The following is a 243,793-nucleotide window of genomic DNA, read 5'->3' as shown; positions in this document are numbered from 1 at the left end:
TTTAGGAAATAAGGTGAAAGTGAGAAAAACTTCTGCATGAGGCCTGTATTAATTTTCTATTGCTTCTTTAAATTACTACAAACTTAGTGGCTTAAAACGTCACAATTTTACTACCTTACAGCTCTACTAGTCTGAAGTCTAGTGGGCTTACCTTCAAAGTGAAGGTGTCAGCTGGGCTGTATTCCTTCTGGAGGCTCTAGGGGAGAATCAGTTTTCTTGCCTTTTCCAGCTTCTAGAGGCCACCTGCATTCCTTGGCTGGTGGTCCCTTCATCTTCAAACTAGTGACAGCTTGTTGAGTGTTTCTTGCAAGTCTCTTGACTCTTCTGTCCCCTCTTCTACTTCTAATCCTGGATTATCTGGGTAGGCCCAGTCTAATCATATTAAGGTCAGCCGATTAGCAAACTTAATTCCATCTGCTACCTTAAACTCCCTTTTGTTTTGTATCACAACATATTAACAGGTTCCAATATTAGGACTTGGATGGGGCGGGGGAGGCATGGGGGCATTATTCCAACCACAAACCTGAACAGTTCTAAGTTTGCAGAGCTGAACACACAATTTTTAAGGGGAGAACTGTGTCTATCTGGCAAATACTTTTGATGGGCCAGTCTAGTTACGGAAAGGTGGCCTCAGGGAGGGGCCTAGTGGGCTAAGGCAAAAGAGCAGGAATCACCCCAAGGAATAAAAAAGTGGTTAAGAATCACGAGGTCTGGGGAGCGGCTGGATAAAGGCAGTTATAAGGAGGGAAGGACCTTGCCATAGGAGGAGGGTCAGTCAGTGAGCAACCCCCAAGGGAGAAACAGCCGACAAGTTCAAGAACAGGGTTGTTACATATTCAGCTAAGACCTTGGCTGTGCTTACATACCAGACCTCCCACCCACCTCTCCCAGATTCTGAGTAAAAATCCAAAAACCGCCTTGTTCCAGTGGAGACAGGCTGTGTGCTACACGGAGTCAACAAAGGAGGAACAACATGGGAAACCACACCACAGAAACTTGCAGACAGCTTGAGGAGGGCCCAGGACATGGGGAAAAAGGGGGATAGGTGACTCAAGACAATGTTGTTTAATTTACGCAAGGACGGAGGCCCAGCCAACTGCAGGGCAGGAGCTGTCACTAGAGCAACAGTGGTCTGCACCTATGAGAGCAGCCGAGACAAGGCTAAGTTCAGTCTGAGGACACTTGGCATCTTGCCGTCTGGGCTGCCCAGCCTTCTCTGCTTAGACCCTGCTTCAGGAACAGACTTTAATAACCTTCCCAAGCCAAGTGGAACTCATTCGGCCACACTGAGCTAGAAAGTCAAATCCTATCACACACAGACTGAAAACACTGAACAGCAAGAGAGGAAAGGCCTGACCACCACACCCTAATGAGAGCTGCCACTGTGGGGACAGGTCAGGGACAATCGCTCAGCCACTCTCCGGAAGCACCCGGCAGATGGCTGAGCACAGTCCTTCCTGACAGCCGAGCAGGCCCAAACTGTAGTGTGATCTCTCAGCAAAATAAAAACGATTAGAGAAGCAGTGGTTGGTTCCCTTTACACTGGGCAAGTTCCTGTAGTGTGGATCAAGACTGGGAAAGATTTATTCCCCGGTCGGAATGGGATGTGCCCTGAAGAGCTAACTCAAATGCAGAATCTTACCGTGTAGGCCTCTTCCGTTACGCATCTCAAGGTGGAATCCATGAAAGGCCAAGTTCACCTTCTGAGGGAAGTGGCCCACCTGAATCACTGCTAACACAGACTTTGTAGGACTCTAGACCTTGCCGATGCTTGCTGGTCAGGGCCCAGGCAGGCCTGCCTCACCTCTGCCCCATGGGGCAGTAGTGGACCCATGTTCATCTCACCAGCACCCGAACCTCAGTCTTCCTTCCTGACTGGCCTGAAAGTCTCCCTCCACATGCCAGGGGCTGGCTCAAGAATGGGTATGTGACCCACTGCTGGGCAATGAGTTATGACAAAAGGGCTTCTGGAAGTTTCCTTGAACCACAAGAAGGTTTTTCTTCTTCCTCTGTAATGGTCTAGTGTCTTGATACGCTGCCTGGAACTGCTACAGCCATCTTTCCACCAGCCTGATGAAGCCAACACTGAGGATGATGGAGCAGAGAGGAAACATTCGTTTCCTTCATGGGAAGCTGAATCAACCCCCTACGACAGGACAGGACTCCCTGCCACGTCAGAGGCTGAACTTCCTGGCTGTCCAGGCCTGCCTGAGACAGGATGTCTGTAGCAGGAGTTCAAGCCAAGTGGTGTGAAAAAGGCCCAATTAGAACTGACATTTTGGGAAGCAAAATGCTAGGTGAATGCGGAGAAGGTGGTCACATGTCCCTCGGGTGGCTATACCTGGAGCTTTGTGAGGCTGGCTGTAGCGTCAAGGCTTGGAAACACTGATCCCAGGCTGATGAGGCAACGCCCTGTCATCCCCACGTCTGTGCCTCCCGGCATTCGACCTCCTTCAGGGAAGTCGCCTGGGATTCTCCTCCTCGTGATGGAAAAGAATCCAATAAACACGTCCCTGGGAATTAATGTGCCTTCGGCTCACGTGGAGGACTAACCACCTGCTCTCTAAAGCGCCTGTTCAGAATGCAGTTAAAGCAGAAAGATGAAATGCAAGCTTGGCACTGGGGATGGAAGGAGACGCAAAAGGCAAGATGGGTTTAGAAGCACACTTCCCAGCAGCAGAGGAAGCTCAGCCGCGTCTGCCTGGTGGCATCCAGACGCCTCTTTGCCTGTGGCTACTCTGAGAAGGGGGAGGGAAAATGAGCTTGCTTCTCCCTGTTTACATTAATCCTGCTTCCTGTTTGAGATTTAGGCATGTAAAAAGCTTCTGTTTCCTCAATGGAGACATTTTAATCCTCAATGAGTATTCTGGGTGAAATTTCCTAGAGGGGACATTCAGTGTGGTGAACAGTGACATCGGTCTTGGGGCACAAAAGTACACTTGGCACTTACTGGTTGGGTGACCCCAGGCAATGTTATTACTTCATTCCTGAACTTGTTTCCTCATCTATAAGATGGGGATAATAATAGCACCTGTTTCCGAATCATGACGATTAAATACATTAATGCAAGGGAGACACATATGTGCCTGGCACACAGTAAGCACTAGACAAGTGTGAGCTACTGCTGTTGATACTCACTGTCTTCAACAGGGACGGAAGCTTCACACAGAAAACAGGTTTCAGCCACTCCCATGTTCTCCTGGTTCCTGAAACGAGCTGCCCTCACCCCAGTTTGTCCAAGCACATCAACATAGTTGTCCTTTATCTCTGCAGGAGTTCGATTGGAGACAACTGTCCTATGGCTTCCATCTGCGTAAAAGAACCGTTTTGGGGACAAGACAGGAGAGTTTAATCTTCAAACTTGACTGACTTGGATGCATTCCTGTCAATATAAAAGATTCTGTCCGGAGCCGTGGAGAAGCCGAGGCCGGCCCTCCGGCTGTACTTCCAGCTCATGGCCCGGTCGTAGTCCTGCTGCAGATTCTGCTGCAGGGTGTCGGCCACCTTCTTGCTGAGGGCCATGTTGGGCCTGCCGACCATGTTAGGGGGGCGACTGAATGAAGGGGACAGATTTTTAAAGCCACCCATGAGTTTGAGAAATTTCAGTTTCTGTTCCTCATTTTCAAAGCCAGCAGTATCCCACTGGCCAAACTGAGTTCCCTGTGGTAAGAGAAAACAGGTGGTTACTTTCCTGGCTTCCGAAGCATCTTCCTTTCCCCAGCCCCCAGCCTTGCCCGGGAGGACCCAGATGATCAAAGGCTTACTGCGCATCAGGCACAGTGCTCGCAGGCACAGCGCTGGGTTATCTTAACTCCAACCAGAGCCCTGTGAGGAATACTGTTGGTTCCCACTCTCCTGATGAAGAAATGGAGGTTTGCAGCTGGACCGGGGGCATAAGCCTACTTGGTAACCCTGCTGGAACTCCATCTCGGGTCTGGCCCACACCAGAGCCCACCCTTCACACTGAGTTGCCCGTCTGCCTTACTCCTTCTCCCCCAATTCACGGCAGACAGTACGACACACCTCACCAGCTGGCTACTCATCCATCAGCCTAAGGTTTCTGTCCTTTGGAGGGTGGAGAGGGCAAGCGGGAGTCTGAAATGCATTTCTCTTCGCAGAAGCGCTGCACTTCATAGCAGGAAAGGAGTGGAGGCCCCGGGAGGTGAAGGGTCACATGAGTCGGATGCTGAGCTAGCCCAGGAACTCAGGGGTCCCGATTCCTGCCCAGAGCACTCTACAACCCACGCACGAGTCGGCCATGTTTGAGAAAATACAAGAGAGCCCCTCAGAGCAGTGGCCCAAGAGAAGACTCCCTTCCCTCCCGTGTCTGTGGCCGAGGCCAGAAACCCAGCTCCCCATGAAGACTGTGACTTCGAAGACTTAGGATTGAGCCCCGCCTGCGTCACCCAGGTAAAGTAACTTAACCCCTGAGCCTCAATGTCCTCATCTATATAATGGGGGCGTAAGAGCCCCCAATGGGGCTTCACTGAGGCTCGAATCACGTTTTACACCAACAACTCAGAGCCCGATGCCTGGTTCGCTTTAAGTCCTCGAAAACTGCTCATCTACCCACCGCACCCCACCAGGATTGCTGACCTCTGTGCCGCCTGGGGACTCTCCGCCTGTGAGCCAAATGCCAGCCTAGCACTTATTTCTAGGTCGGCTTTGGGCGAACAGTAAGAACCAGTCATTGCTACAGCTAGCTGCCCTGAGTGAACTGGTGACAAGCTCTCCAAGCTTCAGTGCCCCCAATACAGGCATTAACAACTGCTTCCCCAGCCTTCACTTTCTAGAAGGAGAGGGCACCTCTGACAGCCCTGCACTGGGTCTGAGGAGAGAGCTGCCAGAGGCTGCCCAGTCCTGTGAGCCTGCTCTCACTGGGCTGCCGACCCACTGAGAGGGGACCCGGTCTCAAATCCCCACCATGTGCCTCAGCAGTCAAGTGGCCCCAGGTCCCAGGAGGCAGGGCCACCTAAAGCATCCCCAGAAGATCCCAGCCCCTATGCCCCCGGACCACCCTCCTGCTGTCAGGTCCCTCCAGGTACAGCCTCTGGGCCACCGCTCTGGATGACGCTGCCTTGTTTCTGGCCTTCCTCACTCAATCATGGAATCTTATCAGCTCTGCCCAGTTTAAGAGGAGGGAGAGAAAGGAGACACTAGAGGAATGACATAACAAAGTCCCATTCCATACCCTTCTGGGCCAGAGCATGAGTCCCATTTTACAGGTGTGGAAACTGAAGTTCAAGAAGGGAAGTTACTTGCTAAAGTCTCTTAACTATAGAAGGTGGCAGAGCCAGGAACTGATCTCAGGTCTTTTGATCCAAAGCAACTGTTCTTTTCTGTGCTACACTAGGAAAGCTTAAGACAGTGTTACAAGGAAGCAAGTCCTTCCGTCATCTGGATCCTCTGTCCCCCTCTCCCAAATCCACGTCTATTAACAAGTTCTCTTCTCTCCCCTCTGCCCTCTCCTCTACCCCAGTCCCTGCTGCCCCACATAAATGCGCTCCAGCAGTTCCCACCGCCCTGCCCACCGCACCCTCCCGTCCCTCTCCAGCCTGACCTAGCGGTCCCCATGCCATACACTCTCCCGTGCCACCTCCTGGGGCCTGGTTTGGAAATTTCCCATTCCAACTGGACCAGAGGCCTGCCACCTCTGCCCCCGCCCCTGTCCCAGCAGCTTTCTCAGGGTACCACCCACTGCTGGAAAGAGCTCGCCATCACGTGTCCCCAGCGACTGATGACTGGGACACCCTGCCCGTCCAGAGCCAGAGACAAGGTCCACGCTGCTTAGCTCAAGCGGCCAGCTCTCCAGGAGGGAGGCAAGCACCCGCTTCCCAAGAAAGGAGAGTAGCTCAGGACGAGCTCTGTGGAGCAGGGAGCCGGCTGGCGGGCGGGAGCTGCTTTGGGGCCAGATGGACTTGGTCTCCCGCCCCTGCAAGGTGAGGAGGAGACCCCTCACGGAGCCCAGCGTTAAAATTACCGTCTGCTTCCTGGTGTCAGAAGCTTCTGTCCTGCCCGACTCACGATCGATCTCTTCTTGCAAGGCCTTTCGCCTCACCTGAGCAAGGGAAAGGAAAGGAAAGAGGGCAATTAGACAGCCGGTTTTGAGCTTCAAACCCAGGACAGAGAGGAGGTGGGGAGGGGGGACTGGAGGGGGATGGGCAGCTTTGTTCTGCTGCAGGCCGGGGGAGGCATCTGTCAAAAACACCCTCTAATCATGTAAGGGGCAATCCCTTGGCCTAAAACATACAGGCCTCATTCACCCTTCTTTTCCATTCCTTAAGAATGAAACTTCCAGCGGACTGCCCTGGCGGTCCAGTGGTTAGGACTCGGCACTCTCACTGCCAGGGCCCGAGTGGTTCAATCCCTGGTCAGGGAACCCCGTGCGCTGAGTGGTGCGGCCAAATAAATAAATAAATGAATGACTCTTCCTAGACACTGAGGCTTTTCCACCTTTAGCATTAGAACCTCTTCTGTTTGTAAGAGCCACCTGGGGTGGAAATTTTCTCAAAACACATGCCCAAAGCCCTGCCTGTACAGAAGATATTGTAGTTAACTTTCTTGCTGACAGCATCGTCTTCTAGAAAGAACACAGGCTCTGGAGTCAGGCACAGGCTAGTTTGAACCCTACCACTGCCATTACCTAGTTGTGTGGAAGTCAATTAATCTTTCTGTACCGTGGTCTATTTATCTGCAAAGAGATGGAAATATCAGCTACCTTGGAGGATAAATGGGAGACAGAACTGCGATACTGTGGTTTATAGTAAGAAATATATGACAAGAAATATATATATATAAACTCATCCCCATTCCTGGCACAGAGTTCCAAAATCCCTAGGAATTTCCTAAGTGATGGGAACAATCAAAGTGTCCTTTGTTATGTTAATTGGGTGACTTTCGTAAGCACCTGAAGATGGGGGCTGGTTGCCAAGAGAACCAACCACCGATGAGAGGGTTGGAACTTTCAGTCCTGACCTCTGGGGAGGGGAGTGGAGGAGGAGATTGAGCTCAGCCACCAAATGGCCAATGATTTAATCAACTGTGCCTCTGTAATGAGGTCTCCACAAAAACCCAAAAGGTCAGGGTTCCGAGAGCTTCTGGGTTGGTGAACACTGGAGATTTGGGGAGTGGAGCTCTCGGAGAGGGCATGGAAGCTCCACGCTCCATCCCACACACCCTGCCCTGTGCGTCTCTTCCACCTGGCTGTCCCTGAGTTATATCCTTTCATAATAAACCAGTAATCTGGCGAGTAAAATGTTTCTCTGAGTTCTGTGAGCCACTCTAGCAAACTAATTGAAGCTGATGAGGAGGTCTTTGGAACCTCTGATCTGTAGCTGGTTGGTCAGAAGCACAGGTGACAACCTGGCTTAAGACTGGCGTTTGAACGGGGGACAGGGGTGGGGAGCAGTCTGGAGGGACTGAGTCCTTCACCTGAGCGGTCTGACGGTATCTCCAGACAGACAGCATCAGACTGAGTTGAACTGCAGGACACTGCGTGGTGTCAGGGAATTGCTGGTTGGTGTAAGAAAGCCCCCAGCCCCACGATGAATTGCGGTGCAGAACGTAAGACAAAGAGTCCCCAGCACACAGCAGGGACACCTCACACACTGTTACCAGAGAGGCTCAAGGCCACAGTCAGCGCACCAGTGACCCTGTGGCTTGATACAGAAGCTTCTAGGGCCCAAGGGTTCAGGTGTGACTTTAGCTGCTCCCAGTTTGGGGCCCCTCCTCTTCTCTTCTGATCTACCACAGGCTGAAATGAGGTGACCATTCACATAGTTCAAAACTACATAAAACAGGACTTCCCTGGTGGCGCAGTGGTTAAGAATCTGCCTGCCAATGCAGGGGACATGGGTTCGAGCCCTGGTCCGGGAAGATCCCACATGCTGCGGAGCAACTAAGCCCGTGTGCCACAACTACTGGGCCCGCGTGCCTAGAGCCTGCGAGCCACAACTACTGAGCCTGCGCTCTAGAGCCTGCGAGCCACAACTACTGAGCCTGCGCTCTAGAGCTTGCGAGCCACAGCTACTGAAGCCCACGTGCCACAACTCCTGAAGCCCGCGCGCCTAGAGCCCATGCTCCACAACAAGAGAAGCCACTGCAATGAGAAGCCCGCGTACCGCAATGCTGCAACTGGAGAAAGTCCGCGCACAGCAACAAAGACCCAACACAGCCATTAAAAAAAAGAAACTGCATAAAACAAATCCAAAGGGCAGCTGTAGGGATGAGAGAAAATGGTGGTATATTCCTATGTCAGAGTCATGCTGCTGACGGGGAACAATGTGGATGTGCACTCACTGAAGCGGAAAGCAGCTCACCAGCTGAATGAAAAAGTGAAAAGAACAGCATACAGAGCATGACTGTACGCTGCTTTAAAATCACACATACACAGTTACAGAGGAAAGATCTAGAAGGATATAACAACCACGGGTTAACAGTGATTATCATTAGGTGGTAGCAGGGGTCCCCAACATCTGGTCTGCGGGAGGTGAGCGGCGGCCAGTGAAGCTTCATCTGCTGCTCCCCGTCGCGAAACTGGTCCCTGGTGCCAAAAAAGTTGGAGACCGCTGGGTGGCAGGATTTCAGGTTGCTTTCCCCCAACTTTTTTTTTTTTTTTTTAACACAATGAACTTTTTACCAGAAAAAGAAAGGGAGAGTTGGGGCAGAAAGCTTCACTTACATTGAGATCATCTGTCACCCAAAACAGAAGTTTTCTTTAAAACCGTGAGGTATTTAATAGGCACAAATTCATAAGAAGCAAAGAGGTGGCTGGTGGGCCTTGCCCCCGTGAGCGGCGGGACACCTGGGAGAGGCGCCCAGGGCAGGGGCTGGGCCTGGACGGGTCAGGGCCCCACCTTCATCCTCCCCACCAGCCACTGCAGCCCGGGCCCCCATCCCCAAACAACGATGACCTGCAGAAGGCTGGGGAGCCCCTGGTTCTGGGGGGCCTGCGCTCTGTGCCAGGCCCTGGACTGGGCCCTGTCAGCATCATCCTACTGAGCCTCTCCGCCCCAACTACCTCAGCCCCTCCCCTCCAGGGAGAGAGGCCCCCAACACCCCAAAGGCATTAGGAACTTCCTCGCAGCATCTTGTAGGCCCCCCTCCTTGTAGTTGGCTGCCTTGCAAGCACTCCTCCGTTTCTCTCCTGGAGCGGCAGGCGGCAGGGCCACGACACGGGCCGTCCCCACATCACACCCTGTTGCTTCTGTCCAGCAATTACTGGCTGACACAGCGTGAGGATGCAGGCAGGTGAACGGCTGCCACTTACAAAGCACAGGTCTCGGGCAGGTCCCTGCTGAGCGCCTCCCAAATGGCCTCGTTTGGTCTTCACGGCCACCTACATGGGGGTCCCGGGGTCAGTGACTGCCAAAGTAACCTCATTAGTAATGGCCCAAGGCTGTACCTATGCGGTTACTATGCTGTCCTGATAGGCCTTGGGGTCCAGGATCATAAAAATATCCCAATTCTAGAATGTCCAGCTCCCACACAGGATCTGGGCACGACAGAAGCAGAAGCTGGTCCACAAGAGAACAACTTCTCCTAATGCTCCTGTACAACAACTGCATTTCTATATACTATCAATATATACAACAATAAAAACTGAACTGAAATACTATTTACAATAGCATCAAAAATATAAAATACTTAAGAAAAATTTGACAAAAGACGTGCATGACCTGTACACTGAAAACTATAAAACAATACTGAGAGAAACTAAAGACTTAAATAAATGGACAGAGATGCCATGTTTATGGATCAGAAGCCTTCATACTGTTAAGATGTCAATCCTCCCCAAATTTGTCTGTAGATTCAAGGCAATCCTAATCAAAATCCCAGCAGCATTTTTTGGTAGCAACCAACAAGGTAATTTTAAAATTCATACAGAAGTGCAAAGGACCTGAACTAGCCAAAGCAACTTAAAAAAGAACAAACGCTAGAGACTTATACTACCTAATTTAAGACATTATATAGTTACAATAATCTAGACAATGAAGTATTAGTGTAAAGATAGACATACAGATCAATGAAACTCAACAAGAGTCTAAAAATAGACCCACACCACACACACACACACACACACACGGTCAAATGATTTTTTACAAAGGTGCCTAGGCAATTCAATTGAGAATTTAAAACTTTTTTTTTTTTTTTTTTTTTTTGCGGTACGCAGGCCTCTCACTGCTGTGGCCTCTCCCACTGCGGAGCACAGGCTCCGGACGCGCAGGCTCAGCGGCCATGGCTCACGGGCCCAGCCGCTCCGCGGCATGTGGGATCTTCCCGGACCGGGGCACGAACCCGTGTCCCCTGCATCGGCAGGCGGACTCTCAACCACTGCGCCACCAGGGAAGCCCCTAAAACGTTTTTAACATCAAAATAATGCTAGAAACACTGGACAGCCAATAACAAGGAACAAATTATTGATACATGCAACCTTACAGATAAATCTCAGAATGATCATGCTAGGCGAAAGAAGCCGGTTTAAAAAAGAGCACATACTGTATAATCCCAATTATATACAAATCCCAGAAAACGCAAGCTACGACAGAGAGTAGTGGTGGCTACCTGGGGATGGGAAAGGAAGGGATGGAATACAAAGGGGCACAAGGAAACTTTTGGAAATGATGGGTACGTTCATCATCTTAATTGTTTAGCTGGTTTCCTGGATGCATACATGTCAAAACTCATCAAATTGTACACCTTAAATATGTGCAGATTCTTGTATGTCAATTATATTTAAATAAAGTTGCAAAAGACAAAAAAAAAATGCTCCTGAATGGAGGCCAGGAGGTGGTGACGCGTGGGCCGGGCAGAGCACGTGCCCACTGCCTGGCTGCAGGTCACAGGGACATATCCCCTTTTCCCCCTGCAGTGGTTATGAGGAGGGGAGGCCACAGGCTCCCCGCCACTGGAGGGGCGGCAGAGGCTGGCCTCGTTGCCTTTGGAGTCCCTGATGCCTCTGGGACCAGGATGTCGTGGCCTGCCGGGAGGCGGGTGTGCGTCTGGGGAAGGGAAGACGCCTGGGAGGACGAGGACCGGTCGTACCTGGTCTATGTGCGCCTCGTCCATGTTGCCCTTCTTTTCCAACACCACCTCCAAGTCCGTGTCTGGCTCCTGCAAAGAGGGCAGAAGGAGTAAGGCTCAAGCGGACGATGGCCTCTGCCCTGGCAGCCCAGCCGGATGAGATCGCAACAGAGTCCAGAACAGACTCAAGACTGGAGCGCTACCCCCACTCCTATCGCCCACAGAACACCTGCCATCCTTTCTCTTCCACGATTCTCCCCAATTCTGTCCTGAAGACTGTGGCCCTGACCTATCTGACAGATGGACGCACTAAGGCTCAGAGAGATGAAGTGACTATCGTGAGGTTACCCCACAGCTCAGGGACAGGGCTGACACTAACCCAGGTCTCCCGACTCAGGCCTAGAGCACAACCTTTCCCGCCAGGCGTCACCTCACTTCCCAGGGTGACACCAAACCAGCAAGAGGAGAAAGGCCAAGGCCCCCATTGACAGTGGGGGAGGAGGGGCTGGCAAGGGCCAGGGAATGCAGAGGTGGGGCTGAGGGCCTGCAGCAAACCCAAATCCCCCCAGGTCTCTCCCCCATACCCCGCCCCAGCCCCCCAGCTCCGGAGTTCTGGTCGGTACCTTCTCTCCTGCCTGGACAACCAGGACAGGCTCTAACTCTGCTTCCCCGCCCCCAGCACTGGTGCATTCCACACAGCAGCTCGGGTACACCCTCAATTTACATCATGTTATATGTCAACGCCGTCTCAATTAAAAATAAAACCACCTCAACTGGGCCACACCACCCGTTCCCCAGAACCCTCCAGGGGCCCCATCTCATTTACATGGAAATCCAGACCCCTGTGGCATCCACAGGCTGCCGGGACCCCAGCTGGCCCAGCGCCCGCCACGCCAGCCTCTTTGCTCCTTCCAGGGCCTCTGCACCTGCCGCTCCCTCGGCACAGGCGGCCCCAGCCCCTCACACGTCTCAGCTCCCACACAGAAGCCTTGCTGGGCCTGCATGGGCCACACTCTCCCGGGCCACCCTCTCTCAGTGGCCTCAGCCCCTGAGGGACCATCTGACAGTAAGATTCAGGTTGGCCACTTTCCCCTAGTCCCTCAGCAGTGACAACTGCCACGTCCTTGCTTCGGGTGTGCTCTGCCTGGTACCCCGCGTCACCTGTGATGAGCCCTGGGTGGCTCTGATCGCTCACATCGCCTGCCAGGTCCCAGTGCTCAGCCCGCCTCCTCCCTTCCTTCCCCAGGCAAGGAAGCCCGTCAGGGTGGAGAGCACATCTCTGCCGTCTTCACCAGGCTGCCATCCCCTCCCTTCCTCCTGGTAACAGGGCCCCGGTATTCCTCTCAGAAACCAGCTCCCCCAGTTTCAGACAGTGGAGTTACAGTGGGACTGACACCCTCAGCCCCTGTCCACTGGCTTCAGATCTGGGCTTCTGGTTTGTGACCCAACTGAGATCTGGGAGAGCAGTGCTGGGACTTGCCCTGTAATCGTTTTGGAGGGGCCACCCCTCTCCTTTTGGGGGTGGCTTAACTACTATGAAGAAAGCCTGGAGTTGCTGGGACCATCTCACCATGTGGTTGGGGTGGGAAAGAACCTGATATTAAAACCAGCATGGAAAAAATACAAAGTCCAGAGCTAGGGAAAGCCACACAGGCATCGCCTGCAATCTAAATCTATTTGATCCCTAAATTGTGTATCCTGAGTGCAGACAGCTATGGACATCATATTATCTCAAACTATTTGGTTCCTGAGCTTAGATAGCAAGTGGCAAGAGTTCAGAAAGAGAGGGATTTATCTGAAAAGCTTATTCTAATTAATCCAGATCCTGAGTGCAGATAGTGAGAACTTGGGTAAAGTTTCGATAGCAAGGGATACCTGTATTATTGAGACTATTACACTAGCACCTGGATCCAGCTACACCTGAAGGTAGTAGCTCTCAAACCTTCTAGTTACATGTGTTGATAAATCCCCTTTTCTGACTAAAGGCAGTTTAATCAGGGCTCTGGCAGCTAAAACGCTGAGTGCCTGTGTGTGTGCATGCGCGTACACACACACACACACACACACACACACACACTCCCAACTTGCACCCCTATTCTCCAAAACAGTGTGCTTCTGAAGGAAGCCTACCTCCTCCCAAGGTTCTCCTGCTCCTCTGCTCTCCTGCCTCTTCTTCTTCCTCTTCAGAGCGGGCTCCTCAGTGTCTGCCTGCTCTGCCTTTTTCCTGGACTTCATTTTCTTCTTCACAGGGGCCTTGGGGTCATCTATTGGGATGTAATCCGGAGCTTCAACTTTGACTGACTTCTTTTTACTTCCTTTCCTACGGCTGCTCTCCACAGACCTGGAGAGCTCAGGGTGCCCCAGGGGGGTAGCTCCCTCCTGGTGGGTTTTCTTTTTCTTCTTCATCTTCATGTTGTGCTCCCTGGGGCTCCGCTGCTTCCGCTTCCGTCCCGAGGCTGCCTGCTCAGGGACGCCACCTTTCCCAGCTGAGCAAGTGTGCAAAGCGTCCCTGGCCTCGCAGAACCAAGGGTCCCTGGCTGAGACGGCTGGAGCTCCCTGCGCCTTCTTCTCCTTCTTGTGTTTTCTGAGCTTCTTGCCAGCTCTGGTCACCTCCTCGCCCGGCCTGGGGTCTGGGGAGGTCTTCACCCTTGAGCCAGGGGACACGGACTTTCTCTTCTTCTTCTTTTCCCTACCAAGGGACTCAGATGGACCAAGTGCCTGCTTCCTGGGGCTGGGCGATGGCTCAGTCCGTCTGGCACGTAACATGGCCTCAGGTTCTAGGGGCTCCTCGCAGACGGTGCCGTGACCCTTCTTCTTCTTCTTTTTCTTCATTAGAGGCATTTCGGGTGCCTGCTCTTGGACCACGTTCTTCGAGGGTGATGTGGCTCTTGTGGGACAAACCTCCGCAAAATAACTGTCACTGTTTAAAACCGAGTATTGAGTCTCTGGTTCTTTAACTACCTTCTTCTTCTTCTTCTTCTTTTTCTCTGGGAGCCCAAGGCCCAGGTCTCCTTTGTGAGTCTTAGTGATCATTCCTGAAAAAAGAAATGCTACAAGTTATCCCCATACCAAGCCACCCTGAGTACAATTCCACTAGGTATTACCAAAAGTCACGTTTCCTGGAGTGGATGGTCTGAAAGGTTAGGGGCTGGGAAAATGGGCATGATTCCTGTGGAGCAAAGGGAAATATGATCGAAGAAGCAGAATGGAGTTTAAATCCTGACAGCCCCGGGTTGAAACCCAAGCTGCTCCCTCACCTTAAGTCAATCACCTACCCTCACTGGGCCTTAACTTCCCCAGCTGAAAATGGGTGGAGATAACACTTCCTTCCTCGAAGAGCTGTTGGAAAGAATAAACGATAATCCATGGAAAGTGTTTGGTACATCATTGACTCCCTTTCCTAACTCCCTTCCTCAAACCTCTTAAGCCTACTCTTCTCTCCAGAAACGTACCCTGTGCCAGCCACCGAGGGCACAACTGCACTCAAGCCACAGGTCAGGCACGGCCCCCAGGGCTTACCTTTTACTGGATGAAGGGGACAGAAATCCTGAGGTCAGCTCCTCTTGCTGACTGTCACCAGAGGCAGTAACTGTGACACAATTAATCCATTCCCTTGCTTCATCTAAAGAGCGCTTCAGCTTTGCGTCTGGAAATTAACTGCCCCCGCCTGCACCGAGGGTGACTTACTCTTCTAATTACCTTCCCATGTGGCTAGTAATGAGAGCAGCAGCAAGGTATGGTGAGGAGCCCCAGCTGGGGCTGAGGACGCCTGCATTCAAATGGTGACTCACATACTCTTGCCACACAGCACTGGCTTCTCCGGGCCTGAGTTTTCCTATCCATAAAAGAGGCACTGAACCAGATCAGATCAGAGGCTAGTGGGGGAGGGGGGAGGGGAGGGAGGAGGGGGAGGGGAGGAGGGAGGAGGGGGAGGGGAGGAGGGAGGAGGGGGAGGGGAGGAGGGAGGAGGGGGAGGGGAGGAGGGAGGAGGAGGAGGGGAGGGGAGGAGGGGGAGGGGGAGGGGAGGAGGAGGGGGAGGGGAGGGGAGGAGGGGGAGGGGAGGGGGAGGGGAGGGGAGGGGGAGGGGGAGGGGAGGGGAGGGGGAGGGGGAGGGGAGGGGAGGGGGAGGGGGAGGGGAGGGGGAGGGGGAGGGGAGGGGGAGGGGAGGGGAGGAGGGGGAGGGGAGGAGGGGAGGGGAGGAGGGGGAGGGGAGGAGGGGGAGGGGAGGAGGGGGAGGGGAGGGGGAGGGGAGGGGAGGAGGGGGAGGGGAGGGGAGGAGGGGGAGGGGAGGGGAGGAGGGGGAGGGGAGGGGAGGAGGGGGAGGGGAGGGGGAGTGGGGCCACATCCAGCATACAAGCCTGTTCCACTGTTTTTAATTTTTCAAATAAACTGCCAACATTTAATGATTGGAGAAAACAGAGCAACCTTGAACACTCAGCTTTTTTTTTTTTTTTCTCCTTTGGCAGGGCTGGGTGGGGGTCAAGTACATTTCAGCTTCCATGAGAAGGGGTTGGGTCCCCAAGTACATTTCAGCTTCCAATTGTACTACGTCTCTCACACCAGTCACCAGCCCAGTTCCTGCTCCCTGGACTAGATGATAGATGACATGGTGCCACTCAAGGAATCCAGAAACAAACGGCCTCTCACAGGAGCTTTGGACAGTGGGCAGGAAAGGCCAGGGAGCTTCTCCATCCTGCAGCTTTCTTCAGAGCCCAGAGCGTCCATACTGGACCTGCCTCTTAGCTGCTTCAAAATGCCAGGCTAGGCCAGAGCTGTAGCTCAAGTTCACTCACAACTGAAAGGAACACTCGCTCGCTTACTCCTGTCTGTCTGGTTTTCTGCTGTATTCCCAGGGCCCAGCTCTATACCTGGCACAGAGTGGGTGCTCAATAAATACTCACTGAACGAAGGAAGGAATGCTAGAGACACAAAGGTGAAAAAGAGATGACTCTGCCATCAAGAAGCAGGTAGGTGTGGGTGGGAAAGACGTGTGTTAACAATGATACAGGTGATAAAAGCAAGCACAGTGGTAAGGTCAGGGTAAGAGAGGTCATCTAATCTGGCCTAGCAGTTGTCAGGAAAGTTTCTGAAGGACAGAGGTTTCCAGTTTGGCAAGTGCAGGATGCCGGTGCTAGTCCCTAAGACAAAGAAACTGAGGTGGGGTAGCGGGGGAGGCGAGGGCGGCGAGGGCTGAAGGAGACAGGCTGGTTGGAACAGATGCCTTGAGATAGCCATGTGGAGATGTTGGTGGACAGGTGGATGAGGCTGAGGTGACTGGGCTGACATGGGTGACGTAAATTTAGGAATATATGGATGGTAAGTAAGCCTTGAACAGAACGAGCCTGAGACAGAACCTTAAGGAATACTAACGTTTAAATGGGTGGGCTGAGGAAGAGGGGCCTGCAAAAAGAGGGAGAAGGTGAAGACGTGGAGAGGGTGGAGTCAAGGGCGCCAAGGGTGCCTCAAATGGAGGAGTGGTCTAGAGATCGAATAAGAACAAAGAAGCCAAGGGAAGGCTGTCCCCGACTTCATCCCCTTCTCTCCCCATCTCCGCCGTTCAAATCACTGTAGCATCCTCCTCTTTAGCACTGAAGATCCTTCTCTTCAAATCTGAGACCCTAACTGTATTCATTCCTTCAAGGAAAAGGGAAGAGGAAATGAACCTTACAGCTTCTCCTGCGAACGCAAATGCTTTCTCCAAAAGCGCTTTTTAAAGTCTCGCGGTAGCCTCGTGAGGCTCGGTGTGTGTAACCCATCTCAGAGACGTGAAAACTGAGACTTGGAGGCTTTTAATTTACTTGCCCTGTGTCCCAAAGCCAGCAAGGGGTAAAACAGGGATTCGAAACCAGCCCGGATAACTTCAGAGCCTGTGCTCTCCGCATAATGGCACCAACACCCCACTCCCACCGCAGGCTCACTAGCAGGAAGCAAGAGAGCCGGGAGGCGAAACTGCCTCCTCAAAGGCTCTACCGCGCCAAGGCTTCCGCACCAACACAGAAAGAGGGATTACGCCGGGTCCCGGGCTCAGCTCCAAGGCGGGAGAACTTGCTGGAGACTGCGGCCTCAGGCCGGGGCGAGCGCACACCGGCGACGGGGGGGGACTTGAATCTGAGGGTGCGGGTCGCCCTCCAGTCCCTCGGTTCTCCGCGCAAGTCCCCAGGCCCAGTCTCCAGCCCCAGCTCCGTCCTGCCTGGTAGGCGCCCTCCTCACTCACCCGAAGGCCAAACTTCCCCGCCTCCACGTGAGAGCCCACTCCGCCGTGACCCGGAAGTCAATCTCGACTCGCTGGCCCGCCCCCGCAAGATGCGTTTACTTCCGGGTCGAGGCCTAGCGGGGAGCGCGGTTGCCGTGGAAACTGCAGCCATGGCGGCCCCGGGACGGGTAATCAGTGTCTCTCAGCGCTTGGAACGGGCGCTTTCAACTGAGTCGTTCATCACCGCCAGGACGCCAGGGCCCGTCGTGTCTCCCGTGTCCCTGGATCTGCGCGTCTCGCCGGGACAGGTTGCGGAGCTGCCCGGCAAGAACCTGTGGGAGCAGATCTGCGAAGGTAGGCAGCCCGGGCCGGCCGAGAGGGGCGGGACTCGGGCGGCCAGGTGGGGCCGGCGCTTCCTGGGCGCCTAAGGTGCGTCCGGCGGCTGACGCGCGAGCCCTCCTGGCGGCCTCGCAGCGGGCCCGCCGGGCTCCCCATGTTACGTAGGGGAAACAGAGGCTCTGAGAGGCTTGCCCGAGGTTAGGCAGCGCAGCCTCCAGCCTGCATCCATAGTCAGGTCGAAGGCAGGGGAAGGCGGAATAAAGGGGACCAGCTGTGTGGGCCAGTGGTGCTCAAATCTCATTTAGTGAACAGGAAAGAATCGCTGGGACGGAGATGGGGAGCTTGTTTAAAACATAGGTTTCCAGGCCCCGCCCACAGGGCTCCTAATGGGGTGTAGGGGCTCTGCACTTTGAAGGAGCACCCCAGGTAATTTTGATGTAGATAATCTGTGGCCCACGCGTTGAGCAAGCCTGGTCTAGACAGATTTGGCTTTAATCCTCTTCCTCTTAGCCTTCCTTAAAATTCGTAAGTGGAGTTTGTTTAGTTCACCTTCTTTTGTGGGCCTACAGTTACCCTTGATCATGAGGTCCCGCAGTACTCTTCACATACGTTGGACAGGTTAGGCATACCTCCGAGATGTTGCAGGTTGTGTTTCAGACCACAGCAATAAAGCGACTCATAGGAATTTTTTGGTTTCCTAGTGCATATAAAAGTTATGTTTACACAATACTGCAGTCTATTAAGTGCACAATAGCATTATGTCTAAAAAACACTGTATATGCCTTAGCTTAAAGATACTTTATTGTTGGGGAATTCCTTGGCTGTCCAATGGTTAGGACTCCGTGCTTTCACTGCCCAGGGCCCTGAGGGCCCGGGTTTAATCCTGATTCCACAAGCCCTGCAGTGTGGTCAAAAATAAATAAATAAATAAATAAAACTACTTTATTGCTAAAAAATGCTAACCATCATCTGAGCATTCAGTGGGTTGTAGTCTTTTTGCAATACTAATGTCAAACAGCACAGTTCACCGTGACAAGTGTAATAATAATGGAAAAGTTTGAAATATTTTGAGAATGTCCAAAATGTGACACAGACACAAAATGAGCAAATGCTGTTGGGAAAATGGCACTAATAGACTTGCTTGATGCGGGGTTGCCACAAACCCTTCAATCTGTAAAAAACTCAATACCTTCTAAGTGCAATACAGTGACGCACAATAAAACAATGTATACCCGTATGTTACTTATCCTCGGTAAAGTGAGCATAATAATGGCACCTATTTCAAGGTGTTAGGAGGATGCAGCTAAAGGGGCACTTCAGAAAGGGCTTAGCAAATGCCCGATTTACACCAAGAGCTCAGTGTATATTGCTCTTAATAATGCTGGGTGTTTTTTTTCCTCCCTAAGATTGTAAACTCCTTGAGGTCAGGAACTCGGATTTTTCATTCTTGTGGCTACCATCCTTACTTCAACTGTCTGAAACAGCGCTGTCCAATAGAACTTTCAAATATGGTAGCCACTAGCCACATATGGGTATTGAGCACTTGAAATGTGATTAATGCAATTTTATAACTGAATTTTTTGTTTTACTTCTAATAAGTTCTAATAAACTTACACAGCTACATGTGGCTAGTGACCACTGTATTGGACAGTGCAGGTCAGTAAATGTTTGTTGAATGGAGGAGAGACTGAATGTACCAGTATATGGAACTAGGTAGAGGGAGAGAGAACCGTGAGTTGAGAGAAGTGGAAAATACAAAGGAAGAAGAGAATAATGGACTCAGAGTTGATAGATGCCCTGGAAGGCCATCTATTTCAACTCCTACCCAGTGCTTGAATTCCTTCTCCTGTATTGCATTATACCTAGAAAAACCTTTTTCATCTTGAATGTTCTCCTTGTAACTTCTACCCTTTGCTCCTTACCCTCCTGGTGCTATGATCCAAGTTGCTAGTCACTCTACCATTATGAAAACACCCAAATAGAAGGTTGTTATTGTGGCTGTCTTTTCCCCAGAGCTTTCACTTCTCCAGGCCAAACAGCTCTTCATAATACAATTGACTAGTAGTGTTTTGTCGAGGAAGCTGCTCAACCTCATCTCTAAGAGGGGATAATCCTTGTACCTACCTCACAGGGCTGTTGTGAGGCTGGAATAAGATAATGTATGCAAAGGTGCTTGCACAGAGCCTGGCATTTAGAAAGTGCTCAATAAATGTTCGTTATTGTTGACAAAGAAACATGCTTTGCCTTTGTTTTAGAATCATGGAGTTTATTTTTCTCAAACAGGCCTGTAGGGAGAAAGCAAAGACAAAGGGTTTTGTTGCTCTGAAAAGCAAGTGAATTGATGCCACTTACAAAGTGATAGAGTTACAAAATGAAGTTAATGATGTCAGAGATGGTGAATTTATACACACAGGCGCTGTAATGATTATTATAACCTGGATGATAGACCCAGTTTCTTAAAACAAACATTCTAACAAATGCAGTTTTCTATAACAAACGTAGTAAATTCAGTTTCTCACAGAAACATGAAAAACAGGCTTTGTAATAATCCTGTGTTTGAGGTTAAGTATTATATTCTTTTAGGATATTTCCATTTAAAAAGCAAATTATCACAGCAAACAGACCTATCAGAAACTCAATTTCAGGAAAATGAGATACAGAATAGATATTATTAAGACCTTTATTCTGCCTGGCTAGTGCTGTGTGTGTGTGTGTGTGTGTGTGTGTGTGTGTGTGTGTGTGCGCGCGCGCGCGAGTATGATGACTTACTTGTGAATGTTCTTCAGTTTTCTCATCTTTCCAGTGATAACTAACCTAGGGCTTTTTATTCTCAAAAGCACCTGTATTAGTATCAATAAACGTCTTTCCTGCCAAGGCTCTAATTAAGTCTTGTAGTTGCTTATGACAATGATTTTTAACTATGGTTTTAACCAGGACTGATTCAAAGTATTTGGAGCTTACAGTCTTTTATCCTGATATTGCTGCTATTACTGCCATCGGCATCCTTATTATTGCCGTTGGTTCATCACTCCAAACACTAGTCTCTGGCATCAGCGCTCAGTGCTGTTGTGAAGTCAGGTCCCTTCTTCCCACCTGCCAGATAACAACATGGTCCAGTTCTGAGTCAATGCTTGTTCCCCCAGCACAGCAGCTGAGCACAGCTGGAGAAAAGTGACACCAGGTGGCTCTCAGCAGTGCTTATCGGTCAACATCCATAAGTGCCTTCTCCCTTTGCCTGCTTCTACTAGTCCCAAGTTTTTACTCCACTCCTCTGACTTGGCGTGATACCACTTGGCAGATGGAGGAGGCATTCACTGAGAATAGTCAGGCGATCAAGAGTGGGGAGGGAATCCTCCAGCTTCCTGATACCAGCAAACATATTTGCATCTGCTCATATGGAAGAAGTATTTATCCCGCTACCCGCACAGCTCAGCCCTGCATCTGTGCTTTGGTGCCGTCCTCTCGCTATACCAGGATCCTGCTCTATAACTCACCTCTCCAACATCTTTAACTTCTCTACTGGCTTTTCCCTCTAAGCATCCTCTAGTCAGTCATCTTGGGGAAAACCTCTCCCTTGACCCCTGTCATCTAGCTCTTGTCTATCCCTCGTACCCTCTCTAGCCAAGCTTCTGGAAAGAACTCGTGTTCGCACCACTGTCATTCCCATTCCCTTATCAACCCATGACCTCCTACTTCATGGCTCCAGTGAAATCATTCTCATGCATGAATCATCATATCTACCAGTGCTGGGAGTTATTTTAACTGCTAGACCAGGCATGACCCCAGGCACTGTTCTAAACACCAACAATTACTCTCCCTACATTCATTCTACAATTCCTATAGATCCTACCGGCTCAACGTCTCCTGTAACCCCCAACTCCTCAGCCCCTAGTTCTCATGGCCCTAACCACTCCCTGTTTGGATTGCTGCTGTAGCTTTTTAGTTGGGGAAGGCTTCCTTCCAGACTGTCTTCTACAGGAACCTCTCTCAAATTCAAATCTGATCACATCATGCCATGACCTACAATGATTTTTACAGCTTTCATGGTAAACATAAACTTCTTAGCTTAACACCTAAGCCCTTTAATGATTTGGTCTCTGTCTCCTTTTTTTAGATTCATCGCCTACCATTTGTCCAAATCATCCTAATGGCTAACATTTATTGAGCTGCCCTTTATGTGCCAGGCACTGTGCTAGGTGCTTGCTTTTCTTCTTGTTTAAACCTCTCAGTAACTTGGTGGTTTAAACAGATAAGGAAATTGAGGCATAGAGAGCTTTGGAAACTTGTCCAAAGTAAGTGGTAGAACCGGACTGCAACTCGTGTGTGACACTCAAGTTCAAGCCCTTAAGCGACATAGCAGTGTGCCTAAAGTGTAGACCTGGAGCTCCCACATCACAATATCCCAGATACTTGCTAAAGTGCAGATTCCTGTGGTGTGATGATTCACCCCACTCCTTGGGGGTGAGTCCCTAAGCTCTGCATTTTAAGTACACTCTCTAGGCAAGGGACAAGGCATAGTATCACTGTCCTGTGCTGTGTACCTTTAACCATAAGAACCTATTCCTCCAGCACACCACACTGTTCCATTCCTCCGCACCTTTGCACAAGCTTTGCCTCTTACTGGAACATCTCTGCCTTCTCATCTTCATCTTTCAAGACTCAGCCCAAGTGGCCCCTCTTCTGGAAAGCCTTCTGTTATTCTTCACGCTGATTTTGAAGCCCCTCCTTGGTGCTTCCTGAGTGCAGCCCTCTATGGCATCACTTTCACATCTTATAACCACTGGCTCTTCCTGTCCATCCCCTCACCAGGACACAAGCTCTTCTGCCTTCTTCATCTGTCCCCCCAGCACCTTGTACATCCCCTTGCCGTAGTATATGCTGGCTAAGTGTTCGTTAGATTCACTTCCAGCCTCCATCTTCCTGGTTCATCCCTTTCCAATAGGCCACTGTTGGTGAACACTGCATTTTAATTGCTGTTTCATTTAGGAACATGTTCAGCTGCAAATCACAGAAAACCCAACTAACAGTGGCCTGAGCAATAAAGACATTTCATCACCTCACGTGCCTGGAGCATGGCGGCGGGGAGGTTCCAATTTGAGCACAAGGGCTCTGTTCCCCCAACAGGGTTATAGGTTCTTTCTGCTCTGCCTCTTACATAATGTTGCCTTTGTTGTATAAAATGAACAACTATGTTTACTTGTTCTTAGATTAATGTTCGTTTAAAATGCATATAACATTAAATTCCCCTAACCAATTACAGGTTCTCCCTGCTACCCAAAAGTAGAGAGTTCCTGTGAAAACTTTCATAAGCCAAAATGGCATAAAGCAAAGAAACGATTACCTTAGGACACATCTTGCTAAAGGATGCACAGAATAAATCGAGAAAAAGTACAGATGTTCACAGACAGTTCAAAACTGTGGTGGCGTGATGCTGAGGTGCTGAGTGTAGTTCCAGGGGAAGGAGCTTGGCAGTGCCACTCCACTGCTCGGAATACACACTTCCTCTGTAACAGTTTGCTGCAAAAAAAACGCTGATCGCTCTTTTCACTTTTCACCTTTTCTGTTAAAGCAAAAATGCCCTTTGGATTTCTCTTGGTTAGCGAAAACAGGTACTATTATAGGTCTTTTGTAAAAGTGAAGTGCGAAAAGCAAACTTTCGAAAAGTGGGGGACACCTGGAATCCAGTTTACAAGCTTAGGTAACGAAAAGATTGTAAACCTTTGGAAATTTAATATACCTGATTTTCTTAAGAATTTCTAGTGCCAAACCAGCAAATTTTTCTTCAGTACTCTTTACAAACTTAATAAATTCATGCAAAATTATATGGCTTTCAATGTAAAAAGCATCAGTCTGTCATCAATTATATGTTTTAAATTGAAATCGCAAGGTGACAGTGACAAATTCTCAAATATGCCAGATTCTCTTAAATCTTCCAGAGGCTTGAAATAAAAAGCACATCAGATTGTGCTGAGGCAAATGTGTTTCCCATGCTTCCACATAATCGTGTAACTGTACATCTTTTGTGGTTGCAGGATGAAAAAGTGTATATTTTCCATCAAATTTCCCATTGGGAAAAATATAAATGGCAAATAAATCATAATTAAAGAAATCTAAATAAAAGTAAAGTATCATTTTAAATATGTATGAGATCAGTTATACCATAGAGAAACAGGCAGACTTACTATTAGGAGTGTGAATTATTATAAACCTTTTGGAGGAAAATTTGGCTATTTGGCCCAAATTTTAAATTTTTTTTTTCTTTGAAAGAACAATTCCACATCTAAGAGTTAATCCTACAAAAGTACCTCCTTTCTGATCAATGATGTATGTATAAAGATGCTTACAACAGCGTTGTTTGTAATCATGAAAAATTGGAAGCAACCTAAAAGCCCACTAAGAGTACACTGGTTAAATAAATGAAGCACATCATATAGTAGCAGCATTGAACGAGCTCCATGATTCAGCACCTAGAATGGATTCTGGCATATAGTGGACTCTCAATAAATATGGATGAATGAGTTGATAAAGAGTCAAAAGTAACTTGCTGTAGTGTTTGTTTTGTTCATTCATTCATTACTTCATTCATTCAGCTTCTGACTTCCCTAGCGGTCCAAGCGTGATTGAGACTCCACACTTCCAATGCAGGGGACGTGGGTTTGATCCCTGGTCGGGCAACTAAGATCCCACATGCTGTGCAGCCAAAAAATTTAAATTAAAAAAAAAAAAAGTACATTCATTCAGCTCCATATTCTTTGGGAATGTGATGGTGAGCACAAACAGACCCAGGTACATCCACATCCCACCCCCCCAAAAAAACACAGTCTTTTAGAAGAGATACTCATTAATTTTTACAAATTTCAAATAAGGGTAAGACTTAATATGAGTTATGCAGAATAAGGACACAGTGTTATCAAGTTCTATGCTTGGGTGATTTGAGCTGGTCTTGGAGAACTAAAGTGAAGGAATGTATTTGTGAATTATATACAAATGTTAGTAAATGCACTGAAAAAGTTTTGGTTGAATCTATGCCAGTTCCAGCAATGGTTATGGGTTGTAATGGGATTAGGTATGACTTAGATTCTACATAAGCCATCTCCGTATTATTTGGAATTTTTCTCATAATAAGCATGTATTGCTTTTGTAATCAAAGCTATAAATGTATATGTATCTTAAATCCAAACGAATAGTTTTCACACTGTGTTGGTGATTCTCAGTGTGTTGGGGGAAGAAGGTGAATTTACATTTTTGCTTGAGAGGAAAGAATAAAGTGGTAGAGCTAGAGTTGCTGTGGTGGGCAGAATTCTCAGATGGCCCCCAAGATTCCTGCCGCTAGTGCACATAGCTCCCAGTTATCCAATCAGAAACTAATTTAGGCACTGCTGTCAAAGGATTTTTCAGATGTAATTAAAGTGTGTAATCAGATGACTTTATTATTTTTTTTCTAATTGAATCTGTAGGTTTTTTGTTTATTTGTTTTGTTTTTTGGCCACACTGCACAGCTTGTGCGATCTTAATTCCCCGACCAGGGACCAAACCCAGGACCCCAGCATTGGAAGCTCACAGTCCTAACCACTGGACTACCAGGGAATTCCCTCAATTGACTTTAAATTAAGAAGATTATTGTAGGTGGGGCTGACCTAATCAGGTGAGCCCTTAAACGAAGTCAGACAGGTTCAAGCAGAAGAGACTATTGTTGCTTTGAAGTAGCAAATATCCAAGAGTGAGCTGCCTGGACCTGAGGGCGGCCAGCCTCTTGGTGCTGAGAGCAGTCCCCATAACAACCCAAAAGAAAATGTGGACTTCAGAGCTACCTCCACAAGAAACTGAATCGCACCAACAATCAGTGAACTTGGAAGAGGACCTCAGCCGTCAGATGAGATCACAGCCATGGCCAACACGATTTCAGCCTGATGAGACCCTGACCCATACCCAGACTCCTGACCCTTGGGAATTGTGAGATAATAAATTTGTGTTAAGTTGCTAAGTTTGTGATAATTTGTTACGTAGCACTAGAAACCTATTCTAGCTAGTATTGGGAATCAAAATTGCTTAAAACCTGCATCCTGACATACTAGTCCCCAACCTGATACCTAGGAATTGAAAAAAAAGTTGAGAATTGCTCTACCACCTGATAAGGAATGAGGTAATGGAATAAAACTTGCCTCCAGTACAAATGCATCAACCCCATCTCACCCAGAAACTTTGTTTTCCCTCATCACTGCAAAGCAACTATACAATTGCCTTTGAAACATTGACCTTTCCGGAAATATTTTTACCAGTCTTTCTCTTAGGGGTGTAACCAATATAGTCATGGGCATTTTCTTTCTGTCTCTCAGCAATAGTTGTTGTTACGCTGTAGAACTTATGTGGAATATTCTTTGCATTAAGCTCCCCAGCAGGTTGACAGTGATCAGTCTTGAAACCTGGCAATTGTTCTACAACTCACTGCATGTTAGAATCAGCTGGAGGACTTAAAATATTGATTCCCAGCCTCTTGCCCCAGACCTATTGAATCAAAATTTCTGGGGTCGGGCCAAGACATTAGCATTTTCAAAAATCTCCCGGGTAATTATAATGTACAGCCAAGATGGAAACTTACTGGAGCTTACAGTAGAACCTCTCCAATTTTAATTGCATGCAGGTTACCTGGGGGTCTCGTTAAAATGCAGATTCAGATTCAGCAGATCTGGGGTGGGGCTTGAGATGTTGCATTTCTAACTCCCCAGGGATGCCGATGCTGCTGGTCCGTGGGCAATGCTTCGACTAGCAAGGGTTTATGGGATTGCTTTTCCAGCCGTATACCCCAATGTGGCAGCCTTAACTTCACGCCCATCCCCACGTCTGCCTGAGATGGCTCATCTTGCCTCTGTCTCTTTTATTCTGCCCCCCTATACATAACATTCTCCTCTTCTTTTTCTCCCCTCTCCTTCCTGTATGCTATTGGTGTCTTCCCTTAGCCACCCTCCTCATTTTCTTCCTCTTTTTATCCCTTGTAGTTATAATTTGGTGGGCAAGATCTAAATCTACCTTCTTGGGAAGAGTCTCAAACTCTTACATAAAGCCTGGAGTCTTTCATGCAAGAGAAGAATCATCTCTTACCCATTTTAAATAAACACCCTGTAATGGCCAATTGTTTTTTCATTTTTGAAAACCACCAACCAAAATAAAATTTAAGGAGATTTTATTCAGAGGAAAGGGAATTATCCACAAGCTGTAATGAAGTATGGAATTGAGGGTTTTTTTTCTCCCCCACTCCCTTCAGAGTATGAAGCTGAGCTGCCTCCCTTTCCAGAAGGATATAAAGCCAAACAAGAAGCTGTTGTTACTGTGAGTATCACCCGGGCCCCAACCTAACTGAAAGGTTCTGACACGAAAACAGCACTGATGACTGGTGAGCATCAGACACTGTCATGAATCAGGGAGGGGGAAAGGAAAGGCACTGGAACCAGAACCAGAACCAGGGCCAGTCATACCTCTGCTGCTAATGATGTGACTTAAAGGACATCACACAACCACTTTGAGCCTCAGTTTCTGCATCTGTTAAATGGAGCAGATAATCCTTGACTAACTCACAGGGCCTTTGTAGGGCTCAAATGAGATCCTAGATGAGGAAGGCCTTTGCAGTGGATTCAACATCATGTCCACGTTGGGGACAGTTTTGCAGATGGAGCAGATTTCTTTTTGCATAGCTGGGTGGGCTAAGACTGTACTAAGGAAGGAGAGAGGGCCAAGGACAAGGCAGCCAGGAAGGGAGGCCCTAAGGCAGTATGCTTGGAGTAAAATAGGGACTTAATGGAGTTTAAAATAAAAAGGTAAGGCTCTGAGAAATGAAGGGACTTGAGCAGGGTCACAGGGATGAGACAAAAACCTAAGTCACTAGACTTCAATATGTCACTGCAGCTGCCTCCATTAGAGATTCTGTGTCTAAGAACTTCCTTGGCTTGTGATTGTTCCTTTTTCATAGCATCCTGTTCTTGCTTTATGAATGCAATGCTTTCTCAAATTTCTCTGCAGATACTAATTACAGTTCTCTCCCCTGAATTATTTTTGCTTCTTCAGGGTCAGTTGTTCTTTATAGATCTTGATCTTTGTCTTTTATACTGTTTATGTTCTTCATCTATGTAGAAAGTTTTGATTATTTATTCAAAATTTAAAATGCAAGCCTGAGTGGATATTTCTACATAGTTGGTATAGTTTTCTTCTACTGTCATACATGTTGGTTTGTTTTCTGGATGGGTCTCTTCCATGAATAGAAACACTGACTGGGAGCTCATGGGGAGTGATTGTCCACTGGAGGACTTTTCTTCAGGGTCAGCAGACAGGGACTCCCTATTTTGGGACTGGGCTGGGAGCCTCCACATCAATGTTGAGGTTTTTTTTTTCTCTTGACTGCCAAAATGGCACCCTGCGTAGTTCTACTCCTTCCCAGGCTGTTTGTTTAATTTGTTTACAGAAGATTCATTGGAAAGGAGGGAGAGCAGGTTATAAAAGGCTGCTGTGAATGCCAAAGGGGGCAGAAGCAGGAGGAGGGAGGATGGGGCAGCAGGCCACGGGGTCTCCAGCCAGATTTTCACTTAACCTCTCCCGTGTATTGTTTCCTTTCTCATTCCCACACTGTGAGGAACTGAACCTCTGAAGCCCTTTGGAATTCTGGTGGGAACGTGGACTCTCGTCTTCTGGGGGCAGTTTCCTCCTGTGGATTCTGACCTGCCACTCCTCCTCTCATCTGACAACAGGCTTTATTCTGTTTCTTTTGTAAATTTATTTATTTATTTATTTTTGGCTGCATTGGGTCTTCGTTGCTGTGCCCAGGCTTTCTCTAGTTGCGGCAAGCGGTGTCTACTCTTTGCTGTGGTGCGCGGGCTTCTCATTGCGGTGGCTTCTCTTGTTGCGGAGGACGGGCTCTAGGCATGCGGGCTTCAGTAGTTGTGGCACACGGGCTCAGTAGTTGTGGCACGTGGGCTCAGTAGTTGTGGCTGGCAGGCTCTAGAGCACAGGCTCAGTAGTTGTGGCGCATGGACTTAGTTGATCCGTGGCATGTGGGATCTTCCTGGACCAGGGCTCGAGCCCATGTCCCCTGCATTGGCAGGTGGATTCTTAACCGCTGCGCCACCAGGGAAGCCCTATTCTGTTTCTTTTGGAAATGTCTGGAGATCTCTCATCCATTGACAGCCCTCCCAGTCTTTGTTATGGGTTTATTTCTTGGTTGTCCTTTATAGGTGTCTTGGGAGAGAAGAGAAAGATTTGTGCTCAGTATGCCCCCTTGAACCTAAAGTCTGACACAGACTTTTATTTTTGTTATATTATAAAAGAAAATACAATGATTTAAACTACATGAATTGATTTCCCTCCCCACCGCCACCCCAGGCGTCACCATCAGATGAAAGGGTTCTCTACGGCTTCAACACGGAACACCTTTACCCAGCTGCTCCTTTAGCCGTGGTCCCACAAGTATCCTGTCCTCAAGTTAAACGGGAAACAATCGACCCAGAAACATGTACGTAAGGAAGTGCAATCTCAGCTCTATAGTTCAGGACTTGTGACATTGCAGAACCATGGGGTGGGGACAGGGTGGACAGATAGACCTCAGGGAGACCACGTAATAAGAAAGAATGTGTTCTTGTTTAATTTTTATTTTTAAGAGAAGTAGCCTTTATTCCACTGATGTATCTTTTTCTTGAATTTTATTTTATTTATTTTTTTATACAGCAGGTTCCTATTAGTTATCTATTTTATACATACTAGTGTATATATGTCAATCCCAATCTCCCACTTCATCCCACCCGCCCTCCCGCTTTCCCCCCTCGGGGTCCACTGATGTATCTTTAAGGTTGAAAAGGAAGAAAGACACTTAAGTTCTTAAGTTCTTAAGTTCTACATTACATACAAAGGGGGAAAATGTAAAGAGTAAAAGAAAATGTCATGCTGTCTTGCTTTGTGTGTGGAAGCCAGAGATGCAGGCGTCCTCATCTTCCTCCCTGAGTCCCTGTTCCTCGCCCTCCCTGGTGCCAGGCCCTCTCCCGCTGGTTTGTTCTGCTCCCTCCACTAGTGGGCTTTGGGCTTTGGTAACCACTGTTACTGTGCCCTTAGGTCCTTGTACCCCCGCCCCGTTCCCCTCTGACCTCAGTTCCTACCACACTCCCCTTGCGTATTTCCCTCCAGCTACACCGGCCTCCTGGCTGTGCCTGTGGCCCTGGCCCCGTGTGGGACCCCGTCTACAGCCCCACCAGACTACAGAGGCTCAGAGGGATATTTTAAGTTTCGTCGGTAATCAGCCCAACTCAGCAGTCTAGAGTAAAATATAACATTTATGGTCATGTTGATTAATGGAGAATACCTTTTTTTGTTCAGAAGCAAATGTTTCTCCCAAATTAACTTGAGCCATTTTGGATTTTTGGTGGGAATTTTTTGTTTGTTTTAGGTTCCCCTAAAGAATATTTGGAAACATTCATCTTTCCAGTTCTGCTTCCTGGAATGGCTAGCCTGCTTCACCAAGCAAAGAAAGAAAAATGTTTTGAGGTCAGTTGTTTTGTTTCTTTATTTCTAAATGCTCAATAATGCATTTTTATCAGGTGGTAGCTCATTATCTTAGTACCGTCAAGTGACTGTTTTCAAAATGATCCCTTTGGGAGGGAAAGCCTTGTTTCAGTCGCTTATCCAACTCCGGCCGGGACATCTAGTTGTGCACACACACGCACTGCCATCTGTCTGGCCGCCTGGCTCTGGGGAGGTTTTCTGCCTCGCTTGGCCTCCCTGCCTGCCCTTCTCCTGGGCAATTGGCATCTGCCAGGTTTCTTGGGTCTTCCTGCTCCCGTTATGACATGCACAGATTATAGCTCTCCTGCCCTCTTATCCAGCTCCGGATCGACCATCCCACCTCGGGGCTCCCCCTACTCCACTTCATGCCAAATGCCACGAATGTACTTGCTTTAGGAGAGGCCTGGCCCATGGTGAGCGCTCGGTGACTGGTCATTATCAAACTGCAGCTAGTTATCTGTATCGCATTCCAGTCCTGGCGCACCGCCACGTAAATACCCCAGAGGCTCCCTTTTTTCTGCAGTTGGCAGTATACGTCGGGTGTGTGTCTTCCCTGCACAGTACTAGAATTTTGGATGACCTATACGCAGAGAGTAAAATAGCAACAGCATTTCACGTTGACCAAGTGCTTGCTCTGCTGGGTGCTTTGCTTAGGGCTTTATCATCACTCCCAACAGTTCTGTGAGGTTCCTCTTGATTCATATTGTCTGCATTTTGCAGATGAGAAAATGGACGAAGGGATAGATTCAGAAAGGTGATCAAGGGTGAATGGCAGAGCTAGGATTCAAATCCAAATTAAATGATTCAAAATGATATTTTAAAAAGTTGGCTGTAACTACAGTGCAAACCCCAATTTGTTTGACCCACGTCTTTAAAACATTCACAGATAATGGTGTCACCTGCTTGGTTGCCCTTCAGCACAGGATCTCTCTGTGAGAATAGGATACTGTCCTGATGCTTTTATATACCGAAGAGACAACGTTTTCACGTGCTCTAGCAAACACTCAACTTTCCTTTCGCGCTGGCTTGATGTTATACTGACCCTCCTGTCTCTTAGTCACCCCACTTTATACCTCCCCCTAATTCACTGCCACTGGTCCATTCAGCATAACGTTCCTTCTGACAGGCCTCACCGTGACAGTTGTGTCTTTAGTAGAAGCAGAAACGAATTATGAGACGTTGATCTGGAACCAGGCAGCACGCTTGTGAAGGACGTGTTTAGGATACGCTGCTGGGCCCCGGTACACTGTTTGAGAACCGTGGATCCACATAAGGAGTCCAAGACCCCTCAGCCTGGCTTTCACGGCCCTCTGCAGTCTTTTCCCTCCTTCCTTAGAAGGACATCTCTCTCTGTTCTCCTTCCTGGGTGATACCCTCCAGCAGATAGAACCACTTGGAGGTCCCTGTACCTGCCCCACACTTCACGGCTTCTGTGCATATGTTCCTTCATTTTTTTTTTTTTTTTTGAGAAAAAAATCCTTGAGTTCTTCTTCTCTGCATATTTAAGTTCTATTTGTTTTTTCAAACTCAGCTCTGTGGCTTCTCTTTCAGGCCTACTGTTCCCAAACTGGAAGCAATTGAACCCAGCCCTCAGATTTCAGAGTATCTCATCTATTCCTCTTCTAGTGGAAAATTAAGACATCCTTGACCCACAAATACACTTCATTTTATACATGTCTGTCTCCCCCAGTATTTTAAGTTCCTTGAGGACAGATTCTCTGATTTATTTTTGTATCTCTATTCAGTGCCTAGTATATCCTACCCAGTACCTAGCCCCTGGTGAATACATAGTTGGCCCTCAATAAATGAGTGCACAGTTGGACGTCAGGGGAGCACCTCTACTACTATGTCCTTGACCAAAACCCAGCTTTCTTCTATCTGGGAAGGCTGTTCTCTTGGGCTCATCCCTGGAGGGACGCCATGAAGGGGGGTGAGAGAAGAGGACATCCATATATTTCGTGAGTTAGTCAATGTAAGAGAGCAGTGGGTGGCAAATTCCACTGCCTAGCCCTCCTTATATAGTAATTATGCAATTAACTAGTAAATTGGGCTTTGGTTTATGGCATATTGATTAAGAACACATCTCTGGATGTGTTCTCAGGGTTACCTGGTTTTGACATCTCCCTCCACCCCAGCTGGCTGTACAGCCTTGGGCAAGTTATCTCGTCTTTCTGAGCCACCATCTTTTCCTTATGTGTAAAATGAAGATGATCATAGCACCTGCTCATGGTGTTATTGAACCAGGGACTGAACCAGGGTCATTTGCCTGATGCACAGCAAACCAAATACTAAGACACTGAGGTTTGCAGCAGAGAAGGGGTTTATTCACCAGGCAGCCAAGTGAGGAGATGGGAGAACAAGTCTCAGGTCCACATTCCCGAAGGCAAGGGGCTTGGGATATTTATGGGTGAAGAGTATACCGTCAGAGGTCCAGGGGAAGGTGATTGGAGGCAGGAAAAGGGTGAGGTGATCACTGCTCTGCACAAGTATATCTGAATTACATGCTTCTTTCTTCATGGGATACATGTTCAGAAAATAGAGGTGCTAGCATGATCTGAGGGTGGAGTTTTTGGCTCTCTGACGTCACAAGGTCATTCATGGGACAACTGTGTAGGCCCAGTTTTAGGGTCGGTGGTCCCAACCAGTTTTAGCCTGCTTGAACTGGACAAGAGCTGACTCCAAGTTTCTGAAAAACAGCTTAAGTCACCGTTACTATAGCAACCCATACGTCAGAGGTGTTATCTATAGGAGGCGGTTACGGAGTCTTGTGATGTATTATCTAGGCTACATGAAGCTTGGAGGGTATGCAATTTGCAAAAATAATTAAGGCATCCTTGATCAGTGAAAGCAGGTTATAAGCACAGGGGCTTTTAACAAGCAGTTCCCTTATCTGCTCAAGACAAGCTCAAGAATTTCTGTTAGCCACCAGTTTCGGTTAACCCTATGGGGCACAGTTTCAATGGGTTTATCATGCTGATGAAATGAGGTGGCCCATGCAAAGTACTAAGGGCAGTCCCTGGAATGTAGGAAGAACTCAGTAAATGTTAACTTCTTCTTCTTATTATTATTTTGTTAACTTATTATTGATCATTAGTATTACTGGGCTGCAGGTTCTCCCCAGGTAGGGTGGGTTACACCCATTACCTGAGTGGGCTTGCTCTTGTTCCTTGGCTACCCAGAGGCCTTATTCAGCACTTGGTCCCAGCTCCCCGCCAAGCATCTGATTACACAAGGACTTCAGGAAGAAGGTTTATTTTGCTGATACTTTCATAGGGAGGTGGGAAGAGGGCTTTGTTGGCATCTATCAAGCAATGCTTCATTAATCCTCTCTAGAACCACGTCTGTCCTCTCCAGGCATCTCCTCCCACACAGCCTCTCCAGACCCCTTTTGGGTCCTGAACAATTCAGCTCTGGCTGTCAGCCTGCATAGCCCACTCAGCAAAGAAAAGTGCAGCATTCGGCTTACCCTTCCTTCCTCAAAATGCATTTCAACCGCTATTCATAGCTTTTGGTGGGTGGGAGTGGTGGTAGGGGGCTTCACACCTCTCACCCCAACAGAGACAGAATTGCAAGGTTTTCTTCATATTGCTCTGGCAGAAATTCTTAGTTTTGAGACACAGGCCTGGTGAATTCAAATCTGGGAAACCTTAATCCTACTATATTCTCCTGACATTCTGGTACAGACCAGTTGTCCAGATTGAACCAGAAAAAAACACAATGATCAGATCCCCATTTTCATTAACATGAGAAGCTGCTCTGCTGAAGGGGACTATAAACATAAAAAGCTGGTAAAATGAATGCCAACAATTCAGGTACTGACTGTCCATCCAGGTCATGGTGGTCCCCTCACTTGTGATTTGACTGCTGCTATCATAATAGTTAGTGATCGTATTAATGGTCAGAGAAGCTATCTCACTGGTTAGTTGTCTACTGTGTGTCATCACTGGTCAAATTGCTTTATACGCATCATCACATTTCACCCTTACAATCAACCTCTAAGCCAGATCCCCTTTTCCATCAACCGCTTTTTACAGAGGAGGTCCCTGGAACTCAGAGAAGTCGAGCATTACCTAAGATCACTCAGCTAGTGAGCAATGGAGCAGGTCTTCAGCCAAGGTCCAGATGCTCCGAGAGCCTGTGCTTTCATCCCTCTCAAAAAATGGGGCTTGGAGGCTGTCCTCTGAATAGCTCCAGGAAATACAAATTTTTTAAATTTGTGGTTCTTTCCTGGAGAACAGATTGCTACTTGCCTTAAGTTATAAAATCTAAACTGCTTCTATTCTTGTGTATTTTTCATTTGCTTGTTTGGCTTCCCCTGACGACTTAATTCTTGTCCCCCATTTGTAACTGAGCTTCCCCTCCTCTGTGTGGTGTTAAACAGGGCAAGGCGTGGCCATATGGAATGGTAGTGAGGCTGGGGGCCAGAGAGCAGAGCCCTTGGCCTGACCCTGTATGTATCAGATGGCCTTGCCTCTCTGGCTTCAGGTCCTGCTGCTAAATGAGAGAGACCAGACAATTCTGCAAGTCATATTTCAGGGGTCTTTGTTTTTAATCCTGCTGTTGGCCAAAGTATATTCAGTGTACCCTGCCTTTTATTAGCTTGATCAAAGGATGGAACGCAGTGATTAAACAATGAAATAAATGAGCACAATGGAATAACCTTTGTTTGGATATGTGTGAGAATATCTGCAAACATATTAAGCCACCCAAGTTCAGTTCCTTTCAACAAACATTTATTAAGCCCTACTATGTGCTGATCATGAGGCCAGGCCCTGGGGACCCAGAGAGGACAAGTCTGGCCCTGTCCTCAAGGAAACCACAGATGAGTAGCAAAGCCCTCGGTAGCTGAAGGATAAAGGTAGCTTTTATTTTCTTCCCCTTTGTTCTCTTTTGCTCCTCCAAAAGAAGAATGAATATGGAGAAACAGCGAGCGTGGATCTGGTGCTAGACATTCACTTCTAGACCTTAAGGCAGTTATATTCACTTGTGCAGCCTTTATTCTAATTTATTCAACTGTTATTCTTCTAATTTATACAAAAATCAGCTAAAAGGACAGTAATTAAGATTTTACATTGAGGGTTGCATGTCTAATTTTTGCCCATAAATAATTTTGTAACGAGGGGGGCTAGAAACAGTTTCCAGCCTCCAGGCAATGATAAAACGCTTTTAAAGAATCAGAGAAATTTCTATTTGTATTAGAGAGTAATGAGGCATCCTTGTGCCAACTCATACTTCATCTTTGACATCCCATGGATGAGCTGCCACTGGGACTAAATGAAAACAGATGAAACCTCAAATGCTGCAGGTGCTTGAATGGAGCATTAGACTTTCAATGCTATAATGAATGATCAAAGGATGTAAAAAAAGTGGGTTCCTAAAACTGATAACTTGCAAGAATTGATAAACTTTACAGGCAGCTAGACACCTAGTGTGACCACTTCCTTGCAGTGTGACCCTGTGTAATCTGTGAGTAATCCTCAACTACTAAGGGGATGACAGAGGTGCTCTCGTTACCAGGAGGATGACTCACTGAAGGGTGCTCACAAGCACCGTTGAATGTTACCTTCCTGCCCCGCCTTCTCTTCAGTCTTTACCTGGAAGTTCAGTATTTGAATGCTTCAAATAGGCAAGATGGGTGAATTATCATTACTTCTTTCCATGCCAATCCTGATTCAGGATTTTCAGATTTCTTAATTAAATTTGATTCCCTCCCCACCTCCCCCCTGCCCCCGACATCACGTAGTCTTTTGTGGGTTATTTTTGCTGGCTTAAAAATTACATTATTGCCATCTCAACATTTGTCAGACCCAAGTGGAGCTCCTCTTATCCAGATCTGCACAACAGATTTGCATTTTCTTGATTCAGCTCTTCCTCACATCCTGTCATTGGGAATAGATGCTTAAACTGAATGATAACCAGCCTCCAGCCGAAATTACATAACGGGAGCATTCTTATCTGTCACCCACAATTGAATGTGCATCCAAATGGCTCTTGAACAGCAGCATAATTCATTGTTAATTAGGGCCATTCAAATTATATCTTGGAACGGCATTTGTATTAGGTCACTTAAGAATAATTGCTGATTTGTATTTTGCCCTTAAAATGCTGACTTCTAGTTATTTCTTCGTGCTTTCCTCATTTTCTGTTTTGTCCTGTGATATTGTTCCAGCAATACCTGGAACATAGTAGGGACCCACTAATAGTTGTGGGATGAATAAATGAATATGATTCTGCAAAAGTCAGAGCCTACTTTTAAGATCATAATTAAGTTACAGGAGCACATAGCTGTTACATGCAAGAGGTCATTTACTAACTGTACCTGCACTGTCTGGATTTATTACTTCCAGAGGTAGGTAGACCATGGGGAGGCTGTCCAGATCTGTTGGGTCCCCTGGAGCTAGAGCTGAGGAAGGAACAAATCGTCTAAAATTGAAGGAGCCTCACAGCCAGTGGAGAGCCAGAGAGTTGAAAAAGAGGCTGGAATTCAAGAATAGTAGTTTCTAGCACATTTAGAGCCCGTACTTTGTGCCAGACACTGTTCTAAGCACTTTAGCTGCGGAAACTCATTTAACGCTCCCAACAGTCTTCTGACGTGGGTGCTATTCTTGCCGTCTTACAGATGAGGGCCGTGCGGCACCAGGGTTAATCAACAAGCCGAGTACATAACTAGTGAGTGGCAGAGCCGAGAGTCAAACGAGCAGCCTGTTTCCTGAGTCTAGGAATTTGACCACTGGACCATGCTGACGGCAGGTCTAATGGCTTTCAAAAGCAGAGGCTAGATTTGGATAGGAAAGATGATCTGGGGACTTCCCTGGTGGTCCAGTGGGAAAAACTCCGTACTCCGGACCCAGGTTTGATCCCTGGTCAGGGAACAAGATCCTGCATTATGCAACTTAAGATCCCACATGCCACAACTAAGACCTGGCGCAGCCAAATGAATAAATAAATATTAAAAAAGAAAAAAAAAGAAATGATCTGGAGGCACTAGAGAAGAGGACTAAGATGCTAGGCAGGCCTGGGGCAGACACCTCGTGGGGCAGAGCCTTTCATTAGATTGTCCTGTGAGCACCAGGACACCTCAAGGAAAACCAGAGAGAGAGGCGACGCCTAATGACTAGGCCATAAAGCATTTGGTCAATTACTCATACACCTGGTGTGTGTGTGTGTGTGTGTGTCTATGTGAATGAGGAGGTCTATGGCACATGGTCCAGTGGTTCAGAATCTGGCCTATGGAATCAGACAGACTCTGCCTGGGACAGAGTGTGCAAGCTTGATGATTTTGATTTCGATTCATAATAACCCAATTTTGTATATATGCCATTTTAGATATTATGAATTAGACTGATGAATTTCATAACCAAATAGTTTGCTTGTCATTAGATATTTAAATCTTTCAAATGCTCAGAATAAAATTCAGATTATTTAATAACCAGATATTTCTCTATTCCTTAATTTTTAGAGAATACAATTAGAGGACTAAACCATAAATGTATAATTTCCATGAGTTATGTCAGCCTTAGAAGTAAATGAAGACCCTGCTCATTTCATGATATGAATTCAGCAAGTGAAATACATTTCTTTAATCCTTTCCCAGAAGGTTGTTTTCAACTATGTGTAAAAAGGTCATAGAGAAAATTTAAGTGGCATCTGTAGGGCATTACACTGACCACCTATAAATAAAGTCGATGAGCCTCTTAGTTTTGCTGTGAAATTAGCTGGGTGCTAGCAGTGGTTTATATGTTGTTAAACAGCTATACTCTGTGAAAGGTAATGACTGGAAATGGTTAGTTTGTACAAATAGCTGGTAGAAGCATATCTGTGGGCCGATAATAGATATTGTACAGGCATTTCCTGAATGTAGATAATAGTATCCAAATTGTTAGCCAATAAATGAAAAATCACATGTAAGTTGGGGGAGAGATGACACTTTTGGAGCCTTTGCTCTCCTATATTATATTTCAGTATTTCAGTAGTATGTGAAAATTTTAAAATAATAATGACTTATTTTTGTAATCAGAAAAAACAGAAGTTATAAATAAATAACAATTTCCAACCCATCTATTTGACCTTGCTGCCCTGTCTAGGTGATTTTCTTTGTCTCCTTCATGGTCACTGGCACACTGTGTAAACCACCTCATCTCCAACTTTTTACCATTCATTCTCTTTAATGTGTGACCCTCTGGCACCAACAATGCTCTGGTTCAACTCTTTTCAAGTTTCCTTAATGACCCAGTACCGCCAAATTCAGTGGCCTCTTCCAGGGACAAAGCAGAAAGGTGGCCAACAGAGCAAGGGTGGAGTGAGCGAACGAGACGGGAGGTGAGGCCGGCAAGGTCGCTCTGCGCAGCCGTATTGTGTAGGCCAGTGAGGAGTGTGGGGTTTATTTTGAGAGCAATGGGAATTCATCAGAGCGCTGGCTCTCAACCCTGGTGCGCCCGCTCTCCCCTTATCATCATATATTATAGTGCCCTTCTTAACTATCCTGAAATGAAAGGCTTAGTCCTACCTATTTATCAGTTACCTGATTGATGTATTGTTGACAGTAAACTACCTGAAAACTTCATGGCTGAAAGAAACAATGATTTATTATTTCTTTTTGCCGGTGAGACTTGGCGGTTCTTCTGTCAGTCTCACCTCGACTCACCCATGTGGCTGCTTTCAGCTGGTGTCGAGGCTGCACCGGGAGGTCCGGGCTGCCCTCACTCACCTGTCTGGGGCCTCAGTGCTGGCTCTTGGCTCTTCAGCTCCTCTCTGCCTGGCTCTCGTCCTCCAGCTGACCAGACCAGCTCCTTCACAGCCTGCTGTTTTCAGGGCAGCTTTCCAAAAGGCTGAAGGCAGAAGTGTAGGGCCAGAGCTCTGGAACTCCAGCATCACTTCCATTGCATTGCATTGCTCAAAACAGCTCACAAGGCCAGCAACTCAACAAAGCAACTCAACAGTGAGCAAGAAATGGACTCCATGTAGAAGAAGTAGCAGAGTCACATTGCTAAGGGTCATGGACCCAGGAGGCATGATCAATTAGGGGCCACTATCATAGTAATCTATCCATATAATAATTTCAAATATATGTATATAGTGGCCATTTATATTATAGTGGGCTATAATATAAATGAGAAAGAAAATAAAAATCATTTGTAATATAGGTAACATGTATTTCCTTTTTCAAAGCTCAAATCAAACTACACTAGAAGATATTATGAGGTAGTCACTTGCTTGCACCTATGCGTAGACTCACAATGAACACAACAGCTACAAAAGGCAGAGTCACATGTGTTATGTCAGTCACTCAAATCATGTAAGTGATATTGTCCTTGGTGATATGATTTTCTGAAATGGTGAGAAACTGAGGTTCTGGATAAAACACGGTACAATTTTCTCTTAATATACATGATAGTCACTCTTCTGGAAGAATCAATGTATATTAAAACCATGCAGAAAGACTTTGTGTTTATATATTAAATGGAGCTAAGTTTTAGATTCAGGACTCATAATCGCAGGGCATAGAATATCTCTGGTTCAGAAGTCTAAATTGGGTCTGCAGGACTGTGTTCCTTCTGGAGGACCTAGGGGAGGATCTATCTATTTGCCTTTTTCCATTTCTAGAGGCTGCACATTCCTAGGCTCATAGCCCTCGTCTATCTTCAAAGCCAGCGATAGTATCACTCTGACCTCTGCTCCCATCATCACATCTTGTCTCACTCTTACCCTCCTTCCTCCCTTGTAAGAACTATTGTGATTACATTGGTCCCACCTGGATAAGCTTCCCATCTCATGATCCTTAATTTAATCACATCTGCAAAGTTCTTTTGCTGTGTAAGGTAACATTCACAGCTTTTGGGGATTAGGACCTGGACATCTTTGTGGGGTAATTATTCAACCTACTGCACCCAGGACATCAGCACTGTTTATTTTAAGGGAAAAACATTCAAAGGGCTGCAGGGCCAAGTAGATAATGAAACAGGCATGGAATAACAATAAAGAGACACCAGGGAGTGGTTGGGCCTTGTGGCCACCACAGAAGCTCACGCACTACAGGGGCAGCTGCTACGTTTCTCATTTCCTACTGATCGTCACCATGCAGAACATGGGCTCAGTGTGGCCATACCTCCTGAGTTTTCAATAGAAGCCCCCAATTCATATTTTACCATGAACTGTCCTGATTAATTTTTAAAATACTTTTGACAGTTAATTTTCTTTCTTTCTTTTTTTTAAAATTTATTTATTTTGGGCTTCCCTGATGGCGCAGTGGTTAAGAATCCGCCTGCCAATGCAGGGGACACGCGTTCGAGCCCTGATCTGGGAAGATCCCACATGCTGCAGAGCAACTAAGCCCACGTGCCACAACTACTGAGCCTGCGTTCTAGAGCCCACGAGCCACAACTACTGAGCCCATGTGCCACAACTACTGAAGCCTGTGTGCCTAGAACCCATGCTTGGCACGCAGGCTCAGTAGTTGTGGCGTGTGGGCTTAGTTGCTCTACAGCATGTGGGATCTTCCCAGATCAGGGCTCGAACGCGTGTCCCCTGCACTGGCAGGCAGATTCTTAACCACTGTGCCACCAGGGAAGACCAACAGTTAATTTTCAAAAAGATTAAACACAGCGTGCCAAACAGAGCACATTTGTAAGCTAGATCTCACCAACTGGTGATCTCTGGTTTGTACTCTTAAGTTCTCCTATGAGTTCCTGGTCTGCATTTCTTCACTATTTGCTGACTGTCCACCCTGCCCATCAGGACATACTGATCCCCCCTGCCACCAGACCACATCCTTAGGAACATAACTACTACCATTTATGAGGTGTCTCCTTTATGCCAGGTTCTGTGATGCTCAACATTTGTTTACAAGGTCTCACTGATTTTCAAGATCAGCCTTGTGCTATAGGTGGTGTTCTTATCATTCTTTAAATGTGGAAACTGCAGACTAGAAAGAATGAACAACTTTACTTGCACACACAGGTTGCTGAACTAGTTAGAGGCAGAGCCAGGATGCCAACCTGTCCTTCTGACTTTAAGGCTCAGCCCTTAACCACTCCAGGAAATCAACTCTTGACCCAAATGATGGAGGCTGCAGCCCACCCCTGCCCCTGCAGGCTGTTTGCAGTGCCCTTGCTGGCCCCTGCTGGCTCCTTCCCTCCCACCCAGACTGAACTGCGTTAGCTCAGTCTGGATCCAGACCCTGAGCCTGCCTCACCTGCCCTTTGGATCTGGAATCTGTTCTTGAGATCTCTTGCTTTTAAACCGCACTCCTTTAAAGGACTCTTGACCTTTGCCCATTTTAAAAAAGAGGTAAGAATGGAATGATTATTATACAAGTAATACTTGCTTTGTATAGAAAAATTAGAAACTACCAATAAGAAAAACAAAGTCAAACAACCAAAAACCCCACATCCGTCATAATTCTAGCCCTGTTAATGTTAAATATCTTGGTAGGCTTTTTAAAATTCACATATACTCATACTTCTATATTTAGTACATACTAATGTATTTTTTTTAACATTATACTCACTGTTTGTAACTTGCACTTTCTACTTAGCAATATATCAGGAACATCTTTCCTTAATGCCACATATAACAACTCTGTGGACTTTCATAGTGGGGCTGCACCTTGATGCATTGAACCTATTGCCTGTTGTTGGGCATATAATTTTCTGATTTCTTGGTATTCTAAATGACACTTCATTGAAAATTATTGCTTATATTTCTTTATGCACTTGGGGACTCTAGTTGTGAGTATCCTCCTCTGTCTTTGGTCTGCCTCAGATAAGAAACCTTTCCCCACCATGCTTCCTGGATTCAGCTGCTAAATCTTGTTGATATGTGTCTTCGGTAATGATTTTTGATTCATCCATTCAGCAAATATTTTTGGACTCTGATTATGTAAGGAAGTATAATGTGGTAGTTAAGAGCAAGGGTTGGGCTTCCCTGGTGGCGCAGTGGTTAAGAATCCACCTGCCAATGCAGGGGACACGGGTTCGAGCCCTGGTCTGGGAAGATCCCACATGCCATGGAGCAACTAAGTCCGTGCGCCACAACTAGTGAGCCTGCATGCCACAACTACTGAAGCCCGTGTACCTAGAGCCTATGCTCTGCAACAAGAGAAGCCACTGCAATGAGAAGCCCGCACACCGCAACAAAGAGTAGCCCCTACTCGCTGCAACAAGAGAAAGCCCGCATGCAGCAACGAAGACCCAACGCAGCCAAAAAAAAAAAAAAAAGAGCAAGGGCTATTTTAATATTATTTGATCCTTTACGCATAGGTATTATTTGATAAAATTTTTTAAAAATTTTAAGAGAAGGTATTAGAATCGATAAAGCTGGGTTGGAATCTCAGTTGGGCTACTTACTTGAATAACCTCCTATCACCGAGTCTCAGTTTTTCATGTGTGAAAGAGGGACCATAATGTCTACTTCACCAGCTTGTTCTGAGCATCATGCTAGATCATGGGGGTAATACCTGGCACATAGCAAGTGCTCAATAAATAACTTGATACTGTTATGATTATTCTTAGGCCCTGTGGGAAGCACACGGAGAATAACAACAATGAATATCGCAGTGGTCCTGATCTCAGGCTCTCCATTTTCTATCCTATTGATCTCTGCCTTTTATTGACTTGACTCTTATCTATTAATCTGTTCTGCTTACTTGCAACATAGACAACAGGTTAGTATCCAGCCTGTAAGGACTTCCTATAAATCAATAAGAAAAAAGAGAACAACACAATAGAACTATGAAATAGAAAAATAAACAAAGGATAGGATCAGGAAGTTCACAAAAGGGGAGACCCAGAGAGCCAAGAGCAAATCAGAAGATGCTCAGTCTCGCTAATGTTGAAGGAAATAAAAATAAAACCACAGTGGTATCATGTCTCACAGATTAGCAAAAATATAAATGTTTCACAATATAAGAAATGGATGAAGCTGTGGAAAAGAGAACTTTCATGTACCAGTACATAATTGGTACCACCCTTCTGGAGAAAAAGTTGGCAGAACTTTCTAGTAAAATAGAAAATAAACATACTATTTGACTAGACATGTCTCTTCTAAGGTTGTACGCTGCTGCAAAAACTCTCAATAGTTGTACACAAAGAGCTCTGAAGAAGGACATTAAATGCAGTATTGTTTGAAATGGAAATGACCATAAGGTCCTTTGACAGGAGGATGTATAAATAAAACTTTTTTTTGAACAGCTTTATTGAAGTACAATTTACATACCATAAAATCCACTATTTACAAAAGTGTCCATCATAGATGAATAGATAAACAAAATATGGTATATCCATACAATGTAGTATTATTCAGCCTTAAATGGGAAGGAAATTCTGTCATATGTTACCACATGGATGAAACTTGAGGACATTATGCTGAGTGAAATAAGCCAGTCACCAAAAAAGACAAATATTGTATGATTCTGCTTATATGAGACACCTGGAGTAGTCAAATTCATAGGGACAGAAAGTGGAATGCTGGTTTCCAGGGCCTGGAGGAGGGGGGCATGGGAAGTTGTTGTTTAATGGGTGTGGAATTTGTTTTGCAAGATGAAAAGAATTCTGGAGATTGGTTACACAACAATGTGAAGGTACTTAACACTACTGAATTGCACACTAAAAAATGGTTAGGACAGTAAATCTTATGTTGTGTATATTTTGCCACACTTTTAAAAAATGATTTTTAAAAATCCACTCTTTTTAAGTGGAGCAAATTTAGAGTTGTGCACCACAACCTAATTTTAGAACATTCCCATCATCACAAAATATCTCTAGTGATCGTTTGCTGTTACTTCTCATTCCTACTCCTGCCCCCAGGCAACCACTGATCTATTTTTTTATCTCTATAGATTTACCTTTTCTGGACATTTCATGGGAATAGAATCACACACAATATAGTCTTTTGCATCTGGTTTATTTCACTTAGTACAGTGTTTCTGACGTTCATTTATGTTGTTGCAGGTAGCAGTACTTAATTCATTTTTATTGCTGAATAATGTTTTCATTGCATGGACTTTGTTTTGGGGTTGCTTCCAGTTTTTGGCTATTATGAATAAAGCTGCTGTGAACATTTGATTACAAGTCTTTGTGAGCATATGTTTTCATTTCTCTTGGGTAGATACCTAAGAGTGGAGGAAACCAAGTTTTTAACCTGACCTTATTACATTTGATTGAATGTCATGACATTTAAATGGGTTCAGACAGCAGATCTCAATTTTTCATTTTGGAATCTAGCACCTAAATAGGAAATATGGCTCAAAGTTAAGGGCTGTTTCATAATGACCTATCGTTACCAAACAGTTACCATCTGTGTGATTAATCAATGGTGATTAATGGCAATCAAGAGTACTTCCTAAATGCCAGGCATTATTTCACATTGTGGTCTCATTTAATCATCACAGTAACACTTCGAATGGGCGATTTTACTGTCTCATTTTGTTGCTGAGGAAACCTGAGACTGAGAAGTTCACATGGCTCCTAAGAGGAAGAGCCTGGGTTTGAAGCAGGAGTCAGGCTTTGGAGCCTGGCACCCAGTTCTACTATGTCAATAAAGCTGCTAGTGCTGAAAAGCCTTCCCTTTGCAACTCTTGGAATCGCTGTCAGATCCAGTTTGTAAACCGTGCAAGAAAGTCTTATTATAGCTGTATAGTCATGCTTCTTTTCTTTCTTCTTTTTAACAAAAGCAACATTCATCACTTCATTCTCCAAACTTGGCTGGGAGTTGCTTTTGTTTCTAAAAATCAAAGTCATCCTCAAAAGACAAGGCTTTAAAAAGAAAGCCAGCAGGCTCTGACTTGAGGATAACCCCATGGTTGTCCTACAAAATAAAGGCAGTGGCTCTGTGATAGGATTTTCCTGCTCTACTCTAAAGCTTTGTTCTCTTGCCTTCAGGGGCATGGTTCTGTGCCGGGTGGCTATGGTAGCAGTCTTGACTGGCCACTTGATAGGGAGAATGTTACCATTTGGCCATAAATTGCATTTCATTTTTTATACTCTGGCATCAGTTAACTTTTTGCTACATAACAAACTACCTCAAAAGCTAGTGTCTTAAAACAACAATTTATTTAGCTCACTGTTCTGCAGGTCAGCAATTTGGACTGGGCTCAGCTGGGAGGTTCTTCTGGCCTTGGCTGGGTTTGTTCATGTGTTTGTGGTCAGCTACCAGGTAGGCTGGGTGCTGGCTGGTGTAAGATCGCGTCAGTTGGGATGGATCATCTCTGTTCCACTTGGTCTCTCATCCTCCATCAGTTTAACCCTGGATTGCTCACATGACAGATGGACAGGGTTGCAAGAATTTAAGTAGAAGTCCTCAAGGCTCTTGAACCTGAGGCTTGGAACTGGTACAGTGTCACTTTTGCTGTGTCACATTGGCCAAAGCAAGGCATGAGGCCAGCCCAGATTCAAGGAGTGAGAAATAGAGTCCATCTCTTGGTGGGAAGACGTGTATACAGGGAGGGGTGGAGAATGGCCCTTTTTTGCAATTTACCTCTTACACTGCATTAGAAATAAAATGGATTTGGCAGCAGGTGGCAGGTTTGACTTCTGTCTCTAGCCTAGTATCTTCAGGGAAGTTACTTGCCTACAACTTCCTCCTCTCCTCATTTGTAAACCACAGACAGGATGACTGAGGATTACATTAGGTAATGTGTGAAGGAGCTAGCTCTGGAGTCCAACCAGGTTCAAATTCTTTTTCATTTACTCTTTTTTTAAATTTTATTTTATTTTTAAATTTTTGGCTGTGTTGGGTCTTCTTTGTTGCACGCGGGCTTTCTCTACTTGCGGCGAGCGGGAGCTACTCTTCGTTGTGGTGCGTGGGCTTCTCATTGTGGTGGCTTCTCGTTGCGGAGCATGGGCTCTAGGCATGCAGTCTCAGTAGCAGTGGCGCACGGGCTTAGCTGCCACGCGGCATGTGGGATCTTCCCGGACCAGGGCTCAAACCCGTGTCCCCTGCATTGGCAGACGGATTCTTAACCACTGCGCCACCAGGGAAGCCCTCCATTTACTCTTAAATGACTTTGGGGGAAGGTATTTAGCCTTTCTGTGCCCCTATTTCCTAATCTGTAAAGTGGGAATAATCATAAGAACCTAATAATATGTAGTTGTTGTGAGGATAAATGAGTTAAGTAAAATTTAAAAGAGTGCCTGACACTTGGAAGGCATTCATTACATGTAACTGTTGTTGACACTATTAACATTATCTTGGAAAATAGCCAGTCTGTGAAAGGAATGTCATTCCCCCATGGCCCCTTCTGGGTGACCAACTGTTGCTTGAATGAATGGAAGGTGGTATCCTTGTTACTACTTTCTGGATATTACACATGGCCAAGGATGGACTTTCCTCATCCTTAAAATACTAGTGCCTTAAAGAAATGATATTTATTTGTAAAAATCTAAACGTAACTCTCAGAAATTATGGTGAGCTCAGAACCTGACAATGCAATGTGAAGAGACCGCCAAGTGTTAAAGAGATGCTAGAATCACAGTTAGTGAGAAGGAAGGATGGAAGGAAAGAAAGTAGGAAGGAAGGAAGGAAGGAAGGAAGGAAGGAAGGAAGGAAGGAAGGAAGGAAGGAAGGAAGACAGTCAGCAAGTATCCCAGATTTCTCTTGAGAATTTATGTCTGACGGATAGAAGCCATTTTTTAAAACGAAGGAAAATAAGATTCAATTGATTGGTTTTTTACAAGAACATATCTTAAAATAAGTCATTGAACTTCTTGGTTGTATAGAGAGCTGCATTTCTCCTGCTACTTTTTAGGAAGAGAAAACCCAAATCATAAACTAGTCTTAGACCTAAAGGATGTTTAAACTGTTAATCCCTTAGAATAAAGGGTTATCCAGAAAATAGAAAGAAGAGGTGAAACAGAGCTTTCTTAAAGTCAAACCTCTGTGTCAGAAACCAAGAACTATGGATTTTTCCATGCTTCCACTTGAAAGAGTATCTATCTGTTACTGATAATGTTTTGAAGCACAGGGCTGCAAACTCTGGCCCTTGGGGTCCGCCGTCTGTTTTTGTAAGTGAAGTTTTACTGGAACGCAGTCACACCCATTGCTTTCCATATTGTTTGTGGCCACTTTCGTACTATAGTGGCAAAGCTGAAGAGCTGGGACACAAGCCTAAAATATTTACTATCTGACCCTTTCAGAAAACGTTTGCTGACCCTGGTTCTGAAGTCCTGGAACCATCCAGATTTTTACAGTAGTAGCTGCTGTTGTCATTACATGGGAGGCTGTCTAAGGGAAGCTCAGCATGGAGTTTTGGGCCATGCTCACCTGAATTTAAGGCCCAGCTCTACCTCCTCCTAGATATGTGGCCTTGGACCTTGCTAGCATTGTGACCTTGTAACCTTAACCTTCCTAAGCCTCAGTTTCCTCCCCTGTAAAATGGAAATAATGATAACAATAATTGCTTCACATAGGGAATTTATGAGAATTAAATAAGGTAATGTATTTAAACCATTTAGCTCAGGGACTGGCACAGCTATGGTGAAAAGTAGCAATAAAATAAGAACAAAATTAAATTGGAAAAAAGTTCCTTAGACCTGGAACAGAAGACTGGAAATGAGAGCAGTGTGTAAGGAAGATGTGGGCTGAATCTGGCCACATGGGGTTTGGGTGGTGAAGATTAGGCTGAGAAAGGTGGACGCTCTGGCAGGACAGGGGCCCTGAATCCCCCTCTGGGCCCCTGGGGAGATTCCTTAAACTCTGTGAGCCTCAGTTTTCTTATCCGTTAAATGGGAGGGTGATAATCATAGTATCCACCTCCCCACAGCTGTTGGAGGATTGAATGAGATGATGTGAGTACAGCATTTAGCTCAGTAAGGGGTAGCTCTTGTTATTAAGAATTGTGTTTGAAGAAGGGACTCAGAGAGGCAGATGTCAGCAAGTGAGAAACCAGAGAGAGGAGAGATGGGTCTAGGTTGACAGTGAAAGAAAGAATAAATCAGTTTCAGGCAGGAATCGTGAGATGGATCAGGACAGACATACCATCAGAGCCTCTGCCAGAAGCTTCCTTTTACACAGGCCCTGACACGTCTTCTCCATCTTCTCTAAGCAGAGGGCATACCTTGAAGGGAATGTTCCAGACCCTTTGGTCTCTTGGAGACATGACTGTGAAGCTAGTTTTGCAAGTAATTTCAATACTGACATAGGAGTTTTCGTGGGAGCTGAATTTTCACGAAGACTTGCAGAGTTACAGACTTACAGACTTGCAGACTTACGGAGTCTCTGTTGACCTTGACCTTCCTGATCTTCCATTTATAGTGATAGCTGCCTTCCCTGGTGCCCCTGGGCTGCCAGAGTCTATGTGAGTTGGAAGGGGGAAAAGGTTTTAAGGCAGGAAATCAACTGTGCAATTGTTAAGATAGACATTCAGCAGTCTCTTTAGACAGATGGTTGATTAAAAGGTTATAATACCATTCCTGTTCTCTCATGTACTGGGTTGTATTCCACTGGAGTAAATTAAGTTTGAGACACGTAAATATCATTGTAAAGACTAGACATTACAGTTGGCTTGATGTTCTTAACCGATCCCCTGACATTCAGCCATGCCTTTAGATTAGCTTAATTGAAACACAAGAGATCAGAACTTAATTAGAACTTAATTGGACTGCTATATTAAGCATAGCTGGCTTAGTGGCTGTGATAAACTTCACTTGGAAATTCTTTCCAATGCATCTCTGAATATATTTTGGGCACTCAGAGTATAAAGTTAATGATTTTTACTGTAAGCAGTTTTTGATGTGAGGTTTATTGTTAGCAGTAAAAAGTAGTATGAACTCAAGAGTTCATTTCAGCTGGATGTGTTAAGTATGCAGAGCTAACATCCCCATGTTTGCTGGTGTTAACTCCTTGAGGCAGGTCCTGCAAGTGACAGAAAACCCCATTCTAACTGACTTAAGTAGAAGAGGATTTTTTGTTTATTTATGAAGACAAGAGGCCCATGGGGAGATCTTTCTTTACAGCTTGATCTGGGGGCCCAGTGATGTCTTCATGACTTCGTTCCCCCTCTGTCTCTCGATTCTGTTTGCTCTGGCTTGGCTCCACCCTCAAACGGTCCCTCCCCTGTGGCACCATCCCCCATTTCATAAGGCTCAAGGGTAGCAGAGGAAGAGAAAGTCTCTCCCAGAGTTCCTCTCTAATCCAACTGGCTCAGGTCAATGACCTACTCTGGAATCAATCCTTGGAACTAGGGGCATTTAGTGGGCTGTTAGGCAAATGGAAGGAGTCTTACCCAAGGCACACAGCTTTAGAGTTGGGAAGGGTGGACCCCAATAGGAACTCAGGGCACTGTTACCAGAAGAAGGCAGAAGGGATACTGGGCAGCTGTCTTGGCTACAGTTCATTATGTTTCAACTAGCAGGAAAGTGGCTGAAATAATAAAGGGGATTTACTGGCTCAGGGAGCTAGAAACTAGAAGTTTCTGAGATAAAGAAGGAAGGCTTCGGGATTGGTTTGATTCAGGTGCTCAGTGATATAATTGAAAACCTGGTTTTTTCTGTCTCTCTGCTTGGCCTCTTATAGAGTCAGCTTTATCCTTAAGCTGGCTTCCCTCAAAACGGTAACACAGGAATGGCCACCGTCCTAGGTTCTGCCTCAGCCAGAGGAGAGAGTGCTCAAGCTCTTTCAGAAAAGCAAATGAAATGGTTTCCCAGAAGCCCCAGCACGTCTCCTCCCACATCTTATCACTCTGAAGTTAAGCACGTGTCCATCCTGAGTCAGTGAATCCCTTTGGTCAGGATGAATGTGGACCAGATTGGTTTCCCTGTAGGTGGCAGGTGAGGTGGGATCATCTCGACTGCCTCATCAGGGTTCACACCCGGAGCTAGAGATGGGGTTTATCCTCTATACTCATCACAGCTACTACCCAGCTTGGGGGTGGTTGCTGGGCATTGAATTAATAACCGCAGTGGGCCATGCCCTACTCATTTCGTCATCTCTAGCATTTAGCATGGGGCCTGGCACATAGCAGGTCCTCAGTAAATGTTTACTGAACAAGGCCAAACTGGAACAGTGCACCTTGCTTAATTTGGAAAGAAATCAAGAGTTTTATACATGAATAAAATGATGGCTGAAAATAAACCTAATCTCAGCTTTACATACAGATTAAATGCAGAGTCTGCATAGGGGCGATAAGACTTCGCGCCTCTTTCCCCACCCATCCCATGCAGCGTAAAATTCTCCCTTTCGCCTTTGGTTGCTCATCAAATTCCATTACAGTGAAGAGTTTTGTAAACAACAGTTGGCATCAGGAAACTATTTCTAACTCCTGGTAAGTCCTTTGATGATCTCATGGCATTAAATTTTTCTACTGTGAATAATTCAGTAAAACAAAACCTTTTTTTTCTTTTTATATTCCTTGCCCATGTAATAGTCATTTATTCTAGTATTTAAAAAAAATAAAATACCTGAATATCTTTTTAAAAGTGCAAGGGCTCTGGTCAGTGAGGGAAGAAACTCCATTTCCTGTCCTTGACTAATAAGGGAAATGAGAAGTACCATCAGCTTTTGTTTGAAAAAAATTTCTAAGGAGTGGAAAAAATAGATTCTTGCAGGAAAGGTGTGGTAGAATTACTTTAATGTGACTTTTTTAAACCAAAAACACTTTTAGAAATGGCCACGTGGCTCATGCTGGAAGTCTTGGTCAACATTTTGTGTTACAAGTCCATATTTTTGACTTCTTTTGAGAAGTATTATTTTTCACTAATGAAATTCTAATGCAGTGGTGAAAAAAATGAACCCGTTTGAAGTTTTCTGTGACAAGCATTTTGGCATCTGGTTATCGTCCATGTGTGTGCTCATTCCTAGGATTATAGTTATTGTTCACTTTTGTCATGTTTGGGTGGGAGGTGCGTGGTCTCGGGTATCTGGAAGTTTCTTATGGGGAATATCTATGTGGGAAAGGAGGCCATGACATTCTAAGTGGGTGCCATGCCCACAGCCATAACTGCAGGCCCTTGTCCCTGCTTTGTCCATGTCCCCATCACTCTGGCCACAAGTGACTGAGCCAGGAATAAGTTTCAGGCCCTATGGGCAACCTCTCAGGGATGGCAAGTGGCTGGGAAATGGTCTGGCATTGCTCTGCCCAACAGGGATGGTCCATCCTGGGTAGTGTCTAACCAGCCCAATCAGATTCTCCTGTCTGGGGCGTGAGGATGCCAGACAACAAAGAGAAAGGGCAGATCATAGTGTGGGTAGAAGGGGAGAAACACCAGAGACAGGAGAAAGCTTGAAAAGCCGTGAGTCAGCAGACCGCAAAGCAGAGAGAACAGGAGAAAGAACCAGTTAGGAGAGAGCAGCAGAGAAAGCAGCAGCAAGTTGAGAAAGAAGCCACGGCCAAAAAGCTGAGCTCCGGGTACAGCTAGGAGCAGAGCTGTTGCCGGGCCACCAAGCTACTGCTGGGCGACTCTGGCTCACCTGTCCCCCGCCTGGACAGCTGTGGACACTGGTCCGCTTCTTCCTGAGACCTGGCTCTGCCCCTGGTGAGAGGAATTCTCACATTCCTTCTACCTTTACAGTAACCCCTGTGCTAGGTTATATTATTGTTCAAAAATATTTGTGGCCTCTCCCTAAGGGCAGCTTGACCACATCACTGCTTTGGTCAGTGGAATGAATGGGCGTGTCATTTAAAATGTGCTTTAAGAGTCAAAGAATACTTCGCCATATCTGTGTCATTTGCCATGACAACCAGCAACATTTCAGAGAGAGGCTGCCCTGTCAGCCTGAGGCCCAGAGCAAAGATCGCATGGAGCAGAGAGCCACGCTGGTGGAAGTGTTCGTGTAACACGAGGGAGAAACCACCGATGACATAAGCTTCTCAGATTTGGGGGGCGTTTGTTACAGCAAAGTCTAGCCTAAACGCACTTTTGAAAAAAGCCCAGTAACCAAGGTAACCCGAGCAGCTTTCTCTCCCTTGCAGACCCAGAGAGCCTCAACCAACACCGTGCTATAGCCAGCCATGCTTCACTAAGCTCACAGCCTGTGCTTTTGACCTTGGTGGGGTGAAATTACATTAGTTACTGGAAGAGCGTCAGTGGCTTTCTAATGTGAGTTGTTCCTCTTTCCCATCTTCAGTCCTCCAGTCTGCCTCCTATACATGTATTCAACATAAAAATTGGTACAAAATACTGTGTGATTTCTGCCCTTTCTCTCTTTGGGGTTTGAGTCTTTTGTGATTTGTTCTCCTGCCCTCAGTTTTATTATAAACTTGTTTCCAACATGTAGAAGAGCTGGAAGAATTTCAGAGTAAACACCCACCTAGGTTTCATGGTTACTGTTTCGCTTTATTTGCTTCATCATTATCTGTCCACCAGTCTATCAACTCATCCTGCTGTCCACCCAGCTTGTTTTCTTGGATGCACAACAGAGTTGCAGATTCATGATGACATGGTGATGCCTTATCCCTTGACGCTTAGTCTTTTTCCTTTTAATTCTGGATTTTTTAAAAATTGTTTTTTAACCTCGTATAAGGTTGCCTTAACTGATCACCCTGCTTACCCAAACTTGGACATTTTTACCCGTTAACAATCATGAACTCCGTGTATTTGGCCACATTACATAAACCCCAGTGCCCACACTTTCTTAATCTCACTCTTTAATTTTCTCTCTATTACTTCCTCTCTTATCTCCTCACTCACCACAACTTTTCATTTGCTTTCCCTTCTCTCTTTCAGCTCCCAGCAGATAATTTTTAAACTAAACAACAGCTGAACAATATCGCCACTGTTCTGTGTGTCTGAGTATGCACAGCACGTCCACACTTGCCCAGGACAGAAGGAAAACACAATTTCTTCAATTTTATTTCTTTGCATCAAAATGATTAAATCTGTCTACATGACCTTCATACATCAGACCATTTGGCTATTTTAAAAGTCTATTTAATAGAGTAAGTCAAGCTGCATTCCCTTCATAGAAGGAATCTTTACCACCAAACGGTGCAGTGAACGCTAAGGGAACAATGCATCTTTTGTAAGGGGAGAGAGAGAGAGAGAGAGACACTGCTCTCCTACAGCTGCAGGATTGTTTCAATTATTAGCTGGCGCTTCATGCTAGATACATATTTGCATTGTTGTACAAGTATTTTCTTATTTTGGTTAAAGGTAGCTTTTCAAGGGGAATCTTACTCTTGCAATGCAGACTTAGAAGACCCCATTACATGGTCTAGTACATTTAATTTTATTACCATGGCCAGCAGTGTTTCACTTTTTTAATAAAAGGCTATCAGCAGTGAGGTAAAAGACTGCATCTCCAGCAAATCAGGCACCCGTATTTTATGTACTAACAGCTATAATAAAGCTTTCAGTGAAAAATCTTAAGTGGCACTTTCCTTTTTGGTGAGAATCAATTTTACAACAATCTTTTTAACCTTATTTAAGCCTATAAAGCTAATTTGGCTATTTCAAAGTAAAGGGGGGAAAAGAAGAAAGAAGAAGAAAATATTTCCCCTAATAAATAAAACATTAGGGGAAGAAAGTGAAGAGAAATTGTCCAGAATTTATTAGCAGTGCCTACTTTTAAATGTCAGAATTCTTGTGCATGAGTTCCTTCTTGCTTTTTTGCTTGAGAGTTGAATGGTGAGGTCAGTCATTCACTTACTCACCACTCATTGATCACCTACTCTTTGCCAGGCACTCAAGCACTGGGAACATAAAGAAAAAGAAGACACATCCCCTGTCCTCAGAGAATTTATAGTTTGATAGAGGAAATGGGCATGTGGGCTGGCAGTTAGGTTACAGTTACACCTGAGGTGCTGTGACAGAGGGACTCACAGAACTGGCGGTGGTGGGAGGCGCTTACTCTAAACTGAAGAGGGTAAGAATGCTCAGAAAGGCTTCCAAGAGGCATCTTTTTTTTTTTTAATAAATTTATTTATTTTATTTTTGGCTGTGTTGTGTCTTGGTTGCTGCGAGTGGGCTTTCTCTAGTTGCAGAGGGCGGACTTCTCACTGCGGTGGCTTCTCTTGTTGCAGAGCACAGGTCCTAGGCATGCGGGCTTCAGTAGTTGTGGTGCACAGTCTCTAGAGCGCAGGCTCAGTAGTTGTAGTGCACGGGCTTAGTTGCTCCGTGGCATGTGGGATCTTCCTGGGCCAGGGCTCGAACCTGTGCACCCTGCATTGGCAGGCAGATTCTTAACCACTGGGCCACCAGGGAAGCCCCCAAGAGGCATCTTGAAAGGCAAATGGAGTTAGCCAATGGGAGAAGAAAGGAATAGTAACTAAAACTTACTGTTGGAAGCAATAAACAGCACAAACTGGCTGAGTAAAAAAAGGAAATATATTGGCTCATGAAAGGTTCAGGGAATTTTGGCTTCAGGCATAGCTGGATCCAGGGTCTAGCACTATGTCGTTAGGAATCTGCCATTGGTGGTCTACTCTGCTTCCTTACTAATAGAACCCCAAATTTGTTCACTCTCGTTGGAGTTGTTGTGTACTTCAGGAGTGGCTGGGCTTAACTAATTATGATCCAATTTCCAAATAAGGTCACTTTCTGAAGTGTGGGAGAATATGAATTTGGGGCAAAGGGGCCGGGAGGAGACACAGCTCAACCCGTTATACCCTGCCTTTCTCTCTTCCCTCTCTCGGATCTCCTGCTGGTACCTCCCAGTGGCTGGACCCAACAACAGAGAAAAACGAGCCTGGTTGATATGAACCATAAAATCAACCTCCTAAGGCACAGAGTGCGGTGGAAAAGGGTACACCTGGAGGGGCAAGGAGAATTTCCAGCAGAGTCTGTCTTGCCTTCATTCCTGGGAAGGATCTCTTCACATGGTAACTAACCAACGACTGGTTCTTAGCCCCTGCTATTTGAACAATATTTATTTATTTATTTAGCTGCCTTGGGTCTTCGTTGCTGCGCACGGGCTTTCTCTAGTTGCGGAAAGCAGGGGCTACTCTTCGCTGCCGTGCACGGGCTTCTCATGGCGGTGACTTCTCTTGTTGTGGAGCACGGGCTCTAGGCGTGTGGGCTTCAGTAGTTGTGGGACACAGACTCAGTAGTTGTGGCTTGCCGGCTCTAGAGCGCAGGCTCAGTAGTCATGGCACATGGGCTTAGTTGCTCCACGGCATGTGGGATCTTCCCGGACCGGGGCTCGAACCCGTGTCCCCAGCATTGGCAGGTGATTCTTAACCACTGCGTCACCAGGGAAGTCCCATAACAATCTTCTAAAAGGAGTTAACTGGTTCTGTTTGGGTTACAAGACACTTTAAATGGGACTAGGAAGCAGGATACCCAGTGCTCCTTTCCATTGCTGTTCTGTGAGCCTCGTCCCCCATTACTCTAGGACGTTCTTTCCCTGTGACTTACTAGCTATCTATCACCTAGGAACTGCATTCAGCTTCATGTTATGAAAACTCAAGAACAGTGCCAATAATCCAGATGGAGTTTATTTTTCCTTACGTATCAGGATATCCAGAGTAGGTCAGCCACAAACTGGTACAGTGGCTTAAAGAAGTCATTAAAGGCCCAGGTTCCTTCTAACCCCCTGCTTTTGGCCTCTTGGCTGGTAGGTGCTGCTCCACTTCCAGCCCCACATCTGTGTTCTAGACTGAAAGAAGTAGAAGGAAACTTCAAAGAAAAGGGCAGCAGAAATCAAGAAAGTAGCACTTTCTCAGAAATCCATGGGACATGTCCATTTCTATCTCAAACAGCAGAACTATGTCATATGGTTGTCCCTTGCTACATGGGAGGCTGGGAAATGTTTTTCCCCTGGACTGATTGTCATCAGGTTTCTGGTAATAAGGATGAAGTGGAGAGGGGCTGATGGGTGGGCAGCTGGCAGAGTCAATGCACTGGCCAACGGCACCCAGACCCGAAGTACCGGTATTCTGAGGATCTGAGTGGACTGGGGGAAAGGAATAAATATACTTACTCTGAATCAAGGTCTAGATTTAAAGAAATCCTTCTGAGATAAATCCAAAATGCATGTAATAAGCCTCCTACTATGTGCATTGTCTTTTATTAGTCCCTGCTAATATAGTCAGAATATATGCTTACCCAAGATGACTAGCGAAATGTTGTCAGAATTCTTTACATTGCCTGAGTTATTGTTTGTTGGTGTGCTTATAAACCTCACCAAGGACTTATGCATATTTCATCTAACACAAGCAATCAATTAACCCCTCCTCCTTTGTCCAACTTAAACATGGGGGCAAAGAATATAATTTAATTCTCTCTTCTCTCTTTAGAGGAAAAGAACCAAATTCATTGCCTGTGATTTTCTGACCGAATGGTTATACAAGTAAGTTTTTCACGTCTTTGAATATTCCATGACCCTAAGCATTCAATAGTGTTAATTTGCCAGCAGAATAGCAACAATTGACTTGAATTCTTGCTTATTGTTTTCTTGTTAATCAAAACATATGGCATCGTGACCAGTCAAAATCCAAAGAGGATAGGGGAGACATTCACAGAATTCTTCTCCATTCCATTTGTGGAAGAGTGGCTGAAACTGCAGTAAGTAATGACACAAGGCTTTGAATAATTTATTCCTAACTTGAAGATTGTGTTAATGATAGTTTCCTCCAATCTATGAGAACTAACTCATGTAATCCATCCAGGACCCTGTTGTGTATGTGGCTCTTTTCTCTGGTTATTTTTATTCTAGGCTAAGGGCTTCCTATCCATGCAGTGATTATTCAAGAAGCACTTCAGAAATAAAATAGAAAACTTAAAAAATTTTCTTATCCTAAGTAATTCATCTCTCCATTCTCTCTTCCTCTCCTCCTAGCCCTAAAGGTCATTATGTCTCAGGAAATACGACTAAACTTTTCTAAATATTACTTTGTAGTTATATGCATCATTTACATTTAAAATATTAGAACATGACAGATGAGGTTGATACTCTCTTTGACCGTCATTCTAATCTGAGTTTTCTCTCCTCACAGAATTAATCAGCTTGGTCTATACTGCATCCTTCCGTAGTCTTAAAATTAGTTACTTAATTATATAAAATTAGATTATATCATACAAAATTAGTAATATTACTTTATGTGACCTGTTTATCATCAGTGATATAGCAATAATAATGACCACTAACATTTATTGAGTGCTGTATCACGGGTCTCAGCATTTAACGCTAATGAACTAACTTGATCCTCATAACAATGCTATTACCAGCCCTATTTTGCAGATGAGGAAATTTATGCATTATCCTGCAACTTGCTTTTATTTGACTGAAATACATGCTTTTGAGATCTAGCCATGTTGATTCAATTACATCTAATTCATGCCTTTGATAGTTTTATAGCCTGTGACATTTCTAGATTTGCATAATTTGTTCCTTCGTACAGTAAATGTTTATTGAGTACTACTGTGTGCCAAACATCATTCTAGGTGCTGGAGATAAAGCAGTGAACAAAGTAGCCAAAACTCCTGACTTAATGGAGCTTATATTGTGGTGGGGGATGGCAGACAATAAGCAAGTAAGTGCTATAGAGAAAAATAAAGCAGAGAGGGGAGAATATAGAGTATTGACGGGACTTAATTTTATATAGGGTGGTCAGGAAAGACCTCACTTGGAGGATGACTTTTTTTTTTTTTTTAGTATTTATTTATTTGGCTGTGCCGGTTCTTAGTTGTGGCACGTAGGATCTTTGTTGCTGTGTGCTGGATCTTTAGTTGTGGCATGCAGGATCTTTGTTGCCACGTTTGGGATCTTCAGTTATGGCATATGGGATTGAGTTCCCTGACCAGGGATCGAACCCAGGCCCCCTGCATTGGGAGTGTGGAGTCTTAGCCACTGGACCACCAGGGAAGTCCCTGGAGGATGATGTTTAAGCAGTGATCCACAGTTTTAAGCCATAAGTGGAAGAAAGACAACTCAATTTAGAGAAAATAATATTTAACTTATTTCTTTGAAAATATTTTCACACCAGCCCTTTGCAAGAACAATGTCAGGAAACTGAGACACTAGGAAATTAAGTAAGTTTTGTAAAATCCCATATTAAACAGAGTAGAAAAAAATGAAGTTAGACCCTTAGCCCTCAAATGTTGCATCTTTTGCTTAAATCTGCCCTTCTGGGGAATGCCAAGTTGAATAGACCCTTGGCTGACTTTCTCAATTTTGAGAGTTTAAAAGAATTCAGGTATTAACCAGTTTTTAAAAATCTGAGACTACCTATACATTGGAAAGAGAACGATATTAGAAAATCTTGCTTCTTATTAAGCTTCTAAACCTCTGCCTAATTTTGTCCACTGTGAAAATGGAAAGCCGGGCTTCCCTGGTGGCGCAGTGGTTGGGAGTCCGCCTGCCGATGCAGGGGACGCGGGTTCGTGCCCCGGTCCGGGAGGATCCCACGTGCCGTGGAGCGGCTGGGCACGTGAGCCGTGGCTGCTGGCCCTGCGCGTCCGGAGCCTGTGCTCCGCAACGGGAGAGGCCACAGCGGTGAGATGCCCGTGTATCGCAAAAAAAAAAAAAAAAAAAAAGAAAAGAACATGGAAAGCCTATAATTTATAGATTATAAATGATTAATAAGTGAAAGATTAGCACATGATGCTGAGAGGCTCAAATGACATGGAAGGAAAAGGGCCCTGGGGTGTGGCGGAGAGAGCGACAGGTGTGGGCCCAAGTGAGAAGCCTCACGGTGCTGGGGACGTCTGTGTTACCCTGGTTGAGACCCAGCTCTGAACCGGCACAGCTCACCAGCCAGTCCCCTCACATCAGCCTCATTCTCCCTCCCCGCCCCACTCCAGTGCCAAACCCAATTCTCCCCAGTGGCAATGAGGAGGATTAATATGACCAGAGCCGTGGGCTTGCCCTAAGAACATGGCTCCAATAACCTCAGAGCTCCTGGGGAACAAGGAAATGGCTTTCTAGGTCAGGTCAGTGCAGTAAATCTTTTAGGTTTGGCAGGACACGTGCGGTCTCTGTTGCAACTACTCAACTCCATAGTTGTCCATAGACAACACGTGACAAAGGGCCGTGGCTGTGTTCCAGTACCACTCTACTTGCAACGGTAGGTGATGGGCCAGATTTGACCAATGGGCTGTAGTTTGCTGAGCCCTGTTCTAGATGGACACCAATAACCCAAGTCATAGTCTCACATAAGGGCAAAATACAATATAAATAGAAGTGAGTGGGTGGGAAAGATGAAAGGACAGAGAAGACTATGATGAGATCAGGACTTTGGGAAGATGAGATGTGACAGTCTTTCAGGGACAACCCGTTCTAAGATGTGACTGTCACGAAGGAAGAAGGGGGTCATGGGATCACATGGACTCGAGGCCATGGTGTTGGAGGTGTCATCAGTATGAATAATGAAGTATCTGAGAGGCTTGTGGGGGTGGGTTGAAGAAGATGACACAAGTCAAATCCCGGAGCTGTCAAGGGAGGTGTAAGAATGTCCTGGACGTCAAAGTGAAGGTAGTGCAGTGTAGGGGTTAGGAACCTGGGCTCTGGAATCACAGCTCTGCATGCTAAACCATGCTCTACTCCTTCCAGCTGTGTGGCTCAGCACAGATGACATAAGCTCTCAGAGTCTCAGTTTTTCCATCTGTGAAATGGTCTTTCATCTAAACAAAGCTAGTTCCTTACCTAAGAGGAATTATGGTGCCAGTTTTAAGGGAATACATTTTTTTCCCACTATTGATACATATACAAATGGGTGTGTTTCAGCTATTAAAGGGACTTATTTTTAATTTATTTGTTCATCTATTCAGCTAATATTTATTACTTGCTTAAATGTGCTCTAAAATCATGGAACAGACATATTCATAAACTGGCTGGCTGCCATTTACTGGATGCCTACTACGTGCCATGGAACCATGATACAAACATGGTCCTTGTCTTCACGAACAGAAAGTTTTGGGTTTTTTAAAATTTATTTTATTTATTTATTTTTGGCTGCGTTGGGTCTTCATTGCTGCACGCGGGCTTTCTCTAGTTGCGGCGAGCGGGGGCTACTCTTCGTTGCGGTGCGTGGGCTTCTCATTGTGGTGGCTTCTCTTGTTGCGGAGCACAGGCTCTAGGGGCGCGGTCTTCAGTAGTTGTAGCACACGGGCTCAGTAGTTGTGGCTCGTGGCTCTAGAGCGCAGGCTCAGTAGTTGTGGCGCACAGGCTTCGTTGCTCCGCGGCACGTGTGATCTTCCTGGACCAGGGCTTGAAGCCATGTCCCCTGCATTGGCAGGCGGATTATTAACTACTGCACCACCAGGGAAGCCCAACAGACAGATTTTGTATATAGTTGGATTGCTGTGTATATGGACTTATTTATGCTAGTTCAATGTTGTGCTCTTGGGGGAAGGAGAAAGAGAAAGAGAGAGAGAGAAATAAAATTTTTTTTAATGCAGGCAATTCCCCCTGAATTGTACACTGGAGGTGAAGCATAAAATGGGTCACATGACTCAGCCCTTTCCTTAATTGTCTTCAGTTTTATGTGACAGTCACAACATGAGCGGCCCATAAGGGAACTGTTTCCTTCTGTCTGTCTGTCTTTGTCTACCTGCATGACCTACCTAACTACCTACCTGCCAACCAAGCATTTATATAGTGTTTACTCAGGTACTGTTCTGAACAGTTTATAAATATTACCTAATTTAACTCCCATAACAACCCTACAAAGTAGGAACTATTATTTCCCCATTGTGTTAATCAAGCTAGCCTAGACTAGGCTGCAGTTACAAACAATAGCAAAATACTCAATAACAGCTGATTTCTTATACAAAGACTGATACAGGTTGGACAGCCTTCTTATAAATTATAGCTATTTGGAACATGTCTTTTTTTTTTTTTTTTTTTTGCGGTATGTGGGCCTCTCACTGCTGTGGCCTCTGCCGTTGTGGAGCACAGGCTCCGGACGCGCAGGCTCAGCAGCCATGGCTCACAGGCCCAGCCGCTCCACGGCATGTGGGATCTTCCCGGACCGGGGCACGAACCCGCGTCCCCTGCATCGGCAGGCGGACTCTCAACCACTGCGCCACCAGGGAAGCCCGGCACCTTAGTTCTTAACCTTAACCTCTTCTCACAGAGCCTGGCCCCAAAACAACCGCACGGGAGGCTGAGATATGTGAGGGAACACTGGATAGTCTGTGGGTTATAGCTGTGCCGGCCATAGCCGTATCTCAGAGAAAGAGCTGAGGCACAGAGGTGTAAGTTTTTTGCCCAAGGTCACAAGCTAGTAAACAGCAGGCGCAGGATTTGAACCAGCCAGCCTGGCTCCAGGGTCCGAGCTGGTAAGAGCATAATGAATTACTTCACTCTTCTGCCTCGCCTATCACCGGGTACTTAGAGTGATCTGTACTAAGACTGGGAGAAAAACTGGCTACCAGAGACCGTTGAAAGATGCTGTGTCTTTATATGGGTAATTTAAGGTGTGTCAAGGGGAAATTTTGGCTAAATGTGAGTTTCATCTTATGTGCTCATTTTAGAGTCAGCTCCCGTGTCAGATGCCACTCCTTTGTATATTATGCGTACTAGCATTTATTGCCTCAAATAATCTTATCTACCAGCCTGGGGAGTCATCCAAAATAAGAGTTTAGGTTTATTTTAATGTTCTTAGTAAAACAAGTTCTACCAGGTCCAGCTGTCTTTGATGCTCGATGTCATCATATTATCAGATCACAGCTGGTAGGTTGCGATCATTTGCCATGGGCAGCTGCCGATTGCTTATCACATAAATGATGGGTCCTTCTCCCACAGGTCCCCATAATTTCACATACTCTTCACTCTGCCCATCCCTTCTCAGCTACCCATTTCTTTTCCATGACTCTTTTTTTAAGAAATGTATTTTTATGCAGCTATTTTATATAAACATGGATAACCCTTAAAAATTCCATTAGGTTTATAAAAATAATTAAGATTTATCATATAAAAAATATACATATTTGTTAAATAAACTACAGAGTGAAAAGGAAAGGTTTTAAATCAAGGATCATCATAGAATTAAATAACTCTAGCTCTAAGGTCTTTCAAAAGGATGTTTCACTCCAAATGGCAGGAACATGGCTTTTATTTTCTCCTCTATATTATTTTGTAGCTTTCATATTGTCTATAGAGTTACTTTAAAAATGAAAAACAATTGCAAAATGAAAGGGTATTTATTCTATTTCCTTTTATTCCATTTTCTTGCTTTCTGTATTAGACATTTATGTTTTTTCCAGCCCTGCACTGATTTCCCCCTTCTTCTGGTTACAGTACACCCTATGTTTTTGGAAGGATCACCCCTCTCCCATTTCCCGTTCAAGCAGAAAGTGAGCTGATTCCACCTCTGGCTCTGGGCTGAGTATGTGACCCAGGCCTGGCCAATCAGAGCAGTGAATCCCCCTACCACCGTGCTTGCTCCCAAATTGGTTAAATCCAAGATAACCCCAAGATTTTTCAAGAAGTAACCAGGAAAACGTTTCTGTCTTTTCCTCTAGGCTTAGAATTTTGAGGTTATAAGCCTTGAGCTGCTGAGGGCAATCCTCTAAAGAGATTGTGCCTGGGATAACAGCAGAACTGAGAGGTGGCCAGAGCCTGAGTCCCTATGGCATTGTTTTGAATCTATCTCACCATGTTAGGCATGTTAGCCAGTTCTACCCCTATTAGTTAAGTGAACCAATAAATACCTTTTTTTCTTTTTCAATAAATACATTTTTTCTTTTTTTGCTTACACCAGTTTGAGTTAGGTGGATGATACCTGCCAATGAAAGAGCCCTGATGTTTTCCTACATGATACTTACCCACTGCCCTCCAGTATCCTGTGTTAGTCAGCTTTCCCTAGGCTTTGCTGCAGTAACAAACAACTCTTAAATCTCAATGCCTTATAACAGCAAAGATTTATACTTCACCCTGTTTAATGTTGGCTGTGTGTCACCTCTGGCTCTGCTCCATGTCTCTTCTCATTCTGGGACCCAGGAGGGAGGAGCATCACCATTCCTCAGTCTCACAGCAGAGAGAGACGAGCAATAGCCAACCCATGCAAACAGTACTTCTGCTCACACTTCATTGCTCAATACAAGGCCCATGGCCAAGCTCAATATCGGTACTACGGGGGAAGTTGACACCACCCACAGGCAGAAACCACATGCGAACGACAAAGAGCAGGGACGCATGATTCTCTTATAGGTAAAGGAGTGATAGTTTAGAGCAATAATATAATCTGCACGTATTCTAATCAGAGCTTAAGGAGGGGGTCTTCTTCCCCTCCTTTCCGCAGCAGTGGGTTACTCATATCTCCTGTTGGCCTTACTCCTGTTTATGAATCCAGCACTGTCCTCTTTTGTTGCGTATAGTCCTGACTTAACCAGCCAATCAGAAACAGTGAAATTACTTGCTATCATATTCAGGACAGGAAACATTTAGCTTTTTATTTTGACCAAAAAGTATTCATCCAATTTGTTTGCAAAAATAAATCACTGAATAAACACAAGGAACAAAAGTGTACTGCTGCCTATCTGGTCCCGTGTCCCAGGGGAGAAGTCTCATGAAAGACATCATTAAAACTGAGACCTTCAATGAAACAAAGATTGTGTTTTAGAAGAGAAAAGAAAAGGTTGTTTTGGGCAAAATGTCTTTTCAGCTAAGTTCTACCATTAGATAAAAGAAGAGAAAAGAAAAATCCACGATACTTTCAGGTCAGTGAAAGGTATCTTATGACCAAAACCTGAGGTGAGAATAGAAGTGTCACTGTGCCGTTTGAGGACAAGTGCCAGCGGTCAGATTTTCTGCACTGAGCTTGACAGTGGGACCCAAAACGCTTGTGCCTTCAAAACGGCACAGGAAATGGCATGCGTCCTGCACTAAAGATCAGAGTTCGATGGTAGCCTGCCAGAAAATTTGCCGTCATGCCCTGTTGCAAGGAGAAATATCCTTTCAATCCATTTTGTCTTATAGAAGATTTCTGTCTCAGTAATTCGAAAGGCCGGAGTCTCGTGAGGGTAATAAATCGTCTTTGCTCTTTATGTTAACTTTCGTCTTTAGACAGGAGGGAAAGAGACCTGTTTCCTGAATCCAGGACACGCTGGGGTGCATAAATCCTCTGAGTGCCTCCTTCTGCTGGAGGTTTTGTGTGGGTGGCCCTTTCTCAGGGGCACACGGTACTGCTTCCTCCCCTTCTTCCTGTTGTTTTTAGGTGGCTCTTTGGGAACGAGCTCGGGGAGCCTGGGTCAGGCATCATGGCAGACACATCTGGGCTCCAGTCTTAGCTCTGCCATTTATTGGTTGGAGTACTAGTTTCCTGTGCTGTTTAACAAATTACCACAACCATGGTGGCTTAAAACAGCACAGATCTATTCTCTTATAGTTCTGGAGGCTAGAAGTCCAAAATCAGTTTCACAGGGCTCAGGTCTGAGTGTTGACAAGGCTGGTTCCTTTTGGAGACTTTAGGGGAATATTTGTTTCTTGCCTTATCTGGTATCTGGAGGCTGCCTCCGTCCTGGAGGGCTTGTGACCCTCTGCCTCCCTCTCATAAGGACCCTTGTGATTATATCATTGGGCCCACCTGTGATAATGCAGGATAATCTCAAGACCATTCATTTAATCACATCTACGAAGCCTCTTTTGCCGTATAAGGGAATATATATATATATACATTCACAGTGTCTGGGGATTGGTCCATTATGCAGCCAACATACTGTATAACGTTGGGTAACCTGGAACTAATCCCTTCACATCCCTGAACCTTGCTCCTCTCTTCTGTACCATGGGGATGGTGATAAAACCTACATCATAGGCTTGCTGTGACAGTTAAAGATGGTATCAGAGTTTTTTGTTGCAAGCAACAGAAATTTAAAGGCTGCTTAAGAAAAATGGTATATATTGGAAGTAAAAAGATAACTCACAGACATAAAGGAAAAGGTAAGGATCTGGCCTTAGAAGCAGGTATAGGGACCCAGGGAGCACAGACCCCCCTCTAGTCTTTGCCAGTCCACTCAAGATTCCTCTTCCAGGGAAGGGGCATCTGCTTGGCTAAGCTTGGGTTTCTGAGGCACACCTTGGCCAGGAGAGGACAAGGCACTGTGACCCACATTCCCCCTGATACAGGGAGGGGGAGCTGTCAAAGCAAAATCTGAGGGTTGATACCACAAAAAGGGGGAGGGTATGATAGGCAGATAAAAATGAAAGATATTCACTGCAGAGGGCTCAAAGTAGGTATTCAAAGAATGATGGCTATTATTCTTTTTTTATATTTTTTTTTTGCGGTACGCGGTCCTCTCACTGCTGTGGCCTCTCCCGTTGAGGAGCACAGGCTCCGGACGCACAGGCTCTGTGGCCACGGCTCACGGGCCCAGCCGCTCCGCGGCATGTGGGATCTTCCCGGACCGGGGCACGAACCTGTGTCCCCTGCATTGGCAGGCGGACTCTCAACCGCTGCGCCACCAGGGAAGCCCGATGGCTATTATTTTATCCTTAATCTTAAGAGAATAGTAACCACTGCTTTGGCAAGATGAAACATGGGTAGCAGAATCACCAAGCAAGAGAAAGACAGAATATCTTCATTTAACCTCAGCTCTGCCACTGATAAATTCTGACATTAAGGAAAGTCCTCTATTTCCTTATCTATAATAATATTTATTCATTCAAAACTATTTATTGAGTGCCTACTTTTTTCCAGGCACGTTTCTAGGTACCATAGACTAGAGAACAAAAGAAAGTCTTGGCCCCTGTGGAATTTACATTGTAAAGACAGACAATAACCAAATTAACAAAGAAGCATATTGTATGATGTAAAGAAGACTCAAGTGCTTTGAAGAAAAATAAAGCAGAGTAAAGTGGATTGAGAGTCCCAGGCCTAGGGTGAGAGGTGCTAGCGTTTTAGACAGAGAAGCCGGGGAAGGCTCACATTTGCACAGAGGGTTGAATGACACGCAGAGGGAGCCAACCCTATGAAGATCGGAAACAAGAGTGTTCCAGGCAGAGGGAACAGCTACTCCGAAGGCCCTGAGACAGGAACAAACTTGGCCAGTGAGGCAAGAAGAGATGAGGGAGGGTGAGAGGGTGGCAGGAAAGGAAGCCAGAGAGGCTGGTGAGGCTGCTCCCATCTTGGGTGGGGCCTTGGGTGCCATGATAAAGAGTTTGGATTTTTCTTTTTCCTTTTGAGTGTGATAGGAAACTGTTGGAGGCTTTTGAGCAGAAGAGCGAGGTAATCCAATTTATCTTTTAAAAAGATCACTCTGGCAGCTGGAGGGGAGTTGGCTGAAGTCAGCGCTAATAGTGCAAGCAGAGAGGCCAGTGAGCAGGCGACTGCAGGCAGGAGATGATGGGGACTTGCAGTGGAGAAGGTGAGAAGAGGTTGGATTTGGGATCTGTCTTGATGCTGGATGTGGGGTGACAGAGAGCTAAGGCAAGGCTGAGTTGGAGATTTCAGGCCCGAGCAAGTGGCTGAATGGGATTGGGGAAAATTAGAATTAGGTTTTAAAATTTAATGGGTATACTGAAGAATCTACTGAAGAATCACAACTTACTGGGAATAAAAATATGAAAATCTTTTTCCTTTTTCTTCTCCAGTAAGTGCATCACTATATTACACTGACTCTCTCTTCCATCTGAGAAGTAGCCCTTTAATAACTTTTTGACCAAATTCCATAACTTCCTGGTCACTGTTTTTAGATAGTCTGATTTCACTGTTTGGATTCATCTTGTTTATTTTAAATCCTTAGTCTTCAGTCTCATCCTGGATGCAAAATTCATCTTCCCCCATTCCCCAGCTCTAGCCACAACTGTCTATGATTCAGGGGTCCCTGACCTTGGAAGGCAGGGAAATTACTTCTTTATTTTCACTAGTCTGTAACTGAAATTTGGCCTCTCTTTTAATTATGAATGTGGGAAACAAACCTCAGTAGTACCCACAGTAACTGTACCTTTGTTACTGATAGCAACCATCAGATGTTTTTATATCCCGTTATAGTTGTTGCAGTGATCTTGAAATATCATTTACACTTGTCTCTTCTTTCAAATTATAGTAGTTAATTGAACTGCCATTAGCTCTTCTTATTTACTGTATGATTTAGAAGGACATATATTACTTTATCACCAACAGTTTTAAAAAATATTTTGATAAACTGTATTTCAGTATAATTGGTTTACTTTGAAATCTTATGTACTTTTTTTAAAAAAAATTAATTAATTTATTTATTTTTGGCTGCATTGGGTCTTCGTTGCTGTGCACGGGCTTTCTCTGGTTGGGGCGAGCAGGGGCTACTCTTCATTGCGGTGCGTGGGCTTCTCATTGCCGTGGCTTCTCTTGTTGTGGAGCACGGGCTCCAGTGCACGGGCTCCGTAGTTGTGGTGCACAAGCTCAGTAGTTGTGGCTCGTGGGCTCTAGAGCACAGGCTCAGTAGTTGTGGCGCATGGGCTTAGTTTCTCCGCGGCATGTGGAATCTTCCCGGACCAGGGCTCAAACCCGTGTCCCTTGCATTGGCAGGTGGATTCTTAACCACTGCACCACCAGGGAAGTCCCTTATGTACTTACTTTTATATTAAAAAAATATATTATTCAGAGAAGGAATCAAAATTGCCAAAGTGAAAAGGGATTATGGCACAAAAGAAGTTAAGATCCCCTGTGAGAGGTTTGGAAGGGGTTAGGAAGGTGGCATGCTCTTCCCATACACCCCTGGAGAGGGAAGAAAGACAGTGGGGAGGAGGCAGGTCTCCTTAAGCCACATTAGAGAAAACATGTACTCAGTCACAAAGAGACTAAATAACAGAGCAATCTGGGCATATCTATCAAACAGCAGCAGGTAGCACAGCCCTGGTTTTTAAGGTGGTTATACCAGCAGTCCAAGGGTGAGCACGAGGTCTTGCAGCTTGTTGTTTAGGCAACACTGTTAACCGGACGCATATGCAGCTTCCAGTGATGGGGCTGATAAAACAGGACTTGTTTATATAGGAGAGTGATTCAGCCTGATGTCAGGGTAATAACTAACTGCTTGTTGGTCTCCCAGAGTGGAGTTGCTGAGGGAGTGAAGCGAGATCACATTCTGGTAACTATGATTTTTTAAAATGTGCTTTAGGCTGTTAGAGATTAATGCAGCTGACTCTTCCTTACTGGTTTTCGGAGCTATTCCTTGCATAATGGAAGGCTGGAATTGAAAGAATCCTGGGAGATTCCGTCCTAATGGCTAGTCTGGAAGTCCCATTCCAGATAACCTCTATCCTACTGCTTCCAAATATTTGAAGTTCATTACTCAAGACTGTGATGCCTCCAACACAGAATGTTTGGGAAACCAGTTAAGGCTGAGGGCAGGGACTGCGTAATCTCTTTTGCTGAATACGCTGAGTAGAGGTTATCAAGTACTGGCCTCATGAATTGGTGAAAGGCTTTATGAATGATGGTTGATTGAGGGCCTGTGTCATTTTGTAAATGGCTTTGCATCTGGGTTGTGCTTTCATGGTACAAGAAAACAACGTAATCTTTTACCTAATGAAAATTGGAAAACAATTGGATTTCAAGATTCAGTTTTCAATATTAAGCAAGCCTTTCCCTTTTCTGCTTTATTCTTCGTAAATGTCATTTCAGATGGTAACTTTTGTCTTAGAGCTGGATGGAGAAGTTAATAAAGACTAACTTCGCAGCTTCTCTTATGTATTTTGCAAGTATGCTGTAGCTTCTTTAGGTCTTGAAATCTTTTACTGAGCATCCAAAAATGGGGGAAGAATTGCCTGTGTGTGTGTGCACATTTATACATACACGTGTATACAGGCAGAAGAATAAACTGTTCCTTCTCAGAATTATGGCAGCAATTGTTGTGATTCAAACAGATTTAATTCATGTTTGAGAAAAAGAAGGAGGACATGACAAACGAGCACTACCAACAGGGCGATTCTTCTTGGACACACTCAGCAGTACTGTTTTGTCCGTTGGAATGCTCAAACCTATTTGCTCTGGGGACCTCCAATTTAAGCCCCAAGGAGCCTCAGCTGCCTTCTCCTGTGATTGACGCTTTTGTTTCTCCTCCCTTCCCCAGTTCCCCCATGATGAGCAGTCACCTCTACTCAATCTCAATTTTTATTTGACCTGAAGCCAGTTGCACGGATTCCAAGAGAGAAAAGGGCCTAGGGCTTCCCTGGTGGTGCAGTGGTTGAGAGTCCGCCTGCCGATGCAGGGTACACGGATTTGTGCCCCAGTCCGGGAGGATCCCACGTGCCGCGGAGCGGCTGGGCCTGTGACCCATGGCCGCTGGGCCTGCACGTCCGGAGCCTGTGCTCTGCAATGGGAGAGGCCACAACAGTGAGAGGCCTGCGTACCGCAAAAAAATAAAAAGGGCCTGGCATAGCTTCTATCCTTTCAAGTCGACCTGCTGAAATGATTGATAATTCCTAGGAACTGCTCTCCGAAGATCAAGTCCTTTTTATTTGGCCTGATTTACACTGGCTTTCTCATACTTATTCTTGCTTTGGGAACTAGACAGCGCCCCATTATTTAGCCATGAAAGCAAGGATGTCACTAAAGGTGGCCTCATATTACTGCTTAAAGGCCTATTAGAAATCTCATTTCGCTTTTTGGAGATGTCATTGTGATGCAAAGCGGTTCAGGGTTTCATTACTGCTGGAAGCCCTTTGTTGGGCTCGCCTAGCCTGTTGTGTCCCCAGATTTGCCATTCTCCTTTCCTACTGCTATTCCAAAATGGGAGTACTGATACTTTAAGGATTTCATGACATCGGTACAGAAAAACGTACTTAAAACAGGAAAATTGTAGCTGAACAGAAAGGCGCCATCAAATCTCCCCTGAGATACAAGTGACAAACTGCACTTCGTTCTGCTGTCCTGACATCGGATTTCCCTGTGGAACTTCAGGCAAATGAATACCTGCCAAGTTATTACTGTAAGGATTAATCAAGACGGCGTTTTCTATGACTACGGCTTTTCCCCCCTCATTTTTATCTTCTAGGCAAATGGCTGTGTTTTCCTCTATTGAACACTTGGGCAGCTGCTAGACCGTGAATTCCATATGAGTGACCTTGTGAGTTGCCCTCCTCTTCTCCGTGGTCCACTCCCTGTGTTTCCTGGGCAGTTTGCATTCTTAGCAGGAAATAGTCAGTGACCTTGAACGACCCGCTTCACCCCTCTATGCCTCAGTTTCTTCACTCTAAAAGAAGGACAACAACAGCTCATTATTAATGTCATGAGGATTTAATGAAACGCTGTGTGGAAAGAGCTTAGCATACTGAGCTGGGCAGAGGCTCATCCCACAAAGATTTACTGAGTGTCTGCTATGTGCCAGACGTTGTCCCAAGTGCTGGAAATGCCAAGAGGAGCAAACACAGGCCCAGTCTCTGCCCTCATGGAGCTTTCAGTCTAGTTGAGGATTTGGGTGTTCTTTAGATAATCACACAGATTTATATCTCCAAATTGGGCCAAGGACTAGGAAGGAAAATTTCACAGAGCGCCAATGGCCCTGATCTAATCAAAGGACATCATTCCATAACATTTGAGTGGAGATCAGAAGAAATAATAAGAGTGAACTGTTGGTGGGAATGTAAATTGATACAGCTACTATGGAGAACAGTATGGAGGTTCCTTAAAAAACTAAAAATAGAATTACCGTATGACCCAGCAATCCCACTCCTGGGCATATACCCTGAGAAAACCATAATTCAAAAAGATACATGCACCCCAATGTTCATTGCAACACTATTTACAATAGCCAGGTCATGGAAGCAACCTAAATGCCCATCGACAGACGAATGGATAAAGAAGATGTGGTACATATATACAATGGAATATTACCATAAAAAGGAATGAAATTGGGTCATTTGTAGAGACGTGGATGGACGTAGAGACTGTCATACAGAGTGAAGTAAGTCAGAAAGAGAAAAACAAATATCGTATATTAACGCATATATGTGGAACCTAGAAAAATGGTACAAATGAACTGATTTGCAGGGCAGAAATAGAGACACAGATGCAGAGAACAAACGTATGGACACCAAGGGGGGAAAGTGACGGGGGGTGGTGGGGTGGGATGAATTGGGAGATTGGGATTGACACGTATACACTAGTATGTATAAAATGGATAACTAATAAGAACCAGCTGTATAAAAGAAATAAATAAAATTAAAAAAAAATATAGTGAACTGGGAGAAGGAGGTCTCAGCCCCAAGGTGCCCTTGAGCAAATTAGTAAAAGGTGCCCCTGCCCTAGGGCAGAGGTGGCAGAGCATGTGCTGGGGTTTCAGTGCCCTCTGGCCCATTTGCTGGGAGCCCTTGAGGAGAGAACAGCTTGCACACTGTATGCAGTGACCTGGCCGGGAGTAAGAGGATACTGGAGGTGGAGGAAAGCACCTCTGCAAAGGCCCTGAGGTGGGAGGCCACATTGGTGGAGATGAAAAGGGCGCCTCTGGCTACAGCACAAGGAGCAAGGCTGGTGGGAGGGGAGCCGGGGAAGCTCTTAGTACATATCAGCTGGTATTGTTGCACGATAGCATTATTCTCATGAATTCACTGCCAGCACACTAAGGTCTCCTTAGAAACACCAAGATCTCTCTAGAAGCCATTGCTTTTTAACTAGTGAAGGAGAATTACTTCAGGGATGTGATTTGTTGGTGTCACGCAACCAAGATTTACAGAATAAGGACGGTGTATGAGGAGAGACATTTAATGTGGAAAGCAGGGAGGCAGTGTACCTCCAGAAAAATACAAATGCTCTATTACAGCCCAGAAAACTAGACGTTAGGCAAAAAGAAGTGAAAACAAAAACAGAACAAACAAAAAAAGCAAATAAAAATAAAAGCAGAACATTAGGGAAAGGTTTCTAACAATGCTATCATTTGGAGGTTGTAATTATCTCTCCAAAGAAGTAGAATCTCCGTTTCTTGTTCTCTTAGAAAGGACCCGCCCAGCTGGAGACCCAGAACCCGGCAACACTGCACTCGCTAGAAATTGTCTTGATAACCCCTTAGGTTCTTCCCGGCTTTGATTTCTTTGATTTTGGAATAATCCAAAAGAGCATTCATTCATTCACACAAATATACTGTATCAAGGGTGGGTTTTTTTGTTGTTCTTGTTGTTGTTTTTAAGTCTGAGTTTAGAAGGAAATAAAACCCCAGATGCTGGAGAATTGTGCATTGTTGCCAGTTAGCTCCGGAGTCTGTCAGGCTGGGCATCTGCAAGTGGTGGCCCAGCCGAGGTCTGGTGTCAGCACGGCAATGTGAGGGAAGCCTGGGCTTGGGGATTGGGTGGATCTGGGCCCAGATCCTGACTAGGCCATTTATAAGCTGTGTGACCCTGGACAGGTTAGTCACCCTCTCTCTGTAAAATAAGAGTTACTGTAAACTCAAATGATGGCTGTCATTAGGGAGAGTCTGGAGGCCAAGACTCTTGGGGATCCCTCACTTGTAAAGTTGTTTCTGGGGATCCTGCCCTGAGAGCAGTCCCTGTGACCCACATTCGTTCAGAGGTTTATTCCTTTGCACTATATCTGAAAAGTCTTGACTTTTGGTTTTTCAGAGGTAGCTGTGCTTTGGGGAAACATAAGGAACCAGAATTAAGTCAGACTTGTAAAATCTGGTCAGCAGTTAGTATCTCTAAACAGCTTTTAGGAAATAAACAACAAAAAAGGAGCATTTAGCCATGATTTTTTAATGTGGTATCGATGATCAGACATCCCACCATAATCGAAGAATCCCTCAAGAGCAGACACTGCTCTTGAGATATTTTATTGCTTAGTAAGATGTAGTAGAAGAACTTAACTTTAAAATGTTCTTGAATTTAAACCACATTAAACTGGAATGTACACTGATCAGAGATAAATTGTAGTATTTCAGGAAAGAAATGGACTACTTAATTCCCCTTCAATAGAAAGTTGGAAAAAGAGTCCTTTATTATATCTCAGTCATAATGCAGTATATAAATGTGACTTCTGCTTTGTCTCTTGCTTTATGTCCACATAGGCTTATATCAGTAACATGTATGTTGCACCTTCAGAACTAACACGCAGCTTTCTAACCTGAGCCCTTCAAAGCAGGGCAGGCTAACAATGATTTAAGATTATGCTGGTTAAAAACAAAAAATCCATCCCAGATTTTAAAACAAAGAAATGCTAACTCAAGCCTAAACTTTTCTATAAAAAATGACATTGTTGCTTTCTAAGAATGGGAATAGATGAGGCACTTAATCAGAGAGGCCATTATGTTGTCAAAGGCTCTGCTGATGCTGAAGGATGGATTCTCATGGGCTTATGACCATTTTATTGCTTTTCAGCCCACGGCCGGCGATCCCACTCTCCCTCCTGCTGACAGAATCGGCAGCAGCGCTCTGCATTCAGTCCTTCTGGAGAGCCTATCTGGTAAGAGTCATGTGCAATTACGGCATTTGGTCTGATGGGAAATTTTTGTGCTGTGGAAGACCCAGGGGAAAACCTTTAGATGAATTTGGAGCATAGGATAGTATAGCTAACATCCAGACCTCAGAAATAAGATTCTCTGTAAAACAGGTCTTAAAGAATGATTTAGAATTTCCACTAAAACTTATGCAGTTATTATTAAAAGTACCCTCCAACCTTTTTTAAAGTTTACATTTTATTGAGATAAATTTTGTTTATACCATTTTATGAGTTTCATTATATTTCAGTCTCTCTATACACTACAGCATGCTCACCAATAGAAATTTAGTTTCCACCCATCACCCTACAGTCAATCCCCTTTACCCATTTTACCCTCGCTCCAGCCCCTTCCCCTCTGGTAACCACTTTTCAGTTCTCTGTATCTACATGTTTGTTTCTGTTTGGTTTGGTTTGTTCATTTATTTTGTCTTTCTGTTTGTTTTTTATATTCCACATATGAGTGAAATCATACAGTATTTGTCTTTCTCCATCTGACTTATTTTACTTAGCATAATACCCTAAAGGTCCAACCATGCTGTTGCAAATGGCAAGATTTCTTTTTTGTGTGCCTGAGTAATATTCCATTTTGTGTGTGTGTGTGTGTGTGTGTGTGTGTGTGTGTGTGTGTGTTACATCTTCTTTATCCATTCATCCGTTGATGGGCACTTATGTTGTTTCACTATCTTGGCTATTGTGAATAATGCTGTGGTGAACATAGGTGTGTATATATCTTTTCAAATTAGTGTTTTCATATTCTTTGGATAAATACCCAGAAGTGGAATAGCTGGATCATATGATAGTTCTATTCTTATTTTTTTGAGGGATCTCCACAATATTTTCCATAGTGGCTGCACCAGTTTACATTCCCACCAACAGTACATGAGGGTTCCCTTTTCTCCACACCCTCACCAACACTCACTGTTTCTTGACTTTTTGATAATAGCCATTATAATGAGGATGTTGAACATCTTTTCATGTGCCTGTTGGCCATATATATGTCTTCTTTGGAAAAATGTCTATTCAGCTCCTCTGTCCATTTTTGATAGGGTTTTTTTTGTTGTTGTTGAGTTGTATAAGTTCTTTATATATTTTCCATATTAATCCCTTATCATATATATGATTTGCCAATACCATCTCTCATTCAGTAGGTTGTCTTTTTGTTTTGTTGATGGTTTCCTTTGCTGTGCAAAACCTTTTTAGTTTGATGTAATCTCATTTGTTTATTTTTTCTTTGTCTGCCTTGCCTGAGGAGACATATCCAGAAATATATTGCTAAAACCAATGTCAAAGGGCATACTTACTATGTTTTTTCCTAGGAGTTTTATGGTTTCAGGTCTTAGATTCATTGAAGTCTTTAGTCCATTTTGAATTGATTTTTGTATATGGTGGATACCGAACTACTTTCATTTTTTTGCATGTGGCTGTTCAGTTTTCCCAACAACATTTATTGAAGAGACTATCCTTTCTCCATTGTATGTTCTTTGCTCCTTTGTTGTAAATTAATTGTTCATATATGTGTGGCTTTATTTCTGGGCTCTCAGTTATGTTCCATTGATCTGTGTATCTGTTTTTCTGCCAACACCATGCTGTTTTGATTACTGTAGCTTTGTAATATATAATAGCTTGAAATCAGGAAGGGTGATACTTCCAGCTTTGTTCTTTTTTTTCTCAGAATTGCTTTGGCTATTTGGGGTATTTTGTGGTTCCATATAAATTTTAGAACTTTTAATTCTATTTCTGTGAAAAATGTCCTTGGGATTTTGATAGGGATCGCACTGAATCTGTAGATTGCATTAGGTAATATGGACATTTTAACAGTGTTAATCCTTCCAATCCATGAGCATGAAATATCTGTCAATTTATTTGTGTATTCTTCAGTTTCTTTCAACAATATCTTAGAGTTTTTATTGTACAGGTTTTTGTTTTGTTTTGTTTTGTTTTGTTTTTTTGCAGTACGCGGGCCTCTCACTGTTGTGGCCTCTCCCATTGCGGAGCACAGGCTCCGGACGTGCAGGCCCAGCGGCCATGGCTCACAGGCCCAGCCGTTCCGCGGCACATGGAATCCTCCCAGACTGGGGCATGAACCCATGTCCCCTGCATCAGCAGGCGGACTCTCAATCACTGTGCCACCAGGGAAGCCCTACTGTACAGGTTTTTTACCCCTTGGTTAAATTTATTCCTAGGTATTTTATTCTTTTTGTAGCAATTGTAAATGGGATTGCTTTCTTAATTTCTCCTCCTGCTTGTTCATTTTTAGCATACAGAAATGAAGTAGATTTTTGTATTTTGATTTTTGTACCCTGTAACTTTACTGTATTCATTTATTATTTTTAATAGTTTTTTGGTGGAGTCTTTAGGGTTTTCTATATTTAAAATTATGTTATCCACATATAGTGACAGTTTTACTTCTTCCTTTCCAATTTGGATGTCTTTTATTTCTTTTTCTTGCCTAGTTGCTCAGGCTAGGACTTCTAATACTAAGTTGAATAAAAGCGGTGAGAGTGGGCATCTTTGTCTTGTTCCTGATTTTAGAGGGACAGTGTTACTGAACCAAACTCAGGTCTGCTCACCAGATGCACAGCAGAGCTAATCTACTGGCACTGGGTTGTAGTGAAGGAAAATACAGTGTTTATTGCAGGGTGCCAGCAAGGGGAATGGGCAGCTAATCCTCAAAAGACCCAAACTCTCTGATGGCTTTCAGGAAAAGCCTTTTTTTTTTTTTTTTTTCTTAAAGTTGCGATAGTAAGTGGCAGAGCTAGGACTAGAACCCAGGTGTTTTAATTTTTTATTTATTTTTTAGAAGATGTTGGGGGTAGGAGTTTATTAATTAATTAATTTATTTTTGCTGTGTTGGGTCTTCGTTTCTGTGCGAGGGCTTTCTCTAGTTGTGGCAAGCAGGGGCCACTCTTCATGGCGGTACGCGGACCTCTCACTATTGCGGCCTCTCTTGTTGCGGAGCACAGGCTCCAGACACGCAGGCTCAGTAGTTGTGGCTCACGGGCCCAGTTGCTCCGTGACATGTGGGATCCTCCCAGACCAGGGCTCGAACCCGTGTCCCCTGCACTAGCAGGCAGATTCTCAACCACTGCACCACCAGAGAAGCCCCAGGGAAAGGTTTTTAAAGACAGTGTTAGGGGTGAGAGTTGCAGGGTGCCTAATCAGCTCATGGGTGATTTTTGATTGGTAGATGGTGAGGTGATAGGGTGGTGTTTCAGGAATCTCGATCATCAGTTTTCCAGCTCCAACCAGTCTAGGGTCTATGGGTGTAGGGCCAGCAGTTTCTACCTGCTAGGGGTCTAGTTTTTACTACACTTAACATGTTTTTTGAATTTAACAAAAACCTTTACTCGTACTTTCTTAAACACTATGAAGGAAAAATACAGTCTCCCATAAAAATTTGTGTGTGTAGTAAAATATATATAACATAAAATTTACTATTTTAACTAATTTTTAGTGCACAGTTCAGTGACATTAAGTATATTTGCGTTGTTTTGCAACCATCACTCCCATCCATCTTTCTAAACTGAAACTCTGTATCCATTAACTTCATACTTCCCCGCCCCCCCCAACCCCCCCCCCCCGCCCCCCGGTCCCAGCCTCTGGCAATCACCCTCCTACTTTCTGTCTCTATGAATTTGACTACTTCTAAGTACCTCATGTAAATGGCATCATGCAGACTTTAACCTTTTGGCTTATTTCACTTAGCAAAATATCCTCAAGTTTCACCTATATTGTAGCATGTGTCAGAACTTTCTTCCTTTTTTAAGTCTGAATAATATTCTTGCCAGGAAGTTTTAAAATCCAGAAATCTGACAACCTCAGATGTCATAAAACCATCCAGACATTTCATAAAATATTTTTAAACTGACCACATGAACAGAAATATCACCTGGTATGAAAAACTATTTGTAGTAAACCATTCTTGAGAGTTGTGATGTTATAATTAGCATTGTAAATAGGTTCCTGAGAGTTAGTTATTTCTCGACATTAAGCACTTCTGTAGAAGTAGACATGTTCTTCTTTCTTCTTTCAAAATACTACGTTAACGGTTAGAAAGCCAGATTGTTTCAACATGCAAAACTGAGTGGGGTATTTAAAAATCCATTTGGATATTGTGAATGAAATCTGGTCCTCTCAGTCTCCTTTCTGAAGTGTGTTTGGTGATAAGCCAGACTACCACATTAGTGGTGCTCTTCTGCTTATGAAATACTAGATGTAGTAGGTATCAACTGATGGAGAAGACTGTTCTTTCATGATGTTCATAAGAGGTTCTCATGGGCCATAATGATTGAAATTTCTTTAATGATTTAGGAGGCAGAGACCAGATAAATCCACTGAATATTTATTCTGCTTAAATAGGCTCCTGGTGTTTTAAGCCTTCTGCCCATTTGTTTTATTTTATTCTGTCTAACTCAGCCTAGACACCAGTGTGGCATGCAATTTTCCCCTCCTCCCAACATCAACTCCCCCTCCAGGCATTGTGACAACTGAGAATCACAATGGCCATCAATCATTAATGTTCTTTGATGAACAATACAGTGCAAGGTTGCTCCAGCAGCCCCCTTTGTGGCTTTGCAAAGTTAAAAAAAAAAAAAAAAAAGTGGAGATCCTGCAGAGAACGATGAGAATCTGTGCAGTTATCCCTTTGTCAGTAGTGAACTGACCTGGGGTAAATGAGGCACCCTCAAGGAGAAATAGCTTGGTATAAACAAAGCATACAAGGATTAGAGTTGTGCAGTGTCCCACTTCCCTCCGGCCTGAGACAGCTTGGATGTGATTCATTTGGTAACATGGACACTCAAATATCACATTCTTCTGGCTACAGGGGTTAGTTCATGATGGGCAGGGGAAGGCCAGTCACACCTAGTGAAACTCCATTCTGGGATTCTCCTAAGAGTTGCTAGGACGGAGCAGCTTGATAGCCTGCTGAGAGGCTAGACTATCAACAACCACCTTGCCATTGTGTGAAGAGCCTGCGGGAGAAGTGACTGCAGAGGCTAGCGGAGCTGAGACCAAGGAAGGGGGCTGAGCCAATAATAATAGTTCCTACTTATGAAGATTGAATCAGATGATTTGTCCACATGAGGGGGCTTAGCACAGTGCCAGGTGCATAATAAATCCAAAATAAATATTAGCTGTTGGTGGGGGTGGTGGTAGTGGTGGTTCTGTTTTCCTTAATAGGGAATCTTTGAGAAAAGCCAGCTAGTGGCCTCCTTGTATAGTTCCTCAGGCACATCAGGCACACCCCTGGCTCAGGGCCTTTGCACTTGCTGTTTGTTCCTTGTGCTGGCAGCTGTCAATCATGGTACCCTCCCTGCCTCATTCAGGGTTCTTCTTGGATGTCTCTCCTGGTCACCATTTCCAAAATAGCACCACCCCATCACTCCACAGCCTCTTACTATGCTTTATGCCCTGTTTATCACTTACCAACTACCTGTAATTGTGTTGGATATTCACTTGTCTACTGCCTGTCACCCTGACTAGAATGTGAGCTCCAGGAGGGTAGAAGTTGCTTGACTTGTTCATCCTGTATCCCCAGCCCCTAGAACACTGTCTGGTACATATTAGGCACTTCATAAATATTTTAGTGAATAATCAAATCCCTTAAATGATCTCTCTAATGAGGGCATTTGAAAACAAAGAAGAGCAAACAGTATTGTTCTATTTTATAAGCTCTTCTCAGGGGTTTAAGCAGGCACTTAAACATGGACTTTAAAAAAATTTTTTAAATTCCCTCATGCTGCCCGTTTGTAGTTAAGCCCGGCTCCTTTTGGGGAGTTGCTTATGCACGAAGATCCTTGAACTCAACAGTTGTGCTTATTAATTTCCCAGAGGTTACACTTGAGAAAAGTGTATTCATTTTATCATTGGCCTTCATGAACCACCTCTTCACCAAGCCTTGTAATGTGAGGAAATGAAGTTTGCTATGAAAAATTATGATCCCCAAGCAGCCTTTTTAATTTTTTAAAATTATTTTTAATTTTTTTATTTTTTAAATTTTATTTTGTATATATGTATATATTTTTTGGCTGCGCTGGGTCTTTGTTGCTGCGTGCGGGCTTTCTATAGTGGTGGCGAGCAGGGGCTACTCTTCGTTGCCGTATGTGGGCTCCTCATAGCGGTGGCGTCTCTTGTTGCGGAGCATGGGCTCTAGGTGCATGGGCTTCAGTAGTTGCAGCGCGTGGGCTCAGTAGTTGTGGCATGCAGACTCTAGAGCTCAGGCTCAGTAGTTGCGGTGCACGGGCTTAGTTGCCCCACAACATGTGGGATCTTCCCGAACCAGGGATTGAACCCGTGTCCCCTGCATTGGCAGATGGATTCTTAACCACTGGACCAGCAGGGAAGTCCCCCAAGAAGGGTTTTTAAAGGAGAGCATCAGCTGAAGGCATACTGGGCACGTTTAGTTCATCTGAGAACTGGACAGAAAAGATTTTCTTCATTTGGAATTTCTCTTCCAATTGCTGATATCTGCTGGCAGGTGAGCAGACTTTGCCAGGAAAAGTCAGACATTGTATTGTGCAAAAGGAATGCTAGAAATGGGGCATTGCATCAAATTACCACCAGTTCCCCTCTTGATGGTGCACAGCCATTTCTCGCAAGCCTCAGAGAGGCTGGCCATGCCCTTTGTGATTTGATGAGCAGTCTCGGCCTAGGGCTCCCCTACCAGGAGCTCCGTGTGGAAAGATTTGTCTTCTCTATGGGATCTTCTTGTTGTTTGTTGGCTCATGAATCCAGTTTCAGTCCATTTCCACTACCACATTGCCTTCCCAAGCAGAAGATTCAATCTAAAGAGATCTCTTTGTTAGGCCATTCCAGAGGTATTTGTGAAACCCACGTATTTGAAATTGATTTTGAGCATTTTCTAACATGTGGGAAATATTTATAAGCCATTAGGGAGGCGAAGGCCACCTATACAAGTCCCACTGAACAAGTAGAATAAAACTCCTAAACTTTTCAATGATGTAGAGGTCCTGGTTTGGGCTGGGAATTCAGAAATTAGACCTGTAATGCTTGAAGTGGAATGCTCCCAAGAATGACCAGTGCCAACCCTTCTGCCATTATACTCAAATAGAGGCCTTACGCCTTCCATTGCGTGCGACTTCATTTGTTCATTCTTTCATTTGATAAACATGTGTTGAGGGCCTTCTACTTGCCAAGAACTGTAGACACAGAGCTCACCCATTCCTGGAGGAGCCCAGAGACAGCTGTACCAAGAAGAATAATAATAATGTTAAGAATAGCCAAATCTAATATTATCGGTCATTGCTATGTGTCAGGCACTGCATCAAGCATTTCACAAGCAACATCTCCTTTGTGCCTTATGCTGATGCTATAAAGTAGGCAGGTATATACTTCTGTTATCCCATGTGTAGATGAACCAACCAAGGCCTAAAAACGCATAGTGACTTGGCCAACATCACACAATGATAAGTGGTAGAGCCAGAATTCAAGCCCAGGTCTGACTGTCCTCAAAACCCCATCTTTCCCCTTTTTTTGAAAAAGCCATTCCTACCAGCAACGTATGAGAGTTCCCGTTGTTCCAAGTCCTGATCTGTTGATCTTGGTATGGTCAGTCTTTTTAATTTTAGCCATTTTAGTGGGTGTGTAGTAGTATAGCATTGTGTGTGTGTATGTGTGTTTTAATCAGGCTTACTAAGATGCATGTTACATACAGTAAAATTTACCCTTTTAGGGTACAGTCTCTCAATTTTGACAAATCCATATAGTCTAACCACTCCCCTAATCAAGATATAGAACGTTTATCATCTCCCCAAATTCCCTCACGCTGCCCCTTTGTAGTTAACCCCTGCTCCCACCACCAGGGCCTGGCACCCATGATCTGTTTTCTTCCACTATGGTTCTGCCTTTCCAGAATGGCATACAAATGGAAAGTGTGTAGCCTTTGAGTCTGACTTCTCTCACTTGGCCTGATACACATGAAGGTCTTCCACGTGGCTGCGTGCATCAGCAGCCCCTTCCTTTTTATTGTTGTGCAGTATTCTACTGTAGAACTCCAGCACAAGGGAGGCCTTCACCTGGTGATGAATAAGCACATGAGAGTAACGTAAGGATGGCTTATTTATACCTACAGATTGCAATGGTCTCAAGCTCGCTATGTATCAAAGTCATCTGTGGAAAGATTTTATTTTAAAATTCTAATGCCCAGGGCCTCATTCTCTGAGATTCTTGTTCAACTGACTATGGTGAGAACAGGAGATGGGCATTTGTTTAAAGCACCCAGGTGACTCTAACATGCACCAGGGTTTAGGTACACTGATGAACTGGAATCAACTTTACTACCTACTAGTTGAATGGTCCAGGACAAATCACTAAACTCAGAGTCTCAAATTATTTCTCTTTAAGTTGAGCACAGTAATAGCTGCCCAGTCTATCTCACTAGGTTATCAGAAGGATCAAAATGATTTTCAGTGACAATGCGTGAGAAAGTGTCCTGTGAACTGTAGATGCAGAAATGGATGGTATTAATGTGGATGTAATTGAAAGACATATCAGTGTCTTTTCCTCTTGGAAAAGTTCCTAAACAAATGAGAGGTTTTAAAGACCAACTGGAAAGATCAATGTTTCTCTGTCAATTTTGTGTGTGTCTTAAAAGATTGCTTGGTGTATGAGAGTAACTGTAACGCCAACACACAGACGGAGACAAGAAGTGGTATAAATACACTCCTCAAGACTGTGGTGATATTGGCGGAACTGGGTAACACTGTAGACCTCGGATACTTCCAGGATGGGTCATGTCAGCATGTTTGCAGAAAGCAAACACTGATGTAACTAGAAGGACAGGCAAGCAGAGGCGTAGTGCCAAGGATAGAAGTACAGAATATCTCATGATCCAACCCTTACCTCAGAGCCAGTGAGAGGAGGTCTGCTTCTCAGAGAAGGGCCCCTTGTCACTGGCAATCACTGTGTGAAACAAGATGTTCTTTTACAACCACATCTGACCACCTCTGAAAATATTGCAAGGAGCAGCATGTCAGCTCCGGTACAGAAAAAAATTGGCCATCTTTGTATGAAAAAGTCTTTTATTGATATTTTTATTGTAAAAAGGCCAATATTCATTGTAAGCAAAAATGAAACCATATAGAAATAATGTCTTAGTTTGGGCTGCTCTAACAGAATATCACAGACTGGGTGGCTTAAACAGCAAACATTTATTTCTCACAGTTCTGGAGGCTGAGAGATCCAAGCTCAAGGTGCTGGCAGATGTGGAGTCTGGTGAGAGCCCTCTTCTAGGCTTGCAGTTGGCTGCCTTCTCACTGTGTCCACCCGTGGCAGAGAGAAAAACAAGCACTGTGATCTTTTCTTATAAGGGCACTAATCCTACCATGAGGACCCTACCTTTGTGACCTCATCTAACCTTAGTCACCTCCCAAAGGCTCCACCCCCTAATACCATCACATTGGGGGTTAGGACTTCAATATACGAATTTTGGAGGGACACGAACATTCAGAACATAACAAGTATTGTTAAAATAGTTTAAAGTAAAATGTGAAATCTCCAGTCCTGTCCTACTCTAAACCTGTTTCCCAGATGCAACCACTGTTGACAGTTTGGTGTGTGTCTTTTCGGTGTTTTTCCATTGTATATACGAACATTTATGTATATGTATTGCACTTTTTATGAATACGGGATATTTTTATAAATATGGGCTCACACTCCACAGCCTGCATCTTGACCTTTCATTTAGCCTTCAGGACAGCTTTCCACATCAGCACGCATAGATCTATGCTGAGCATTTGTGTTTTAAGGGAAACACCCTTCTAATGTAGTTGGCAGGTAGGAATTTGGCCAAATATTTTCTCATTCAAAATACTCCCAATCCAAAGTGCGCCGAGATGGCAGGACTGAAAAAACCTTTAGAATTAGTGTCAGTTTTTATTTCCTCAGCAAGTCCAGACAACGAGTGTTCTAAGGACCAGCTTCTTTTTTCCTTCTGCTTTCTCGTGAGTGTCGGCTTCCCCAGATTGCTGGTCAGCTTTGCAGCTTTGCTGACTTCCTCTTCCTCCTCTCCAGAGAGGGGTGTCTCCTGGTGCAGCTGTTCCACGTGGTGGTGGGGGGCATTTCCTCCCTTTGTGTGTGTCGTTAGCCATCTCCCTGGCCTTCCTCTGGGGACAGCCGCCCGACCAGGTGAACCAGCGTCATTTAAAGCAGCACTTCCGTTCTCAGGCAGGAGCTGGCTGTCCTTTCTGGATGGCTTCAGATGTGGCCCAGGTGAAGAGGGATGGCATCTGGCACAGAGAAAATGCAGACACCTCTGTGTGCGTCACATTCTCCTCATGGAGGGCATGCTGCCTAGAACTCCTTTTCAAGACAAGTTTTAAAAATACTTTGCAAATTCTTGGACTACTTTGAAAACAGTCAGGCATAAAAGTTAAGCTGCTAAGCAGGATCTACAGTCAGAATCAGTTCACTCACTGATATTCGTTTACTAGTATTTATTGAGTACCTACTATGCAGAAGGTGGGCATTGGTCTAGATGCTGGACATACTGCAGGGAATAAGACCAAGTCCCTGCCCTCCTGGAGGTTGCATTCTTGCCATCGACTATAAACAGATATACAGCAACCTGTAATATAATGTCAAGAAGTGTATCAGTTAGCTACTGTCACAATAATGCTGTTTAACAAACTACCCCCAAACCCAGTGGCTTACAACATACATTTACATCTTACTCCCATGTCTGCAGATCAGCCAGGGCTGCTCTAGGCTGGGTTTGGCTACGCTTGGCTCCAGGCATTTGGATTCTAGTTAGTTTTGCTCTAGGGTCTGTCATTCTGAGATCAGCAGGCTAAGAGGGGCTTGTTCTTTTTACAACAGAGGTCAAAAGCTCTCAAAGGGGTGAACAAAGCACACACACAATGAGTCTTAAGGCGGAGGCTGGGAATTGGCACACACCACTTCCTCACACATTCTGTCGGCCAAAGCAGGTCACATGGCCAAGCCCAGCGTCAATGGAGCTGAGAAGTATACTCCGAGCTGAACATTATCTACTACAAGTAAATACCGTGAAGCAAAATAAAGCAAACCAAAGGGCTAGAGAATAACAGAGGCTACCATTTCAGGTGGTGGGTCTGGTCAAGAAAGGCCTCTCTGAAAAGGTGTTACTTGAGAAGAGATGTGAATGAAGTTCATTCTAGGCAGAAGGAAAAGCACATGCAGAGGCCTGCAGGAGCAAGAGGATGCTGGAGGTATTTGAGGACCAACAAGAGGGTCAGTGCGGTTGATTAAAGTGAGCTGGGGATGAGGGAAGGGAGGTGAGAAAATAGTCAGGGACCAGGTCCCATGCAGTCAAGTGTGAGCTCTCGTCAGTTTGATGGACCTTTGGATTTTCATGCTGACTCTGATGAGAAGTGATGATGGGGTTTGAAGCAGAGGAGTGACATGATCTGACTCACTTTTCATCAGGAAACTGTGGTAGTAGTGACCCCCATCTCCTGGTACTCACATTCCTGGGGGTCCCTTCCCACAACTGTACCAAAGTAGCTATGTGTGACCAATAGCATATGACAGTGTAAAGGTTTGTCAATTCCAAGATTAGGTTATAAGAGACACTGCAGTCTGAGTGTCTCTCTCTTGGATCATTCACTCTGGGAGAAGCCTGCTGCCATGTCATGAGCTGCCCTACAGAGAGGCCTACATGACAAGAACCTGAGGCCTCCAGCCAACAGCCACATGAGTGAGCCACCTTAGCTGTAGCTCTTCCCGCCCAGTCCAGCCTTCAGGGGAATACAGGCCCAAGCTGCCATGCTGATCGTAACCCCACGAGAGAACCTGAGCTACAACCTCCCAGCTCAGCTACACCCGGCTTCCTGACCCTCAGGAACTGTGTGAGGGAATAAGAGCTTGTTGTTGTTTTAAACCACCCAATTTCGGGGTTCACTTATTATGCAGCATTGGAAACTACCCCAATAACTCAGTCTGCTGTTGAGGGAGCAGATTGCAGGAGGTTGAAAATAGAAGAAGGAAGACTCATCCTTGTTCCTCAAATTATGATCTGTGGACCAGTGGTATTATTTTCACGTGGCAACTTGTTGGAAATGCAGAATTTAGGCCCCACCCCAGACCTCCTGAATCAGAATCTGCATCTTCACAAGACTCCCAGGTGAGTCTTGCATGCCAAAGTTGGAGAAGCAGTGCTGTAGGTGACAGCCTGGGCAGATGGAGCGCTGTGATGTGGGTTTGAATCCTGGCTTACCAACCCTGTGACCTTCCTTAAATTACTTCGTTTTCCCAAGCCTCAGTTTCCTTTCCTGTAAAATGGGGATAATAATAGTGCTACCCTCTCAGGGTTGTATGTGAGGATATAAATGAGATGGTACATGTCAAGCACTTAGCACAGTGCCTGGCTAATTGTTAGCTCTTTATTGACTTGATGTGATCCATGCATTTTCTTCCCTAAGAATATATTCCTGGTCACGGCCTGATGGTTTTCCTTAATTTTTAAAAAATTCTCTGTCAAAGAAAATCCTGTTTTTCAAAATGTCCTTGAGCTCATCAGAAAGACCTCTGTCTGTGCCCAGCATGATTCCAGCCACATCCCAGAATGAAAGTGCCTGGTTTCCATCATCAGTTCCAGGCCCAGATCTCAGGCAATTTTCAGGGCCTGCCAGCAGGCCAAAATAGGCCACAGCACTATAAATAGTGAGTTTGGACTGCTCGGGGCTTAGCTTCCCAGGCCAGGCCCTTTTCCTTCCCGCTGCCTGGTCCTGTAGTTGTTTAAATATACTCTGGGTTTTGTCAGCAAGGGGATTCTTCTTAATATGGCCCCCAAAATGCTTTGCCAACTTGCCAGACTGTCTGCAAAGCCCCCCTTTTTATTTGCTCACAACGTATCCCAAATATGTGATGAGAGCTGATAAACCCAATTCTTAAGATTGTCGTGAGGAATAAATGAAGAAGCTGCATTTAGCAGGACTGGCTACATAATCTGCAGGGCCCTTTGTTCAGAGTTATTACGAATTTCCAGATGGCAACAGCAGAGCCTTAGAACAAGCGTGAAGCCCTTTGAAGCACGGGGCCTGTGTGACAGCAGCACAGGGCAGTGCCCACAGAGCCAGGCACCCTGCCTGGCAGTTAGGACCAGCCACATTCCCAGCCCTCCTAGACTTTTGCTTTAAAGGGCTAACCGATTGCCCTTCAAGGCAAAGTTTAGGGGCAAATTGCACAGCCGCAACTTAGTCCCTTCTGCTGCTGAATCTTAATGACTTAAAGTCATAGCAGTTGATTATCTTTCACCATTCTGTGGGTCAACCGGCTGGTTCCCCTGCTGCCTTCTCCTCAGCTCATTCATGTGGCTGCATTCAGTCGGTACGTTTGACGGTGAGCCCTGCATTCAGGAGCCTCACCTGCAGGATGTCCATGCCGGGCTCCCTGCTGGGCTCTGCGTCCAGCCTCCTCTGCACCCCCTTCAGCAGGTGTTCCTTGGCCAGGATGGCGTTCTCCCCGAGAAGGTCTCCCGGCTGCACTAGAAGGTCCAGGGTGGCTTATGCAGGTGTGTGGGATGTCGGTGCCGCTCTTGGCCGGGGCACTTTAGTTCTCCTCCATGTGGCCTGTCGTCCTCCAGTCAGCCAGACCAGCTTCCTTGCATCATGGAAGAAACATTCCAGGAGGGCAAAAATGGAAGCTTCAAGCCTTCTTGAGACCTAACTCTGGAACTGGCACAGCAGCATTTCAGTTCCCTTCTCTTGGTCAGAGTAATTCACCAGGCTCGCCTAGATTCAGGAGAAGGGGGAATACACTCCCCTCTTAATGAGGAGAGTGGCAAAGTTTTCCAAGGGGCAGGGATACACTGGGGACACAGTGCAACAGTTCTCAAATGGTAGCCTGCATCAGAATTATCTGGAAGGCCTGTTAACACACGGATTGCTGGGCCCCAACCCCAGAGTACCTGAGTCAGCAGGATTGGAGTGGGGCATTTCAAACTCACCCTCCAATGATGCTGATGCTGCTGGTTGGGGGATGGCACTTTGAGAGCCACTCGTGGTGGGGAACAGTAGCCTTCAACCTTGACTGCACGTTAGAAGCGTCTGGGCAGCATGAATGTCAGCCCTGGGTATTGATGGTAAGAAAGAGATCAAAGCTTTATGCAATAACACAGTCTGTGGCATAGCAAACTTTGCTGTGATTTAACCCTGTACATCATTGGAAGGTTCATCAAATACCTAAAATGCTTTTGCAACTTACTCATTCCCTGATTATTTGGGTAAACAAGTACCAAGAAAAGTTGGATGAACTTTATCTCAACTGTCATCACTGAGCCGTTGGGGGAAATTCCATTTTTTCCAAGTATGTACTGCGGTATGGCTTTATTATTAAAGGGACTTCAGTAAAAGAAAAAAAAAATAGGTGTGGTTTCCTGGGGGAAGGACTTTGTAGAATTGCACTGAAAAGATTAGCCCACGAAAAGCAGCTGCTGTTCATGAGTCACACAGACCCTGCCTCCTGACCACACACTAGGAGGCTGAGTGGTCCTTCTTGATTCTGAATTTAGGGATTTGCAATAATCAATGTGGCAACACGTGAGTAAGGACTGAGACTAAGTGGTACAGCCTCATAACATTAAGTTCATTCTTTGCATCCTCTTCCATGAGAGTGGGTTTCGCAAACTTTCTGGATCACTAGATCACCTGGGGTTCTTACTAAATACACTCACGTCTTTTTCCACCTCACATGGACTGAATCAGAACCTACAGGGCAACAGCCTGGGATGCTGTTTTTGACAAGTGCCCTAAGTGATCTCAGTATTGTCAGGTAGTTGAAGAAATGGTCTTAAAACAATAATGTTTATGAAATACCCAGAGATGGAAGAGGCAATTAGGGAAGGTGGAGGCTACATTAGAAAATGTCCACTCAAGGTTAAGAGCAGGGGTGGGCAAACTATAGCCTGTGGACCAAATCTAGCCCACTGTCTATTTTTATAAAGTTTTATTGGAACAGTCATGCCCATGTTTTTAAAACAAGTTGGCTGTGGCTGCTTTTGTGTATAATGGCAGAGTTGAGTCACTGGGACAGAGCTAATATGGCCCATAAAGCCAAAAAATATTTACTATCTGACTTTTTACCAAAAAAAGCTTACTGACCCCTGGATAAAAGACATGACCTCAGACCTGGGCAAACTTGGACCTGGAATTAGGGCCCTCAGTGATTATGAGCTCATAATAAAAATAAACCAACAAGGAAGCGGGGAGTCAGTAAATACAACCAACTGGAGAATCCAAGCCCCCAAGAATGGCAGTTTGAAACTATGAAATAAGTATGTTTAAGATGATTATAGAGATTTACTAAAAAATTTTTAAAAGACTATAAACCTTGCTGAAAGGGCTATAAGGAAAAAAAAAGATGAGGTTTGAAAAAGAACTAAGTAGAAATGAAAACAATTTAGTGGATGGGCTAACGCAGTACCTCTCAAACTTCAGTGAGTATCAGAATCACCTGGAGAGTTTGTGAAAACACTGATTCCTGGGCGCCACTCTCTAACTCAATTCTGACCTCATAGGTCTCAGGTGAAGCCCATGAATTTGCATTGCTAACAAATCCCAGGTGATGCTGACGTTGCTGATCCATGGACCATGTTTTGGGTATGAGTTAAGTAGCAGATAGACAAAGCCAGAGGAGTAATTAGTAAGCTGGGCAATAGAATGCAGCAGAGAGAGAGAAATGGGAAATGTGGAAAAGCATTGAGACAGAGACAGGATGAGAAGGTCCAATAAAAATCTAATAGGAGTTTCAGTGGGTGACGATAGAATGAATGGGCAGAGGCAACATTCACAGAGATATTGAGTGAGAATATTACAAAGTAGAAGAAACGTGAATCTTGAACTAGATAGATAAGGACAAAACCACATCAAAACGCATGGTGAAACTTTGGAATGACAAAAGCAAAGAAGCCTTAAAGCTATCTTGAAGGAAGAATTACCTACAAAGGAAAAACAATGACCCTAAGACTTCCAATCAGCAGTAGTATGTGCCAGAAAACAGTGTATTATCATCTAATCCTAAGGGAAAGTAATGTTCAACCTAGAATTATATGCCCCACGAAATTATCATTCAAGAGCAAGAGTAAATACATTTTCAAACACATCGCATACTGAGAGAACTACTAAATGAGGTTCTTTGGTTAGAAGGAAATTGAACCCATAAGGAAGGAGTGGGAGTGGGATGCAAGAAAAATGGTGAATGAGGAAACTGATAAATCTAAATAGGCATTGACTATTATATATATATGCATTGACTATTATATACAAATATATATAATACAATGCAACATATATATACAATGTAATATGTAAAATACACACACACACACACACACACAGACCCCAATGGGGGATAACTGAGGGGAAATGGAAATTCTAGACAACAGTCATATGAAAGTTGAGAGTAGGAAGATTGGAGTTAAAGTGTTCTAAAGAGGGTCCTTAATGATAAAGGAAAACTCTTATTTTCTATCAGATTAGACTGATATGTAAAAATGCTATTCACAACCCACTAAATTGAATTTACTACCCACTAATGTGCTACAACCCACCATTTAAAAAATGCTTCTTTAATGGAACCAATCTAAGTGCCCATCAAAAGATGAACGGATGAGGAAGATGTGTATATACATGTATACACTGGAATATTACTCAGCCATAAAAAAGAATGAGATCTTGCCATTTGCAACAACATGGATGGACCTAGAGGGTATTATGTTAAGTGAAATAAGTCAGAGAAAGACAAATACTGTATGATTTCACTTATATGTGGAGTCTAAAAAACAAAACACATGAATAAACATAAAACAGAAACAGAGTCATAGATACAGAGAAAAGACAGGTGGCTGCCAGAGGGGAGGAGGGTGGCTGGAGGAGAGAAATAAGTGAGGGAGATTAAGAGGTACAAACTTCCAGTTTCAAAGTCAATAAGTTAGGGGTATGAAATGTACAGTGTGGGGAATATAGTCAATAATTATGTAATATCCTTGTGTGATGACAGATGGTAACTATAGACTTATTGTGATCATTTTGAAATGTATAGAAATATCGAATCACTATGTTGTGTAACAGGAACTAACATAGTGTCAATTATACTTAGGTCAATAGGTATATTGGTCAATAGGTCAATTGGTCAATTGACCAATAGGTCAATAGGACCTATATACATAGGTCAATTATACTTCAAAAACAAACTCATAGGAAAAGAGATCAGATTTGTGGTTACCAGAGGTGGGAGTGGGGGAGGGGGAATTGGATGAAGGCTGTCAAAAGTTTCAAACTTGCAGTTATAAGGTAAATAAGCACTAGGGGTGTAATGTACAACATGATAAATATAATTAACACTGCTGTGTGTTATGTATGAAAGTTAAGAGAGTAAATCCTGAGTTCTCATCCCAAGGAAAACATTTTTTTCTACTTCTTTAATTTTTTGTCTATATGAGATGGATGTTCACTAAACTTACTGTGATTATCAGTTCATGCTGTATGTAAGTCACATCATACACCTTAAACTTATACAGTGCTGTATGTCAATTATATCTCAACAAAACAGGAAGAAAAAAATTTAAAAATAAAAACGCTACTCTAGAACACACTTCTAATTCTCCCCGAAAACCCAAGTAACTCCTAAGAAGCATACTGTCATACTGCAGATGAGTATCTGTATTTCTACAACACCAGGAAATATGTGATTTCTGCAGGTTTTTATAATTAGTTCCTAAACACAGTAAGGAACACTCATAACCACCAGAATGAAACCAACTTCGTTTTGTTTTGCCAAATATCTGAGAAGAAATCACAAAGCATATTCACAGAGAGAAAATTGAATTTGTGAGGGAGTTGGGAACTGTGAATATTTCAGTAGGTAATTGAAAGAGATTTCACAAACCTATGTTTCCTTTATGTTGAAATCTGCCTTTCTAGAGTATAAAATGCTTCAGTATAATCACTAGTATGTCAAGTCATGGCAAACATGTAGTAATAACCTTCTGAGGCATCTCACACCAAGCTGGAGGTTTCCTCTTGTGAGCACTGCTGAAGGGTTGTCCACTGTGTTACTTTCCAGCATCTTAGTAGCAAATGTAATACGTTAAGTATCTTCCTTTAAAGCAATTAGAAAAGCTCCAGGGAATCATCCAGAGAGGATAGCTACTGCCATGTTTTTGTCTGATTTTTTTAAATAAATTTATTTATTTTATTTATTCATTTTATGTTAAAAAATTTTTGGCTGCATGGGCTCTAGACGCATGGGCTTCAGTAGTTGTGGTGTGCAGGCTCAGTAGTTGTGGCGCACAGGCTCAGCTGCTCCACGGCATGTGGGATCTTCCCGGACCAGGGCTCAAACCCATGTCCCCTGCATTGGGAGGTGGACTCCCAACCACTGCACCACCAGGGAAGCCCTGTTTTTGTCTGATTTGCCAAGAAGCAAGGAAAACTGAGCTAATAGGAATTCAGAAGTGTAGCTCTACGAAGGGTAATATCACTCCCAGGCAGCCTCTCACTCCTTCCCTGCCTGCAGTCACCACCTCACAGCCACGTTACTTGTCTACCAGCTAACCAATGCCTAAAGTTATACAATTATGAAATCCTTTATGTACTCAATACTTTGCAAACTCTTGGAGAAGACCTCACTTTCAATCTGATGAATCACTGATTCTTCAGCCTCTTGGCTCCATATCCTAACAGCAATTGTAGGATGCAACTTCAGAGCTGAATTCAGATTATTCTCATTACTTTATTAATTGATTTAAGAAATTGCTAACACATTGAGAGTTTACTTTGTGCCAGACAATATCTCATCTCTTTTTTACACTGACCCAATGAAGGAAATATTTGCATTATCCCTATTTTGCAGATGAGGAAATGGAGGCTCAGAGAGTTTAAGCAACTTGCTCAAGGTTTCTCAGCTTGTAATTTGCAGAGCTGAGATTCAGCTTCAGGCTTTCTGATCCAGAATTGGCTTTCTTCACCAGCATAATACCCTGTACTGGCTTTCATTGGAGTAATATATCATTAGGAGAATTTGACTGGTTCATGGGCATTGGGGGGGGGGGGTATTATATTTCTGTTTCTTTTCTTTTCTTTCTTCCAGTTTTATTGAGATATCATTGACATACAGCATTGAATAAGTTTAAGGTGTACAGTATAATGATTTGACTTGCGTACGTTGTGAAATAATTACCACAATAAGTTTAGTGAACATCCATCATCTCATATAGATTAAAAATTAAAGAAATAGAAAAAACATTTTTTTCCATGTGATGAGAACTCTTAAGGTTTGCTCTCTTAATGGGCATTTTAAAAAATTCACATCCACATAATGGTGTCTTCTTCCTGGTCTTACCCCAAAGTCAAGTACGCAATAACGTGTAAAACTCAGTGTGCCTCTCCTGGAAGAGCAGAAGGACTACAAGTGGTAATTTAAAGAAGTAAAAGTAGAAAGCCACTCAAAAGGGAGCTTTTGTTTTGCAAAGAAATTGTTTATGTGTTAAACCTCACGCTGCACTCTGCGGTATTTGCTGATGGACACAACCACTGCTATTTAACTTGATTCCCTAATCATAAAAATAATGACCGGGATTAGCCCAGTTCAATGGGGACATGCTTTCCCCAGGGCTCACAAAAGCCTTCTCTAGGGTTCCAGGCTTTCCTGGTACTGAGACGTTAACTAACAAGGTTGCTATATTTCGCATTGGTAAACAGCAGTCCTCGATTTGAAATGAAACAAATCAAGGAAAAGAGGAAGGGTCTCCGGCCAAAAGGAGGAAAGTCACCCTAACTTGATGAGCAGAACCCTGAGAACAACGGCAGGCCTCCAGAATGATGGGGAAACAGGTGTCTCTGTTTGTTGACTACTTAGGTAATGGGATTCAAGGGATTGTAGCAAAAATCCATCCATTATTTTTAAGTAAAAGAACTCTTGTTTGCCTCTCAGCAGCCTGTTACTTAAAATTTAAACACTGGTATTCCTGAAACAATATATGCTCATTGTAAGCATCCCAAACAATTCAATCCAGGAAAATATGTAGTAAAAAGTGAAAGCCCCCCTCCCAACCAATTTCACTTCCTCCCTAGAGGAACCCACACTCCTCGTGTATCCTTCCAAACTTTAAGAATAAACCAATGGTAAAGAAAGAATTTGACTATAATAAAACATAGTCAACTTGCTGATTATAATTAGTGCTAGCCTTTCTTTAGTGAAGATCAGAAGATCCTTCGAGTTTATTCTCATTAAGGGTATCAGCTGTCACAGTACAGAAATGTGGGGATTTCTGTGTGCTTATATCCCAATAAACAGAAGCTTGTGGGAAAGTTGTGGACAAACCCCCCTTTTGGCCTCCCAGGAGGATTTGGGCTTGCTCAGACCACAGCTGATAACCTTCCTACCCATAACAGAAATGTTGAAGGTACCTAACCCTATGAACATGAGACTTTAGGAAACATTATAAAAACATTGGTTTGTAATTTAAATGATTTGGGGGATTACCTTATGTTCTATGACATAAATATAGGGTCATTTTTATTCTCTGAAGTTTGCATAACTTTATAATTTATAGGTAGATACATATACAGTACTTTATATGTGTATATAATTTTTTAAATTATACATTTATAGACAAATTTTATTTTTTTAAGCAAGAGTAGCTTTCATTTATAATTTCAGCTGGAAACAGTCAAGTCTTCTTTACTTTGGAAAAAGAAAATCACTTGAGTAGTTTTCTTAAAACAAGGAAGACACCCCATACCCCATGCACTGGAAGAAGAAGCTATAAGAAGAACTTTATTTTTCTTGAGTGTGATAAGGCCAGTTCTCCAAATTCCTCTTGGTGACTAGAGCTCTCGGGTGCATTGGATCAATCTGCATAAAGAAACTAGGAACTTTCTGGACGGAAAGGGATTGAGTCATCCCAATCCCAAAATTTCTCAAGATGCCTAGTTATAAAAACCCATGGGAGAACCCTTCTGGAAGAAACAGGACTCTTGGGAAACTAATCCAGGAAAGTAAAAGGTTAAAGGGTGTTGATGATTGCAAGTTTGTCATGACTGGACTCCCTATCACTTTTAAGTGGTCGTTCTTGCTTTGAAACTGAAAAAAAAAATAGTCATCCCTCAGTATCTATGGGGAATTGGTTCCAGGACCTGTGCAGATACCAAAATGGGAGGAAGCTCAAGTCCCACAGTTGGTCCTTGGTATCTGAAGTTCCACATCCATGGATTCAACCCACCATGGATTGTGTAGTACTGAACCATACAAGGGGACACACACAGTTGAAACCCGTGTTACTCATGGGTCAACTATATTTCCATATTTTAGTGATGGATCTGGATCTGAAGACATTTTGCTGCTTGTTCTTTTGTTTCAACTTCCTCAAAGGCAAATCCCTTTGGATTTCCAGTAGACTTATAATGTGGTATACTCATCTAAACCACATTGCCACGTTTAAAAAATACTTTTTCAATCCAGATGAACATTTTGGGAAGTAATTCCTATGCTAAATTGGAAGCAGTATTAAATATGTTAGGATTTAATAAGTATATACTAAGCTTTAATCACAATCCCTATACCTTATTTAGAAGGTCAATAAATTTTAACTTAAAAAAAACACAACATTGTGGGAATGGAATTGAGAGTTCAGAAATGAACCCATACAGCTGTGGTCAATTGATTTCTGACAAGGGTACCATGACTATTCAATGGGGGAAATAATTGTCTCTTTAACAAATGGTGCTGGGAAGACTGCAGTCTACATGCAGAAGAAATAAGTTGGACGCTAACCTTATACCGTGTAAAATATTAGCTCAAAATGGATCAGAGAGCTAAATATAAGAGCTGAAACTATACAACTCGTGTAAGAAAACATAGAATTAAATCTTTATGACCTTGAATTCAGCAATGGTTTCTTAGACATGACACCCAAAGCACAAGCAACAAAGAAAAAGTAGATAAATTGGACTTCATCAAAATTAAAAACTTTGTGCATCAAAGGACATAATGAAAAGTCAGTTTACAGAATGGGAGAAAAGTTTTGCAAGTTGTATATCTGATAAGGGTCTAGTACCCAGAATATATATTGAATTCTTACAATTCGACAATAAAAAGACAAACAACTCAATTTTATCAAGAGCAAAGGACTTCAATAGACATCTCTCCAAAGAAGATATACCAGTGGCCAACAAGCAAATGAAAAGATGCTCGATGTCATTAGGGAAATGCAAATCAAAACCACAATGAGATACCATTTTATACCCACTAGGATGGCTATGAGAATGATAATTTTAAAAATGGAAAATATGTGTTGGTAAGGATGTGAAGAACCCTCATACATTGCTGGTGAGAATATAAAATGATGCAGCTACTGTGAAAAACAATTAGTGGTTTCTCAATAAATTAATCATAAAATTACCATATGACCTAGCAATTCCACTCCTAGGTATATACTCAAAAAAAAAAATTGAAAATATGTGCTCAAACAAAAACTCACACACAAATGTTCATAGCAGCTCTATTAAGTATAGCCAAGGGGCTTCCCTGGTGGTGCAGTGGTTGACAGTCCGCCTGCCGATGCAGGGGACAGGGGTTCGTGCCCCGGTCCGGGAGGATCCCACATGCCGCGGAGCGGCTGGGCCCGTGAGCCATGGCCGCTGAGCCTGTGCATCCGGAGCCTGTGCTCCGCAACGGGAGAGGCCACAACAGTGAGAGGCCCACGTACCGCAAAAACAACCAAACCAAACAAACAAACAAACAAAAAAGTATAGCCAAAAAGTAGAAACAACTCCAATGTTCATCAGCTGATGAATAGATAAACAAAATGTGGCATGACTATGCCATGGAATATCATTCAGGAAGTACTGAAACATGCTACAAAGTAGATAAACCTCCAAAATATTAAACGGTAAGTGAAAGACTCCAGACACAAAAGGCTACATATTATATGAGTTAATTTATATGAAATATCCAAAATAGGCAGATCCATAGAGACAGTGGATCTACGCACTAAGAAGACACCATGGAGACTAAAGCAGATAGTGGATGCCAGAGGCTGGGGAGAGGGGAGAATGGCAAGCGACTGCTTAATGCATATGTGATTCCTTCTCGGGTGATGAAAAGCTTCTGGAACTAGGTAGTGGTGATGGTTGCACAACATTGTAAATATACTGATGCCACTGAATTGTACACTTTAAATTGGTTAAAATGATAGATTTTATGTTATGTGCAGTTTACCATAATTTTTAAAAATTGGGGTTACTTGTGACTCTATTGAAAATCCAGTGGGATGGAAGAGAAGCAGGCTCCCCAAAGTCAAATTACTATGAGAGAAGGAAGAGGTAGACTCTATTGACGGGGGGAGAACCAAAATGGAATAGCAGTGGTTCTGGTGCTGTGAGGCGGTGGATGTTGAAACCCAATTCAGTCTAGCTCTTTCAGGGACTGTGTTTGTGTCCTGGGGAGGTGGATGTGTGGGTGACTCTAAAAAGTTGAAATCAAAGAACTGCACCGATCACAGTAGGAAGCCTGGGTCCCAGTGATCAGAGTAGGAAGTCACAAAACCCAGCGGCGTCCCAGAAGATCAGGCGGTCAGGCCCTGGCTTGGAGCCATCACCTGGATCAGCAGAGCTGGGGGCAGTTGGCCCCTTTAGACAAGCCTGTGCTCTCCTACTTGCCCTCTCCCCAGGCTCCCTTCACTCATTTTCCTTAAATGCTAAATGCTGCAGGTATGCAAGAGTTCCATTTCTGCTGCAGTTTGTCCTGCATCTCTCCCCAGCACCCGAGATGCCAGATCCTGACTGTCAGCCCAGCCCGTCTGAGTTGTGGCCTCAAGAAGAGAGGGGCAAGCAGGTCACCATTTTGGGCACCCAGGATAGACAGTGAGGGCCACTGCCTAGAAACGGGTACACTGATCTGGGCATGCAATGGGTGACCCCCTCCCCTGCCCCAGTGCCGTGTGCTAATTCCTGTATAGGTAACTCTTCCCCCAGAATATAAACCTGCTACCTCATTTTTTTTGTTTTGTTTTTAAAAATATTTATTTATTTATTTGGCTGCGTCAGGTCTTAGTTGTGGCACGCGGAATCTTTTTTGCAGCACGTGGGATCTTTTTAACTGCAGCATATGGAATCTTTAGTTGCGGCATACGAACTCTTAGTTGCGGCATGCATGTGGGACCTACTTCCCCGACCAGGGATCGAACCCGGGGCCCCTGCATTGGGAGCACAGAGTCATAGCCACTGGACCAGCAGGGAAGTCCCCGCTACTACCTCATTTTAAACCAATAGAGCCCATTAAACAAGGAAACCATTTTCATGAGGACATGTTTCTCATAACGTCTTGTTACCCAATGCACAGAGCCAAACAAACTGAAATGTCGGAGTTTGGAGCAGAGAAAGGTTTATTGCAGGACCATGCGAGGAGACGGGTGGCTTGTGCCCTCCAAACCCCGAATTCCTTAAAGGGTGTCAGCAAAGCACTTTTAAAGGCAAAGTGAGGGAGGGCTGTGGTTAGTTGTTGCAAACTTCTTGGTGTAGAAATCCTTCGTTCTTACATACGTCCATGTAGGTCAGGTCACAATGTTCCTGTAAACCTCCAATAAGACAAATGTTATTCTCTGTTCTCCCACTTTTTATCTCTATATATGATTGGACTCTTAAAGGGCAAAGCCTTGAGAATGAGTTATCCTGTATATTTCAGCCTATAGGCAACATCCTTGTTTTTAAATTTATTTATTTTATTTATTTTATGTTTGGCTGTGTTGGGTCTTTGTTGCTGCGCGCGGGCTTTCTCTAGTTGCGGTGAGCGGGGGCTTCTCTTGTTGTGGAGCATGGACTCTAGGCGCGCGGGCTTCAGTAGCTGTGCCACGTGGGCTCAGTAGTTGTGGCGCACGGGCTTAGTTGCTCCGCGGCATGTGGGATCTCCCCAGACCAGGGCTCAAACCCGTGTCCCCTGCATTGGCAAGGGGCTTCTTAACCACTGCACCACCAGGGAATTCTGATAGGCAACATCCTTTTACAAAAGATGCAGAACCAGCACAACTAAGCACAGGAAACAGAGCACAAAGATTAAAGTAAAAGGAACAGATCTAATATGGAGTCAGATTTGTTCTTCCCTATTACAGCATTCTCACAGCATTCTTTGGGACTTTAACATATCTTTCAAAATACATATATCAATAAAATATATAAAGTCACTCAGTTCCAGTCTTGGAATCCATGCTGTGAGGAGTGCCTCTGCCAGCATGTGGGGAGTAGCAAGATGAAGTGGGAAGGGGAGAGTGGGAGCAGCTGTGAGCCTTCTGTGCCTCCTCTGCTTTCTCACCCCTCTGCACCTTTCTGCAGGCTGGTGTCTCTCCCCAGGACACCATGACACTCCATTCACCTCCTCTCCACGGCCAACTCCACTTCATCCTTCCACACTCAGCCCAGAGGCCATCTCCTCCGTGAAGGCTTTCCTGACCTCTCCAGGCTGAGTCCGCTGCCCCCTCTGTGTTCTCTTGTACTCGCCGATATCCTTACTCTTATCACACCTTGTTGATCTTGCTCCTGTGTCTCCTACTAGACTTTTTCTAAATTTTATTTTATTAAAAAAATTTTTTAACATCTTTATTGGAGTATAATTCCTTTACAATGGTGTGTTGGTCTCTGCTTTATAACAAACTGAATCAGCTATACATATACATATATCCCCATATCTCCTCCCTATTGCGTCTTCCTCGCACCCTCCCTATCCCACCCCTCTAGGTGGTCACAAAGCACCGTGCTGATCTCCCTGTGCTATGCGGCTGCTTCCCACTAGCTATCTGTTTTACATTTGGTAGTGTGTATATGTCCATGCCACTCTCTCACTTTGTCCCAGCTTACCCTTCCCCCTCCCCGTGTCTTCAAGTCCATTCTCTACATCTGTGTCTTTATTCCTGTCCTGCCTCTAGGTTCATCAGAACCTTTATTTTTTCTTTTTTCAGATTCCATATATATGTGTTAGCATACGGTATTTGTTTTTCTCTTTCTGACTTACTTCACTCTGTGTGACAGACTCTATGTCCATCCACCTCACTACAAATAACTCAGTTTCGTTTCTTTTTATGGCTGAGTAATATTCCATTGTATATATGTGCCACATCTTCTTTATCCATTCATCTGTCGCGGGACACTTAGGTTGCTTCCATGTCCTGGCTATTGTAAATAGTGATGCAATGAACATTGTGGTACATGACTCTTTTAAAATTATGGTTTTCTCAGGGTATATAAGAAATCTCTCAGTAGTGAGATTCCTGGGTCATGTGGTAGTTCTATTTTTAGTTTTTTAAGGAACGTCCATACTGTTCTCCACAGTGGCTGTATCAATTTACATTCCCACCAACAGTGCAAGAGGGTTCCCTTTTCTCCACACCCTCTCCAGCATTTATTGTTTGTACATTTTTTTTTTTTTTTTTTTTGCGGTACGCAGGCCTCTCACTGTCGTGGCCTCTCCCGTTGCGGAGCACAGGCTCCGGACGCGCAGGCTCAGCAGCCATGGCTCACGGGCCCAGCCGCTCTGTGGCACGTGAGATCTTCCCGGACCGGGGCACGAACCCATGTCCCTTGCATCGGCAGGTGGACTCTCAACCACTGCGCCACCAGGGAAGCCCTGTAGATTTTTTTGATGATGGCCATTCTGACTGGTGTGAGGTGATATCTCACTGTAGTTTTGATTTGCATTTCTCTAATGATTAGTGATGTTGAGCATCCTTTCATGTGTTTGTTAGCAATCTGTATAACTTCTTTGGAGAAATGTTTATTTAGGTCTACTTCCCTTTTTTTTGTGTGTGTGGTACGCAGGCCTCTCACTGTTGCAGCCTCTCCCGTTGCGGAGCACAGGCTCCGGACGCGCAGGCTCAGCGGCCATGGCTCACGGGCCCAGCCGCTCCGCGGCATGTGGGATGTTCCCGGACCAGGGCACGAACCCGTGTCCCCTGCATCGGCAGGCGGACTCTCAACCACTGCACCACCAGGAAAGCCCTACTGCCCATTTTTGGATTGGGTTGTTTGTTGTTTTGATATTGAGATGCATGCGCTGCTTGTATGTTTTGGAGATTAATCCTTTGTTAGTTGCTTCGTTTGCAAATATTTTCTCCCATTCTGAGGGTTGTCTTTTCATTTTGTTTATGATTTCCTTTGCTGTGCAAAAGCTTTTAGGTTTCATTAGGTCCCATTTGTTTATTTTTGTTTTTATTTCCATTTCTCTAGGAGGTGGATCAAAAGGATCTTGCTGTGATTTATGTCATAGAGTGTTCTGCCTATATTTTCCCCTAAGAGTTTTACAGTGTCTGGCCTTACATTTAGGTCTTTAATCCGTTTTGAGTTTACTTTCATGTGTGGTGTTAGGAAGTGTTCTAATTTCATTCTTTGACATGAGCTGTCCTTTTTTCCCAGCACCACTTATTGAAGAGACATTCTTTTCTCCATTGTATATTCTTGCCTCCTTTATCAAAGATAAGGTGACCATATGTGCGTGGGTTTATCACTGGGCTTCTATACTGTTCCATTCATCTATATTTCTGTTTTTGTGCCAGTACCATAGTCTCTTGATTACTGTAGCTTTGTAGTATAGTCTGAAGTCAGGGAGCCTGATTCCTCCACCTCCGTTTTTCTTTCTCAAGATTGCTTTGGCTATTCGGGGTCTTTTGTGTTTCCATACAAATTGTGAAATTTTTTGTTCTAGTTCTGTGAAAAATGCCATTGGTAGTTTGATAGGGATTGCATTGAATCTGTAGATTGCTTTGGGTAGTATAGTCATTTCACAATGTTGATTCTTCCAATCATGGTATATCTCTCCATCTGTTTGTATCATCTTTAATTTCTTTCATCACTGTCTTACAGTTTTCTGCATATGGGTCTTTTGTCTCCTTAGGTAGGTTTATTCCTAGGTATTTTATTCTTTTTGTTGCAGTGGTAAATGGAAGTGTTTCCTTAATTTCTCTTTCAGATTTTTTGTCATTAGTATATAGGAATGCAAGAGATTTCTGTGCATTGATTTTGTATCCTGCTACTTTACCAAATTCATTGATTAGCTCTAGTAGTTTTCTGGTAGCATCTTTAGGATTCTCTATGTATAGTGTCATGTCATCTGCAAACAGTGACAGTTTTACTTCTTCTTTTCTGATTTGGATTCCTTTTATTTTTTTTTCTTCTCTGATCACCATAGCTAAAACTTCCAAAACTATGTTGAATAATAATTGTGAGAGTGGGCAACCTGCTCTTGATCTTAGTGGAAATGCTTTCAGTTTTTCACCATTGTGAATGATGTTGGTTGTGGGTTTGTCATATGTGGGCTTTATTATGTTGAGGTAAGTTCCCTCTATGCCTACTTTCTGCAGAGTTTTTATTATAAATGGGTGTTGAATTTTGTCAGAAGTTTTTTCTGCATCTATTGAGATTATCATATGGTTTTTATCCTTCATTTTGTTAATATGGTGTATCACATTGATTGATTTGTATATATTGGAGAATCCTTGCATTCCTGGGATAAACCCCACTTGATCATGGTGTATGATCCTTTTACTGTGCTGTTGGATTCTGTTTGCTAGTATTTTGTTGAGCATTTTTGCATTTAAGTTCATCAGTGGTATTGTCCTGTAGTTTTCTTTTTTTTGTGACATCTTTGTCTGGTTTTGGTATCAAGGTGGTGGTGGCCTCATAGAATGAGTTTGGGAGTTTCCTCCCTCTGCTATATTTTGGAAGAGTTTGAGAAGGATGGGTGTTAGCTCTTCTCTATATCTTTGATAGAATTCGCCTGTGAAGCCATCTGGTCCTGGGCTTTTGTTTGTTGGGAGATTTTTAATCACAGTTTCAATTTCAGTGCTTGTGATTGGTCTGTTTATATTTTGTATTTCCTCCTGGTTCAGTCTTGGAAGGTTGTGCTTTTCTAAGAATTTGTCCATTTCTTCCAGGTTGTCCATTTTATTGGCATATATTTGCTTGTTGTAATCTCTCATGATCCTTTGTATTTCTGCGGTATCGGTTGTTACTTCTCCTTTTTCATTTCTAATTCTGTTGATTTGAGTCTTCTCCCTTTTTTTCTTGATGAGTATAGCTAGTGGTTTATCAATTTTGTTTATCTTGTCAAAGAACCAGCTTTTAGTTTTACTGATCTTTGCTATTCTTTCCTTCATTTCTTTTTCATTTGTTTCTGATCTGATCTTTATGATTTCTTTCCTTCTGCTAACTTTGGGGTTTTTTTGTTCTTCTTTCTCTAATTGCTTTAAGTGTAAGGTTAAGTTGTTTACTTGAGATTTTTCTTGTTTCTTGAGGTAGGATTGTATTGCTATAAGCTTCCCTCTTAGAACTGCTTTTGCTGAATCCCATAGGTTTTGGGTCATCGTGTTTTCATTGTCATTTGTTTCTAGGTATGTTTTGATTTCCTCTTTGATTTCTTCAGTGATCTCTTAGTTATTTAGTAGCATATTGTTTAGCCTCCATGTGTTTGTATTTTTTACAGTTTTTTTTTCCTGTAATTGATATGTAGTCTTATAGTATTGTGGTTGGAAAAGTTACTTGATATGATTTCAATTTTCTTAATTTTACCAAGGCTTGATTTGTGACCCAAGATATGATCTATCCTGGAGAATGTTCCATGAGCACTCGAGAAGAAAGTGTATTGTGTTGTTTTTGGATGGAATGTCCTATAAATATCAATTAAGTTCATCTGGCTTACTGTGTCATTTAAAGCTTGTGTTTTCTTATTTACTTTCATTTTGGATGATCTGTCCATTGGTGAAAGTGAGGTGTTAAAGTCCCCTACTATTATTGTGTTACTGTCGATTTCCCCTTTTATGGCTGTTAGCATTTACCTTATGTATTGAGGTGCTCCTATGTTGGGTGCATATATATTTATAATTGTTATATCTTCTTCTTGGATTGATCCCTTGATCGTTATGTAGTGTGCTTCCTTGTCTCTTGTAACATTCTTTAAAGTCTATTTTATCTGATATGAGTATTGCTACTCCAGCTTTCTTTTGATTTCCATTTGCATGGAATATCTTTTTCCATCCCCTCACTTTCAGTCTGTATGTGTCCCTAGGTCTGAAGTGGGTCTCTTGTAGACAGTATATATATGGGTCTTGTTTTTGTATCCATTCAGCCAGTCTATGTCTTTTGGTTGGAGCATTTAATCCATTTACATTTAAGGTAATTATCGATATGTATGTTCCTATTACCATTTTCTTAATTGTTTTGGGTTTGTTTTTGTAGGTCTTTTTCTTCTCTTGTTTCCTGCCTAGAAACATTCCTTTAGTATTTGTTGTAAAGCTGGTTTGGTGGTGCTGAATTCTCTTAACTTTTGCTTGTCTGTAAAGGTTCTAATTTCTCCATTGAATCTGAATGAAATCCTCGTTGGGTAGAGCAATCTTGGTTGTAGGTTTTTCCCTTTCATCACTTTAAATATGCCTGCCACTCCCTTCTGGCTTGCAGAGTTTCTGCTGAAAGATCAGCTGTTAACCTTATGGGTTATTTATGGATATGTTATTTGTTACTTTTGCCTTGCAGCTTTTAACATGTTTTCTTTGTATTTAATTTGATAGTTTGATTAATATGTGTCTTCGCATGTTTCTCCTTGGATTTATCCTGTATGGGACTCTCTGCGCTTCCTGGACTTGATTGACTATTTCCTTTTCCATATTAGGGAAGTTTTCAACTATAGTCCCTTCAAATATTTTCTCAGTCCCTTTCTTTTTCTCTTCTTCTTCTGGGACCCCTATAATTCGAATGTTGGTGCGTTTAATGTTGTCCCCGAGGTCTCTAAGACTGTCCTCAGTTCTTTTCATTCTTTTCTCTTTATTCTACTGTGTGGCAGTTATTTCCACTATTTTGTCTTCCAGGTCACTTATCCGTTCTTCTGCCTCAGTTATTCTGCTATTGTTCCCTTCTAGAGAATTTTTAATTTCATTTATTGTGTTTTTCATCATTGTTTGTTTGCTCTTTAGTTCTTCTAGGTCCTTGTTAAACCTTTCTTGTATTTGTCCATTCTATTTCCAAGATTTTGGGTTACCTTTACTACCATTACTCTGAATTCTTTTTCAGGTAGACTATTTCCTCTTCATTTGTTTGGTCTGGTGGGTTTTTACCTTGCTCCTTCATCTGCTGTGTGTGTCTCTGTTTTCTCATTTTGTTTAACTTGCTGTGTTTGGGGTCTCTTTTTCACAGGCTGCAGGTTCGTAGTTCCCATTGCTTTTGGTGTCTGCCCTCAGTGGGTAAGGTTGGTTCAGTGGCTTGTGTAGGCTTCCTTGTGGAGGGGACTGGTGCCTGTGTTCTGGTGGATGAGTCTGGATCTTGTCTTTCTGGTGGGCAGGACCGCATCTGGTAGTGTGTTTTGGGGTGTCTGTGAACTTAGTATGATTTTAGGCAGCCTCTCTGCTAATGGGTGGTGGTGTGTTTCTGTCTTGCTAGTTGTTTGGGCATCCAGCACTGGAGCTTGCTGGCCGTTGGGTGGAGCTGGGTCTTAGCATTGAGATAGAGATCTCTGGGAAGCTCTTGCCGATTGATATTACATGGGGCCAGGAGGTGTCTGGTGGTCCAATGTCCTGAATTCAGCTCTCCCACCTTACAGGCTCAGGCCTGACACCAGGCTGGAGAACCAAGACCCTGTCATCCAGAGAGCTCAGAAGAAAAGGGAGAAAAAAAAAGAAAGAAAGAAAAAAGATAAATAAATTAAAAGAAATTATTAAAACACAAAAATAATTTTAAAAAAGAGGAGAGCAACCAAACCAATAAACAAATCCACCAGTGATAACAAGTGCTAAAAACTAAACTAAGATAAACCTAAAAATCAGAAACAAATCAGTCACAGACAGCAAACCCAAGTCTACAGTTTCTCCCAAAGTCCACCGCCTCAATTTTGGGACGATTCGTTGTCTATTCAGGTATTCCACAGATGCAGGGTACATCAAGTTGATTGTTGGGATTTAATCTGCTCCCGAGGCTGCATGGAGAGATTTCCCTTTCTCGTCTTTGTTTGCACAGCTCCTGGGGTTCAGCTTTGGTTTTGGCCCCGTGTCTGTGTGTAGGTCGCCCTCAGGCATCTGTTCCCTGCCCGGACAAGACGGGGTTAAAGCAGCAGCTGATTAGGGCACTCTTGCTCTCTCAGGCCAGGGAGAGGGAGGGGTAGGGTAGTAATAATTGGAATGCGGGTTGAGCCTGTGGTGGCAGAGGCTAGCATTACGTTGCAACAGCCTGAGGCACGCCGTGTGTTCTCCCAGGGAAGTTGTCCCTGGATCACGGGACCCTGGCAGTGGCGGGCTGCACAGGCTCCCACGTGGTGGCAGGGGGGAGGTGTGGATAGTGACCTGTGCTTGCACACGGGCTTCTTGGTGGCAGCAGCAGCAGCGTTAGCATTTCATGCCCATCTCTGGGGTCTGAGCTGATCAGCAGCAGCGTTAGCATTTCATGCCCATCTCTGGGGTCTGAGCTGATAGACGCGGCTTGCGCCCGTCTCTGGAGCTCGCTTAGGCAGTGCTCTGCCTTCTGTGGGCAGATGGGGAAGGAATCCCCTCTCATCACGCACCCTGAAACAATGGTCTCTTGCCTCTTAGCCAGGTCCAGACTTTTTCCTGGACTCCCTCCCGGCTAGCTGTGGTGCACTAGCCCCCTTCAGGCTGTGTTCACCAACCCCAGTCCTTTCCCTGGGATCCGACTGAAGCCCTAGCCTCAGCTCCCAGCCCCCGCCCATCCCCTCCGGGGAGCAGACAAGCCTCTCAGGCTGGTGAGTGCAGGTCGGCACCGATCCTCTGTGCGGGAATCCCTCTGCTTTGCCCTCTGCACGCCTGTTGCTGTGCTCTCCTCCGTGGCTCCGATGCTTTCCCCCAACCCCCTGTCTCCACCAGTGAAGGGGCTTCCTAGTGTGTGGAAACTTTTCCTCCTTCACAGCTCCCTCCCAGAGGTGCAGGTCTCGTCTCTATTCTTTTGTCTCTGTTTTTTCTTTTTTCTTTTGCCCTACCCAGGTATGTGGGGATTTTCTTGCCTTTTGGGAAGTCTGAGGTCTTCTGCCAGCGTTCAGTTGGTGTTCTGTAGGAGTTGTTCCACATGTAGATGTATTTTTGATGTATTTGTGGGGAGGAAGGTGATCTCCACGGCTTACTCCTCCGCCATCTTGAAGGTCCCCTCCTACCAGACTCTTAAGTCCCTCAAGGGAAATTGGAACAGTCTGCCTACATTTGAATCCACCATTTCCTAGCTCCAAGACTCGGCAAGCCACTTAAACTCGGTTTCCTTATCGTAAAATGGAGATAATCATTTCTGCCTGGTTTTGATAGTTAAAATTTGTAAAACATTTAAACAATGCCCGGAACATAAGTGTTCAATAAATATGTTATATTAGTAATTTAAAAATAATAACAATAATCATTATTACAATTACCATTAATTATCTCTTTATTCTCAATGTCTAGCACAAAGCGCAGTATGCAGTAGGCACTCAGTCAATCAAATGGAACTGTGGTTAGTGCATTACCTGTGATTAATCCAGAACTCTGCTGTCCAGTACAATAGCCACCAGCTCTGTGTGGCTTCTGAGCACTTAAAATGTGTTTAGTCCAGATTAAGATGCTCTGTAAGTATAAAATACATACCAGAGGTTGAAGCCTTGGTATCGAAAACAGAAAGTAAAATATCTCATAAATTATATTTTATATTGATTACATGTTGAAATTATATTATTTTGTATCTTTTAGGTTAAGTAAGATATACTTTTAAAAATAATGCTGCCACTTTATTTTCACTTTTTTTTTTTTTTTTTTTGCGGTACGCGGGCCTCTCAGTGTTGTGGCCTCTCCCGTTGCGGAGCACAGGCTCCGGACGCGCAGGCCCAGCGGCCATGGCTCAGGGACCCAGCCAGTCCACGGCATGTGGGATCTTCCCGGACCGGGGCACGAACCCGTGTCCCCTGCATCGGCAGGCGGACTCCCAACCACTGCGCCACCAGGGAAGCCCCTATTTTCACTTTTTAAAACAAGATTGCGATAGAACTACCATATAATCCAACAATTCCACTTCTGGGTATTTACGCTAAGAAAACAAAAACATTAATTCAGAAAGATATGGGAGGGACTTCCCTGGTGGTAGAGTGGTTAAGAATCCACCTTCCAATGCAGGGGATGCGGTTTCGATCCCTGGTCGGGAAGCTAAGAGCCCACGTACTGTGGGGCAACTAAGCCCGCACACCACAACTACAGAGCCCATGCGCCCTGGAGCCTGCGCACCACAGCTAGAGAGCCCGCGCACCGCAATGAAAGATCCCACGGGCCGCAACTAAGCCCTGACACAGCCAAAAATAAAATAAATAAATATTTTAAAAAAAAAAGATATGGGAATTCCCTGGAAGTCCAGTGGTTAGGGCTCCACGCTTTCACTGCCAAGGGCTGGGGGTTCCATCCCTGGTTGGGGAACTATGTTCACTGCAGCATTATTTACAATGGTCAAGATATGGAAGCAGCTGAAGTGTCCATTAATAGATTAATGAATAAAGATGTGGAATATATATGTCTTCTGTCTCTGTGTCACATTTTGGTAATTCTTGCAATATTTCAAACTTTTTCATTATTATTTGTTACGGTGATCTGTGATCAGTGATCTTTTGACATTATTATTGTAATTGTTTTTTTGTTTTGTATTTTTTAATTAAGGGATGTACATTGGTTTTTTTAGACATAATGTTGTTGCACACTTAATAGACTACAATATAGTGTAAACATAGCTTTTATATGCACTGGGAAACCAAAAAATTTGTGCCACTCACTTTATTTCAATATTTCCTTTATTGCAGTGGTTTAGAACTGAACCTGAAATATCTCCAAGATATGCCAATATTACTCAGCCATAAAAAAAGAATGAAATCTTGCCATTTGTGACAACATGGAAGGATCTAGAGGGTATTAGGCTAAGTGAAATAAGTCAGACAAAAAAGACAAATACGGTATGATTTCACTTATATGTGGAATCTAAAAAAACAAATGAACAAACAAAACAGAAACAGACTCACAGATACAGAGAACAAACTGGCATTTGCAGAGGGGAGGTGAGGGGGGGATGGGCAAAATATGTGATGGGGATTAAGAAGTACAAACTTCCGGTTATAAAATAAATTAGTCCCGGGGATGTACTATACAGCATAAAGAGTATAGTCAATAATACTGTAATAATTTTGTATGGCGACAGATGGTTTCTAGGCGTATTACGGTGATCATTTCATAATGTATTTAAATGTCAAATCACTATGTTGTACACCTGAAACTAACATAATATTGCATGTCAATTATACTTCAATAAATGAATATTTAAAAAAATAATAAGATGAGACTGCAAGGAAATTTAAAATTTCACATGTGATTTCATTATATTTCTATTGGACAGCACAGATCTAGAAAGCTCTCAGCCTACCATTAGTGTAGCAAACCTTCATCCAACCTCATTTACTTTCAAATATTATATAAGCTTTAGGAGTATAGATAATTCGTTTAGAACAATGATTCCTTTAGAATCAAAAGTACATCCAGGTGGTTTGTAAAGGATTTTCCTTGCAGGGTTACAAGCTAATGTGTAAAAGTATGTAGAAAGAGAACTAAAGCTTTGGGGGAATTTTCCAGGTTCGCTGTGATCCTGAGATTCAAGAATTGCGTCAGTGGCAGAAGAAACTGCGTGAGGACAAGCACATCCGCCAGCGAGTCGAAATTTTCTGGGCCAAGCAAGAGCAGAAAGGTGAGTTGTTTGATTCACAGCCCTTGGTTTATTCAGAAAAAGCCTGAGTCTTACCCCAGGCTCAAGAAGGAAGCCCTCTGAGGTTTTATAAGGTCCCTATATCTGCGCGGGACTCCATTGCGGGTAGGGGAGGTGGCAGCATGTTAAGATTCAGCTTTGGAATGACAATATAATTGACATGGCCATTCCCCTCACTCAGGGACACATTCAGTGTCATCCCATGTCTGCAGGTCTCTTTTTTTAGCTGCAAGACAACAGGAATAACTCATCATTTTGGAGTCACAGTGCCCATCAATGTGATGGGTAGTTTTTCTTCTAAGCTGTTGATTGTGTGTCTGAACTCAAGCGGTGTTTTATGCCATCCTCTCCCCTTTTCTGAGAAATTAAACACACACACACATTGAAGTATTAAGAATAAGAGAACAAGCACCCATCACCTGTCATGTGCAAGTGTCACAATTTTGTCCTGTTTGCTTCCCTTCTTAATTTTTAAACTTTAAGTTACTACATATTCGTGGTAGGAAAATTAGACAAACAAAAAACAAAAGGGGGGTGAAAATCAGAAATCTCACCACTGTTAAAATTTTGGTGCACATCCTGCTATACTTTTTCAGTACAAAAAGATGCAAAAAAATATATATTCATATATTATTAAAAATGGGTTTTTACATTCTGTTACAAGTACATCTGTATATTCTGTTATATCATCTACCCTGTCACTAAACATACTCAGAACATCATTCGGTCAGCACTAGAGAGTGGCATCATGACTTTTTTTTTTTTGGCTGCATTGGGTCTTCGTTGCTGTGCGCGGGCTTTCTCTGATTGTGGCGAGCGGGGGCTGCTCTTCATTGCGGTGCATGGGCTCTAGACGCGCGGGCTTCAGTAATTGTGGCACATGGGCGTAGTAGTTGTGGCTTGCAGGCTCTAGAGCACAGGCTCAGTAGTTGTGGTTCACGGACTTAGTTGCTCTGCGGCATGTGGGATCTTCCCGGACCGGGGCTCGAACCTGCGTCCCCTGCATTGGCAGGTGGGTTCTTAACCACTGCGCCACCAGGGAAGCCCCATCATGACATATAATGGCTGTGTGGTATGAATTTAGCATCACTTATTTAACCAACAACATGGAATGAGATTCATGGTATATTAACAAGTGGAAAAAAGTTGCAGAACCATAAATTTTCATTCATATTAAAAATATAGGCGTGTGTGCTTCCTGACTTCTTTGTGGCTTGTGAGGAGTGCTGATCGCAGTATGTCTTCAGGAAATGCCAAAATTGGGCACCATGCCCCCCAGTTCAAAGCAACTGCTGTAATGCCCGATGGTCAGTTCAAAGATATCAGCCTATCTGACTACAAAGGAAAATACGTTGTGTTCTTCTTTTACCCTCTTGACTTCACCTTTGTGTGCCCCACGGAGATCATTGCTTTCAGTGATAAGGCAGAAGAATTTAAGAAACTCAACTGCCAAGTGATTGGTGCTTCTGTGGATTCTCACTTTTGTCACCTGGCATGGATCAACACACCCAAGAAGCAAGGAGGACTGGGACCCATGAACATTCCCTTGATATCAGACCCCAAGCACACCATTGCTCAGGACTATGGGGTCTTAAAGGCTGATGAAGGCATCTCATTCAGGGGCCTTTTTATTATTGATGATAAAGGTATCCTTCGACAGATCACCATAAATGACCTTCCTGTTGGCCGTTCTGTGGATGAGACACTGAGACTGGTTCAGGCCTTCCAGTTTACTGACAAACATGGGGAAGTGTGCCCAGCTGGCTGGAAGCCTGGCAGTGATACCATCAAGCCTGATGTCCAGAAGAGCAAAGAATATTTCTCTAAGCAGAAGTGAGCACTGGGCCATTTTAGGGCCAGGCTGCAGTAGGTGGCCATGAGAACAAAACCTCTTTTGTACTATTGTCATGCTTAAAACACAAGACCTTGCACTCAGCCCAGATGTGGTGTGGGACAGGACAGGCCTTTCCTGCAGGGGCTGGGGAGGCCAGCCTTTCTTCCTCTGGGGGGAATGGCCTGAGCTGTATTATGGGGCAGGCAAACTGATATGTATAGTAGTAGGTTATCGCTTTTGGTCTTTTGTAGTTTTATTAAACTTGAGCTGAGAAAAAAAAAAAAATATATATATATATACAGGGAAACAGAGAGATGTCTAAACAGCCTGGAAGAATACTTTAATGGTAGTTTCCTTTAGGAATTAGGACTAGGGGGAATCTTGCACTGTTGGGATCTTTTAAATAAGTGCAGTACTTTACAATTATGAAAACCAATGGAGAAAAAATGATCATAGCTACCTCGGCAGCCTACAGGCCATCACACTCCCACCATCCGTGCTCTGACCTCCCCACCCTCCCCGTCCCTGTCCGCCTTCACTAGGCTGCAGCTCCTCCAGTCTCTCTTGTTCTGCCATATGCCAACGCCTTCCTCACCTCTGGGACTCTGCACTTTCTATTCCTTTCCTGCCAAATCATCCTTTCCCAGCTCCTGTATGGCCATTTCTTCTCACCCTCCGGGCCTGGGGACATTACCGCCTCAGAGGGGCCTTCCCAAGTTGCCCTGCCTAAAGGGAAAAGGAAAAATACTGAGCAATCTCAGCGTGGTGGAGTCTAAACAAAAGTTTTCTTTTTTGCCCAGAAACTGTCTTCAACCCTGTTCTCTCGAATCTCTTTCCAGTTCCTGCTTGGCATATTGGTTAGATTTCATGTCTTTTAAGTATGTTCTGATTTCATAAAGTCCAGTCTACTTAAAAATCTCAATCTCAGATCCAATTTAATGCTTACTCACCCGCCTCTGCTCTGCCTCAGTGGGGTTGGGAGTGGGGGAAAGAATTGTCCGCTCTCTCACACGCCCACCCGTTCCTCTTCAAAGCCACTTGCTCCTTCGGTGGGTTTGGGTGGGAGGCAGGCAGATCCAAGGGGCATCTTCTCTGCACTCCCTGTTGTGACCCTCTCTCGGCTGCTGCCGCTTCTCTGGCTGAGACTGCGTGGCCACCCATGTCTTGTGGGCAGGCATCCCCTTGCTGGCTCACTGACTCCTGTGTTTCATATGAGCTCTTCCTCAGGGGAGACAACACGTGGCAGAACCCCCTGTACGGATCTGGCTCTGCCTCTCCCTTTTCTACCACCACCCGGACCCCACCTCTGCCAGTCCACTCCCAGCCTTTTGCTCCTGGGGTCTCCTTACCCAGTGGCCAGCCCTCTCGGGTGGGGCAATGGAAAGATAGTTCAGGTTACCTCCCAGCGTCCACCTGACGCAGAAGAAACCAGCGGTGGACACGCAGACTTCTCCACTGCCCCACCCCAGCGTGTCTCCCCAGTCCACACTGAATCTGCTCTAACAGGCACAGTAGAATGAAGTGTAATGTCAATCTGCCCTTAAAGGAGATGCCCAACCAGATAATGAAGCACCCCCATTCTTTTTGAGTTGTTCTCTTGGCTCTTCCCTCCCTTGTCTTAGGGCTTGGGTGGTGGAAGCACCCACTCTTGTCTAAGAGAAGAGAGAAAAGCAAGCACTCTCCTTTAGGACAGATTCTCAATCTTTTTGGACTGTGAACCAGTAAGAAATAGTTTTATGTCACAATTTAGTACATATGAATGTACAGATGGTTTCATATATACCTAGCTAAAACAAAAGTTTTATTAAAAAATTACCTTATATGTAATACCCTTTGGTATTTTCTAGTCTTTTGAGTTTTTAATTTTGTTAATGCTGGACATGACTCAGTAAATTTATTTCATGGCCCACTAATGTGTCTTGGCCCATGGTTTGAAGCACACTGCATTGATTCACTACTCCACAGCTCCTACAGTTTCTTCTCCCCCTTTCCTACCCGTGGTCATCGGCTTAAGTAATGGTTAGGCCCCTTCTTCATAAACAGTTGTTCTCAATATTGGCTGCATATTTGAATCACCTCAGGAGCTTTCTAAAAGTACTAATGCTATTGACTGAAAACCCTAGAAGCAATGAGCATTCCTAGTGCCCAGATCTTGGTTTCTAAGTACCCCTCATTCTAAATGGAATTAGGTTGGGTTTTTGTTTTGTTTTGTTTTGTTTTGTTTGAGAAATGGTCCATTCCAGGGCTAGGGCAAGGAAAGTAGAAGAGCTTAGAATGTCTTTTGCCAGAAAATAAAGAAGGCTCAAAAAATTGATGGGAACATGGGAAAAGAATACAGGCTCCAGCTTGAAGGGAATCTCACTGGGCAAATCTGGGACAATTTAAGCATCAAAATTAACATCAGAATTTAAGCATGAAAATCAACAGTGACTGTAATGAACTCATTGACTAAAAAAAAAAAAAATCCAAATGTCCATATGGATACCAAATAAAGAAACAAATAAACAAATAAATGTGAGAGAAGAGGAAGCTTTTCTCCCACATTAGAATGCCAACTAATACATTTAGCAGTATAATGAAATTTAAGTCACCATTTTATAACCATGTTAGTGAATTAATTGGCTCAGGCAACAATCATCAATAGATGCTAAACCACTGAGTGAACGTTTGATGAGGAACATGATATTCATAGTCTGAAAATATCTCTTCACAAGGCAGAGTCTTTAACACAGAGGGGAAAATAGTAACTTTGCATGAGAGAAGCCTGGCAGAGCCGCCTTAACCAAGTGTTGGAGATTAATGTCACCAATAACGGGACAAACTGACATCACATGCCTTCTGGTATGATGTACTGAGGAAGACACACATCACAGACGCTTATGCACAACTCCTGTAAAAAATGCACAACTTGAATCTAATCATGAGGAAACATCAGATCTACCCAAATTGAGGAAACACTCCAAAATAACTGATTTGGACTCTTCAAAAATGCCAGTGTCAAGGAAGCCAAAAAGATTAAAGGAGACCAAAGAGATGTGACAGCTGAATGCTGTGCATGACCTTAGATTGAATCTCGGATGGGGAAAAATGCTATAAAAGACATTATTGAGACAGTTAACAAACTTTGAGTATGGGCTTTATATTAGACAGTGGTATGTAGCACTATTAAGTTTCCTGATTTTGATCAATGTTCTTGGGCTATATCAGAAACCTCTTCATTCTTAAGATGCATGATGAAGGTTTTAGGGATCAAGGGATATGATATGCAGCTTAATCCCCAATGATTCAGAAAAATATAATTTATAAAACACATGCACACTATATATATATACACACAGAGAGAAAATGATCAAGTATAAACAATGGCGAATCTGAGAGTTCTTTGGATGACTATTGCAACTTGTCTGTAAATTCAAAATTACAAGATAAAAAAATACCAGTGCCTCATCTCCAGAAATTCCAACTTGATGGGGATGGGCCCTGGGCGTCCATGTTACTGTTAAGTTTCCCCAGTTCTAATGGTCAGCCAGAGTTGCGACCCTAAGGAGGTGCTAGATCCCCAGTGGTTTGTGTTCTCTTTAAAATGTAGAGTCCTCTAGGCCCGAGTGTCCTACTGATGCATGATTGTACTCCCGTTATTTGCTGACTTTGCAGTTACATGCCTTCCTCACTAAAGTGTAAGCTCCATGCGGACGAAGGCCTCGTCCTCATGCAGTGCTGGCACAAAGTGAGCACCAAATAAATTTTGGTTGAATGAATAAACGAGGGAATGAATGAATGGATGGAGTTCTGAGGCTTGTATGAGTCCACATACAGACAGCCTGGTACAGAGCAGGAGCTCATCAAATTGGCGGTCTTGGTGTCCCTTGTTAAGAAGCAATTTGAGCTGTAACTGTTTGGCAGGCTTGTCTGTGTACAGCTGCCGGTTCATTTCACTTAAAATTGGAAGACAATCAGGGCTGTAATCAGTTTAAAGGTCAGGAAAAGTGCAGCATGCCTATTTATTTCTGTTGTTACTTATTTTTTTGAGTTGATTTGCCGTTGGTTCGCTGATTGGTTTGGCTTGCTGTGTAGAAGGGAGCGCAGGCTGGATTTAACTCTGTGATCCAGCTAGCAGTGGAGGGCAAAGTGAAAGAGGTCCCACCTCGGCCACCTCGGCCTCCTGCTGCCCATGCCCCTTGCTGCCTTTCCACCTTCTGAGGGTTCCAGAAGGAACAGTGCTTTCAAAAAAAGATGAGGTTTTCAGTAAATGCCCCAATGTGAACTCAGGGGTAAATTTCCCATTTATGATGAGACTGTGAAATGGTCTTCAGGAAAAACGTCAGTTCTAAACACCATCCCCAGATCTGTGGTCAGTTTGGAAAGAAGTCAATACAGCACAGCTGGTAAAGGACTGGGCTTTGGAGTTGGCCAGAGTTGCCCTTGGAGTCCTTTTACTTTTATCTGTGTGACCGTGATCTAGTTAACTTCATTGAGCCTCAGTATTCCCATGTGCAAAATGGGAATAATAATAGTCCTGTCTCATACAGTTGTTAAAGGATTGCAAGAGACGATCTTTGGAATAAGTCCTGGCACATAGTTCCCATACATGTTGGTTATTGTCGTTATTAAAATATCTCTGTGCTTCAAACAATTTTGTATTGATTTCCTCCACTAGACTCTTAAGTTCCATGGGGTTCCATGTGGGGACTGTGTGTCTTATTCATCTTGATGTCCCCACACCTAGCACAGAGCCTGGTATAGAGCAGGCAGTCTGTACATATTTGGTGGATGCAGCTCTGGGTTTCATTTTGTAGATGAATAAGTTAGGCCCTGGAAGGTCGAGGGCTTGCCAAGGTCACACAGCCGAGGAGGGCCTAGGGCTGGGGCACAGGCATGCCCTTTCTCTGTCCCGTGTTCTGACACATATGGGAGGAGAGTTGCAGAGAGACAAGACACTCTTTTGGATTCTACCATCAGACCCAAACCTCTCAGGAATCCTCCTGAACATGACATACGGCTTGTCCAATTTCTTATGACCTATGGTTTCGTGCTGTTGGTGTTTGCATTGGCTGAAGCCCTCGGGTAAGGGCTGAATTGCCAGGAGCAGGGTACAACGTGCTGCCCATCAAGTGAAGTAGAACTTTTTGTCCCCTTCAGGGGTCACCAAGCTGAATCATTTTGTTAAGTTCATGTATGGAGTTACTTCCTGTTTTAAACCTTATGAATCTGGGTAGTGTAGCAGTTTCAAAAATCAATCCCCCCCAGCCAAGGTGACACTGTAATTAGACCCCAAAGAGCTCTGATGAAGCAATTTGAAAATTAATAGTAAACACATGTAGTTCTCCTTTAGATTTGCGATAAAGAAAAAAAGTGGAGTGATTGCAAATAAAAATGGGTTTCACCTTCATGTAAGAAAACTGCAAACTCATCCATGTACAAATCCAGCAAACAAACATAATATAATTGTTTAGTCAATGCCATTTTATCCATATCGTGCTCTGGTATTTATAGTATGAATGAATTTTGCCAAGTTCATTCCTTGGAGCAACCTTGGTGCAGACAGGAGGTCTGAGGGAGAGAAGCATCAGCTGTCAGGGTAGAACCATGGTCATTTATAGCCTGTCTCATGTTACACTGAGCCAGAGGCCGTCCTGAACAGGATTTTCCTCTAGGACAGAAACAGTGTGAAGTTATCCTGAAGTCTCTATCCATTGGGACAGTTGCAGGAATTATTTTTAAAAACATGTGTGACAAGAATTACAGCTAATATAATCCAAAAGAAGATGCCAGAGTCATTTTTGAGATGTGGTCAAAAATCCCTTCTTGATTAATAGCATATTTTTAGCTTCATATAATTGGTAATTGTTTTCAAATGTGCTTTGTAACTGAATATTCATATTTTATTTGGAAATCTAGTGTAAGGAGAAAGAAAACATAGAAACTGTTCCCATAACATCAGATTACATTTATTATATATACTACATCAGATTACATATATATATATACACAACATCAGATTGCAATTTTTAAATGTGTGTGTATATTATATATTTGTGTAAATACTCTTTTTTTTAAAAAATATATTTATTTATTTTTGGCTGCATTGGGTCTTTGTTGCTGTGCGTGGGCTTTCTCTAGTTGCGGGGAGTGGGGGCTACTCTTCATTGCGGTGCGCGGGCTTCTCATTGCGGTGGCATCTCTCGTTGTGGAGCACGGGCTCTAGGCGCGTGGGCTTCAGTTGTTGTGGCAGGTGGGCTTAGTAGTTGTGGCTCGCGGGCTCTAGAGCTCGGGCTCAGTAGTTGTGGCGCACGGGCTTAGTTGCTCCGCGGCATGTGGGATCTTCCCGGGCCAGGGCTCAAACCCATGTCCCCTGCATTGGCAGGAGGATTCTTAACCGCTGAGCCACCAGGGAAGTCCCTGTAAATACTCTTTGAATGACGTTATCACTTCTTGATATTTTAAAGAAAAGGGTGGGGGAGGCTGACCTGTCAAAGGAGATAGATTGTTTACTTTTGTTTGCTCACCTGTTTGTTCCCTACCTCAGTCCAAGAGTAGTTTGTAGTTGCTTACAGAAACACATATAATATAACATTTTTAGGTAAATGTGGTAATTGGATTAAGGAAAAATTAAGAGTAGAGAAAATAGAAAGCCATTGAATGCAGTAAGCAAAATACTTACTCCAAGACCTATACTTGCTAGAGATTTCTTAGGGACAAAGTAAAGAGGGAAATAAGGCCTGTTGCATAATTCATAGTGTCCATAAGGAAAAAGACAGTCCGGCTGTTCAGGAAATACTGGGCCCTTCCCTAATACATTATGCAATGTGAATAATAACCTCAGAAATGTTCCTACAATAAATAGAAATGTGGCTCTGAGCTTCCTAGAAGCCATAGCAATGAAGGAAATAGGATCATTACATTGTTTGTTGCCTTCAAATTTCAAAAAGTTTCTTGGAAGCACTAATTACTGGAGCTGATTTTTCTCTCGTAAAGAAGATACTGTAATTTAGTGAACATCAATCTTCCTTTCCCTTAATGAGTTTCTTAGAAGGGCATTTGCTTCTGGAGGGAAAAGATAAAAGCCTGGGGTAGAGGTGGGATAGAAACCAGAGAAATTTCTTTCCTTGATTTTAAATCTAGTATTTTAAGTTTAGATTGTAATGACAAATCTTAACTATTAGGATTGGGTTTTAAGGATATTCTTAAAATAAGCACCTTATCTTGGCCATACCACCTGCTTGTGACCTTAGGATGCTGCTGGAACTTAGCTCTTAGAGCAGAGAAGCCTGTCCGGAGCTCAGGAGTAGCCGTGAGTTAGCGAGCATGTACCGCGTGCCAGGCCCTGTGTTTCCATGTAGCCTTCATACCTGCTCTCCCAGAGAGAAGATATTCTCTCCATTGTACAGATGAGGAAACTGGAGCTGGGAGGTTACTTGACTCACACAGGTCACACAGCCAGGAAGGCCAGAGACCAGGGATTTGAACCCAGGTCTGCCTGATGCCAGGGAACCTCTGGTCATCTCCTGCCATGGTGTCCAGTTACCTTAAGCTGTGGGTCCAGTAAGGCTCGTTGACCCCCTGCAAAGCTTCCCATCCGGGTACCAGGACCCCCAGGCTGGACAGTGGGCAGCGTCTGGCCATGCCTCCTGCCCTGCACACTAGCCGAAATGACCACAGGCCACTGGAATAAGGGAGGTCTGAGGGTAGGAGAGTCTGGGTCCTCAATCCGAAGGCTGCAGGATCTATAACCATGTTTCTGGGAGACATTTCCATCAGAGCAGGAAGCCAGGGGTGAGTGGATAAGGATGAGGACGTTTTTCCCTCCCTTCTTCCAAACTCCCTGCCCATCTACAGATGAGGAGCAGTGAAGGGCTTGGCCCCAAAAGAGGGCACCCAGGTGCAGAGAACACTGTAGCCGATGGCTCAGGAGGTGGGTTCGGGCATTAAGTGTGACCCTTTGTGACTAACAAACATAATCTATCATATAAGGGCAAATTTTCAGTAACATTTTCCAGAGACAACCACTGTTTAGTATGTCAGCTCATAGAGTTTCTTCATCTGCCTATTAATACATAAGTATATATACACACACATATATTTATAAACATGAACCATATTATATATAGTATACTGTAACTTGCTTTTCTTTTCACTTGGCAATATATCATTGACATCTCTTCATGCCACATATACAGAGATCTATCTCATTATTTTTTGTGGTTCCATAAAAATGATAGATCTGTATCATACTTTTTAAAAACAAATCCCAATGAATGGATATTTGGCTTGTATTACGAATAATGCATCCACAGACATTCTGTAGGTATATTCTTGCTTACTTATAGAAAGTATTCCTATAGGATAAATTCCTAGAAGTGGAATTGCTGGGTCAAAGGATATAAATATATTAAGTTTAGAAAGTGATCACCATACTGTCATCCAAAAACATTGCACCAGTTTATACTTAATGCCACCAAGTCACTTTGGAACTTTTGATGGGTGATGTAATCTTTGTGCTTCATTTTCCCTACTTTTAAAATGAGAATGATTATGCCTCAGGGATAATTCTAAATGAGGTCATTGCTTTGATATTACCATGCCTCTTTAAGAAGAAATATACTATCTGGAAATCTAAGGTGTCATTTTCATTTTAACTTTTTCTCTCATATCTCCCCAAACTTTACTTCCTTCTCCATTTTAACCTGCAGAAGAAATAAAAATTTGATTAAAAGAAATCTAGTGACTTCATGCCTTGATATTACTTTCATCAGTTCTATTTTTAAGACTCACCAGTGGGTGGGGATGTTAGGATGACATCAACTTTCATACATATCTTTATTTTATTTTATTTATTTATTTAGGCTGAACTGGGTCTTTGTTGCTGTGCGCAGGCTTTCTCTAGTTGCAGCGAGCTGGAGCTACTCTTCGTTGCGGTGTGTGGGCTTCTCATTGCGGTGGCTTCTCCTTGCAGAGCACGGGCTCTAGGCGTGCGGGCTTCAGTAGTTGTGGCATGCAGGCTCAGTAGTTGTGGCTCGCGGGCTCTAGAGCTCAGTCTCAGTAGTTGTGGCGCATGGGCTTAGGTGCTATGCGGCATGTGGGATCTTCCCTGACCGGGGCTCGAACCCGTGTTCCCTGCATTGGCAGGCAGATTCTTAACCACTGCGCCACCTGGGAAGTCCCATACATATCTTTTCATTTAAAAGTTGCAAAAGCGCACAACTAGGCTGTGCCTTCTGTTGAAATGCTCGAAGATCCCCTACTATTCTACCGAAATGAAAAGTAAAATAAAAAACGATTTCCTTTATGAACTGGTCTGCCCCCAAAGTTCAAATCCCCAATTTAAGATTATGTAAATGGATGCTTCCAACCATTAGTTTCATTCCATCATCTGACTGTTTAGCATCCTTCTTTGCCATTATAGAAAGCAGAATGCTTTTGTAGGGTTTAGGTAAATCCACAAATGTCTGGAAGGCTCACGGCACCGGATTGGATTAAGTTTCCCATTTATCAGCTGTATAACCTTGTGGTGGTTGCTTAATCTCTCTGTGACTCAGTTTGCATGGCAATAAAATGGAAACACTCATGTTAGTAACCACCCCATAGGGTTTTTGTAAGGATTAAATGAGTCGGAATAGTGTCTGGCTGAAAAAACAAAGTGATCACTAAATAACTATTATTAGTAATGTAAATCCTCAACATATGGCTAATATACATTGTTATTAAGAATATGGGGGGCTTCCCTGGTGGTGCAGTGGTTAAGAATCTGCCTGCCAATGCAGGGAACACGGGTTCAAGCCCTGGTCCGGAAGCTCCTACATGCTGCGGAGCAATTAAGCCCGTGTGCCACAACTACTGAGTCTGAACTCTAGAGCCCGCGAGCCACAACTACTGAGCCTGCATGCCACAACTACTGAAGCCTGCGCGCCTAGAGCCCGTGCTCTGCAAGGAGAAGCCACCGCAATGAGAAGCCCACACACCGCAACGAAGAGTAGCCCCAGCTCGCTGCAACTAGAGAAAGCCCGCGCACAGCAACAAAGACCCAGTTCAGCCAAAAATAAATAAAATAAATAAATAATAAAATTAAATTAAAAAAAAAAGAATATGGGCTCTGGGATCTGAATGAACCGAGTCCTGCCTCCTACCATCAGTGGTCAGGGCAAGACACTCATCCTCTCGAAGCTGTTTTCTCCTCTGTTATGTGGGGACAGTTAGGGCCCATCCCAGAGGGCTCCTGTGAGGATTAAATAATATTAAATACCATGTATCCTATTAAATAGATCCTTGGCACAAAGTGAGTGATCAATAACTGGTGACTGATTTTAGTAATATTTTTTAAACTGTCAAGAAAAACACAAAATGTACGCCAGGTAATTTACCTGCAGCAGTGGTTCTCACTCCTGGATGCAGGTTAGAATCCCCTGGGGGAAATTTACAAGGATGTGTCAGGCCAGAGGCCAGAGAAAGGGATTACATGTGTTTATTCTTAGTAGTGGATTTGTTGTAACCACATCAGCAAAATCCTGATACTATGGATTAGCTGCAAGATTCCAGTAATAGCTTTGGATTCAAAGTCTTCCTTTGCAAGGGTTCTTCTCACTAATGCAATATCATCTGGATTAAAATTCAGGGGATCTGAGTTCCTGGCCAACTCTGCAATTTCCCAGCTAGATGGGCCTTGCTCTCTTCTTTGAAAAGTGGAAGAAGTGAGCCAGGAAATCTATAAAACAGGAAATCTGATAGGTGTTTGCTGTAGAATCTCCTGCCTCCTGGGCCAAGAGGCCTATTGTTGGGCAAATCCAAACCTTGGAAAACTATTGCTCTTGCCTTGGTGGTGGTTGTTGGACTTGGGAGTTTGGTCTCAAGATCGAAGGCAAAAGCAATAGATGGGGAACATTCTGTGCTTTGCTGGAGAGAGCGGGGTGAGATAGTGAGAGCCAGAGAGTAACTGCGGAGGGGAGAAGAGGGAAGGGTAGCCTGGGTATTTGGCACTTTAGGAGACTTTTGGGGAGAAGAGTAGGGATGTTTAAAGGCAGTTCCTCTTTGGTCGTATATTTGAGGAGTGGGAAGCATATTTCCTAGATTGAGGGCTTTCCTGTCACCACACCTGGGTCTGTCACACCCAGGGGTGACTTTCTGAATGAAAATGGAGCTTACAGAGGAAGGGTGATGGGAAATCTCTCCTGTCATGGTGTGCAGCCTGCAGGGCAGCGTTACCTCTATCCTTAGCTGCCACACCTGGGTGTCTGCAGAGATCCACGGTCCTTATGAAAGCCTCATGAGTGCCTACCACGTACCTTAAATATATTATTATATCTTTAATCTTCACAACAAATGGAATGAGCATAAACTATTATCACCCCTATCTTTCAGGAAAGGAAACTGTCTCAGAGGTTAAGTCACTTGGTTTTGGTCAACAGCTGCTAAAGAGCAGAGCTGAGGACATTTACAACTTTCCACAACATCATACTGCCTTGCTGTTCTCACACCCTTCCTTTCCACCAGTCCATGAATAGGTAGGCTGTGGGAGAGGTCTGGAATCCATGCTCTCAAAAGTGCAACAGAAGTTCAATGCAGAAACGAAGGTCACACCATAAAAAGCAATGAAGGACTGATACATGCTCGAACGTGGACGAACCTTGAAAACTGAAAAACTTGAAAGCTTGCTAAGTGCAAGAAGACAGACACAAAAGACCACATATTATATGATTCCATTTATGTGAAATGTCCCCTATAGGAAAGTCTATAGAGATAGAAAGTAGATTAGTGCTTGCCTAGGGCCAGGAGGCTGAGGGAATGGTCGTGATAGCTAAAAGGTATGGGGATTCTTTGGGCGATAATGAAGATGTTGTAAAATTGATCGTGGTGACGGTTGCACCTGTCTGTGAATATACTAAAAACCATTGAATTGCGTACTTTAAATGAGTGAATTGTATGTTATGTGAGTTATATTTTCATAAATCTGTTACATAAAATAAAAATGAAGGCACAGACTACCTCACATCCATAAAGATGGATACTATCAAAAAATAGAAAATAACAAGTATTGGTGAGGATGTGGAAGAATTGGACCCATTATGCATTGTTAGTGGGAATGTAAAATGATGCAGATAAAGGGTTCCTTAATAAATTTTTAATTGGAATTACCATATGATCCAGCAATTCCAGTTTGGGGTAAATACAAGAAAGAGAGCAGAGACTCAATGAGATGTTTGTATACATATGTTAATGGTAGCATTATTCACGGTAGCCAAAAGGTAGAAGTAACCCAAGTGTCCATCAGTGGATGAATAGATAAGAAATATGTGGTATGTCCATACAATAGAATATTATTCAGCCTTAAGAAGGAAGTTCTGACACATGCCATAATGTGGATGAACCTTGAGGACATTATGCTGAGTGAAATAAGCCAGTCACAAAAAGGCAAATACTGTATGATTCCACTTAAATGAGATACTTAGAATATAGTGGTTGCCACGGGCTGGGAGGAGGGGAGAATGGGGAGTTCTTGTTTAATGGGTACAGAGTTTCTGTTTTGTGAGATGAAAAGAGTTCTAGAGATGGATGGTGGTGACGGTTGCACAATATGAATGTACTTATACCGCTGAATTGTGCACTTTAAAATGCTTAAGATGGTAAATTTTATGTTATGTGTATTTTACCACAATAAAAAAATTAGGAGGAAAAACAATGAAGGCACAGACCCCAAATTACCTCATGGATCGCTCCCTTACCTCCATCAGGCTCTGCTTAATGTCATCTTCTCAGTGTGCCCTCCCTGACCCCCTGACCCCCATCCCTCTGCCCTGCTTGTCCCCAACTAGCATGTTATCTACAGGGTGATTCAAAAAGAACTGACTGGGCTTCCCTGGTGGCGCAGTGGTTAAGAATCTGCCTGCCAATGCAGGGAACACGGGTTCGAGCCCTGGTCTGGGAAGATGCCACATGCCGCGGAACAACTAAGCCCGTGAGCCACAGCTACTGAGCCTGCGCATCTGGAGCCTGTGCTCCGCAGCAAGAGAGGCCCGCGCACCGCGATGAAGAGTGACCCACGCTCGCTGCAACTAGAGAAAGCCCTCGCACAGAAACGAAGACCCAACACAGCCAAAAATAAATAAATTAATTAATTTTAAAAAAAGTGGAAGTGTAGCAGTTACATAATAAGAATATAATATCTTTAAAAAAAAAAAAGAACTGACTGCTTCCAAACTTTTATTACAACATGCATGGGCACAGATTAAGAACTTGGTGTCGGTGCCAATTCTTCTTTGCAGCTTTGGAGAAATAAAGAAATGTGTGATTGCCCTTCAACCCTGGCTGCAATAGAGGATCTGGGACAATGCCAGCTCCAGGATGGCTGGGTGCCCCGTGTCCTCTGTTTGTTCCGGTGGCTACATGTGGAAGATCTGTTATGTTGTAATTGCTATGTTAGTTCCTTAACAAATTGTCTTTGACTATGTGATGTATTTAATTGTATTTAGTCACCGATTAATAATTATTTAAGTTTTTAATTCTTTTGAATTGCCCAGGATTTTAATGATATATTTTGTTTATTGTTTGTGTGACTGCACTAGAATATGGAAGCTTCCTGTGGCAGCTTGGATGATTTTTCCTTTCTGTGTCATTCACCGCTCTATCCCAACTCCTAGCACAGTGCCCGGCATGTATGTGGTAGATGTTCAAGAAACATTTGTAGATTAAATGACTGAATCTGTGTTACACAATACCCTTCCCAAATCATCCAGTTTGGTAAACACCCTATGGACAAAGTCAATCTAAGGTAAACAGAACTGTTTCCAAGCAACCAACCAGATAAATAAAAGGAAATATATTATCCATCTTTTCTAAAATAATAAAAAGGACTGTTCACATTCCTGTGTGCTTACTATGAAGCAAGCAATGTTCCAAGCACATCTTTAGTAGGAACTCAGTCTTCTCAGCAGCCCTTTGAAGTAGGTACTGTATGGTCTCCATTTTATAGATGAAGAAACTGAGGCACAGAGAGGTTGAACAATGTACCCAGGGCCACCCAGCAAGGAAGTAGCAGACTGGGCAGCTTGGGAGTCCTTCCTCTTCCCCACTTCCGATGCCGCAGTGCACAGATGTTATTTATGGAGTTAAGCTCCAGAGAAATCTGTTGGTGTTTGTTTCATGCGAAATCCATCAGGACCCAACCTCTGATTAAGTTGCTGAGAGCGTGAAGCACATGTTCCTTTACGCCTGTTAACCTGGTTTAAAGGGCAATGGTCCCACCCATCTAATTGTCCCGCCTTCTCTCTATAAGTGCCAGTCCAACCCTGTTGATGCATGGTATTCACCGTGAGGATCTAAATTTAGGATCTGAGCAGCTAGAGTCTCTTGCCAGTTTTCAGATTTGTCTCTCGTTAGTCCAGGACATGGAAAATTTTAGAGGTATAGAGCTATGGAGGCTAGATGTTAAGAAGGACAGACTGATTCCTTTTAGAATAACTTAAAAACCGTCCCTTTATCAAAGTAATACATTCTCATTTTGCAAAATACAGAAAAGTATCAAGAGATCAAAAAAGGGTATCCACCATGCCGTCACTGATAATACTTTGGTGTATAGAAAGACTTTTTAAAAAGTGCTTTATTTTATCCCATGAGCAGGAGGGAGGTAGAGGAGACTGAGTCTGTTGTATGTGTTCTACTTTCACCATGTGTCTTGGAGTTGCCCTCATTTGCTTTTCGTGGCATCTGAAGACTTGTCATTTAAGAGGTTTCAGAGTGACCTTTGAAGCTGTCCAAGTGAGCCGCTAATAGCGGCAGCAAGAGTACTGGGCCTGGAGTCCCAAGATTTATATTCAGACCCTAATTGGAAGCTTCCTAGCTGTGTATCTTTGAGCAAAGCACTTAACCTTCCTGATCTTCCATCTTCTAACTTTAAAATGAAATTAACACCCTCCTAAAAGCCCAACTGAGAGGCAAGGTTATTTGAGTTAAATAGACTTGAGCTAATGCTCACCTATAAATTCTCACTGGCTGTGTGACCTTGAGACAGTTACTTAACCTCTCTGACCTTCCATTTCTTCATCTGTACAATAGAAATTATAAAAGTATTCCCCTCACTGGATCCTAGAGAAACCCATATGAGACAGTGCATGTAACACGTTTAGTCCAGTACTCACAGACAGTAGGGGTTCAATAATGATCAATTACTATTGTAAATCATACAATTTATGAATCATGTTAGAGCAGTGTTTTTCCCACTGTGGATGGTGAAAACAATTAGTGGGTTGCCACATGCATTTTTAAAAATGAAATAATCTCAGTTCTTACATTTAAATCTTTAATCCATTTTGAATTTACTTTTCTATATGGTGTGAGAAAGTAATCCAGTTTTATTCTTTTAAATGTAAGACCTGGAACCATAAAACTCCTAGAAGAAAACATAGGCAGTACGTTCTTTGACATCAGTCTTAGCGATTTTTTTTGGATATGTCTCTTCAGGCAAGGGAAATAAAAGCAAAAATAAACAAATGGGACCACATCAAACTAAAAAGCTTTTGCACAGAGAAGAAAACTATCAACAAAACGAAAAGACCGCCTACTGAATTGGAGAAGATATTTGCAAATGATATATCTGATAAGGGGTTAATATCCAAAGTATACAAAGAACTCATACAACTCAACATCAAAAAAAACCCCAAACATTTAAAAATGGACAGAGGATCTGAATAGACATCTTCCCCATGTACCAACCAGCTTTAGGTCAAGATAGGTCAAGATTCCATTATTCCTGAAGGCTCCGCCATGCCCCATCCCAATCAATCCACCCCGCCTACCTCATCTTCCTGACCTCTCACCCCCTGCCCCCCAGGTAATCACTGTTTTGGTTTCTATCATCCTCGACGAGTTTTACCTGTTTTTTGATCATCATTTAAATAAAAGTCTTTTATATCTGGCTTGCTCACTCCACATGTTATGTGATTCAGCCATCTTGGTTGTATCAGTAATTTGTTCTTTTCACTGGTGGTATAGTATTCCTTTGTATGAATATACTACAGTTGTTTATCACTCTACTCTTGATGGATATTTGAGTTGTTTACAGTTTTTAGTTATTATGAATAAAACTGCTATGAGCATTCCTGGTGGATATCTAAGAGTATCTCTTGAGTGTACACCTAGGAGTAGAATTCCTGGATCATGGTCCATTAGATCTTTTTACAAAAATAAATCCCCATATGAGAAATGTTTCCAGCAAACGGTGCCAGGAAAAAATGTAGCTCCCCTTGGGGAAATGGTTTGCTTCTTCCCTAACTTCTCCTTTTTGCCTAGTCTGCCAGGAAGCTCAGAGTTCAATTTAAACCTCATTTATAGCAACTTACTGACTCTTCTTGGTTAGCATATCTAAATTCTCCATTTCTCTTCAGACTTGGTTTTCTTTTTTCTATTTTTATTAACTATATATTTTTTGTAAATTATCTGAAATCCTTTTAGGGAGGAAGCAGGATATAAATACATTCAGGAAGAAAATAGGTATTTGCCTTGTTTACAGCACAAAGAGGTTGTGAATCTCACATGAGATAATGTACATGAGAGAACATGAAACACTGAGAAGCCCGGCCCGGAGGAGTTGTCATTAGTGTGTATTCGACTCTTGAGGAGATGTGAGCTTTATCAGCTTTGTAGAAAAGGAGAATACTGCTGGCACTTGTTTTAACAGAATTTTTAAAAATAACTTTCTTCTTAACTGATTAGAAAAGTAATACTTGCCCTTTGTGGAAACTTGAACAAAAAAGTAGATAATTCTAAGTCTCACCATCCAGAGATAACTGCTATAAAAATGTCATCTTTCTTTTTTAAAAATAACTTTATTTTGGGCTTCCCTGGTGGCGCGGTGGTTGAGAGTACGCCTGCCGATGCAGGGGACACGGGTTCGTGCCCCGGTCCGGGAGGATCCCACATGCTGTGGAGCAGCTGGGCCCATGGGCCATGGCTGCTGGGTCTGCGTGTCCGGAGCCTGTGCTCTGCAACGGGAGAGACTACAACAGTGAGAGGCCCGCGTACTGCAAAATAAAAAACAAAAAAATCTTTATTTAGATATAATTCATATATCATACAATTCAGTGACTTGTAGTATAGTCCAAGAATTTGCCACCATTACTACAATCAATTTTAGCACATCTTCATCACCCCCAGAAGAAACCCTACTCCCGTTAGCAATAAGCCCGCAAGACTCCCATTCTTTCCATTCCCAGACAACCACTAATGGACTTTCAATCTCTATAGATTTGCCTTTGTGACTGGCATCTTCACTTTGCACAGTGTTTTCAAGCTTCATCCATGTTGTAGCACATATTAATACATCATTTCTTTTTATGACTTGTATTACTCGGCTGCCATAACAAAATACCGTAGACTGGGTGACTTAAACAACAGACATTTTTTTCCCCACAGTCTGGAGTCTGGATTTCCAAGATCAAGGTGCCAGCATGGTTGGGTCTGGTGAGAGCTTTCCTCCTGGTTTGCAGAAGCTGCCTTCTAGCTGTGTCCCCACATAGTGGAGGGAGTGTTCTTGTATCTCCTCCTCTTCTTATAAGGGTACCCGTTCTATCAGATCAGGGCTCTACTCTTATGACCTCATTTAACTTTAATCACCTCCTTAAAGGCCCCATCTCCAGTACAGTCACATGTGCGGATTTAAGGCTTCAACATATGGATTTGAGGGGGATACAGCTCATGGCCAGATAATATTCCATTGTATGGATGTATCACATCTATGCATCTATTCATCGGTTGATGGACATCTGAGTTTTCACATTTTGGCTATTATGAATAATGCCACTATGAACATTCATGTGCAATATTTTGTGTGGACACATGTTTTCATTTCTCTTGGGTGTATATATAGTAAGGAGCGGAATTCCTGGGTTATATGGTAACTGTAGGTTCAGTTGGTTGAGGAACTGCCACACTGTTTTCAGAGTGGTTGCGCCATTTTACATTCCCACCAGCAGTGGATGAGGGTTCCAGTTCTTACACATCCTCACCAGCATTTACTGTCTGTCTGTTGGACTATAGCCATCTTTGTGGATGTTAAGTGGTATCTCAGTGTGGTTTGATTTATGTTTCCCTAATGCCTAATGATGTTGAGTATCTTATCAGGTGCTTATTGGCCGTTTGTATAGCTTCTTTGGAGAAATGTCTATTCAGATCCTCTGCCTTTCTTTTTTTTTTGCGGTACGTGGGCCTCTCACTGCTGTGGCCTCTCCCGTTGCGGAGCACAGTCTCTGGACACGCAGGCTCAGCGGCCATGGCTCACTGGCCCAGCCGCTCCGCGGCATGTGGGATCTTCCCGGACCGGGGCACGAACCCATGTCCCTTGCATCGACAGGTGGACTCTCAACCACTGCGCCACCAGGGAAGCCCTCCTCTGCCTTTTTAAATTGGATTGTCTGTCTTTTATTGAGTAGTAAGGATTTTTTAAAATCTATTTTAGACACAAGTCTCTAATCAGAGATATGTTTTGCAGTTGCATGGGTTGTCTGTTAACTTTCTTGAAAGTGGTGTATTTTGAAGCATGAAAGTTTTAAATTTTGTTGATGTCCACTTTATTTTTTCATTTGTTCCTTGTGCTTTTGGTGTCATATCTAAGAAATCATTGTCTAATCTATTGGACCATGGACCATGTCTAAACCACTTTTTTCCACTCACTTTTTTTCAAGAGCTTTATGGTGTTAGGGATTTTATTTAGGTCCTTGACCCATTTTGAGTTACTCTGTGTATGTGGTGTAAGTTAAGGGTCCACCTTTATCCTTTTGCCTGTGGATATCCAGTTGTCCTGCAGCATACGTTGAAGAGACTGTTCTTTCCCCCATTGAATGGTCTTGGCACCCTTGGTGAAAATCAGTTGACCATAAATGTAATAAATAAATACATAAATTTAATAAATAAGTGTTCACTTCTGGATTTTCAGGTCTATTCCATTGATTTATATATTTATCCTTATGCCAGTACCACCCAGTCTCAATTACCGTTGCTTTTAGTAAGTTTTTAAATGGGAAAGTGTGAGTCCTCCAACTTTGTTCTCTTTTTTCAAGACTGTTTTGGCTATTTGGGTCCCTTGAACTTCCAGTTGTCATCTTTCATGTCAATCTTTCTGAAAATGGATCTCTATCTTTAAGTTTACACTGGAGAGATCATACTTCATAGCAGTTATTTTCATGTATCCTTGCTTTTTTCACCTAGCTTTACATGGTAAACATATCCCCGTATATTATAAACTTATTTTACATGATTAGCTACATAACTTTTTTCTTATTGGACACTTCTTTCTAAGTTTCACCATTATAAATATTGCTGCCATAGCTGCCTTCATTCCTAAGAGAATTTAATTTCATTTGTGCAGCTATTGAAGATATTTTTACATATTGAAAACGTTACTCTTTTAATTCAAACTTTGAGATGATTTCCTGAAGAGCAGTAGAATAGGGACAGGCAAATGAGGTGTCAAATCCCACATTTGCATCTTAGAAAAGTCACTTACCTTTCAGAGCCTCAGTGTTCTCATCTGAAAACTGGAGATAATAATACCTTCAGAGACTCGTTTTGAAGGTTAAAGACAACGTAGGGATATATGACCTTGTACAACACCTGACATATTGTAAGAACTCAATAAATAGTACTTATAATGATTATTATTATTTTCATCATTGTTGTTGTTATTGTTGCTAGCTATATTAAAGTTGCAACAGGCAGCGGAAATGGAGCGGTCTACCTGTGAGGAAATGGTGAGGTGACGTTCATGTCTTTCCTATCAGCCTGGGAATTGCGGTCAGAATGAGTAGACATTAAATGTTTTCTCACATCAGCCAAAGAGAAGTGTTTCGATATCATGCACCAAATAAATGTCCATATTCCTAAATATTTGTTTGTATCTAAGATCAGTGTCTTAGGATCGTTTCCCAGCAATGGCTGTGAGAGGGTTTAACCCAATTCATGTAACTCTTGAAGATATTGTTTGCATATTGAAAACACTTATCTTTCAATTCAAACATATATTAGCTCCAAGAGAGCATGGCTGTGTCTGGCACGTTCGTCATTTTCGGTCTTTGAGTCAACAAACACAATAGGTGCTGGCAAAGGAAGGCAAGAAGGAAGGCGTCAGACCCCAAGTTATATTTTGTTATATTTTGCCTAGGAAACAAGGCAAACAGCGGTTTGAACCCTGACGAGGACCGCCATTTATTAAGCACCTGTTGCATCTGCTGTGTGCCAGGCGCTCTTCTGGCGGATTTGTGTATGTGATCTCAGTTAATGTATTTAAATATCAAGATTGCCCTGTGCAATAAGATCCGCAAGGAACCCAGTTTTATAGGTGAGGGAACAAGCTTTGAGAGGGTTAGCGACTAGGCCAAGGGCATGCTGGTGGTAAGTGCTAGAGACTGGATGCAAATACTTGCCTCTCCGATACTAAAGTCTGGGCATCCCCACTGACCTGGAGAATCCTTTATATTGCTGGAAAAGATGTGTGTCCTTTTGACAGTCTGGAGTCTGAGAGAGAAAGGCCTGGGGGCTTCCAAAGGAAGCTAGAGTAGGGTTTCATTCGTTGGTTCAGCCAAGATTGATCAAGTGCCTGCTGTGGGCGCAGGACTGGACCTGCCAGATGCTGGAGGTTCAGTGGAGAACATAAGCCAACACGTTGTTCTACTCGAAACTCAAGCCTAGTGGGGAAGCCAGACACTCTTCCAATAATCACGTGAATCCACGATTACAGACTGTGACGAGTGCTCTGAAGAAGTTCAGGCTGCCTCGACAGACTTCAGCAGGGGGTTTGAATAGGTTCCCCTAGAAATTAACTAGATGTGAATGGCAGGGAGGGCTTTTGGATGAGGGAAGGATGGAGGCAAAGACCCTGAGCCTGGAAGGGGGACTGAAAGAAGGCCTGAGCGATGAGAGCAGGGTGTGAGGCACCGGGGAGCTGGGAGGGAGCAGTGGCCTCGGGGGTCTTTGGGCTTGATCCTGAGGGCAGCAGGGAGCCTTTAAAGGGCTTTAGCAGGGCAGTGGCATCATCAGATGGGCTTTATAGAAAGATGAGCATGGCTGCAGGTGGGAGATGGATCGGATGACCTGGTAGCAGTGGAACTGGACAGAAGTGGATGGGTTTAGGAGACATTTAGAGGGTAAAAATGACTAGATAATATGAGTGATCCTTTCTAAAAAGTAGTTTTGTTTGGGGGTCAGTAAGTTTCTCACCAACGTCAGGGCTTGAAAAATTCAAATTTTCTTTTCAGTACACCAGTGGGCTTCCTATTAGAAAGAACTCTGTAGTTGAAACTCTTGGAATGTTACTTCCCATCTCCTTCTTTTAAGGTTTGATAAAGTTGGCTTCGTCATCGGGGTTTCTTGACTGGACCCCTGTCTGCCTCGCGTTCTGGACCAACTACCAAGATAATGAGTGAATACTGCCCCAGTCCCTAGTTACAGATTGAAATAGTTTCTCAGTTAATTATTAGCTTGTTACACTCACAGAGGAGCTATATAAAAATAAACTGGAGGATCTGTTTCCATTTCACTTAAAGGCAGCATTCAATATACAGGGCTTCTGCCAATCTGAACTGGATGAGAACTGTTTATAACCCGAGTTCATTCAAAATGCCTGGGATATTTCTAAAGGTTCAGTCTTGGCAGCAGCAGCTGAGAATGCAGAGATAAATAAAAAAGTCATAAGACACGGCTGACAGGGTTCTTCTGTGTTCATTCACACCCCTGACTCCCTAGGCTTTTGAAGACGCAGAATTTAGAAGGACAGCCTACTAGATGGTGGCTATTTAAGCTGCTGTGCTAAATCTCCAGTCTTGATGCTAACTGCGAAATGGAGCTACCCTTGTAAATTCAGATGTAAAAAGAAAATACTAATAGATGTATAAACACATGAGTATGATGTAAGCTCACTTACATAATTTAAAGAAAATTTGTTTAAATACTTGTTTTAAAAAAGCATATTTTCCAGCTTTTCTACAGCCACTGCATTGCCTATATAATTAAGAAATAATTTTACTGAGCATCTACCATGTGCCAGGCAATGGGTACCATCTCATTTCACACTCGCAGTCTCCTGAGAGGAAGGTCTTACTGTCCCCATTTTATGGGTGAGGGAGCTGAGGCTTCAAAGAGGTTAAGAGACTTGCTCAGGTCACCCAGTTGGTAAATGATGGTAAAAGCCAAGTCGCCTGGCTCCAGAAGGTGTGCCCTGAGCAACTAAGCTGTGCTCCAATGGCCCCATTTCTTCCCCTGTTGGAGCCTCAGTTTCCCTCATCTGTGAAAAACATGGCTTTTATTAAATGTCTCTCTTTCCAGAAATCAAGATCCTTTCCAGGGTCAAAACTTGATGCTGAGATTCTGTTTTAATATAACTATTGTTGTCACTTCCAGCACCAAATGTTTCCATTTAAAATGCTGCCTTCCAGGAGACTTCACCCTGAGTTTACATAGTTTAGAAGTCAACAACAGTAATTACTGCACGTTCAAGACTGTCACATCTGCCCCAGTGCCTTGTGGCTTCCAAGTTGGCTCAACTTTCCTCAAAATAACACAGCCCAACATCTGGCACAGTTAAGAAAGGGGGGTAAACATACCAGACTATTGACATTACCCTCTACACGTCAACATTTCTTTCTTTTTAGAAAGAAAATCTTCCATGACATATTCTTCCAGTGGGGACGTGGAGGGTTTTTTTCATATTTTTTTCTATATTCTTCAGATTTTCTATAATGACTATGAACAGATTTTATAATTGAAAAATAATCTTATTTTAAAAATTCAGTCCAGTAAAAACAGAAAAAAAAAAAAAAAAAAACCTTGGTAATATATATTGTACACTCCCCTACCTCCTAATTGGAAAAGTATACAACCTGACTTTAAGCTCTGTTGGATTATTCTGGGTGGTGATAAGGGACCCCAATTCATACTCTGCATTAGTATGACATGATGGTTAAGACCATGGATTTTGGACTCAGACCAGGCTTAGAGTTCTGGCAGGGCCATTTATTTAGCTCTGTGGCCTTGGGCAAGTTGCTTAGTGTCTCTGAGCCTTAATTTTCTCATTGGTAAATGGGAATAATGATAGCATCTACCTCCCAGAGTGGCTGGGGTGATTAAACAAGATGATAAATTTGTGTAAAGCCCTGAACATAATGTCTAGCATTCAGTAAATGCAAATTTTCTACTTAATAGTGTGATACGGTTACTAATCTGTTTCAAGTGTGGAGCCCTCAGGGACTGTCAGGCACCTTAGACTCTGCCCTGGATCTGAATGAAAACGTCCTCAGATTTTGATGCCTATTCTCTTCCTCCCCATTTTCCTATTTTATTTTATTTATTTAACTTAATTTAATTTAATTTTTTGTTGAGGTCAAACTCACAGACAGCAGGGTGCCCTAGTCCTAAGTGTGCAGCACAGTGAACTTCTCTGTATACGCACACCACGTAACCAGCACCTGGATCAGGATGAAGAAGGGTCACCACAGAATAGTTTTGCTTATTCTCAAACTTCACATAAATGGAAAGAGTATGGACTCTGTGCCTGGCTTCTTTTGCTGGCTGTTACATCTGGGAGAGTCAACCAAACTGTTGAGGGCAGCAGTAGTTTCCTCTTTTTCACTGATGTGTAGTGTGCTTTCCTGTGAATAGTATCACAATGTGTATATCTCTTATTGATGGACACTTGGGTTGTATCCAGTTTTTATGAACATTCTTGTATATGTTTTTTGGTGGATGTAAACTCACTTCATTTGAGGATCAGCCAGGAGTGGAACTGATGGGCCTGAGAGTATATACATAATACTTAATTTGGCAAGATCCTGCCAAATCATTTGCTAAAGTGCTGGCACTGTTTCCCATCCCCACTAGCGATGCCTGAGCATTAAGTTGTCCTGCATCCTCACCGACACTTAGTATGATGAGTCTTTTTCATTGTAATCATCCTGGTGGGTGTGTAGTGGCTGTCTCACTGTGGCTTTAATTTCTTTGATGCACACCTTTTTAGGTGCTTATCAGCCATTGGGACACAAATTCATTTCTAAACTCTGTTATGCTCTGAGGAAATCTGGTAGCTCAGCTTGCCCGAATTACGCTTTAAGGATGGACACACACGCTCTGAGAGAGGTCTCAGAGACACTCCTGCAACTAAAACACCAGAGTTTGGGGCACACATTCCAAAACATCTACACTGGCTTCTTCTGCTTACTTTCAAATCCTTGGCCATGTTTGATAGCTGAGCTTGCAAGATAACTAACTTTCAGATGATGAGTGACATGTTATAAGTTTTAAAAGATGCTAAGTGAACTCTTTAGCCGCATTTCAGCCTGTATTTCTACAGGCCACTCAGGGGAAAAGAAGTCACATTTGTTGAACACCTACAACGTATCAGTCCCTGCACTGGGCACATTCGGTACATTATCTCCCTAATCTCATAAGGACTCCGTGAGGTCAAGATTATTTTACTTAGTTCAAACGAGGAAATGGGGTTGGGGCTGGGGTCACCCAGCTAGCAGATGGCAGAGCCAGGATTTGAACACTGGGTCTGCTTGACACCAAAGTCTACCCTTCTGTGAGCAAAGCAAACTGAGGGGGAAACATTGGTTTTCTACCAATTCCCCAATCAGAAACTATTCCTAGCATACATTTCATTAAGATTTTTTCAGTGATCACCTCTACTTAGGCAACTTCACCCTTGGATGGATCTCTCCCTGGGGTCTCCCAACAGTGGGTCTGCTGATACTGGGAGGCCAGCTCCCCTGGGACTCCCCAGCGCCCGACCTCTCCTCCTCCCTGCCTCTCCCCACCTCTGCAGTCTGCCTGACCGCAGTAACACCGTGTACACGTTGATGCCCTGACAGTCTGTTTATCTTCTGTCTGGTATATTTTCTGGTAATTCTTTTAGAAAGTTTTCCCCAATGGTATAGCGATGCACGTGGACGGTAGACATTTGGGAAAACAAAAATTCACCCATTTCTTTTTAATCGTTTTATCTATATTTAGTTTTTTTAAGAGTTGAAATGCTGGGCCACCAGTTAGTTATGAATGTAATTTTATTTTTTACAGGGTAGTCACATTTAAAGGATGTATTATGAACATCTCACTCAGGACTAAACATAAAATGGGAATCACTTGTTTTCAAGAAAAATAAACTTTTTTTTCAGAAAAGCAAGAGGGAAAACAAGGGCAGAGATGACTGAGTGAAAGAACCTGGCTTCCACTTTACCTTTGGAGCCATCAGCTTTGTTGGCTTTCAACACCACCAGACAGAAGCCACAGTGTCCCCCTTGGAGACATTGTTCACTTTTGGAATGGAGCAATTTAAAATTTGCATCATCAGAATTTATAGGAATTTTGTAAATTCCACTGTTGTTTGCTCTTGGCAGGTCTCCTTGTTCCTTCAAACTTTGCAAAAGCACATTTTGAATGGTTTCATCCTATTTTATCAAGTTTATAAATTATCAGGTATCTACTCATTCCACAGGTGTTGGGCATTTTGGTCGTTCCTAAACTATGTGGGAAGAGATGTGGGAGCAGCACCTTTTGTTGCATCTTCATTACAGAAATCTTCATCTCCCTGGGGAGAGAGACCGCGACCCTGTGGAGGTTAAGGGCATGGATGCAGGAGCCGGACAGCCCACAGTGTGACCCCAGGCTCCTTACCTAACCTGCGTGCCTGTCTCCTCATCTGTACGGTCATCGGGGAAAATAACAGCACGCACCTCACTGCCACTTCATATGCGCGAAGCACCCAATAAGTACCATAGAAGTGTTGTCTTTTTACCCGGAATCCTAAAAGCTGGGTGCTAATTGGATAAAAATATATTTTAAGCAATATCTATCTATCTGTCTGACTTGAGGGTATGAGCCAGTCTCTTTGTAACCCCAGGACCCATCTGTGTGATGGAGTCACATTTACTGAAGTAGCTTCTCTCTTTGGTGTGTAAGCATCTCTAATTCCCTGTTAATTTTCCTGCCTCCCCCTCTGTGAGCTTCTTGAGGTCAAAGACTGTGCCCTGAAAACAGTAATAGCTAATATGTAGTGTGTGCTTCTCTGGATCAGACTCAGTGCTGAGCACTTTGCGGGTCTTGCCCCTCCCGGGCCCTCAGGAGGCAGGGCCCTGCTCAGAAGTGGGCCCTCAGGAAACAGGCACTGAGTGATAGCTGAGTGATACAGTGCTCTTTCCCAAACTTGTCACATCAGAAGGATCACTCAAAGCGCAGAGGTGGTGGGTGCTGATTCCCACTCACTCATCGAGATTCTGATTATCAAGGTTTGAGGCAGGGCCCAGGAATCTGTATTTTTGCCCCAGATGGTCCTTTGTGCAGAGGCCACATCTGGGCAACACTGAATGAGTAGCTGGATGACGCTGTGGTCCCTGAATTTCCTCCCTATGTCTTAGGCAGCTTCTCTAGCCATGTCTGGGGTTCTCAGCTCTGTCACTGAGTGACACAGGAGAGCGCGGGGGGCAGTGGAGAGGAGGAGAGCGTAAGCCGGTCTCACTAGTATGCAAGACCTTTCTTGTCACGCTGCCTTTAACTGAAGCTGGAGGGCTGGTGCATCACTCTGGGATCGTCCTCTCTCTCAAGGTCTTCTGTAACTGGCTCCGCACCAGTCCGCCAAGGGGTACCAGGACAGCGTAGGGCCATGGAGGCAGCCGTGTGTTGGTGCTGGAAGCCAACCACAGTGATGTCTCCAAACTAAGGTGGAAACTGGGGTCTTTCATCTCACTGCCTGCTCCCCTCCACTGCCTCTTCCCTTGCTCCTTCCTTCTACTGAATAACCTGCCTGTGCAAGTTTCCACCGAGACCTGGAGGAGAAAAACCACTAAGGAGAGACGTTATCTGCTTCTTAATTTTTAGCAAAGTAATCCTTGTACATGGTTCCCGTGGTTACGGGTATGTAGGATAAAACAGGAGGATGAATGAACGTCATCCCTGTCACCCTCTTCTATGGTAGTCACTTTGAGCTCTGAGCTGTTCCTCTGGGTGGTTAGGGTTAGGGTTAGGGAAAAGTTTAGACACTATCTCCTGATTTCCTGATGTGACAGATGAGAATTAGGTCACTTAAATCCCATCCCCCCCTCCCAAAAGAGTTAAATTGCTCTTTCCCGTTCCTTAATTAGTTGACTTTGTAGTTTCAAGTTACAGACAACCATCTTTATTTCTTCTTACCTTTTCTTGGGAGGAGATGAAATATATATATAATAGCGACCATAAAACACAGATAGCTATCAAGCAAACACTCAGGTAACCACCATACCAGTTAAGGAAGTGTAACACTGTGAACACTTTTAAGGCTCCCCCTCCCACCATGAAGCCACTTACCCTAACTTTTGTGATAATCGTTCTCTTGCTTTTATTTAGATTCTCTTCATCTTTATATGCAACCCTCTACATTTAGATTTGCTAGACATAGAGTCACACTGTATGTATTATTCTGTGCCTTGCATCTTTTTCTTCAATACCGTAAGCTAAGGTAAGCAGACACGGGTAGCTGTGGTTCGTTCGGGTTCAGTGCTGTATACTCACTGTTCCAGTAAACCACAATTTATTTATGCAGTCAGCTGGTGATGGAGTTTTGGGCTGTTTCCAGTTTTCTGCTATCATGAACATCCTCACTGATGTCTGCCAGTAACGTGTACAAGGGCTTCTCCAGGGGCTGGATACAGGAATGGAATCGCTGCATTGTGGGGAATGTACATGCTCAGTTTCACTTAATATTGCCAGTTTTCCAGTGTGTTTGCACCGGTGGGCAGTCCCCACCTCCAGAGATTCTGACTTGATTGGCTGGGGTGGGGCTGGGCACCAGGAGTGTTCAGAGTTCCAGGTGATTCCATCATGAGGCTTCACAACACCTTTACTTCCAGTCCATCAACTCTAGTTAGTGTCTTGACTCTCCAACTTGAAGGAGTGTCCCCAGCATCCCTTTCTACTCTCCTCCTTCGAGACTTTTGTATAATGATCTGAAAGAGAGAGGGGCTTTTTCCCAGGCAAGGTCAAAATCTAGGTGTGGGGAGGAGGGTCTCAAGGCATGACAGGATTGGACAAAGGAAAGGCATGCAGGTGAATTCTTCCTTCCAGCAGGGTTGAGGAACTAAAGAAAACCCAAGGCTTGGGAACTCCTCCCATCAGCCAATTCCTCTTTCCTTCCACGCTACCAGTAGCCTTAAGTGTCTGTCTGCCAGTTGTAGGCCAGAGAGAATGTCATTCAAATGGCTTAAGTTTTGAGACCTTGAGACTCCTGTGAACTGCTCTGAGGGTCTTTGCATTCACGTTTCCTTAAGGGACTCCAACCACGGTTTGGGTTTCTTGACCCTTAGCAAGAAAGATTCTTGACCCTGAATCTTAGCAACACACAGCTTTGAATAAACACTGATGCCCGGGCCCCAGACCAATTACCTCAGAATGTCTGGGGCGAGATCCAGGTACCAACAGGTTTCAGAAGCTACCTAGGTAATTCTTAAACGCAGCCAGCATAAAAAAACAGTAGTCAGTGGGTCTCAACTTTATCTAGTGTCCATCAGAATCACCGAGGCGGGGCGGGGGGGGCTTGTTAAGAATACTGATGGCTGGGCTCCACCCCCAGTTTTTGATTCTATAGGTCTGTGGCCGGGGGCCTGGATGTGCATTTCTAATAGGTTCCCAGTGATGCAAACATTGCTGGTCCCCGAACCACACGTGGAAAACCATCATGCGCCTGGGTTTCCCTGCACACCTCCCCGTGGGGATCTAGAACAGCCCTGTGCTGAGCTGCTCCACCCGGTTGCGTGCGCCCCTTCCTACCTCTGTCTTATGTCGTCAGGCTGGTAGCTTGAAATCAGACATGGAAACCGGCAAACGCTACAGATCAGGACTCCGCCACCCCAGCCTGTTGCTAAACATGCATATCCTAGATTACATCGTGGGCCAGCGGGATACTGGGAGAGCACCTCCTAGGTGTGGACCATCCTCGCTCATGCACTGTCATCATCAATAGGCCTAGAGGCATACAGGGTCTTCACTGTGGTTACCTGTACAGCTTCTATATATATGGAACAAAAATAGTACACATTGAAAAAAAATTAATTTTCCTGTGACCACAGGCTCCTGGTATTGAAAATATTTTTCTGGTTTGAGTTATTAATACAATACTAGTTCACAAAGCCAACTAAATACATTCTAAAATTTGATAGTTATTAAGTATAGAAAGTAAAGGAGACTCTGGGGATGCCAACATTTCAAATTGCGTCCTTGTTTGGCACCTGGGGATTTTTTACACCCTGGGTAATGCCAGGATGGGGAGAGGTAGGAAAGGGAAATGAGCAACTGCAAGTCCACGCAAGAAAGCCAAGATTTGGAAACTGTCTCTGAATAAACCATGACCAAGAACCCTTGGGAAGTCTTTGTGTAGCGCCAGCCTGAAGACTGCTGGGCTAGCCTGTTTAGTCCACTGCGCTGCATGTGATGGGGTCCATGGCCAGCGTGTGCCCTCAGCCACTGGGAGTTCAGGCTCGACCGAAACCTCTGCTCTACACAGTACCAACCCCCAACCCCCTTTCTACACGAACACTGCTCTTCAAGCATGACCAGAGCCTGCAGCCTTGCTCTGAATAACCCTTCAGGCATTAACTTGGACGCTAGAAGCGAAGATTTATTAAAAAGAGAGGGTCTTTCCAAATGGATCTCCCACCCACCAGGGGACTGGGTTTCCATATATTTGGCGGAAGGGGCTTTTATCTGTTGGGACAATTACCCTTACAAATAGTGCAGTGCTCTGCGTTCAGCTAACTTTCCTGTTTGGCCGACTCAGGAAATCACCCGGATTACATTCTTGTCCGGATCATAAAAGACTAGAAAAGATTCTCTTCTGGCCTCGAACTGACCCCAGCGCTGTCCTGAGCTTTTAATTTTGGGTGTGGGGGGAACAGGGTGAGTGGTGACAGATTCGGTTGAGTCAAGAGCCTCGAATCTGTCATCATCTTTAGTAAAACTTCCTTCCTTCAGTGCCCCCGACCTGCAAAGCATACTTTTGACCTTCTTCTGAACTGAACTCAGAATGGCCGTGAACGTTACGTGAAGTGGCTTTGAAACTTCCAGGTGCTGCCGGCGGAGGACAAAGGCCCTGTGTTCTTCCCCATAGATCCACGGGACCAGAACCATCGCAGTCGCTCAGTGGGTTTCGAAGCAACTGACTTCTGTGTATCGAAGTCTGCAGTTTCCAGAAGCCAAGTCTGTCTAGGCTTGTAAATGGACCCTGACTTTCTCTTTCATTTCTTTGCAGTAAAATGCAAAATGGAGGATGAAGAAGAGGCTACAGCTAAGACTCCGCAACCTTAACAGCTGTCGATACCTTTCCCCTCTTGGCTCCAATTACTCCACTTGAGGAAAATGTTCAGGTTATGCTTCCTCTGTTGTGCTTTCTTGAACAACTAGATTTGGTGCATTCGGATAAGAATCTTTCGTTGCAAACGTGTTTTAGTGCAAATAGTTTATCATAAGAAAGTACTAGTTTTAACTTTCTGCATTATCCCCCAATTTTATTCTTTCATCCATATATTTCCTCAGTGCTTCAGGAGTATTCTTCTATACCAACCACTGCTAAAATGTACCATGAACTCTGATTCCAAGAGATGTTGAAGTTTTCTCTAGTTACCAGTTTCTCAGTTTTGGCCACCTTTGCAAAGATCCACATTTAAAATAAAGTCCCAAACCTCTGCAGTGGGTTTTAAGTTTATCCAGTGAGTACTCTTTTCATAAAAAAGTCATTATTGGCTGTGATCATTTCCCAAGGAGACTGACCCTTAACTTTGACTGCATCAAGATAAGACACTTAAACGCAGACAACAATGAAGATAAAGAATTTTTGTTGGCTAGGCCCCAAAGCATTATAGAAATCCCTCATTTTATGGGTAAACTGACTTATTACCCTCAATTGTTCTGCAGTTTGCTGCTAAACAGGATTTTCCCATTCAAAATGCCATGGACTTAGCCTCCAGGCAGATCTGAAAGCCAAGTAGTTGTATTGGGTTGTTTTGACAAGCTACCACACGTCTTAAGTAAATAGTAAAGCCTTTATTTTTTGTGTTAAGAACAGCATTTTGAAAATAAAACCTATTTGCCCATGCTTTACAATCTTTTAAATTTGTAATATTTATATACAGTCGTTTATGGTACACATTGATTGTCCTGAAATTTCTTTAACGATTTTTTTAAAGTATGCAACAGTCAGCCAGGGGAGGATAAAGGTACATTATAAAACACACATTAATACATTTAATAAATATATATTATCTATCAAAAACGAGCCTTAGCTCTTTATCAATGAATAAAAAGCACCTGCTGAGAACTTCTTGTAAGCTGGTATAATCATTGCATCACTGGATTATAAAAGCCACAATGCTCCCTTTCGGTTCGGGATTCAACTCAGCCTTGCCTAACCAGGAAGACCCCTCCCACTTTGCCCACGTTCTGTGGGCCCTGACAGAATCTGTGCTAGAACAGTGACTCCCCAGCTTTCAACAACCAAATCTGCAACCCTTGAGACACACAGAACTTCCCAGTTTGTCAATTCTTGGGGCCGATTGCCTCCCTCCCTCCACTCCATCTCCAGGGGAGGAATCCAGCACAGAATGACCGTTTTCTATTAGAGGGGAAAGAGTGGCTCTTATAGTCCCAAGGTGAGTTTGATAACTGGACCTGGAAAGATTTGTGCTTACAATTAGGTGTTTTGATCACACAGGCTCTCCTTCCAGGTCATCTTCCCCCAATGTCTTGTTTACATAAACAGACCTTAAACAGAGGTGCCACTTAATTTTGTATTTAAACTTCACTCCGTGGGGGCAGCTGGCTGCCACAGTCTCTTGGCAAAGATGTCTCTTTGCACCGTTCAGGTGAAGCCATTGTAAGAAGAGTTCTCTGCCCTCTCCCCTCACTCCCTGTCTCCACCCTCACTGGGAGAGCATTCAGCCCACTCTTGACCTCAAAGCCAAAATAAAATAAAACCCAGAAGTGCAAAAACTATCAGAGATTTAAAAAGAAAAGGAAAGAAAAAGGTCTCATTAAGTGAGGTTTCCTGTGGCTCAAAGCCGGTTCCATTTCTACGGTGGTGAAACGTTCCTTTCCGCTTGTAGCCATCTATGCTGCGCCACCTGACACGCCTGGACCACCAAGAACTTAGAGAGGACATGACCGTGTTTGCTGTCCCCTCTGCAAGGGGAGCTCTTGCAGCCTGAGTCACTGATGGGATCAGAGAGCTCTGAAGGACTCCAGGGAGTGTGAGTGAGCGACCGTTTCCCGGCACGAGAACATGTAACGCGGCCGTTTTTCACCAGATGGGACCGAGGTGTTCAGAGATTTCTGTGACGTTCAGAATGCTGGGTCTGCATGCATCTGCCTCCACCCCGGGTCCTAGCTTCTCTCCGTCCACCCCCCGCCCCCATACTCCAAGTTCCAGTCCACCCAGTGACCCTCCTGGCACAGAGGGCTGGGATGGGATTCTCTCCCTAGAAGCAAGCACGTGCTCCGGGGGTGGGGCGGGCGGGCGCTTCCCGAAGGTCAGGTAGGGGCGGCATTCTGGCGCCATGCTCCCTCTTCCCCATGCTGGCAACCCACGGAAATGTGCTAATCTGAAGGAGGGCTACACAGGGGTGGCCAGATTGGCCTCGCTACCCCGGTGCTCTACAAGGATGCGGGCAGGGGAGGGAGAGGATGGGACACAGCAGACTAGGGCCTCGAGAAAAATCAGAAGGTTTATTAAAACATACTCAGCTCAGACATAACGGCTTATGAAGAGGTCAGTTTCCCCCCAAACACTAACCTTTTTCATTTTCTTTAAAGGTTAAAGGCTTATGGGTTGGTTTTATAGAAAAAAGCAATACAGTGATTAGAGTATATGCAAAAGGACCCGCCCTCATTTATACATTCCATGCCGTCAGGTTAAAACTCTTTGCTTTGAATCATTGCTAGCGATTATACTGGCCAAACAGTGCAGAGAACATGGGGCTTTTAATGGCCGAGATGTTGGAAATGCCAAATAAAGGAATGACTTGCTGAGGACAGACGGAAATCAAGACAGAAACAATGGGCTTTGAAGAGAACCATTTTCATGGAACTTGCAGAAAACCAAGACAAAAATGTCCCCCATACCCTCCCAAAGCAGCAAGAAACCCTCACGTGCTTCACCCCACCCTGGACCTTTCACTACATCCGCATAGAAGACCCAAGAACTCACTGCTTGCTAGGCAGCAGGCATTACCTGGGGCACCCCTGCCGGGTGACAGCATCATGGGAAATCTGCGGTGGCATTGGCGTTTGGCCAAGCGAGTGCACTCTGAGCTGGTGGTCCCATCTGAGCTTCTGAAATGGACGTGGGGATGGAACTGGGGAAGGGCTGGAGGAACACTCATGAGGAGGGAAGAGGGAGAGGTGATCAGGGGAGAGACGGCTGCCCCAGCCAGAAACTGCCCCGCAGAAGGAGGCATGCTTGCTTCCTGCCATCGACGGCAGAGCAAGAGGCCCAGAGAAGGAACAGTGGCTGGCGGCCGCTTCCTAAGTGATGGTCCCTTCAACTCCCAGACAGCCTTTTCTTCTTTGGCACGTGGCAGGCTCCCTCCACCACTGCTTTTAAAGCTCTCCCCATGATTCGGTTGGGCCTCGCCTCGGAATCACACTCACAATCTCCTTAACTGCTCCTGACCCCCCTGAAATGTGAAAACCAAGAGGCAGGCCTGTGGGAAAGCCACAATTCATCCTCCTCAGTGACATGGTCATCTCCAAGAGGCTGCCTGAGGTCCAGCACTTGCTGGGGAGGGGCGATGGTATGGGATCTCCATGTTCAACCAACGTCAGCCCGGCCCACTGGCTGTGAACTTGGTTCTGTTCTACACCCAGAGGATGAAACAGTCTTCTCAGCCACATGTTCGAGTGAGCCTAATCCTATTGCAATTAGCTTTGCTTTAGTTTGCAGGGTTTGAGGTTGGTTTGGTATTAGGTGTGTGTGTGTGTGTGTGTGTGTGTGTGTGTGTGTGTGTGTGTGTGTGTGTGTGTGTGTGTGTGTGTGTGTGTGTGTGTGTGTGTGTGTGTGTGTGTGTGTGTGTGTGTGTCTGGCAGGGGAGGGGAGGGCAGTCGGTGTTAGCTTTTCAGTTCAGCAGTGTTCACATTTACACAAAATCCCCTTGTCTAGGATTTCCAAATCTCCTGGCTGCGAGGCGGCCTTGTTCAGCTACTGTTACTGATTTCTCCCTCAAGAAAGACACAGCCAGGGAATAAAATCGGTAAGAGAGATTCTTATTCTCTGGAACTTAAAAGTCTTTCACCAGAGGTGTCTTCCAGCGTAACTTGGCGGAGCAGTTGGGATCTGGAAACAGGAATAACACACTAAGAACTCCATGCTTTGCAACGTCAACGTCAGAAACCAGTTTGTTAACAACGTACCATAGATAAGTTACCTTGTCTTTTCTGGGCTGAATAATTCCCAGGAAAGGCAGCAACCACTATGTGTTATGTAGGACACTCCATTTTGGGGAAGGCCACCTGCCCTTTTCTGTCATCATGAACCTGAACAAATATGTTTCTTTACCCAGAACCCCACCTCACTTTAAATCCAGGGTGTTTTTATGCACACTGGCCTTGACCAGACCAGGGGGGCTGAAGAATGACTGATCAGAAGGTTTATCAGAATGATAAGAATGACTGATGGGGCTATTTTCTAACTAAATTTATTAAAACACACAGGCCAAATGCTTGAAACTTAGGCTTTTCTTGGTGCCCAGCAATAAACAGGCCAGTGGATGGCTGGGGGTCTCACAAACGCCATCCGTGAGCCCGCTTGCTTGGAGCCCGTTCCACGCCAACGCAAACTGATGCATCACATCCCATCTGAAGGCCAGGAAAACCAAAGTTCCCTCCAGAGATCAGAGACCATCCCTGACTCACATTAAAAACAAAGAAGTCCAGGTGGAGTTATGGAATTGGCACATGATGTAAAGAATGGAAATCCAATTTACACGTGTAAACTGGCTCATGTGTTGTTTCTGAAAGAAGCATGCAGCTACGTTTGGAAATTAAATGTGGGAATGAGAGTGAGCTTTTAGATTGCCAGAGAAAGAAAATGATGTAAGTCCACGGAGGCAAAATGTAAATGGTGACAATTCTGCTGAAGGTCTGTTTGGCATCAGATAGTAAATCTGTTTTTGTGTTCGCGCGAGAGAAATGATAATCACTTCAGTTTCTTCAGAAATGTTTTAAGAAGTTGGAACCCAGTACCCAGCTGGGGCACGGTGTGCAGGCAGGGAGCAGGGGACAGAGAGCTCAACTAGGTTGGATGCTAGCAAAATCTGCCAGGGTTTCGTGACTCTGGGCTTTTCCTAAAAGTCACTTCTGAAGGACAGCATGGACGGGGGCACCTTCTGCATAATGAAAACCAGAGAATTAATTCACTGGGTGCAAGAGCCCCAAGAAACAGGGACTCTTTCAAACGAATCTACAAACGCTCAGCTAAGTACAGGTGGATGTTCCGTGCATGGAGAAAGGGGGTCGAGAGGAAAGGAGAAAAATGGAAGCACTGCATGCAAACTAGCCGCAAGGGGTGTCGACGTGAGCCGCTGTCTTTGCAGCCCGGTAAGCAGCCTCCGCAGAGCGGTGTGTCCCCATCAAAGCTGCCCCCCAACACTGACCACTCCTAGGCTTCCTGCCAAACATCACCTCCTGATACTTACAGTCCCCCCGTTGAGCACAACGGCCATCTCAGTTGGCTGATACACGTTACTTCTGAATGGAGCGCTGGGTCTGTTTCCCAAGCTGCCATTGCGAAATCCTGCTCGGAGAGCTGAGGGAGGGAAGGAAAGGCAACACCAAAAAAAAAAAGAAGACACAATTTTGAATTTTGTTTTCTTCCCCTGCATCAACACCACGCTCCAGGCACACACACCCCCCTCCCCTTTGTCACAAGCCAGATTCAAAACAAAAGTCACAAAGGCGCTTTGTTCTCTGGCTCTCTTGGAGCCTGACCCGTCTCAGTGGGGTTGGGGAGTTTGCAGAATCCAGGGCGCAGGCGGCTCTCAGGGAGGGGACCCCGGGTGGAGCCTCGCCCCGCCCTCCCCTGCCCCCGCGGGCCATGGGTGATGCGGGAGTGCCTGTATCCCTCAGAAGTTGTTTTCTGACAAAAGACCTCCTCACTACTGAGTGCCATCCCTGACAAGTTCAACACCACACTGTGCAACACGGTTTCTGGATACACACAGAGGTGGGCAACCCTGAGACCCTGGACCACAAATACATGGTAGAGGTCGGACGTCTTCAGGGAAAAGTGACGGGGAAGAGGACAGAGGGGCCCCAGACACATGAGTGGGGTCATTTGTAGACAGGAAAAAAAGGGAGATCTGAAACAAAGATAGCAAAATATGTCATCACTTTCTACCTCTGAAAGGAGAGTAAATGGTGTTTCTTATTTGCAGTGTACTTTTAGACATCTAAATTTCCTTTTTTTGGTGAAGAAAAATCAGATGATACAAAAAGACGTGGTGGAACCGTGAAATGTATATTACTAAGTGAAAGCAGCCAGGCTGTAAAAAGTTACTGTATGATTCCAACTATAATATTCTGGAAAAGGCTAAACTATAGAGACAGTGAAAAGATTAGTGATTGCCAAAGGTTTGGGGGGAGCACAGGGAATTTTTAGGGCATTGGAACTATTCTGGGTGATACTACAATGGTGGAGACATGACATCATGCATTTGTCCAAACCCGTAGAACTGTACAAAGAGTGACCTCTAAAATGTTAATTATGGACTTTAGTTAATAATAATGTATCAATATTGATTCATCCACTGCGACAAATGTAACACTAATGAAAGTTGTTAATAATAGGGAAAACCAGGGGAGGGGGCAGGCAGGAATTCCCTGTACTTCCTGTTCAAATTTTCTGTACCTAAAACTGCTCTAAAAAATAGTCCATTAAGAAATAACAGAAACAAGAAGCACTATAAAAAAAATCAAAACAAAACAAAAGTCTTTCTCAATTGTGAGATGCCATTTTACACGGGGCACAGAGGGATTAGGTAACTTGCCTAAGGTCACACAGCTGGTAAGAACCAGCATTTGAACCCAAGCAGAGAGAATCTGTGTTCTTGACCATCACACTATTCTGGCTCCAGATACTTTGTTTTTAACCACATTTAGCTACTTAGCAGCAATCTGAATTGAAGTGACATTAGGGCAGCGGTCCCCAACCTTTTGGCACTAGGGACCGGTTTCATGGAATGTCTTCTTTCCAGGGACCGGGGGCAGGGTAGGGGTCTTCTTTCCAGGGACCGGGGGCAGGGTAGGGGTCGGAGTGGGGCTGGAGGTGGGGGGATGGTTCAGATGGTAATTCGAGCGTTGGGGAGCGATGGGGAGAGGTGGGGAGCGATGGGGAGCGATGGGGAGCGATGGGGAGGGATGGGGAGAGATGGGGAGTGATGGGGAGCGATGGGGAGGGATGGGGAGAGATGGGGAGAGATGGGGAGCGATGGGGAGAGATGGGGAGCGATGGGGAGCGATGGGGAGAGATGGGGAGGGATGGGGAGCGATGGGGAGAGATGGGGAGCGATGGGGAGGGATGGGGCGCGATGGGGAGCGATGGGGAGAGATGGGGAGCGATGAGGATGAAGAGCGATAGGGAGCGTTGGGGAGCGATGGGGAGTGATGGGGAGAGATGGGGAGCGATGGGGAGAGATGGGGAGGGATGGGGAGCGATGGGGAGCGATGGGGAGCAGCAGATGAAGCTTCGCTCGCTCGCCTGCTGCTGTTCCTAATAGGCCACGGACTGCTAAGGACCACTACCAGTCTGCGGCCTGGGGGTTGGGGACCCCTGCATTAAGGGCAGCTCAGCCCAGACTGAACCAAGGCAGGGTGGGGAATGCATGTTCCAAAACAGACTCTTTGCTTTAGCATCTCCAAGCCTTCAACAGCTCCCATGCACAGGCTGACAAGAAGATGACCTTCCTGGGAAGTAGAGAAGCGGACCAGGGGACAGAGTCCATGGACCCTCACTAGTCCCAATTCCTAGCCGAGACCTCCTTGAAAGAGAGGGAAAACCAAACAGCACAGCTTTCCTCATAATGCAGAGACCCTGCCGGCTATGGTGGGGGGATCTGGCTCTAAACCATTCTCTTCAAAAAACAAAGGCTAGACTCTACAGGCCATCTATGGGATGCCTTGGCCCAAGGATCCCTCTGTGTAGTGGTTATCTGCTGTTCTCCTCTGGTAAACATCCCTCCCACATTCTAGGTCCTGAGTACTGGCTACAACTGTCTCCTTCCCTGGCCTTGAGGTGGGCATATAATTGGGGCCTGGCCAATCAGGTCCAGTCAGGGCTAATTCTGGGATTGTTCCTCAAGCATCCTGGGAAATGTTCCTCTTTTCTGCTGGGACTCTGTGTAAGCCTAGAGCCGTGCGCTGCCAGGATTCTAACAGAGCCAAGAGCTGGAGAGAGACCAAATCTTGTCATCACTTGAGCTTCCTGGATCTATCCATTTCTGAAGCCTGACCCCCAGTACCTTAGTTCATTGTTGTTTTGTGTTGTTTTGCTTAAATTGCTTCAGAGCAGATTTTTCCAACTAACACTCCACTCTGACCTGGGTCAGCTCTGAAAGGCAAGTAGGGCTCGTCCATAAGGAGGTCCCAACAGGAATGTAAGATCATAGGCTAAATGCCAGTCTTCTCCTGTTTAGACTCTGCAAGTGAGGCGAGATTCGCCCTGCCCCCAAAGCTGACTGACACAGGGCCTTCCACGGGGAAGCGAAGGGGCAGAGTGTAAATAGCCCTTGGCCTAATGAGATCAGAGAGCCAAATCCCCTAACAGAAGAAAGAACCCTTTTCTTTCTTGCTCCTTTGAAAGGTGAACATTTAATGTACCTTGTTAACGCTTTCCAACATGTGATCTGAAGTGCTGTATCCTTCAGGGTATTTTCATCTTCTATCACATACCTCATGCCTTGCTTTCTAATTAATTAATTTATTATTATTATTTTGGGCTGAGTTGGGTCTTTGTTGCTGCACGTGGCCTTTCTCTAGTTGCGGTGCACGGGTTTCTCATTGCAGTGGCTTCTCTTGTGGAGCACGGGCTCTAAGGCGCGTGGGCTTCAGTAGTTGTGGCGCACGGGCTTAGTTGCTCCGCGGCATGTGGGATCTTCCCGGACCAGGGCTCGAACCCGTTGGCAGGCAGATTCTTAACCACTGCGCCACCAGGGAAGCCCCCCCTCATGCCTTGTTGATACTCATTAAGAAACAGCAGGCTGGCGAGGTCCTACATATCTGAGGTCTCACTGGGGGGAAGGAAATAAGGGAGCAGTGGCTGAGCCACAGTCCAGCCTGGGGAATGCCCTTCCCATCTCGACTTCAGGGATGGACTCTCAAGGGTACAGAGCCTGAAAGGCTGGCTAGATAAAAGACAGGAGAAACAGGGCCAATTGTAGCTCCCGGGGAAGGCCCCTTGTGGGGCCTGTTTCCCTAAAATACAAGCTGGCTGAGGTCAGACCAAAGATGAGAACAGCTGTTCTCACCATGGCAAGGGAGGGTGCCCAGGCATTCCCCAGCCAGCAAAGTAGTGTTTCCAGAACAAAGACAATCCTAGCCAGGATGACAATTTAGTCTCTCCCTGTGAGCCTTCCAAGGGAATTGGCTTTGTCTCATGCCCATGTGAATTTTGGCAGACACACATTTGGGAGGATGCAAAATTGGGCTGTTAAGTCTGACAACATCCAAGGTTGGTGAAGAGCTGGGGAAATGGGGCTCTCATATAATTATTCAGGGGAGACTAAATTAGTCCACCTTTCTGTGGGGTGGCATCTGGCAGTATATATCAAGATTGAAAGGTGCAGACTGTTTTGACACATGTGTAGGAGTTAATTGATCAAGGGCACAAACATGGATGGATAAGAACGTTCATTGCAGCATTACTTATACGGAAAGCCAGAAACGAGCAGAATATTCACCAGCTAAGATCAGAAAAATAAATGATGGTACCTCCTAGTAATCTCTGCCTCGTGAAAAGAGTACTGTAGCTCTGCTGTCGCTGACCTGGAAAGGCCTCCCTCCATGATATACTGTTGATTTAAGCAAGCACATAGCAGAAGACCACTTAGACCAGTGGTTTCAACCTGGCTACATCTTAGAAGCACTTGGAGAGCTTAAAATACCTAAGCCCAAACCGACTTACTCAATCAGAATGAGGGGCAGGCACCCAAGAGATTCTAACGTGCAGACAGGTTAAGAACTGCTCTACGGGATTGGTGTGTGTGTGTGTGTGTGTGTGTGTGTGTGTGTGTGTGTGTGTGTGTGTGTGTGTGTGTGTGTGTGTGTGTGTGTGTGTGTGCGCGCGCACGCACGCGCGCTCATCAAGAGATGTCTGGCAAGATGAGAGCAAACAGTCAGCAGTAGCTGCCTTTGGGCAATGGGATTCTGAGCAATTTTTATTATTTTCACTTGCTGAACTCCTACCTGATTATTGTTGATCTTTTGTCATCAGAAAGGAATAATAAAGCTATTTTTGTTTTGGAAAAGAAAGAGGGGAATGAGGGACAACCTCCTTGGCTTTGGAACATAGCATTTGAAACAGATGGGCCTGTGGGGCACCTCTGGAGACCCCATCATGCCCTGTGCCAGCACTGGTACTCCTGGTACTGACGTGGGTCCCAAACCCCTTAGATCTCTGGATCTTACGTGGATATGACGTACTGGGTGCATTTTCACAAGAAAGGATTCACAGGATTCAGAAAACCAACCTTCTCTCTCCCTGCTCTGCTGTGAGCTCTGCTGGGAGCCTGAACAAGTTGCCTGACACTCCTGGACTCAAGTTTCCTGCTCTGTAAAATGGGACCTATAATCCCTGTCTTCTCAGAGAGTCCTGACACATCTGTGAGATGAGGGACACTCAAGTGCTTTAAGAAGAGAAGAGAAATTCTGTGGCAGAGTGGTCAGTGTGTGGGCTCTGGAGTCAGGCCGCCTGGGTTCAAACCCTGGCTCTGCCTCTTGGGCAAGTTGTTCAGCCTCTCCGTGCCTTAGTTTTCTGTCTGCAAAGCGGACCTCACTGGGTTATTGTAGGGATTAAATGAGATTAGCCGCTAAAATGCTCAGAATGGTACCTGGTCCATGGTAAGCACCCAGGAGAGGTTAGCCGTCCTTACTTTTGAAGCCCCTACTCCTTGGTAGTTCTAGCACCCCCCTTTCACTGCAAGTAAACTAGATGATCAGGTTCAACAACACTGGTTCTTAACTTTCTGGGGATTACGAATGGCTTTGAGAATCTGACAAAGCAATAGACTAATTCCCAATTGAATGTAGAAAAATTTACATCCATTTCGAGAGTTCCTGTTACCTTTGAGGTCCAAGGGGAGTCCATGGGTCTCAGATACAGAGGATCCTATTCCAGGAGAAGCCAAGGAACAGGTGGCTCCACCAGGACCCCAGGAACTGGCCAGGTGCCTGGCCTCTGCTCATCACATGCCCTGAGGGGCCCTCTGGCCTCCCAGTGAGTGATGACCCCCATCCTGACCCTCATCTTCTCCTGGCGATCCACGGAGCCAGCCCCACCAGAGCTGCGGCTCATCCCTGCCAAATCTATTGACAAACAGAGGCTTGCAGGCTTGGGGCTTCCCAGTAAGAGGGGAGCAGCTCTGATAAAGGCCACACCAGGATGTTTGACTCTACCCATGGTGGGGTTGCAGGCGGGGTGGGGGGGGAAGGTCTGTCATTCTCTCCTGTGGGTCTGGCCAGGAGCAGGGGTTCAGAAGCAGCTGGGCACATCCTGGTGGAGAGGAGGGCTGAGGGTGGCCTTGGAGGACCCGGCGGCTTGATGTGCTTCCCCCTTGCCTGCAGGGGTGGGTGGCTGTGCTCTGGGCCTCGGCACTCAACCCAACAAGGCTGACTTCGTAGTATGACCAGACAGTGGGCACTGCCCAGGCACCTGGGTGAGCATCAGAGAAAAGGGGACCACGACCATCTGGAATGGGCCACCTCCTAGCTGTATGTCATCAGGCAAGACTGAACCTCTTACAGCCTCCATTTATTCATCTGTAAGATGGGGATAATAACAGAGCCTACCTCATCAGGTGGAGGGGTGAACTAATGAGATAATGCAGGTTAAGAAGTCAGAATAGTGCCTGGCATGGAGGCAGTGTTCAATAAATGGTTATACTAGGTGATTAATTATTACTACTGCTGCTGCTAATTATTACTGTAGCTCCTGATAAATTTTTAGGTAACTGAGAAAAAGCCATTTTAATTAATCTCAAGTGCTGGGAGCTCAGCCGACTTGCTTTAAGCAACAATTGTAAGAGACACTTCTCCAGCGTCTACAGCAGGGGCGCCTGGGGCCTGGGCCACCTCCTCTCGGCTCTTCCCTCTTAGGAATCCCGCCGCAGCGGTGGCACACAGCCTGGGTGCTCAGACCACCTCCACTCGAAGTACCCACAAAATCTCTTTTCTGCCGTGCGGGCTCATGGAACTTGTTCAGCCCATTTACGGGAGCCCTGGGAGACGCTCATGACGGCGGGAGATAGGAGTTGGTGGACAGATGCCGCAGCCTCCTGTCCTCCGAGGATCGATTCTGAGGCTCGTTCTACACGTGTCCCTGGCAGGGATGAGCCCCAGCTGCCCGCGGCGGTAACCAGCTCTTTGATGCTCTCGTTCTGGCGTTTCTGCCATCCCAGTCTCATTCTCCCTGGCAGGGACCGCCTCCTAAGGAAACCACCTACAACATCGCAGGCTCTGCCTTCGGGGGAACCCAACCAAGATGCACATCCAACAAGCCAGGTGCCGTGGGAGCCCCTCTCTCAACAGGTCTATGGGGTGCACAAAGCCTTAACATCTAGGAAGTGGCAGAGGGAGGATCCCAACCCAGACGTCTGACTCCAGGGCCCAAATTCATACACTCCTGGAGACAGAGGTAGGGGAGGGGACTGGACAGCATTGCCCCTCGTCATCCCCTGCATTCCCTCCAGCACATGGGCTGCAATCGTAAACACTTCAAGGGAGCCAGGGACTTAATGTTGATATGTTATAGCGGCTGGGCCAGGGAGTGTGGTGAAGAGAAAGTGGATCCCCACCTAAAGGGCCACCACAACTCGGTGAGGGGTAAGAGACAGAGCCTTTGCAGCCAGCTTCACACGACTGCTGCCAGGTGGGAATGGCAGCCCAGCACTGCCAGATCCGTATTTGCGAAAAAGGCCAGAAACCCGGCTTTTTATATTAAATTGGTCGATGCTAAATAAGAATGCAGCTCTGGGCCCGTTTCAGCACAGCGGTCAACGTCTGTAGGCTCTGATCTGCCAGGACCATCCCCAGGACCACCCATCCCCGGTGGAGAAAAAGGAGAGAGCACTTTTGCGAAGAACAGCCTAACCCAGCGGGGCGGTGCCCACTTTACCTGCACCGTGTTCATCCATCGAGAAGGCCTTGTTCTCCATGTAGGTCCGCGGCAGCGGCACGTCCTCCTCAAACGCCGTCTCCCGCATCCTCGGCTGCGACGTGTCGAAGTAGTTGGGTGCGTTCTCCTGCGGGGAGGGCAGGATGGTGCAGTGGACCTCTGGGATGGCATGGAAGATGACGAAGACCCAGCCACTGGCCACCAGCGTGATGGCCAAGGTGGGGTCTCCCCAGGCGTCTCCCTGCCGCAGCTCCGCGTTGCCGAAGAGGTACATGGTCATCCAGGCCACCCAGACGAGCACGGAGAGGAAGGCCGTGACCAGGATGCAGACCCCGTTCTGCTTCCACTTCTTGAACTTGCCGCACAGCGTGAAGAGGGCCAGCCCCAGGGTGGCCACGAGCAGTACCATGTCGTAGATGAGGGCCATGGCGAAGTCCATCGGTTCGTAGGCGCAGGCCGGCTTCTCGTCGCGCAGCACGGTGAGCACCAACCACTCGATGGCGATGATGACCTGCACGAGCATCAGGCACAGGGCCACGCCCACCAGCTGCCAGCCCGACGGGCTCTTGCCGCGGCGCACCAGCCTCCGCACGCGCCACGCCTGGCTCAGCAGGCAGGAGAAGCAGAGCGCGAAGAGGACGCCCCAGAGGAACCGGCGGACGGCGCAGATGGTCTCATCCTCCCGGATGATGAAGGCGAACGTCAGGCCGAAGAGGCCCAGGGTCCCCAGGAGGAAGAGGAAGTGGAGGCCCACGGGGTCCTTCTTCTCCTTGTCCTTGATGAACGGCAGGCGCACCAGGAGGATGAGAATCAAAAGCAGTGTGATCAGGGCGCCCGCCCCTGCCACGGCCTCCACCACGATGCCCCAGATGGTGTCCAGGTCGCACAGGGACACGTACTGAGGAAGAAGGTCCAGCCCGCAGCCCCGGGACGTGCTGGTGTTCTCGGAGGCCCCGGAGGCAATCACGAAGAGCAGGAGGAAAGCAAGCACCTGGTGGGTTCTCATCTTTCTCTCTGACACCATGAACGTTCCAGAAAAGTTGGGGGGAAAAGACCAATTCATTGTAAGACTCCCACTCTCCTGACTTCTTTAAGAAGACCCACCTCACTTCAAACCTGCCAGCCCCCTTCTCCAGGCAGCACAGCCTGGAGGAGGGGCGGGGATTTCGGCCCCCATCTACCCCCTAGTCCGGGCTCAGTGAACAGCCGTGAACCGTCAGTGCTAGTGGCTGGAGGAGAGCATGGGAGGGGGACTCACTTTCTCTGGATACTCTTTCCTATTCTTTGAATTTGAGGCCATGTCTGAGCTCTTCAAAAATAAGGGAATAAAATGAGACTTGAAGAGACGGTCATGGGCCGAGCGCTCGCTGGGAGAGGGGCACGCACTACCCGTTTCAGTCTCTCAGCCTGGGAGAGGGGCACGCACTACCCGTTTCAGCCTCTCAGCGCTAGCAGCTGACATTCACCGATGACTCACCCTCGGCCAGGCACTCGACACATCCAGTCCTCACACAGGTGACGGTGACACAACAGTCTTGAGGAGGTTGGGACACCTGCCCAGGGTCACACCACTCAGCAACTAGACGCATCCCCTCTCAGAAGCTTCCCAGCGTTTCAAATGTAGTGTGAACAGTCTTCCTGGGTTCCACCCTTTCCCCCCTCTCCCCTCGCACATCCCACCCCTCCCACAAATATCTGCTGAGAGTCCATCCTCTCACTCCAGCCAGCCCACCTCTGCCGGGGATGCCTCCATGCCTCATGGAGTCCACACAGCCGCCAGGAGATGGGCTTATTAACCCCTGTCTCGTCTTCCCCTCCTCCCTCTGCCTAGACTACCCTCCACACCCTGCTTTTATGGAAAACTGCCCCTCCCCACACTGGTCTCAGCTCTAATGTCATCCCCTCAGACCTTGGCCAAGGTCACACCCCCATCCCCACCCCCAGCGTCCCTCATCTATTTCTTAGCTCTAATGGCATCTGTCATCTTTTTGCCTGTTTACTTTGTTTCTCCTGTCCCTTCCTCCTCTCCTCCCTTCCTGTCTGTCTTCACCACTAGCTACAGGATGACGGGGACACTGTCTGTCTCGTTCATCAGCCTCGGGCCTCATTCTTCCTCGTTTGGGGGGTTGTCCTGTGCATTGCAGGATGTGTAGCGGCATCACTGGCCTCTACCCACTAGGTGACTGAAGCTCACCCCCTCCCCCAACTGTGACAACCTCCCAAGTTTTTAGACACTGCCAGTGTCCCCTGGGGGGAAAATCACCAGGATGAGCACCACTGGTCAAGTACTAGCATAAAAGCACACTAGATGCTTCCTAAATACTGAGTGAACGAGACTTCTCACCAGGACTCTCCTCTACCCACTGCCACCAGCTCCTTGCTTCTGGAGGGAGACTGGCCTTGGGAAAGCCATGCCTGCACAGCTCTGCAGTGATGTTTCCAGGCATCTTAAGCCAGACTTACGGCCTTAGCTCCACCCACAGTGAGGCTGTAACCAGCCACCTCCGGGGCAGCTCAGCACATCCCTGGGGCTTTCTTAAGTAAATGCGGTATCGACCACCTCTCTCTCTACTCCTTGATGGGATACGGTGAGCAGCTCTGATCCTGCCTTGGCCGCAAGGCCATCAACTGGGATAAATTATTGATGCTGCAGAATGAGACGGAGCCTGGTACTCTATGGACCAGCTTCTTTGCCTGTAGATGAAAGAAGGCAGACTGGGAACGGAAGGCATCTGGCAAGAGACGCTCCTGAAACAAGCACCCCAGACCCTGGCGATCAGGCCCATGGTCCTGCCGCTATTCGGGGCTCTGCTGCTTCAGTCACTGGAGAGCCACCTCGGCCATTTACACCTTGTCTACAAACCCACCGTAAGTTATTTCCTTAACTGACTCACCAAGTCCTTGAAATCGACTCAAAAGAAAACTCAACACATTGAAATACTTGTTGATGGAACTCACGTTGCATACCCACTGGCATATCCCAACGTACCACCTTTAAAAAAATACTGTCCTAGCCAGAGCTGCATCTCACAAGAGCACGCTGGGAATCAAAGTTTAAGAACCGGATATGCTGGAACAAAATGCCACCAGGCCCCCGACACAGTGCAGTGGGTTTCCCCTAGGCCTCTCATCGACGGCAAGGGTGATCAGGAGACTTCTCAGCAAGTGACAGCAAGACACACCCCAGGCGGCCTCTCTAGGCCACACATCAGCCAGTCTCACCTCCAGGGTGGCCGGGAGAGGACGGGTAGGAACGTGCTTCTGGAGTCTTGACCACCAACCGTCTCCCCAACTCTCCCACCCACCTGCAGGCCAGTGGTTCTCAACCAGGGGCAATTTTGATCCCAAGGGATACTGAGGCATGTCTAAGGACATTTTTGGTTGTCACAACTGGGGAGGGCGGGGTGCAATTGGCATCCAGTGGGCAGAGTCCAGGGAAGTGGCTAAGCATCCTACAATGCCTGAGATGGCTCTCAACACAAAGGATGATCCGGCCCCACATGTCAACAGTGCTGAGGTTGAGAAAGCCTGGTTTATACGCCGGAGAACAGAGTTGATGAGGGTGAAGCCAGGAAACCAGCCAGGCCTCTCAGCCTCTGGCCTCAGGTCCTCTCCTCGCAAGAACTTGGCCTTCTTTAGCTGCCTCCCCTCATTCTCTTGGGGGAATCTCCTCTCTCCAGGCCTGCCTACAAATTGGGACTGCGTTCCACCAGCTCGTCCCCCTTCCTGATTGTCCTTCCAGCCATAACAGGAAACCAGCGTGGATGAAGAAAATATCAAGATGGTGACCACGCTTCTGAAATTGTGCAGGTTCTTACGGCTGTGGTCCAGGTCTCTAGCTCCGACTCCTTTCTCAGACGGGAAATAGATACACTCTTGCTTTCTGCTTTCATTCCCAAGGTTGGAACCCTCTCCTTCTGGGACAGCTGTTGTTTTTGTTGTCCTGCCTCCGTTTCTCTCATTTCTGAAGAGAGCTCCTGAATTTCCTTTGGAGAGCCGCCTTGAGCCCCAGCTGCAAGCACCCGACCCAGCCTGGCCAATCGGAGCATTTATCCCACTCTTTGGCCACACTGACTGGTTCATGAACAGGCACCTGGCCCCAACCAGACCCATGAGAATCAGTCTTAGGATTTTTGCTAGAATTAACTGGAAAGAGGTTTTCTCTTGTTATCGGGGTTAATAAGCTAAAAGGATATACACCTGGAGCTGGAGAGAACTTATTTACCATCACAGGGACAGAACCTGTCTGAGAGTAAAGCTGACTCACAGGAAACGGCCACGTGATGGACCAGAGTCCTAATACACAGAAAGGCTGGATTCAGTTATGCCTGAAGCCAGATACCCTGGTCTTTGCAGTTCCAGCAGCCAATTACCTTCCCTGTTTTGGATTAAGCCAGTCTGAGATGGGTTTATGTTACTTGCTAACAAGGAAGTTCTATTCTACGTCCCACATGATGTGGTCCTCTTCTTCCAGGAAGCCCTCTCTACCCAACATCCAGGCAGCCAGAGGCTTCGATAGGGTCCAGTTGTTCCAAGTAGGTCATTTTCATTGCTAAAGATGCCCATGAGGTGACAGCCATCGTTCTACAGAACAATGTCCAGGATGAACAGGAGGGAGGCTACACACCACCTCACAGAATGACGCTGAGTCCAGCTCACCTAGGATTTCTGGGGGGTTCTGCCCTGCAGAGTTTTCTGTTACTGCCATAGTGACCACGACAATGACTGTTAGCTCGCATAGGTGCTCACTGTGCACCAGGCCCTCTTCTGTGCGCTTCACATATATTAATACCTTATCACCTGGACAATGACACCACGAGGCAAGTTCTATTACTGTCTCCATTTTACAGGAAATAAAACAGAGAAGCCAGGTGGCTTGTCCAAGGTCACATAGCTAGAAAGCGGTGGAGCCAGGAGACAAACAATTGTACTATTGTTACTGGGCTCTTACTACAGACCAGGGCTCTGGAAATGTCACACGGTGAGACCCTTGCTGGCCAGTCTATCTAAATTAGGTTCCCTCTGCCTCTTTATACTCTACACCGATACTCCCGATCCTTATCTTCATAACATGTGCCACAGTTTTCAAATATTTTATTTGATTACTCTTTTGGTCTGATCCCACACACCCAGGCTCTTGTCTGTCTTGTTCTGCACCGATTCCCCAGTGCCTGGCACATGGGCAGGGCTCACGGCCCAGTTGCTGAATCAATCGACTGATTAAACGTGGTCTCCAGCCCTGATGTCACCTGGCAGGAAGATGCTCTCACTGTCATTTTATAGAGGAGGGGACTGAGGGCCTGAGAGGCTTAATTCAAAGTCTGATCTTCAGACTGGCAACAGCGGCAGCATCGCCCGGGAACTGGTTAGAAATGCAGACGCTCAGCAGCGGGCCTGGCTACCTGTGTTTCCACAGCCCTACGATAAGCTCCAGGTGTGCTCAGATGCTTCGGTGCACTGAGGTTTGAGAAGCACGAGCATATGCAGTGGGGGAGCCTGGACGATGGCCCGGCACCTTCCGCCCCACTATCCCTGCCCCAGGCCCAGGGGGCAGTGCTCACTCACGCTCCATCTCACCCACTGTCAGGTAAGCCCCATCCTACCCCCTCAGCCACCTGGGGCCGCCCCGCTGCTGAGAAAGGAGCAGCTCTCCAGGAACCCCAAACTGCACAAAACAAGATTAGAGGTTTGGAGTCAGCCGCGAGGCAGGACTGACTGGGAAGGGATGAATACATGGCAACAGACCCGTGGGATGTAGGCATGCAGCGCCTCAAAAGGAGTAATGAATAAAGTGATGAATGTGCAAGACTCGGCTCACATACTAATTACTCTGCTGCCAGCCAGGCTCCCAGAAATGTGACTCATTCAGACGCTCTTAAAAACACTGCATCGCACACGCAGGCCCGCGCACACAGGCCCGCATGCGCGCGCACACACACTCTCTCTCTCCCCGCAGAGGGGCCAGAAGCTACCGGCAGGTGGTGGAGCAGCATGTTCCTCGCAAGCTGGGGCCTGCAGAGGCTGGAAAGAATGCAGGCAAGATTCCTTGCGCGAGGACAGCGCTGCCTGCCCGAAGGCCACAAGCAGGGCTGCTTCTCCCAGGCTCAATCCTGGCCAAGCAGCATAAACTTCCGGTTTCAAGTTCTGCCCCTGGCACTTGCGAGAACCCTGTGACCATGGGCGGCTGACTTAACCTTACTAGTCTCGGTTTCTTCATCTGCAAAATGGGGGTGATAATACCCATCTTGCAGGGTTCTTGTGAGGATTAAAATAATTAATAATTAGAGTTTAGGACAACAGGTAGCATGGGGTAAGCACTTATATAAAGTGTTAAATAAAAGATTGGCGAATGCTCTGAGGTTATGAACTTTTCTGACTTTGCTTTTCCGGGAGGGGTGGTTGCCATGGAGATGGGGATGAAACAGGGGCTCACCCAGGTGTTTGTCCACCACTGGTTTCCAGCCTCCCCAGTCACACACCAAGCAAAGAGGTCCCTGAGGTGGTGTGAAGGGGAGAAGCCTCTGGGGGTGGTCTACCTTGGAAACTCCCAAACTCTCCTGATCCCCACAGCAGGTGCTCTAAATGGGAGCCTTGCTGTGAAGGTGGTTTTCCGGAGAGGAACCGGCGCTGGAGGACATGAGGCCAGCCTGCGTGCCCTGAAACTGGGTGTCCCTGTTGAGGAGTCAGAGCCAGACACCCAGAAATGGGACACCAGCCATTCTCCTGGGAACTAGCATCCCCACGTTGCCATCTACCCATATGAAAGGAGACACAAGATATACAAAACTGCTCTGGAACACACCATTCTGACCTGCTTCGCCTCGGGGGCTACCAGCAGAGGAATCTTAAACCCACCTTCTCTAAAGAAGCGGGGAGGCGCTGGGGCATGGAAGGGAAAGAAAAACTAAACAGATCTGGGGGGGCTCTCCTAGCCCTGGGCATGTCTAACAGTTCAGTACCCGATGAATACCTGGCACAGGATTTACACTCCCGTCAGTCTCCTCAAGAGTGGAAGACCTCAGTTGGAGGAAAGTCAGACAGAACTGTGTGACATTGGGCATTACTCACTTAACCTCTCTGACCTTCAGTCTCTTCTTCTGTAAAACAAGGATAATGATAGTGCCACTTTCACAAGGCTGGTGAAACGTACTTAGAAAGTACTCAGCACCGCAGACAGGGAGCACTGGGTCCTGGCTTATTACAATTACGATTCCCATTGTCCTGTTGGGAATACAAAGAGGTAATGCAACTTGGCCAGAGGCTTCCTGGAATTGATGGGCCGAGCCGGGACTAGAACCCACTTCTCCCAACTGCTGACCTCAAGGCCACTGCACCCCTTGTTGGACTCCCTCTGTTGGACAGAAGCCCAGGATAAGGCTGCAGGGCCAGTACCCCCCACATCCCAGCATCACACTCTGTCTCTGCCCACTCCTATTATAGCCGCTGGTGCATTTCCTGCTCCAGAGGGATTAAACTGTTACAAGGTTTCCTGACATTAAACTATTTCCCAGACCTGCAATCTAACCCTTTGATGTCTTTTGCAAGTTACACCATCTCATAATCTTCAGTTCCCAAGGCCGCCCAGACCACCAGCCTATCTGGGGGCCCTTGGATTTAATAACCCTCACAGGTTAGTAAACAGGGTTGCCAGAACACAGGCTCCGTGAGCCATGAATATGCAAAGCAGCTCCAACCCTGTAAATAAAAGCAATCATTTAAATGCAAATTGCATCCTTGGCTGCCCGTTCCAGGGTGGATGGTTCCTCTGAGGCTGTAATTCTGAGAAGAAAATGTGACTAACTCAGAACCCCCAGGAAGCTCCGCATGGAACTGCTTATGGGGCGTTGGGCTCTGGGTGGGGGCCACTTAGGGGGGACAAAAACTGCCTAAAAGTGGGAAGTGGGTTTTAAAACCTGACCTACCCCTGGCGTAGGCTTACAGGGCCAGCCAGGCTCAGAGCAGTCCTCACAGGTCCCCTTCGGAGGCTCCCGGCGCCTTGCCACCCTCAGAGGCAGAATGAAAAGGAAGCTGCTTTTCGTCTCCTTGTAAAGGTCAGGGGAGCGTTTAAAAATCAGATCTCGTGGCTTTCCACTCCAAATCCTGCAAGGGTTCACCAGTCCAAGGAGAATAAAACCTAAACTCCTTTCCATGGCCCAAAAGATCGTGGTCTGGCTGGTCCCTGCCATCCCCTTTCGAACCCCGCTCTCCACATCTGCCTATGAGCTCCAGCCACAATGGCCTTTGTTCATTTTCTCTGCACTCATTCCCACCTCCAAGCCTTTGCACTTGCGGTGCCCTCTGCCTGGTTCAGTCTTCCCCCTGCGTCTGTCAGTGCCCCCTCCCCCATAGCGGGGCTCCACTAACATGTCACTCCCCAGCACGGTCTTCCCTTATGTGTACATACTCTTGTCACTTTATTTTACAGCACTCTGCTTTCTTTTCCTGGCAGCCCTTATCCCCATCAGAAGTTCTAGCTACTTACTATTTATTTACTTATTTAGTGTTCACCCACCTCCCCAGTGCCCTGAGAGCAGGGGCTTATCTGCCACTTCTGTAGCTGGCATATTTATTGAAATAACATATTAACTAATAAAGATTTTGAGCTTCTCTTTCTAACAAAACTGCTTTTCTTGCTGCCTGGGCCCCAAATGGCGACTCCTTCCCACTTCCATCTTTTCCCTCCCCAACTCAGCTGACCCCTTTTCAGACAGAGCAGGGAACAGATAGGAAACTGTTCACTCCGCAGTCTAGGTACAAAACTGGCCCAGTGAAGGGCTCCCAACCGACCATTTGCATTCTATTTACATCCTATTTGCATGCAGTTTTAACTCAAAGTCTGAAATCCTCCAGAGAGCCCCCGCCCGTGGGGAAACTTCTGAATCAAGGTTCCTCGGCTGAAGTTCTAAAGCTTTTGTGCCAAGTCCCTCCCCCACTTCTCTTGTCTTCGCGAGGATTTCCCAGTTCCTCCGGGGCTCTGCTCAGGTGCCCCCCACCCCATGCTGGCGCAGTTGGGCAGCCAATGTGGCGCGTGGCCCGGGGCCCCAGGCGGGGACGCGGCTGCCCGCCACACTCCAGGGGCCTTTGTCCGCGCTCCAAGGAGCCGCCCCTTAGCGAACTGGGGACATGTTGGGTGGGTGTGTGCGTGTGGTGGGGTGTTGGCTAGGCCTGGGAGTGACAGAGCCCGGTAGGAAACCCGCGGGCTGCGCTGGAGCCGTCCTCGGTGGTAAGCTCGGTACGCCCCCTCCCTGGCTGGTTGACCAGCTCCCCCAGGCCGAGGCGGGTGGAGGCGGTAGGGATCCCGGGGTGCTTGGCGCTGGAAGCCCGTGTCCCCCAAGTTGGGGGGGGGGACGCAGCACAGGGCTGATCCTCACCTCTAGCTTGGCCGCAACAGCAGCGCTAACATCCCGCCATTGTATGCATTCGCCCCTCATTTCTTCCCGCAGCCCCAGAGCTCAGCTCTTCTCGCCCGCGGTGTCCCCTCCTTTCCCGCAGTGCGCAGCCACGGCCGGCTGCGAGCTCGGCCCCCTGCCCCTATGGCAGGTGCGGCAGCTCACCCCCCAACTCGGCCCCTGTGCCCCCGGCTCCGTCTGCCCTGTCTGTGCTCAGGCCCCACGGGCTTGCCACGCAGCCCTGCCCGTGGCTGCCCTCACAGGAGTCACTCGGACACGCCTGGACTCCCTTACAGTCCCAGCTGCCCTTTGCCTGTGGTCGCCCCCAGATCCTCCCCAGAGACTTGGATCTCCACCTGGTCCGGGTACATCCCCTCCCCCCATAAAGGTCCCAACCCTCCCCGCCCCCCGCCCCGCCCTCTGCGGCTCGTCTCCCGCCGCACTGTGGTCCCCCCCACCCTAATCCCCCAGCTCCCCCAGCAGAATAACCCCTTGGGGGAGGCCTCAGAAAAGCACAAGAAGCAGACCCCACCCCAACCGTCCCAAGTCCACGGCGGGAAAAGTTTCTGGGGTCGCCGCATTGCCCTCCACCCCACCGGCGCGGCTCGCACTCACCGACCCCCGCGGCCCCGCAGCGCCGATGCTCCTGCTGGCCCTCGGTCCGAGTCACATCTCTGCAGCGCAGCCGTGTCCCCAGCCCAGCGCGCCCGCCCGTCCGACCTCACTGCATCTCACTCGCGAGCCGCTGCCGAGCTAGGCGCCCCCTGGCCCGGCCCGCGCTGCTGCAGCCGCCGCGGCCCCGCCCCTCCTGCCGGCCCGCCCCCGGGAGGCCCCGCCCCGCCCCCGGAGCTTCCAAGCCCCGCCCCTCCCCGGCCCAGGCTAGGCTGAGTGTTCCGAAAGCAGCCCCGCGCGATCTCCTTGCTCCTGGCCTGCGGCGCTGAGACGAGCCCTCTCCTGTGTCCCCAGTTAGCGAACAGCACCCGCACATCCACAGTGCGTCCATAAGCAGTCCGGACGCGCCGGACACATCCTCAGGTTGATCCACTTTCAGAAACACACACGTGGAGGGGCTTTCTAAACCATGGGTTCCTAAACATTAACTTCCCCACAATATACCGGCACCCCAACCAGGGCGCAGAGAGGATTCCGCCGCAAGCGTTCCAAAATCACCAACGCCCCAATATCAACTAGGCAGCCCCTTCCCGCCTGGGTACACTCCAATTACCCTCCCCCCCCAAGTGTCCTTGTCCCTTTACGCACCCTGAGCCCAACACCCGCATCCTTGGCCACTCCAAACATACTCAGAGGTCCACACGGTAAACTCTTCACGTGGCTCCACACGCAGTATCCCATCACCGTCTCCCCGCACATCATCCACATACACACACGTCCACGACCTTCCCGGTCACACATTCGGAGGCCCGGGGCCACCGGCTTGGCGCTCCGCAGACGCCCAGGGCACAGGCGGGATGCGCGCCCACGGAGCAGCCGCGGGACCCGCTTGAAGTCTGGCTCGACGTAGTCCACCCGGCTGTCCGATGTCGGCATTGCCTCGACCGGGCCTGGGGGCTGCGCTCCAGCTTCTGACCGGCTTCTCCAGGTCGCCCCCTCCCCCGAAAAAAGGACCCCCTCACTTGTGGTGTGGGTAAGACCCTCCCACCCCATCCCGGCCCTACAAGACAGGACAGGGAGATGACCCCTGTTTCCCACTTCTCTGCGTGGGGGAAGCGGGGTGGGGAGGCGGGAAGATGGGTTGCGGAGTAGCACTCCCTTCTGGGCATATTTCTAGGCTCTGATCTTTGGGGTCTCCGGACCCCAAAGATATTCTCACCCCTTCCCGCCAACCTCTAGCCTCCCAAGTATCCTCTCCCCGCAGCCAAGTCGGTTTTCTCCCGGGCAGGCCACGTATCCTTTGGGCACGCAACTCTCCAAATATTTTATGTTAATTTTAAGGAAAAATGGAGGAGAAGAAGCACGAAAACAGAAAACTATCCCGGTTTCATCGGCAGACGTAGCCTCAGCGCCTAGAACAGTGCCTGGCACTCAGTAGGCAATCTTTAAATGTTTGCGGTACGACCCCTCCTCAGTGTTCCCGCGAGACTGGGGAACTGGAAAATGGATGGGCACTGTCACCTGCTGGTATATAGTGGAACTGACGCCAAGATCCTTTTCTTTCCCTCTGTAAACGTGGGCAAATTCAACTTTCTAAGCCTCAATTTCCTCATACGCAAAATGGAGATAATTGTAGTAGTACATGCCTATTGGGGTTATTGTAAAGATTAAACATATAATACAGAGAATTCCCTGGTGGTCCAGTGGTTAGGACCCTGCGCTCTCACTGCCAAGGGCCCGGGGTTCGATCCCTGGTCAGGGAACTAAAATCCCACAAGGCGCACGGTGTGGCCAAACAAATAAACAAAAAACAACACAATACCTGTAAAGAGCTTCACACAGAGCCTGGCATGGAAAACTGTTAGTGTGAGTTTTGTTAATATTACAATCATGGTTATATTCCCTTTCCCGGCTTATTTTACAGAGGGACCCTGACTGTGATGATCAGTTTAGCTTTGAGCGATGATACTTTGGGAAGCAAAGGGTGAAAATGAAGGAAGCTATTGAGTAGCAGGTGCATCTCCCCCCCGTCTCACCCCGCAAAGTTCAAGGTCCCAAGGACCCATCACCATCATCATGATAACTTATGTAGTACTCACTGTGGGCCAGGAGATCTTCTAAGGGCTTTATATTCTTCAAAGTATTTAATCCTCCCAGCAACCCTCTATGCCAGATACTGTTGTTCATCCACGTTACAGATGGAGACATTGAGGCCCGGGGGGTTAATTACCCTCCACAGTCATACAGTTGGCAGAGCTAGGATTCAACCCAGGCACTTCCTCTCAACCAGTGGCTAAACTAGTGTCATTTGCTGCAAGGTCAGATATCATCACAGACAAGCCTCATGTCCCCGGAGTGCTCTCCCGGTTTCCAGCCCTGGAGGGAACAGCTCTAGGAGGTGCCAGGAGCTATGTCAGCTCTCAAATACTCGGTCCACTTCAAGCTAATGGCTTCCCTGGCTCTACTTCTCAACTGAAAAATGATGAGAGCACTGCCTGCGGCTTTTCTACTGACAAATGTCACGATGTGTAATTAGGTGTTTGTGTAGCTCGTTTTTTAGTATCTGTCTCCCTGCTAGACCGTATCTCAGTGCTGTCCCAATAAGAACTTTCCACAATGATGGAAGTCTTCTCTATCTGCACCGTCCAGTATGGTAGTCACCAACGATCCGTGGCTATTGAACTCTTTATATGTGATTAGTATGACTATGGAACTGAACTTTCAGTTTTATTTACTCATGTGACTAGAGGCCCTAAGCTCAATGAAAACAGGAACCATGTCTGTTGTTCATTCTTGTATCCCGTGCCCAGTTCAACAGATATTTGTTGACTAAGCGAATAATTAAATTCTAGCCTTGCTTTCGCCTTTGAAGTATGTCTATTCTGTATCCAAACCTCTTTTCTCTGCCAAATAGATCATCTTCCAAATGAAGGTGCTGCTCAGGACCCTGGAATTGCCAAGTCCATTTCTGTGGATCATCTTGTCCTACCCATGGAAACTTCTGAGGTAGATATCAGTATCTTACTGTGACAAAATTGAGTCCTGGAAAGGTTGAATGACTTGTCTGAAGTCTCATGGCTGGCAAGTGAGCAGAGGCAGGATGTGAACCTAGCTACTCATGCTCTTCCCATTCACTGCACTACCTCACAGGTGAAGTTTCTGGAAACATCAACTTAACTCCATGGAGAAGTGAATTTGAATCATGGGGGTTCAAGCATCTGATAGGATAATTTCAGTACCTCTCTAATTGCCTCAGACAGGCGACTGCCTGAATATAAGACCTTGATGGCAACACTAACATGATCCTTGGGTATCTGCTGAGTGCCAGGCTCTGTGCCTGATCCCGTTGTGGTTCACAGATGGACACGAGGTGGATCCTGCTTCAGGGAGCTCCAGGCCAGCTGAGGAGGCAGACTGTTTCACTAGAGTGTGAGAGGTGGTTAGTCCAAGGCATGTGGGAGTGCCTCCAATTAATGGAGCTCTGGGAGCCCTTGCTTGGAGGCTCAGCTTCCCCAGAGACTCCAGAACTTGACTTTCCCTCCAGAGTGGGAGTGAGGGACACTTCAGGCTATTGTCATCTCTGGATGCATTTTTGGAGTGAGCAGCCAGAAGTAAGCAAGTGTGGGACATATCATTGCTGCCACTCTATGGGTTTGTGCCTGTGACAGACATCACTAATCAATCATCACACTCTTTCTTGCCTCAGTGTAACTTATGCCTCCCATTATGTGTTAGAAGATTCAGTCACTCTTGCAAAGTGTTCCTCAGTTATTTCCAGAGTCCCCATCGCGTTGCCTCACAGGTGTCCACAAACCAGGGTGTCAACTGTCCTCACCATGTAGCAACCACTTGCTGTTTCTTTCCTGCATTGGCTCCCACAGGTCCTTGTCTGTGGTCCACAAATTACTTGGAATAGTCTCATCATGGCCCCTGTGGTTCCCTGTGAGGCCAACATGGGGGCATGCTCCAAATGTCTCCAAAGCTGTAGGTTAGGCAGTATTCAAGTAACAGAACAAAAAATGGCCTAAACAATAGGGGTTCTTGTTATCATACAATGGTAAGTTGGGATGTGAGTGATCTCACAGTTGATTCATGGCTCAACAATGTCAACAAGGGCCCAGACTCTTTCCAGCCTTCTGTTCTGCCATCCTCAGGTTGGCACCTCATGGTCACAAGTTGGTTGCCACAGCACCATCAAGTCTTCACCTGATACTCTCAAAATGTAGGAAAGAGGGGTTCAGGGAAGAGAACTCTCCTTATGAGCCGCCTGTTAACCAGGAAGGAAATCATTCCTAGAACTACCCCTTTCCCCATCTCCTCTCAGCTGTGGACTTCCCCTTACATTTCATTGGCCAGAAGCAGCCTAGCTGGGTGGGAGGAAACATTAGAACTCCGAGTTTAAGAGCAGGAGCTCTTGAGTCAGAAATACTGGGCACTGAATATCAAGATCACTGAGCAACCTTGGAAAAGTCACTTAGTGTCTCAGTATCTAGGCTGGTTTCTGCATCTGTGCAGTGGAGGTTGATCATAACAGGCCCCACCCATCAGAGTTAAATGAGCAGTAACTGAGCTGATACCTGTCAAGGGCTTTGCATCATTGCCTGAATGGAGTTGGTGCCAAGTAGGGCTTCACAAATTGGGTGAAGACATGAAAATATGCCTGTTTTCTCTGCCCTCTTCCTCTCCTCAGTGTACCAGGTTTTTCCCAAAGTGTGTTCCAGGGAACCTCTCAGGGCGTCTGCCAGATCAAAACTGTTTTCATAATAGTACAAAAGTCTTATTTGTCCTTTTCACTATCATTCTGTCATGAGTATACAGTGAAATCTTCTAGCATCTTCAAGACACTTGATATTGCAACAGGTTGAATGCATTGGCAGATGTGGCATACAGCTAGCTGCCTTCTATTAAGTCAGACATAACAGATTTTCAAAAATGTAAAATATCACTAGCGCTTTTTGTTTTGGGAAATCGAGGGGTTTTTTTGGTAAAAAGATTTTGCATTAACAGGTGATGAGTTTATTATTATTAATTTTAGATGAATGAATAAATATTTTTAAAAATTGCTTGGCTTTAATTTAAAATATGGTAAATATTGGTAGGTATAACCCACCTAAACAAAAACTCTTAGAAGTCTTCTATCAATTTTAAGAGTGTAAAGGGGTTCCGAGAACATAAAGTTTGAGAACCACTGATCAAGACACACTTTTAGAATCCATCTCACGAAAAGAAAGCAAATAGTTATTTGTTTATTTTTTTAAAGCTGTTTTTTTTTTAAATTTATTTATTTATTTTTGGGCCGCATTGTGTGGCATGTGGGATCTTAGTCTCCCCACCAGGGATCAAACTTGTACCCCTTCCCTTGGAAGCGTGGAATTTTAACCACTGGGCTGCCAGGGAAGTCCTGCAAATAGTTCTTTAGTATTTATGGAGTGCCAGGCACTGTTCTAAATTTTATATATATATGTATATATATATACATATATATATATATATATATATGTATGTGTGTATATATATATATATATGTATATATATATATATACATACATATATATATAAACTTTTCCAATCCTGTGATAATCCCATGGGATAAAATATATCCACATTTACCTTTATCAAAATGTTTTCCCAGCTTTTTTGAGGTATAATTGGCAAATAAAAATTGTATTTGAGGCATATGACATGATTTGATATATGTATACATTATGAAATGTTACCACAATTAAGCAAATTAATACTCTATCACCCTACAAAGTTATTTCTTTTTTTAGGGGGGTGTGGTCAAATCACTTAAGATCTATTCTTTTAACAAATTTCAAGTACACAATACAGTATTATTAACTATATCTCTATCCCCATTTTACAGAAGTGGAAGTTGAGGCACAGAAAACCAGTTTGTGTCCCCTGACAGCAGGCCATGGGCTAGGGCTTCATGTGCAGAACAGGACCCTCCAGAGCTCCTTCCTCCCAGGGAGCCTCGTCCAGCCCCTGCTGGGAAGAGGAATGGCCTCTCCCTCTCCCCTTCCCCCTCCTCCCTCTCTTCGCGTTCCTCTTGAGGGTTTGGCCCAGCCAACTGTGAAGGATTGTACCTGACAGGCAAGGCTGAAGTGGGAGCTGCAAGGAGGGGACGGGAGCCTGGGGTGACTTGGGTTACATAACAGGGGACGGTTATGTAACGGGGGCAGGCAGGGATGAAAGTGAGTCAGGGCAGAGGAAGAAACCAGGAGCTGAGGGAGAAGAAAGAGGACAGAGCAGAGGAAATGTATCCATTGCCAGCTGGGCAGATGCCATGCAAGGGGGAAACCAGAACAGGCTCAGGGCAGGCCTTCCTCTGGCGTGTCCCCTTCCCAGTGCCCCTGCCCTGGGAGACCCAGCTTCCCCTCTCTGGGCTCCATTGGGTCCAGACGATTACAAAACTCCTCCAATAACTTTTGACCAAACATCTTTACTGCTTAATTAACCAGAGCCAGTTTCTATTGCTTGCAAACAAAAACTTGAGTGATACAGAGCCCTTTCCTGTCCAAATACCAGAATCCATGGGAATCTGGAAACTTCTAGGCACTCACTATGCATGTCGGATGAGAAAGTGAACAATGGCTATTTATGCATTTTCTCGTAATCGTTTTACTGTCATTTTTTCTACCTGAAGGTCACTTTGGGGGACAAGTAGCCCAGTGGATTATTCTCACCCTTCTATTCTCTGCCACCAACAGGAGAATGGTCCTGCTATGACAGTCATTTAGTCAGTTGACAAACATTACCAGGGTGCTGCACTAGGGGCCAGGGATGCAAACAAGAACAGGACGTTAGTGCTGTTGACCCAATATTTCCAGCTTGCTGACTTCCGGACGTGTGGTAGGATTGCACATCAGTCTCTATGTGGGAGGGTGGGTGACCACTCCCGGCCAGTGAGTTGTAGTGGGAGTGATTGGTGTCATTTCCAGGAGAAAGATTCCATGGTTGTCAAGAGGCCCTCCTGTGCTTTCTTCCCTTGTGGCACTGTGCAACATGGTGGCGTCCCTGCCAGCCTTGGGACCTTCTGGGTCTCGGAGTGCCTGGGTGACCACGGTGAGCAGAGACCCACGAGGTACATATGCATGAAGAAGAAAGAAACTTCACTCTTTGATGCAACGAAGTGTCGAGGCTTGTGTGTTTCTGCAAACACAGCCCGGCCTCACCTGACTGATTAAATGTGCTGGTCTTCTAGGGGTTTACAGTCTGGTAGGGAAGGTGGACACATATGCCGAATCTCTGTCTGTCCCCCCAGATCCACTCTCCACCCCTCTTTTGCCCCAGGAAGCTGGGCTTTGTAGATTATCTCAATGGGCTCACAGCCATCCGGCTTCTGGTTGGGTTTGGCCAAGAGGGAGCCCTGGCAGGAGACTGGAGAGAGGAAGGCGATGGAGGCCAGGGTATTTATTCCTGTGCCTTGGGCTGGAGACGGCCTTCAACTGAAAGTCACTCTTCTTTGGGAGGCAGCCATTTCCATGCAAATCTCTTTCCTTTGGATTCTGGTAACCACTCCTTCCCTGTGACCACTAACCCCAGGTGACACACTATCCTACACCTTTGTCACTAGCCCTTTTGTAAACAAACACTTGTAGTGGATTAAAGACCTCGAGGGCGTTATACTCAGTGAGGTAAGTCAGAGGGAGAAAGACAAATACTGCGTGATGTAACTTACATGTGGAATCTAAAAAGGCCAAATTCATAAAAGCGGAGTCAAATGGTGGTTCCCAGGAGATGGCGGTTGGGGGGATAGAACAGATGCTGTTTAAGGTACAAACGTGTAGTGAGTCCTAGGGATCTAATGCACAGGATAATGACTCTGTAGACAATATTGTATTATCATCATCAAACTTGCTAAGAGACTAGAACTTATTCTAACCACTAAAAGGAAATGACAATTATGTGATGTGATAGAGGTGCTAATTATCCCTACAATGGTAATCATATTACTAAATATAAATGTATCAAACTACTAGCTTGTGCGCTTTAAATGTACATAATGTTATATGTCAAATGTATTTCAATTAAAAAGAAAGGTAAGCTGTAAATTCCAGCTATTCCTCCTGTCAAGAGGTGGAGTCTGTTTCCCTTCCCCCTGAATCAGGGCTGGCCTTGTGAATCTCTTTGCTCAGTGGAATGTGGTAGAAGTGATGCTGTGTATCAGCTAAGGCTGGACCTGTAGAGACCTGCAGCTTCTGCTTTCACTTGCTTGGGACTCTCTCAGTTAGAACCTAGCTGCCAGGCTGTGAGAACACCAAGTGGCATGGAGAGGCCACAGGTTGGAGAGCTTCGGTGCTCTAGTCAACAGCCCCAGCTGAGCTTACAGCCGCCAGCCATGTGAGTGAGCCACCTGGACACCAGCCCAGCTGAGCCTTCAGATGACTGCAGTTCCAGGTGACAACATGTAGAGCGGAAGAATTGCCAGCTGAGCCTGGTCAACCCCTAGAATCAAAAGAGATAATAAAACTGTGTTGTTCTGTTGAGTCACTAAGTTTTGGGATTCTTTGTTACCTGGCAATATTAACCCAAGCAATATTTTCTACACTGTCCTGTTTGGAGAGGATCATCTCTTCTGGTGGGACTGACTCATACAATCACGAATAGACAGTTATAGATGTAGTACTTGCTCTGAGAGAGCTGGCACAGGGCCCAGGAGTTCAGAGGAAAGTTCCTACCTCTGACTTGGGGGGTCAGAGGCAATGACACCTAAGATGACCCCTGGAGGCTGACTCTCAGCTAACTGGGTGAAAGAGCAGGAAAATGGGGCTCTCAGTGTGGGAAACCTCATGAGCAAAGGCCTAGGTAGCGTTTGAAGAGCTGAAAGTAGTCCAAGGTAGCTGGAGCACAGGGAACAGGATGGTCGGGGCCCTAGAGGAGGGTGGAAGGGTGGAAAGGTAAGGGGTGTAGGTCTGTCCTGAGGGCAGTGGGGCCAACCAAAAAGTTTAAGCAGGGGTACACGATCAGGGGCAAATTCTGCAATTATTCCTCTGGCTGCTAGGAGGGAGATTGTCTTGGTCCATTCTGGCTGCAGTAACAAAATACAATAGACTGGGCAGCTTATAAACAACAGATATTTATTTCTCACAGTTCTAGAAGCTGGAAGTCCAAGATCAGAGTGCCAGAATCGTCGGGTTCTTGTAAAAACTCTCCTCCTAGATTGTAGTTGGCTGCCTTCTCACTGTGTCCTCACATGGTGGAGAGAGAGCTCTGTTGTCTCTCCTCTTCTTACAAGGACACTAATCCCATCATGGGGGCCCCACCCTCGTGACCTCATCTAAACCTTATTGCCCCCCAAAGGCCCCATCTCCTAATACCATCATATTGTGGGTTAGGGCTTCAATGTATGAATTTAGGAGGATCACAAACATTCAGTCCATGATGGAGACAGATTGGGGAGAGACCCATCTGCAGTTACAGAGAGAATGTGGAGCTGATGTCTGGATTTCAGTAAATCTTACCTGGTGAAATAGTCGAACTTGGCTGACAGAGAAGACCAGTGTGGCCACACAGGGATGAGGAGGTCCTGGGAGGTCCAAGACCCCCCAAACCCCTTCACTTCCTTATTTTACTTTAATACAGCTTATGGTAAAACAGCTTCTCTCACTACAAAACTAACATATTCTTATTGCAGAAAAACCAACAAATATTATAAATCCTAAATATCATGGCACATGGTTGAATGTTATTTGAAAAAACTTAAATGACTGTATCATATTTCATTGTCAGCCCAGATAGATAATTAACCTGACAACATTTTCTCTCTTCTTCCAGTCTTATTGAGATATAATTGACATTGTGTAAGTTTAAGGTATACAACATGATAATTTGTTACATGTATATATTGTGAAATGATTACCTCTGTAAAGTTAGTTAGCACCTCCATTATCTCACATAATTACCATTTTTGTGTGGTGGTGGTGGTGGTGGTGGAGAGATCATTGAAGATCTGCTCTCACAGCAACTTTCAAGTAAACAATAGAGTGTTACTAACTATAGTCACCATGCTGTCCATTACATCTCCAGAACTTATTCATCTTATAACTGGAAAGCTGTATCCTATGACCAATATTTCCCCATTCCCTCCCATACCCCCACTCCCACCCCAGCCCCTGGCAACCACTATTCTACTTGCTGTTTCTGTTAATTTGGCTTTAAAAAGATTTTACATATAAGTGAAATCATATAGTTTGTCTTTCTGTGTCTGGCTTGTTTCACTTAACATAATACCCTCCAGTTTCATTTATGTTGTCACAAATGGCATTCTTTCTATGTTTGAATTCTATCTATCTATCATCTATCTATCTATCACATTTTCTTTATCCATTCATCTGTCAGTAGACACAGATTGTTTGCATGTCTTTGGGTATTTACCCAGAAGTGGGATTGCTGGATCATATTTAATATTTGAGGAGTCTCCACATTCTTCTATAATGACTGTACCAATTTATATTCCCACCAACAGGGCACAAGGATTGTCCTTTCTCCACATTTTCACCAACGCTTGTTACCTCTTGACAACGTTTTCTTAAAACAAGTTTTACACATGGAATTTTATAAAAACTAGTTTATAAGCATGGCTTTTAAGCCTGGATCCATGATTACATAACTACTTCTTATCATTGTGCAGTTGGATTATTTCTAGATTTCCCCTGTTTATCAACAGTCCTGCAGGAAAGGTACTTATTTGCATTTTTCAAAAAGTTATTTCTTGAAGCTTGATTTTTAAAAGCAGATTCTCTATATGGAAGTGTATGAAGACTTGTAAGACCCAGAAAATTTGTGACAACATACATGCACTCTAAAATAGTTAAGGTTATTTTTAAAATTTACTTCTTGGTGGATAATATGTTCAAGCAGTTAAAAAACAGCAATGTAGGACTTCCCTGGTGGCGCAGTGGTTAAGAATCCGCCTGCCAATGCAGGGGACACGGGTTCGATCCCTGGTCTGGGAAGACCCCTCATGTCGCAGAGCAACTAAGCCCGTGCGCCACAACTACTGAGCCTGTGCTCTAGAGCCCGCGAGCCACAACTACTGAGCCCGCGTGCCACAACTACTGAAGCCAGTGCGCATAGAGCCTCCACAACAAGAGAAAGAAGCCACAGCAATGAGAAGCCCATGCACCACAATGAAGAGTAGCCCCCGCTCGCCACAACTAGAGAAAGCCCGTGCAGCAACGAAGACCCAAAGCAGCCAAAACTAAATTAATTAATTTTTAAAAACCCACAAAAAAACAGCAATGTAAAGAGATACCCAGTGTAAAACCCCATCCTTTAGGGGGGCTGCAGAGAGCTTTCCAGGGGCTCAGTGAGAGGAAAATGGCATCTCTTCCTCCTGGGACACTTAGCTCTGTGCTGGTGACCGCGGTTGGCAGGTGCCTTACAGCCTCCATCTCAGCCCCTCTCTCCCCTCAGTCTGTCTGCTGCAGCTCTGTCCTCCTTTCTGCAGCCATGCACCCAGGTAACCTCCCTCATGGGTAACCACTGCTCTTCCTTTCTTCTGCGGGATTCCAGAAGTTTTTATTTCTACAAATTCAAGTTCAAGCTGTGATATTGTGATTTATAATAAGAAATATATATCTGGTCTTTATCTCTGTTCCAGGAACAGAGCTCCTAAAACCCTTGGAATTTCCTGTGAAGAGAGCAGAAAGGAGTCTTCTGTTATGTTAATGAGGTGACTTTGGAAGCACCTAAGGATGGGGGCTTGTTGTCAGGGGAACCAACCATGTGATTAGAGGGTGGGAACTTTCAGTCCCACTTCTTCAGGGAGGGGAGAGGGGCTGAATCAGTCACTAGTGGCCAATGATTGAATCGATCATGCCTCTATACTAAAGCCTCCATAAAAACCCAAAAAGCATGGGTTTCAGAGAGCTTCTGGGTTGGTGAACACATGGAGATTTGGAGGGAGTGGTGTGCTTGGAGAGGGCAAGGAATCTCCATGCCCCTTTCCCATACATTGCCTGACGTGTCTCTTCCATCTGGCTGTTCCTGAGTTATATTCTTTTGCAATAAACCCGTGACCTAGTAAGCAAAATGTTTCTCTGAGTTCTGTGAGATGCTCTAGCAAATTAATCAAACATGAAGAAGCTCCAATGTATAACTGATCAGACAGAAGCACAGGAGACAAACTGGATATATGATTGGTATCTTGGGGTGGTGTGGGGGTGGAAGTGGGGGTCTTGTAGGACTGAGTCCACAACCTGTGGGACCTGGTGCTATCTCCAGGTAGAGAGTGTCAGAATTGAGTTGAACTGTAGGACACACAGATGGTGTCAAAGAATTGCTTGGTGGTGTGGGAAAAACACATTGTAATTGGGTGCAGAACCATTACAAGCAGATATGAATATGGACTGTCACTCTTTTCACCTAATATATCCCTTCTGCATGATTGCAAGAGATTAGAACTTCTCTCATGTATTAGGATGGTCTTCCATGAAACTGGAGTCTGAGTTGTGTCCTGGGCTCCGTGTCAGCGTCTGCCCACCTCCTTCCTGAAGGAAAAAGGCTGGGAGGGAGACTCAGCTTCCAGCAGGCGTTCCTGTCTCTGTTCTCTCTTATTCACTCTCCATCTCCTTGCCCTTGGCCGTGTCCCCTGCTGGCCCAGGGGTTTACTTGGGACTGACCGAGATCTTCATCTTCAAGGTCACCATCCCCTACTCAGGCTGTGGCTGCTGCACTTGAGCCTTCTCCATGTGCCATGGACTGTTTGTGTCCCCCTAGATTCATATGTTGACATCCTAACCCCCAATGTGATGGCATCAGGAGGTGGGGCCTTTGGGAGGAGATTAAGTCATGAGGGTGGAGTCCTCAGGGATGGGATTAGTGCCCTTATAAAATGGGTCCCAGAGAGCCTCCTCTTTCTGCCATGTGAGGATACAATGAGAAATTGGCTGTCTGTAACCTAGAAGATGCCCTCACTAGAACCCGACCCTGCTGGCAACCTGATCTTGGACTTCCAGGCTCCAGAACTGTGAGAAATAAATTTCCGTTGGTGAAAAGCCAGTCTGTGGTACTTTGTTATGGCAGCTGAACTGACTAAGAGACTATCAGAAGCTGGCACGAGGTGCCCAGGTGAAGTCACGCGGATGCTAAACATCCTTGCTCCGACCCCTTGGTGGGAAGGCAGCCCTGCCTCTCCCGCTAATCCGAGAGGTGATTCCTGCTGCCTGGACGGCGGCTCCTTTCTTTGCCTGCTCATCTCTCACCACAAGGAGCTCAAAGGGACCAGATGGCGGCTGTAGCTTGAAAATTAATGGGACCTTTGCTGCCCCCTGGTGGAGATGTCCTCTCTGGGAGCCGAGACCCCACCATCCTGCAGACCCCAGAGTTGGAGCTGAGCGGCAGTGGCTGCCCTGCCCCCAAGGGTCGTCATGACTGTTGTCCAGCTTCACTTTCAAGTTCTCACTCAAGAGGGACCTGAACAAGGCTCCCTTTTCTCCTTCCTCCCAATGGCATTTCCTGCGACTCCCACTAGGGGGAGACATCTCTTTGTCCTGTTAAAAGTGTCTCCGGGCAGATATCTCATGTTTTGATTCTGACAGTGTCTCTGGTGTGCCTCATGCTTTGGGCTTTGCTATAAATGAGTAGGTGGGGTTGAGCGAGAGAAGTCAGACTGCATGACAGTAGGGGCCACCAATACCACCAGCCACTATAGTCACCTTCCTCTCTCTTGTGGTGATGTCGTGTCACACAGCCCTGGGTTTGAATCCTGCCTGTGCCACATACTAGTTCTCATGGGCTGAATTGTCCTCCCACACTGATAAATTCATATGTTGAAGTCCTAAGCCCCAGGACTGCAGAATGTGGCCTCTTAGAAGATCGGGTCTTTACAGAGGTAATCAAGTTGAAGTGAGGTCATTTAGGGTGGGCCCTAATCCAATCTGACAGGTGTCCTAATAAAAGGGGGAAATTAGACACGGACATGCAAGAGGGAAGACAATGTGAAGAGACACAGGGAGAAGATGGCATCCACAAGCCAAGGAGAGAGGCCTGGGACACATCCTTTCCTCACAGCCCTCAGGAGGAACCAAGCCTGCTGACACCTTGACCTTGGACTCGCAGCCCCTAGAACTGTGAGACGATGAACTCCTGTTGTTTAAACCACCCAGTTTATGGTACTTTGTTACAACAGCCTTAGGAAGCTAGTACATAGCTCTGTGACCTTGGACAAGTTACCGAACTTCTCTGTACCTCAGTATTCTCCTCAGTAAAATAGGGGTAATAATAATACCTGTAAGTATGATTACCTATGAGACTTGTTGATACAACAAACAATTAACAAGCACTTCTTACTTGCCAAGCACAGCGCTCGGCATTGGAGATGCAGCAGCGAAGGCAGGTGAGGTTCCTAGTCTCCTGGAGCTTTACCTTCATTACAGACAGAAGGGAAGTGAGTAAATAAAAGAGTTGAGATGACTTCAGGTAGTGATAAGTGCTATGAAGAAAAGAAAAGAAAAGAATGTGATGGAATAATCACATTGGAATGATGGGCATGGGTGGGGGGGCTCCTTTGGATATGGTGGTCCGAGTGGGCCTCTGTGAGCAGAGACCTGCAGCACAAGAAGGTGCCTGGGTGGAAGGGAAGAGGGAAGAGCAGTTCACACAGTGGAAACAGCACATGCAAGTGTCCTGAGGTGGGAATGACCTTCTGTGTTTGAGGAACAGAAAGAAGGAGAGAGTGGCTAGAGCACAGTTAGCAAGCTGCAGAGTGTTGGGCCATGAGGTCAGGTGAAGTGGCCAAGGTCAGATCGGGAGATCCCTGTAGTCAGAAGTTTGGGTTTTATTCTGAGTGACAGGAAGATATGGGAGGTTGACAGCAGGCAGAGGCATTATCTGTTCTATGTATTGAGGAAATCTTTCCTCTGCTGGGCAGAGAATGGCCGGGGGGCCATGGGAAATGTCAGAAGGCTTCCAGCTGACCCAAACTGCTGGCTGGTCTTGACCATCTTTCTCCCTTCACTACTGTGGTCAGCAAAACAATGGCCCCCACCTGCACGGATGCCAGCGTCCTAATCTCTAGAACCTGTGAATGTTACCTTACATGGCAAAAGGGACGTGATTAAGTTGAGGATCTTGAGATGGGAGATGATCCTGTGTCATGCAGGTGGGCGGCAGGGACTCACAAGGGTCCTTATAAGGGAAAGAGGGAGACAGGAGGGTCAGAGTCAGAGAAAGAGATGTAACGATGGAAGCAGAGGATGGCGTGTAGAGGCTGCTGACTGGAAGGGACCACGAGCCAAGGAATGCGGGTGGCTTCCAGAAGCTGGAGAAGTCAAGGCAATGGATTGTCCCCTACGGCTTCCACAAGGAACCAGCTCGATCAACACGTTTACTTTTAGCCTAATAAAACCTATTTCAGACTCTTGACTTCCAGAAATGTGAAATGATAAATAAATGTGGTTTTAACTCATAAATTTGTGGTAAGTTGTTACAGCAGCAGTAAGAAACTAACACACCCATTTCCTTGGAGGAGCCTAGAGCTGGCGGAAAGCCTTTACTTCACCACCAGGTCTGGCTTTCTCACCAGTGTACCTCTGATACTCCATGATAGGCCAGAATCGTCCACCGAACCCAAGAGAAGCAGGAGAAAGAGAGGTGGGTGCAGAGTGAGCCATACCAATTGGGAAACCCGCCACCCTAGGAGCCTCCTCTGCTGGAGACCACCTGTAGCAGGAGCTGTTCACGTTCCATGGCTGAGACTGTGGAGCCCCGGCTGACTCCCGCACTCACTGGCCGTGTGCACATTTGTATTCAGCATGAGGCAAAGGCCTTTATTTTTATTATAAATTTCTTTATTTTATATTTATTTTTGGCTGCGTTGGGTCTTTGTGGCTGCATGCAGGCTTTTCTCTAGTTGCGGCGAGCAGGGGCTACTCTTCTATGCGGCGCGTAGGCTTCTCCCTGCAGTGGCTTCTCTTGTTGTGGAGCACGGGCTCTAGGCGCGCGGGCTTCAGTAGTTGTGGCATGCGGGCTTCAGTAGTTGTGACACGCGGGCTTCAGTAGTTGTGGCACGCGGGCTCAGCAGTCGTGGTGCGCGGGCTTAGTTGCTCCACAGCATGTGGGATCTTCCCGGACCAGGGCTCAAGCCCGTGTCCCCTGCATTGGCAGGTGGATTCTTAGCCACTGCACCACCAGGGAAGTCCCTAGCCTTTAGTTTTAGAAGAAAACATTCCAGAGAAAAATACGTATAAAGAATCCGTGCTGACCGGGGCTGTGGTGAACAGGATATGCATGTCATTCAACCACAGACATCTGCTTCGCCCCTTCCAGCGTGTTAAACAGGAACCTGTTTTAGTGTCTTGTGGCTGCTGCAACAACAAAGTGTGGCAAACTAGGTGGCTTAACACGGCAGGCATTTATTCTCTCACAGCTCCGGAGGTGACCAATCCAAAATCGAGGTGTCGGTAGGGCCATGCTTCTGCTGAAGGGAAGAGTCTGTCCCTGCTTCTTCCAGCTTCTGGTGGCCCCAGGTGTTCCTTGTCTGGAGGCAGCATCACTCCCATCTCTGTCTCCGTCCTTGAACGGGCTTCTTCCCCACATGCCATTGGATTTGGGGCTCACCCTAATCCAGGATGGCCCTGTGCTAACTAATTACATCTACAAAGACCATATTTCCAAATAAGATCATATTCTGAGCTTCTGAGTGGATGTGAATTTTTGAGGGACGCATTCAACTTACTACAGAACCCACTGAATAGGAGCTCATTTGGCCTTCACTGTAATCCTGGGATGCAGATAGAGGGGATTGTTTTTATCCTTATTTTACTATTGAGGACACTGAGGATCAGACACCCTTGGCGGCTTGCCTTAGCCACTGAACCCATTCATTCATTGATCCATTGATTCAACTGAAAATAAATGTGATAGGGGCCAGGTACTATCCTAGGTGCTGGGGACACAGCAGCCAGCAGGACAGACAAAACTTCCTGTCCTGTTAGAACGAACCTTCTAGTTGGGGAGACACAATTGGCAAGACCTGTGGTCGAAGGCACTAAAGCACATAACCCCTTAGATGGGATGAGCGCTACAGGGAAATATAGAGCACAGGGCTGTGGGGCATGCTGACATTGCCATTTTAAATAGGGTGGTGAGAGTCGACACCTGTGAGTTGAGGCTTGGAGGGGTGAGAGAGGGAGTGTGTCGTATCTGGGGAAGAGCATGCCCGGCAGGGAACCACCCTTTGCACTTCCCAGTGTGCCATAGTGCCCTCTCTCTCCTCCTGGCCTTGTTGCACTTTGCCACACCTAAGGGCCAACGGTGCCTTCCTCTTCCCCTTTTGAATCGCAGCGCTTCAGCAGATGGCGGACTTCTTGCAAGCCCCTGGAGGTGGCCTGCAGTGGATCCTAGTGACCACAGGGTGGCAGTGCTTCCCGCAGATATGGCTCCTCACCCGGCTCTGGGGAGGTCGAGGTGTAAGTGGTGAATGCAGGTCTGTTTCTCTTTGTCCTTGAAAGGACAGCAACTTTGGGCTCCAAAGAGCAGGCTTCTTTGTGTTTTATGACTCTTTGTGTCTCCACCTTCTGAAGGTGAGGGTGAGGAATGGGGGGTCAGGGTGTGAGAGGAGAGTGGGACTCTCCCTGGGGGCTGTTGAGATGACCACAGATGTAGGGTTTGGGGTGAGATGAGGAATTTGGGGCTTAGAGAAGGGAAGTCAGTGACCCAAGTTCACACAACTTACTGGTGCCAGAACTGCATCTTCTGATCCCTGGACCAGTTGTCCACGGTGTCACTCCTCCTGCTTCCCCAGGCCTGGGGTGCAGAATGGGGTCAGCACTGAGGGGTAGGAGGTAGACTGGGGAGAGGAGTGCAGTGAGCACTGGATGGAGAGTCCAGAGATGTGAGCTTCACACCCAGCTCATGAGATGTGGAAATCAGAAAGGCTGGGATAGACTGTAGGACTCAGCTTTCTTATCTGCAGAATGGGTCTAAAAAATTGGGTGGTACCTGTGTGTAGAGACCAAATGTGGGCAAGTCTTTGGGGTGAGACCTTTATTCTGACCCATCCATACCTGTGGTGGGAGAACTTTTAAAACGACTCCAACTTTAGGGAATCAGGTACACCTGGTTTCAGAGCCCACCTGGGAGGTGTACGCCTTTAACCTCTCTGAGCCTCGGTTCTCTCCTCTGTAAAATGGGTCTAATAATATCATGGATTAAATGAGATAATCCAGGTAAAGAACCCAGCCCAGTCCTTGACATTATAAATGTTCACTCCATATTAATACTGGGATGGAGTGGGGAGGGGAGGGGAGATAAGATCAGAATGGAGGTGGGGGTGCTCAGAAATATAGTCAGGTTAAAAGCTTGAGAACACCTAGTCATTTCCCTGGGTGGCAAGGGGAGGCTGAGAGTCCAGGCTTTAGACTCGAAGTAAAGATAAAATAATAGCCACAGCAGCTACTGTTTCTTAAGTACACATGTAGTTTCATTTGTTTCTTACAGTCATGCAAGAGGTGGGCACTGTTGTTAAACCTGTTTTACAGCAGTGGTGACTGAGGCCCAGAGAGGTCAGTAACTTGCCTAAGGTCACACACCCAATAAATAGCAGAGCCTGGACTTCTGGCTGTCAAGCCATTGGGCTCAGCCACGGGGCTATAACATATTCCGTTACCCTAATCTGTACTCTTGAGATGATAAAATCTACAGGGACCCATGTTGTGATGCAGATTTCAACCCTCAGGATAGTCTCCAATTCTTCTAAAAAAACAAAATGAGAATTATAGCCTAGCTTCAGGAGAGAAGTGAGCCAACTTTTAAAAAAACAATTACCCTTTAAAAATATTATATATTTTCACCTTTTTCTTATGATGCTTTTCACGATCGTATGCAGTACGTTATGTGTGGTATATCCATTGCCTGGCTTCGGCGGCCATCAACACTTGCCATCTTGTTTCATCTGTCCCCACAGCCAAAATTCAAATTTTTTTCTCAAGAGGGATTTCTCAAGATTTATCTTAAAAGAAAATCTTGTCAATCCCATCCCATTCCCCCCCACTTTATTGTGATGTAATTGACATACAACATTGTGTAAGTATAGGGTGTATAATGTAACGATTTGATATATGTATATATCGAAAAATTATTACCACAATAAGGTTAGTTAACACATCCATCACTTCACATATTTACAGTTTTTTTTTTTTTTTTTTTTTGTGGCGAGAACTTTAAAAATCTACTTTCTTAGCAACTTTCAAATGTAAAGTACAGGATTGTATAGTCACAATGCTATATGTTACAGCCCCAGAACTTATTCATCTTATAAGTGGAAGTCTTTTTTTTTTTTTTTTTTGGCAGTACGCGGGCCTCTCACTTGTGGTCTCTCCCGTTGCGGAGCACAGGCTCCAGACGCGCAGGCTCAGCGGCCATGGCTCATGGGCCCAACCGCTCTGCGGCATGTGGGATCTTCCCGGACCGGGGCACGAACCCGTGTCCCCTGCATTGGCAGGCAGACTCTCAACCACTGCGCCACGAGGGAAGCCCTGTTTGTTTGTTTTTGCTGGGAGTATTTAAAGTAAAATCTGAGGCATCATATCACTTTATGGCCTGGATCTTTTATATTGGTTTTATTCACCCATGCTGGCCTGTTGGGTCTACCTCTATTAGTAAAGATGTGTTCCATTGCAAGTCAGAGAATGTTCAAGCAATAGAGCTTAAACAATAAAGGCATTTGATTTGTGTGATGGGAAGTCTGCAAGCAGGCAGTTAGAGGGTTGGGGAATTGACTCAATGATTGTTAGGTGCTAAGGTGATATCTCTGTGAAGTTTCAGTCTTTACCTCATGGCCCCAAGATGGCTGCCAAAGTTCCAAGCATCATGTCCTCACTCAATAGCATTCAAAACCCAAAGGGTGGGAGGAAGGGACCAAGGGGGCTGTCTCCTTGTTGGAACCTGTAGCTCTCCACAGGTACGGTACCGATCCCAGGGGGTATTTTTGAAAATGCATGGGGACATTGATGTCACAACAACCAGAGGGTGCCAAAGGCATTTAGAGTGCGGGGACCAGAGATGTTACATATCTTGCAATGCATGGAGCAGTCTCCCTAGTGAAAAGTGTTCCTTCTAGACATTCATTATAATCATCTGAACTTAGAACCTAACTCCACTTTGCATATAAACACAACATGCTTTGAGGGTTTTAATGTTGACCAACTTTTCCAGGGATGCAGCTACAGACTGTAACAAAGAAAGACCGTACTTTGTTTTGCTGAGAACGTTAACAAGAGTTGCTCCCTCTCTATTTCAGGAGCTCACATCACTGGTGGCAACCAGCTCGGTGGTGTTTGAGGGACTCCCCACAGGCCCGTGCCTGTTGGTGTTTGTGGCCGTTGCTTTTATGGTGACTTTGAGTCGGGCTATAAGCATGTGTCTGCTTCATCCTGATGTTGTCCAGGTGGTGGTGTCTGGGCATTTATATATTGAAATGCCTATTATTTTTTATTATAGATACCCTTTAATTTCTTCTTTATATTACAACCAGGTCATTATTCTGATTTAACAAAAAAATTATGTGTGTAGGTATCCTTGAATTTCCCTTTGGGGGAGTAATGCGGGGATTACAAATATTTCTATTATAAAAAAGGAGCTATCGGGTCTGAAAGGTTGTGACCCCTTAGCTTGGAAGTTTCTCCTGGAGATGGGCCACCTTCCCTGAGTGCTTGGCCATCCCATCCTGCACAAGACTGGGGAGCTGTTGGCAAGGAAGAAGGGGGCAGATTTTGGGTAGGAGACTGTTGTCTGTCCCCCACTGATTGTGGGGTCCAGGGTCTCAGCAAATAGTCTGGGCCCCAGAGTGACTCAGAAAGAGCAAAGCTTCTGACAATTGAGTATGAGTGGCACCTGGGGAGAGAGGTGTGCATGTGTGCAGGGCAGGGGCGGGAGCTGGTGTTCAGGAAGTGTTATGGGTGGGCATACGGATAGGTGTACGTGGTGTATATAGGTATGTGTGCCGTGTATCTGTGGCATGTGTATGCATGTCTGGTAAGTATATGTGTATGTGGTATATATAGGTATATGTAAGTACGTACGGAGTACGTATATGTGTATGTGGTATGTGCCTGTATATGTGGTATGCATACGCACGTGTTGTGTGTATATGTGACATGTATAGACATGTGTGGCATGGACATGTATATGTGGTATGATTATGCATATATGGTATATAGTGTGCATATGCACGTGTGGTATGTAAATGTACACATATGTGTGCTGTGTATATATATATTTTTTATTTTATTATTTATTTATTTTAATTTTTTTTATATTGAAGTATAGTTGATTTACAATGTTGTATTAGTTTCAGGTGTACAGAAAAATGATTCAGTTATACATATACACATATCTGTTCTTTTTCAGATTTTTTTCCCATGTGGGTTATTACAGAATATTGAGTCAAGTTCCCTGTGCTCTACAGTAGGTCCTTGTTGATTATCTATTTTATATATATATTAGTGTGTATATGTTAATTCCAAACTCCTAACTTATCTCTCCCCCTCACCTTTCCACTTTGGTAATCATAAGTTTGTTTTCTATGTCTGTGAGTCTATTTCTGGTTTGTAAATAAATTCATTTGTATCATTTTTTTAGATTCCACATATAAGTGATATCATATGATATTTGTCTTTCTCTGACTTACTTTATCTAGTAGTTAATCTCTAGGTCCATCCATGTTGCTGCAAATGGCATTATTTCATTCTTTTTATGGCTGAGTAATATTCCACTGTATATATGTACCACATCTTCTTTACCCGTTCATCTGTTGATGGACATTTAGGTTGTTTCCATGTCTTGGCTGTTGTAAATAGTGCTGCCATGAACATTGGGGTGCGCGTATCTTTTCAAATTATGTTTTTCTCTGGATACATGCCCAGGAGTGGGATTGCTGGATCATACGGCAACTCTATTTTTAGTTTTTTAAGGAACCTCCGTACTGTTCTCCATAGTGGCTGCATCAACTTACACTCCCGCCAACAGTTTAAGAGGGTTCTCTTTTGTCCATACCCTCTCCAGCATTTATTGTTTATAGACTTTTTGATAATGGCCATTCTGACTGGTGGGAGGTGATACCTCAGTGTAGTTTTATTTGCATTTCTCTAATAATTAGTGATGTTGAGCATCTTTTCATGCATTTTTTGGCCATCTGTATGTCTTCTTTGGAGAAATGTCTATTTAGATCTTCTGCCCATTTTTTTGATTGGGTTGTTTGTTTTTTTGTTATTGAGTTGTATGAGCTGTTTGTATACTTGTCAGTCGCATCATTTGCAAATATTTTCTCCCATTCTGTAGGTTGTCTTTTCGTTTTGTTTGTGGTTTCCTTTGCTGTTGAAAATCTCTTAAGTTTAATTAGGTCCCCTTTGTTTATTTTTGTTTTTATTTTCATTACTTTAGGAGGTGGAGCCACATGTATATGTGACATGCATATTCATGTATGGTATATATGTCTATGTTGTATGCATATGCACGTGTGGTGTGTATATGCATGCCTGGTATGTAAATGTATATATATGTGTGGTGTGTATATATATATTTTAATATTCTCTGATTTAGGTTATTGTCTAAGTAAACAGGTGACAGAGGTAATGTTGGTTTGGATGTAAAAATAATTATTTAGTTAGAGAAGCTCTTCAGGGAAACTGTGTGCAGTGCTCTCAACAGCCTCTGTAACAGAACGATAAAGACCATGAGGCGAAAGCCTGGTGGTAGAGGTAGGGGTGGGTAGGGTGTCTGGTTCCCTACCTGGCATTTCTTTAAGCCAGTGTTGCCCTGACTTGCCTGAGGCTCAGAAGGCATGGGCTGAGGAGAGGATTTTGGATTTAATTCCAAGGGCTGTAGGAATCATTGGGAGACTGAGCAGGAGAGTAAAGGGGTGCTTGGTAAAAATGCACATTTCCAGGCCCTATTGCAGCCTCTGAGAATCAGAGGCTGGGTGGGGAGGTGTCTAGGAATGATACCCCCACCCAGTAATTCTTATCCTCATGCAAGTTAGGGGAGACCGTGCCTTGTAGTGGGGTGCCTTATGCTTGAGTGTGCTTCAGAATCTCCCAGATGGCTTATTGAACCACCGTGCGGTGGTCCCACCCCCAGAATTTCTGACTCAGTGGGTTGGGGAAGGACAGAGAGAGAATTTGCATTTAAAAAAATTATTTATTTATTTTTGGCTGCGTTGGGTCTTTGTTGCTGTGTGCGGGCTTTCTCTAGTTGCAGTGAGCGGGGGCTACTCTTCGTTGTGGTGCACGGGCTTCTCATGGCGGGGGCTTCTTTTGTTGCAGAGCATGGGCTCTAGGCATGCGGGCTTCAGTAGTTGTGGCTCTCGGGCTCTAGAGCACAGGCTCAGTAGTTGTGGTGTACGGACTTAGTTGCTCCGTGGCATGTGGGATCTTCCTGGACCAGGGCTTGAACCTATGTCCCCTGCATTGGCAGGTGGATTCTTAACCACTGTGCCACGAGGGAAGCCCTACATTTTAAACAAATTCCCAGGGATGCTGGACCACACTGTGAGAAGCCCTGGCTCATGGCAGGGGTTCTCAGCCCTGGCTGCACATTGCAATTACTGGGAGCTTAAAAAAATCCCAATGTCCTGGCCATGCAAAAACCCCAATAATCAGAATCTCTGGGGGTAGGGTCTAGGCATGAAAAAAAAAAAAAAAGAAACCTAACCTTTTCCAGGTGATTTCAATGTGCAGCCAGGACTGAAAATCGTTATCCAAAAGTCTTAAACCCTGAGTTGGTTATCATAAAGGCAGCATCTTCAGTCTCCTTCCTGAAACTCTTCCAGAAACTCTGGGGCTGTGTCTTTGTGTAAACAAGCGTCCAGGTGCACTGAAATTTTGAGACACTTCCTGGGCCCCATGTTTGCTGCCATCCCCACAATTCAGTGTGCTGGGGGAAATGATGTGGGAATAACCCAGCTCATCTAAGAAGACAGTTAACAATAACAGCTGCTATGCGCTGAGCCCCCATTGCAAGCTGGAACATTCAAATTCAGCATCTCCTGGTTCCCAGGATCACCATGAAAAGGGTGGAAGTTATTAGCTCCACTTGACATGCGGGTAGACTGAGGCTCAGAGAAATGAAGCTCCACCTTGAAGCCACCGTCGTAAGTGGCAGAGCCAGGATCCGACCCCAGATTTCTGAAGCTTTAAGGTCTGCGTCCTTTGTGCTAAACCATCTTGCCTTTTGCTTTGGGTCTTCTTTGGGCAGATGTTGGGTGGAAATTGAGGAGACTTGCAGGAGAAGAAATATTATTTTGTATCAGTGAAGCAAAATGCACGCACGCCAGTCATCTTGCCGCCTCCTTCGGGAACCGGCTCGGTGGTATTAAAGGGGGAGCGGGCCTCACTCGGGGCAGTTGTGATTAACTTGCTGCTGAGAATGCCATAAAGCATTGTTTAATGCAGCCTGTCTGTGATGCAGCTGTGGGTCTCAGGCCTGGGAGGAGCCGGCCCCAGGCTCTGGTGGTCAGCAGAAATGAAGGCCTATTGGCATGTCCAAATCATTGGCTCTGTTCTGGCACTTAGCGTTTCCCTGCCTGGCCTGACATCAACTCTAGAAGCTCGATTAGTGGTGACTGAGTGAAGGAAGATATTTAGGAAGTGAAGTGGAGTTTGGGTTTGTAGCCACATGAGATTCTCAGAACGTGGTAATTGAGACTTCGGATCAGATAGCCTTGAGGTTAAATTCCTGCTCTGCCTCGCTCTCAAAAAAACTGAGATATAGGGCTTCCCTGGTGGCGCAGTGGTTGGAGGTCCGCCTGCCGATGCAGGGGACACGGGTTCGTGCCCCGGTCCGGGAAGATCCCGCATGCTGCGGAGCAGCTGGGCCCGTGAGCCATGGCCGCTGAGCCTGTGCGTCCGGAACCTGTGCTCCGCAATGGGAGAGGCCACAACAGTGAGAGGCCCACGTACCGCAACAAAACAAAACAAAACTGAGATATAATTCACTTAGTATAAAATTCACCATATTAAAGTACACAATTCAGTGGGTTTTAGTAAATTCATAGAATTGTACATCCATGATAACTATCTATTCCAGGACATTTTTATCACCCCCAGAGAAACCCCATCACCCCATTGCAGCCCCTCCCCATTTCCTTCTATCCCCAGCCCTTGGCAACCACCAACCAGCTCTCTGTCTCGATGGGTTTACCGGTTCTGGACGTTTCATATCAATGGACTCATACAATGTGTAGCCTCTGTGTCTGGCTTCTTTCAATGAGCATCATGTTTTCCAGGTTCATCCACGTTGCAGCCTGAATCAGTATCTCATTCATTTTTACGGCCGAATGAAATTCCATTGTGTGGATATATAACATTTTGTTTCTCCCTATGCCTGTGGATGGACATTTGGATATTTCCTACTTTTTGACTATTGTGACTAGTGCTGCCGTGAACATTTCTGGGCACATTTTTGTGTAGATATACGCCTTCATTTCTTTTGTGTGTATACCTAGGACTGAAATTGCTGGGTCATATGGCAAACCACGTCTTTAACTTTTTTAGGAACTACCAGACTGTTTCCATAGCATCTACTCGTGACCTCATCTTTCTGCACCTCGGTCTTCTCCTCTGTTAAATGGGGATCATTAGAGTGCTGGACTTATTCGGTTCTTGTGATGGTGGCGTAACCTAATGGAGGCCAATGCCCCAGCACCATTCCTGGCCCCATACCAATCACTTAATGCATGTTAACTCTAATTAGTATTTACCAACATGTTTGCTTATTATGAAAGGAACGCGGCCCCCAAATATATACAACCCTCACCGAGAAGGGGGATAATAAAAATAGGCTTAGAAAGTCAAAGAAGATATAAGTGGCGATGGTTCCTTGAGTCTAAGCATGGGTTTTATTAAAGTTCAGTGCAGTAAACATTTCTGCAGCAGGGGTGAGCTGATTCATTCTTAGAGCCTGAACAAGAGAGAGACTGTTGGGGCTCTAACCAAGCACCTGGGGGTCTGTTAGCTCCCTGGGGTGGCATTTCCCACCCTGGCACCCTCATTTCTGGTTTGCTATTGAGGTCGGTAACCTGACGATTGGATAGATCTGTGGTTGGCTGGCATGGAGGGAAGCAGTCAAGAAAGAGGCAGGAAGAAATTCTGATGAGCTGTCTACTGTCCTAGGCAATAGTCACAATAGAAACAGCTATCTTTTTTTTTTTTTTTTTTTTTTTTGCAGTACGCAGGGCTCTCACTGTTGTGGCCTCTCCCGTTGTGGAGCACAGGCTCCGGACGTGCAGGCTCAGCAGCCATGGCTCACGGACCCAGCTGCTCCAAGGCATGTGGGACCGGGGCACGAACCCATGTCCTCTGCATCGGCAGGCGGACTCTCGACACTGCGCCACCAGGGAAGCCCTAAAATAGAAATTTAGTCTTTTATAATAGTTAGATATTTATTTTAAATCTAAAGTATGAGTTGAGAAAACAGTGATTATTAAATGATCATTACTAAAAATAATTTTGTCATTAATCACACACTATTTTACACCATGTAATTTTTTTACATTTAATAAAATGTCTAGGGATTGTTTCATTGATTTGACCTCTTCTTTCGTTTAAATGGTTGTCCAGCAGAGTAATCAACTCTAATTGATTTAACTGGTCTCCTATTGGGAAATTGGTTATTTCTGATCTTCAGACAACACTGAAAATGAATCTCTTTGTACTTAAATCTTTTCACACATGTACAATTACATCAGATGGTTAGATTCCTGAGTGGAATTGATGACTCAAAGATTAAAAGTGCTTGTAATTTTCTAGATTCTGCCTGCTGGGGGCCCTACCAATTTGCCTTCTCACCAGCCTGCCGCTCCCAGATGACCTTATCAGTGTATTACCAAACTTTCGGATGGATTGTTTTATTAGATTTTCTTGTTATAAATGAAACAATCATCTTTTCATATATTTAAGAATCATTTGTATTTCCCTTTCTGTCAACTATCGGTTCATCTCCCCTGTCCTTTTTCTGTTGGATTGGATTATCGGTCTCTTCATTATCTATTTGTAGAAGCACTTTATAAACTAGAGGGATTAGCCCTTTGTCCATGAGTATCAAACTTTTGCTCTTTGCCAATCTGATAGGAGAAAAATACGATTGTATTGCGGGGTTCCTGTCTCTGGGTGAGGTTAGCATCTTGTGTCTGAAGCCCTTTGGCATGTCCTTCTGTAAACTCTGCTCATGGTCTATACAGCAGTGGTTCTTAACTGGGGTTCTGCCTGAAACTCACCTGGTGGGACGTCTTTTAAATACTTGAATGCAGCCCCAGCCTTGGGGATTTTCGTGCCAAGTCAGGGCAATTCTAAAGAGCAGCTGAGCTGACACTAATGTGCTCCCTTATTTATGAATCCAGGCATCGATGATTCAGGGGCTCTTTTCTGCTCAGTATTGATGTGGAGTAAATATGCAGCAGTGGCAGGAAGGAGAGCTAGGCAGGGAGAGAGTCGATAACCCTCCTCCCTGTGGGGTCCAGTGGGGCTTTCAGATGACTCAGCTCAGGGCCTAATGCGGCTCAGTTCTCGTTGCCATGGTAGCTGGTCAATACGTGGGCACTTGGTTTGGGAAGCAGCGCCCCTGTGTGCCTGCCCTGGGGTTCATGGTCTGATAGGACGTGTGATTGACAGACAGTGGGTCTTCAGAAAGATCTTGCAGGACAGACCTAGGAGGGGTAACCCCTAGGGTCAAAGGGACCATGGCTGAAAGCTGTGTGAAGGAAAAGTTCCCTCTACACTCTTCATCTCTTTCTCTTTGGGGTAATTTATTGCCTCCATCATTTTATTTTAGAAGAAGCATCCAGAAAAGGGAAGGTTTAGGAAACTTAAATTCCCAGTATTGCTGTTCTGTCATAAGAGGAAAGCTTGAAACAAAGAGTCTGCACAGAAAGGTTGAAGGAAATTAAGTTAGGGAGGACAAGATTAGAGAAGGGAATTTAGAAAGTAGAATTAGACCTATTCTGTATTACTTTGCACTGTTTGATTTAAAATTGCTTTAATATATTGAATAAAGACAAAGTAATATTTATAACAATACAATGAGTACAAATCTAATGTTATCATTACTGAGTGTACTCCCCAGTGGCACTCCTAGTACCTTACACCCAGGGTAGATTATTTTTTAATACCTCCCCCCTTTATACAACAAACTATGTTCAGTAAGGATTTTTTTTTAAAGGGAACGCTATTTATTTATTTATTTTGGGGGGCTGTGTTGGGTCTTTGTTTCTGTGCGAGGGCTTTCTCTAGTTGCAGCGAGCGGGGGCCACTCTTCATCGCGGTGTGCGGGCCTCTCACTGTTATGGTCTCTCTTGTTGTGGCTCCAGACGCGCAGGCTCAGTAGTTGTGGCTCAGTAGTTGTGGCTCACTGGCCTAGTTGCTCCGCGGCATGTGGGATCTTCCCAGACCAGGGCTTGAACCCGTGTCCCCTGCATTGGCAGGCAGATTCTCAACCACCGCACCCCCAGGGAAGCCCGAGGATTATTTACTAATCAGTAAAATTATTATTTTCTTGATTCATACTTAGATTTAAAATAAACAATTTAAAAAGAAGTATACCTTTCTATTTTAAATATATTATTCAAATTCAAAAAATATTTAATATATGTATTAAAAATTGGAACTACCAAAAATTTACACTTTGTAAATTTTTTTCAAAAAAATTTTTTTTCATTGTTTTAAATTTTAAACAGAAATTGAAAACTCCAGGTGGTCAGATAGAATGACAGAAGTGACAAAACTCAAGTTCTCTCTTTTCCTTTAGATCACTGTGTTATCATTGTTTATTTCCAATATACTATTTAAACACAAGAATATGTAATATCACAAAGATTAGAGATATGAAATGCACCCAAGACAAACCCAAACTAGTTCAGACTATTACTAATTTACCACTGAAAATTAGTAGATGTTGCCGAATCTGCTGTATGTGTTAGTGGCTGGCTGCGTAACTTGTTCTCCAAATTAAGTTCCATGTAAAAATACATGCACCCCAGTGTACATAGCAGCACTATTTATAATAGCCAAGACATGGAAGCAACTTAAGTGCCCACCGAAAGATGAATGAATAAAGAAGATGTGGTATATCTATATATCTATAGATATATAGATATAGATATATAGATATAGATAGATAGAGAGAGTGAGCGATACTACTCAGCCATAAAAAAGAACGAAATAATGCCATTTGCAGCAACATGGATGGACCTAGAGATTATCATACTAAGTAAAGTAAGTCAGACAGAGAAAGACAAATATCATATGATATCACTTATATCTGGAATCTAAAAAATGATACAAATGAGCTTATTTACAAAACAGAAACAGACTCACAGACATAGAAAACAAACTTATGGTTACCAGAGGGGAAAGGGGATAGGGGAAGAATAAATTAGGAGTTTGGGATTAGCAGACACAAACTACTATATATATAAACAACAAAGTCCTACTGTAGAGCACAGGGGATATCTTGTTATATCTTGTAATAAACCATAATGGAAAAGAATATGAAAAAGAATATGCATATGTATAACTTTGCTGTACACCAGAAACTAACACAACATTGTAAATCAATTATACTTCAATAAAAAATAAACAAATTAATTTCCATGTAGAACACAACATTTATTAAAGATTCTATCCATCAGGGACCACTCAGGTGACACATACCATACCAGTAATTTGAATAGGGAAAATTTTATGAAAAATTATTAACTAGAAGATGAGATTAGCTACAAAGAGAGGTAAAGAAACTCTAAACAATATGGGAGTAGCAGATGTAGGAAGCATTTACTATTTCTAAGGCTGTATTAATTTTCTATTGCTGAGTAACAAATTAGCACAAATTTAGCAGTTTAAAACAATACCTATTTAGCAGCTATGGAAAACAGTATGGTGGTTCTTCAAAAAATTAAACACAGAATTACCATATGATCCAGCAATTCTCCTTTTGGGTATATACCCCAAATAATTGAAAATAGAGACTTGAAGAGATATTTGTACACCTATGTTCATAGCAGCATTATTCACAGTAGCCAAAAGGTGAAAGCAACCCCAGTATCCATCAACAGATAACTGGCTAAACAAGATGTGGTATATCTATGCAATGGAATATTCTTCAGCCTTAAAAAGGAAGGCCATTGTATCTGACACATGATACAATATAAATCAACCTTGAAAATATGTTAAGTGAAATAAGTTAGTCACAGAAGAAAAAATACTCTATGGTCCCACTGATATGAGGTACCTAGTAGTCAGATTCATAGAGGCAGAAAGAATATTGGTTGCCAGAGGCACATGAGGATTTACTATCTAATGGGTACCGAATTTCAGTTTGGGATGATGAGAAGAGTTTTGGAGGTGGACAGGGGAGATGGTTGTACACAATGTGAATTTACTTACTAACACTGAACTGTACAATTAAAAATGGTTACAATGGTAAATTTTATCTTATGTATATTTTACACAATAAAGAATATTAAAAAAAACCACACCTATTTGTTAGCTCACAGTTCTGTAGGTTATCAGTTCTTTGCTCAGTGTATGACAAGACTGAATCAAGGTGTCAGCAGGACTGAGTTCTCATATGGAAGCTCATTCTTGTTGTGGGCAGAGTTCAGTTCCTTGTGGTTGTAGGACTGAAGTCTTTATTTCCTACTGGTTGTCAGCTGGGAGCCACCCTCAGCTCCTAGCTGCCACTCACATTCCTTGCCAAGTGGCCCCATCTATCCTCAAGCCAGCAATGGAAGGTCAAATCCTTCTGTGCTTTGAATCTTTATTTTTTCCTGTCTCTGAACCTGTAGACCCAGACTTAAAGGGCTCATGTGATTAGGTCAGGTTCACCCAGATAATAGCCCTTTCTTCAAGTAAACTATCCCATAAAACATTGTCTAACAACAGGATTAGAATTTATGATATTCTAAATCCTGAGGATTATACAGGGCAGGTACACAAGGGGAAGTCCTTAGAATTCTACCTACCGCACCAGGGAAAGAACAAGTTGGAAAATGCTGCGATTAGACCTTGTGGGAGAGGAGGACCTGAGGTTCACTGCATAGTTCATTGAAGTACTTGCATGACAGGGCTGGTGGGCAGCAAACAATCAGTTGGGATGTTGGCAAAACTCACTAGGAAGCCTCTTGTTGGGGTGCTTGTGAAACTCCCTTGGAAGCCTCCTGCTGGAACCAGGGAAGAGAAGCCCCCTTCCCTTTGCAGTGTCCCTCCAGCACCCTCTACTAACAGCCAACGTTATGTCAGCTGGCAAAGGAGAAATGTTTACAGGCCCAGCTCCAAAATCTCAAAGCAGGTGAGAGAAGAATGAATTTGGAGTTGAGAGACAGAAAAGTTGATACCTGGCACAAACTATAAGTAATAAAATATGAAAATTTGAAGTTTACATATATACGTATATGTGTATGTATATACAATATCTATTTGTATTTGTATCTATGTCTATCTATCTAGTAATTGCAGCAATTTTTAGAACCTAAATCAACAAAAGCTTTTTTAGGGGAAGAGTATTTTATCACCGACATTGTTTACAATCGCTGGAGCTTGGTGAAATTACAAAACAGACTGACTGAGGTTTAACTTGTTTTATTGTTTTAACGTTCTCTACAGCAGTGAACCCCATGCCACCTGCGCCCAGGGTGGGCTGCACTGTCCCTCCCTTATCTCCTTCTCTTCCCTCAGAAGTCACCTTTATTGTGAATTTTGTGTTTATCGTTCTGTTGCTTACTTTTTGGTTTTGCCTAATATGTTTGCAGCTGTAAATAATATATTGTTTAGTTGTGCTGATTTCTGATTTTGTATCAATGGACTCACACTGTGTGTATTTCTCCACAACTTGCTTTTCCACTTTACCGTGTAGCAAATTCACATTTGAGCACTGCTCTGATTTGAACTCCGCTTTTGGGGCTGTCCCCTCACCATTCCCTATCATTTGCTCTCTGAGTTATCCTTGATTTCCCCCTCAGTGAGGTGACACCTGTTGCTCTTACCTCTCCACCACCTCCTAATCTGGGAATATCTCCCCCTGATTTCCTTTGGGGAAACATTTCTCACTTATGTCCAATCCCAAGCAGACAGAATTGTTGTTCTAAAGCCCTGAGAGGTAAAGAACTTGGCATGCTTTAAATCCAGGTACTGTGCTGTCCAACATGATAGCTACTAGCCACGTGTGGCTATTTAAGTTTAAATAGTGAAATTTAAATTCATAATAGTTTAAATTTAAATTCATAATTCAAAATAGTGAAATTTTCTTTTTTCTTTTTTTTTTTTTTTTTTGCGGGACGCGGGCCTCTCACTGTTGTGGCCTCTCCCGTTGCGGAGCACAGGCTCCGGACGTGCAGGCTCAGCGGCCATGGCTCACCGACCCAGCCGCTCCGCGGCATGCGGGATCTTCCCGGACTGGGGCACAAACCTGTGTCCCCTGCATCGGCAGGCGGACGCTCAACCACTGCGCCACTAGGGAAGCCCGAGAGGTATCTTTAATAGTAATGGGCTAACTATTTTGACATCAGCAGAAGACATCACTGCAGCTAACAGGAGAGGGAGTTAGATAAGCAGTGAGGTCACTGCATTTGACACTGTTTTGTCTGCCAGTGTTATTTACTTGGGAGGACCTCTCTCCCTCTCCTTCCTTGCAAGTGGAGCTGTCATCATGGTGCCCCATTTGGGCCACTGGCTGGACCCATCATGGAATAGCTTTCTCCTGGATTCAGTGATTGGTCCAGAGGTGGTTGCACACCTCGGACAGTACCAATCCCAGTCCTTCCAGAAGATTTTATGTCTGGATGCTGCGTGAGATGGCATCATTTAGGTTCTTTCTCTACTAGTTATCCACTGCTGCAAATTACCCCAGAACACAGTGCTTAAATAACAATAATTTTTATTGTCTCTCACGGTTTCTGTATGTCAGGACTTTAGACAGGGCACAGTGGGATACACTGTCCCTGTTCTATGATGTCTGTGCCTTTGGCTGGAAAACTTGAAGGCTGGGGACTGGAACCATCTGAATCATACCCCCGTAGATTTGGTTGTTGACGCTGGCTGTCAGCTGAGCCTAACGGGCCACTATTGTGTGTCTCTAGCCTTAGGAGGTGGCTGAGCCACAGACCAGGGTCTAATCACCCTCATGCCACTGGGAAACCAGGGCCAAATTCGCCAGACCGCTCCTGCATGGTGACTCTCCCAGGGACTCAAGAGTCGCTGAACACAGACTGTGTTTTCTGAGCCTGAGAAGGCAGGATGTCATTTAACCAGCGCAAGAAAAAAAGTTCAGCCCAAAGACAAACGGAAACCAAATTTGCCTGCCTTTCATCTAAGTCCCAAGGTTGGGGAAAGATCCGAGGAGTGGAGCTGGTTTATGATATTGAACAAGTTGTTAATTACTTTGAATGGGTCCCACATGATGCTCTTAAGCACGCGGATTTTGCCCACGGAGGATGGAGCGGGCAGTTTGGTTTGGGCCAGGGGCAGGACATGAGTGAGGTTTTATAGATCCACATCTCCGGCTGTTCTGAGCTCATCCGTGGTGCTGATGAGGCCAGTGTGGTCAGTAGGGCAGAGTGTGTGCACATGGTCAGACCCAAACAGTGAGTGGGATTCCTTGTTCCTCTCTCTTTCACCGTAACCCGTAAGCACTGTGATGGGGTGTAGTAGGGGCTGAGATTTCTTCCCCTGGGTACGATCTCCTTAGATGCCACTTTTTTTTTTTTTTTTTGCGTTACACGGGCCTCTCACTGTTGTGGCCTCTCCCGTTGTGGAGCACAGGCTCCGGATGCGCAGACTCAGTGGCCATGGCTCACGGGCCCAGCCGCTCCACGGCATGTGGCATCTTCCCGGACCGGGGCACGAACCCGTGTCCCCTGCATCAGCAGGTGGACTGTCAACCACCACGCCACCAGGGAAGCCCTAGATGCCACTTTTTCAACAGTTTGTTCAAAGTAGTCGGCTATATGATTTATTTGCCAAACTGGGACACGCTGTTGATAATTACACTGAGACAACAGGAGCAGATTGAAGATTTTGCTGGGCAGAGTTGTGTAATCATCCTAGGTAATAGTGGCAACATGCTTGTGAAAAGATGTTAGAAGAAGTGGGATGAAAGTCAGACTGACAGGCATGTAGAGAGGAGGGTCAAAGGGTGGAGGCCTCATAAGTGAACCTGGCTTCTGCGGGGTCCCTATTGTCTGGTGGTACAGCTTGGCCACTCCTCTTATATAGGCAGCATCCTGCCCCCTTCCAGCCTGCTGACATGTCCGCGGGAAATAGGCGGAACTGTCTGAAAAAGGTATGGTTATGACATTCACTGTGTCTTTTTGACTTTTTAATTGATGCATAATACAAATGTAGTAAAGAGAATTTACATATGTTAACATATGTCTACACCACCAGCCAGATCAAGCTTTAGAAGGTTTTTCTGGCTGGAACACTTGAAGTTCTTCCATCCTGCTGGGTGCAGGAGTTGCTTGTTGTGTTCATTTCAGCCTCCAAGTCACGCTGCATTAGTTTCCTATGGCTGCTGTTACAAGTCGCCACAAACTTAGTGGCGTAAAACAACACGAAGTTATTAACTTACAGTTCTGGAGGTCAGACGTCTGAAATGGGTCTCACTGAGCTAAAGTCAAGGTGTTGGCAGGGCTGCATTCCTTCTGGAAGCTCTATGGGAGAATCTGTTTTCTGCTTTTTCCAGCCAGGCTGCCCACGTTTCTTGGCTGTGGCCCCTTCCCTCTTCAAACCAGTGATGCCCAGGTGACTCTATCTCACGTAGCATCCCTCCGACACTCACTTTTCTGCCTTTCTCTTCCACACTTAAAGACCATTGTGATTCCAGTGGGCCCACCCAGGTAATCCAGAATAATCTCCCCATCTCAGGGTCAGCTATTGAGCAAACTTAATTCCATCCGCATCTTAATCCTCTCTTGTCATGAACATAACATATTTATGAATTCTGAGGACTTGAATGTGGCCATCTTTGGGAGTGGGACATTATTCTGGCTACCACACCTACCTATATCACCTATTCATTAATTAGGGGGAAAATCCTCTTCAACCAATCAAATGTTTTCATTGTCAAAGTGTCCAGATTCCTGAAAGGGGGTTTGGGAGGAGAGTGCATACATGCACTGAGCACCTCATGTATGTCTGGCACATGGTTTTATGATTTAACAAAGATTATCTTACTTACTCCTCCAGGAAGTCCTTGCTGGTGGGAGGTTAGGGATGCTTTCAGCTATAAGGAACTTACAGCCTGACTCAGAGTGGCCTAAGCAAACAGGGCATTATTTCTCTCACAGAAGAAGAAGCCTGGAAGTAGGCAGCTCCTGACTTTGGTTTAGCCCTTCAGCAGTGTCAGGGACAGTATTCCTGAGTTCCTTCAGCTTTTTCTAATTGCTTATTGCCTCATGGTCAAAAGAGGGCTGCCCCTGCTCCAGGCATTATGTCTGTTTTCAATGCAAGAAGGAGGGAGAGAGAAGGATAGAACCAGCTACAGCTGTTCCTTTTATTTATTTTTAACCAGAAATGTAAAATATCTCTTTGACATCTATCTACATATTTTGGTATCTGATCATATGACCACTCTCAGCTGTGAGGGAGGCTGGGAAAGTGAATATTTGGTTTTCATCCCTGTTCAGAGTCAGCAAAGGAGAAAGGAACTGGGTAGCTAAGCAATTGTGTTCACATGGTGATATTGTTCCCAGTTCTTGTCTCCCTTGCCTGAGATCTCTAAGGCTGAAAGTAGAGGAGTCAAGACTCAAATTCCTAAGCTCACACGCATTCCACCACCTCACGCTGCCTCTTGACAGTTTTTTTTAAAAATTAGTGGTTAAATTTTTTTCTTTATTGAAGTAAAATTCCCATAGGGAATCTACACAGATCTTAACAGTATAGCTTGATGAGTTCCGAGAAATGTGTACACCCATGTAACCATCACCAGGTTGAGGTACAGAATATGAACACCACTCCAGAAAGTTCTGTCATGACCCTGTCCAGTCAACACCTTCCTTCCACTGCAGAAGCAACCACTATTCTGGTTTATTTCACCATATCTTTGTTTTGCAGTTTAAAAGAGTTTCATAGAAATGAAATCCTCCAGCATGTATGCTTTTGTGTTTGGCTTTTTTTCCCTCTACATAAAGTTTTTGAGATTCATCCGTGTTTTGCATGGATCAATAGTTTGTTCCCTTTTATTGCTGAGATGTATTCCATTGAATGGATGTACCATGATTTGCTTATCCTTTCTTCTGTTGATGGTCATTTGGGTTGTTTCCAGCTTGAGCTATTACGAAAAATGCTGTTATGAGTTCTTGTACAAGTCTTTTTGTGGGCATGTGCATTTGCTTCTGTTGGTTGTAAATCTAGGAGTGGAATTGCTGGGGCATGTATTTCATGCACATTTACGTTATTAGAAGCTGCTTGGCTGCATCTTGCTAATGGCCCTCCTAAAAGAAGGAGGGATGGGGAAGGTAGGGAGAGGGTCCCAGGAGGAGAAGAGCTTCAGGAACCTCAAGCATGTAATTAGGTCGGGCATCACAGGCACATGGTACCTGGCAGGTTATGAAAATGCATGTCGAGGCCAGGAGGGGTTGGTGAATGGCCCCTCATCCCCAGCCCCTTTTTACTATGTGGGAATAGAAACCCAATGTTGCTGGATATTCTCATCTTAATCTACTGGTTCTCGAGCTTGGTCACCCGTTGGAATCACCTGGGAGCTTTAAAAACTGCCGATACCTGGGTCTCACCCCCAGAGATTTTTTTTTTTTTTTGCGGTACGCAGGCCTCTCACTGTTGTGGCCTCTCCCGTTGCGGAGCACAGGCTCCGGACGCGCAGGCTCAGCGGCCATGGCTCACGGGCCCAGCCGCTCCGCGGTATGTGGGATCCTCCCGGACCAGGGCACGAACCCGTGTCCCCTGCATCGGCAGGCGGACTCTCAACCACCGCGCCACCAGGGAAGCCCACCCCCAGAGATTCTGAAGGAAAGGGATGGAGTGTGACCTGAGTATCTGGATTTTTAAAAAGCTCTTCAGGTGAGTCTGATGTGCAGCCAGGGGTGAGAACCACTCTTTTAAAGCAAGTTTTTCTCAAACCTTAACATTAACATATTAATTCCAGTAGAGAATGTCTGGGGTGGGACATGAGATTCTGCATTTCTGACAAGCTCCGACTTGGTGCCAATGCTTCTGGTCCGTGGGCCTCACTTTGAGTAGCAATGTTTAAAGAGAAGCTGCAAATATGGATTTTAAAATGGGAAATCTCCTAATTAAAAAAGCAAACAAACCTTTATGCATAGTGAAAAAGGTCTGTAGGCTGGGGAATCTCCCCATGGGCGGCTGCTTTAATCTTTCTTTCTCTGTTTCTTAATATCTCTTCTGTAGGGTCCTATAGCGGCCAGGACACAGGGGTCTTGTGAGGTCTGAGACGAGGTCCCTGACTTGCAGGGGCTCAGAATTGGGTTGGTCTGGAGACAGGGGTGGACGGGAAGGTGGGAGGGCTGCCAGCCTGTTTTGGGACATGTAATCTGGTAAATGCCTTGGAACAGTCTTCCCTACACCACCCCAGGGCAATCTCACCCTTAATTGGCATAACTGGTTTTCCTGCAGATGAGGAGAGGCTAGACAAGGTCCAGACAGCTCCCCATCACACCCCGGCCTTAGGAGCACGTATTTCTACTCTCCCTTTATCGGATCAAAGTCTTCCATCAAGCTGTCTGGTTCTGTCTTATTCAATTAAATTTTTAAATTCAATTTGACCCATGCATTCATCTTCTTTGAAATCTGAGAGACGACAGCATCTGCTACAAATTGAGAGTAAATGGCCGAATTAGCTTTCAGAGGAGATTCAACAAGACTGCTTCTTTGCAGAGACCAACAGGCTCTTTGGAGGCAACTGGGTCAGGGAGGAAGCTGGCTGGGGGCGAGAAGTGGGGGAGGGGAGTTATAATCACTTTCCACCTTGGGATCCTTGGAGAGAAGACTTGTCACATGTCCCCTGGAGCCAGAGTGTCTGGGGTCAAATCCAGTTGGATGATGTCGGACAAGTGCTTGAAACCCAGTGCCTCAGTTTCCCCGTCTGTAAGATGAGAATGACAATAACAGTACCTACCTCCTGGGGCTGACGGGGGGATTAAGTGCATCCACACAGGCGAAACACACAGAATGAGACGCGACACACGGCAAGAGGCAGGTAAGGGTTAGGCAGTATTGTCATGAGCAGCAAATCCACACACAGAAAGGTGGAACCACAACACACACCCATTCAATTCAGTGGGAATTAAACTGTGCAGGCTTAGACCAGATAGCTTCCAGCCAAACAACCCCAACCAGGTGTTTTTTAGGTGTTTAACTGAAGGATCAGCATTCTGTTTCAATGCTGGAGGAAAAACTGGCTCGGTGAGGTAGTATAGTCATACTTAGAACCATGTTTTATGGATGATATAAGGGATTTTCAAGGTGAATTTTGGATAAAATATGAATTTTGCTTAAATACTGATTTTTCCATTTTTCAACTGAATGTCCGTGTGATTTCGGATTTCACCATTTGGTCCTTGCCCAACCTAATGAGGTGGGCAGGGTGTGTAAAAATAACAGCGGAGCACGTGGTCATGACTGAGAGTTTGGGAGTCAGACTGCCTGGGTTCAAACCCCAACTCTGTTGTGTAACTCTCTGAGATACATACAGAAATTAACCTCTTCGTGTTTTCATTTCCATATTTGTAAATGGGGAAGATTATGATAATAATAAAAACAAAATAAATCATAATAATACTCATTTCATAGGGTTGTTTGAGGATTAGATGTGTTAATAAAGTACTTAGAACAGTGCTGGGCAACTGTGCTTAATAAATATTAGTTAAAAGTCATAGCAGTAGTGATAAAATGATGACTAGTGCCAAACCCTGTGTGAGGCATTTGGTACCTATTATTGCATTTGAACCTGGTAGGTGATGCAGTGGTCATGGTCCGCAGCCACAGAGCCAGCTGTGCTGCCCACGTGTGCCTTTAGCTTCAGCTGACACCCTATGAGAATGTATTAATGTTGTAAGCCTGTCCCTTCTAAGGATGTACACCAGAACTTCAGTTTATTGAACACCTACTATGTGTAAGGCATTGTGCTAAATCTCATTTAATCTTTTTCACTGGGACTTGGTGAAGCAGGGACTGTCATTAACTCCACTTCCATATAGAGAAACTCAGGCACACAGGCCTGTGTCTCATCCATTTCTGGAGCTCCAGTATCCATCCTGGGTCAGTTGGGTATAACTGCTGAATGAAAGATGACTTCAGCTCCTGGGACTAATATGTGGTCTGTTTCATCTAACATGAGATCCTCGGGGGAAGACCCGAGTAGGGTTTCAAGGGGAACACAGTGAGGAGAGCCCCCGGAGAGGCTGGCTGGGAATGCTGTGGTGCTCTATCTCGTTGTGTGTGAGCTCTGGCAGGCAGCTATCTGAGGAAATCCAACCAGACCGCACAGTGGTGATCTGTGAAGCTCAACCGGAGGTGTCTGATCAAGAGCAAAGCCAGCTTGAGGACTTCTGGGGTGTCTCCCCATCCAGAGATGTTTGATTTCTAGGAGGGCTGGGGAGCAGGGTGTGTGTGTGTGTGTGTGTGTGTGTGTGTGTGTCGGTGTGTGTGTGTCGGTGTGCATGTGTATGCAGGGGTGTGTATGGTGGGGGCATGAACAGAGAAAGATCTTGGATGGTCCCAAATGAGTTTGCTTATGACCTTCACATGACTTTCACTTTGGCCTTGGGAAGAGATCCCTTGTGAAGCATTTGTAGAATCTGTCTCTCATTCTGTGTGTGAGGATATGGAAAAGGCAGGATCTAAACTGGATTCAAATGTGGCTTAGTAACCTTGGGTGACCTGGAGGTCACTGGTGGTCTTCATGAAGGGCTGCTTTAGAGCCTGCAGCAAGATTGCAAGGGGCTGAGGAGAGGATGAGAGGTGAGAAAATGAAAAATGTGTAGATGGCAAAGGGGCTGTGTGCCTTGCGGTTTTAATTTGCAATTCCTTAGTCACTGATGAAGCTTAGCCCCTTCTTTACAATTGATAAGACATGTGGATATTCCAGATGTCGCAGTTTAAATGTGGAGTGTGGGGAGAGCCTCACCAGGAGGTGACAGCTGGGCACACATGTGAAGGACACGAGGAAGATGTGGGGGGTCAGGGTCTGGGCACACAGGGGCTTTGGTCCTACAGGGGAGGAGGGGCCGGGCACAAGATGCACAGCAACTTCTTCAATCCTCCCAAACGCTGGACCTAGAGGAGCATGGAGGTCAAAGAGGATATGTGACTGGCCTGAGGTCACAGCTAGCAGGTGACAGCTGAATTTGACCCCAGAGCCATCACCACAGAGCCTCGGCTCTATTCCATGGAGTGCTGGGGAGATGGTCCAGTCCTCTTCAGGGCGGCCCACTCCCACCAAGTTAACGCTCACGAATCCACTGCATGCGGAAGTCTGGGGAGCTCTGTGCCAGACTGAATTCTAAGGAGAGTAAGTGCGCGAGCGCGAAGGACTGTTTGTGCTAATAAATTGATTTCTTTATGTCCTCATGCTGCTGGATTACAAGAAATGAGCCCAGCCTGCTGCTGCCCTGGGAAGTCCCTGGGGAGGTTTTTGGAAGCCCCTGTTGCCAAGGCAACCCAGGCCACCTCTGGAAGTGCCTGGTCCTGCATGCGCTCCTGTCTGCCTGGGCCCAGCCGGCCGTCTGGACCTCGGCCAGCCTTCCCTGCCACCCTTCCTGGCAGGAGTAGGAGGCGGAGTGGAGCGGGAGGATTCAGGTGTTCCCTGTGACGGGGCTTCATCCAATGCCTGCTCCCTCCTTAAAAGCCTGTAGCAGCTCCCATCTCACCTGGAGTCATCACTTGTCACCTTCTCCACGGTTCAGTCCAGCCTCCCTCCTGGTCCTCAACACTCCAATCCTGCTCCCACCTCAGGGCTTTTGCACTTGCTGTTCTCTCTGCTCAGAAGACTTTGTGCCTAGATTTTAACCAGGCTCATGCCATCACCTCCTTCTACTCTTGCTGAAATGCTGTCTTCTCAGTAAAGACTTGACTGATTATTTACCATTATATCCCCATGTTTCCTATCCCTATCCCTAACTATGTTTTCCCCCATATATACCATACCTCATACCCAATCTAGTTTACTTTTTTTTTTTTTTCTTTTGCGGTACGCGGGCCTCTCACTGTTGTGGCCTCTCCCGTTGCGGAGCACAGGCTCCGGACGCGCAGGCTCAGCAGCCATGGCTCACGGGCCCAGCCGCTCTGCGGCATGTGGGATCTTCCCGGACCGGGGCCCGAACCCGCGTCCCCTGCATCGGCAGGCGGACTCCCAACCACTGCGCCACCAGGGAAGCCCGATTCAATGATTTTAAACAAATATACAGCACTGATAACCATCACCAAAGTTCAGTTATAGATCATTTTTGCTCATTTCCAGTTAATCCCCATCTCCAGCCCCAGCCATCACTAGTGTGTGTCCATAGATCTGCCTTTTCTGGTCGCTTTAGATAAATGAAATCACACAGTTATGTGTTTCTTTTTTTTTTTTTTATCTGGCTTCTTTCATTTAGCATAAGTGTTTTATTCCTTTTCATTGTGAGTAGATTCCCAGTGTGTGTATGTAGCTCATCTATTTTTTTCCTCAATTCACTACATGATAGGCATTTACGTCACCTCCGCTTCTTGGTCATTATGAATAGTACTTCTGTGAACATTCACGGGAAGTCTGTGTTGATGTATATCTTCCTTTCTTTTGAGTTTCTACCTTGGAGACCCTATTCCTTATACCCCCAGTAGTGTGGCTGAGATGAGGCTGGAATATTTAGGAGAGATTTTATGAAAGGCTCAGGAACCACCATAAAGACAGAGAGACATGGAGGGAGCTTGAAAGCTGACCTTGGTTTCGCTCATTTTAGAATGATGTTCTCTAACACTTGGCCAGACACTGCCTCACTCCCCCAGGGCATCACACCCTAGTGTTAAGAGTGGGCTTGGCATCTGGTCTGTCTGGGTTTCAATCCCAGCTGTGTGACCTTGGGCAAGTGACTGAAAACTTTGTGCCTCTGCTTCCTCATCTGTGAAATGAGACGGCTGATTGTACCTCCTTCATGGGCTTGGGAAGATTGGGAGATTTAGCCCCCACCTACAATCCTCTCATTCGTGTTTCCTTAGTCTCCTGTCCCAGGACACAGGAGAGGGCGGGGTTCAGACAATGCCCCTGGGCCATGATCCACTAGGTGATGGGTGTGGACCTGAAAGTGCAGAGAAGCAGGAACACAGGTGAGAAGTAGGGACCAAAAGAAGGGTGGGTGAGGGCAGGAACCCCTGTTCCCTCTCCTATTATTCCCAGGATGATAACCCGCACTGCACAGGGTTTTTGTGAGGACAGAGATGTGCAGAAAGCGTGCAGCTGGTCAGAAGTTGCCGATGAACCTGGATGAGTCCTCTGGGCTTTGGAATGAAACAGACCTGGGTTTGAATCAAGCTCTGTTACTCCCTAGCCGCGGGGCCCTTCTGAATCCCCTTTTCCTCCCTGCATTTTAGTTTCCCCATCTATAAAATGGGGAACAGAGTATGCGCTTCGCAAATATGACGTCATGTGAAATGAAATGACAGTCTGTCCCCAGCTTCCTTGGTCCGCTGGTCACTTTGCTGTTTTTCAAAATGCAACTTCTTGGCTTTATCTCTGAGTCAATAAAAGTGCAGTGGGGTCTGAGAATTGGTAATTTTAATAAATAAGTTTTGGGAAACACCAAGGAAGTATGTGAAGTGCTTAGCTTTCAGTGTATTTATGATCATTTAAATTTTAGCACATGACACATAGCGTTATGGTAGTTACTATTTTTTGCGTTGAACAGAACCTGGCCGTGGGGGGAGTCCATGCAGCCTCCTATGGACAGCATTCCCTCCTCCGTCCCCCCCTTCCCTCCTCACCCCCCTCCTGTGTCCCGTCCACAGTAGCCAAACGGTGCGGCTTTCCACCGCACACCATCCATCAGCTCAGGTCAAGCACCGCTGAAAGGTTCACTCTCAAAGCAAAGCGCTTTCTCTGCTAAACTCATCATTTCTTCCAACAGAGCCAGGAAAGGATAGCATCCTTAAAGCCTGCTCGGGCCCAGCCAGCAATGTTTCTCAGCACTCTTTGCTTTTGGAGAGCAAAGGCATAATCATTGCCTCCTGGATCAGCCAAGGTCCAATCAGAGGGAAAAAAAAAAAAAGGAAAAGAAACTACTCCAAGTTTTTTAAACTGAGGGAATTTATATACACAGGGGATTGGTAACACACAAGAAGGAAGAGCTGTGGGAGACAAGTGGAGGCCTGTGATGAAACCCAAAGCAGGAAGGCTGGAAGGAAAAAGGGAGGGAATGGGGTTGGCAGAGCCCAGGGCTGGGTCTTCTAGAAGAAGTTGGAAACCATGGCACATATGTCTTGTAGGGGCTGGAGCCTCGGAAAAGGCAGGGAATCTGTCTGAGAGGCTGACTGAATCTGGGGGACAGGGAGAGGGAAATTTTCTGGCTTTGTTCTTCCTCCCACCGTCCCATGTCCTGCTAACCTGGCCAACTGCTAACTGATTCAGGAGCCTGGGAAACGCAGCCTGCAGGGGGAGCGGGATGGGTGTCTCTGTCATAAACAGGCCTAAGACCAGCCCACCCCTTTCCCTCAAATGCCCTGGACCAAGGGCCAGCAAACTATGGCCTGTGGGCCAAATCCAGCTTGCAGCATGTCTTTGTAAATAAAGTTTTATCGTCACACAGCCAAGCCCATTTGTTTATATATTGTCTATGACTGTTTGTGCTACAAGAGCAGAGCTGAACAGTGGCAACAGAGACCATATGGTCTGCAAAGCCTAAAATATTTACTATCTGGCCCTTTACAGAAAACGTTTGCAGGACTCTGCTCTAGGGGAAGGTATCTATGGTAAAAATGCCTCCTCAGGGAGGGCAGCTGCTTGGGCCTGGGGACTTGTAGGGGAAGGCAGAGAGAGGATGAATGTGGGCCTGGAGAATCTCTCCCTCTGTCACGAGCTTTGGCCACAGAAGCTGTGATTTGATTGGAAGGGGTTTGGGTCTTCCAGCTTGACTGAGAGTTCCATGAGGGTAAGGACTCTGGAACCCCAGGATCTATTAGTACTGGCTGAAATTGGTCATTTCTCATCCTTGGGAAGTGGAACAAAATGTTCCCATCATGCACCATCTAGTAATTGCTTATTTCAACTGCACAAGGCCCTAGTTATCCAAAGATAATTTACACTAGGGTCAGCCTACTGAAAGTCCATCTCCTTTAAAAGGGGACCGAAATTTCACTGTAGACAGAAGGGAAAAAATGAAGGAAAAATATGGAAAGATAGAGTTATAAAATTGGAAAAGCTAAATTTTGTATTAGGCTGGATGTATTTAATATAATTTGTTTTGCTAACAACTCTGCATTAAATCTTAGGATAAACAAAAAGTGAGTCACCTTTTTTTGCCCCTATTTCTCAACCAAACTTAAGTGACAGCATGATATGACACCCTTCTCTTCAGGTTTGACTGACAACATGATTGTAAAGATTATTATTATTTTATTTTGCAAAGTTTGAGAACTTCACCCAATTTTTCAAGGCCCTCTTAATCCACTGAAGTTCAAATCTAAATTTCAGTGCTCTGGAGCAAATCTCAATCATCTCATCCTAGATATAACTTGGACTGACACATGCTAAGTGCTCAACAGATATTTCAGAAAGGAGTCAAATCTAGAGGGAATAGGAGAAGCCATAATTGGCACTAACTGATTATCTTTTGGAAACTTAGAAGCATGAATGCCTTGCTCTGGTTGAAAGTGACAGAAACCCAACTGGAAGTTGCCTAGGCCCATAGGGGATTTTGGCACATGGAATCCAAGCAAGGGTTGAACAACCATAGGAAGGGCTGCCTCACAGGCCCATCCAATGGGCCTGATGAACCATTGGAAGCAGGACCACTGTTCTGCAGTTTCGGCTCCTCTGCAAGTGTTAGCTTCCCTCTCTCGTGATGGACAAGTTTACTCCATGTGGTAGGAAAACATGGCGATCACAGGTGTTGACTTTTTCAAATCACAGTTGTACCAACTAGAGAGGGGCCACCTCTTGGCTTCTGAATGACCCAACTTGGGTCAAGTTCCTATCCCACCAATTGATTGTGGCTTGAGGCCAAAGAAGCACTTGGCAGCTCTCGTTGAAATGTTATGGATAGAGCTGGGAAAGGAACAATGACCGGAAGAGAGAGTTCTGGGGGAAACAGAATAATAGATCCCCTCTACAATGGACTTATCTGCCATGCTCAGTCCTGGTCCTCCTACCCAGACTTGCAGCAAAAAGAGTTTCTTGGACGCTTGTGAGGCTCAGACTTTGGCATGTTGGTCCCAAATGTAGTCTGTGCTCTAACTCGCACTCACTTTCTCATCTTTCAGGCATGTCTCCTCCATGAAGCTGTCCCAGTCTCTCCACTCCAGAGTTGTCAGCTTTCTTCTTTGTACCTCATTTAATTTATACTTATGTGCCTACACATTTAATATACTTATGTGCTTGTGTATCTGTGAATGCTGTGAATATTTGAGGGTGGAGGTTAAGGGTACCCGGCAATTGGCATGTACACAGCACTTAGTAAACACTCAGTATATCTTTGTTCATGGAAGGAGGGCTTCCAGATATCTATCATCACATGAAGACAGCACCTGGCATCTCCATTTGTGTGACTTTTAGGAAAAGGAGGCAGCATAACACAGGGGTTAAAAACCCAAACTTTGGAATCAGCAAGTATGAATTCCAGTTCTGGCTGCTTACTGGCTGCATGAATTTGGGCCCCTCTCTGAGCATCAGAGGTTAAAACAGGGTGATAGTGGTAATAATAGCATCTTCAGGCAACACATAGTAGCACATAGTAGGCACTCAAAAAATGGTAGCTATTATGATTGGGTGGTGAACCTGTCCTCATTTTTTCTTTTCTGTGAAATGGAGATGCTGCTGCACCGTAGAATTGAGGCAATAAACCAGGCAACAAAATTCTGCAGAGGAAACCTTCCCCATAACTCCACAGCTCACTTGTTGGGAATCTTGAAGTTCTTTGGGGCAGCAGCAGCTGATCACTATGTCAGACAGTGGCTTACTTGGATTTCACTTTACCCACTTAAATGATGTTGATCTACACAACAGTGTTTCCGGGGGAGGCTGGATGCATCCAATTAGAATGAACAAGCAGCACACGCTCACCAATCAGGCTCTGTGAATGGCAGACCCCAGCTCAAACTTCTCAAGTTGAAGCTTCCCTTGTGAATAATTTATTCCATCTTCCTTTCAAGCCCCAGTTTGTGATTTCATTCCATTTAAGATAGGACAGATTCTTTACATAAAACTCATACCATATCCATTCTATTAATCAATGATCATGGAAAGAAAACATTTTCTCCCCTTGGCAAGTGAAGGTAATCATTGAAGTGAGCCTCCACCTACCGATAGCAAATGCCCAGGTTAGATGGTGTTCATGTCTGTCATCCTTTCCCGCCCTGTAACCTTAAGCTTTGCTAGGTGTGTGCACAGGTCAGAGGATGGTTGTTACCTGCCTGGCTTGATACTTGCCTTCCCTTGTGCACCTCCCCCTTTAGACTCTTCATTCTGAAAGAGGAAGGGGCTCTCCCATAGTTAGAACCCCCTTAAAGCAGCAGTTCTGATCTGAGAATTAGCTGGCTCTTATAAAAATACATATTCCCAGGCCCTGCACCGAGGGTTCTGGTTCAGGAGGTCTGGAGTGGGACTGAAAGATGTAAATTTGTTCACACATTACTGGTGATTCTTATAATCAGGGAAATTTGAGGAACAATGTTTTAGGTCAGTCCTCGTCAAGACTCGTCTTGGTATCTTACGTGCAGAGTCAGCAGGTCTGGAATAGGGCCTGAGATTCTGCATTTCTCCTGTGCTCCCAGGTGTCCATGCTGCCGGTTCACAGACCACACCTAGGCGACTGCTGTTGCTAAACTGCTGGGTCTTTAAGAATACATTAGTTTGCATAAGAGATTTAGGAGGCTGCCGATTTGCATAGGCTATTTATTGGGGGTTAGGTAGTTCAGAATCCCCTTGAGGAATATTGTTTTGCATAAATGACAATGACATATTCAGATTTTCTTTAGGGGGCCTTCATTGTTTAGGGCAATGGACTTCTAAACTGACACATCTCATGGGGTGTGGGGAGAAAAATTAGACTTTTTCTAGTTGTTTTTCATTCCATCCTTTGAAAGTCCGCCCCCTCCCCCCCACCATGGATGTTTTAGAATCATCCCCCATTTCCATGTAATAGGACATACATATAATCTACATATACATGATGTATACTGAGGGTGCATGCTTGAAAATATTTTATTAATGGGGTGTGCTGTAAGAAAATTTAGAGTTCCAGGCTTTAGGTTCTCAGGAAGGGAATGAGTTTCAGGGGGAGGCGTGGTTTCGTAAATGATGAGGTCATTGTGTCTGAAAGAAGAGAAGGGACTGAGCAGCTAACACTCCTTCCACCCAGCTCACAGATCACAGCAGTAGAGGTCATCCAAAGGGCAGAAGGTCAAAGAGTAGTGCATTCCCCGGACCTTCATGGCAGGAGGGTCTCTCTCTTTCTTGTCCCCTCTGGTCCCTCCACTTCAGTCCTGTCCCTGGAAAAATGTTTGTGCCCAGGTGGCACAAAGACAGAGCTTGGCAGGATGAGCTGGTAGACCTTTCCTGAAGCAGGAGAAAGAACTCTGGACAGCAACTGTAATTTCATCTGTCCTTGAGTTACTGCTACCCCTCATCCCCATCATCCAATTTCTTGTCTCCTCTCCTTCCTAACTGAGTGATGCTGAAAGGTTTGACACACATCAATGTGATGAATATACTCAGAAGAGTCAGAGAAAGTGGTGGATTCGGGCCACTGACTTATGTCTCATGAAAGCCAAGGGTAGAGATGCAGTGATTAGAATTGCCTAGTAACTCAAACGGAAGGCGCCAAGGACTCAGCTTGGTCGTGATCGTTGGTTACCAGATCAATCCCCATTCCCAAGGACACTGTCTTCCAGTGTGTCCTCCAGGGTCCTCGGGGCAAGGTACTAAGTTAATACGAGGCCAGTGGCCAGCAGAGCCATAGGAAATTTTATTAGGCCAGAAGTGTGTCTTATGGGAGTCAAGTAACATCCAGGACCAAGCCTGATTCATGGCCCAATGGTGCCCTGCATAAGGTGACTTTTTCTAGTATCTGCCTGCCGATTATATGTTCACTGGATGAATAGGAGATTTTGATTCTGCTGCTTCCAGATGCTCCTGGTAGCTAAGTCGATTAGTCCTTTGGACCCTTCAGCCCCCATTCGTCCATTCGCCATCAACAAATCATTTTTCAGGGCCAAAAATTGCTCTAAGGGCTGTATCCAGGGATATGGCATTGAACAAGACAGAAAAGGGCCTCGTCCTCTTGGAGCTCACTCTCTTGGAGTCAGATGATAAACAAATAATCAAGTAAATAAAGGAGCTATTTCCTGATGCTGGTAAGTATTATGAAGAAACCAAAGCATGATAATGGGATAGAGAGTGACTAAAGAAATGACCATAGACAAGATGGTCAGATCACATTTGAGCTCAGGCTGAATGAAGAGAAGCCAGCCATGGATTGATCTGGGCAAGAGCCTTCCAGGCAGAGGGAACTAACTTGGCCTAATCAAAGAACAGAGAGAGGGCAGTGTGGACACAGAGATGAAAAGCAGGTAATAATAATAAAGGGTTGACCTTAAGCCTGTTCTTCAGTGTTGGAGACTGTCATGGGCTTCCTGCCTAGGGCCACCACTGGACACAGAATGCGTCTAGCCTGAGCCATTCAGTGAGACAAGACGGTATACCAGGCGACACTGGAGATGTGATACACGGGTGGCTGGACGATTTCCAACGCTGACCATAATGTTCCCTTGGCTCCCAACAAAACTCTGGACAGCACCCAAGCTGTATTATCCACAGCACTTACTAGTGGCCACCCTGGGATTGTCTGACACTTTTGTCTTACAAGCTTTTCTTTTCTTCTACAAGGGGATTTTTGTACAATCTTGCCCTCTGCCTTTGAACACAGATCTCAGTTCTATTACAGGAATTTCCTTGGTGCACACACCACACAAGTACTCCTTTAACCACCACACTCTTCTGCTTTAGGAAAATCTCTTCCTTTCTTTCCTTTTACTCTCTTCCTTTCACTTGACAGCCTCAAAAGGTCTTAAACACACTTGCTAAAATGGTAGAGCTTTTTGGGTGATATGTCTGTATTAGGGTGAAGGAAAAACTTTAGTTTGTTTGTTTTTTTTTGATTGTGAGAATGCTTAAGATTTACTCTCTTAGCAAACTTCAAGCACACAACACGGTAACTCATGACAGTCATTACACTGCACCTGAGATCCCCAGAGCTTATTCATCTTGTCACTGAAGGCTTTTACCTTTGACCAGCATCTCGCATCTCTCCCACCCTCCATTCCACACTCTGCTTCTCTGAGTTCGATGAAAAATCTAGTGTTTCACTGACAGTAGCAACATCATGGAGAGCCACGTTGTCAACCTCAAAAGCCATTGAAAGGGCCCAGGGTTGAGTTCAGGATCTACGCGAATGCCTCCCTTGATTTCTCTGTCATCTTGTGAATTAAACCTGCTTTTCACCCTCAATGATGCACATCCTACTGTTGTCACCAGCAGAATGGCGATCCCACAGTTCTGGTCCTCTCAAAGAGAAAGAATTCAGTCAAGAGACATAGAACAGTTTTAAGTGGCAAGAGTTTTACTAAGCAGAGTGAAAGTATGCTCACGAGAAAGGATGAGAGTGGGCTGTCTGGAAACCAGAAGCAGCCTGAAATGGGGGTAGGGTTGGGTTATTTATTTATTAAAAAATTTTTTTTTATATCGTTATTGGAGTATAATTGCTTTACAATGTTGTTAGTTTCTGTTGTACAACACCGTGAATCAGCTATAAGTATACATATATCCCCATATCTCCTCCCTCTTGCATCTCCCTCCCACCCTCCCTATCCCACCCCTCTAGGTGGTCACAAAGCACCGAGCTGATCTCCCTGTGCTATGCAGCTGCTTCCCACTGGCTATCTATTTTACATTTGGTAAGGGTCGGTTTTTTTAGAGTAGTAGTGGTCCCTCCCTGTGTCCTGCGTCGTTTGACTGACAAGTTGATTGACAGCTTTAGGTTATATAACTTTTCTCCTAGTGTGCAGGCACTTTACCCATAAGTACCCAAGTGAAACCCATGGGGGCAGTGGGGCAAAAACTGCAATGCTAATTTATTAAATTAAATACTGCATAATAAACCCTGGGTTACTTTGAGTTACCTTTTAGGTCTTGGTGAACCTGTGCCAACCTGTGCGGGCAATTTTATCTCACTTGGTCATGATATGGCTGGAAACCTAGCGGTGGTCCTTGACTGCAGGAGAAAAGATCTCTGGGAGTGTTCTGATCACCAGTGTCCAGGTGGGGGAGGGAAGGATGACCGTGTCCAGGGCGGGGTGGGGACCCGCTCATGTCTGACTAGCTACCTAACACTGCGTGCAGGGCATCTGCCTCTAACCTAACACTCTCTTATTTAATATATATATATGTATGTTTTGTGGTACGCGGGCGCCTGTCACTGTTGTGGCCTCTGCCGTTGCGGAGCACAGGCTCCGTTCACGCAGGCTCAGCGGCCATGGCTCACAGGCTCAGCCGCTCCGTGGCATGTGGGATCCTCCTGGACCGGGGCACGAACCCGTGTCCCCTGCATCAGCAGGCGGACTCTCAACCACTGTGCCAGCAGGGAAGCCCTCTTATTTAATATTTTAATTAATAGCGCTCACCAGAATTGCTTTATACAATTTTAGAGTTTGCAAATGTGGAGGACTTCAGCTACTTCACTGTTACATAAGCTACAGAGAAGGATTCTGGGACTCAACCACCACATATTTCTGCAGGATGTATGAATACTTTATTTAATTCAAAAACTATGTATGGAGCACTTATGATGTGCTGGGGCTGAGCTGAAGGACAGCGTTGAGTGAGATTTGGTCTCTGCCCTCTAGGATCTCATAGCGTGTGTGAAAGTCAAGTAAACAGATAAGTGTAACACACTATTTGACAAGGTAATGCATGGTGTGTTAATTTGTGTTCATTGTACCGTTACGTTTTTCTCTTTTGCTGTTTCAAGTGGATTGCTAGACATGCATTTCTAACCCTTGGAGGTGTGGACAGGATTAAAAGAAGAACGTGTTTAAAGTCAATGGTTCTTCCTGTCGTTTGTAAAATGCCTAAACTCACTGAAGAGATGAGGGGGGAGGAGGGAGGGCACTGGAGGGCAAAGGTTAGAGAAAGGACTTGCTCCTGGGGTCTGGGAAGGCTGAAGGTTGGCCGGTCACTTGATGAGTTGGTGTGATGTATGTGTGTCAGCTTGACTGGTCTAGTAGGCCCAGAGAGCTGGTCAAACAATATTGCTGGGTGTGTCTGTAAGGGTGTTTCTGAGAAGAGATTAGCCTCTGACTTTGTGGCTTGAGTTCAGAAGGTGGCCCTCACCTCTGTGGATGTGCATCTCCCAATCAACTGAGGGCCTGTGTGGGACTAAGAGGTGGAGGAAGGGTGAATTTGCTCTCTACTTGGGCTGATACGTCCATCTTCTCCTGCCCTTGGACATCAGCAGTCTTGGGTCTCAGGCCTTTGGCTTTGGACTGGAACTGCACCACCAGCTTTCCTGGGCCTCCAGCTTGCAGACGGCAAATCATGGGCCTTCTCAGCCTCCATAATTGTGTAAGCCAATCTCTCATAATAAATCTCTTTCTGTGTGTCTCTGTATGTCCTACTCGTTCTGTTTCTCTGGAGAAAACCATACAGTTGTTACTTCCGCCTTGCTCAGAAGCAACACCTCACAGATGTACAATTCACCTGGGATTCTGAACCCTAAGTGTCTGGGATTCCAGCTCTGGCAAAGATTTCTATGCCCCTCTCTCGGCCAGAATCAGAGAAACACAGGAATTCAAGGGACTTACACTGGTTTAGACCCAGAGTCAGCAAACTATGGCTTGCTGCCTGTTTTCTGTAAATAAAGTTTTATTGGGGCACAGCCGTGACCATACATTTATACAGCCTATGGCTCCCTTTGCAGCATAGCGTCAGAGCTGAGTAGTTGCAACAGAGGCTGTATGGTCTGAAAGGTCAAAAGTCTTTATTATCTAGCCCTTCACAAAAATCCGTGCTGACTAGCTTGGACAATGTATGTGCCGGCTGTGATAGCATAGGCCAAAAAACTAGCGCACAATACCTGAAGAGTTTGGGCTGAGTGAGACCTCGGGAGTTTTGTATGACCCTCAGGGTTAGTGGGCTGTAGTGCTCAGGAAAGGTGTTCTGAGAATGACTGAGGTCAACTTTCCTACCAGTACAATAGGATGGGGACCCAGGGTTGGATTTAAGTTAATTTAAGGAGAACAAAGGAATGGGATAATGTTGCATGCTGAAGATTTGCCTCTGCTTTGGTAAAAATGGCACGATAATATGATAAAATGCTATTCTGTGCTTTCCACCCCTCCTGGAAATTCCTTATATCCCTGTCCTTCCCACCTCATTCCATCCTTATCACCCTCAGGGAAAGGCCATAACAGCAGGAATGCACAGAGGAAGAAAAAAAAAGACAATGCTTAGGTTTTGAGTTTCCAAACAGGCTTTCGAAACTCCTGGCACGTGACAATGATTTTGAAGGCCACGGCTTGGTTTGAAAGAGCTAGGTTTTTTACAGTTTCAAAAGCCTGAATCCTGAAGAGCTTGAGGTGTAAGGTTTATGCCATATTAAAACAATTGGGAAGGGTAAATGAAGAATCAATTTTGTCACTACAGAAGTGATAAAAAATCTCCCTGGGAAGAGAGAGAAACAAAGAGAAAAAAAACTAGGTGCTGATAAGTATGGAATCAGTTATTTACTGTTGCATAGCAAATCAACCCCAAACTTAGTGGCTTAAAGCAATAGTACTCATCTATTTTGTCAGAATTCTGCAAGTTAGGTGTGGAAGCTCCTCAGCTGAAATGGCGTGGGTGGGTGGGGGTTGAGGGTGGTTAGGAGGATCCATTTTCAAGATGGTTCATGCATATGGCTGGCAGGTTGGTGCCGGCTGTTGGTCGGGAGCTCAGCTGGGGCCGGGACCACGTCCATGGATCTGGTTCCTCTCCATGAACCCCTTCTTGGGATGCTTAGACTTTTCATAGAATGGGGTCTGGGTTCCAAGAGCAAAGTGTCCCAAGAGAAGAAGGTGGAAATGCATAGCATTTAGATGATCTGATCTTGGAAGTCACACGAGGTCTCTCTTACCCTTACACTGTTGGCTGAGGCCGTCATAAAGTTCTGCTCAGCTTCAAGGGAAAGGGATGCAGAGCCACTGCTCAGTGGATGGATTGTCAAGATCACACTGTAAGTAGAGATGTGGGTTGAGAGACCATTGCTGGTCCTCTCTTTGGGAAAGCCAATCAGCCACAAGTATTTTAGAGAAGGGACCTTGTCCCTTGTCTCCTCCCACACTGAGCCTCAACGGGGAGGATGTTGAACAAATTCTACGTAGGTTTAGGGGAGCTGAGCCTCATCTATTCAGTCTCATAGAGAAGCTCCAATGCAGCCTGGCTTGGAATGGTGCATAAGATGTGGCTGTGAGTGTTGTCTGAGCAGACTGGTTAGGGGCAGGCTCATTGAGTCCTTAACGTCCCCAGCATCTCCCAGGGAGCACAGAACACACTCTGTGTACCCAAGGTCATCCAAGGTCGGCATGGTTAAGGCACTGAGAGCCTTGCAGTGGGAGTGAGGGGGAATGGCCCTCACTGACTGGATACCAGGAACATTAAGAAGCCCCTGTGGTGTCAACAAGGAGTAAGGATGCTGATTAAAGACCAGACAAGACAAGGTACTCCTTAGTGGATACCAGAGGGCCAGAGAGTTACCCCACCAACGCCATGCTGCTATGTAAGCCTCTCAGAAATTAGATGCAACTGGAAGGAGAAGGCAGAAGGGAACAGACCATGAAAGAACCAATGAAACCTTGAATTTGCTGAGTTCTTCCTGAATTGTCCAAGTTTATCCTCTAGTGAACAGGATTAGGTTTACTGCAGCCAGATAGAGTGGGGACTCTGGAAAATGATAAAATCCAGTTATAAGGAAATAAGAAAGATTATACTTTTGCTCCCCTGGGCTTGTGACTTTTAAATGTTATACCAGCTCTTGGCTATCTCTTGGAGCCAAGAGAGATACATTGGCTACAAAAGGCAGCACAGACACACACAGTTTGAAGGGGGTGGTGGTGTCAGGGCTTGGTGGTGAGTGAGTCGGTATGGGGTCCCGACAAGTGACCCTAGGAACACCCAACATTGTGTTCACCCAACATTGTGTTCCCAAAGTGCATGTCTTTCCTGAGTCTTTGTAGAACTGAGGGGTAGCCTGGGGACAGATATGGTTTTAATCCTGCTCTTTCTGAAACGCAAAACGGAGCCACAAAATGGAACAAAAAATGATGGACACTTTTGCATCACTGTCCAATTTGGCCAAGGCTGTATCAGCTTCACGAGCAAACAAGTATCTGGCATCCCTCAGCAGGTATTGCCTTGAGTCTCATTAGTTCCCCAAATGGAACAGCTGTTGCCAAAATAGTTTGCTCCACCACCCCTGTGACTGCTCCCTGCCTGCCCAGCTCCCCCTGCTCTGGAGGAATTAATTGCATCTGTAGCGGAGCTCTGAGGCACCACAGTGATTCCTACTGGCCGCCAAGGGGCTCAAAACAGCCAAGCTAAACATGGTGGGGAGGTGAGCTCCGTTGTCCCGGCTGACAGCCAGCATGCCAGGACCCCACTAGTCACAAGCACCTTCCCTGGTGCTGGGCAGGACTGGGAGGCTGCTGGACAGAAATCACATCCTGAGGGTGGGTGGGGGCCTACGGAGGGGGAAGCAGTGCTCAGAGCTCTTCCCACTTATTTTCTGCATTTAGGTCGACACTGTACTTTACCCTGTTTACAGCTGTCCCTGCAAGTGCTTCTTTGCATCTGGTGGCTGTGCTTCTCAGACTTTAGTGTGCACACGTGTACCTGGGGATCTTGTTAAAAAGGCAGGGCCTGGGATTTCCCTGGTGGCACAGTGGCTAAGAATCCACCTGCCAATGCAGAGGACATGGGTTCGAGCCCTGGTCCGGGAAGATCCCACAAGCCGTGGAGCAACAAAACCCGTGCGCCACAACTACTGAGCCCACGTGCCACAACTGCTGAAGCCTGCTTGCCTAGAGCCCGTGCTCCACAACAAGAGAAGCTACCGCAATGAAAAGCCCACCTGTTGCAACAAAGAGTAGCCCCCGTTCGCCCCAACTAGAGAAAGTCTGTGCACAGCAGTGAAGACCCAAAGTAGCCAAAAATAAATAAATAAAATAAATAAATTTGTATTAAAAAAAAAGGGCAGGGCCTGGGCTAGTCTTGGGTGTGGCCCCAAACTGCATTTTTGGAGGGATAATAATAATTATTATTTTTATTGTGGTAAAAGACACACAACATAAAATTTATCCTTTTTTTTTTTTGTGGTATGCAGGCCTCTCACTGTTGTGGCCTCTCCCGTTGTGGAGCACAGGCTCCGGACGCCCAGGCTCAGCAGCCATGGCTCACGGGCCCAGCCGCTCCATGGCATGTGGGATCCTCCCGGACCAGGGCACGAACCCGTGTCCCCTGCATCAGCAGGCAGACTCTCAACCACTGCGCCACCAGGGAAGCCCAAATTTACCATTTTTAAGTGTACAGTTCAGGGGCATTAAGTACCTTCATACTGTTGTGCAACTGTCACCACCAGTCGTCTCCAGAACTTTTTCCTCATCCCAAACTGACACTCTGCACTCATCACACAACTCCCCATCCGCCTCCCCCAGGCCCTGGAAGCCACCATTCTACTCCTGTCTCTATGAATTTGACAACTCTAGGTGCTCATATAAGTGGAATGCAGCATTTGTACTTTTGTGTCCGACTGACTGACTTGGCATAATGTTTTCAAGGTTCACTGAGATCGTAGCATGAATCAAAATTTCCTTCCTGTTAAAGGCCGAATAATATTCCCTTGTATACCACATTTGTTCACCCATTCATCTGTTGATAGACTTTTGGGTTCTTCCCATCTTTCGGCTCTTATGGATAATGCTGCTATGAACATGGGCATGCAAACGAGACTGTGCATTTTAAACAAATCCCCAGGAGGTACTGCTGTTTCTGGTTCTTGGACCTCACTTTGAGTAGCCAGTGGCTAAGGCCCTTGTTCCTAGATTAAGACCCCCTGGATTTATGTCTTAGGTCTGCAATGTTTTACCTTGGGTAAATAATTTAACTTCACCGGTCTTAGTTTCCTCCTCTAAAATGGAGATAATAATGGGACCCCCTCAGAGAGCTGGAATGAGTATTAAATGAGATGATACATGCTAACTTCTTAGTACAATGCCTGGCATATATTAGGTTGAACCGTATGAGACTGCCATTCTGATAGCTTAGAACTGTTCAGATATCAGATATTTCATATGGTTCAACCTAATAACAAGCTTTTAGAATGGTTTTAATAATTGTTATTGAATAATGTTGATGTTAACCCTCATCTCCAAATCATAGTTACTCATCTCCTTGCTATGGCTGTTTTCAGGGGGCTCCCATGGGGAAAAGTCACCTTCTCACCCATCCCATCTGACCCCAGCCAGCAGTCACAGCTGCCACCCTGGCCTTACCTTTGCAGTATGCCCCCTTACTCAAGCCCACCAAGGTAAGAAAAAGCCTGCAAGCATCAAGTGGTGTTTTCTGCATTTTTCTGCGTAGAGATGATTTCTTTTATTTGTGTATATTTTATCCGTACCAATGTATAGTTTTCCTAGTGACCTCATTTTACAGGGCTCAGCAGCCTTTGGGGACCAATGGAACCTTATTTACTGAGACAGTGGCTTTTGCTGGCTCACGGCTTTACCTGTTTAGCACAGAATTGCCGTGGGCCTTTTCTCGGGTCTTCCCATCATTCCTGCAGTCCCAGGGGTATCTCACATGACCCTGACCTGTCCTCTCGCTTGCCTCCCTGTGTCCTCTGGCTCATCTTGGCTGTCTGACAGGGCACGAGAGGAGGGGACATTCACTGCGGCTGCTGTGCTGGTACCTCTAAGAATGCCAGCCCCCGGTCATGGAGGTGTTGCCCAACCTGCCCCCCAGAAAAATCCCTGAGGTGCTGCAATAGCATAGCATCTGAGTCTGTTCTTCCTGTATCCTGGTCACAATGCAGGGAGAAGGTCTTTCTCAGTGCTCTGGATCATGTTTAATTTTGTGGACATAAAATTGTGTTTTGGTCTCTGTATCCGAGACCCCCTTCGAAACTAGATTTTTTGACTGCTTGTCTCCAAGGGACCAGGTGGGGACAGACCCCAAGCCATCCTCACCATCCTTCCATATATCTTTGCCCCTAAGAGCCCAACCTCTCCTTGCTGGCCCCTTCTGCCATGTTTGGAAAGCTTAACAGCTAACTTTTACTGAGGGCTGTGTTAGATTTTATATGTTTTCCCTATTACTTGCTCCTTCCATTGGAACAATATTCCTGCCCCACTGACACTGGGCTTGGCCATGTGACTTGCTTTGGCTGATGGCATGTGAGTGGATGTAATGGACGTCTGATGCTTTAGGGCTGTTCCCTGTTTCTGCCAGCTCTCTTGTTCTTTTCCTTCTGCCACAGGGATGGCCCCTCTAAGGGCTTATTCCAGATAGGGCTGCCCTTCATCATGAGACTGAGAAGTAAACTTTTGTGGTTGTAAGCCACTGAAATTTGGGGGTTATCTGATATCTCACAAAGCTGATTAATACAAGGGCTTACCATGTTCTAGGTACTGTTCTACATGTATTTATTTGTTAATTAATTTAACTCTTATAATGACTTTATGAAGTACATGCCAGTCAGGATAAGGTAGGTTTTGCTACAGTGACAAAAACCCCCAAATACTCAGTGGCGCCCTAAGAACTTACTATTTTTTTCCAGTTGAGAACTTAGTCGACTCATGCCATGTGTCTGCTCAGGTTCAACAGGGGAATCTGTTCCTCACAGTTACTGAGGGACCCAGGATGATGGAGGTTCCAATCTTGGCATATAGTCACAGTATAGGAAAGGGCATATAGCAAACAGGGCATTGGTTCTTACAGTTTCTGCCTCAAGGTGATACACCCCACTGTGCTCACCTTTCATTGGTCAAAGCAGGTCACATGGCGGATCTTGCATTGAACTCAGGTCTGTCTGACAAAAGCCTGTATTCTTAACTACTAAGTCCTACTGCCTTGCAAAAGGATCTGTGGTTTCCACCAGGAGAAGTGGTCTCATTTTCAGACTCTCAGCTTCTCCTTGCTTCGAAATTGCAGACTGGTGGCCTAAGAGTTGGATTTGACCTCTAGATGTAATTTGTTTGGCTTTCTCAGTGTTAAAAACATTCTTAAAGATTAATTGCAGGTATTTAAAATTGAGAGATTTCACACACACACACAAATCCCCCTTTCCCAAGTTCCTGGAACACTGAAGATCTGCTCACACTGGGATCCCATTCTGCACATGGCAACAAGGGATGGGGGCTGAGTTGGGCCATCCCTTTTAGATGGTGCTTCCTCATCCCCTCCTGCCCCCCAGCCTAATACCCGCATCTGCCACACCCGCCGGGTCCTGGCAGGCATGTGAATTCAGACCCCTGCCTTAACTCTCCCATGCTCAGCTTAGAGTGTGGCCATGTGGAAACCCCTCCGGTATCCAACCAACAGAGTTTGGTGGTGGTGAGGGGGGTGTGACTTCTTGTCCAAAGAAATGAGCAGATAGACTGCCCATCAATAAAACTGTAACACAATGATCCAGAGTGGTCCCCGCCACTAGGACAAGCAGGTTAGACATGCAGGAGCAGGCTCGGGGACAATCAGATTAAATAAATATGAATTTTACATCAGCAATTTTTGCCACCAGCTCATTAAACAGGAGTAATAAGCATGGGGCTGAGTACCTACTTAACACACTGCAGGCAGAAGGACGGTTGATGAGGAAGCAGACAAGGGCCTCACTGGGGAAATCGATACAGGCAAGGAGAAGACATCCATCATAGCTGCTGAGGAGACCTGAGAACACCCCACCAGGCACACATTGCAGCCCAATGAAGAGAAGGGGAGACAGAATATAGAACATGCAGTGTTCAAGCCAGGGCAATGGTCCTCGTGAAATTAAGGGCTCCCAGCCATCACCTTGCTCCCTGTTCCCTCCCACAGGAATCCTTTTTCTCCTTACCCCAGCACAGGTTGCTGCATACAGTTGTACAACTGCACAACAATAGAGGGTGCCACTCCCACCCTGTCTATGGGGAGGTATCCCTGGGACTTGTGCTATGTACAGTCTACACAGCTGTCCATGGCGGTCTGGTTCCTGCACCACCAAGTCCCACTCATCCTTCCAAGTAGAGTTCAAATGTCACGGCCTTCCAGAAGCCTCTCCTAACCCCTCCTCTGAACTGCCTCTACTTTTTGCTGTCTCAGTTTTGGGGCATTTAACATTTCTGCAGAGAATTCTTCCCTGACCATCCCCCTGCCCTTCAACCTAAATGTATTTTCTCTAGTTATTCTCTCTTATAGCATCATGTTCTTTCCCTTCGTGGCATTTATCCCAATTTGTAATTAAATATTTATCTGTGTGGTTATTATTTCATGTTCTTTCTGCAGCTGGGCTTTAACCTGCCTAAAAGCAGGGGACCAAGCCTTCATTTGTCCACTGTTATTGTCTCACTCCCGGCACATAGTAGGTGCTCAATATTGAATGACTAAAGGAAAGGGCATACATATCGCTTCATTTACTACTCTGCAGGCTAGGAGAGGCCAGGGATCAGTCTTATGCATGCTTGGGTCCCCTGAGTACTTAGCGAAAGCTTAGCAAGCAGTAGGTGCTCAATAAGGACCTACTTGAGGACTAAATCACATGAGCTTCCATGATCAGATTTGCTCGATCTGCTCAGTTTGCTCTGGCCTTTTCCAAAGCAAACACCTCTTCCTGGACCTTCACCGTTTGTACTACTCCTCTTTCTCCAACTTTCTGTCTGAAACGTTTGAGTATGTAATGGACAAACATGGGTTCAGATCTTCCTTAGATCAGTGCCTACCTCAGGGGTTTATCAATCTTGCCTGTTGCCTGCTATGTAAATAAAATTTGATTGGGACACAGTCCTGTTTGTGTACGTGTTGTAGTTTTTGTGCTGTCATTGTAGAGTCCAGTAGTTGCCACAGAGACTGTGTGACCCATGAACCTAAAATGACCATGACCTGGGACTTTACAGAAAGACTTTGGTGACCCCCGTTCGGCTTATAGCCTTGAACAAATAGTTTAAACCTTTCTGAAACGCAGATTTCTTACTTGTAAAAGGTTTTATAATAACCTCTTCATAAGGTGGTTGTGAAGGTTCACAGGCGGTAGGTCAATAAATGCTTGTTCGTTTCTCTCTTTTTCTTTTGTAAAGAGAATTCTGGTCCCGCTTCTGAATCTCAACAGCATCCCTGTTTTTAGTCACTTATTCAACAAACAGTTATTAAGCGCCAACTAGATGCTAAATATTTTGTTAGGTACTGAGGATTCAGTGGTGAACAAGACACAGACTCTGGCCTCAAGGACCTCCTGGTCTATGAGGGGAAACAATAAACAGGTAACCCAACCCCAGTGCAATAACTGCTGGAGAGCAGGAACCCCAGGAAGTGGGAGCAACCTCTGCAGACGGAGGTGGCATCCCGGAGGAAGCGACAGTTAGGCTGGAACCGGAAGGAGAGAGGGTGAGTTAGCCAGGGGAAAAGACCTTAGAAGGACCAGTCCCAGAATTCTCACTCTGCTTGTATTACAATACTTCCCTGCAGCACAGGATGGTGTGATGGCTGGGTACCTGCACCAGTCCCACTGGAGGTGATGCTGCGGATGGAGAGCCGTGAGCCGTGAGGTCGGGCAGGAAAGGAGGGGTTTGTCTTGAAGGGCTTGAAGGAGCCTCTTGCTCCAGGTCCATCCCCAGGAATGTGGGTGCTGAGTCCTGGGGTGGCCCCTGGCTGGGTGTGGCTTGGCCTGGTGCTCTGGGATGAGGGTGTTGGATCCCCCGACTCCTGGCGGGGAGCAATAATGGACATGTGTTTTGGTTTTTTTTTTAACATCTTTATTGGGGTATAATTGCCTTACAATGGTGTGTTAGTTTCTGCTTTATAACAAAGTGAATCATCTATACATATACATATATCCCCATATCTCCTCCCTCTTTTGTCTCCCTCCCACCCTCCCTATCCCACCCCTCCAGGCGGTCACAAAGCACTGAGCTGATCTCCCTGTGCTATGGGCTGCTTCCCACTAGCTATCTACCTTATGTTTGGTAGTGTATATATGTCCATGCCTCTCGCTTTGTCACAGCTCACCCTTCCCCCTCCCCATATCCTCAAGTCCGTTCTCCAGTAGGTCTGTGTCTCTATTCCTGTCTTACCCCTAGGCTCTTCATGACATTTTTTTTCTTAAATTCCATATATATGTGTTAGCATACAGTATTTGTCTTTCTCTTTCTGACTTACTTCACTCTGTATGACAGACTCTAGGTCTATCCACCTCATTACAAATAGCTCAATTTCGTTTCTTTTTATGGCTGAGTAATAATATTCCATTGTATATATGTGCCACATCTTCTTTATCCATGCATCCGATGATGGGCACTGGACATGTATTTTCAATTAAGCCCTCAGTGCCACCAACACAAGGGCCCGCAGGGCCAGCTGAAGAATCCTCATGAGGGATGGCCAGGTGACTAAGTGCTGTGTGGGCTGACTGCACCCTCCAGTCCACCACCTGGATGCAGCTGTGGGTAAATCAAGAAAATCTAGAATTCTGCATTTTCATATTTACGGCTAACCTTCATTGAGTATTTACTCTGCCAGACACTCTTCTATAAGCTTTATATTAATGAGTGTGTTTAACACTCTCAGGTGTCTGTGAGGCATGAACTGCTATTACCCCATTTGGCATTTGAGGAAACTGAGATCCAGAGTGTGTAAGAGGCACAGCTGGAGCCGGGATTTGAACCTAGGGACCTTGACCAGATTCTTTACAAAACCCTAGGTGAGGAGTGGGGGGGGGGGGGGCGCACTACACAGCTGGCCAAAGAAAGACTCTAGTTTGCCAACTTTAGACCTCTGATTAAGGGGACAGAACTGAACTTCATAAATGTGAAATGATGACAGATTAAAACATTTGGCTTAGCAGTATAAAACACTGCTCTTTCAAAAGCTGCCTTGTCCTTTCTTGGATCAAGATGTACCAGGCATTAGGGAAGGATGCCTGTGGTGTGGTTCTCAAGCTTCAGTGTGCATAAGACCTTTTTTTCTGGGATGTTTATTTAAAATGCAGAGGATACGGGGAGGGGGAAAGGATATGGGGAGGGGGAAGGGTAAGCTGGGATGAAGTGAGAGAGTGGCATGGGCATAGGTACACTACCAAATGTAAAATAGATAGCTAGTGGGAAGCAGCCGCATAGCACAGGGAGATCAGCTCGGTGCTTTGTGTCCACCTAGAGGGGTGGGATAGGGAGGGTGGGAGGGAGACACAAGAGGGAGGGGATATGGGGATATATGTATATGTATAACTGATTCACTTTGTTATAAAGCAGAAACTGACACACCCTTGTAAAGCAATTATACTCTAATAAAGATGTTTAAAAAATAAATAAATAAAATGCAGATTCCTGATCTTGTGGTGAGAGCATTTGATCCAAAGACCTGGGCAGGGCCCAGAAATATGCATTTTAACATGCACTCCGGTTTGATTCTGCTGTGAGTGAATCCAGGATCACCTTTCAAGAAGCAGTGCTATATAGGGGATCAGGAAATTTTTGATCCAGCCTCCAAGTGGGTGATTAAGAGGGTGAGATGCTGCTGCTGTCTCGGAGCCTCAAATCAAGGAAAGAACTCTGCATCTGAGATCAGAAATAATGACCACACCGCTTCCCAGCCACATGCCCCTCCCTGGGAAAGCCACTTAATCTCTCGAGCTTGGACTCCTCAGTTTTCTCATCTGTAAAGTGGACGTAATAATGTGCCAAGGACCAAATTCATTAGCTTCCTAGCTATGTAGTATTCAGGACATCACGGAACCTCTCTGAACCTCAGTTTTCTCATCAATAAAATGGACAATAACAGTAGTGAAGACATTATGAGGCTATATAATAAAATTATTTTATCATATAATAAATAATATTTTTATAATAATAATACATTGTAATATATTTTTATTATATAATAAAATTAAAAAATAATTTACAAAAAGGCTATTGGGGCAATTAAATGGGAGGGGAAATAGACAAGTGATTACGAGACTGTTGATAAATGTTTCTTCTCTGCTCCCTCCTACCTTTATTGATCCAGTTAATTGCTTCCTCTGGGTGAATCTGTTGCTTTGAAAGGAGATGTTCATTCACAGTAGGCATTTAGTTCAGTTGGTTAAGATGTGTAGTTAATGAGATCCCAATTGTGGTTTGATCCCCAAAGTGTTGGGGGATTTAGTTGTTTATATTCAGAAGCCCCCGCAGTGAGTTTCCTCACTCCAGTCAGCGGCCACTGCCAACCTGGGGAGCTGGAAGATCAGGGTAGATGAGGGAGGGCAGGCAGAGGGAGGTGGTCACCCATCACCACTACTGTCCAACCCCCTTCACAGGACACAGGTTTCCCTCAGCGGCAATCAGCAGTAGCATCCGTGAATGGGAAGACAGCTCGTTATCATGAGTTTATTAATGGATGGTTCAGCGGGGCTGGAAGAGCTCACTGGGTGTCCTGGAAGGCCAGTCAGATCAGGCTGGCAAATGGCCCAGCCATTCCACTGGGTCCCTGGGGAAATTTGGAAGCAGCCTCTGGGCCCCTTCCCCAGCCTTGCAGGAGGACCTTCATCAATCTGGGCGGGGGATGTATGGGAAGGTATCCTGGTCTTCAGAAAAAAACTGCCAGAGGAAAACTTGTATATGGAGAAAATGTCAGAGGAAGGGGTGATCCGGAGTATGTCATGTTTTCCATGCAGCCTGCCTTGACACCATCTCCACCTTCGGAGGGAACAGACTACTTCCTGCTGTGTGCCTGTCCTGCTTCACTGTACCTATTTGACTATCCATGGGGATGGCTTGTTACATGATACCTGAAATACTGTCCTTGAAAAAAATAGAAAATTACAGATAGGTCTCAAGACCCCTTTGTGCTCCATTCTCATCCCAGTACCCTTCTAAGGCAGTCATTGTTTTTACTCTTGTGTACATCTTTCCAGATGAATAATAGTAATAATAATACCCATTGCATTAGTATTGATAATAACAAACATCCACTGAGCACTGATTATATACCAGTCTTATATTAGCTCATTTAATCTTCACAACCCCATTTTACAGATGAGGAAACTGAGGCTCAAAGGATTTCAGAAATGTTCCCAAGGTCGCACAACCAGTAAATGAGATAATTGGAAGGTGAGTCCTGGAAGTATGAGTTGAGTCCTGCCCTTAACTGTTATGCTGTATTGTTTTCTTTTTCTTTCTTTTTTTTTTTTTTTGAGGTACGTGGCCCTCTCACTGTTGTGGCCTCTCCCGTTGCGGAGCACAGGCCCCAGACGCGCAAGCTCAGCGGCCATGGCTCACGGGCCCAGCTGCTCCGCGGCATGTGGGATCTTCCTGGACCGGGGCACGAACCCGTGTCCCCTGCATCGGCAGGCGGACTCTCAACCACTGCGCCACCAGGGAAGTCCCCTGTTGTATTGTTTTCTACATACTTGTTTACATATTCATTGACGATAAATGCTGTGTGTGTCCATGAGAATGTGTGTGCAGAGTGGATTATTTTTTAAACATAAGTGGTATCATTTACCTATCAAATTGTTCTTTCTGCTATTGCTATTGCTATTTTTTTTTTCAAGTTCAACCAGCAATGTGTCTTGGAATTTTTGCCATGTCAATCGAAGTAGACTTACTTCATTATCTTTAATGACTGTTAAGCACTTCATGGACTTCATGGATTACAAATATAATCATGGTTTTTTTTTGGTCATTACTCTGCTTATGAAGACATTTACGTTTTTCCTTTCTTCTTTATTTTAAACTAATTTTTTACATTTTATTTTAATTAATTAATTAATTTAAAAAATTTATATTATTTTATTTTTTTTGTCTAGTTTTGGCTGCGTTGGGTCTTTGTGGCTGCGCGCCGGCTTTCTCTAGCTGCAGTGAGTGGGGGCTACTCTTTGTGGCAGCGTGCGAGCTTCTCATTGCGGTGGCTTCTCTTGTTGCGAGGCCTGGGCTCTAGGTGCGCAGGTTTCAGTAGTTGTGGCGCGTGGGCTCAGTAGTTGTGGCTCACAGGCTTAGTTGCTCCGCAGCATGTGGGATCTTCCCAGACCAGGGCTCCAACCCATGTCCCCTGCATTGGCAGGCAGATTCTTAACCACTGAGCAACCAGGGAAGCCCTACCTTTACATTTTAATTAAAAATTTACGTTTTTAAAGACAGGATACGTTTAGACAAAGGACGCATGTTGGCTGCATACTTTCTTGTAGGCCATGTGTCTTGCCTCATGTAGAAGCATGTCTGGTCCTGCACTAGGCTGAGCAGCCTGGGGATACAGACTGTGACCTAGTTCCTCCTGTACCCCCAGCACCAGAGCTGTGCTTGGTGTGTAGTAGGGGCTCAGCCAATGTTTAAATGAATCAATGATTGAGTGATGTATTGGTTCTATTGCTGCTTAATAAACTACCGTAAAACTTAGTGACTTAGAAGAACACACGTTTATTATTGCACAGTTTTGGTGGGTCATGAATTCAGGCAGAGCTCAGATCCTGGGGCTCAGGTCTCTCCTGGGTCGCAATCATGCTGTCAATGGGGTCTCAAGGGTCTCAAGTCTCAACTGGTGAAGGATCTGCTTTCAGACTCATGTGGTTACTGGTAGGATTAAATTCCTCATGGCTGGTGGAATGAGAGCTTCAGTTCCTCTTGTCTATTGACAAATGGGTCTCTCCAAATGGCTGCTTGCCTTATCAAAATGTGCATGCTGAGAAGATAACAGAGTCTTCTAGCAAAACAGGAGTTACAATCTTTTGTAACCTAATCATGGAAGTGACTTTCCGTCACTTTTGTTGTGTTCTATTGATTAGAAGCAAGTCATGGGTACTATGTACACTCAAAAGCAGGAGTTTACATATGGGGGTGAATACCAGGAAGTGGGAATCACTCAGAGAGGTTATTTGCCTAAAATCACACAGCCAGCAAGAGGAAGAGCCAGGATTAGAATCTAGGAATTATTCTGAGTTTAAGCATTAAAATAGGCCATTCAGTCTGAGGTTTGCTTGACATATTCTCAAATATAAGAGGCCATGATGGGAGTGTTTCAAAGAGGCATACTGGTGTGGTGGAAAGAGAAGAGGATGTTAGCGGCAAGAGACCTAAGTTTGAATACTGGCCCTGCAACTTCTTGCTGTATGACTCTGGGCACTGCCTCCAGTGATCCTTCCTGAGTCTCAGTCTTCTCATCTGCAAATGGGGTTGTCGTGAGGATTGAACATGATAACGAATGGATGTAAAGGGCTGCTCAGAGTGCTCACCAAGCAGTCTGCACCCCATGGATGCAGCTGCTGTTTTCAGGGGAGCTGGCTGGGCAGTGACATTGCGTATAAACATGTATTCCATGCTTTTGAAAGGTTCTTCAAAACCCAGTTATTAATTGTTAAGGGTCTGAGTCTGGGGAGCTGCTTCTGAGGTGTCATTTATGGTGACTGTTTTGTTTGTTGATTTTGCACACAAAAACCCACTTGATTAAGAATTGATGAAAAATAGTAATTCAAGCAAATAAAGGTTGTTCCATGAGAGGAAATCTTGACCACCATGAAATTAGTGCATGAGTATGGTTGCCATGCTTAATCGTGACTGAATAACTGGTCTCAGTGGGAAACTGCCACGTTAGACAATGGATATCAAGGAAACTTACCCACTGTGCCCTGAGGACAGCGCCCAGAAAGTACACACTAGGTGCTGGGGTTTTAGGCGGATGGTCACCCCTTGGTTCTATGGGTTTCAGACCAACTGAGAAACTAATAGACACAGGAGTGAGACAGGGATAAAAATATCAAGCTTGTTGCTGGCTAATCTGGGTTGAAGAATATAGCTTGGACCTGTGGCTCTAATCAACCTTCTTAATACTCCTCCTCTGGTCTAGAATTTGAAACCCTCTTATAGGGAGAGCTGGGAGTGAAGGGGGGGAGGGAGATGAAAGGGGAAGAGGAGAGAGAGGAGGAAGTGGAGGAGGAGGGAGAGGGATACTTGATGTCAAAAGGTAACAATGGATTCACTTTGTTATAAAGCAGAAACTAACACACCATTGTAAAGCAATTATACCCCAATAAAGATGTTAAAAAAAAAAATAACAGAGAAAAAAAAAGGTAACAATGGACCAATGGAGTGCAGACTCTTGTCAACTAACCAATCAGGTCATTGCTCCGCCTCTCAGGGGGAGGAGTCAGTGAGAGGAAGAAGGGAAAGTAAAGACTTATTCACCCAGTAATGGTACACAGCTCTTTATTTCATGAATCAACCTGGACACTGGGTGAAGGAGACTCTAGTTCTAGCCTTTTATCAGGGAATGATCATCGTAATTATACCAAATATTTACTGAGTTTTTACGGTGTGTCAGGCATTGCGCCAAGCCTTTTAAATGAATTATCTCATTTAGTCATCACAGCAATCCTTTGAAAGGGAGAATAAAATTAGACCCATTTTACAAATGAGGGTACTGCGGCTGTGACACCTTTTCGACTAGCCAAGGTCCCACAGCTAGTACATGTCAGGCTGAGACTCAAATCCAGGTCTATCTGCTCTGAAACCTGTGCTTTTTAAGTGGCAGCTTTCTAAAAGGGTGATCCAGGTGCTTCCTGATTCAGAATCATCAGGGAGGTGTTTTAAAAGTGCAGATTTCCAGCCTGCCTGACTCAGGAGGTCTTGAGGACTGGCACAGAGCTGTGCACATTAAGTAAGGGCCCTTGGTGATTCTAATGGACACCAAAGTTTGACGATGATTGCATTGGAAGGATAGATTTCCAATTCAGCTTTTGCTGATTTACCTTTGGGACAAGAAAATGGGCACTTGTTTGCAAAGAGGATTTTTCCTTACTGATTTTTACTAATTTATGGAATGTGGCAGCTCACTGGGAGCTGGATAAGCTGGGCCTCCCTCCTCTCAGGTATCTGAACTCCTGCAAAGGTCTGGATGTCACCCCTGGTATATCTTTTCTTTACAGTATTCAATATGGAGGTTTATCCCTTTTGCCCAGTGGTGACCCCTATACCAAGAGAGGACAAGAGCAGGGGCACTACCTTCCGAAAAGCTGACCTCCACCCACTTTTGCTTTTCAGGACATTGTTCCTTACATAGACTGGCATAGCCAAATACATTCATTTGTATAGATCTGCATTCACTGGGGATGTGCTTCAATTCTTCTTATTCATTTGGATCTATTCTTGAGTGTGTTCTGTATATTGCAACTTCCTATCCTCCCACTGGACCTAATTTAACTCTGATTTCAATGGTTTTACCTTTTTTTTTAATTAAAAAGTTTTTTTTCCCTATGGGATACAGTTAGATTTGGGAATCTAACTTGATTGCTGGGAGAGTTTAACTGAGACAGGTGCAATTTCTTTTATTGGCCAATGGGAGGCAGTATAGAGTAGTGGTTAACAGCATGGACTGTGCAGTTAGATCTGGATCCAAATCCCGGTTTATACACTTACTAGGTATTTAACATTGAGTAAGTCACTTAACTGCCCCAAAGCTTTGTTTCCTCAACCATATATGGGAATAATATTAGTACCTACATAATAGTGTTGTTGTGGGGATTAAATGCATGTAAAGCATTTGCCTGGCACATGGTTTATACTATCTGGCACATGACTTAGAAAATGGGAGCCCCTGCAAGGTATGATTGAATCTGGCTAGATACCCATCTCATTTCCTCTTCCTGGGAGCACAGGACGAGTGTTTTCCAGCCTCCTATACAATGAGATTGGGGCCATATGACTGATTTCTGTCCAATGAAAGTGGGTTAAAGGGATTTGACCCTCTTCTACGCTTGGCCACAAACCTCCCTATTAAATATTCATGATCTCTTTTTGACTTTGGTAGTGACTGTTCAAGCCACATTTTGAAGATTATGACACTATACTGTGCAATGAGCCAGGACCTGTGAAAAAGAGCTTCTCAACCTTCATCAGACTGTGATGTGTGTAAGACATGAACCTTTGTTTGTTAAGCTACTGGGGTTTCAGAGATGTTTGTTATAGCAGCTATTGTCAACTACCCTGACTGATACTGCCAGCTATTCTCTGTTTTAGAAGGAGGATGAGGGCAGAAGAGAGAGGGACCAAGTAATTATGGTATCTAGGAGAACATGTGGACTTTGGGTCAGACATGGTCACTGGTTGCATGACTGCAAAACCCAACAGTATATACAAAAAACAGCTTTGCATTTACAAAAGACCGTCTTCTCAAATGCACAATAATAATGTATAAAACTTAACTTTCAGAGTTATTGTGAAAATTAGGGATAATATGTGTAAAAACCTAGCATACAGTAGATGCTCAATAAATGGTAAGTGTTATTGTAGTTATTATTCAGCAGCTTCAAGCCTTTTGCCCAAGTGTTAGCAATTCCAATGTCCTAGGGTCTGGGTGGTGTCAGGGAGTGGAGGTTTGGCCAAGCTGCTGGCATCTAGCTAGTGGCAGGGTAGAACATTCTACTTTTGATGGACTGGAGCCAGAAGGGTGAGTCCACATTGGAATCCCTTAGGACAAGTCAACAGCACATCCAGAGAATGGGTGTATACCCCGAGTCCTCAGGCAGCATTTCTCGAAGTATAGTCTATGGACCATCTTTTTCTGTAGTTCCTGGGGTACTTTTAAAAAATGACTATTCATGGGTCCAGTCCCAATTGATTAAATCAGACTCTAGAGTTATGGGTCCCATTAGCTGTGTTTTTAGTGAGCTCCTCCAGGTGATTTTGAATACCCTGAAGTTAGAATCACAGATCTAGGACATGGAGCCCTAAGCTCAGAGAGTGTCCAGGACAAGACTAGAAGGAGGAGAGCTGGTCAACAACAGTAATGGTTACCATTGCTTGAGCACTTACTGGGTGCTGGGTGATAGTAAGTGTACCTTACAGGTGTCCCCCACTATCCAAATCTATTTATTTCCTTAGTTTCCATAGTGAGAGTTCTGCTAGAGAAGGTTATCTATATTAACTCATTCAATCACCACCCAGCAAGGACTGTGTATTCGTTTCCTGGGGCTGCCAGAACAAATGACCACAAACTGGTGGCTTAAAACAACAGAAATTTATGATCTCAAAGTCCTGGAGACGAGAAGTCTGAAATCAAGGTATTGTCAGGGCCCTGTTCTCTCCAAAGACTCCAGGGAAAAATCCTTTCTTGCCTCTCCTAGCTTCTAGTAGTTGCCAGCAATCCTTGGTACTCCTTGACTGGTGGCAGTATAACTTCAATCTCTGCCTCTGTCTTCACATGGCCATCTTCCTTCTGTTGATGTCTTCGTGTCCAAATTTCCCTCTCCTCATTAGGACACCAGTCATATTAGACTTAGGGCCCACCCCGATTCAGTATGATTTCATCTTAGCTTGATTACATCTGCAAAGACTGTTTCCAATCAATGTCACATTCACAGGTTCTGGGCAGACGTGAATTTTACGGGGGATGCTATTCAACCCAATACAGACTATTATGAACCCACTTTGCATAGGGGGAAACTGAGGCTCGGAGAGATCACTCAGCTTGTAGGTAGGGGTACTGGGATTTGAACTCGGGCAGACTCACTCCAGAGCTCATGTTCTCAGCTGCCTTTCTGGGACACAGAAAGAGACCTCAAGGATATTGTTCTGAATATCCTTGAGGTATCCTTGTCTTTATGTGTCAATGGCTATGTGGTAAGCGGGCAGGTTGGATTGGTTTGAAAGTAGACATTGAGCACGTGGATTATAGGACGGGCCAGGCTGTGGCAGGCTGGGGCGATCAGACTTATCCAGTGACCTCTTTTCCAGCCCAGCCCTGCTGTTTCACTTTTCTGTTGCTTTTAAGCCCAAATTTAGTGGCTTAAAACAGTAACAGTTTCTTATTTCTCATGATTCTGTGAATTGACTGGGCAGTTCTGTTCTACATAGTGTTGATTGGGTCACTCATGGTGGTGTGTTCAGCTGGGAGCTCTACTGGGCTCTTCTGTACCTGGCTTCTCTCAGCACATGTCTCCCCTTTTAGGACCCCTCCACGTGGAGGACAGCCTGGAATTCCTTACGGCATGGCAGCTGGGTTCCAAGAGGAGTGTTCCAAGAAGATAAGCCCAGTGTGCAAATGCTTATTAAACCTCTTTGCATTACACTTGCTATGGTCCCATTGGTCAATGCAAGCCCCATGACCAATTCCAAAACCAAAGATACAAACCAAAAAGTGTGGTTCATTGGTGGCCGCGATGGAATTGTTTACCATCGCGGCATTTTGGGGTGAAGAGACAGCTGCTACATGCTTCCCTAACGCCAGATAACCAGCCAGGCTCTTGGTCAAAGTCTTTCTTGTTCACCAGTCAGCTTCTGCAACTCTCTGTGTTTAGAACCCTACCAGTTAATTCACGTGTAGTATTTGAACTAATATTCACACCAAGCAATCCCAGAAGGCACGCGTCATTTACTGTCTGACGCGGGCGTGATCCTCCACTTGGGCCTTGTTTACTTCTAAAGCCAGAGCGAAGCTTGCCTCTGGCTTTGATGCGATTGAAGATTGATGACTTCTTTTCTTCTTGTAGCTTCTTTCCCTTGCTGCACAAGTGATATGGATTAATCATAGCCCATATAGACAAACGAACGGAAGAAAACTAAAATCACTGCACCCCTCAGACTCTCCTAAGGAAGCACATGTTGTCCAGATGCTGGACGTGCTGCTAGCGGCCAGCCTTCTAGCACCGTCAAATGACTGATGGATGTGGGAAGCGTAAAGGTCTGGCTACCTCAGCCCAACCTGGGACACTCTGAAGGACTGTTCTAGAGCTAGAGCTCCCTGCAGCAAAGCCCACGCTCTCTCTCTGCCCTCTTCCCGCTTCCTGTCTCTTTCTCCCAAAGGTGTTGGTCCTAAGAGTCCTTCTCAATAAACATGCTTCTTGCTAAACTCCACCTCCGAGGCTGCTTCCTGGGGAACCCACCAGCAACATCGCCCCTCATCAATCTCATTCTCGGGAGATAACCACTGTGAACATCCTGGTACATATCAAGGTGTTGCTTTAAAACTTGACATCTTACTACGTGTATACCTTTTTGCTTTGTATTTACAAAACCAGGGTCACAAACGCTTTTTGTTTGATACACTGCTGTGTGGTGGTTAAGAATGTAGACACTAAAGACAAATGGCCTGGGTTCAAATCCCAGCTCTGCCACGGGCAGGGCCTGTAATCTTGGACATGTTATGTAAACTCTCTGAGCCTAGTCTCCACATCTGTAAAATGGTGGATAAGAACGTATCCTCTTCCTGAGGTTGTTCTGAGGATTCATTGAGTTCCTACGTGTAAAGTGCTTAGAATTGTAGAACAGAGTGAATCCTCAATAAATGTTAGCTGCTATTATGATTTTCGCAACTGGATTTTCTTAATATATTGTAACATTTTCCACGGCACCTAATATTTTTCTCCATCACTGTTGTTAATGGCTTCATGGCATTCTGTGGTAAGAGTGTACCATAGTTTATTGAACCAACCTCCTGTCATGGAAGGGCATTCTTGGCATAAGGATCTGCATGTGCACAGCCCAGGAGGCAAGAGAGGTGTGGATCTGAAACTGATTCAGGGTGGGGGAAACTGACGAGGGATCAGACCCTGAGAGCCTTTGGCTGAGGTTTGCGCTTTACCCTGTGGTTGGGGCCACCAGTGCACAATGGCTCTCTATGACAGAGCTGCAGACAGTGGACACCTGGGTCTAGGACAGATATTTATAAGGAAGAGGAGTCTTCTTAGGGACACATTAGATTCAGGCTGGACCTGGTTCTTGAGGCTTTTATGCTGGAGACAGAAGGCAGGGTGGGAGGACGATGTGCTGTTTGCCCAGTTGCCTCTGGAGAAGCAGCTGTTGTCTGACCCCCTCATAAAAGCCTCACATCCTGAACGGTCAGGATGCTGCAAGCTCCCTTAGCCTGAATACACTCCTCAAATTGGACACCCGGAGCAGGCAAACACACCATCAGCTCATTGTTAGCTGTTGTGGGCAGAGTCGATTCACTTGTGGTGAGGGATCATTAGCAAGGGCGAGGAGCTCAAGTGCTGGGCCAGGGGGAGGTGAGCTCATGGGGAGGAGACCTCGCGTGCTTCCTCTGCACTTTTTTTTTTTTTTTTTGCGGTACGCGGGCCTCTCACTGTTGTGGCCTCACCCGTTGCGGAGCACAGGCTCCGGACGCGCAGGCTCAGCGGCCATGGCTCACGGGCCCAGCCGCTCCGTGGCATGTGGGATCTTCCCAGACCGGGGCACGAACCCGTGTCCCCTGTATCGGCAGGCAGACTCTCAACCACTGCGCCACCAGGGAAGCCCCAGGCAAGAGTTTTTAAAGACTGTTAGGGGAGAGGGTCATTGGATGGTGATCGGCTGTGGACCTTCTTCTGATTGGCTGGTGGTGAGGTAACAGGGTGATGTTTCAGGAGTCTCAACCTTCTGGTTCCAACCAGCCTGTGGTCTATGTGCCCGTGGTCGGCATGTAGTCACTGTCCTTCACCTGGGTGGGAGTCTTAGTTTCTATTAGAGCAGCTCAAAGATGTTCATCGGATTGTTATCTGTGTCCCTTCAGCAGGAACTAGGAGTCTTGTGACTCTTGTCCTCATCATTAACTGCTTGAGGCTATTCTTTGGAACTCAGGGAATGCCTTGAGACTAAAGACTTTTTTTCTACGAACAAGAAATGGGGGACGTGGAGGGGCTTTTGGACCAAGGAGGGCCCCACAGCGTCCTGCTTGGTTTCGCTCCCCCCCACCCCCTCCTTTTTTTGAAGAGTCCTCAATCCTGAGGGGAACGGGGCAGGACACGAAAGGGGTTAAAGTTTTGGGTAGAGAGGTTAATTATAAAGGCAGGGAAAGTCAGTTTTAGGGGCCTCAGTTTCATAGACACTCAGCTACTTTCCTCTGAGGCAGCTGACCATCCCAGCTTGCCTTTCTCTGTGGCCAACTCTTTTTTTTTTTTTAACATCTTTATTGGAGTATAATTGCTTTACAATGGTGTGTTAGTTTCTGCTTTATAACAAAGTGAATCAGTTATATGTATACATATGTCCCCATATCTCTTCCCTCTTGCGTCTCCCTCCCTCCCACCCTCCCTATCCCACCCCTCTAGGTGGTCACAAAGCACCGAGCTGATCTCCCTGTGCTATGCGGCTGCTTCCCACTACCTATCTATTTTACGTTTGGTAGTGTATAGATGTCCCTGCCACTCTCTCACTTTGTCCCAGCTTACCCTTCCCCCTCCCCGTGTCCTCAAGTCCATTCTCTGGTAGGTCTGCTCCTTTATTCCCGTCCTGTCCTGTCCATGGCCAACTCTTAATCTTACTTCAAGACTTCGAGAAACTTTCTCAGCCCACCTTCTCCCTGCAGCCAATCATTATTCTTGGTAGAATTTGTCATTCATTCAACAGCCACCCAGGCTCCCTCCCTCCCTCTTTCTTCCCTCCTCTCTCTCTCCTTCCTCTCTGTCTTTGTTCTTTCTGGATCCCAGGGCCCAAGGGTTGAGTTCTTCATCCTTTTTCCCTGGAGATGTCATGGATGTAGGGAAGGTGGTTCACACTGCACTCCATTCTGCAGAAACCCAACCAGATTCCTCATTAAACATCTGTGTTTTGCCCACCAAATTTTCTTCCCAACAGGGGGCTCATCTCTCCCCACCTGTGTTCTCTTCTTTCCCCTTTTCCCCCTTCTCTCCCTCCTCTTCCTCTCCCATTTGGTAGCCTCCCAAAGCCCCTCTGGTGTCCTGAGGAATTCCACTCCCACACTCAGCATCCCCTTTTAAGCAGGACAAAAGCTGGAGATTAGCTGTAAAGGCCACCCTTGGCCGGGGTGGGGGTGAGGATAGGGGCAGAGGTGAAGATGACTTATCAAGGGGAGGGGTGATGGGGGCAGTCCGCCCCAGGAAGAAAGCGGAAGGGATGTCATTGTCAGCAGAGAATTCAAATCGATATTGAAACGACAAGTGGGCATCCTTTTTTCCTTTTTATTATCAACAAGCATTGGCCAGAAATTTTAAGCAATGTCTGTGATAAAACACTTTCCCCACATGCCAGGGCCACTGCAAAGTGGATTGAGAACTAGGGAGTCGGAGAAGGGAAAATGTTTAAATCCAGAGTGGGACAGCCAGGCTTGAATCCCAGCTCCTATGTTTACTAGATGTGTGACCTCGGGTGAGTTATTCCACTTCACTGAACCTCCGTTTTCCCACTTGTGAACTGAGTACCATACAACTTCAGGCGTTGTTGGTAGCTTTATACAAGTTATACTTGCCATTTACTTGGAGCTGTTAGTAAGCACTTAACAAACGTTGCCTATTATTAGTGTCAGGAAAATTGTGCAAGACTTGGGATGAGCAAAAAGATAAGACTGGGTGTCCTAGCTAGTGCACTTTTCTGGATTTTCTCCACCTTTCATTGTCTTTGATCTATTTTACAACTTTGTAAGTTGCAGAAAACCGATAATGCAAATTATTCTTGTCCATAGAAAGGCAAATGAACTGTGTCTAGTAGAATGCAATTAACTACTGTTCCGTGGATATTGACCAGATTTGAATTTATTAAGCCAACTTTATTTCTGGAATGCTGATTACCTATATGTGTATCTGTTCTTTGGCTTCTCCTTTGAACCATTGCTAACATATTCCTGGTTTTCTCATTAATGAATGAGTTAAATAAAATCTTTGACATGTGTTTATATTTGTATGAGAGTCAACATTTCACTTGTTTTAAAAACATTATCCTTTAATAGTTTGTGCTATTTTTGTTCCATTTCATAAAGAAAGAAACCACAGCTCAGCTCCCCTCCTCACATCTTAGCTCCTAAAACAGAAGAAACTTCTTTAAGGGCTGTGGTGGCTTTGTAATGTGAAGACTGTCTAGACTGAACTACATTTCCCAGAATCCTCTTTCCTGCATGTTTCTGGATTCTGGTGGGAGACGTGGAGGCCGGTGGGGAGCAGCAGCTATTCGTAGCTTCCCCACATTGTTGCTGACTTCCTGGCTCACCTCCTTGGTGTCAGGCAGTGCCAGGCCTACAGCTGCCCCCCTCCCTCGGCTCCTCCTAGTTTCTCCCTCTCCTGGCAGGAGTTTGTTCACCTCCACAGTGAAGTTACCAAGGTGAGAGCCATCAGGAACTGACATGGGCTTCGGCTGGTGCCTGTGGCTTCCAGCCTGCTCTTGATCAGCCCCCCATACCTTCTCCTTCTCTCTTTCCTTCCTTCCTTGCTTCCTCCCTCCCTCCCTCCCTTCTTCCCTTCTTTTCTTAATGTAAGAAGAAAAGAAGTAAAGGAAAGAACTCAAAGGCATAAGCATTCAATACACAGGCAGGGAATAGGAAATGGATTGAGAAACACAGCCAGAAGAATAGTAAATTAGGTGACTGTGTCTGCCTCCCAAATCTACCTGCAATTGTGTTCTCATTTCAAACTATACTCATTTCAGACTCTGTCCTTGCTAGGCTTTTCTAATTGGATATTGTGCTAATATCTCAAATTCACATATTTTCACCAAAAAAGGTTTTACTTTTGACTCCCCTGTTTGTCAATGTGATGAAAACAATATTTTCTTTGCTGGTAAATCTGAAGCCCTGACTCTTCACCAACAGCATCTATGTTTTGAGTTACTCTGTCCTAGCAGGTTCAGTGTCTCCTTCACAATTATTCATTCTTTAAGGATAAGCTCATCCCCTCTATTCCCCCCAAGAAACCTTCTCTAATCTTATGGTCCAACATATGAGTTAGGGACTCTCTTCACTGCTCTCACTGTACCCTGTGCACAGTTCTACCACTGCATTTAAAATAGTTTATAAGTAGTTATATTATTTCATAAGTATCTATTTTTGTTTCTTTGCGTGAAGGAGCACTTTTATCTTTGCATCCCCACTAAAGTGCAAATTAAATGTTTGCTGAACATCGATTCCCCCAAGTCTAACTCTATCTGTATCCTTATCGGTATCTGCATCTACATCCACATCTGCATCATATCTATAGATTGGCTCCTCTCACTGAACCCTGACTGAAATTAGTGCCCAGCTCAAGGATGCAGAGCTGGCCAGTGGTGGAACGAGGTCTGTGTGGCCTCAAAGGCCCCGTGCTTCCCTGATTTCTGCCTCTCTGCTCTCCTTGTGTGTCTGGTCTAGGTGGGTGGGCTGTCAGCCTTTTTCCTGTTGGCTTCTCTGCTCTCTGCCCCAGTCTGCTTTCTTTTCTAGATTCCTTTTCCTTTCTCTACTTTCACTGCTTTTGCTGTAAAAAGAAGAGATGCTTAATTGTAATGATTATGTTGACTGAATGACTTAAATCTGTTGGTGATTTAAAAACAAAGTGACTTAAGAAGAAAAACACAATAAACTAAGTTAAATTGCTTTTAAGTGGGGTGTAGCTCATGATTGTGACTTTTGCCCCCTAATGTCCTCAGTTAGGCAAGTTCTGTGCCCCAGTGGAGATCTTCTGTACCCAAATGTTCAAGCTCTGTTTTAGGTGTGTCTGGGTCTTGGTCTCGTGTAGTCTGGATTTCCACGTGCAACGTGATCGTGCTCTTACCAGGAATCAGTTCTCCCTTCTCTGACTCCCTAGTTCTCAATCCACTTTTTTCCAAAGTATTGACAAATCTCTTTCACTTGGGCAAGTTGATTCACCACTGTGAGCCTCAGTTTACTCATTAGTAAAATGGGGCTAATGATAGTATCTATCTGATGAGGTGATAATAAAATTTATTCACTCATGCCTTCATTTGTTCACTTGACATTTATTGAGCATTTACTATGTGCTAAGAACTCTTCTAGGTGTCAGGGAATATAGGAGTGGAGCACACATACAATGCAAACCCTACCTGCCCACCTGGAGCTTATATTCTAGTGCAGGAATTGGCACACATTTTCATTAAAGGACCAGATAGTAAATATTTTAGGCTTTGTGGGCCACAGATGGTTTCTATCACATATTTTTTTTTCTAAAACCCTTTAACAATGTAAAAACCATTCTTAGTTCGTGAGCCATAAAAAGACAGGTCACAAGCTGGCTTTGGCTGACCCCTGTTGTAGTGGACTCAATGAAGTAATAGCTATAAAGTATTTTAGCAGACATGATGATGCTGTAAAGTGTGCAGCACAGCTCCTGGACCAGAGTCCGGGCTCAGTAAATAGTTAGCTGTTTTATTTGCCACCCTGACGCCACTCCCTCGTGCTTTATGCTCCGGCCCTGATCAGGGTCCTTTGGTGTATGTTGTGTCTCAGAGCCAGACCTGCTGATGGCTCTGCCTGCTTTGTGGAAGTGAGCAAGGCCCTCCCGGTGGCTCTCTTCCTCCCCACAAGGTCAGCGGGTGGCTGTAGGCATCCATCCTCCCCTTAGGCCACGGCCATGCCTGGCAGCCCCTGGCAGGCTGGCCACTGGTCTCCCGCCTGGCCTCGCCAGGACACGCTTCCGCTGGCTCTCTTGCATCCCAGGGAAAATAGCCGGAACCAGCTGGGATGACTCACGATGCGGTGGCCTCATGGCTTGGCTCTCTGCAGGCCCACAGCCTCATGGTGCCAGCTGAGGGGGTGGTGGAAGTGGACGGGCCACTGCTCAAGATGTCCTCCTCTCACCAGGACTGGGCGACCCGAGGAAGTCTCTCGGCTGCTGGAAGCTGTCTGAACATGGAGTGAAATAGTCCAGGGTTAAGTCAGATTCCCCCACTGGGCAGTCAGCCATCAGCTCTCATATCCCAGGGAAAAACAGGGACTCAGTCTGCCTTTAACATTGCCAGGAGCTCCTGAGTCTCCCTGGATCGGCGTGTCCTGCCCTCATTACCACCGTGCTGTCTTATACCGGTAAAAGCTGGCCCCGAGAAGACAAACTCTCCATGTACAGCATGGATGTACAGCCACCTCTTCATCAGTCTCCTTGGCCTCCACCCCTTCCCTCCTCTCTGATCTACCTTCCATGCTGCAGCCAGCAGCAACTTTGATCTTGAATTTCCTGCTTAAAAACCCTTCAATGGCTCCTCATAACTTTTAGGATAAAGTTTAGAGTCTCAGCTAGGATGAGGAGTTGTGATCCTGCCATGCCCTTCTCTAGCCTCATCTGCCTCACTTTGCACCCAAATCATGCTGAATATACCGGTTCCCAGAAATTCCATGGCTTTGTGCATGCTAATCTCTTTGCTTGGGATTCCCTGTCCCTCCTTGTCCACTGGAAAGTGCTTGTTCTTTTTGATGCCGCTAAGTTGTCACTTCTTCGTGGGGCCTTCCCTGATCTCCTTAAT

At 45.4% G+C, this 243,793-nt stretch overlaps 4 protein-coding genes across 5 annotated transcripts; 2 read left to right on the top strand and 2 right to left on the bottom strand.

The window, feature by feature from the left end:
- Positions 1-2,990: 2,990 nt before the first annotated feature.
- On the bottom strand, positions 2,991-17,318 carry KNOP1 (lysine rich nucleolar protein 1). Of its 2 annotated transcripts, none has more exons than XM_082857446.1 (5): positions 17,237-17,318; positions 13,153-14,057; positions 11,044-11,112; positions 5,981-6,058; positions 2,991-3,660 (listed from the first exon to the last, which is right to left on the bottom strand). In XM_082857446.1, exons 2-5 carry the CDS (start codon positions 14,053-14,055, stop codon positions 3,349-3,351), a joined length of 1,362 nt encoding a protein of 453 aa, XP_082713572.1. In that variant the 5' UTR covers positions 14,056-14,057; positions 17,237-17,318; the 3' UTR covers positions 2,991-3,348. The 2 variants fall into 2 exon arrangements, with proteins under 2 accessions (XP_082713572.1, XP_082713573.1); XM_082857447.1 differs by lacking the exon at positions 17,237-17,318 and adding an exon at positions 14,298-14,340.
- IQCK (IQ motif containing K) lies at positions 16,906-141,220 on the top strand (the record flags this gene model as incomplete). The annotated part of the gene is made up of 9 exons (XM_082857769.1): positions 16,906-17,569; positions 26,817-26,881; positions 28,922-29,051; positions 29,976-30,073; positions 56,256-56,308; positions 56,446-56,523; positions 73,187-73,271; positions 108,907-109,018; positions 141,112-141,220. The coding sequence occupies 9 exons, from the start codon at positions 16,906-16,908 to the stop codon at positions 141,165-141,167; spliced, it is 1,341 nt and encodes a 446-aa protein (XP_082713895.1). The 3' UTR covers positions 141,168-141,220.
- LOC309972736 (peroxiredoxin-1) lies at positions 110,230-111,144 on the top strand. Its single transcript, XM_082856562.1, has one exon. It carries the CDS (start codon positions 110,274-110,276, stop codon positions 110,871-110,873), a length of 600 nt encoding a protein of 199 aa, XP_082712688.1. The 5' UTR covers positions 110,230-110,273; the 3' UTR covers positions 110,874-111,144.
- A 3,829-nt stretch (positions 141,221-145,049) lies between the features above and the next one.
- On the bottom strand, positions 145,050-164,310 carry GPRC5B (G protein-coupled receptor class C group 5 member B). Its single transcript, XM_082856243.1, has 4 exons — positions 164,238-164,310; positions 154,234-155,247; positions 146,546-146,655; positions 145,050-145,185 (listed from the first exon to the last, which is right to left on the bottom strand). Exons 2-4 carry the CDS (start codon positions 155,237-155,239, stop codon positions 145,141-145,143), a joined length of 1,161 nt encoding a protein of 386 aa, XP_082712369.1. The 5' UTR covers positions 155,240-155,247; positions 164,238-164,310; the 3' UTR covers positions 145,050-145,140.
- Positions 164,311-243,793: the final 79,483 nt, after the last annotated feature.

Source organism: Leucopleurus acutus (genome assembly GCF_964270905.1).
Source record: "Leucopleurus acutus genome assembly, chromosome: 16".
In the NCBI taxonomy this organism is placed as follows: domain Eukaryota; kingdom Metazoa; phylum Chordata; class Mammalia; order Artiodactyla; family Delphinidae; genus Leucopleurus; species Leucopleurus acutus.
Note: the sequence above shows the minus strand (reverse complement) of the source record. Positions and strands in the feature narration are given on the sequence as shown.

Bases quoted from the DNA above. Each gene is read 5' to 3' on its own strand.
- GPRC5B (XM_082856243.1), bottom strand. From the start codon at position 155,239: ATGAGAACCCACCAGGTGCTTGCTTTCCTCCTGCTCTTCGTGATTGCC. The intron at 146,656-154,233 runs GTAAAGTGGGCA...TCCCTCCCTCAG, and splicing joins GATGGATGAACACGGTGCAG to CTCTCCGAGCAGGATTTCGC. The intron at 145,186-146,545 runs GTAAGTATCAGG...TCCTGTTTCCAG, and splicing joins TTGTGCTCAACGGGGGGACT to ATCCCAACTGCTCCGCCAAG.
- LOC309972736 (XM_082856562.1), top strand. From the start codon at position 110,274: ATGTCTTCAGGAAATGCCAAAATTGGGCACCATGCCCCCCAGTTCAAA.
- KNOP1 (XM_082857446.1), bottom strand. From the start codon at position 14,055: ATGATCACTAAGACTCACAAAGGAGACCTGGGCCTTGGGCTCCCAGAG. The intron at 11,113-13,152 runs GTAGGCTTCCTT...CCCTCTTTGCAG, and splicing joins CAGGAGAACCTTGGGAGGAG to GAGCCAGACACGGACTTGGA. The intron at 3,661-5,980 runs GTAATTTTAACG...CTCTTACCACAG, and splicing joins CTGACACCAGGAAGCAGACG to GGAACTCAGTTTGGCCAGTG.